Source organism: Chionomys nivalis, chromosome 11 (genome assembly GCF_950005125.1).
Source record: "Chionomys nivalis chromosome 11, mChiNiv1.1, whole genome shotgun sequence".
Classification (NCBI taxonomy): Eukaryota; Metazoa; Chordata; class Mammalia; order Rodentia; family Cricetidae; genus Chionomys; species Chionomys nivalis.
Window position 1 is genome coordinate 17,792,362 of NC_080096.1, and position 239,285 is coordinate 18,031,646.

At 51.5% G+C, this 239,285-nt stretch overlaps 2 protein-coding genes across 6 annotated transcripts; both read left to right on the forward strand.

Annotated features, from left to right (window-relative positions):
- The first annotated feature begins 33,480 nt into the window (after window positions 1–33,480).
- Window positions 33,481–64,409, forward strand: Ldlrap1 (low density lipoprotein receptor adaptor protein 1). Of its 4 annotated transcripts, none has more exons than XM_057783748.1 (11): window positions 33,481–33,637; window positions 42,304–42,446; window positions 43,500–43,612; window positions 45,352–45,466; window positions 50,202–50,274; window positions 50,596–50,679; window positions 51,213–51,343; window positions 52,935–52,969; window positions 53,861–55,096; window positions 59,988–60,122; window positions 61,666–64,409. In XM_057783748.1, the coding sequence occupies exons 1-9, from the start codon at window positions 33,553–33,555 to the stop codon at window positions 54,003–54,005; spliced, it is 924 nt and encodes a 307-aa protein (XP_057639731.1). In that variant the 5' UTR covers window positions 33,481–33,552; the 3' UTR covers window positions 54,006–55,096; window positions 59,988–60,122; window positions 61,666–64,409. The 4 variants fall into 4 exon arrangements, with proteins under 4 accessions (XP_057639731.1, XP_057639730.1, XP_057639728.1 ...); XM_057783747.1 differs by having other exon boundaries at window positions 53,861–59,909; window positions 61,666–64,406; XM_057783745.1 differs by having other exon boundaries at window positions 53,861–60,122; window positions 61,666–64,406.
- A 23,956-nt stretch (window positions 64,410–88,365) lies between these two features.
- Window positions 88,366–232,104, forward strand: Man1c1 (mannosidase alpha class 1C member 1). 2 transcript variants are annotated; one of them, XM_057784072.1, is made up of 12 exons: window positions 88,366–89,665; window positions 149,750–149,846; window positions 198,444–198,559; window positions 200,480–200,560; window positions 206,879–206,973; window positions 211,398–211,515; window positions 214,149–214,242; window positions 218,175–218,290; window positions 225,076–225,295; window positions 227,550–227,722; window positions 229,207–229,322; window positions 229,971–232,104. In XM_057784072.1, exons 1-12 carry the CDS (start codon window positions 89,171–89,173, stop codon window positions 230,095–230,097), a joined length of 1,848 nt encoding a protein of 615 aa, XP_057640055.1. In that variant the 5' UTR covers window positions 88,366–89,170; the 3' UTR covers window positions 230,098–232,104. The 2 variants fall into 2 exon arrangements, with proteins under 2 accessions (XP_057640055.1, XP_057640056.1); XM_057784073.1 differs by lacking the exons at window positions 88,366–89,665; window positions 149,750–149,846 and adding an exon at window positions 196,631–196,834.
- Window positions 232,105–239,285: the final 7,181 nt, after the last annotated feature.

A 239,285-nucleotide genomic window follows, 5' to 3' on the forward strand; every position in this document is an offset into this window, starting at 1 on the left:
GGGCAGGGGAGAAGAGGGACAAGGTAGAGTTGCATTTGGAAGTTTGGGGAAATTAAGAAACCAAATCAGTCGGCTGTGTTTCTGTGCTGTGTGTTCTGGAAGGACATAGTTCTAAAATTTCCTGTTGATTGGCATGTATATCTTATTTAAAGCAAATTAGGTAGGACAAACCGGTCAGTACAATTAGAAGTATTAAAGAGAATCATCCTTTTAGTCACAGATCTTATTTTGGAGTGAAACAGACCTCTAGCTTTAGCCAGGTGTGCATGTCGCTGCCATTTGCATTTTGAATCATCTTGCGTAACTGTCACCATGAAAGTGTCACTCAGAATTGTCACGATTTTTTTCTGTCTTTGTGCAAAAACACGGAAGATTGTTACTGACTTTGTGTTGAGGTTCCCCCATTTTGCTGCTTTTGGGACACTGTTTTCGTTAAATACTTGGTCTTGGCTGCATTCTTTTTCCCCCATGTGGGGTTCAAAAGAATAAACATTTTCTTACTGATAAACTTGTCTTCTGCCTTTTTAACATTTCAGGAGGATGCAGGAAGGTAGAAGGTTCTGGGGCTGAGGTGGCGGCCAGCTTGTTTTTACCTTGTCTCAGCTCTGGTCAAGATGGGGGTGCCACACATGGCACTGGGCAGGGAGCAGGCACAGAATGTGAGAGGTGTGCACCCAGGAGCTCCAGCTGGCTTCATTTCTAAACTTGAGACATTCACCCCCATCCGCCTTCCTCCCACTTCTCCCTTTTTCTGGCATCCATTATAGCCAAAGATCTCTTTGTTTCTGATGTAACCTCCTTTTTCAAGACCCGGACGGGAACGGGCCTGGAGGTGACTGCCCGAGAAGGAGAAGCCCGAGAAGCAGTCCCTTCGCACTGTCTTACCCTCTCCTGCCTTAGAGTCTCTTCTTTCCCTGTTGGGTTTTCCCTCTGCTACAGATGCTTAATCTATTTCCAAAGTGAGCAGTCCCACCCCCTCGTGGTTGTTTTTAGAGGCTTGTCTGTTTTCATCTGAGAACTAACTACCTCTCTTGGCCCATGCTTTCCTATCTTGGCCACAATTTATCTTGGCTCAAGTTTCTAGAAAATTCTGCTCTTGGTATCTCACCCTCTGTCCTTGTTGCCAGATAGGCATCTGAATCTTGGCCATTAAGGCTTGCAGACACATCACACTTATACTGTGAGCAGAGTTCCCAGGAAATGCCTGGGCTTGGTGCTGGCCTCAGCCTTCCCTGAAGGAGTATGTCTGCTCATGATGCTCCCACTGGCAGTCTTCACTGGCAGAAATCACCAGTTGTCTTGTCTGCCCATCACAAAGTGGCTCCATGTCCTAGGATTTCTGATTTATTACATGTCGTAAAGTAATATTTGCTATTCTAGATGGTTCAGTATTTACAGGAAGGATGGGCTGAGTGTGTTGTGACTGGCAGAGAATCCCCTTGGCTTACGCCCCCACACTATACATAAGGAAACGGCTGTTGCATGTCCTTCCCGCCTTGGTAATCCTTCCAAGAGATCCTAAAACTGAGAAGGAACTGCTGTTGCTCAAACCTGAGGGAAGGGGCTGGTCCTTCACCCTGTCATCCCCTTGCCCCTGCCACCCAGATCAGCCGTCGTCTGATTGCTGCCTGTGACCCAGTGCTGAGGAGGATCACAGGCCCAAGTCCGGATTGTAAAACCCTGTTTTAAAGAAACTGTTGGTTCAGACCACATGGAAGGAACTGAAGGAGAGAGAACCCAGATTGCCTCAGAGGTAAACTTGTCAGCTCTTTTCAGGATGAACCAGGGGAGGGACGGGAGCCAGGCTCACTCATGGTAAAGGGTCATAGACCTGGAGTGCCAAACTGTATGGGACCATAGTAATTGCCCCTCAGGTTCACTGCCTCACTAGTGTCTTTTGTTTTCATCTAGACAGGGTCTCCCTGTGTAGCCCTGGCTGCCCTGGAACTAACTATAGACCAGGCTAGCCTCAAACTCAGAGATCCGCCTGCCTCTGCCTCCCGAGTGCTGGGATTAAAGGTGTGCGCCACCACTGCCCAGCATGGTTTCTTTTTTTCTTTTTTTACACCCCCCCATGTGTCTGTATGCACAAGTGCATACACATACCTACCACAGCGCATTCCTGCAAAACACGCACATGTGAAAGCCTGGAGTTGATGCGCAGGGTCATCCTCAATCCCTCTACCACCTTGTTGAAGAGTCAGAAACTCATCAGTATGGCTGGTGTTGCTAGCCAGCTTGCTCTGGGGATCCCCTGTCCCCACCTTCAGAGGCTGAAACCAAAGGTGGTTACCACATCCCACCACTTAATGTGGATTCTGAGGACCCCAACTCTTTGTATTGCAATTGCTTTAACCACTGAGCCAGCCCCAGCCCTCTTGCCAAAGAAAGCCATCCCTGTTTTCCGTAGCCCTGCTCTGCTGGGGTCCCTCTAGAGCCCTGCTGCCTGGCCATACTGCTGGATGGTAGGGGTCAGCCCCCAGCTCTGCTGCTAGCCCTGCCCTGAGCCTCTGTACTGTCTCTTAAGTCTTGTCCCTTGCCAACCGCCTACTCATAGGAGTCGCTACAAGTCTGTGACAAAATGCAGGGCACTTAGCACTGTCCAGGGCTTCTCTGCGAGATCGACCGCCAGCAAGGAGTCTGTAAACAGACCCGAAGATAGTGAAACCGCGTGGCTTGGACTCACGTACTCGGCAGCTGGGCTAGCTCACAGTCTGCGTCGGCTCGGCTCCGGCTCGGCTCCGCGCCCTCATCTGATCCTGCTCTTAATAAGGTCTGCACGGTCAGCTGCCCCTTCCTGAGAGACACATTCGACCTGAAGACTCAAAATGGCATCCTCTCGCTTCTAGTCCAGAAAAGCCAATGTCAGGCTTTTGAAATTTTAGGATGAAGAACTTAGCTGATGAGGGGTGAAGGAGGTGAAGACCTCTAAGCCCTACTTCTTGGTTTGTTTCGAGATGGAGCCTCACCACGTAGCTCTGACTGGCCCAGAACTGGCTGTGTAGATCAAGGTGGAGCTCAGAGTTCCTTCCTCTGTCTCAGCATGTGCTCCCTCTCTCCCCCCTCCCCCCCTTCTCTCTCCCCCCTCCCTTTTTCTCCCCCTCCCCTCCCTCCATCTAGGAGCCCAGTCTTTGAGAGCAGAGCTTCTCCTTTGCTACATCGCACAGCGGATACACAGCAGGTGTGTAATCGGCATCACTGGCTGACCCAGGTCAGCTAATAAAAACATGATCTGAAGTGTGTGTTGCCCCATCGGAGAGCATCTTGTGAATTTTAGACAAGTCTAAACAGACTGCCTCCAGGACAGGCAGAGAGTGGAAGGCCTATCTACCATGACGTCTCCCATCTGCCTGACTCTGGGTTTTTGCTGAAGCCTCTGTTTCTTGTCAGAGTCTCTCTACAAGTGCCTGCTTGTTCTAACCAGGCCAAAGATTTCCTCAACAGCTGGGTGCTGTGAGAACAAGCCATTCTCTGGGGCACCCTGGCAGCAGGGGGACGTGCAGCGGGGGAGCTAGCCCTTCTTTCCTGGGGGCCTTTTTCTGTTTCTTCCTTCAAGAAGGAATCTGGTGCACACTGTCCAGGGGTCTTCTTTTGGCCAAGGGTGTCACACTTCTTCCCTCCCTCCCTCCTTGGCTTCTTTCTCCTGCTCTCAGCATTTGCCTTTATTTCCTCTGCCCTTGCTAGAGATTCAAGCTCAGGCCCCATGGCTTGGGCTCTCTGGATCCTGGAGTTGCCCTCTAGTTCTTCGGTTCCTCTCCTGGGAATGCCAGGCTTAGCCATACCCTGTCCAAGAAGCCAGGACGAGTGTCCCCTGGAAGCTGCTCTGTCCTGTTTCCCAGCTGAACAGTCTCTGGACATACTGGGTTTGACAGGGACGTGGAGCTGAGGGTGGCAGGACTTTTTGGAGTTTGACCTAGAACTTGCACTTTCTTTTATTTTCTTTTTACATTTATTTCCTGTGAGGGGACAGGAAATGTATAAAGTCCCTCCGTCTTGGGCTAAGGGAATCAACCCAAGTCACCAGGTTTAGCTGCTAGCTCTTTCACCGGCTACCATTGCTGGTCCCCAAACCTGCACTTCTCCATCTTAGCTCTTCGATTTCCCCCAATTGCCCTGTGGTGGGTCTCAATCAGAGGTGGGGATCTTACTCTCAGAAGCCTATGTTAGACTCATGCTGACTTAGGTGGTTCTCAAATTTTGGGTTCATAGGAAGAGCCTGAAATAGTCCAATAAAACACTCCAAGTTCCATCCCCTGACACACAAGGTTCAAGGAATGGGCCTCAAAATGCACCCTGAACAAGCTCCCAGTGAGGCTGAGTCCTAGGTCCCCTGCCCCACTTTGAGAGCCACTGACTGAACCACTGTCTGAAGCCATGTCCACCAGCTGCCACTAGAGGGCACAGGCCATCTCAACCAGCTGCCCTGCTCCTCCCCAGCCACTCTTCCCTGAAGACTTCTCTGACAAGCCCCTCTTTGTCACCTCCTGGGATGCTGAATGGCCAGGCTCTGGGTAAACGCAACTGATTGGTGGGGAAGGGTCCCCCAGCCTCCCTCCCGCTGGATGGAGAGTCTTTGTTCAGAATTTCTCTAGTTAAAACGGCAGGTGAGTTTGGTTTCCTTCTCTGTGCCTCATATGTACCCCCAAATTTTTGATGGTAAACCTGACTGCTTTTATAAGAAGTGAATTTTAAAACATTTTAAATGTAATTGAGAGACAGCTCAAGGGAAGAAAAAAGAAGAAACAGTGGTGTAAGATGACTGAGTGGTTGGAAGTACTTGCTATATAAGCCCAAAGACATGGGTTTGATCCCCAAATTCCATGGTAAAGGCAGAGAGCAGGCTCTGGACTGTCTTCTGACCTCCATGCTGGCCATATGTGCACACACAATAGGAGGAGGAAGAAGAGGGGGAGGAAGAGGGAGAGGAAGCAGATTCAGGAGCTGGAGCAACTTTAAGAAAGCCCCAGAGATGCTTACCCCTTACTTGCTGGTTCTACTGAGGTATCTGCCTGGGGGTGAAGGTTTACTGGGTGTAGCATGACTAATTAAAAACCCAGAGACAGATATTGGGGTTCAGCCTGAAGGTAAGAAAAGCAAAACAGTCAGCCACTGGCTCTTACCTCTGCCTCAGTCCGAAATGTCGATCCTGCCTCCAGGAATCTCAGAATAAGACTGACTGAGAGCTGTCTCCTCCTGTTTTATATTCCTCTCTAGTGCTGGGATTAAAGGTGTGCATCACTATTACCCGGTTTCTGTGGCAAACTAGTGTGGTTACTGGGATTAATGGTGTGTGTCACCACTGCCTGGTCTGTAAAACTGACCAGGACAACTGATTTACTCTGATCTTCAGGTCAGCTTTATTTATTAAAATACAAATGAAATATCACTACAAGTGGGGTCACAGCTGACTCAGGAAAGTCAAGGATTTGCCCCATCACCTCTGCAGGCCACTGTCCCTAGCATTGGAGTTAGCCCAATCCAAGCACACCCATGTCACATTCGGACATGACCATTCTTGAATGCCTGGGAACATCCATGGCCAAGTGGCTGGGAGCAGGCCAAAGTATTAAACCTCAAAGACATCCTGGCATAGGCGCCTGTGGCTTGTGAACATATTGTTTGAGTTGCTTAGAATTTCGGACATTTAAAATGGGGAGAGTTTATATTATCAAGTTCTGGGGTTCTATCAGTGAATCATCATTTATCAACTATGTATTTATCATCTATTGTCTGTCTGTCTGTCTATGTATCTATCTATGTATCTATCTATCTATGTATCTATCTATCTATCTATCTATCTATCTATCTATCTATCCCTCATTTAGAGATAGGGTCTTGCCATGTAGCCTAGGCTGGTCTTGAACTCTGTAATTCACTGCCTTGGCATCTGAACAGTTGGGTACCAGTCTTGAGCCACCATGCCTGATTTGTTTTGTTTTTGAAACTGGGTCTTGGTGTAGACCAGGCTAGCCTCAATTCTCATTCCTCCTGCCTCTTGAGCGCTGGGACTATAGGTTTGTGTTGGCTGGAAGTTTCTGTTCAAATACCTAAAGATCTGGCGCCCTCTGTACTCTGGGGCCTGGGAAAGATGAGGCTGTGGTTCCCACCCTGCCTGCATGATTACCTAGGAGCTGGCAACATGCCTTCCTCTAGCCACCCAGACATCCTGGCTGAACTGAGCTGTTTGTTTTAATTTGGCAGCAGGGTTGGAAAACTGGGAATAGGGGGGCAGGGGTTTAAGAGGAAGCTTCTGCCTGATGGCCTGGGGCCTCAGAGGAGTTAAATGAGGAAGCCCAGGGGATGGAGCTGGAGGTGAGGAAGTCAGAGGTGGACTCAATCTGGTTCCCTTGGGTCAGTGGGCTTCGCTCCAGGCCCTGGCCTCAGTTTCTTCTGGCCACAGTTCTTTCGCTGATGTTTACCAATGCCAATTAAGCCCAGAATTTCTTCAAAGAAGTTCTATGAACATCACCTGAATTTGTGGTCTGTATATTTCATCATCTGGGACTGTCTGGTTTAGTTTGGTTTGGTCTTGTTATCTTGCCCTGGCTGGTCTCAAACTCCTTGTCTCTAGTGAATTCTCTCTCCTCAGCCTCTCAAGTAGCTGGGACCACAAGCACACACCACCATAATTGGCTTTCTCTCAAGTTTTTCCATAGTAAGCCATAGAGACTGGGGGCAGGATAAACCCAAAGGAGACAGAGCCAGGACAAGCACTATGCTGTCAGGAAGCCAGTGAGCCAGCGAGAAACAGGGATGGCAGCCAGCCAGCAGAGCAGGCGTCTGGACAGGAGCTGCTCCTGCCATGAGTCTGTGCTCTGGGCTGTTGGGAGTCAATGCTCCCCTAGACCAAGGTGGATGGGTGTGGCTGCCCTCAGTGACCCTCTCCATCCCGACAGGTAGGGATACTGACTCCACCCCTCTGTTCTGTGACCTGGGGTGTAACACTGATGCATGACACAGAGCAGAAGTGTCTTGTACACCAGGGGCTCAACCTCTTGCTTCCCTCTGCAAGAACTGTAGCCCCAGTTAAAAGTTACAACATAAGTCAGAGCAGGCCCTCGAGTTTGGTGGCAAAAACTTGTGTCAGCCATTAGGGTTTGGAGGCTGTCACTACAGTGAAAATGAGTTCCACAGAGAAAGCTCTGTGTTGGGGTCCCCTGCTCTCTCTGTGGCCAGACTCAGGGCTAAGAGATAAGGAGCCAGGAAGGAGACTTGGGGCCTTGCCAACCTCTTAATATGTCTGTTTGTTCCTAGTTCCTATGTTGACATCCCAGCCCCCAAGGGGATGGCATTGGAAGATGTGTGTGGTGTTGGGGGGAGGGGCGGGATTCGGCAGATGATTAAGTCTGGAAGCCGAGGCTCAGGAGTCCACCAGTGGGCTCCTAAGGGAAGCCTAGAGAACCACTGTCCTTTTCTCCAGACAGCACAGGGGGATTGCTCTAATCAGACATCAAACCTGAGGTGTCTTCATCTTGGGCTCTCCATATATCGGGGAAGAAGCTACATCAGGCAACCTGGGTGGACCCAAACACTTCAGGTTCCTGGTGGGGACAGTCTGGGGCCTGTCTAAACCATATAGAGATCAGGAGCTTTTACAAAGTAAGGTCCACTCACTGTCAGGCTGAAGGGGCCCCATGATCCCAGCTACTCTGGAGGCTGAGGCAGGAGCAAGATGCCATCTCAAGGCCTGCCTGGGCTACCAGGCTGGGGAACTTAGAGGGACCCTGCCTCAAAAAGGGAAAGAGGACTGGGGGTGTAGCTCAGCAGTAGAGCACTAGTGGGGAGAGCCGTAGGTGTAAAGTCTACTTACTGTGCGGAGGCAGGGCTGGGGAACGGGGCACACAGGCAGGGGTGAGGGACACACACAGGCAATGGTGAGGGGGGCACACAGGCAGGGGTGAGGGACACACACAGGCAATGGTGAGGGGGGCACACAGAAGCAGGGGTGAGGGGGCACACAGAGGCAGGGCTGGGGAGAAGGGGGCACACAGAGGCAGGGGTGATGGGGGCATACAGAGGCAGGGGTGACGGGGGCACGACCTCCAGAACTGTTGCTGGTCTTTCTTCCTCTTCTTCTTCCTCTTCCTCTTTCTCCTCCTCCCCCTCCTCCTCTTCCTCTTCCTTCTCCCCTTCTCCTCTTCCCCCCCCTTCTTCTCCTTCCTTCTCCTCTTCCTTCTTCAGTTTTTCAAGACAAGGTTTCTCCTGGCTGTCTTGTAACTCACTCTGTACACCAGGCTGGCCTTGAACTAAACTCACACAGAGATTCGCCAGCCTCTGCTTCCAAAGTTCTGGGTTTAAAGGTGTGAGCCACCACCGCCTGGCTCTAATTCTTTTTAAAAGAATATTTTTGTGACTTGGTAGTTAAGAACACTGACTGTTTTTCCAGAGGACCTGAGTTCAGTGCTCAGCACCTACTTTGGGCAGCTCACAAGTGCCTGTCACTCCAGTTTCAGAGGGCCTGACACTGGCCTCTGGCAGGCACCTGCATGTGTGTGCACTTTATTCACCTCTTCCCATCACACACACAGAGAGAGAGAGAGAGAGAGAGAGAGAGAGAGAGAGAGAAATAACCTTTTAAAACCATATGCATGTGTATATGTGTGCTCATGCGTATTCATGTATGTGAGTGTGGGTATGCTCTTGCCACAGTGTGCTTGTGGAGGTCAGACAGAGGACAGTCTCATGTGTACATCAGGCTAGCCCATAAGCTTCTGGAGTTGCCTCTCTGCATCCCGTTTCTCTGTAGAAGCTCTGGGGTTATAGAGGTATGCTACCCTGTCTGGATTCTGGGCATGGGACCCAGATCCTCATCTGTGTACCGCACAACTCCTTACCCACTGGGCCATCTCCTCAGCTCAAAAGTCTTTAAGACTTTTGTCTTCTTTTTTTTTTTTTTTTTTTTGGTTTTTTGAGACAGGGTTTCTCTGTAGCTTTGGTGCCTTGTCCCGGAACTAGCTCTTGTAGACCAGGCTGGCCTTGAACTCCCATAGATCCGCCTGCCTCTGCCTCCCAAGTGCTGGAATTAAAGGCGTGCGCCACCACCGCCTGGCGACTTTTGTCTTCTTAAAACATAAATGAAAATTTTCTTTTTAATCAGGCTCAAGCTGATATGAGCAGTCACATTATACCGCCACCTGGTGGCAGCATACTAAAGTCACAAGTTTGACTAGCATTTGGGTAACCAAAATATTGCAAGCCCCAAGTTTTTGGCCATGACTAAAGATATCAGAGCTAGTCCTTCGCCCCGTTGTTCAAGCCTGCTTCCCGACACGAGCGCCCAGGTTTACAGCATCTTTCTCTTTTCTGAGCCATGGTCTCCAGTTTCCAGTCGAGAAGCCATCCTGGTTCTCCTTCCCTCCTGGTCCTGTCCTCCAGCCTAGGCAGCATCCCAGTCCCCTCTGCACCCCCCTGTGCACAAGAGCTGAGCCCCTCCCAAGGCCCTAGGCCAGGCCCGGTCTGGAGAGAACCCCACCCAAGGATAATAGCGTGGGGCACAGGTCCTACCCCTGGGCTGCTTAGGGTTCAAACCATGCAGATGGTGTAATGGCTGTGGGCCTCTGGACCACTCAGAGCCAGTGGAGCCAAGTCTGGACTTAAACTGAGCTTTCTTATTCGTTCTATTACATGTTTGTCATGTTGTTCTATTGCTGTGAAGAGACACCATGACCAAGGCAACTCTTAAAAAGAAAGCATTTAATTAGGGCTTGCTTACGGTTTCAGAGGGTTAGTCCCTGATCATGGGGGAGAACGTGGTGGCATGAAGGCAGGGGCGGTGCTGGAGAACTAGCCGGCAAGCCACAGACAGAGAGAGTGGAGTCACACTGGGCCTGGCGTGGGCTTTTGAAGCCTGGAAGCCCACCCCTAGTGACATACCTCCCCCAACAAGGCCACACCCCCTAACCCTTCCCTGACAGCTTATCAACTGGGGACCAAGCCTATAGGAGCCATTCTCATTCAAAACACCACATCCTCCTTCCTCCAAGGCTGGGGGTGAGGGGTATGGGTGTGTGTGCATAAAACCTTGGCATAGAGCATCAGACGCCAAGTGCCCAGCAGGGCTCTGCTTTAAAAGGTCTCTTCTTTCTGGGCAGTGATGGTGCACACCTTTAATCCCAGCATTTGGGAACAAATCTCAGTGAGTTCAGGGCCAGCCTGGTCTAGGCTCCAAAGTTACAGAGAAACCATGCCTCAAAAAAAAAAAAAGAAAAAGGCAAAAAGGTCACTTGTCTGAAATGCAGAGGCTGTGCCCCACCTGGAGCCCCTCAGATCTGCTTCTGGGCCCTTCCATGGTTCCGAGCCTCCAGACCATCCCATAACGCCTTACTTAGCCCAAAGGAATAAGGACTAGGCGAGGGCCTGGCATTTACAGAGCAGCCCCTTACTGTGAGTCATAGGGTGAAGAGGAGAGGAAGAAGCCCTGTAGCTCAGTGTCCACAACCTTGGCAGCACCAGAAATGCCTTGAACCCTGGAATACCAGCCTTTCAGGCACTGTTGGTTCCAGGATCCTGGTGGTCCTGGACAAGTCATGCACTCATGTGAGTCTTGAGTTACTCACCTCCGAAAGGGGACAGAGTGGCTCTCTGGACAGTGGCTGCCGGTGAAGTACTGAGTGGGCCTGTCATCTCCCTCCCCTTCCTCCTTGGGGACACTTGGAGAAGGCACGGTGCACCCCCACACTGGCTGTGGGCCGCCAACAGTGAGTGCTGTGTTATCACCACCTCCCTCAGCAAAGCAAATTCAAAGTGAGGTCACCATGGTAACTCAGATGGTGCAATGTGACCAAATTTTTAAAGTGCTCAGTATGTTCCAGACATTGCATCCTGGAGGAGGAGAAGGAAGGGGGCGTCAATCCCACTCCTCGGTAGCTTCCATTGTTTGGGGCCCGGGGTCTTCTGCAGAGAAAGTGAGGTCGGTACAGGATGGGACCAGAGAAGAACTGGAAATGACCTTGGGGCCCTGAAACGAAGCCTGGACAGAAACTCATAGCTTCTAGGGCCAGCTTAGGTGCCAACTTGCTCTGTACCCCTGACTGCTTCCGTGCCCTCTCTGGACCTCCAAGAAAGTCTCACCCATGAGTGGTTCCTCAAGGGCCAGAGAGGGGACACACCACAGTTAGCAAGAGAGGGGCTGGTCCAGGTGTGATTCCCATCTAGGTCTGACCCCCCTGGAACTCGGAGCCATCGTTGACCTGAGGCAGAAAATGGGTTTGTGCCTAGCGTAGTAAAGGATGTCATGGAGCTGGGCCTGGAGGTGTAGGTCCCACTATTTGGAAGACCGAGGCAGGAGGATTCCTAGTTGGATGCTTGTCTGGGCTGTAGTGACTTCCCGTCCAACCTGACTTAGTGAGACCCTGGCTCAAAATAAAAAGTGAAAAGACAGCTGGGCTATAGTTCACTAGTGGAGTGTGAGCGAATGTGGGCTACGGTTCACTAGTGGAGTGTGAGCGAGCGTGGGCTACAGCTCACTAGTGGAGTGTGAGCGAGCGTGGGCTACAGCTCACTAGTGGAGTGTGAGCAAGCCTAGCATGCACAGAGCCCTGGCTTCCAACCCCAGTACCACACACACCAGGAGTGTGAACACCTTCTTGTGAACCCACTTGGGCGATTTTAGGTCTCAAACCGTGGATAAATGGCTTACTCAGATACCTACTTAACACATCAAAGTGGATCTGGCTGCTAGGTTCTCCCAGCATCCCTCAGTCTCTACCTGTTACAGGTTGTGGTTGGCATGCGCGCGCGCACACACACCACCCCCCCTTAAACTCCCCAGTCCAGGGGCTGGGCTGCCCTTCCCTATGTAACTAAGTCATTTTGGTTACTGGGCCCTTTGGTCTACCCTTTATCCTCTTGTCAGCTTCTCCTCCCTGGTTCTCCTTCCCCCTCTCTCCTCTCATGGTCTGGTTTAGCCAGCCAGCCATGTTCAGCCTGGACTCTTCCTTCTGCCTGCTTTCTTCCTCCTATCTACAATAAAGATCTTCTCCATATTTAGGAGTAGTTATATCCTCTTTTTCTTTCATTTTTCATTCAGGAGATAGAGGTAGGTGGATTAGAAATTCAAAGTTATCCTTGACTATACAATGAGTTCAAGGCCAGCCTGGGCTACATGAGACCTAGCTCAAAAAAATTAAGCCATTGAAATTTAAAAATAAAGGGTAGCCGGGCGGTGTTTAACCCCAGCACTTGGGGGGAAGAGGCAGGTGGATCTCTGTGAGTTTGAGGCAGCCTGATCTAGAGTGAGTTCCAGGATAGCCAAAGATACACGTAGAAACCCTGTCTCACCCCCTGCCCCTCCCCCCCCCAAAAAAAGAGTGAAAAAGGACCAGTATAGCTCAGTGGTAGAGCACAGGATGCTGCTCAGTCCCGGTACCATGGCAACAGCTACCATGAAGAATTAGCACTGAATGAGCAGCAGCGCACTTGCAACACTCGTTCAGCATCTTAGCCTCTGCAGGGCCCCAGCCCCGTCCCTTGCAGCATTGCAGCGTGGGAGCCTGGATTTAGTGGGGGTTGTTGCCCCAGCCTTGCCTCTTCCTTTCACAGCCCCTGGACCCCTGGCTGCTCCCTCACAGTAGGGAGACAGAAGCACAAGTCGCCTCTGGTCCCCTATGGCCTCCACTGCCTTTCCTGCTGGGTCATCGTCCCACCCCATGCTGCTCACTGCTATCGGGGGGGGGGGGGGGGGGCAGACCTTTGGAAGACAGAATGAGGCTGAGCGATGGGTGGGAGTAATAGGCGGCCACTAGGTCCACCAGGGAGATGGTCTGGGGAGCCGGAAGGGTGGCACAGGCACAGAGGTGAACCGTCCAAGGCACTAGGCCCTCAAGGGGCCCAGAGGGACACTGGACTAAGTACTCAGAATGTGGGAACCCTGGTCCTGGCTTTTGCCTGTGCTTCTTGGAGCTTCAATTTTTCCATCTGTAGAATGGGTAGGTCACATTGATGCCTATATCATGGCTTGCTGCAGATACCGGGCTAAGAGCAGGCGAGGCCTCATTTTGTAGCTCTCTGGGAGCTAACTCTCAACAAGAGTGAAAGAGCAACTAGTTCCCTTGGGCGGTGGGGGAAGTGAGATAGGGAAGGAAAAAGCCATTGGGGTGCACTGGTGAGAACTCTGGATTGCACTCTGCTAGATATAATGAGAAGAAGACTACATGATACAGAAGGTCACACGTGACATTTTCCCCCGTGTCCATTACCCAGCAAATACACAGCAAAGTGTGGTTTCTCTCTGCAGTGGAATATTACCCATCCGTGAAAAAGACTGGTGCACACTACAACACAGGTAAGTCATGAAAACATGTCAAGTCATGAAAACATGCCAAGACAGAAAAACAGTCACATTAGGACAATTCTCTTTACCCGAGCTGTCTGGTACAGGGAAATCCATAGAAGTTGAAGGTAGATGGGTGGTCGCCAGCTTCTGAAGGGAGGAGGGAACTGGGAAGAACAGCCAAAGGGCTTGAGGCTGGGGCACAGGGATGTTCTGGAATTAGAAACAGGGGAGGTAATCCCATATTGTGAATATACTAAACACCAACAAATCATGCATTTGAAACAAGAAGGTGCTGCGGGGATGGCTCAGTGGGTAAGAATGCTCACCGTACACACATGGAGATCTAAGTTCAGATCCCAGGACCCATGTAAGGAGCTGGGTGTGGTTACATGCACCTGTAACCCCGGTGCCCAGCAGGGACAGGTAGGAGACTCACTGAGGCTCACTGGCCAGCCAGTCCAGCTGAACGACCACTTTCAGGTATAACAAGAAATGTCGCTAAAAAATAAGGGGGAGAGTGGCAGAGGGAGGGAGATGCCACATGCCCTTTTCTGGCCTCTAGACACAGGCCATGGGTCTTTACCACCGCAATATACACACAAAAGTAAAAATAAAATGAATATAAAATAATAAATCTTCACGATTAAAAAAACAAATTGTGAGGTGGTGTCACATACCTTTAATCCCAGCATTCAGGAGACAGAAGCAGGTGAATCTCTGAGTTCAAGGTCAGCCTGGTCTACAGAGTGAGTTCCAGGACAGCCAGGGCTACAGAGAGAAACCCTCTCTTAAAAAACCAAAAACCAAACCAAAACAAAACAAAAAACCAGGAGGAGCTGGAGAGATGGTTCAGTGGTTAAAAGTGTTTGCCATTCTTGCAAGAGGACCCAGGCTCAATTCCTAGCATCCACCTGGTGGCTCATAACCACCTTTAACTCCAGGTCTAGGGGCTCTGGTGCCCTCTTCTGGCCCTTATGTGCTCCTGCACACATGCAATGCACAGAAACTCATGCAGGAATCTACATATACACTAAAGAGAATAAATTTAAAAAACTACTAATGAATGGACTGGAGAGATGGCTCAGTAGTGGTTAAGAGCACTGACTGCTCTTCCAGAGGACCTGTGTTAAATTCCCAGCACCCACCTGGCAGCTCACAACTGTCTGTACCTCCAAGATCTGACACTCTCACACAAACATACATGCAGGCAAAACACCAATACACATAAAATAAATGATTAAAAATAACTACCTAAATAACAACAAAAGCTCCAATGCTAGCTAACATTCCCCTCCATACCCCTGGAGAGTTACCTATTCTACACATGCAATGTGAACAATCTTTTTGATTTTTGTTTGTTTTGCTTTTTTTTTTTAAGACAGCATTTTCCTTGGTGTAGCCCTGGCTATCCTGGAACTCACTCTGTAGACCAGGTTGGCCTTGAACTCAGAGACTCACCTGCCTCTGCTCCCAAGCGCTGAGATTAGAGGTGCTCACCACCACCACCTGGTTTGCAACGTAAATCAAGCTAGGGATGCCATCATTGCTTCTAAACCAGTCTGTTGCCTGGTCTGGGAGCCCTTCCATGGCAAAGTCGTGTTTGGCTATTTTGCCCCCGTCTGTAGCTGCCGCTTTATACAGTTAGGGGCAGTAGCAGCTGAATGGCCAGAAGTCCTCCTTGCCTTTGCTTAAACTGGGTCTTGTGTATGATACGTGGGCCTGGAGCCCGCAGGAAACTGGCTCACATCCAGTTCGCAGTGGAGGTACCCTGGGCTCCCCAGGCCTGTTCCTACTGTGCCCAGGACCCTTGTCATCCAGCCTCTTCCAAGGAGGAAAGCTAGACCAGATAGGAAGGGCGTGTCACTGTTTCACTGATGCAGAGGCAGAGTTGGACCAACACCCCAAGAACCTCACGGCTGTGGGGTGTCCTCCCTCATGGTGTCATAGCAGAAGACAGCCATGCGCTCTGGGTCTTCTTGAGATCCTTACAACAGGTATTGGTTGAGTCGTGGCAAACAGACGGGCGTAAGGCTGCTGGACCTGGAAAGACACAGCCAGGCAGGGAGGTCCTGAGACACTTCCTGTTTTTATCATTGCTTCAGCCGTGACAGACAGATGTCACCACAAAACCACAGCGCCAAATCCCCTGGCTTCCCTTGGCAGGTGTCTGTCAGTCTCAGTCTCTCTCTGGGTTCTGTCCCCTCCTGTCCTCCAGGTCCACAGAACAGACCCCACGCCAGGGAAGTGGATGAGCCCAGAGCCTCGCTGGGTCCTGGTCTTTTCCAGAGCTCACCAGCTGGGCATGTATTGAGCACCTCCGGTATGCCAGCTCTTATGGTAGGAGCCTCACATCTGGATGTGGTGGTGCACACTTTCAATCCCAGCACTTGAATGGCAGAGGCAGGCGAATCTCTGTGAGTTTGAGGCCAGTCTGGTCTACATGAGAAGTTTGAGGCCAGCCAGGGTTACTTTCTCCAAAATAAATAAATAAATAAATAAATAAATAAATAAATAAATAAATATAAATAAATAAAACCGTAGCATCATAACTGGGTCACCTGCTCTTAGGGGCTTAGAAAGTTCCCATGAGTGAGGAAGGGCTACCTGCTGTCACCCTCCCTGGAGTAATGCCGAATAACTGTGGGCAGGCTCAGGAGAGGACTGCTGGGTGCTGTGAACTGTGGTTGAGTTTCTTGCACGTGTGTGCATTCCGTGTGTATGCACCCATGCATTTTACACAGTGCAGGGGGGCACAGAGAGAGTGACTGAGGTGGGATGTCCTTTTGTATATGTGTTGCTTTTATTTGTTGATGAGTAAAGCTGTTTCGGCCAAGCAGAAAATCCAAACACAGATATAGAGGGTAGGCAGAACTGAGGAGACGCCATGTGGCTGCGGAAAGAGACAGATGCCGGACGGAATCTTACCAGTAAGTCACAGCCTCGTGACCATACGCAGATTAATAAAAATGGGTTAATTCAAGATGTAAGAGCTGGCTAAAAATATGCCTGAGTCATTGGCCAAATAGTGTTGTAATTAATATAGTTTCCGTATGATTATTCAGGTCTGACTGGCTGGGAAATGAATGAGCAGACTCCGCCTACAAGTGACCTGGCGTGGGTGCAGAAGGAGGACGCTGATGCCCTCCCAAGCCCTCTCACCTGAGTGCTAGGAGAAGGTGTTCTTCCCACCTGCAGTGAGATGGGGTACTGCCCACACTTCCACCGTAGGATGGGCAGGGTGAAGGTGCCACTGCACGTACCTGAGAGCAGTGCGGCTGGGTGGACGGGAGCCTCATCGTGTGCGTGGTGTCTGGTGAAAACAGCTGGGGTGGCCCCAAAGGTGAGGCGGTGGGTGACAGAGGTAGGAAAAGCTCAAGGGGACACACATATCTCACACACCACATCACACACACCACATCACTCAAGTTTCTGACTGCGTCTCCACAGCACTGACTAGAAACTTGAATGACTCCACCCAACAGCACCACAGAAAACATCCTGCCTGCAAAAACTACTAGTGATTGTGCTTTGGATAAAAGCGTGCCTTGTGTGTGTGTGTGTGTGTATGTATGTGTGTGTGTGTGTGTGTGTGTGTATGTGTGTGTGTGTGAGATCTCTCTGTCAGAGACCAACCTTTCCTGCCATTTCCCAGGCACTGTACCCTTGGTTTCTTGTTTTGTTTTGAGACGGGGTCATTTGCATACTTGGGGCTCAGCAGTTAGTCTAGACTGGCTGGCTCAGAGATACAACTACTTCCCCTCCCTGGGATGACAAGTGCACACGTACCCTGGGCACTCCTGGGCGCTCCTGTGAGTTCTGAGGATTGAACTCAGGTCCTCACGATTGTCTGGCAAGCGTTTTATAGACTAACTTAGCAATCTTCTTAGTATTTTCTTTTCTTTTTCTTTATTTTTTAATAATTTACATATTTATATGAGTTCCTTTGCTCACCAGAGGAGGGCACCAGATCTCATTACAGATGGTTGTGAGCCACCCTGTGGTCGCTGGGAATTGAACTCAAGACCTCTGGGAGAGCAACCAGTGCTCTTAACCACTGAGCCATGTCTCCAGTCGATTTCTTGTTGTTGTTTTTTCAAGACAGGGTTTCTCTGTGTAGCCCTGCTGTCCTAGAACTCATTTTGTAGACAGACTGGCCTCAAACTCACTAAGATCCATCTACCTCTGCCTCCAGAATGCTCAGATTAAAGGCATGCGCCACCACAGCCTGGACTCTTTCGTTTTTACAAGATGAAGTCCCATGTAGCCCAGACTGGTCTCAAACTTTCTTGTAGCCTGGGATGACATATCCTTCTTATGGTCCTGCCTCGGCTTCCCCAGTGCGGGGTCGGGGGTTACTGGTATGGGCCACCACACCCAGTGTACTGGTGCTGGAGAGGAAACCGAGGACTCTCTGTATGCTGAGTAAGCATTCCACTGTTTGAGCCGCATCCCCAGCCTGAGTATAAACTCTCGGTGTGGCAAACTAGTTAGATTTTTCATTCTGATTCATCTTTTTATCTTGACCACACTTGTTTCTCACATTTACCTTCCTGGGGCTGCATAATCCACCCTATAATTTTATTTACTTAAAACCCTTTCTGTGCCAGGTGATGGTGGCGCACGCCTTTAATCCCAGCACTTGGGAGGCAGAGGCAGGTGGATCTCTGTGAGTTTGAGGCCAGCCTGGTCTACAGATAGAGTTTAAGACAGCCAGGGCTACGAAGAAACCCTATCTCTGGGGCTGGAGAGATGGCTCAGCGGTTAAGAGCATTGCCTGCTCTTCCAAAGGTCCTGAGTTCAATTCCCAGCAACCACATGGTGGCTCACAACCATCTGTAATGAGGTCTGGTGCCCTCTTCTGGCCTGCAGGCATACACACACACACAGAACATTGTATACATAATAAATAAATAATCTTTAAAAAAAAAAAAAAAGAAACCCTATCTCTAAAACCAAAATAAATAAATCTTTAAGAGTAAGACCTCCCCCCTTTTTTTTGACAAGGACTCAAGGAGGCCAGTTGTTCCAGTGTGCTGTTCTCTTAACAGACTTCATCTTCATCAGCACGGAGGCGACTACAGACAGACAAGATACCCTGGAGGCCTGGCCTGCTGACAGGGTTGACAGGTGCTGTTCTCCCACAGAAGGAGGGGTGGAGAGGGTCTTTGGACTCTGGCCACTCCCTCTTACCACTCCCAGACAGCTGCAGGTGATAATCTGTTAATTGCAAAAGGCCTTGGGGTGGGCAGGCGCTACATTACTAAAGGGTGCAGGGCAACAAATGTAACTGAAGGGAAGATGCCTTAAGCAGCTAGGGGGATAGCATTCATGCCTGAGGTGAGATATTTTGGGGGTCCACCATACATTTGTAACTACCCTCTCACCCTTGTCCTGTAAGCAAGCCCTTGTGGTTCTTCACAACAGACTTCGGGGTATTGTTACTTTGGTTTGATGACGATGGTCAACAGGAAGTGGGCAGACATTTGTTTCTATGTTCCAGGGAATGCGTTCCGGCCACCAACTGTTTTCCTTTTTCTGCCCCACCCTAGTCACAGATGACCACTTTAAATCACTTTGGTTTTTTGTTCTTTGTACTGAGGCAGGGTCTCTGTGGTTCACTATGTAGCCAGCTGGCCTCACACTTACGGCACTCCTCCTGCCTCAGCCCCTCAAGTGGTGACATTACAGGCACACGTCACCATGCCCAGCCCCAGGGTCCCTCTGCAGTGGCTGCTGCGGTTGTTCCTCACCCTACACCCCACACGTGACTGACTCCCTTCGAGCATGGGCAGCTGCCTGCCTCAGTGACTCCCTCTGAAGCTCTTCCCTGCACCCCAGGTCTCGAGTCCCAATGGGGGAGCTGCTGAAGCTCTGGCAGACAGTCCTCAGGCTGTCCAGCCAACAGAGCAACAGAGTTGTGTTTCCCCCAGCTGATGACCACCAGCTCCGTCCTGCTGCCCTACCCAGCCAGGCACCCGTAGGCTTCCGCATTCTGTGTCCTAGCTCCCTCCATCCTGCCCTTGCTCAGAGGCCTGGAACACTCAGGGCCTGACCCACTCTGTTGCTTCACTAGGCCCAGGGCCTCAGCTCAGGCCTCCTTCATGTTCCTGTTTTCCCAGCACCCTACAGAGGATGTGGCAGGTGCCCAGGATGACGGCAGGAATTGCTGGCTTGGGATTGTCAAGGATGAGCGGCTGAGACTCCAGGTTATCAGAGGTAATCAGTTATCACTGATTTTGGGAGATCCAGCTGAGCCCACCTGCCAGCTAGAAGCTGCCCTGAGACAAAACACCAAGCTGGGGCTGCTTGGGATGCAGCCCAGGACTCAGTCAGCTCAAAGTCAGACTCCCTGCTGCCCTGCTCCTGTCACACAGCCTCGGAGCCACGCAGTCTCGAGATGGGGCAGGTGAGCACATACGCCACATTCGTGGGGAAAATCGGGACATTTCTGAGAACAGATACTCTGTGTTTTTAATGCCTTTCTGGCATTGGCCCACAGTGATAGGTTCTGTGGCTCAGAAACCAGGACCCACGGGACTCTAGCCATCGCTGGGTTCACCAATGTCACACCCCAGAAACTATTCCATTTCCACTCAGGGCAATCTTGTTATTTTCATGGAAAATAAAGTTTCCAAAGCTATAGGAGGTGATTTTCGCCCCCTCCAGACAACACTAAATGGCTTCTGGCTCAGGCAAAAGGCAAAAGTCTGTGAAGGTCAGGAGTGGGCGCAGCAGGGCCAAAGGGGCTGACTCACGGATGTCCGAGTCCTTGTGTGGCAGAGCACTCAAGGTCAAGTCCTCTATCTGGAGTTTGTAGCCCGTGTCCCTGAGGGTGGAGGCCTGGGCCTAAGCCGGCCTTTCAAAGGCTGCTTCCTCCTGACTGTACAAGCCTCCGTCTGTCTGCTGCCACCTCTGCCCACTGGTCCAGAATCATCCTTACTTCTATCCTCTTCATTTCTGTCCCAACAGTTTCCTCAGTACTTACATTCATACACACACAATATAATAATAATAATAGATAAATTAGTTAAAAATCATTTCAACTGTTATTTGTAACTCTTCAATAATTTTATTTTAATCTTTAAAATTTTTTAATTAAAATCAATTCATATGTATGAGTGTTTTGCCTGCATGTATAAATGCACACCACATGTGTGCTTCAAGCCCACTGAGGTCAGAAGAAGGATCAGATCCCCTGGGACTGGAGTTACAGACAGCTGTAAGCTACTGAGTGGGTGCTGGGAATCAAACCCAGATCCTCTGGAAGAGCAGCCAGTGTTCTTAGCTAGTGAGCCGTCTCTCCAGCCTCTATGATGCTTTGAAAACCTTTGTTCTTCCGTTTCCCTCTCAAGTTTTTGCTTTAGGATTTCTATCCACTTTCTTGGTTCTGTGATACAAACCTGAAGGAGTCTGAAACCCAGACATGGGCTGTTGAGATGGCTCAGCAGGTAAAGGTGCTTGCTGCTAAGTCTGATGACGTGGGTTCAAACCCAGGCTCCACATGCAGGAAGGGAGCACGCTGAACTGACTACTGTAGATTGTCCTTTGAGTTCAGTGCATGTATATACATATATGAAAATAAATAAATGCAGTAAAAAAATTATTTTTCGAGACAGGGTTTCTCTGTGTAACAGCTCTGGCTGCCCTGGAACTCGCTCTGTAGACCAGGTTGGCCTCAAACCCACAGAGATCCACCTGCTTCTGCCTCCTGAGTACTGGGATGAAAGGCGTGCACCCTTACCACCTGGTAAAAAAAAAAATTAAATTAAATAAAACCCAGACTTACCTTCAAGAGGGAAGGAGGGGGAAGGAGCCTCCCTTGCAGGCTTGAGCCAACACCGAGCTCTTGCCTCCCACTATGGACGGAGGAGCCAGGGCCAACCCTCAGCCCCCAAAGACCCTCTTTTCCTCCCTGCTGGCTCATCTCAGACTTGGTGAAAATCCATTACAAAATGGAGACCACAGCAAGGAAGGGAGCTGGGTCTCTGTGTGGTGCCCAGGAGCCTTCCGGGCTAGGATGCTTGCTTGCCCTGACTGGTCTGTGAGAGAGAAACACTCAGCCAGACGAGAGGATTACCGTGATCCTAGCACGTGGAAAGCTGAGGAAGAAAGAGCAGAAGTTGAAAGGCATATCCTCGGCTATATAGCAAGTTAGCCTGGGCTACACGTTAGGCTCTTGTATCAAACAAACACTCAAAATGGCAAAGAGAGGGGGCTAATCTGTATTCTCTCAGCTGCTGTCGGCGTCACTGAGGGGTGTTAATGTTGATCCCATGTGATGGGGAGAGAAGGAAGGAAAGCTCCCCGGAACTCTCCAGGACCTTTGTCCCATCACACAGCTGTGCAATGAGGGAATGAATGAATGAATGAATGAATGAATGAATGAAGAACGAACGAACGAAAGGCTGTTGGATGTCTACTGCCACAAAAGCTGTTTCTCATGCGACTACAGGGAAGGGACATAAATGGGGCCATAAGATACCAGAAGTGCAGCCGTTCCGAACCATTCGGAATCCAACTGCTCAGCCAGCCATCTAGGTGGAAAAGGGCAAAGGTCCCTGCTGAGTCCCCCATTTCAAGGGCCTGACTGGAGAGCTGTAGCTGGCTTGCCCAAGGTCTCCTGGCTGGCTGTTAGAAACGGAAGGGGCTGAGGAAACCCTAGCAGAGGCTTTGGAGCCAGAATGGGTTTGAGGGGGAAGCAGATGGGAGGCCAGAAAGGGAACCTTCCAGCGGAAAGAGAGGCCACAGACAATGGATGGAAATGACCTAAGGAATCCCAGGGGCGGGGGTTGGGGGGGAGATATTCAGACCAGGGCCTCAGGCCTCAAAGCCTGTAGGCCCACTGCTCCCACCAACGGGCCTGGGGTGACAGGAAATGGATGGTGAATCCCTGGAGTCGGGACATGGGACTGCCGGAACCAAGTTCTGGCCTGATGTGCATGAGCCAAAAAGAACGAGATAAGTGGGACGGACCAAGGAAGGTGCCATCCGTCCACTCCTTCCCACAACCTCTTTGTTTGTTTGCCAAGTCCCTCCTGAGCACCTCTGTGAGCCAGGCAACCCCTCTTCCTCCAGGGTCTGTGTTCTAGCAGGGGGCAACCCCACAACCATAACAAAGAGCCAATCCCTCAGAGAGCCAGGATGCTTCTGGGGCTATGTTAAACCAGACCACAAGTCTGGAGTCAAGGACAGCTGAGATTTGTAGAGACCAAGCATAAATGCAGGTGCTGGGGCAGTTTCCCCTTCCCTCTGCTGTCCCTGCCCCATTTCTTGCCACTGCGTTTTAAATTAGCTATTAATGTCATTCTGAGTAATGAAAAATTAAAAATTTAAATCATCAGCAGGAGTTTTGCCATTCATCTCTGTGGTGTGAATTGCCCATTTAACTGCAAACGTCAGAGCCTGTCCCTCATGCGAGGAGTCACAAAAACTGCAGGATTTGTATTTCGGGATTCATCACGGGGAATGAGGGTGGGTTTGAGCTGGTCAGAATGGCAGACACAGCAGACTGAAGACAGTGGGAAGTTTAGTGCCAGGCCGTTTATTGTTAGCGTGTTTAAAGAGTCATTCCGGTTCCAGACGCACAGTGAAGCTTAAGGGGTGACTACATAGAAACTCCTCTGCAAAGTATGCGTGACTGCGAAGGTGGGTTGTGGAACCCGGGCCTAGGATCTGACTGAGATAGGGTTCTGAGATAGTGTAGCGGTCAGCAGGCTGTACAGTACAGGTAACAGCTCCCTCAGGGTGGACACTGTGCGGATAGCACACCAGGCTACTAACAATAACAATATTCACTCTCAGAGCTGGAATGTAGCTCAAGGCCCTGAGTTCATATCCCAGCAACACAGAGAAAAGAAAACAAACAACCAAAACAACCAACCAAACAAGACCAATATTCCCTTCCAGTCTTCTGGGTGGAAAATAGGTATTCATTTCCTCCTTTGAGGAGATGCCCCTTCGTGATTACCATTCCTGATTTCCCTAGTGATCTGTGGGCAGGCACGTGGACCTTTGTGCTCCCGACAAACTAGTCCACACAGGCTGGGTCTTGGCAGGGAGATGGGCGATGACCTCCATATGGCTGGGTGAGAGGGTATAGAAGGGCGCCCCTGCCCTGGGTGCTCTTCTACTTCAGAACAGTCACACCCACTGGGTGCTGGTGCTGGAGATGGTGCAGGAGCTGGGTGCAGGGGCTGGAGCAGGAGCTGGTGCAGGAGCTGGGTGCAGGAGCTGGTGAAGGGGCTGGAGCAGGAGCTGGGTGCTGGAGCTGGGTGCAGGAGCTGGGTGCAGGGGCTGGAGCAGGAGCTGGGTGCTGGAGCTGGGTGCAGGAGCTGGTGCAGGAGCTGGTGCAGGAGCTGGGTGCAGGAGCTGGGTGCTGGAGCTGGGTGCAGGAGCTGGGTGCTGGAGCTGGGTGCTGGAGCTGGGTGCTGGAGCTGGGTGCAGGAGCGGGTGCAGGAGCTGGTGAAGGGCTGGGTGTTGGATCCAGTGCAGGAGCTTGGTTCTGGGTGCTGGAGCTGAGTATAGCAGCTGAGAGCTAGAGCCAAGAGGCTCAAGAGCAGAGGAGAGAATACTTGGGAAATCTGCAAGCTAGCTTTTAAACTTTTAGCAACTTGAAACTAGTCATGGCAGCTGTGTTGATGCCATGGGAATCAGCAAGCGCTGTTGTGAACTGAAGTCACCACGGAGGGAGGGGCCACACCTGTGTTGAAGAATTCTACAAAGTCAAACGCCTGATTCAAACGTCATGATTACAGGGTTAGAATGCCACAGATTCAAAGCCAAATTTTCCTGGGTTATTTTTTGCCCTTTAAAAAGCCACTGTGGGGCTGGAGAGATGAGTCGGTGCCTAAGAGCACTGGCTGCTCTTCTGGAGTTTGTTTCCCAGCGCTCATGCCGGGCTGCTCACAACTGCATTCAGCTCAAGCTCCAAGGAGATCTGATACCCTCTTCCTACCACTATAGCATCTTCGCATCTGTGGCAGACTTGTGGCACACACTCACACACGCAATATATAAAAATAAATCTTCAAAAAGTAAAATAAAGTAGAAGCATTCACTGTCCACCCCTGTGTGTTATCCTTTGGCTGTCAGGTGAAACCTTTAAGATGCATTCTTTAAGGTTACTAGCTTCCGGGCTGGAGAGATGGCTCAGTGGTTAAGAGGAATGGCTGCTCTTCCAGAGGTCCTGGGTTCAATTCCTAGCACCCACATGGCAGCTCACAATTGTGTGTAAGTCCAGTTTCAGGGGATCCAACACCTTCACCCAGACATGAATGTGGACAAAACACCAATGTACATAAAATTAAATTAAATCTTTAAAAAGACTAGTTGCTTCCAAGCCTGGCAAGAGATGGTAGCACACACTTTTAATCCCAGCACCTGGGAGGCAGAGGCAGGCGGTGGATCTCTGCGAGTCTGAGTGAGTTCCCTGTCTATAGAGTGAGTTCCCTGTCTCAAAAAGAAGAAGAAGAAGAAGAGGAGGAGGAGGAGGAAGAGGAGGAGGAGGAGGAAGAGGAGGAGGAGGAAGAGGAAGAGGAAGAGGAAGAGGAAGAGGAAGAAGAAGAAGAAGAAGAAGAAGAAGAAGAAGAAGAAGAAGAAGAAGAAGAAGAAGAAGAAGAAGGAGGAGACTATTAGCTTCCACCAACCCAAAAGCTGAGTACACCATCAGACGGCACCTGAGACCCATAACAATTTTTCGTGCTTTGTTACAACCTACCTACCTGTGTTCCCACTTGCATACTTGGGGAACATCTTGATTAATGACTTCCTTTGTTTGATAACTAATAAAATCTCGTGTAACCGCTCCCACGGAGGTTATTATCCTGGGCTGTAGCCACTCACATTTGGCTCAAAATAAACTGTCCTAGTCCCTTTGAGGGGAGACCTGTGCTCTGTGCCAACGCTCCACACCAGCGTGGAACATGCTTTTTCTTCCAGAGCGGGTTTGTCAATGCCATTCACAAGACTGCTCCAGCCACCAGCAACACCAGGCAGGAAACAGCTGGAGCTCTCGGTGGGCTGCACACCCAGCATAAACCACATGCTTCCCAGGAAGCCTGCAGGTGAGTCAGACCCTCCGAGGAGCCCCTGCCCTCTGTCTAGTGATGAGCCAGAAGAAAGAGACTGGCCCAGTCCCAAGGCGTGACAGCAGCAGTGGCCACTTCTCAGATCTCTTTCTTCAGGCCATTCACAGCGTCTCAACACTTCATACAGTTGGGGCCTGTCTATCTCAACAGGACAGCCACCTGCCTGTCACAGCTGAGATAAACATGGCTGACTCCAGAACTCAAGCTTTAGCCCGTGAGGCCTGCCTCATGGGTCACTGAGGAGGGCAGGAGCTGGGGCAGAGGAGGAGAGCCTTCTCGGTGGTGGTGACAGTTGGTCAGGCCTTGAAGGAAGAGGGCAAAGCTGGGGAAGGCTTTACAGGTAGGGGAAGGAAGTAGGATAGGAAGAGGCTTGGAGGAGAAAGAAAACACAGAAAGTAGGGGTGGGCAGTGTGGGGTCACTCAGTGCAGTGTATGGTTGTAGGAAATCAAAAGGGAAAAGGAGCGTGGGATCTGATGAGAAGTTTCTAGGAAACAAGTCTAAAAGACTTGGTATTGGGAGACAGAGGCAGGTGGATCTCTGAGAGTTCGAGGCCAGTCTGGTCTACAAGAGCTAGTTCCAGGACAGCTAGGACTGCTACACAGAGAAACAAACAAACAAACAAAAAGCTATGGGCTCCAATCTGTGGCCCTTCTACAAAAGCAGTCCAATACAGAACCGTACACTCACTTAAAACAATGTGAGGTGACGGGGAAAATGCTTGCCATGCAAGCATGAGGACCTAAGTGCTGTGTAACATTCGCTGAAGATGTGTTACATTTGTTTATGCTGTGGAGCATTTGTTTAACGATGCAAAAATGTATTGCTTTCTTTTATGTTGCATTTGTTTAACTCTGTAAAGCTGTGTTACTGTGCCTTCCTAAACTACCTGATTGTTCTAACAAAGAGTGGAATGGCCATTATCACTGCAGGAGAAAGATAGGCAGGGCTGGCAGGAAGAGAGAATAAATAGAAGAGAACTCTGGGAAGAGAAGATGATTGGGGATTGAGTAAGGAAGGATATCAGGGACCAGCCACCCAGCTACACAGCAAGTCATGGAGTAAGACGTAAAGAAAAGCATATAGAATAGAGAAGAATAAAAGCCCAGAGACAAAAGGTAGATGGGATAATTCAAATTGAGAAAAGTTAGCTAGAAACAGTCAAGCTAAGGCTGGGCAGTCGTAAGTAAGGATAAGCGTCAATGTGTGTATTTATTCCGGAGCTGGGGGGTGGTGGGCACCTAAAGAGCTAAAAGAGTTAACAAAACAAAACAACCACAGCGTCTGAGTTCAACCCCCAGCATCTTATAAAAAGCCAGTCCCTGCCGGGCGGTGGTGGCGCACGCCTTTAATCCCAGCACTTGGGAGGCAGAGGCAGGCGGATCTCTGTGAGTTCGAGACCAGCCTGGTCTACAGAGCTAGTTCCAGGACAGGCTCCAAAGCCACAGAGAAACCCTGTCTCGAAAAACCAAAAAAAAAAAAAAAAAAAAAAAAAAAGCCAGTCCCGAGCCAGGCAAATGGTACACACACCTTTAATCCCAGCACTCAGGAGGCAGAGGCAGGCAGATCTCTGAGTTTGATGACAGCCTGTTCTCAAAAAACCAAAAACCAAACCAAACCAAAACAGAAAACAACAAAAACAAGACAAAACCTGAAACAAAAGAGCCAGGCTCGCATTGCTCTCCTGTCCTTCCAGTGCCAGGGAGACAGAAGCTAGATGTTGCCTGGAGCTGCTAGACCAGCCAGTCTAGTCAAATCAGTGACCTGTGAACTCCGGGCTCAGGGAGAGAACCTGTCTCAATAAATGAAGGCCTGGGGGGCCTTGCAGCCAGGGCTGCTAACCTGAGTTCAATCCCCTGGGGCCACATGGTGGTCGGAGAGAGCTGATGCCTCCACTCGTACCATCACAGGTCACCCGCCACGTGCACTCACCCACCTCCACACGTGAGGCAAATAACAAAATCATTTTTTAACAAAATTTTGAGAAATTGATGAAGACACCTGACGTCAATCATGTGAACACACAGACCCAAAAATGTTGATTTTTTTTTTTTTGGTGGCCATTTTTTTGATAACTTGAGTGTGCTGTTCTTGAGCATAAACTCTGAAAATGCAGCCCTGGGTTACAGTTTGGGAAAGGTGGATGTGGCCTGTGGAGATTTCCTGGAAATCAAACTGTAGATCTAGGTAGAGGACACACAGGTTGCTCGGGTCTTCAAGCCCCTTGGCAGGGGCTGCCTGCCAGCCCTGTGGAGAGGAGCGTGCTTTGAAATGTTTCCAGCTGTTCGTAGTGGGGAACACCTTTGATCCCAGCCCTCGGAGGGCAGAGGCAGAGGCAGGCAGATCTCTGTGAGTTCGAGGCTAGGTCACTGGTCTACACAGTGAGCTCCGGGACAGGTAGGACTACACAGAGAGCCCTGTCTGAAACCAAACGAACAAACCAAAAACAAAAAAATAATAATAATAAAAAAAAGAGGAAGGAAGGAAGGAAGGCAGGTAGGAAGAAGAAAAGAAAGATAGGAAGAAAAGATGAATATTTTTATAAAATACGTATAAAATTAGTTGGAGGAAGACTCGCCCCCCCCCCAGCCTAATGTTTTTATTTTTGATATTTGGTAGACATCAAATCCTCCCCCACATGCCCACGAGTTCTCAATCTCAGACTTGTCCTCCCTCTGCAAGGCAGGCTGCCCTGGCTCCCTCTGCAAGGCAGGCTTCCTGGGACATATAGGGCTCTTCTGATCACAGCCAGGTGCCTTGAACAACCTCCACAGCATAGACAAAGAGCTTGCTCAGCGGAGGTAAGTGGCCTGTCCAAGGTTGCACAGCTGGTAACAGCTGGTGAGTAAGAGGGGTTGAGCCAGAAAGCCTTGCTGAGTCTCTGGAGGCCCTGGACCTTGTTTTCTCCTCCTCTTTGCACAGGGCCCTGTACCTGGCACGGGGTGGTAGTGGTGGGGCATGTGTGTGTGAGTGTGTGTGTATGTGTGAGAGCTTGCTCAGTGTCCTCCTGCAAGGGGGTGGTGGAGACAGCCAGTCTCCCATCATCTCCTGACATAGTCAGTGCTCAGCTTCTCAGTGCGGCCTCCAGGGAAGGCCAGAGATGGAGGACAGGAAGAGGCAGGGGACTTGTCAGTCGCTGGCAATTACACAGTGCTTTGTCATTCTTAATTAGCTCAGTGGCTCTGCAGCCTTAGATCTCCCAGGGCTGCCCACGCTGGGAGGAGGCAGCTGCAAGGGTTCATTGGGGACAGCAAGTGGGGTGGGCCGAGTGGGGCTCCTCAGGAGTACCTTGTCCAGATCCCTCAGGCTCTGCCATTCCTCCAGCTCCAGAGAGTTTCCCCCCACCTTAGAGACACATCAGAGAATAGAAAAATGGGAAAGCTGGGTGGTGGGCACCTCCAGGTATTCCCCAGTGGCTCCAGGAGACCCTGGGAAGGTACGGACTTCCAGTCCCCCGCTGGAGACCTGCTCGCCTGTTGGGAACTGCCCACAGACTCACTGTAAAAATTTCAGATGGCCAGCATGGCTGTTGGTTGGGCACCTGCTTCATGCTTCAGAAGCCTCACAAAACCCTCAAAGGTGGCCGTGAGCCCACTGTACTGACAGGAAAACTGAGGCACTGTTAGTTTGAGGTGACACACACATAGATGGAGGATTTGGTTGAGAGCTCAGGCATAAGCCAAAGGTCCGAGAGATTCTGTCAGTATGTGCATATGTGTGCAAGCACGTGCAAATATGTATGCATGCACACGTGTGCATGTCTTAGGGCAAGAGCAGTGGTATAGCCGTGCAGTGGTGGCGCACACCTTTAATCCCAGCACTCAGGAGGCAGAGGCAGGTGGATCTCTGTGAGTTCGAGGCCAGCCTGGTTTACAAAGCAAATTCTAGGACAGTCAGGGCACACAGAGACATCCTGCCTCGAAAAGCAACAACAAACAACCAAATAAAAAAAGTAGTTTAAGTAGCTAAGGTTGGGATATTGGAGAGGGAGGCCTTTAGATACTATAGCATAGGTGAGAAAACCAGGAGTAGCTGGAAGTTTCTAGAAAAGGAAGCATTGTAAGCAGAGAGGCTGGGCCAGGTGAGCAGGTTAGCAGGCAGGTTAAAGGCTAGAGCTGTGTGAGGGCTTCTCCTGACTATGGGCTTTCAGTCAGTCAGATCCACCGAGGTAGCTGAAGTGAAGTCAGCTTGCTGGTGGCTCAGGCCGGGTCAGGCTGGTTCCAGTCTCCAGAGCACTCCCTTCCCTGGAACCCACGTGAGAACCACAGTCACAGAGTGTTTCTTTGTTTGAGACGGGGTCTCACTCTTGATAGTAGTAGCCCTTGCTGTCCGAGAACTCAGTCTGTAGACCAGGTTGTCCTGGAACTTGCTTTATAGACAAGGCTGGCCTTGAACTCACAGAGATCCACCTGCCTCTACCTCCTGAGTGCTGGGATTAAAGACGTGTGCCACCACTGTCCGGCTCAGTTTGACTGTTTTTAGTAAACCTAGACCCTCAGTATTTAAACATTTTGCCAAAGGCTAAACTCACAGCAGCCTCTTCCAGGCTAACTTGCCCTGTCCAGGAGACGGAGGCACAACAGGTGGAGGACTGACCCAGAGAAGCAAAAAGATTAAAGTTTTTATTAAATTTACTTACTCATTTTCCTGGGGGGGCCCGTGTGCACAACATGGTGTGGGTATGGAGGTCAGAGAAAAACTTTGAAAATTGTATTCTTCTACCAAGTGGGTTCTGGGATTGAACAGGGCCACTGGCTTCTCACCCAGGCCTCTGTTTCTGTCTCAGTCGCTGCACAGAGATGCTAATGGGCCATCCACTTGACACCTGCTCTCTCTCCAGGGGTCCTTGTGAGTACTGAGAAAAGAAGCCATTCAACTAAAGCCAGAAGCTGCTTACTCCTGTGAGAGCATCTCCCCTTTTCACCTCATTGATTTTTATTTTGCTATTACTAAGGGACTTAAGGTCATTGCAGAAGTGTTTGTAAAATTAGAACAGAAAAGAGAAAAAATTAAAAACAAACAACAAAGAGTGCAGGGCATGGTGGCACATAACCCAGCGGTCGGGAGGCAGAGGTAGGGCGATCTCTGTGAGTTCAAGGCCAGCCTGTTCTACATAGTGAGTTCCAGGACAGCCAGAACTGCATAGTGAGAACTTGTCTTTAAAAGTATAAATTAATTGCAGGCCAGTGGTGGCACATGCCTTTAATCCCAGCACTCAGGAGGCAGAGGTAAGGGGATCTTTGTGAGGTCGAGGCCAACCTGGTCTACATAGTGAATTCCAGAACAGCTAGGGTTGTTATACAGAGAAACCCTGTCTCATCCCCCCCAATACACACACACACACACACACACACACACACACACACACATATATTTGTAAAACAAAACAGAGGTATGGGGATGTAGTTGGTAAGATGTTTGCCTTAGCACGCATGAGACTCCAGGGTTCAATCCACAGCTCCACATACACCTGGAGGGTTGGGGAATTGCCCCTAAAAGGCTACCTGGGAGGTGGAGGCAGGAGGGTTAAGGTCTTCTTCATTAGTCTAGGTAGTGAATTGGAAGCCAGAAGGGAGCTACAGGAGCCCCTATCTAAAAACAAATAACAGCAGTAAAACCTCCAAACAGAAAGACACCTCAAAGCCTATCTTGAGCGCTGAGTATGAGTCCCTCACCCCTGTCCTGGAGTTTTAAGCATCCCAGTATCTCAGATGGAAGGCAGAGAGCCCTGGCTGCTGGTCCTAGCCTGCTGTGTGACCTTGGTCAAGTTCCGCTCCTCTCTGGGCCTTAGCCTCCTCACCTGTGAAATGAGGCATTGGGCACAGCGACTGCCCTGGAGGCCCCTTGCAGCTCCAACCTTCTGTCTCCACTTCTCTTTCTGGAAGCAGCAGAAGGGCCCCCAGCAGCCTGCCCCTCTGCAGGAGATGCATGCCTGACAGCTCTCAGCAAGTCACCTCCGGAAGGACACGAAATGGCTAAACAGTCTTTGCTGCCCACACAGGGTTCCCAGGCAGGCCGGATTATGGGGTCCATATGTCTCCCCTGCCAACCAGACACCACCGCTGCTCTTGGGTGCATAGCCCTGGTCACTGCTTTCTCTCCAGGCTCCAGAAATCTCTCTGCTCTTCTAGAATCTCGCTAACCCTGGACAAGAAAGCTAGGGTCTCAGCTCTGTCATCTCCTACCCACTGCCACAACCTTCTGAGGGGACAGATGACTTGGGGCGGTAGAAAGCTGGACTAGAGAGGGGAGGAGGAGGGATGGGCAGCCCTTCCTGCTGACAACCCTCTAACTCCTCTTATACCTTCCTTAGGCACCTGGGGTGAGAAATAAATCAAAAAACCTTTGTAAGTCTTTGAGGACATGACCTCTAACTCAGGGGGAACAACAGGGGACAGAGTTACAATGCTCCAAGTTCAACGCTGTGGGAGCCCATGGGGAAAAATTTAACCCAGGGGTGGTGGTCCAGGAGGGCTTCCTGAAGGAAGCAGATGGATTCTTGAGGTCAGGATTTAGCTTCTCTAAGTCAGTGGAAAAGGTTTTATTGTCACCTTCACAGATGAAGCTAAGAAAGGCCAGGTCACTACCATGACTGCCACAAGGACCCCTGGGTGCTCAGTGGGGCTTCTGTTTCTAACTCTTGGGGACTTCAGGTGTGTCTCCTGCGGTAAGGGAGACTGTGGCTGACTGCACTGTCTGCTCAAGCTGAGCGATTGGAACAGACAGGAGGGTTTAGAAAGAGCTGAATGTGAGCCAGGCACACTGGAGACAGCCTGCTTGTCTCCCAGCCAGGGTAGGCCTGCAGGCTTCTGAAACTAACCAGATGTTACAGCTGTGTGGCTGAGGCATGGCCTCTGAAAGCCAGGGAGTGAGTGCCTGCCTTGGATGTCCTCTGCCTGGGACTGCACACAGTCTGACCCAACACCCAGGGTTTTATGGTTAGAAATATATATATATATATATATATATATATATATATATATATATTTTTTTTTTTTTTTTTTCTTTTTTGAGACTGGGTTTCTCTGTGTATCTCTGACTGTCCTGGAACTAGCTCTTGTAGACCGGTCTGGCCTCGAACTCACAGAGATCTGCCTGCCTTTGCCTCCCTGAGTGCTGGGATTAAAGGTGTGCACCACCACTGGCCGGTTTATTTTGCGTTTTTTTGAGACAACGTTTTTACTCTGTGCCTCAGGATGCTTAGGAACTTGCATGAATCCTCCTGCCTCAGCTCTCCCTCCCTAAATGCTGGGATTACAGGTATGAGCCATGACTCCTGACTCTAGAGTTCGTCTAACTTCCTGGAGTTGGAAGAGGTGTGTTGCCTTGGGAACAGACGAGGGTTGAAGCAAGGTTATAGGTCTGCCGGGGCAGGTGGGTAAGTTTTCTAGCAACAGGATCATGCTTCATTCGACAGATAGCATGACTCAGAGCAGGGAAGGACAGCCTGGGGTCACACAGCAAATCTGAGTCAGAGGCTAATGCTGCAATGTCCCTGAGACTGTGGGGAGGGGGACAGATAAGAAAGCTGCTAAAAATGCCTGCTATACATTCCCATTCCTTCCCAGCAAAATACACAGCCGTCACTCTCTCATTAGAAGCCTCATTGCCTTGATGAGCCCCTCCTTCAGATTTAAATTAATTCCTTACATTTATTTTGTGTATGTACACAATGGGAGAGGGCACGCGGGTGCCACTTTTAGCCCCTGGAAGTCAGAGGACAACTTGCAGGGGTTGGTTCTCTTCTTACACCGTGTGGTCTTTGGGATCATGATCACGCTTGGCGCAAGTGCCTTTATCCACTGAGCCATCTTGTTCCCATCTACCACTTTTCTTTCTCTTACTTGACAGCTCTAGCTCTCACTCTCCTCATCTGTATAATGGTGTCGAGCTGTCAAGAAGAATCGTGGGATTCTGTAGCTTGGGACCGAGGAAGGGAGCGGAGAGGGGAGCCTTGTTGGGTACAGCGCATAGGAACGCACTACTTGCTGCGCCGAGTCTGTGCTGGGCGGGGAGGGGCGGGGTCGCACTCTGGGAGCGTGTCTGGGGCGTGGCCACGGGCGTAGCCTATGTGGCCCCGCCCCCGGACGTCGCGGGGAGGGCGGGGGAGGAGCGCGGCGGGCGCGCGCCGCCTGGCCCGGCGGAAAGTTTTCCTAGAGGAGTTTTGGCGGCGGCGGTGGTGACCGGAGCGGGCCATGGACGCGCTTAAGTCGGCGGGGCGCGCGCTAATCCGGAGCCCCAGTCTGGCCAAGCAGAGCTGGGTGGGCGGCCGGCACCGCAGTGAGTGTGTGCGCCCCGGGTCGGGCCTCCGCGGAGCTCGGGGCCAAGGTGGACTGGGCGGCCTCGTCCCGACCCGAGCGGCCGGGCCCCGGGGATCATGTCCGGCTGCGTCTGGGGCGGGTCGGCGGGGAGCGGGCTGAACTCCGGGTCCCCAGGTGAGGCGCGGTGAGGACGCCTAGAGCCTCTTCACCCGTTCCAGCTCAACCCACGGGGTCGCCTCTAGACGACCCTCAGGTCTCTGCTCCGAGGGGCGAGCTCAGCCCGGTGCCACCCGAGGTCCTCTCGCCCTCCCCTCTGGACGCGTTCAGGTGGCGAGGCTGGCGTCCAAGCTATTTTCAAACCCTGTTTTCCCTCGTACCTTCCCTTGGGGGCTGCCCAAGTCCCTGGGTACCTAGGCAAAAGGCAGACTCTGACTAGCTGCCACTTCTCCCGGGTGTCTGGAAGAGCGGAGAGGAGCCTTCCCCAGTCACCTCTCGGGTTACTGACTGGGAGCCGTCACCTGGCACTCTCCCCTGAGGCCTGAGAAACCTAGCTCAGGTCCCTCCCTTTTGGGGAGTCGTTTATAGGGGATCACCCGAGCCTTTCCTTCTAGATATGAAGCCTAGGCGCCTGGACTCCGGCATAGTCTCACCTGCCACCCACCTGGGGCTCACTGGTAGTACCCCTCCCTCCGCTCCCAGCTTCTTGCCAGCACCTTGCCTTGCCCGGCTCCACCAGGGGAGCCCGAGTTCCCTGGTCCCTGGAGCGCCAGCGTGTCTGGGCCTAGGGAGCCCGCCCTGCCCCTCCTCTCTCCCACTGTGGTGTTCCAGCTGTGGGTTCCTCCTAGCCCTGACTGGCATTGGGAATGTGTGCTGGTGCCTGATGGTGGGGGTGGGGTCAGGGGCCCCTGGGGCAGGGCATGTACCATCTTCCACACTTGCTGACTCCCAAAATAGCCCTTCAAAAATTCGTAGGATGTGACCAGGACTTTTGAACGTGACCTTCCCTTCCAGTGGATGAACCCTGTGGTTTTCTCCTGGGACAAGGGGAAGAAGGGTGGGTGGGGAGGAGGTCTAAAGAGGAGGGAGCCAGGAAGCAGAGATGAATCTGGAGGACCAGGGTGCATTTTGGATGGCGAGGTTTCCCTGTCGTCTCCACTCTAAGGCAGAGATCACTTACTCGGTCTTGATGATTTTGGTTTCCCAGCCTGCAAAGTGGGGATAAAATCCCCCTGGGGCTGGGGATGTGTGTGGTGTGTAGGTGCTTGCCTAGCTTTCAGGAAGTCTTTTGATCCTAAATTCTTGGTTCTATCGTCAGCACTTCACAGATTGTTTGGTAGCGGCTCTAGTCTGTAATCCTAGCTTTAGGGAGGTGGAATCCTGGGGCGGGGAGAGGGGGGCTTGCGCAGGGGTGGTTGTAGGGGGATCAGAAGTACATTGTCATGCTGTGCCAAAGAGTGAGTCCAGCCTGGGCGAGACATTAGTTAAACTGGTGCTAGTGTATTTTCCAGGTTGTAGCCCAGGCTGGCCTGGAACTTGCTGTGTAGACCAGGTGGGCTTTGTGCCTCTGCCTCCCCCCAGTGCTGGGATTAGAGGGACACACCACCATTCTCGTCCTCCTGGCTAAATCTAATTCTTAACCCGGTTTGGCCAGCTCTGACTGAGATGGGAGTGGCAGCCTGTCTGGACCCTGGAGGAACTCTGAGCTCTCTCTTCTCCCCTCTCTGCACCTCTCAAAGCTCTGTACTTAGAATGAGCTCCTCAGAAGCCTGGCCTGTCTTTGGTTAAGTGTCAAATTCATAAGCTTAGTTTACCAAGAAGAGAATTACTTGCCTGGGACTCTTGTGGGAGTGTCTGTGTTTTACTTAACCTGGGGGTGGTTTTGAGGAAGGCATGCTCCTGCTTTGTCTCTGGTGTTTGTGACTTCTGTTAGGTCTTTAGCTCCTGGGAGGTGTCAAAGCTTGCTTATCTTCAGACCCATTTTAGAGATAAAGGACAGGGAAGTCCACCCACAGCTCCAGGCACGGAGAGGCAGAGCTTCCTCAGCCCTGGGATTTTAGTCACATGCTTTGGGTTTTCTGGCTGTTGGGGAGCTAGGGACCCCCACTCTGGGTTTGGCTGGCTGCCCCCAGGACCAGTGTGGACATAGGTTAGAGGGGACCTACGTGAGAGGTTGGGATCTACTCAGCTAGTCCTTGGGTCTAGCTTTCATGATCAAAGGCCAGAGCCTGTTAGATGGGAAAAGGAACTTGCTCTCAAGCCTGAGGACCCACGTTCAATCCCTGGGTCCTTGGTGGTGGGAGGAGAAAACTGATTGCCAAAGGTTGCCCTCTGACCTCCACACGTGCACTCTGGTACATGGGCTTCTCTCCCCCACATGCCTACTAAGTGTGGGGGTAAAAAAAGAAAAGAAAAAAGCTCAGAGGGCAGAGCCACCGCCTGACCTGGAAAGAGGATTCCCTCCTTCTCAGGGCCACTTTCTCCTTCTCTCTGGGAACCATAAAGATCATATCTCAGCACCTGACCCAGAATCAGGATCCCTTCCCCAGCTCAGTGGCTTCCTAAAGGTCCTGGGGTCACTTTGACCCTCAGATTCCTGTATGGGTAGTGCTAGCCTGTCAGAGAACCCAAAGCAAATGATAAAAAAAAATATAAGGTGTCTGTTCCAGTAAAGGTAATTCATGACTCTCTATGGGGCCTATTCATATTTCTGTATAGGATTCTAAATACTGCTGGGCATAGTCCTTTAACCCATACCTTAACCCTAGCACTGGGGAGGCAGAGGCAAGTGGATCTCTGAGTTCCAGGACAGCCTAGTTTATAAGCCAGTTGCAGGACAGCCAGAGCCACATAATGGAGAGAACTTGTCTCAAAAAAACCAACCAAAACAAACGAGAATGTCAATACCTGTGACACCAGTAGTGCATAATGAGTCTGAGTGTGTCTCCTGGTGGCGTGTACTTTGATGGTTCTCACTTCTGGTGGAGGAAGAGACAGAGGGAGAAGGCCGCAGATAGTCGGTGAGGCTAGAACAGAATGCTAGAAAAAAGATAAAACAGCAGAGGGGCAGCTTTTTCAGATAGGGTGGGGATTGTGTTATTCTAGCGGTAGCCGCTGAGACATGGGTCCAAGTGCAGATTGTCTGGGAGGATTTCCCAGGAAGTATGGTGAGGATAGCTGAGATGGGAAGGCAGCCCCCATAGTGGACGGAGGGGCAGCCCCTGGGCCTTAATTCCGAGGTCCCTCGAAGTAGAATTAGCGCTATGCTGTCTTGCTTCTGAATGGCAATGGCTGGAGCAAGACCCACTGGATTCGTGACTGGAGGATCTTTCAGATGGAGACCACGGTCCTCCAGTTTGTGAGGCACCACAGGCGCTGGGTATCACTAACAGCCAGGCTGCAGGCATAGTGGCAGCGCTGGCGTCTGGTGTCAGAAAGTGGCTTGTGTAGAGGGGATCAGAGTAGTAGGTCCTGGCAGCCACCTCTCTCAAGAAGCTGGCCTGGAAGATCCAGGTGAGTCCAGGGAGGGACGTGGGAAGAGGATTTGGCTAGTGGACCGGCCGGCAGGTCTTAGGGACATTGAACTGGAGGCTCCTCGTAGTCTGATTACTGAGGGAGGGGCAGGATGTTTGAGGAGACAGGTCACCCACTGTTGACAGAGGTCAGACACTCTCTTTGGGTGCCGAGGCATGTGTCAGTCACCCTTGCCTTGCATTGGAGGGGCTTGGTGGTTGCAGGATGGGGTATGGGGCCCGAGTCTCAGGGCTGTCATTTAGGATTCGTCTTTGTATTTCTTGCCTGTGGCGCTGTGACATACTGATCTCATAAAACGCAGTAAGCTGCCACACGTGCGTGGAAGCTCTTTGCACCTGATGGGTGGCGGTGGCAGTGGCTGGTTCTCACAGGGCTCTAGGTGTGGTTTCAGCAGGGTCACGTGGGAGCTCATCTGGCCTCATGACAGCCCTATGGAGTGGGTACTGTTACCTGTTTCGAAGCAAAGAAACTGAGGCGCAGGAAGGTTGAGGGACTGACAAGCTTTTCGTTGCCCTTACTTTTTTCTAGTGTAGGTAGGAGGGAGCTCTGACTGAGGTAGCCATCACTTCATTATTCACCTTTGAGAATGATCTCAGTGGTTTTAGTTTTTGAAATTGGCTTAGTCTTTGTTTTGTTTTAGTTTTATTTTGAGACAGGGTTTCTCTGTGAAGTCCTGGCTGTCCTGGAACCTCCTCTGTAGACCAGGCTGGCCTCAACTCACATCTACCTGCCTCTGCCTCCTGAGTGCTGGATTAAAGGGTGCACTGCTACAATGCCTGGTTCTTAGTCTGTTCACATTCTGAAACTTTTGCCATGAAAGTCCTGAAAGACCCACTGGGTTTGTCGAAGGTTGTCATGTTCCTGCAGGGCAGAGTTTAGGTCCCCTCCTAGGACATCCTTCCTACTCCCAAGTCACCCTCACCAGGCTTGGGAACCAGACTGGGTCCCTGGGCAGAGGCTTGTTTTCACTGTTCCTGTGGGTTGGCTGCAACTGTGGTGTTCAGACACCACCCAGCCAGGTCCCAGCTATGGGGGTCGGGGCAGGACGCCCAAGTAGCCCTAACCCTTCTTGGGGCCTTTACCAGGAAGCAGCGTGTGGTGGGAACTAAAGCTAGCCTGGACTTGTGGTCCTGTCCCGAGCTAACTCCCATAGCAGGTCATTTGTAAAATCATAAAATGAAAATAGCGTAGTCATTACCCACCACAGGGCTGAAAATAACTCGGACTGGAGTAAGGCACAGGCCTGTATTTGCCCAGGGGCCTCTGGGAGCTCTGCTTGGGAAGGGGTGCGGCTCTGGCTCCTTGCTGTATGTGGTGTCTGGTGGTTGGAGACCACACTGGTCTGTCTGTTTGTCTCAATGCTCTTTCTTGGGGAAGTTGTGGGCGCCAGAGGCCTCGAAGAACCTCAGTAAAGAGCATGTCACGTGTCCAGAAGCACAGGCGAGGAGGCTGGCCTGCAAGGATAGGCAGGCAGAGGCGATGGGAGAAGCACTCAGGGCAGGGGCCCTTCCAGCGCCACAGCCTGGGGAGCAGACCTGAGGACAGGTCCTTTGAGGCAGGCAGCTGCTGTGTGAAGAATCGGCAGAGCCCTGCTCAAGGCAACAGCCATAGCCAGGATTGAGCAAGCCTGCAGATACCTGCTCCTGGCCCTGGCCCTCAGCCTGCACCTTTGTCCGCCATATCTCATTATCTTGCCCACAGCTCTGAACAGCCCTGTGAGCCTAGTGCAGTTGCTTTCTCTATTTTATCCCGATTTTGAGACAGCCTCACTATGTAGCCCTAGCTGGCTTGGAACTCATTATGTAGACAGACCAGGCTGTCCTCGAACCCACAGAGATCCACCTATTGGGATTGGGGGCATGTGCCACCACAGCCACCCTTTATTTCTTTAAGTATTTTTATTTTTTAATAGTGTGCATATGTGTGCATGAACATGAGTGCAGGTTCCTGCAGAGGCCAGCCTATGACGTCCCCCTCGGGCTGGACTTAGCAGCGTGTGTGAGCTTTCTAACCAAACCCGCCCCGCGGTGCGCTCAACTGCTGAGTCATCTCAGCCCCCATTTCGTCTTTATTTATTTTTTTCTTTTCTGAGACAATCTTGTGTACGCCAGGCTGGCCTCTAAACGGCTGTGTAGCCAAGGATAATCTCTAACTTCTGATCCTCCTGCCTCTACTTCCCAGTGCCAGCATTATGGGTATGCTCCACTATACCTGGTTTGTGGGGTACTGGGGATGGAAACCAGGACGTCGTGCATGCGAAGCAAGCACTCCACCAACTAAACAACACCCCAAACTCCTTCCCCCCATTTTAGAGATGAGGAAATAGAGCTCTCACTCGGGTCATTCAGAGTATCAAAGGAAGGCCCTCACTCTTAGCCGCTGAGCTGGCTTGCCTGCCTCTGATTAGGTGCCCTGGGAGAGGGTGAATGTGTGGATCACTGTGTAGCTCTAGCAATGTAGACCAGGCTGGCCCCAAATTCACAGAGATTTGCCTGCCTCTGCTTCCTGAGTGCTGGGATTAAAGGTTTGTTTCTTATACAAGATCTCAAGGTGTGTTCTAGGCTAGCCTCTAATTTAGAGTCCTCCTGCCTCTTCCTGGGATTGCAGGTATATACTGCCATGCCTTGTTTGGAAAGAGCATTTTGGATATTGAGAGTAGATGTTGCAGTGTGGTGGGAGCTTGTGTAGGGAGGTGTGTTGGGGGGTTGGGCGGCGCTGCTTTCAAGCAGCCCAGCTGTCACTGTGGGCACCTCCTCTCTCTGACTTACTGTGTCATCTTGAATAGGCCCTGCACTTCTCTGGGCTTCAGTTGGATCAGCTGTCAAGCTACAGGCCTGGGCAGAGGGTCTCTGAGGCTGTGTCTGGTAGCCAGTGTAGAAGATGGCAAGCAGTACTATAGAGAAGGGTCAGGTCGGGGAAGGAGGAAAGCAGAAAAATGTCAAGCATTTGGGGTCAAGGAGGAGAGAATGTTTTGACAGCAAAGAGAACACCAGTGACCTTGGCAAGCTTTGGCCCTTTGGAATGAAGTGAGCGGAAGTGGCTTTGGACCTGAGCCAGGGAAGGGCTGAGGCAGAGGAAATGGGAGAGTGGGACCCAGAGATAGGGGAAGGATGTGTGCCTTAAGGCAGGGATGGATAATGAGAAGAGGTCACCCCTGATTGATTAGTTTTGCCTGCCTGAGGCCATAGTTGATAAACAGGGAAGCACTGCTGTCTATTATCAAAGCCAGCGTTGACTGTGCTAGCATCTCAGGTTGGAAATGGTGGGCTGGGTATCCAGGGCTGTGAAGTCCTTTGACTAAACTGAAGGCAGTTTTCCTTGTGGCAAGTTGTGTGATCCAGTGACCAGGAGCACTGGCTGGTGTCCTTCGCACTCCAGTTCCTCCTCCTGTTCCTCCGCTGTAGAATGGGCTGTAGAATGGGCATGAAAGACCTTCAAGGCTGCTGTGCCTATTGAAGTGTCCGTCACCATGCTCATCCTGGGAATAGGGCCGCGAGCCTTGGTTTCTTCCAGAGCAGGGAGTTGTTCTGGCATCCTCATTGCCTGACCCAGGACTGGGGATACCATGGGGACTCTGCTTCCTTCTGGAGGACCTAATGGATGGGACGTCCTGTTGGACTTTAGGATCATCTTAGTTGGGGCTTAGGAGGCCTGCAGGGCATCGTGTCAAACATAGCTGGAGCTGAGGGTATTTAGGACATCTTTACACTCAAAAGATGAGTACCAGTTGTGTGTCCTGACGAGTCAGAGTCACCTGGGTCTGAGAGAAGGGGTCATACTTGCAGGTCCCTTCCTGTTCCCACCCACAGTGAGAGGCAGCTTCTTGCTCAACACAGATCCCAAGCCATGAGCCATGGAACGAAGTGATAGCGTCCCTGGAACTCAAGATTCTGGGACATGGCCCGAGAAAGTAACAGGGAGTCTAGAGGCATGGGTGACAGGAGGGACCCTAACAGGGCTGCGCACGCATCCCCAGTGACCTCACTGTCTTAAGTAAGCTTGGCCCCGTTTCCCACTGTGTGATGGGTGCCCTTAGCCTCAGCTCTAAGGAGGAACTGGGGAATGGGCAAACCTTCCCTGGGGTCTGCACTCCCTTTACCTCAGCACTCTTTCCTTCATGGGGACCAGGTGGGCCCCTTCCCAACTCTCCCCTGCCCTGGCTTTCACTCCACTCACCCATCCTCCTTGCTGACGTGAGTGATGGCCAAGACATCTTGGAGGATCCTTCCCATGTGTCATGGCTGCAGCCCAATGGAGCCAGTGGCATCACTTAACTCTAACCCTAGTCCCTTTCCTTGGGCCATTGTATCTTTGCTGGTCCTCACCCCCCAGACTGCCCAGCTCTTAAGCAAGTGTGGGCTGAGATGCACCAGCTGGTGGGTAACTCTGCCTGTATTTACCGTGGTGGCTTTTGGCCCATACCTTCCGTTCTTGAGCCTCTGTTTCCTTAACTGTAATGTGTGTCTTCTATTGCTGTGAAGAGACACCATGACAACAGCAACTCTTACAAAGAAAACATTTAATTGGGGTTCACTTACAGTTCCGAGGTTCAGTCCATTATCATCATGGGGGGGATATGCCGGCAGACGTGGTGCTGGAGAGGTAGCTCTTACATGTTGATTGCAGGCAATAGGAAGTAGACTGAGTGTCACACTGAGTGAAAGAGACCTCAAAGCCCACCCCATAGTGACATTTCTTCTAACAAGGTCACACCTACTTCAACAAGACCACGCCTCCTAATAGTGCCACTCCCTTTGGGAGCCATTTTCCTTCAAACCACCATAATGTGATAATCCTCATCTTAAAGAGTCATACTGAGGACTCATTGAGGAGGAGGGACCATTTGCCCTCAGCCATTGAGTTGGGGCTCATGAGATGGCATAGCCAAGTCTCGACTCTAGACTGACTAACTGTGACATGGTTTAACTTCCTGGACTTTGGAGTGGCTATCTGCAGCGTATGTGACAGGTTGTGGGTGCTCCTAAGGGTGGATGGAGACGGTGTATGTGAAGCTGGCCGGGTTTTGGGTAGGCCGGGAGGTAATAGCTAAAGTAAGGATGGGGGTACCCCAGGGCCCTTTGTAGGTGTGCTGAGAAGGTGGGTGGCGAGAGTCAGGCCTGCTCAGCACACTGAGGGCTGTCTGTCCTGTGCTAGAGTTGCCAGAGAACTGGACGGACACTCGGGAGACACTGCTGGAGGGCATGGTTTTCAGCCTCAAGTACCTTGGCATGACGCTGGTGGAGCGGCCCAAGGGCGAGGAGCTGTCTGCAGCTGCTGTCAAGAGGATCGTGGCCACAGTGAGTGTCCAAGCAGCAGGACAGGAGTCCGGGCCAGTTCCCCTGCCCCAGCTGCCCCTGTCTCCAGGTGGGGTCTGTATAACATGTGCCTGAGCCTGGCACACATTGGGTCTCCTGTGTCCAGCTCAGGCATTTGTGAAGATTGCCTTTGTATTTGCTGGGTCAGTTAGCATCCTCTGCAGGCTACCCTGGCCTTGACTGTTTCCAGCCTGGAGTCCCCACCTCAGGCTCCTGGTGACTCACTAGCTGCAAGGAGGGAAGGAAGTTGTTCCCCATTTACCATGTTCTCACTGCTCGGCCCACCAAAGTGTCCTTCCCCTACCTCCGAGAGGATGTGAGCTCTTTAAGTCTATTCCCTAGGGTAGCTGTGACCTATAGCTCAGGCCCTGGCATGTGGTGGAGTTGGGTCCCCAGGTTGTGGTGCTGGCCTGTGGCAATCTGTCTTGAATTCTTCCCAGTCCTTGGGCTAGTCCCTTTCCCTGGGAGTCCCCATCTTCCTGGACAGGGGGTATTGATCCCCTCCTATGAGGCCAGTGCTCACTGGGCAATAGGCTAGTGGGTAGCGGTTGTCCGTCTGTGCCTCGGGAGACTTGTTGCAGTGTGCTTAGCATTGACCAAAAATTAGGAAAGGGTTTGTTTGTCTTAAACTTGCATCACAGCCGTCACTGAGAGAAGTCAGGACGGAAACCCAGGCAGGGACTGAAGCAGAGACCTTGGAGGAATGAAATTTACTGGCTTGCTCCTCATGGCTTGCTCAGCCTGCTTTCTTATATCCAGGACCTTCTACACAGGGTAACACCACTTCCCAGGGGACCGGGTCCTCCCACATTACTCACCAGTCAAGGAAATGCCCCCACTAGACTTGCGAACAGGCCAGTCTGATGAGTCTCCCCCCTCTTCCCAGATGACAAAAACTAGCCAGCACAAGGGTGCTGCTTGAGCATCCATTCCCCTCTTCCCCCGTGGCACCTGCCAGTTGTCTGAGCTGAGGGGCCTTGAAGCAGTGAGGTACAGGACACCAGATAAGCACCTCTGACCCCTGTGTGCCTCTAGGCCAAGGCCAGTGGGAAGAAACTGCAGAAGGTAACTCTCAAGGTGTCGCCCCGGGGGATCATCCTGACAGACAGCCTCACCAGCCAGCTCATTGAGAACGTGTCCATTTACAGGTAAGCTCAGCAGGGAGTGGCCATGTCTGCTCTGCTGCTCAGGGGTTGATTGGATTGTCCTGTCTGAATCTAGGCTCTACAGCTTTCTTTGTGGGCTCCCGGGAACCTCAGTTTCCCTCAATGGTAAAATGGGCTGGGGGCAGGTCCTGCTTCCCTGTGCTGTTAATGTAGTGCCAGCAGGTAACCCACAGCTCACAGGGAGGCTGCGATGGTGGGCACTGCTGTCCCCTAGCCAGCTGACGCCGGCTCAGAGCCTGTGCTTGGTCATGTGCCAGGGAGTCAGGCTGGGGACGCACACCTGTGAAAGCTCCCTGTTCTGTCTGCCTTGAACAGTGCTCAGCCCTGAGTGTCTGACTCAGTGTCCTTGAGAGGCACCATGCAGGATCTGGAACAGAAATGGAGATGTTCCCTTTCTGTCCTAGGGGGCTTCAAGGCTACCCCACCTCTCCTCAGCTGGTCAGGAGTAGGAGTACAAAACAGGAGAAGCAACCCAAATCCATGTTAACTATGGGGAAACTTGAGGCACAGAGAGAGAGAGAGTGGCCCAAGACTGTACCATGAGGTGGAGGCTGAACTGGGATTAAGACACCAACTGTCTCTCTTAGATCTGTCTGCCCAGGTCCTGGGCCAGGGCGTGGCAGGCACAGGTGTGCTGGAGTGCTTCCAGAGGCCCACGCTGCTGCCTGTAAGCCACCATCCAGATTCTACCTGCCTTCCCTTAGCCAGCACTTCTAAGTGCCTGCCAGCCCCTGCCCTCTGAGCACTTCCAGTCTGGAAAGGAAGGAAGGGAAGGACTTAGAAGACAGTATTTCCAAAGAAGGCAGAGAAGGGGGTGTGTCGGGGAAGCCTGGGAAGACCTCCCGGTGGAGGTGGCTCCCTGCAGGATCTGGCTGATGTTATCCAGAAGCAAGGAATATTTAGCAGGGATCCAGATGCTTAGGATAGAAAAAGCCCTTGGGAAAATGGCACCCTCATCTTCCCTCCTGGGGTTATCAGTGATGTTATTGAAACAATGTTCTGAAAGTTGGGACTGCTTTGGTGAGGGGTGAATCTGCTGAGCTGCACCCCTAGACAACAGCCCCTCCCCCAACTGTGAGTCTAAGGATAAACAGAGGTAGGGAGGGGTTAGATAAGAGGTGAGAGACCTGGGGAGCTGAGGTTGTGGGCAGAGATTTGAAAGGCTACTGTTTGCAGCAGAGGAAGCTGGTAGTCTCCTCTGCACCCACGGGGGCTCCTGGGCAGATCATCCGCACATAGCCCTAGCTCCACCCCTAGCCACAGTTCCAGGTCGACTTGCTCCTGGTCCTGGTCCCTAGGGAGATGGTCCTGGGTATGATCTATTGTCTGGTTGGTGAAGGACGGTGGTAGGCAGGGCAGTGTCTCGCTTCTCCTTCCAGTTGACACAGACGCCTCAGGGTCGTGGTTGTGGCTCTCAGCAGCATCTATCACAGACCCCCGGCTCAGAGGTTAAACAAGGAAGACTCTGTAGGGCCCTTGGTACACTGAGTGGTGTGCAGTTGGGTCCAGATGTTCCTCTTAGGGCTGTGGCTCAGTGTGGGGTGGAGAGAAAAGGAAGGGACTTCCTTCCTTATCCCCATGTCCCCTGCCTGGTAAGGCCAGGTCTGCAGAGACTTACCCAGTGGAGATCAGGCAGCAGAGTCTGAGGCCCAGCAGAATCTGTACATCCAGATGTGATGAGGTGCCGTGCAGACCGGTGACACTTCTCACCTGCTTTCCAGGATCTCCTACTGCACCGCAGACAAGATGCACGACAAGGTGTTCGCGTACATCGCCCAGAGCCAGCACAGCGAGAGCCTGGAGTGCCACGCCTTCCTCTGCACCAAGCGGAAAGTGGTCAGTGGGCGCCAGGCCCAGAGGGGACAGGCTCAGGAGCTTAAAAACAGTAGGAAATCCCCAGGAATCCCAAGTGGGTGTGAGAATCCAGAGGGCACTGCGAGGGTTGGAGTCGGCCAGCCTGGCTGGACCATCTGGCTTCGGTCAGTGAGCAGCCCATGTCCCCTGGAAGTGCCTGGGCATATTCCTCTTGGGATTGTTATTGCTCGGGTTTGAGGCTGTGAGCCTCTCGTCGTTAGTACAGTCTGGGGTGCAGGCCTTGTAGGGATTAGCTTTTGGAGATGGGAAACCAGAGGGACCCGGTGCAAGGTAAAAGTGAGACTTCTCTAGACTGGCCTTCCTGGGGTCGGGCAGAGGCAAATGGCTCCTTTGCAACCCCCTCCATTTTGGAGCTGGGCTTCAAAGTGCTTTCTTGTTTAGTCTCCAGGGCAGCTCTGTAAGGTGGAAATGTCTCTGTTGCCTTTCTTTAAGCCTTTTAATTACAATAAGACACACCCCAGAAGCCAGCAATCTTGCTCATAATGGCACAGCCAGCCAGGTGCAAAGTGAGGCTCAGAGCCCACAGTTCCTCTCCTCTGCACATCCGAGAGGTTGAGCGCTTCCTGTCCCTGACCCCTGGCCACATCTGTTGGGGCTGAGTGATGGAGGCATCTTGGTGATCTCCAGCGTGTGCTGGGAATGGGGAGGAGCTGGCACTGTTCTGACTTGGTTGATGACACCTTGGTTTCTGGGGCCTTTGAGGATTGAGTGTGAGGAGGCCCCTGGTGTCAGCTGGCTCAGCATCCACGTCTGCTTACAGCTCAGAGCCTGATCCCCAGGCTCCTGGCTCTCAGAGGCAAGGAGATGAGACCTTTTTCTTCTCCATCAAAGGACACATCAGGAACTCCACGGTCTCTGGGGCAACAGGAATAAATGATACAAACATAGTGACTCAAAACAGCACAGGTTCATCCAGTCCTGGGAAGTGGCAGGCTGGGATAGGCCAGGACTTACATCCTCAGCCCCCCAGGAAAGAGCCCTGTCTTTGCTTTTCTACCTCCTGAGTATTCACAGCCCACCTACAGATGCTCATGAACGCATCCTTTGTTTTCAGAGGTACCCGTGTGCTGACTTCCCGTATTGTGTCTGTCTTAGTCACTGTAAGAGACACTGTGACCAAAGCAACCCTTATAAAAGGACCATTTAACTGGGGCTGGCTTACAGGTCAGAGGGTCAGTGCGTTGTGACAAGGAGCATGGCAGTGTGCAGGCGACACTGGAGCAGCAGTCGAGAGCTACATCCTGACAACAACCTTGGGCCTCGTGTGGGCTTTTGAAACCTCAAAGCCCACCCCAGTGACACACTTTCCCCAACAAGGCCACACCTCCAAAGTCTTCTAGTCCTTCTCAAATACTGCCAGTTCCTGGTATATATTCAAATATATGGGCCTACGAGGACCATTCTTATTCAAACCACCACAGTGTATTCTCACTCTGCTGTTTTGGTGCCTCTCCCTCGTGGGTTCCTGTGGTGATAATGTCTGCTGGATCATCCAGATTTATCTCCACGTCTCAACACCCTTCCTTCCCCTAATTCTCGTGTGAGGCTGTGCTCAGGGTGTCCCAGAGAAGGGGAGCAGCTAGTGTGCTGTGTAACCGTGATGAACCCTGCCCTTCTCTGGTCTGCTTACTTATCGGCAGAATCAGGAGGTCACTTCATTGACCCCAGGGTCATTCCAAAGGCCCCATTTCCTTTGTAGGCCTTATCTCCCTGCAGACTCTATGTTGCCAGTCTGCTGGGATCCTTCAGGGCTCTGAGCAGTGGTGGCTTCTCCCGTGACAGCCTGGATCCCACAGATGGCTGGAGACTTTGGCATGAATGAGGCCACTTTGACTTAACACTGCAAAGTTACTGTGTTCTCACTGTTTGCTTCTTCCTCCTCACTGACCACACCAGGCAGGACTGCTGGCCCTAAGTTATTACTGCAGTGTGGGCACTGGTGGAAGGCATGCTCACGTGAAGCAGCTCTCTCTGGGATGGGCTTCTGTGTAGAACAGGGAGCAGGCCCAGCCATTCAGAAGGAGACCTGGGCCAGAGGACTCTACACAGCCTGCCCCAGGTCAGAGGGCATTGCTGAGAGAAGCAGAGGTTCTCTACCCCATGGCTGTGGCTGGTATAGCCTTGTGGGTGGAGGGCATAGCTCTTGCTGGACACCCAGCTGCTTGTTTCTCTGTGCCTGGCTGTGGTCTGCCTCCCACCTACTTCCAGCTTTTGTCACCCAGGGTTTCCAAGTCGCTCTGGGGTGGTACAGGTTCCTCCCAGGCCTTCAGGACCTTTGCTGGGCTCTAAAGCCATAGCTCAGTGGGCCAACACAGAAGGCTGTCCTGAATTGGCCTGAGATTTCCTGATTATCTGAGGGAGAAGCAGGGATGAGTTGGGGGCCTTGGCTCTGCTCCGCCTTCTGTCAGCTGTCTCCAGTTTGTGGGCAAGGCTCTGCAACCTACAATTTGAGCCTGGATAAGTCTGTGGGGGAAGGGCTGACTTTGACATTGGCTCTAGGGTGGAGGTTAGGGAGATGCCCAGAGACTAGAGACTTAAAGGATGAATAGAGTGGTGAACAGGAGTGTGCCAGGCTTAGGGACTAGTGTGCATAGCACAGCTTGATATGGTGTGCAGGGCCTGGAGACTCAACATCAGGCATGGTCAGCCCACAGGACCCATGGTGCAAATGTGGCCCTCATTGAGTCTCCGCCTTTCCTTGCTGGCTAAGCGAGAAGCTTGGAGAAGGGTTTCTCCTGGGGTCCCCCACACTGCAGCCAAGGGCTCCCTTTTCTGGTCTTGTTTGAGCATGATCAGAAGATCGCTGCAAGGAAGTGGTTCACTACGCTCATGTAAGAGGCCTCAGCTCGGCAAACACAGCCTCTGTGATCAGATGTGGAGGAGGAGGAGTCTGGACTTCCCGTGTAGGCATAAGCCTGGACACCCCAGTTCTGTCGAGCAGAGGGGACAGGGCTATTTCCTCCACGTGGACCTTGGTGTTCTGGAGAAATCTTTGTTCAGAGGTTAATATGGGAGCCAGGTGAGCGCTGGCAGGGCTGATGGTGAGCACAAGACTTAGTCTGGCTGTGTACCTGGCCTGGGTGACCTACTGATACAGCCTGCTTAGGTGGAATGATTTAGGGACATGGACAGCTGGACCTAGAGGAAGCTTCTGGGTCATAAGACAGCCTCCCAGCAGAAGTCCCAGGAGGACTGTGCAGTGGCCTGGGGGATAAAGGTCTTCCCACTGAGTGTTTCTGTGACTCATCCTGCTGGGGGTCCCTGGGGAAGCAGGCCACCCCCAGGCCTGCCCAGCGCAGACCTGTAGGCACTTGCACACATCTCTTCAGATCTCGGCTCAGGTTACATGTTTATTATGACTTACTGTCCAGGACCCTAGGGCGCAGGAGCAGGAATTTGCACAGATGAACCAGATTTACGTAGACAGCATAAACCCCTGTCCTCAGGTTCCTGCAAGCAGACGCAATGGTGTTTCCATAGTCCTGCCGCATGGGTGACCAGCCCTTGCTCCAGAGTATGGTGGTCTGACTTGGCTGGTAATTAGCCCATATTTTTAGTTCATGGGCAATTCTCAGTGGTAACTGGGTCTATTAAACTTGATTCAGACGTGACAGCTTAAATTGTAAACAGCTGTGAAGACTTTCATACTTAATTACCATATTTAAGTTCCACCATAAAGCCTCCTCACTTCCATCACAAATGTAAATGACGGAGACATTCAAATGAGATTTTTATACTTCGTGAAGTTTAATTGGCGCAGATCAGCCAGTTTGGAGATTTTGAAATTTTTTTAAAGGAGTTTTGAAGGCAGTGGCCCTAAATTTATTTCTCAGTTAAATCGAGTTGTCTGGTGGAGGCTACTTAAGCCTGAGCTTGTTCTACAGTTGAGTGTGGTTCTCTTCTCTGGGACTTGCACGCCAAGCTCTGGGCTGGTTATTCCACGACTGGGGTAGCAGGAGGTTGTAGTATGTGGGACAATTGGGACCCGCGACGCCATCGCTGCCTCTTGAGGGCTCTGTTTGAGCTGTGGTACCACTCTTGCATGTGAGCTAGGGCCTCTTCCATCAGTAGATTCCAGAGGGAGGTGGTGAGCGGGGCTGTAGAGCCCTGTGCTGGTGATGGGAGAGAGGTGACGTGTGAAATGGGAGTCAAGGCTGCTGCTCATAGGCTGGCCGCAGTGCTGGATGGCTTTTCTTCCTTACTGTCACTAACATCTTGATTCTGCCACCTCCTGCCTTGCTGGGATGTCAGTTATCAGCTGTTGGCACCCTCAATGCCCTGTAACCCCTGAACAGTGTGGCTTCCACCTCTCTGCCTGTAGCTCACTCAAGCACAGCTAGGTCCTTCCATTCCCTCAAGGACTGTGAGTGTAGGGAATCCTCTGCTAACCCAGGAGGGAGTTCCAGAAGTAGCTCTCACAGTTGGCTTAGACACGCCTGAAGGGAAGGAAAAAATAGAGGTGAACAGCCATTGGGGGTGGGGCTGGACAGGAGGTGCCACATTGGCCCCCCACTGCCATTCTAGCATGTGGCTTCATTATGCCCAGGCTGCTGTGGGAAATGGAGGAGCTAGCCCCCCCCCCCCGCCCTGGCCCTCCAGAGCCTGTCATGGGGTGGGAGTCCCCAACCCTCCAGTTCATACTTGCTTTTGCTGCCTGACGCTGCACCCATCCCCACCCTCATTTCCTGTTTTTCAGGCACAAGCCGTCACCCTCACTGTAGCCCAGGCCTTCAAAGTTGCCTTTGAGTTTTGGCAGGTGTCCAAGGAAGGTGAGTCTTCCCTTCTGAGCTTTGTGAGTGATGTGAACAGGGACAGGCAGAGGCCAGAAGTCAGACCTGCCTGACCCCAGCCCCGTCCCCTGCTGGGCTTGTGATCTTTGAACAGGTTGTCTTACCTCCCTAAGCCTCAGTTTCCCCATCTGGACAAAGGCCATCTTCCCCCTTCTTCAGAGTGTTTGGGTTTCAGTGTCTGGAAGGTGTCTTTTCTCCTGGGGGAGCCCTCATACTGCCCCTGACTGCCCTTATTCTCCCCGGGGGCTTATGGAGACTGTGTCCACAAGGGCCCCAGCATGTTGCGCCTTGATCCCACAGAGAAAGAGAAGAGGGAAAAAGCCAACCAAGAAGGAGGAGACGTCTCAGGGACCCGACGTGACAGCGCCCCCTCATTGAAAAGCTGTGAGTCTTGGCACTGAGATTGTCTTCCATCCAGGGCTCCCTCCTGACCTGTTGCTGCTTCCTTTTCTTCTGTTACATCAGCAACACCGATGCCTTGTAGGTAGCTAAGAGGGTACTGTTCTGATGCACACTCTAACCTAGGCGTGTCCCTGCAGACACGCATACATGTGTGTGTGCACCTGTCTGCTTCGCAGCCTGTTAGACATCCCAGCCTACCTGGTATGTGCGCCACCCCTTCCTGGCCATGTGGTGCACTTTTAAACATTCAGCTTATGTTATGAACATGCAGGCTCCAGGGTCTACCCTCAGGAGCCACAGGGTCTCACCTGTGGACAACTGTCCTGTAGCTGGGGGTCGGGGAAGGTGTCAGAATGGGGCTCCATGTGATCAAGGTCCATCCTGCATCTGGACCAGGCCAGAGTCCCAGAGCTCCTTGGGAATGGTATAGTACCAGGGTACCGGAATGTGAGTGTGGAAGAGGCTAGAGATGATGTTCATCCTCCTCCTGATGCCCCCAACTGACCCCCCCATAGTGGTTGTCACGGGGAACCTGCTGGATTTGGAAGAGGTGGCTAAGGCCCCGTTATCCACGGTTACCACTAATACCAACAACTTGGACGAGACAGCGCGGCCTCAAGTCTTGGGCAGCAACAGTGTCGTCTGGGTGAGTAGTTTGTGGCCTGCATGGTTTTGGGATCTGGTGAGCGTTAGCCAGGTCTCTGAACAAGCCTGAAGTGGTTCCCAGACCCAGGCCCTGACTCTGTGACTTATGGGAAGGACCAGACGCAGCCCAACAGGCCCTGGGCGGAGTAGCTGAACAATGTCCTCTCTGAACGCAAGGTTGTGTCCCCAGCAGGCCTGGTCCCCAGCACGGCCATCTCCTCACGATACTCAGTCTGAATCTGGGTGTCTGTACTGTTCCCTCTCTGTCAGCAAAGGCTCCCTTGTTCTGTGCATAGCAGGTTTGTGCCTGGCACCCCTCTTTCTCAGCTGTCTGAATTCGCAGCCAGACTGCGGGCTCTCAGGACTCATGGCCAGTGCCTGACCTCTGTCAGCCTTTTCACTCCCTCAGCGGCGAGCTAACCTTCCACGCATCTCCCAGAGGATCCTGAATGGCCGTTAATTTCAGTTTTCATTTGGAGGTGGTTGGCTTCAAACTGTTATTACAGAAATAGCACCAAGTATTCCAGTGCCTAGAGACACTTTATATCAGTGTGTGAGAATGACCGATGGGACCACGCTCCAGCGTCAGCGGAAGCCATCGGTGCTTATCATAGCTCATTCCTTTCTTTTTCTTTTTTTGGGGGTGGTGGTGGTTTTTTTGTTTTTTTGTTTTTGTTGTTATTTATTTATTTATTTATTTATTTATTTATTTATTTTTTGGGACAGGTTTCTTTGTGTTGCCCTGGCAGTCTTGGAACTCACTCTGTAGCCCAGGGCTGTCCTTGAACTCAGAGATCTACCTGCCTCTCTGTGTCTTTTTTTAATTTTAACTCCCTCAGGGAAGACACTGACCTTCTATGGCATCTTCCTGCTTCAGCCTCCCAAGTCTCAGGCACCCCAAGCCTGTCCCACCAGGCCAGTTTATCTCTTCACATGGTGCTACTCCTGGCAATTGTCAGCTCACCTGTCGGTTGGGAACAACTTGGGTATCCCTTGTACCTGTCTGTGCCATTTGTCATGTGTCCTAAAGGCCTTGGAGGGGTTTCACATAGCACTTAGCCCCTAAGGCGGAGAGGCCCTAGCATCAGTTATCCTGAAGCAGCACAGGACTGTGACTGTTGTTGGGCATGAAGGAGGTGCAGGCAAGGGTTCTCTGTCCTTCCTTTGGGGCTGGAAAGCTGTGGCTATCATGTCCCTCAGTTTACAGAAGGCAAAGCTAAGTCTCAGAGGAGCTGTGACTTATCTGGGTCACTGAAGGTCCAGACATGCCTATTCCTTTTCTTTCTTTTTTAGGGATGGGGTGTGATTGGGGTTCAGATCCAGGGTTTTTCTGTGTAGCCCTGGCTGTCCTAGAACTTGCTCTGTAGACCAGGCTGGCCTTGAACTCAGATTTGCCTCCCAAGTGCTAGGATTGAAGATATATGGCACTACTGCCTAGCCTGCGCCCCAGCCTTGGGTCCATGGGCATGACGCTTGCCTATGCTAGTTTCCCTAGGCACCCCCTCCCAACACAATACGGGTCCTGGGTCCCTGGAGCTCCCTTGGGGAACATGGACCACTCAGAAGTTCTTACTTCTTGCTTTGTTTCTAAGGAGCTGGATGATGGCCTGGATGAAGCATTTTCAAGGTAATACTTTGAGGGCCTGTGCTGGGGATGTGGGCCTCGGGTGACCGGGCTTTGCCCTCAGGTCTCTGTCCTGGCTGAGAACTCGAGCGCCCTAGCCTTCTACACTGCTGTTCTCGAGTTCTTTCAGCGACAGGGAGGTCTCATATGTGAGAATGCTTTTGGGGTTCATTCAAAATGCAGGCTCAGCCTGTCATTCTATAGCATGTCACAAAGGCAGCAGGCAAGGACTGGACCACTGGGGTTCCTAGTACCAAGTCTAGACCCTCAGGCCTCCCTCCACCCCTTTGGATATACAGCCCCTTCAGAGGCTTCCTGCTTAGGGTTAGCACCGTTGCCATCCCTCTCCCTACCAGCTCCTGCTGTAGCCAGGGACTGACCAGCAGGTGAGACCCTTCCCAAGGACACAGCCCTTTCCCCCACCTTCCCTGCTTCAGTGACTAATTCCACCCACATTTGAAACACAGTTTCATGTGCTTTTCCAGAATGTTCAGTTGTCACAGGTCCTTGTTAGCAATCTCAAACCTCTGTGTGGCATATAATCCCAGGCCGGCCCCATGTCTGCTGATTCTGCCCATGAGCACAGCAGCTTGTATCCATCAGCACACAGCTGTGGCCCTGGGACTCTGAGTTTTTCTCAGTGCTGTCAGAGGCCTCCCTCCAGGCGTTCACACAGCCCAGGAACCCCTCCTGAGGGCAGGGCTGCTCAGTACTGACCCTCTTTGGCACCCCGTTGTCAGGGGGCACTAGCTCCCTGGCTGAGCTTTGAGCCTGGCTATTTTCCCACTCACGTCCCTTCAGGCCTTCTGTCCCCATGCTGGCCAGGCTCTCCCTGTTGCTTAACCCCTGCCAGCCTCCCACTTCTTGCTTGGCTCACACAGCTCTGCCTTCCAGGCTGGCACAGTCACGGACGAACCCTCAGGTCCTGGACACTGGACTGTCAGCACAGGACATCCACTATGCACAGTGCTTATCGCCCACCGACTGGGACAAGCCCGACAGCAGCGGCATTGATCAAGATGACCTCTTCAACTTCTGAGGGCCTAGGACTGGCAGGACACAGCTGGCCTTGACATGTGATGGACCAGAAGCCACCTGCAGCAGGGCAGCCATCTCCAGGAGCCGTCAGCCACTCTGCAGAGCTTGCAGAGGAGAGCTGCATAGTCAGGCAGGGAGAGAGGGCGGAAAGAGCCTGGAATACCCAGGTTTGCATCAGGCACTCATGGTGTGTGCAGGCCAGGGCCTGGCCTCCTGGCCTATGACCAAAGCATTCCATGATCCTTTTCTCGGGGGCACTCACTCCTCAGGCAGTGAGAGCCTACTGTTCCTTGTGCACTGGAGGGGACATGGCCTTCAGGGAAGCTTCTTCGGGGCTCTGAGAGGCAACCCCTGACCAAAGACACATAGCTCTGCACTTTAACTCTCACAGGTGGACACGGTTTGAGGTCCTCGATGGTGCTGTGGGAGAAGCGCTCGCCTCCTGCCTCCCTCCACAAGAGAACACAGTCCCTGAGGTGGTCTGTATAGTGCTAGAACCTAGTGTACCGGCTGCCCAGACTCCCAGAGTCTCACGGCAACCTGGGGAACATCTCTGCGTGGCTCTCAGGGTGTCCCCAACAGGCGAAGCTGGGCCTGCTCTTCTGTTTTGTCTGTGTGTCCCCATCTTCTGCCTCCTCATAACCGTGGGATGATACCAAAGCCTAACACTAGGTTGTGGCAGAATATTTCTCATCCATTTTACAGATAGGGAAACTGAGGCAACACATGTGGTGGGGTTGGAGTTGAGAATAGAACCCAGGTCTGATACCAAAGCTTCTGTCGGTGCTGCCAGCCTCTCAGCCCACGCCTCCTTCTCTCTAGTTTTGTTGTCCTCCGAGGAACCAAAAAGCCCCAGCTATTTTCTGACCAAAATGTGTTTCATAACAAACCATCTGGTGCCTTTCCACACAGCACTGGCACAGGCCTCCTTGCCCTGCTAGCTGCCACGCTGCTGACTTCCGGGAAGATGTGTTTTGAAGAGTGTCAATTCCACGGGTTAAATGGAATCCTCCAGAAGCATCTCGTTGTCCTTTCCTGATGCTGCAGCCCCAGTGGTCCCCGCACCCCAGCTGGTGGTCGAGCGGTCCAGTGGTGAGCTGTCCTTCGTCTCACTGCTCCCATGGCTCTGGCATCCTGAACCTCAGCCAAGCCACAAGCATCTTTGCATGGCTAGGAGCCCCCAGTGGCTGGGCTTGTGAGAGCAGGAGAAACACACCAACCAGCATGACTTACTGTGTGGCTGAATCAGACCCTTGCCTTGGGGAAGGGATTTGGGGAACCCTCCCTAGAATCAGGGTAGCGCTCCCTTTCCCCAGCCAGCTCCAGGGTCCTGAGCATGAGGGGCTGCCATGGTGTGGGTGGTGCTGTGGTCTTGACAGGTTGTCCACTGCTGTAAGGCTGCCTCTGAGGAAGAAACAGTTACATGTTCCTTTTTTAAAAAAAGTATAAGCACCACTCGGTATTGCTGGTGACAAGGGGCAGTGTCGTAACTCCTGCCCTTTGGTGATATGAGAGGCAGTTGTCAAGAGCCTGGGGGAGGCCACAGCCCTTGCAGCACCAGAGTGGAGTGTGATGGCAGGATCCCCGTTGAAGAGCCAGCGGGGCTCCTTTCTTTGCGGCTGTCACCGTGTGACAGGGTACTGATGAGTGACAGGGTCTATGTGTTGACACTGACGGTGTTTCTAACCATGTGTCCTGGCCAGACTCTGAGCCCCTGAGACATGAGTGTGTGAGGTATGGGTGTGCCCTTGTGCACCCTTCCCAGGACAGTATCGTTCCCATAACTCCCATGACTCAGACTTGCAGACTTATCTGTTACTCCTGTTCAGGTCCTGAGCTCAGTGCCTTGGATGAGCCTGACACATGTGGATTCAGCTTGTGTGGCTTTGTGTGATGGGGACAGAGGTGGAGGGTACGGGTTCAGTGATTTTAGAAACCCAAAGTTCAGCTATGGCCCTGAGTTAGTTACTTGCTTCCTTGAGCCTTGGTTTTCCTGTTTGTAAGCAGGGTACAGCAGTCTCCCATGTCTGTGTCCCAGGATTTTGAGACTATTGTCCACTATGATGTTATTGGTAGCTCATGCCTCCGGTAGCTCACAGGTTATCTCTGAGCAAGAGGTCATTTGGATCGACAGTGGACTCGGACAGAGTATTTCCTGTGTGCCGGCTGTCATGACAGAAGTCATGGAGAGCCCAGATGTCTTCAGTTCCTAGTGCTGAGGGCTTCGAGCTTAGCTAGAAAGGTGGCCCTGTCTTGGGCGCCTGGTGAGGCCACAGCCCCTTCGCATATCCCTGACCTTCATCCTGTCATGTAGGAATTTCCCAAGAGCTGGCTATGATCCAAGTGCTCAACACTCCTGCCAGTCTCAGTGACCATTCCAACAAGGCTGCATTCCTCAAGTTCCATGGCCTTGCGTCTGGGGACCCCCCCAGTCACTGCTCCTTCCTGTAGCTTGTGGGGGTCTCGGGCATTTATGCAATAGTCCTGAGGCAACCTTCTGATGCCAGCCGACAAGCAGACTCCCTGCGAGGCCCAAGTAGATCAGAGCAGACTAAAGAATTCTTTCTTCTTTGCCCCATAATTTGAAAAGACACTCAACAAGCTCATCTTTCGGTTTAAATTTGGCCAACGCCTTTAGTCTCCGGATGTCTCAAATTATGGATCCCGAGCCCAGCTGCCTGCTCTTTCATGCATAACAGATAAAGTGAAAGAACAAAGCCACCTTTCAGATTTGACGTGACCTTCAGCTCCTCTGGGTAGTCGTTGGGTTGGCTCTCCAGGAGAAGCCATCACAGTTAAACCTCGCGAGGGCTTTTCAGCGTCTGTGCCTGGGACGCAGGCTTGAGCCTGGCCTTGCTCCATCTTCCCCTGTGCAGTGGTCAGGACCCTTGTGCCCGACCTCAGCATTATCAGTCTGCCTTGGCACAGTAGGAGGGGGGTAGGTGGTCTTAGAAGTAAAAAAAAAAACTGGAAACTTTGGTTTATTCTTCGACAGTTTCATACACGTAAGCATCATCTTGGTCCTGTGCACTCTGCTCCATCCTCTGCCCCCCCCCCCCCCCAACTCCAGCATCTTCTTTTCCCCTTTTCCTCTTTAATTCTTTGTAACCTGAGTCCAGTTATCCTGCCTGGTGAAGTGCTTGCTGGCCTCGTTGGCTTGCTCTGGTGCAGGTAACCACAGCTGCAGAGAGTTCTGGAATGTGTTGTCCCTGTCCTTTACAGGACAGCATTTCACAGCTCTCCCCTAACGGTCTGTGTGCTCCCTTCCCCGCAGTGTGCCCCCGATCCTTGGGGAGGGTGTGAGAACGGTCTATGTCAACCCTTCTGTAATCCGCCCTGTTTAGGACTGAGCACCCACCAGGCCCCGTCTCAGCTTTGACCCATTGAGTCTCTTTATTAACTGGCCACTGCCGAGAAGCCACCTAGCCAGGGTTAAGGACAGCCCTGACCTATAGGTATAAACATAAGTGGTAGAGATTCTACAGGCCTGAGACCCAGATCCTCTGTTCACTGTCCTGGAGTGGCCCCGTATCTGAGGTCATTGGAACACTCAGAGAACATGGCCTTGCTTGCTGGGAGCTCCTGAGGCCAGCCCAGAACAGCCTTGACCAAATGCCAGCACAGCATTACTGGGGCAGCTCGGAGCTCCCAGCCAGGACAGGTGTGGGCTGGGACACAAGGTCATGCTGCTGGGCAACCGTGTCTGCACGTGTCTGCTGGTCACCAGCTTGGCCTTGTCTCTGGGTGACGAGAGGCCTCTGCTCTTAATCCTTCATAGTCCAAGGGGCAGGGGCATGGTTCCCAGCAGTCCCAAGTCATGCAGGCTGGCCTACACCAGTGGGACACTGGAGAATTGAGGGGTGTTGCAGGGAATGCCAGATGGGCTGCTGAGTGAAGGGAGGTCCTGCTGGACCTCAGAAGGAGCAGGAAGGTTGAGATACCTTCGATGGCTTGGTAGCTCTGATGTTCAGGCCCTGTCTGACTCACTCCATGGTCAGGTGCCCAGGCACTACCTGGCTCCATGTGGCTATGGCTGAACCATGGCAGAAGGGGGTAGACCCAGTCAGTGGCAGCCCAGCGGTTTGTTGGTCACCAAGGTTCTGGTCCCACAGACGCCCCTGCAGGCCCTGGTTGAGGGTGTCCTTTGTCTTCATTGCTCCCAGCCAGCAGCCCTGCCACCTCCCTGGGTCGCGTTGCTGAAACTGGGGTCTAATGCTATATCCTGACCAAAGATCTTGCTTTCCAAAGTGTTTTCAAATAAAGGTTCTAGAATTTGAGTGTGTGGTATGTATACAGACACAAGTGTGTCATAGTGCATGTGTGGGGGTCAGGGAACAACTTTGTAGTGTGGTCTCTGTCTGCCTTTATGTAGAGTATAGGGGTTGAAATCAGTGCCATTGAACTTCACAAGAAGCACTTTTATATGCTGAGCCATTTTGCTGCCCTTGCTAGACTCTTAGTGCCAGGGAGAACCACCTGCCTCTCTCTACCTCCTGATGACTGGTAGGGGCATGCGCACCACTATACCAGCTACAGCTGTTATGTCTTCTGTGGCTGTAGTAGGTGGCTCCTGGGAGGACTGAGTCTGATGGCTGAAGCAGGGAGGCCCAGACCCCCAGACTGTGATCCTCAAGTGCAAAGTCTTAAAACCAGGGACTGCCACTCATTCCCCCACCCCTGGTTTCCATGGGGTAGAACCCTCACTTCCCAGTTGGGGAAGACCAAAATGTTTGGGCTCTGCCAATCCTAAATGAGTCAGACTTCTGAATTTGATGGTCCACAGGAAAGCCAGGACTTCAGCAAAACCAACTGTGGTAAAACCAGTTAGGAGCCAAAGGATTCTGGGTTCGTCTATTCTACCCCTGTTCCTTGTTGTTTCTATAAGCTTCATCAATGGCTTGGTGTTCTCACCTGTAGAATGGGAACTCACCTCATACATAAGTGTGGAGATGACCCATCCTGCCCTCAGGCCCACCCTCTGCAATGGATACTGTTTCCATCTCACAGAAGAAGCTGAGGCCCAGAGAGGTGAAGGTACTTGGCCTGAGTCACTCAGCGGAGCAGGGGCATGCAGCCTGAGAGATGCATCTCAAATCTGATGGTTGCTGATGGGGGCATTTGATCAAGGGCGGCTGTCATTAGAGCTCACAGAAATGAAGTGACTTGCTGGGCTCACACAGGCAGGAAAGGGTTAGTCCGAGAGGAAGGCTGATGTGACTGTGTCGCATTCTCTCTGTTATGGCGCGTTTCCCACTCCCGTCAGCATGTCCTCAAAAACAGACGGCATCCAGATTGGGAGGGACACAGAAAGGTCACCCCCGGCCAGAAGACAGACAGGTCTAGGCGGTCCTCTTCCGATATCTGTGTAGTTAGCAGAGCCCAGCTCTGGGCCAGGGGTCTTGGGGTACCTGGTGTGGGGTGGAGAAAGCTGCATAGTACCCTCAGACAGGTATCAGGGGCCTGAGTGGAGACCAGAGTGTGGGACAAGCCAGTGTTCATCATCCCTAGGAGCTGGGAGACTTTTCTGCCTATCACAGAGAACAGAAGGGAGGCTGGATGAGAGGAGTGCCCAGCCATGATGTCCCTGTGAGGGTGGTGGTCAGACCCAGACACTGAGTCACCCCCCAGCAGCAGGGCCCCCTGAACCATACACTGCCGTAGCCTGAGTCAGGACCGAGCACGTCCCGAGTGCCATTTTTATCGCTATAAGTTTGCCGATTCAGCTCATTACACTTAATTAGAATTATTTAATTAGAATCTTAATAAAAGAGTAAAACAGGAAGGAGGCTGGGAGCGGAGGTGAGGAGATCCGTGCCGAGCCTGTGAAGTAGATGCAGCTGGAGAAGCGCAGTGTGAAGGGGCTGCAAGGACCTGCTTGGAAGGTTGCATAGAGCGTCTGGAGCAGGTAGGGGGCCACCGAGGCACAGGAGCGTGACAGGGGACATGGGAGGCCCAGGACTGGTCATCATCTGTTCTTTACCAGGTGCCAAGCCCCCGGCTAGGGGAGTGGACATGTGGTGTGGGGCCCACTTCCTGTCATCCTGGGACACCCAGTCCACAGAATAGAAGACAGATGTTTACACAGATGGCGTGGGAAGCAGAGTCGCTGGCACTTGAGGTGAGGTACCTGACTGGCTGGAGTTCGCATGGTGATAGCTACACAGATCTGAATGCTGAGTTGTAGGTAGACAAGAGGGGAGGTGTGGATGAGGATGGCAGAGAACCCAGCATCAAATAGGGAGGAGGAGCAGAACGCAGGAGAGGGTCACAGCTCAGACCTGGGGCCAGGAGGCTTGTGTCCGGGCTCCAGAGTTACCTTAAGCTTTGTCACCTCCTTTTCCTCTGCTGGGGGTGAGGGTAACCACGGAATCCACCTCACGAGGCTCCTGCATGGAGAAGCTGAGCTAATATCTGTATAGCATGTGGGTTAGCACAGGGGCGTGCCCAGGGCCAAGAGCAAAGGGTGGCATTCGTGTACAGGTGTCCCTTAAAGTGGTCGTTCACAAGTCTGAAACCCAGAGTCTGAAACTCAGAGGTATCGGGATTCTGCAGCTGTCGGGGAGCCACCAAGCAGATGTGACAGCATTGCTGCTCCCTGTCCCCTAAGACAGTATTGCTGCTACCTGTACCCTAAGACGACAGCATTGCTGCTACCTGACCCCTAAGCTCATCTTTCCTCAGTCTTTGAAGAACCTGAGTGTGGTTCAAGGACAACTCAGTTTTTCAGGGCCTGGCAGGGGAAGCAGCCCACACCATGGCTCCAGGGCAGATCCTGCCGAGACCAGATATCTGGCTGCATGATCAGCACAGGGTCCCCCTGCCCCTCTCTCCTGGGCACAGAGCAGCTGGTGGTCCATGCTTCCCTTTAGGAAGCCATGCTGCCCCTGGTGCTAATGTGCCTGCCATAGCTTATTTCCTGCCCTAGATAGGAATCCCCCCAAATGCGGTAGGATGCCCACATTCGGTCCTTATAAACCAAGCAAGGGTAGCTGACGTCAGTGCCTCCCTGATTGAAACCATCCTGACTGGAGATCAGCAGACATGAGAGAGCTTGTGTGTGTGTGTGTGCCAGAAACCCACCTCCCTCAGGGTCTCACAGTTTCTGTTACTCATAGCCAACCACACATCACAGGGCCACAAAATAAGAGAAGACCCAGGGTTGCCCCGGACTGTCTGCCTGGGTACAGCTGGGCAAGGGAGAAGAAGCTGTGGGCTCAGCCGCCTCTGGAATTTGTTCCTGCGAGGGATCTGACTTTGCGCTGGCTTTCCACAAACCACTCCGGCGGCAGAAAAAGACAGGAGAATTTTTAGCCCAGTTACATAAAGTGTTTCTCAGCCCCGGGCGCAGACTGGAGCTGTGTATTTGAGGGCTTGAGTTCTTCCCACCCCCCACCCTGGTGTCACAGAAACAGCTTCCATCTTCAGAATTCTCCTGGCCCCCACGGGCTGTGTGGACTCAGGTCCTCTGCCCTCCAAGGGACTTTTCCCCTCTTAGATGGCCATGGGCCACCATTTAATTAATAGATTAAATGTAATTTAATTAGCTCTTGTTTCATCACTCACTATGCTCTTCGGGCCGTTAGACTTGTGTCCTTGCGTGTAAAATGGACTTTCCCTTCTGCCCGACTTACCAGATCTCCCTCCCTTTCCTCAATTTCCAGGCAACTTTCTTGATGGAAAACAGCGGAACTTCCTGGAGAGACACCAGCTTGCTCATGAAATCTACTGGAAAAGCTGACCCAAGGGGAAGGAGAACTTCAGAACTGTGGCTTCTGTTGCTGTAAAGGAATGGGGTACTCACAGGGCATCTTGCACAGTACTGCCCATGAACGAATCATCCCAACCATGGCCTGTGGCACTGGCATGTCCCTCCCGTGGCACCAGTGTGTTCCCTGACATGAGGGCAGGTTCATGAGTGACGGAGGTGGAGATAGGCCTGCTTTTGACTGGCTGGGACCAATATCAGCTTTTCGCTTAAGACAGATGTACCTCCTACTCCATGGATAAGAAAGGGGATTGGAGCCGGGCAGTGGTGGCACATGCCTTTAATCCCAGCACTCGGGAGGCAGAGGCAGGCAGATCTCTGTGAGTTCGAGGCCAGCCTGGTCTACAAGAGCTAGTTCCAGGACAGGCTCCAAAGCTACCCAGAGAAACCCTGTCTTGAAAAACAAAAAACAAAAAAGCAAGCAAACAAACAAACAAAAAGGGGGGGGCAGGGTAGGAGGAACGGGACTGAATGCTAAGCAGGAGAATTTCCCAATGAAACAAACCTAGAAAGCCAGCCATGTTCCACCTTGTCTCAACACAGTGTTATCATTTTGACGTTGTTCTCTTAGTTTAATCTTGACTGTGAACTTCCAAGAGCTATTACTGGCATCGGCCTGTTTTGTAGACTGGATGAGGGGTCTGCATCTTTGTCAAGGTCCAGGCTTTGGGGTGTGTTGATGACAAGAGAGTGCTGTGGCTTCTGGAGGGGACACTTGGACTTTGGACCAACCGTAGTTCTTCAGGGTCGAGCAGAGGCAGGCAGGGCTGCCCAGTACCAACCACTGTTGCCCTGCTTGGCATGGGTCCCAGAACAGGAGGGCACCGTTATAGAGACAGTGGCAGCCACAGCATGCCAGTTTCTCATCAGAAGCAAGGGTGTGTCAGGGATGTGAGCTTTCTGTTGCTTTGGGGTGTGGTGACCTTGTGAGGATGCTGGCTACTGCCCACAGTCGAGGTGGTAGGGCCCCACTGTGGTAAACTAGGGGCCACTGTGCTGAGCTCTAAGACCCACTTAGCCCACAACTGGGCATGCTCACAGAGTTTCCTGTTGGTGGCAAGGTATCCTCCATCAGACTGGTGGTCCCTGAACCTGAGGCTATCTCATCTCTCAATGGAGGTTCCCAGGGCTTGGGTGACACTTCCTCCTACATATCCAGAGTTCTAGTGTACAAGAACTTTGTCTCCCTCTAGGTACTGAAAGCCATGGTCCCCACTCTAGGATGGGACATGAAAGGTGGAGCCAGCAGCACTGGGAGGAACCAGTTTATCCTGAAGGAGGCCCTGAGAGGAGTTAGGACTTGCTGAGGTAATCCTCCAGGGCAGCCATCCCCCAGACAGCCTCCCATCTTCTAGCCAGGAGGACTGGGGTAACGGGTGAGGTGTGACCTCAGGAATGTAGAACTCAGAGCCAGCAGAAGGGCAGCCCTGTTGGCCCAGGCTCAGCTCCAGCACGTAGCTGCCAGCTCCACCCCTCCGAGGATCCTGCAATGTTCTGCCTTGATGCTTGGAGTCCTTGGCCCTGCTTCTGGCCATTGTCTCATCCTACAGAGACTGACAGATGTGCACAGCTGGGTGGGGGCTCTCAGCGAAATTCAGCTGGCTCACCACAAGTCTGAGCCATGGAGCTGGACTCTGGATTCTAGTCCAGGTCTCCGCTTTGCCGAGCTGGGTGACTTTAGGCCCGGAGCTACCCCCTGTCAGGGGCCTTAGTTTCCTTCTCTGTCCTCCATCTCTGCCGTCACTACAGTAGCCAACACTATCCTGCTCTCTGGTTGGTGTGTGCTCGTCTGTCCTGGGCTCGTTATGGAAGTGCAGTCATGGACTCTGTGGTGCCTCTCTCACGGCACATAGTGCCTCCCAGGCTCAGCATGTAGGTGCCTCGGCCCTCCCTTCCCACCATGCACCAGCGGAGTAGAGCTCAGAACAGGGCCTCGGGGGGCACTGAGCCCCTCTCTCTGGTTTAGCCCTACCAGCAGCCGGGACACTGGCTGTGACAAGGGCCAATAAGCTGACTGCAGAGCATGTGTGTACTCTCTGGGGTACTGTGGAACCTGCCCCCACGGTGTTCCACCTTGGTGGCTTCCTCCTCTCCATTCTTGCCTGCAGTTACCAGCCTGTGGCTCCTGCTGTTGTCCTTTGATTGCCCGGGTGACAGGAGTCCTCTTGGGTGGGTGTCAGAAGGCTGCGTGAGCTCGGTTCCCTTCTGTGACCCCTGCTGTCTTCCACCATAACCCTTTTCTGTTCACTGCTCTATTCTTAGGCTGCCCGGGGGATGGGACCGTCCTCCATACCAGCCAGTGTTCCCAGGAAGGAAATTTCTTTCTTTTTTTTTTTAAATAAAAAACTATGTTTAGGTTTATTTTATTTCGTGTGTATGCATGTTTTGCTTGTGTGCATGTCTTTGCACCATGTATGTGCCTGGTGCCCTTGAAGATCAAAAGAGGGATTGAATCTGGGGTTAAGGATGGTTGTGAAGCTGGGACTCCAACCTGCAGCCTCTGCAAGGACTTGCACTCTTAAGCGCTGCACCACCTCTCCAGCGCCTTGTGTGTTTTTTTTGACGTCCCTCCCGTGGGATTGGCGGGGAGGAGAGCTTCAGTTTCATTCCTCCAAGACATCTCTATCTCTCGCTCAAGTGGAGGGGAAAGGGGCCGGTTGCGCCCTCAATGAGTTCTGGAAGGAGTGCCTGGCCTCCGTTGTTGGAGCTTCCCGTGGCCTCGGTTTGACTTCTTAGCAATTTTGCTGGGCCTGGAACCCAGGGCTTTGCATGTGCTTTACTCCTGGGCCACACCCAGAGCCCATTAAGGCTTCACTATAGCTCCACATCCCCATTATCCATCCAGAAGCAAATGGAACCCCCACCCCCATCCCATATTCCCAGCCCTATTATCCCAACATGGCTTCAGAAGGAGGTGTATGGAATGTGAGTGAGTGACCAGCTTCTGCATGGCAAACCAGCGGGAGGGAACAGCAGGTCCCAACCCCCCAGCAAGAGAGGAGTGCAGAGGGCCACTGGGGAGGGAAAGGCCAGTGTGTTTGGGACAGGAGAGAGGGGAAGGGGTGAGGGATGAGTTGGGGTAGGCAATGGCAACCCTGCCAGTTTTTCTAGAACGCTTTGCCCCCGCTTGCTCCTTATCTTATAGACACAAGAGGCAATGGTTTAGTGAGCTCCCCATAGTTGGAAGTTTGCATCTTGCGCAGAGAGGTGAGGTGAGACTGGGATTTGGTTCTGTGTCCAGGGTTGGGTTTTCCTTAGTGCAGGTTGGCTTGGTCTTTGGGCCTATTTGTCTTCCCTGTGCTCTAGGATCTCAGCGGGTCCAAGATGGGTGTCTGTCTGGAGCCAGCTCACACTGTCTTCTCTTCAAGGGCCTCTGGCATGGGGTGTGGACAGTGATTTTGCAAATAAAGGTCTGAGGGGCAGGAGACCTGCGGGCTTTGATGTTGGCGTTCCTGGTCCTCATCCCATGCTGCCCTGGCTAGTCTGATGGGCAGGAGACCTGCGGGCTCAGCTGCTGGCATGCCTGGTCCTCAGCCCATGCTGCCATGGCTGCACTGTGGGGCTCCAGGTCAGACTCCTCCCTCTGCCTGGAAGTTTCCTCATTCGTCCACTATCTGCTGTGCTGACTAGTTGTGTTATCAACTTGACACAAGCTAGGGCCGCCTGAGAGAAGGGAATCTCAATTGAGAAAAGGCTTCCATGAGATTGGTCTGTAGGCAAGCCTGTAGGACATTTTCTTAATTGGTGATTAATGGGGGAGGGCCCAGTCCGTTGTGGGTGGTGTCATCTCTGGGCTGGTGGTCCTGGGTTCTATAAGAGAGCAGGCTGAGCAAGCCATGAGTAACAAACCAGTAACTGGCACCCCTCCATGGCCTCTGCATCAGCTCCTGCCTCCAGGTTCCTGCCCTGCTTGAGTTCCTGTTCTGATGTCCAGTGATGTTGAACAGTGATCTGGAAGTGTAAGCCAAATAAACCCTTTCCTCCCCAAGTGGCTTTTGGCCATGGTGTTTCACCACCTGATTAGAAACGCTAACTAGGAAAGCAGTCCTTCTTTTACTCCAATTTTGTAGATGGCCCAGAGAGAAGATGCAAGGCAGTGACACCCAGGTCCTGGCCTCCAGCCACAGTTTTTTCTCTGCACTTGGCCACTGTCTTTCAGGGGGTCTGGGTAATGTCATTTCCAGGGGACAAGTGGCAGGTGGCATGGGCAGGTCTGCAGAGGCCTGGACTTTTAGAGACTGGTGCTGCCGAACTGATCTTCCTAGGCCCATCCGATCTGGGCAGGCGTTCCCCGCAGATACCTCTAGAGGTACCAGAGTCTTCCCAGGGGCCTCCTGCCTACATCCCCAATTCCCATGTATGGGGTGCATGTGTGTTTGAACAGTGTATTTGTGTGTGTGTCGTGATGTGAGCATGTAGTGTGTGTGTGCATATGTCTGTGTATGCTTGTGCATATATGTATATGTGTGTATGTGTGCATGTATGTATGTGTATGTTTTTTTTTAAATATTTATTTATTATGTATACAATATTCTGTCTGTAGGCCAGAAGAGGGCACCAGACCTCATTACAGATGGTTGTGAGCCACCATGTGGTTGCCAGGAATTGAACTCAGGACCTTTGGAAGAGCAGACAATGAGCCATCTCTCCAGCCCCCGTATGTGTATGTTTTATGTGTGTGTATATGTGTGTATATTTATATGTGTGTATATGTGTGTGTGTTTGCACACATACACATTGAGCCAGGTGAGGGAATCACTAACGTGTCTGTGGCAGGGAGGGAAGAGCCTGTGGGTGTCATGGACTTCTGCCTCACTGCTGTGCTGGCCACAGCTCACACTCCAGGCCTGAGCATCTGGGAGTGTCTCCAGGAAAGCCAGAATCCATATCTTCAATCAGATTCAGATCCATAGGTCTGTGCTCTTCCAGGCTGAGACCCAGCCCTGGCCTGCACTAACCCTTGGTCTCAGCTCCAACTTTGGTCCTGCTTCCAGTCCTCAACTGGACCCTCTTCCTACTTCCAGACTGAGCCCTTCACTGTACTCCTTGCTCTCCCCCTGACCTCCACCTGAACCATGACTCTGGTCAGAAATTCTCTCCTGAGCCACCTTCATCTATGTGACCTAGACCAAGCAGAGAAATAATGGTGGTGACTGAATCCCAGACAAGAAACCAGACCGTAAAAGAACCCAGTGGAAGCCAGGATCCTCCAAATAATAGAATTTGTGTTAGCTGTGTTTGTGTGTGTGAGGTGTATGTGTGTATGTGTTGTATGTATGTGTGTGTGTGATGTATGTAAATGTGTGTATATGTGGTGTGTATGTCGTATATGTATGTGTGGTGTGTGTATGTGGTGAGGTATGTGTGTGTGGTGTGTGTATATGTAGTGTGTGGTATATGTGTATGTATGTATATGTGGTGTATGTGTGTGTGTGGTGTGTGTGTGCCTGCTAAACCATGGTCTCCTCAGACTGAAGGTGCAGACTGAGGGCTTCTCAGACTGAAGGTGCAGACTGCATGCCTAGGCTGAGTCCCGTGGGTCAGCACCCTCTGTAGCCGTCTCTATGGTTCAGCCTTGTTCTGCCTCACAGAGTCCAGGTTCACTGTGGAGGTCCAGAACTGTGTGCTGTGGACCCTGAGGCAGGCTCTGCTCGTCCTGCCTCTCCCCAAAGCTGCTCATGCCTTGAGGGGAGGATCTGAACCTGCCATGTTCCCTGCACACCCATCGCTGTGGACAAATGCATGGCCAGGTCGAGAGGTCAGAACGGAAGAGCTTTGTGAAAGGCGTGATGACCAGGGAGGACACTCCCAGTCTTTCCTTAGGAAAGTAAAACCCCGCAGAGGTCTATTAAGAGATCCAATGGACGATTGGTAGCCAAGGTGAACATCCATGGGGGCCCACTGCACTGGCGGCAGGCTCTGGCAAACTCAGACGCTCTGTGGGTGCTGGGTCCAGACAGAGGAAGGCTACTTCTGTTGGCTCTGGGCATATTCTCGCCTGGGGCCTGAGCCTCAGACACTGCTGCTGCCAGAGGGGCTCCCCAGTTCCAGCTCCCGGATTCTTCATGTCCCTTAAACCCATCAAATCTGTTGACAATTCAGGCTCACCCTGACTGTGGCTGTCCTTCCTCCCTTCTTTTCCTTCTGGTCTCTGGACAAATGTCACTCCTCAGAGAGAACTTTTTTGAGCTGACCTAAAATGTCCCCAATACCACTTTTTAAAAAGAATTCCCTCCCACATACCCTTGAACTCCTGATCCTCTTGCTTTAGCATAGAGAGATGAGATTGCGGATGACCTCCACACCTGGCCCAAAGTTCTAATACTTTGAAATAGTTGCCTAACTTCTTCATTGTACACAAAGGTGTGTTTTTATTTTATTTATTCAGTCCAAGTCCTTCACTTCATTCTTTTTTTCTTTGTCTTTCTTTCTTTCTTTCTTTCTTTCTTTCTTTCTTTCTTTCTTTCTTTCTTTCTTTCTTTCTTCTCTCTCTCTCTCTCTCTCTCTCTCTCTCTCTCTCTCTCTCTCTTTTCTTTTTTGTTTCTGAGACAGGGCTTCTCTGTGTAACAGCCCTGGCTGTCCTGGAACTCGCTTTGTAGACCAGGCTGGCCTCGAACTCACAGAGATCCACCTGCCTCTGCCTCTCGAGTACTAGAATTAAAGGCATGGGCCACCACCACCAGACTTAATCTTTTTAAATAAATATGATTGTTTAGAATGAACCCTTGCAGCTACAGCATCCTCACTGGGTCACACACAGGCAGAGACAGTAAACCAAATTCATAGGAAAACAAAATATTATACCACACCGCCTGCCTATCAAAGATCAGCCCCGAAGTCTGCTTTCTCTAACAGGGAGATTCCTGCCTTTCAGGGAGTGTCAGACATGATGGCAGCAATGAAATTTTTCCTTGCCAGCGTGATTTTTAGAAATATTGAATCAGACTCCCTCTTGCAAGCGTGATCTTTAGACATACCGAAGCGACTCCCAAAGAGAGCATCTCTCTCGCAGTGTGATTCGGTGCGGCTTCAAGCTAGGGCTGACTTCCTTTTACGATTATTCCAGTAACTACACAAAACCATCTCGTTTGTGACCAGAGATGCACAGTGGCTAGCTGTGACATTCTTGGGCTTCACTGAAGGGGAGCAGGGTGTGGAGGAGAAGCCAACCAACATAGCCAGGAGAGCCAAGCCAGTCACTCTGGTTCTGTTCTCCACGCACAGCTCCTCCCTGCAGACGGCCGTGTCAGGCAACTCACAACCTCCTATAATACCACCTCCCGGGGATCGAGGACCTCTCCTGGACCCTGGGAGGCACCTGTGTGTGCACACACCTGCTTACAGGCAATATGACTGCACACAGTTTAAGAAATAAAAATAGATGGGCGGTGGTGGCATGCGCCTTTGATCCCAGCACTCAGGAGGCAGAGGCAGGTGGATCTCTGTGAGTTCGAGGCCAGCCTGATCTGCAGAGAGAGAGAGAGTTCCACAACAGTCAGGGTTACATAGAGAACCCCTGTCTCAAACCCCATCCCCCCAAAAAAAACAAAGAAAAGGAACGAAGGAAAGAAGGAAGGGGGGGAGGAAGGGAGGGAGGGATGATGGCTCAGCCGGGTAAGGCATTTGCTAGGCAAGCCTGATGATGGCCTGAGTTTGGTCCCCAGACCCCCTTCCCCTCGAGGAGAAAGAGAGACAGACCCCTGAAAATTGGCCTATGACCTCCATACCCATGTTGTGTGTGCCCCCTCCTATCATACACATTAAAATGAACAAAATAAGATAGAAACCCTGCTAAGTAGGAATGTCAGGTCCATCACACTGAGCTGTGTGCAGCACCCACAGTGCCTGGGGTGTAGCTCTACTTAAAATGTTCTGATACTTATTTGAAACTAAAACTTAACTGGACTCTGCTCTGTTTTTACTGGTTAAGTCTGGCAAACTTGGCAGCAAAGGCCACCGAGTTGCCACCTCTGCGGAAGCCTTTTCATTCTAGTGGGAAAGCAGGTATGGTACCCTCTCTGGCTTTTTTGGTCATGGCCTTTGATGGAGGTGGCCACCTGAGGTGAGCGGGGAGTGGCCTCCCTGCCCACTGACCGCTCTTGCAAGGCCTGGGGGCTCATGCGAAAGGGCAGAACATTCGCCTTCTCAAGGTGATGTCTTCAGGTGTTTAGGGAGGCTGGTGTGTGCCTTGGGCTGTGAGGCCAATGGTCGAAGCCATGGCCTCTGTCTCTAGCCAGGAGCCAGCGGTCTGGGAACAGGCATGGTGCTTCCTCTGGGGGGGGGTGGTCTGTAGACTTGGGGGGGTGGGGCAGTGGATGGCCGGTGACGGAGGAGGGTGTGGGGATCCTGGGCTGGCCAAAGCTCTCCTTGCGCTTCTCCAAGTCAGGAAGGAAGAACTGAAGAGCAAGGTCTACAGCAGCTCTCCTCTGCCTGCACAGATAAAGGGTGACAGACAGGGGTTGGGGGAAGTGATGTGGCAGGGTTAAATGGCAGGAGTTAAGGTCACATTCCTGTGGGTCATCCCAGGTCATGTGACTTCCCCTCGCAGTTCCACTTTGCCCTGCTAGGCTTTCTCCTGGAGCCTGAAGAAGCGACTCCTTTGTGTGAGCCCCCTTTGGCTATCCTCCCATGTCCTCCACCTGGAACTTGTCCCAGCACTGGGTACAGATGGATCACACATGATCACGGAGGGGCTGGCCACTTCCACACCTGTTCCTCAGACTCTGACCCACAATATCCACCCAGAACTGCAAAGCCAGGCAAGGGTGAGGAGCAAACCCCATCCCCGTTCAGCTGTTCACTGTGGTCTTGAGATTGGCGCTGGGCCTTTGCAGGTTCGGCAGCACAATCGAGTTGTTCCTCGTTAGCAGTCCAGGGGCTTGGGCCTCATGGGTCTTCTTCCTACTTTCCAAATTTCATTAACGTTATCTCCTCTGCGCTCGTTATTCTTATGGTTTTATGTTTCCCAAAAATAGCCGCTTGTCTTGGTGAGAATGGAGTGTCAGGATGCAGCAGATATATGTGTGTCCAATCTATCTTAGTTTACCAGAACCCACATTCAGCCTAATTTAATCTTCACAACAGTCCCAAGGCTAAGAACATGCCACGGGGAGAGCATAGTCTCCTCAACAAATGGGAAAGCTAGGTAGCTGCAGGCGGCGGGATCAAATTGGACTCCTATCTCACACCAAAATCAGCTCAAAATGGATGAAAGATGCCAACGTAAGGCCTGCAGCTAGGGCAGTACAAGAAGGAGAAGAAAACATGACTAGAAGAATGGGCACCCCCAGGACATTTGTGTGGGCAATATTTGGGGAGGTACGACTCAAAAAGCTCAGAAATGAGAGAAAAATAGACACACGGAATTATTTTAAAACGCTGCTGTACAGCCAAGGAACTGAACAGAGCACAGAGACAGCCATAGAGCGAGATGAATATTGCCAAACCACACCTCTGACGGGCTCCGTGTACAAAATACGCATGGAGCTCACCCCACCAGCGAGAGAACAAATAACACAATTAAAAGCTGCATTAAGGCCCCAGGTGTGGTGGGGTGCCCTTGTAATCCCAGACTCAGGAGACTGAGGCCCAGGGATCAGAATTATCGAGGACAACCTGGGCTATATGGTGAGTTCAAGGCCAGAAAACAAACCCAACGTAGGTGAAGAACTGGAACAGCCCCTCTTCAAGGGGCAGCCGCTATATGGAAAGGTGCCAAACACCACAGGTCATCATGGGATTAAAAAATCAAACCAGGGGCTGGAGATGTGGCCCAGCAGTTCAGAGGGCTTCCCGAGCTCTTACAGAGGACCCAGGCTTGGTTCCCAGCACCCACATTAGGCATATCACAACTGCCTGCAGCTCCAGAGGTTCTCATGACCTCTGCCCTCAGACATGCAAAATATCCTCCACACGTATGCACACACAATTAAAAACAAACAAACCACCCTGAGCTGTCAACTCACGTTACCCAAAGATGCAGACCACATACATACACACTCGGGCACACACATAGACATATGTGATGGTTTGAAAGAAAATGGGCCCCCAAAGGAGTGGCACTATTAGGAGGTGTGGCCTTGTTGAAATAGGTGTGGTCTTATTAGAGGAAGTGTGTCACTGTGGAGGCGGGCCTTGAGGGCTCATGTTTGCTCAAGCCACACCCAGTGAATGAGAGACCTTTCGCTGTGGTCTCCAAGTCAAGGGCTCTCAGCTGCTTCTCCAGCACCACGCATGCCTGCACACCACCATGTCACACCACTATGATAATGGACTAAAGCTCTCGATTGTAAGAGAGTCCCAGTTAAATGTTTTCTTTTAGAAGAGCTACCCTGGTCAATGTGTCTCTTCACAGCGATAGAAACTCTAAGACATGTACATATATAAAATTAAAAATAAAAGCAATACAGGATGGACTGGTGCGATGGTTCAGTGGGTAGAGGGGCTTGCAGCTGAGCTTGACGACTTGCGTTTGATCTCTGGGACCCACATGGTGGAAGGAGAGACATGTCCCTTGACTGCCACAGGCATGTCATGTCATAGAACACCCCACACATTAATAAATTTTTTTTTAAATAAAGAAGAGAATATATTGGCTCATAGTTTAAGAGCACAGTCCTCAGTCTGGTGGTGATGGTGCAAGTCTTTAATCCCAGCACTCGGGAGGCAGAGGCAGAACTCTCTGTGAGTTCAAGGCCAGCCTGGTCTACAGAGTGAGTTCCAGGACAGACTCCAAAGCTACAAAGAGACTGTCTTGAAAAGACAACAACAACAACAAAAAAAAAAAAAAAAGAAAGAAAGAAAGAAAGAAAGAAAGAAAGAAAGAAAGAAAGAAAGAAAGAAAAGTCCTCACATGCCAAATCCCTCCTCTTTCTACCTTCAAAAGCTGAATCTCCTGACTGCGAATTGAACAGAGAGAGCCCTGGCCTTAAGAGCTTCAATAAACTATTTGTCAAGTGTAATTAACAGTTTGGAATGACCTACATGTCCCGCGGTAACAGATTAGGAAAATAAATGACGGAATATCCATTTTAGTATACGCGCTGCTGAAAGGAGCACAATGGTGCATCCATTTTAAACGTTCTATTTGGCTGTTCCGAAGGATGAGGCGGAAGACTATTTAATTTCATGGGAAAACGCCCCTGACGTATTGGTAAGTGGAAGAAGCCGGTTTCCTCAGCGGCAAGTGCTGTAGACGCCCCACTTTCACAAGAGTAGCAGGGACACGGTGACAAATTCATTAAAAAGGGCTCAACGTGAGCATACTGTGAGGGTTTGAATGTCACCTAAACTCTTGCCGAAACTTAATCTTAATTGTGAGGTATTTACTTAAAATTTTAAAATTACATTTTTTCAGGAGTGTCGTGTGTGTGTGTGTGTGTGTGTGTGTGGTTGTGTAGGGCAGAGGACAATGCTCGGGAGTCAGCTCTCTCCTCCCACCGTGTGGAACAGGGTGGGGCACCCTAACTCACTGAGCGGTCTTGCTGACCCAGTGTTCTTAGGTTCCAGAAACTTGACTGCGTTGTGATCTTTGAAGGTGGAACCTCAGGGAGGTTAAATGAGGTCTAACCCAGGTTCTCAGTCTGTGGGTCAGGACCCCTTTGGGGGTTGACTGGCCCTGTCACATATCAGATAGTCTGCATAGCAGATATTTACACCACGATTTATAGCAGTAGCAAAATTACAGTTCCAAAGCAGCAATGAAATGCTTTTATGGTTGGGGGTCACCACAACACAAGGAACTGCAGTTTTAGGAAGGCTGAGAAGCACTGCTCTATCCTGATGTGACTGTGGCTCCCTAAGGGGAGGAAGAGAGGCATAATGTAGGGCGATCCATCTCAGTGTATGTCCTGTCAGTGTCTGGGGACTCTCAAGTCCCCCCTATGACAGGACCTTTCCTGATGAGACCCCTTAGTCTCTCAGCCTCCACACTCAAGAGCAGAACCAGAACAAACCTTTATTCTCCATATACCTCAGTATCCAGTCTGTGGCATTTAGAGACAGCAGCTGAAAACAGACCAGCCCCCACGCACGGCCATGGTCATAGCAGCGCTGTCTACTGGAGCTACGGTGGTAGCAATCCAGTGTCCAAGGTGGATGCATGGACGAGCAAAATGTGGTCCTTGGGGGACTGGCTCCCAGACGCCCTGGGATGCAGGGTCTGGATGCTCATTCCCTTAGAGAGAGCGCGGCTACCTTTGCATACAATGCACACGCATGTGTCCTATGTAATATAGATCACCTGAATCACTCTCAGTGACTGAAGTGTGTGCACCACACACACACGTGTGTGAATACCTGTTCTGCAGTGTGGTTTAGGGTGTGATGACAAGCGAACAAATGCACCTTCAGCGAGACGTGTGCTGTGGATTTCTCATAAAGGAAGTCTCAGGTGTACTGCACACTTAGGCGGTCAGAGGGCATTTTGCAAGAGTCAGGGCTCTCCTCCAATCACGTGGATCTGGAGAGCAAACCCAGGTTGCCAGGTTTGGCAGCAAGTGCCCTTCCCAGCTGATCTATCTCTCCGGCCCTTTTTTTTTTCTTTCGAGACAGAGTCTTGCTGAGTAGTCCACGCTGGCTGTGAACTCAGTCTCCTGACTCACTACCCTCCAAGTGCTGAGACTGCGCACCATGCTCTGCACAGCTTCTTCTACTTTAGACCTGGCCTCTTAGTAGCCCCTCCCTGCTTCCCTCCTCCTTCCTGTCTTATTGGGAAAAATGCACGTGGGGTGGGGGGTTGCCGGTTGGACCAGCCTGTGAGGGAAATGGCAGCAATCACAATGAGAAGGAAAAGCATGGAAAATGGACCCCTGAGCTCTCACCGTAGCCTGTCTCAGGTGAGAAATTGGATTTCTTTTTCTTTCTTCCTTCTCTTTTTTCTTTCTTTCTTTATTCTCCCCCACCCCCCACACCCACAGAGACAGAGTTTCTCTGTGTGTAGCCCTGGCTGTCCTGGAACTCACATTGTAGATCAGACTGGCCTAGAACTTAGAAATTTACCTCCCTTTGTTTCCCAAGTGCTGGGATTAAAGGTGAGCGTCACCACTGCCCAGTGGATTTCTTTTTCTAACGGTCCTTTGGACAAGGTCAAGGACACATTTATTCAGATCCTTTAGGCAGAATGTTTTAACTAGGGTCGTTAGCCACTACTGTTTAGTCCGGAAGGCCCAGCCCTGTGGAGCTTGTAGGGGCTTGGTCTGGGGCTGGTCTGGCTGTGGGTGTGCTTGCCTAGATTGGGAGACTTGGTGTTTGGCTTTAGCTGTCAATTTGGTGCAGTCTAGAGTCACCTATGAAGGGAGTTGCAATTGAGAGATTGCCTGGATCAGTTTGGCTTGTGGGCATGTCTGCAGGGGATTTATTTCCGCTGCCAATTTATGTAGGAAAGCCCAGCCCACTGTGGGCGGTGCCACTCCGCAGGCAGATAGTCCCAGGCTACTCAAGAAAGCTACCTAAGGGGCCTGGAGAGATGTCTCAGTGATTAACAGTACTGGCTGCTCTTCCAGAGGACCTGGCACCCCACACTGAATCCAGCACCCTCTTCTGGCCTTTGCAGGTCCTACGTTCATGCAGGTCTCAGACATACTCAAAGGCAAAACACACATACACATAAAATAAAAATAAATCCTTTTTTTTTTTTGGTTGTTGTTTTTGCTTTTCAAGACAGGATTTTTCTGTAGCTTTAGGGTCTGTCCTGGAACTCTGTAGACTAGGCTGGCCTCGAACTCACAGCGATCCACCTGACCCTGCCTCCTGAGTGGTGGCGCACGCCGGTACGATTTGTTGAAGGAGGCAGAGGCAGGAGGATCATGAGTTTGAGGCCAGCCTGGGCTACAAAAATAAATCTTTTTTTTTTTTTTTTTTTTTTTGAGGCAGGGTTTCTCTGTAGTTTTAGAGTCTAACCTGGAAGTAGCTTTTGTAGACAAGGCCGGCCTCGAACTCACAGAGATCTGCTTGCTTCTGCCTCTTGAGTGCTGGGATTAAAGGTGTACGCCACTACCGCCCAGCAATAAATAAATAGATAAATAAATAAATAAATAAATAAATCTTAAAAGAAAAAGAAAGCTAGCTAAGGATGAGCCTGTGAGTGAGCCAGCAAAGAACATTCTTCCATGGTTTCTGCAACAAGCTCCTGCTTGAGTTACTGTCCTGATAGACCTGTAAGATGAACCCTTTCTCTCCCTAACTAAGATGCCTTTGGGCAGAGGCTTCCGTCAGAGCATCAGGCAGCAATGAAGCCAGTCACCTTCTCATTAATGATTCCCCGTAATGACTGAAGTAATAATACTTTGGGTGTACCAGGTTAAATAACATATGTTTTGTTGAGACAGGGTTTCATGCATCCCAGGCTGGTCTCACACTTACTATGTAACTGAAGATGACCTTGATTTCTGATCCTCTTGTCTCTACCTCCTGGATGGTGCACTTCTAACACAGTATCAATTTTTTTTTTTTTTTTTGCTTTTTTTTGAAAAAGCGTTTTAAAAGCTAAAAAGTGCGGTGGCTCAGAAACTCAGACACACAGCGACCCAACGCAACATGAGTTCATCTCCTACAGAGGCTCCCAGCCACCGTGGCCAATGCAGACTGCAGCAACCCTACGACCCCGTGCTGACGGAGCAGCTGCCTCAACAATCCCAGCCAGTCACCTGCGGCGTGGACAAGCCACAGCTGTGGAGAACATGGCACCAGAGATGAAATGCTCTGGCCTAGAAGGGATGCCTGTCCTTCTTGCTTGCTACTCATTGGCCAGAACCATCCACATGACTTTACTCAACCACCAGGGGGCGGGACAGTCCCGCTCTGCACAAGGCTTTGGCGCTGTAGAAAGGGAGCCTTTTAATTTTTAAACATTTTAAAGGTACGCTCTGATTTTGTAGCTCAGGCTGGCCTCCAACTCATAGTCCCCTGCCTCTGTCTCCCGGATGCTGGCACAGACCAGGCTTGGGCCATCACACCTGTTATGACACATTTGAAAAACGTTTTGAATTAGGACCAAGGCACAATACATATTTGTGGGATGTTGAAGATCCCTTCCAGACAGGGACACGGCACTTGTCCATTGACTCTCATTTGGGATCCTGTGGGTCCCCTTTATGCGTGGAGAAACTGGCCTAAGGAAGGTGAGGGACCTGTTAGATCATCCAGCCAGTTGGCAGCATGTAGACGTGAGTACAAATAGCATGACTGATGCCACCCCACCTTCAGACCCAGTGTTTCTGCTTGCGTGGAATTTGCTATTCTTTATGTCTTTGAACATTAGCAGTCCGTGAGGCCTTCTGCTTCTCTACCTTACTTATCCAGCTCGAGATAACACAATCAAATGCCAGCAGGGTGAAGTCTGAGTCATTTTCCCATGCTTCTTTGGTCCAGGTGCTCTTCCTCCTGCCACACCTTGATGTGTGTGTATCACTTTTATAGGTCCTTCTGTGTGTGTGTGTGTGTGTATCACTTTTATTGGTTGATGAATAAAGTTGTTTCAGCCAATGGCTTAGCAGAGTAAAGCCAGGTGAGAAATCCAAACAGAGATATATAGAGAAAGTAGGCAGAGTCAAGGAGATGCCATGTAGCTGCTGAAGGAGAAAGGTGCCAGAACACCAGAAACTTACTGGTAGACCACAGTCTCGTGGCCATACACAGATTAATAGACATGGGTTAATTTAAGATGTAAGAGTTAGCTAGAAATATGCATGAACCATTGGCCAAACAGTGGTATAATAATTAACATAGTTTCTGTGTGATTATTTGGGCCTGGGTGGCCGGGAAACAAAGAGCAGTCTCTGTGTACAACACCTTCCTCAGCCTCCTCCCCTCCCCCTTATTTGGACCCTAGAGGCAGAGATTTCGAGACTGGTTTGTGAATATTAAAAAAAACAACAGACAGGGGTGGCGAGGTGACTGACATGGTAAAAGGGCTCGTCAGACAAGCATGAGGACCTGAGTTCAGATCCCCAGAGCCCACATAAAAGTCAGGTGTCACCATGCCAAGCTGTGGGGGCCATAGAGACAGGCAGATCCCTGGGGCTCACTGGCCGGTCAGTCTAGCTGACTCTGCGAGTTCCAGGTTCACTGAGAGGCCCTGTCTTGAAAAATAAGGTATGCTGTGTGTGTTGGTGCACACTTGTAACCTTCAGCTCTTGGGAGGGAGAGGTGGACAGATCTCCGTGAGTTCAAGACCAGCCAGGTCTACCAAGTGAGACCTGTTCTCCAAAACAAAACCAAAGCAACACCGAATAACAACAACAACAACAACGACTGAACAAACAATAAAATGGGAATAAATGAAGACACCTGGGGTCAATGCCTCTGTGGGTACCTCCTCCCCTAACAGAATCTCCTTGAGCTTAGCAAGTACGAACAGGTGGGTAAATTACAGCAGGACTGCCTTTTAAGGAAACGATTTTATTTCCAGCATTATAGGGCTTGATAAAAGCTTTCGGAAACACGTTTTTATGAGAGTCAAAGATATTTATTTTCCGCGCCCTTTGAAAAGCACCGGTGCCATAAATAATAACAGCTCACACTTAAAGTCTCTGCTGCATGCCAGGTCCTCTGCTCCCATGCACACAGCGGCAAGCGGGGGACGCTGAGCCCTGGAGGACCCGATGGGCAGCGGTGTGTAGAGTGGTTCCAGACGGGCTCCTCAGGTAGTGGAAGAGACATCTGCTCAGCTGAGCACTGAAGTCGTTCACATACTCTGTGTCTTAGAGTGCACGGCTGCAGCTTCCCACCGCTCGGGGGTGGGGGGGCATCCCCAAGCTCCCGGAAGGAGGGTTGATCTGGACAGCTCTCAGCACAGCCATGATTGTCTGTAGCCACTCAGGCAAGGACCATACCCAGGTGTTGAACATCTGAGTGACAGCTGAAGGATTCCATTCTCACAGGGGACCCTGGACAGAGGGTTGTGGCTATTGCGCTTCCTTGCAACTTGATGTTCCAGCTCTTTCTTGGGGCCGGGTCTTTTGTTCGCGTGGGTGTTCATGCTTACGGAGTGTGTGCACGCATGCCTGAGGGTGTGCGCGCGTGTGTGTCTATACGCATGGAGAAGATCATGTCCAGTTTTTTTTGGTTACATTGTTGCTGCTGCTACTTTTTTATGAGTATTTTGCCTGCATGTATGCGACTGCAATGTTTTGCAGTCATGTGTGTGACTGGTGTCTGTGGAGGTCAGAATAAGAGGGCAATGGGTCCTCTGGAACTGGAGTAACAGATGGGTGTGAACCCCCTGCGGGTGCTGGGACCCGAACTTGGGTCCTTGGCAAGAGCAATAGCTCTTAACCGCTGAGCCATCTCTTCCGTCCCATGGCTTATTTTTTGAGACAAAACTCTCTCACTGAGCCAGCTCCGTTGTTAGGGGTACAGAGGTGCCTGCCACATCAGGCTCGCATGTGGGTGCGAAGGACCTGAACTCATGTCCTCACGCTTGTGTGGCAACCATTTTACTGACTGAGATGCTGCACTAAGAAATTTGCAAGAATATCCTCCTTCGGTCTCCATGGGTTCCCTATATGCTGGGAGCCAGGCTGTCTCTGTCCCACAGGGGAGTAACCTCAGCTTTCCAGGGCTGAGTGGGGTGGGGGTTGGCCTGGGCTCACTGGGGTGGGTGACTGGGTCTCCAGGGTCCCCCACTTTCTCTCCGCATCAGATGGAGGACTTGGGAGCAGATGAAGAGCAGGTGGGCCCACCAGCCTCTGCCCTGGAGGAGGAGCATGCCACTCTCGGGGCTTCTGCGCTCTCTCTCTCTCTCTCTCTCTCTCTCTCTCTCTCTCTCTCTCTCTCTCTCTTTCCTTATACATTGCTGTTCTCATAAACTTTGCCAGTTGACTGTCTCCATCACAAAAACCCTGGTTCTGAAACTTGTTGAGTGTTAGTTCTTAAACTAGGGGTGGCTAAGGTGCTTATTGACATATCAAAGTGGATTCTGGCCACCACTCTCTCTACTCTCTCTGCATCTCCACTACCTGGCATCTCCCACCTTCCAGTCCAGAGTCCCGACTGTGCTTACCTATCCCCAGCTTATCTGGTCCTTATAAAACTCAGGCATTTTGGCTAGGCCTCTCTCTTGACACAGGTCACCCCTCTTGGTTGGTCACCCCTCTTGCTCTTCCTCCCCTCTCTCCTCACACGGCCCAGCTTAGTCTGGCCATGTTCACTCTGAACTTTCCCAGATGCCTCCGCCTCTCTCACTGGCCATTTTCTCCCTTTTATCTACGATAAACTTCCCTTCCACCGTACCTAGGAGAAGTCACATCCTTCGTTGCCTTTCTTTTTTTCATTCATTGAGTATGGTGGCATGCTTGGTCTGCATCGACACCATTGGACGGACGGGAAACCAAGTCTGAGAGCTCTGGCAGTTTGCCAGGATCGCCAGCCCACTTGTAACCCAGCCAGGTCTTCCACATGTGCCTGTCTGCAGTGCCTTGGCCCTTGCCCAGGGTTCTCACCTCTCCCCGCTTGTTGTGTGGGCTGGGTTGTGGGCATATTAGTCTACTGAGTAGCACCCCTGACCCATGCCTGTGCCATCTCCCTGACTATGATGTCTCCAGGCCCCCATGGAAGCCTTGCTCCTGCTGCTAGGACTCCAGAGCTCAGGCTGAAGACATAGCTGACAGTGACTGCAGCGAGGCTTAGAGACTAAGGCAGAGCTGAAAGAACTGAAGGGCAACTTCAGAGAGTTTTGGCTCTGTGACCCTAAGATCGACCCCCCAGCACAGAAAGCTATTGGCTGATGCCAGCTTGCTGAGGTGAGCCCAAGATGACTTCAGGGTCTTTGATCTCAGAAATAACTGGTGTGCTATGGGCTGGCGTGCTGTGAACCTTGCTCTTAACGGATCCAATGACCTGGGACAGATGTATGAAGTCGGTGGAACAACAACAAAAAAGAAAAATCTGACAACCTGTTTTTAAAAAAAAACCGGCTCTGGATAGCCTGAGGCATTTTTATTTATACAGTTTCGATAGTTTGCATGAACAGTTTTACAATTGTATTTGTTTCCTTAAGTTTCTAATAATAATTACAATAATTACCAGTTTGTTCTATCTCCTCCCCCTTTCGTCCCTCAACTTTCCCACTGGTAATCATTACCTACATGATTCGCAGCCTTAATATTGGGAGCACAAGCAGCATAGCAAGCAACAGAGGTAGTTTTCTAACTAGGCACACCTACAGGTGGAACAGTGTGCCCAGTTGGCAGCATTTGCGGTTACAGCATCATGCAAGTGATAGGAAGATGTGCTTCTAATGGTTAATGTTTATCTCTGGTCAAATCTTAAACTCTCTCAATCAACTCCTCAGCCACGGCTGAATCAATCCGTCATTCTACACTACTCTGTCTCCTATGGGGGATAAACCAGGTTTCCCCCTATCATCCTATAAACCACGTAACTTAAAACCTTAGTTTTTTTTTTTTTAAATATTTATTTATTTATTATGTATGCAATATTCTGTCTGTGTGTATGCCTGCAGGCCAGAAGAGGGCACCAGACCCTATTACAGATGGTTGTGAGCCACCATGTGGTTGCTGGGAATTGAACTCAGGACCTTTGGAAGAGCAGGCAATGCTCTTAACCTCTGAGCCATCTCTCCAGCCCCCAAAGCTTAGTCTTAATAGTTGGCGCTGCTTATTCCTCGTTCCCATATCCCCGTCCTCTCATCTTCCTACAGCATTGACCTCTACAGTAACGGCACAGCTACAGAGATGAGGACATTGTGGGTTTCTGTGATTCTTCTTCATTCCCTGTTCCTAGACTGTGCCCATTAACTCTTGATATCATCTCTTCATTTGCATGACTCTTAGATTCCTGTGGTTAGACTCATTATCTCCAGGACAATTATCCAACTACGCAATGTCTTGAACTACTGTGACTCTTTTGGCCCAGTCACGAGGTGCGTTGGAAAGGCAGCATCCTCTTCTTGAGAATCCTGACTTTGTGGTCACACTTGAAACATCAAAGGCTTTAGGAGCTGAGTCAGAGTCACTGTGTATTTTAAACGACATCCCCTCTGCCTCACCCAGAGGAGAATCACCAGGGGAAAGTTTTTCTAATACAATAACCATTTCATCTATGGCTCTGAGAAAGGTGGGGAAAGCCAGGAGAGCAGGTAGCGCCCATGCTCCTGGGGTCACGCCCAGAATCAGCAAATTATCCCTCGGCCTTGCCAGAAATGGGTTAGATTCTCCCAGGCCTTGCCGAAAGGGGAACTTGTTTGTGCTATTCTCAGGCCTTGACCCCCAAAGAAGTCACATGGCTCCCGGCACTGGGGAGAGAACACTGTTGCCCCACCCCAGCTGTCTCAGTGTCTCCTGCCTGGGACAGATTTGTCTGGTGGCCATTAGGGAGCTGTCTGATGGTTATCTCCCAGACAGCTTGGTTCTCTCTGTCTGTGATTCTAAACGGGGCTAATGGCCACTTGAGATTCAGATTCCGCTGCTGCCTAGAGTCTTCCTGTGCAAGAGAAGGAGCAGTTTCTCAGTCCTGCTTATACTCCCACCTCAGACACATGCTAGAGCCCTGGGCGTGGATGCCAATGCTCCCATCTGCCATGGCCTAGATCAAGCTTCCAAATGCCTTCTAATTCTCCCCAGTCCCAGGCAGCCTGAGCAGGGGCTACAGTAGCCCACCCCAGTAGGCCTTCACCTCCTTCACTACCAGTCCTTCAAAATGTCCCTAGCCAGGTCTGGTGTCATAGGCCTGTGATCTCAGCTCCTGGGGAAGCAGAGGCAGGAGGGTCACAAGTTCTAAGTCATCCTGGATAATTTAGTGAGACCCCGTGTCAAAGTATGCAAGTGAAAAAGAGGGCTGGGGTGTAGCTCAGGAGTGAAGTGCTTGCTTAGCATGGGAGAGGCATTGGATTTGATCCTCAGCACTACGAAGGAAAAAAAGAGTTCATTTGACCCTTCTTCCCCAGCTCCCTGCACCGTTCTTATCAGCAAGGCTGCCTACTGCAGTCTGTCCAGTCATTGTCTTCTTCACCACCATCACCACCACCATCATCACCACCATCATCATCATCACCACCATCATCACCATCACTATCATCATCACCATCACCACCACCATCACCATCATCATCATCATCACTATCATCATCACCATCATCACCACCATCATCACCATCATCATCACCATCATCATCACCAACACCACCACCATCACCATCATCATCACCATCACCATCATCATCACCATCATCATCATCATCACCACCATCATCACCATCATCACCACCATCATCACCATCATCACCACCATCATCATCATCATCACCACCATCATCACCACCATCATCACCATCACCATCATCACATCACCACCACCATCACCATCATCATCATCATCATCATCACTATCATCATCACCATCATCACCATCATCACCAGCATCATCACCATCATCATCACCATCATCATCACCACCATCACCATCAATTCTTCCTTTTTTTTTTTTTTTCCAAAACAGGATTTCTCTGAATAGCTCTGGCTGTTCTGGAACTCACTCTGTAGACAAGGCTGGCCTCAAACTCACAGAGATCCTCCTGTCTCTGCCTCCCAAGTGCTGGGATTAAAGGCGTGTGACACCACCACCCTGCTCCTCCTCTTCTTATATTTTTGGTTGTGAGTCTAGCCTTTAATGGCTGAGCCATCTCTCCAGCCCTTCTTCTTAAGATAAGGTCTCACTGTGTCTCCCCTGGGGTTTGCTATGCAGACCAGGCTGGCCTCGAGCTCACAGAGATCCACCTGCCTCTGTCTCCTAAGTGCTGGGATTCAGGGAGTGTGCCACCGTACCCAGTTGTTTTACTCTTCTTCTTTGCAGTGCTTGGCCCGTGGTCTTTTCCTGCTCCGATAGCCTATGGCAGCTGTTGTTACAGCCTTACAAGATGGCAAGCAGTTGACTTTGAATACCATCGAGGGTTCTGGACCCTACCCATCAGAATTTACATCCTTCCTTGTCCCCTTCTCAGTAGCGTGATACCAGCCCAATCCCTGACCACTCTGTGCTGTTACTTCTTTTGCAAATTGTGCATAAAAAAATGCCTGCCCCAGGAGTGCAGTTAGTTTTAAAACTACATCTATTTATTTATTTATTTATTTATTTTGAATTTTTGAGACAGGGTTTATCTGTGTAGCAGTCCTGGATGTCCTGAAACTCGCTTTGTAGACTAGCCTGGACTTGAACTCACAGAGACCACCTGCCTCTGCCTCCCAAGTGCTTGGATTAAAGCTGTTCACCACCACTACCTAACTTATTTATCTATTTGTTTGTTTGTTTATTGTGTAATAATGTGTGTGTGTGTGCACACATGTGCGTGTATGTGCCTCTGTGATGCGTGCGGACCACTTGTAGGAATTAGTTCTTTCCTTTTACTATGTGGACCTAGCTAAGGCCATTACACTTGGCAGCAGGCTCTTGCCCTCTGAACCATCTTGCTTGCCCTCAGAGGTGGTTTTCATGACCCAATAATTAAATTTCTCCAGCATGCTGTTTTGCTTCTTAAAAGACGCAGTTTGTAGCCCTTGAACTTGTGACAATCTTGCCTCAGGCCTTTAAAGGCTGGACTCTAGGCTTGCACCACCACACCTGGCTTCTCCAATGTGTGTTGCAAAGATCCAGTCCCTCTCCCCAGAGTGTGTGTTGCATGGGAACACACATGCCATATCACATGTGAAGAGGTCAGAGGTAGGCTTTCAAAAGTCAGTTCCCTCTTTCCATTATGTAGATCCCAGGGATCAAACGCGATCATCAGGATCAGCAGCCAGCACCTTTACCCACTAAGTCATCTCACCAGCCCTCGGTGGACATAGGCTTAAAATAACATTTGCAAATTATTCCTTGAGTGGCTTTGGATATATCACAGTGCAAAGTCTCAGTTTCCTTCCTTCCTTCCTTCCTTCCTTCCTTCCTTCCTTCCTTCCTTCCTTCCTTCCTTCTTTTCTTTTTTCTTTTTTCTTTTTTGTTGATTTTCTTTAGGATTTCTCTGTAGCTTTGGAGCTTTCCTGGGAACTAGCTCTTATAGACCAGGTTGACCTCAAACTCACAGAGATCTTCCTGCCTCTGTCTCCAGAGTGCTGGGATTAAAGGCGTGCGCCACCACCACCCAGCAGAACCTCAATTTTCTTATCTGTGAAGTTGGCATCTAAGTGGCAGGAAGATGTTCATTTGGTAGACTGCACAAGGCTTGAGTTTGATCCTCAGCATCTTTTAAAAAAGCCAGGAGCAGTGGCTGCTCATGCCAGTTCCATGAAAGCAGAGAAAAGTGGGTCCCAGGGACTTGTCCATCAAACAGAGCTGATTCAGTGAGCCCCAGGTTCTAGTGAGAGACTTTGTCTCAAAATCCAACATGGACCTTTGACCACACAGTGCACACACACATATGTAAACCTGTACACATACATGAACCTGCACACACATGAATACCCCTCACCCCACTACCACATACACATATAAAAGATGGCATCTAGGGCCCATTGTCAGAGAGAGCTGCAATTCCCACTGGACAGATTGGAAATGAAACACGTGGCCCAGGCTGGTGGTACTTGATTCCTTCCTCACAGGTTCATTCCTTCTGCCTTGCCTTTCAGAAAAGAATCCCCTTGAAGGGAAGCTTTGTGTCCTACTCAGGGTTGAATCCTCAGTTCCTCTGGCCTCGGCACATAGTAGGAGTTCAATATAGTTCCTCACTGGATGAGTAAGTCAGTACCAACAGAGACCACTCTCAGCCCATCCTGGTGCTGGAAACCAGATTTGTGTGACATCTACCCGCCAGTGTGAGTGAGCATTTGTGCACAGAACAGCTTTGTAGAAAAGCTGCTGGGCTGTGTTTCCAGCCCAGCTGAGAAAGACACTCTGGTGCATAACCGTCTGTGACAGTTGGCTGGGCTGGGAGATGCTAGATGGCGGGAAGACACCATCCCTGAGACATCTGGGAGGCCATCGCCAGGAGGGAAGGTATGAACGCATGGACTGAGAGACGGTCTAGCCTCAGCTACACAGGGGCTATCACTAACCCACGCTGGGCTTCCACAGAGCTAGAGGGCCAGATAAATACCAAGGGAGGTTCTGAGGATGAGCTGAGATATCCATTTTCTGCTCTGGGACGTTGGGGCTTTCAGTTCCGGGGTCTTCAGGCTCAGATGAAGGCCTACCTATACAACTGTCCTCCCTTTTCGGGGCTCAGTGCTTCTGGCTCGGACTGGAGTTGTAGCCTCCACACTCACGTGACTCAGCCTCTCAGCATAAAGCTGTCTCTCTATTGGTTCTGGCTTCCTGGAGAACTTTGACTAAGACAAAGACTTATTCGCTTATCCCAGATCTCTCCAAGTCTTTTGTGAAATGACGCTATTGATAACACTCGCTGTCTAAGATTGTTCTGAAGAGTAAATGAAGAAGTTCCTAGAAAATGTGCACCTGTGTCCCTCCTTGGGCCTCACGTTCCTCGTCTGTAAATGGGTATTTATTTACTCATCCACCGACTCACTCAGCAGACACGGTGTTCAAGGGCATGCACGGCATCCGGTTGAGAGTCAGGGAAGCCAGTGAGGCATGCAGGTTCCAGTTCTTTAGTGAGGGTCTTTGTAGATGCTGGACTACTGAACATCGTGAGAGATACGGTTGCTGGGAGAAGTGCCGCAATATGTGTGGGTGTCCAGAGGCCAGAGGTATGGAGAGCTGACTAGCAGGATTGTAAAGGTTATGGGACCACAAGCTTGTGTGTGTTTGAATCGCCCACATTCCAGCAGACTGCAATGGACTAGCCCTCTGTGGGTTCTGTACCTTCCTAGGTGCCTCCGTGGCCCTATTTAGCCCCTGGCTCACAGAACGCGGCCAGGGACTGGTTGGGAAGTCCTCTCACAGTGAGCACCATGTTCTGACATCTTGCTCTCCACCTCCTTCAGTGAATCCCCGTCACCACCACGTACACGCACAGTGCAGACCGATGTTAGAGAAGCAGAAACTAAGGGCCCTGCCTTATTCCCCGAATACATGCCAGCAGTTTCCTGTGGGATCCAGTGAGAAGTTGGGGCAAGGGAGATGTGGGGGAATCCAGGTAGGCCTCGGAGCTCCAAGGATCACATGCTTACTTATCTCAGTGATGCGCCAACTCCTGGGAACTGACTCCTGCCAGCCAAACTCGCAAGAGACTGAAGCATTTGAAGCAGAAATTTACATTTAAGCTAGGTGTATTGCAAAGGATTATTCATGTTCAGCAGCCAGAGTATTTGCACCTGTTACCCACAGCAGTCTTTTTTCTTCTGTTCTCAGCAGAGAGAAATTTATATGACAGGGGTATTTAAATATCAGGCGTGGGCGTGTCAGTAATGGCCTGGCCAGGGTTAGAAGTCTCGGTGGTCCATCTGCAGTAGGCCTCAGAGGAAAACCAAGCTTTATGAGGTGAGAGCCTGCCTGGGCCGCCTCCCTGCAGTATTTTCTGTCTTGTCAATGCCGCATTTCGTTTTAAATTGCAGCTGAAACAGATATTTTCCCCTTCGCCTATTACACCTCTTAAATTGTCTCTCCCTCTGCTGTTGTCTCTAGAAAGTGTTTTTGCCTGAAACCCACACAGCAGTGTTGTTTTGCCCACGGTGAGGTTTAACAGCAAAGGAAGGTGCAGACTAACTCCACGGATGACAGTGCTTTGAGTCTGGGTCACACGTGTCTTACAACACATGCCTGTGTATGCGTGGGCTTGTGGAGGTGTCTATGGCTACGCCTGTGCACATGTCAATGTTTGCTAATATAGACGTGTGTAGGTACACTTCGGTATAATTGCTCGGGTGTCCGTGCTGAAATTAAGTGTATGTTTGCATGCAAGCACACACCCGCCCGGCAGCCTCTGTATGCATAAAAATGCAAATATGCACCTACATGCATGTCGTATGTAAGACCCATGCCTATGTCCAGTATCCCGCGTCTTTCTGTTCCTCTCTCTCTTCTTGCTTCTCAGGTTAGCATCTCTAGTTAACCCCACCCAAGAGCCTTGGCTACGCTTTTGGTGGCGGTTTGTAAGGACCACTGAAATACTGATTCAGCCAGAACTAACCACGGCCACAGCTCTCCGGTTTGGTCCAGCCATCCCCATCCCCCAGCGCGAATCAGCCGTATCACCGCGGCTGGTCTGAGCTCTGAGCATCCCCGGCTGGTGCTGAGAAGTGGCAGGGTTGCCTATGGATGGGCAAAGCCTTCCAGACCAACCTGGTCTCCTGGCCCTTCCGGGGGAGACCGAAACACAGAGCGGGGCAAGGAAGAGGTGGGCGGTAGAGGGGGCGTCTCGGTCGTTTGGAGTCCAGCGAATGCTGGGCAGAAACCAATGGGTGACTGTGGCCCAACGGAGATCCCTCGGAAGCAGCCAATGACCTCGCTTTGCTCTGCACCCCGCCCTTGCCACAGCGCGCAGCTGGACCATTGGGACCACAGGATGGGGGAGCGCAGCGCCAGTCCTGGGGAAAGGGGCGTGGCCCAGACTAGACCGCCCATTCCTCCCGACTAGGCTCCCCATTGGCCAGACTGCGGCGCCTCGGCGAGCGGGGAGGCGGGGCGCGGGGCGCGCATGTGGGAGTGGCCTGAGGGCGTGGCCGGCGGGGGGCGGGGCGGCGGCGCTGTCGCAGTGAGAGCCTGAGCGGCGGCGGCCCGTCTGGAGCTGCGGCTGGGGAGGCTGCGCGGCGAGTGGAGCCGCCGGGCCGGGAACAGGTGATCGCAGCGGGAGACCCGCGCCCTCACGAGTTGCGGCGCCCGAGCCCGCGCTCTTGGGCTCAGCGGCAGCCGTCCAGTCCCGGGCTGTTCGAGGCCAGCTGCAGGCTTCGCACGCGCTTCCCGGGCATCCCTCTGCGTGCGCGAGTGTCAGAAGCCCCCGGGTCCCGCGAAGCCTCAGGAGCCGCAGCTGCGCGCGGCACAGCAAAGTTGTGGACGTGCGGGGACCACCGGGCCCCGCGCTGTCACCATCAGCCGGGCGCGCGCTCTAGGAGCGGTGTTTGCGCTGCAGCCCCGGGGGCTCCCGTTGCAAACTGCTCCAGAGGCTGAAACTTCGGGTGCGGGAGGGTTGGGGCCTGCGTGTGCCCCTGCGCACCGTGCTAGGGCGTCGCGGACGGCATGTGACGGCTCCGGCGCGGGAAGGAGCGGGAGGGCTCGGGTTCCGCGGACCAGGCAGAGGGCAGGCTGCTGTGCACGGCGGGCCCGGGCTCCAGCCGAGCAGCCCCCCTCGCCCGGGCCCCGCCGAGGCCGCCGCACTCCCGCCCTCGCGCGGGAGGACTCGCTCCAAACTCCCTGAACTTCGGGCGGGTCCCAGAGCGGCGGCCTCGGGGTGCGCAGTCCTGCCTGGTGACACCAGCCCCTGCGCTCTTGCTCCCCACCCTTGAGGACTCCGGGAGCCCCGGCGGAGCTGACAGCCCCCTGCTGCTGGCCGCGCCGCTATGATCGTGAGGAAAGTGCCGGGCTTCGTCCCGGCCTCGTCGTGGGGGCTGCGGCTGCCGCAGAAGTTCCTTTTCCTGCTCTTCCTCTCGGGCCTCGTCACCCTGTGCTTCGGCGCCCTGTTCCTGCTGCCCCACTCCTCTCGCCTCAAGCGTCTCTTCTCGACCTCGCGGACCCAGCAGCCCGGCCTGGAGGTGATGGCTGAAATCACTGACCACCACCCGGTGCCCGAGCAAGAGCCGCCTCCCAACCCTGTCCCCGCGGCTCCGGCCCCGGGCGAGGACAATCCCGGCCGCCGAGTTGGTATCCTCCGTAGGAAAGGCTGGCTACGGCGCACCCGCCTCACCGGACCCCGGGAGGAGGAAGGGAGCGTCCGGTTCAGTTTCGACTACAATGCTTTCCGTAGCCGCCTTCGACACCCGGTCTTGGGGACAAGGACTGATGAGAGTAAGGAGTCACAGAGTCTAGTGCGAGCTCAGCGGGAGAAAATCAAAGAGGTAAGCGTCCCCCCGCCCCCGACCCCAACACACCCTCTGCCAAGACTTCCCGCTACCAGCGGTTCCCTTTTCTTGACCCCTCCTGGCTCCTGCTTTGCCTGAGACCCTTCAGGCACACTGCAGCACCGCCTCTCTCTCCAAAGTTACTCACTCTTCGGTGCATACTTTAGGGTAACTAGGACTTTAGCTTATGGCCCCTACCTAACCTCCAGGCCGATCCCTGTGGGCTCTGCGCTTTCCCCTGCTGGCCTGCCACTGCGGAAAGGACTCTAGGTCCTTAGTTTGCCTTTGTGCAGGAGAGAGCCACTAGAAATATTCCTGCTCACTTGTGTGTCTTTAAGTCTTGACTTTCCCTAAGCCCCAACAGGATATGGTATTTGGTGTTCTGTTTTGTAATCTCTCAGCATCTTGCAAACCAGAGATGTCTAGCATTCCTGCTAACTGCTTCTATCGAGCCTTGCAACAATTGTACATAATTGTATGTGAGAAGGGAAGGAATGATCAATAAAGCAGTGGTAATGTTACAGAACTCTGAGGTTATTGACTTAATGAGGTGGGTCTTGAACCGATTCCCTGTAAGGACTGGACCACAGAGGGATTTAGACAGATCACTTTGAGTCAGAGTCTTAGTTTAAGACATCAAAAACGAACACAGCCTAGACATGGCTTGCAGACTGTTGCCTAGATGCCATAGGTACCTGAATCTTCAGCCCCACCCCAGCTAAGAGTAGTCTGTGTGGCCAGCATAGCAGAGAGGGCTGCAGTGACACCCCGGGCCACAAGGGGGACATGAGCAAGCAATGGGCCAGGGTCTCCTCCCTGGAAAGAAGAGGATGCTTTACCTTTCCTCGGGACCCAGAAGGAAAGCTCTGCTTCAGTCTGGACCTCTGAGTTTACTGCAGGAAGTCAGCAGGCCTGCTACCATTTCTAGAGAGAGCCGGCAGCACCCTTAGGCTCTCCCTACTCGGTCAAGATCTACTTGGGCCACTGGAGGGCTTGGCTACCCTCTTCCCGTGTGGGAGCTGCCCTTCCTCCCAGCGCCACCATGTATGCCTGCTTGGACTGTGCAGAGCCCTGTTGGAAGCTCTCAAGAAGCAATCACAGAACCTGTGAAGTCACGCAGAACCTAAGTCCTTGATGTGTGCATGCTCACGTGTGCGCATGAGCAACTCGCAGTTCCCCAGTTCTCACTCAACTTTCAAAGGGTAACCAGACTAGAGTTTGCAACAGTCAAGCAAGAGCTGTCATTTCTCCTGTTTCGGTTAAGGGGCTGTCTTAAGACCCAGTCGCCTCTCCCTTTCCCAGAGCTGCTTCCCAATATAGGCCCTCTTTACACTCGTCTGAACCTCCTTGGTGGGCTGCAACCCCCGGTGAAATCAATCACGCATATGTCGCATGCATGCATGCCGTTTCTCCTGGGATGCCTAGAGCTGCCAAGAAACTGTCAAAAAGATCTCCAAAAGGATTGAGAATTCACTAGTGTGGAAGAGGTACAGCAACCCTTCTGCAAGGCTGGGTTGGAGCCTCCCTGATGGGGTGGGTGGGTGGTGACGGTGAGCCCGACTGCTAGGGAGGAACTTGGCTCTGTCCATGCAGAGTCGGCCTCTGTTACTAGCAGAGGCTGGGGTTCCCACTCCCTGCAGTGACTGGGGCTGGTAGGAGGTGCGAGAGCTCTATGCTTTACAGGTGGGTGTGAAGTAAAACAGTGGGAAGAGGCCCGCGTTGTTGCCAGGTATCCTCATCTGTGATGTGTCATCTCCTACACCCTGGCTGTCGCTCGTGCTCGTGGGTCCTTGCAGCTGCTCTTCCACAGCTTCCTCATTCCGACTTGGAGATTGCAAGCTCCTCAGAGTGGTGGGCGCTGAGCTATAATCACAGTCGTGGTTGGAGACCTGTGGTCTTCTCGGGGTGCTTGACTTTGAACCCTGCCCCATATCTGCCTTCTGAACATGGTGGGTGGAGTCCTTTAGAAGTTAACAGACGGTGACTGTCCCTGCTGTCCCACCGGAGGAGGCATCCACAGGACCTACCATTGGAGCTGTCTGTGTGTGGTTCTCCTTCTGTCTCTCTCTGTGTCATGCCTAGGACTGAATCATTTTAAAGGTGCCTGTTTTCCACAAAGGGACCGTGGCATTTGTCTCTGGTTTGTTTATTTCCAGACACGGATTGATTAGACCCAAGGAGAAGGAGAGCTAGCATCAGATAAAAAGAGCCCTGTTCTTATGAGATGAGATTTTTTAAAGTGAAAATAAACATGGGGACAGAATCAGAGAAGGTGATAGATGGGAATGGAAGGTAACTGGACGCTCTGGCTCCCGATCGAGTAAATGTATCTGTGAACATTCTGGTTTGAGAGATGGATGTGGGTGTGAAGCCTGTGCTGATAAGATGGGTTGAAGTTGCAAGTTCTGGCTATCCATGCGTCAGAAAATTCTTCATCACCTCCCAGTTTTGGAACCTTGGAGAAGGCAATGTGTTGGAGTGGGGGGGGACCAAGAGAACAAGGGTCGGTGTCTTAGCTGCCCGCTGTCTGTCTTTGGGCAAGCTACGTCCCTTCCTGCCTGGATCTTCCTATAGGATTGAATGAAAGAGAGGTGGTAGGCCATTGGTGGACACTGGTCCAGCTCTGGCCCCTCTGTAGACTTCTATGACAGTGACAGTCAGGGACACCTTAGTAATTGGACTTTCTCCACCTCCTGCACCTCTTAGTCCCATGAGGTCAAGTGTAATCGTGTGATGATGGTTTTGGTGGCAGTGATTGATACTGTTGTGTCTCTAGCTTGTACCCATTAATAACTATCTAAATGTTGATGAATTTAGTTATTCCCAACACTCTTTTTTTTTTTTTTTTTTTTTTTTTTTTTTTTTTGGTTTTTCGAGACAGGGTTTCTCTGTGGCTTTGGAGCCTGTCCTGGAACTAGCTCTGTAGACCAGGCTGGTCTCAAACTCACAGAGATCCACCTGCCTCTGCCTCCCAAGTGCTGGGATTAAAGGCATGCGCCACCATCGCCCGGCTTCCCAACACTCTTATTGAACTTGGGAGATGGGGATGATTGGCTCTACAGCTTGTGCTCATGAAGGGCAAAGATGCTGGCTGGAATGCAAAGGGGACAGGCTTGTTAACAGCGTCTTTTCCAGCTCTGAGGAGCGTGTGGACCCACAGGGATGCCTTTTAGCTCTGTGGTATGGTAGCATCTCCATATGTGCTGCGATGAATCCATAGCTGTCCTGGGACCTGTGCAGCCTGAGGACTGCAGGCTGGACATGTTTGGTAGGGAATGGCAGTCCTGTCCATTGGCAGGTGGTCTGTGGATTCAAGCTCAGGCTTTATTACATACGGTAAGAGTTGGGTATGGGCTCCCCATTAGCATCACATTCCAGAGAAATAATTTACACTGTCCTGAATTCGTGATGGTAGGGAGGTCGCTGATCTGAAAAACCTTATGGGTCCCTCCCAACGAAGGGGGCTTTTGTCAAACGGAATGGTCAACCTAGGGTCATGATACTGGTCTCTGGTTTTGGTGTCCTTCTAGCCCATATTTTACTTTTGGACAAAATATAGGAGGGAACCATTCCTTCTGGTTCCTCTTCCTGAAGTGCCTGTCTGGGCAAAGAGAACCTGGATTGAATTTCTGCTTCATTGTCCAGTTGGCCCTGGACTCTCCTGTGTCACCTCACATAGTCCCGTGAAGAACCCAGCCCGGGCTGACCTCTGGCTATGGTCCGGGTTTTGGTCTTGTTATGGTAAAACCAAGAGACCAGAATTCAGGGAGCAGTCTTCCCTTCCCCTGCCTCCCTGTTTATTGCTGTGTTTATGGAGCTATCCTAGTCCTTGGCTCTGATATGGCATTTACTTGAATATTGGTTCATCTTGTTCAAGATCTGTGAATTGGGCTGGTGTGGTGATTTGAATGTAATTGTCCCCATAAGCTACAGGGGTGGCACTATTAGGACATGTGGCTTTGTTGGAAGACACGTATCACTGTGGGGGAAGGCTTTGAGGTATTCTGTGTTCAAAATACCACCCAGTGTTACAGTTAATTCCCTGTTGCCTGTAAGATGTAGGATTCTCAGCTACCTCTCCAGCCCCATGTCTGCCTGCATGCTGCCATGCACACCATGATGACAATGGACTGAAATGCTGAACTGTAAGCGAGTCACCACAGTGAGATGTTGTCCTTTTTTGTAAGAGTTGCGTGGTCATGGTGTTTCCTCACAGCAATAGAAACCCTACCTCAGACGTCTGGGGAGATCGGTCAGTTGGTAAAGTGCTTGAGGACCTGAGTTTGAACCTCAGAACCCATGTCAAAAAGCAGAGCTTGGTGGTGTGTCCTTATCCCAGTCACGGGGAGGTAGAGACAGATGGATCCTTAGACTTCTTGGCCAGTCAGCCTAATGAAAAAAAAAAAAGGCCATGTTAAGGCACCTGCTGCCAGGCCTGACAATTTCACTTTGATCTCTGAGACTCACATGATGGAATGAGGGAACTGTTCCTCAAAATTGTCCCTTGGCCATCACTGAGGAGCTGTGGCGTGTGTTGCACCTCTCCCCACAAGCTAAATAAATGTGGAAAGAATTGCCGTTCTTAGAGGAAGAGCAAAAGCAGGATGGATAACACCAAAAACGTGAGGTCGACCTCTGACCTCCATATGCATGCATATTTGTATGTGTGCACCCTCCCTAACATGTGTACACACACACACACACACACACAGAGAGAGAGAGAGAGAGAGAGAGAGAGAGAGAGAGAGAGAGAGAGAGAGATCTATAAATGAACAGTTAAGACTGCTGCTAGCTGAGGCTGGATCTTTGCCCCAAGAACACCTGTGATTTCCAAGGAGGCTGACAGGAACCTCCAGCCAGGTTTAAGGGCTTAATGGCTCAGCCACCCAAGAGGTTGACTAGAAGTATCAGTAATTTTCCAAGGCTAATTTGAAGGGGGCGGAGGCGAATGAACCCTTTCCTGCCTGGAGGATGCTTTTAATTGTCCCAAAGTGCCTTTGGCTTGGCAAGACGTGTCCCTGGCTCTACCCTTGGGACCTGCCACCCCGAGCCTCCAGGATATTGCTGGCTGTGACAGGTGATGTTGTCATCTTGGCGAGTGATCTTTGCTTCTCATTAGTAGGCTGGTTCATTAGTGATGTGTGGTTTCTCTGTGTTTCTGATTTATCATCACTGGGACCAGGGACAGGTAAGAAAATGAAAAGGCGCTGTGTTCTCTGTAGCATGTGAATTGGAGTCTGGGAGATGCGCGGGATGATTCATATTAGGGATGGCTCAGACCGAGATGGCTTCGCCCTGAAGAGCTAGCTTGCAGATCCATTGGAGATACTTTGTGCCTTCTCTGCTCCTCCGCTTCCTTCTTGCCTTGCTGTGTAGTTCATTTGACTTTGTGGAGACAAGCTGTAATAACTGGACACATCTCTTGTGAGACTCTTGTATCTTGAGCCAAGCCACACCCTCCCAACTCCTCCGTAGAACTTCGTGCCTCAGCGGCCAGCCACTGTTAACACCTGCAGATGGATGTCTCTCAACCTTCTCTCTGGGTTGCCAGTCTTTTGGGAGACTGGGCATTAGAGAAGCAATTGCTTCCTGGGCCTCACATCCTTAACTCTGTCTTTAGTGTTAGACAAGAAACAAATAAAATGATCCCTGTAAAGAAGTCAGCGGTTTATTTCACAGTAGAGTTAGCGGGGGAGGGGGGGAATATAGATTCCCCGAGGTGTTCAGAGTGACAGATTTATATCCATGTTCACAAGATGCCTTTTCCCCAGCTTTCCCGCAAGACCGATCTAGTCCTCCACCAAAAATAAATATTGTGATGTATATTAGGCATCCTTTGCTCAGAAGGTCTTATATTTTTTCTCTTATTGGAAAAAATAAATCAGGTTTGTAGATGGCAAAGCCTGGCACAGGGAAGCTGCTTGGTAATCTTGGTGGGCACCAGGCCTTGAGAGTGCTGGCGCCCAAGCTTGGGGACATCACCAGTTGGCAGCGGGGGTAGGATACGTCAGGATGTGTCCACTGGCAACATAGACATCCGCTTAGCTGTGGGGAGGAACTCGGGATTCAGGACAGTGGTTGTCCTGAGTGAAATCACGGCAGTTTATCACATGTCTTGAAGAGAGGAACTCCATACGGAGCATATTCCGAGTGTCATAAGCTAGGAGTGACTGTTATTACAGCTTGTTGTACCTGCATTTCAGAAACACCAGGCTCAATCAGAGAGTAATGGCTTCTGCTTTCCCACCCGCTTCAGGCAGAGGTTTGATACACAAATGTTTGCTTAACTGGGGGAAAAACAATACATTTTTCTTGGCTCCATGTTTCCATGGCTGGTAATGGAGACGCCTCAAAGAATTTTGACAGCCAGAGGACCCTAGCCTCACCTTCCTCTTTCTCCTCCATGTCTCATCTCCCTGGGGTTAGTATCCAACTTAGGCGTAGATCTTACCCCCACCCCCAGACCTGGTTTCTCTGTTTAGCCCTGATTGTCCTGGAACTTGTTTTGTTAGACATGGCTAGCTTTGAACTCACAGAGATCCCCTACCTCTGCTTCCGCTGGGATTAAAGGCGTGCACCACCAGTGCCAGGTCTCTTTCTCCTAACACAGTGTGTGCAGGTGAGAGTGTGCTTATCAGCCTTATTTTGTCATCCACACTTTTCAAGAGAGACACAGCCACAGGCCTCAGTGCCGTCGCTCAGCTACAGGTGTGTGCTGGCCTCCCCCAAGGTTTGTTTTCTAAGATTTGGGTTGAGAGCCCCCCAGATCTGGGAGACAGGTGTCCAGCACAGTTCTTCCTCACACCGGGGTCTGGCTGTCTCTCACCTCAGCAGTGGCTTCTTCTTTTTTTCTTTTCTTGTTTGTTTTGTGTTTTGTTTTCTGAGGCAGGGTTTCTCTGTGTAACAGCTCTGGCTGTTCTGGAACTCACTTTGTAAACCAGGCTGGCCTTGAACTCACAGATATCCACTTGCTACTACCTCCCGAGTGCTGGGATTAAAAGCGTGGGCCACCACTGCTTAGCAGCAGTGGCTTCTTTAACCGGAACTGAAAGCTGCAGTGGCTGGCCACGGGATTTAGTACTGTCTATGGAAACTTTTGCAAGTCAAATTTGTGGCTTTCCCCCCTTAAAGATAGTGTGTGTGTGTGCACACGTGCATGAATTTATGTGCATACATGTGTCCTTGGTAGGGCACTGGATGTCCTGGAACTGAAGTTACAGGTGATTGGGAGCTGCCTGATGTGGGTGCTGGAAACCAAACTTGGGTCCTCTGCAAGAGCAGCCAGTGCTCTTAACCTCTCAGCCATCTCTCCAGCACCAACTTTGGCATTTTGACAAGTGCCCTCCTGGGTAGATGAATAGCAATCGAGCTTTTGTCTGGCACATTCTGGGTCAGCTCCTTTCCTGGTGAGCCTTCACTAATCAGCTGCATTTTTCAGTCAACAACTAATAGGGAATTATTTTTCCCCCTCCTCACATTTACCTCGGTCATTTTCTGTAGCATCCCACCAAACACAAGTCCTTCTTGGCGACTCTGTGGTCTTCATACACACTGCTATGCATCGCAACCATGTCCCGAAGGGTCCAGGACCGTAACCTGTTCTTGCTGGTCTTGTGTGTTCTCTTCTTTTCCACAGCTTTGTGGTGTAGGCGTTGTTTAGGTAAGTACAGTCACCTAACAGCTCCTTTTTTTTTGAGGGGAGAGCTTGAGACAGGGTTTCTCTGTGCAGCCCTGGCTATCCTGGAACTCACTCTGTAGACCAGGCTGGCTTTGAACTCAGAGGTCCTCCTGCCTATGCCTCACAAGAGCTGGGATTAAAGATGCGTGCCCCCAGGGCTGGAGAGATGGCTCAGAGAATAAGAGCACTGACTGCTCTTCCAGAGGTATTAAATTCAATTCCCAGCACCCACATGGTGGCTCTCAACCATCTATGATGAGATTTGGTGCCCTCCTCTGGCCTGCAGTGCAGGCATATAGGCAGGCAGAACACTGTACATAATAACTATCTAGATCTTGCCCACTGTGTGTGGTTTTTTGAGACAGGGTTTTTTTGAGTAGCTTTGGAGCCTGTCCTGGAACTTGATCTTGTAGACCAGGCTGGCCTCGAACTCACAGAAATCTGGCTGCCTCTGCCTCCTGAGTGCTGGGATTAAAGGCATGCCACCACTGCCCAGTAATGCCTTATTCTTGTTCTCAAGGAAAAAGAATAAAGAAAAAACAAACAAACAAACAAACAAACAAACAAAAAACAACCAAAAAAGACATCTCATGATGTCAGACATAGGTTTGTTTGTTTATTTATTTATTTTATAAGTATAAAGGACTGTTTTTTGAAAGATGTATTTATTTATTATGTATACAGCATTCTGCCTGCATGTATGTCTGCACACCAGAAGAGGGCACCAGATCTCATTTCAGATGGTTGTGAGCCACCATGTGGTTTCTGAGAATTGAACTCAGGACCTCTGGAAGAGCAGCTAGTGCTCTTAACCTCTGAGCCATCTCTCCAGCCCCAGACATAGGTTTCTGTTTTATCAAGCCAAAGAAATGCCCACAGTATTCCTAGTGTGCTGAGAGGGTTTTTATGTTTGTGTGCACATCTGTGTGCTTATGGAGGCCAGAGGTCAACCTTGGGTATGATTGCTTAGGTTCTGTGCTCTGTTCATTTGAGATAGCCTATCACTGGCCTGGAACTCGCCAAGTAGGCTGTGCTGTCTGGGCAGTGAGCCTGGGGGGCCCACCCGAATCTGCCTCCCTGGAGGTGGGGTTACAAGTGTGCCCCACTGTGCTTGGCTGTGCATATGTGCCTTCTGGGGATGGACCGAGCCACTGTCCCGGTGCCTTTGGGACCGAATGCTATCAGCTATTCTTCCTGAATCTGTGGAGATGGTGATACTGCTTCCCTCTTTAATCCTGTCACTGTGGTGAAGCAGGGTGATCTAAAAGGTGTTTTAAGCCAGTGCACATGATGCCCCATACTCTGAGGTGTCCATAGTTTTATGGTAAAAAAATCCTTATCTGTTTCTTGGTGTCGACACTGTGACAGCCTCATAGATGGGTTCTCTCCTCTTTGCATCAAAAAGAACTGTGTGTTGTGTGTACACTTGTTTTTATGGGGCTTATGTAACCCAGGTTGGTGTTGAACTCACAGGGAGTTGAGGAAGCTGAGGATGACCTTGAACTTCTGATCCTCCTGGCCCCACCTCCCAAGTGGAGGGATTACAGATTACAGGCATGTATGAGTGCAACACCACACACACTATTTTTATCTAGTATTTTCCCCCTTTCAGTGCTGACCACCAAATCTAGGGCCTTGCTTGTGCTAGACAAGTATTTTAGTATGAGCTGTAGCCCTACCCCTGGGAAAATTTGGATTTTGATGTTGTTCGTATCTTCAGTTTTGATAGAATTCACCGGTAAAGCTGCTGGGATGCCTAGGTTGGCATAACTTCGTCAGGAGGGCTGGAGAAAAGGCCCAGTGGTTAAGAATACATTCTGCTCTTCCAGTGGACCCAAGTTCAGTTCCCAGCACCATGTCAGGAGGTTCATCACAGTCTGTAACTCCTGCTCCAGGGGTTCCCCTGCCTGCTGTTGGCCACCCTGGGCACTTGCACTGACCTGCACAGATACACACACACACACACACACACACACACACACAGAGAGAGAGAGAGAGAGAGAGAGAGAGAGAGAGAGAGAGAGAGAACTAAAATAAGTCTTAAAAATTATGACTTTGGTCATATAGCAGACATAAAGTGATTTGGAATTTCTTCTTCTTGTGACAGCTTTACTGATTTTTCAGAAATTTGTCTAGCACATACAAGTTGTTTGTAGACTCAAATTCTTCACAGGAGTCTCAGTTTCTTCTAATGTTTTAAGGATTTTTCTGTGCTCTTTCTTTCTTTCCTGAAATTGACAGTCTCTTTCTGTTGAGTTCTTTTTTTTTTTTTTTTTGGTTTCTTTTTTCAAGACAGGGTATGTAACAACCTTGACTGTCCTGGAACTCACTCTAGACCAGACTGGACTCAAACTTAAAGAGATCTGTCTGCCTCTGCCTCCCGAGTGCTGGGATTACAGGTGTGAGCCACCACCGCCCGGCAGTTCATTGACTTTATTGATATTTTCTAAGAAACAGAGTCTAATATTTTCATTGTGTGCATGTGGTATATGCATGTATATAGAGTTGTGTACACAGGTGTCCTCACCTGTGCATGCTTGTGTGGAGGTCAGAGTCCGAGACCCCCACTGCGGGGTCTCTAGCCCTGGCTATCCTGGAACTTGCTCTGTAGACCAGGTTGACCTCTAACTCAGGGATCCGCCTGTCTCTGCCTCCTGAGTGCTGGGATTAAAGGTGTGCACCAACACGCCCAGTCCTCTCGCCTCACTGAACCTGGAACTCACCAGGTTGGCTAGACTGACTGATCAGAAAGAGCCTGGTCTTGTGCTTCTTCAGATCTGGGGTTACAGGTGTGTATGTGTGTGTTACACCCAGCTTTCCTTTCTACATGGTGCCAGGGATCCAAACTCAGCTCTTCACACTTGTGCATTGCCCACTGAGATATCTACTTAAATTGTTTCTATTTTTGCATCATGTTTTATTTTAGTTATTTGTTAGGTCACTGTTGCTGTGATGAAAGGTTATGACCAAAGCAAGTTGGGGAGGAAAGAGTTTATTTGACTTACACTTCCATATCTAAGGAAGTCAGATGAACTCAAACAGGGCAGGAACCTGGAGGAAGGAGCTGATACAGAGGCCATGGAGGGTGCTGCCTTCCAGTTTACTACTCAAGGCTTGCTCAGCCTGCTTTCTTTTGTTTTATTTATTATATATTCAGTGTTCTGTATGCATGCATGCCTGCATGCCAGAAGAGGCCACCAGATCTCATTACAGATGATTGTGAGCCATCATGTGGTTGCTGGGAATTGAACTCAGGACCTCTGGAAGAGCAGCCAATGCTCTTAACCTCTAAGCCATCTCTCCAGCTCTCAGCCTGGTTTCTTATAGAACCCAGGACCATTAGCTCAGAAATGGCCCCACCCAGAAGAGGTTGGGCCCCCTCTAATCAATCACTAATTAAGAAAACTGCAGGCTTGCCTATAGCCTGATCTTATGGAGGCATTTTCTCAGTTGTGGCCCCTTCCTCAAGCTGATGACTCCAGCTTGTACCAAATTGACATAAAACTAGCTGGTACCTATATGTACATTTAATATTGTATCTTGATGTGGTATTCCCCTCTGTGTGCTGTGAATATATTTTATTATCATTGGTCAATAAAGAAGCTGTTTTGGGCCTATGGCAGTGCAGCATAGAGCAAAGCAGGAATTCCAAGCAGAGATAGAGGAGAAAAGAAGGCAGAGTCAGGGGGATGCCATGTAGCTGCCGAAGGAGACAGACACCCTAGAACCTTACTGGTAAACCAGGAGCCTTGTGGTAAAATATAAAATAATAGGAATGGGTCAATTTAAGATGTAAGAGTTAGTTAATTTAGAAGCCTAAGCTATTGGCCAAGCAGTGTTGTAATTAATATAGTTTCTGTGTAATTATTTCTGGTCTGGGCAGCTGGGAACAAACAAGCAATTTCTTACCACAGTATCTTCTTGATGAACCAACAGTCCTTTGTTTATTTTGTGTGCATGTATGCCACATGTATGTAGGTCAGAGAACAACTTGCGGTAGTCAGCCCTCTCTTTCCACCGTGTGGCGTCTCGGGTATTGAACTCTGCCGACGACAGCTTCTTCCAGTTTTTGATGATCTAAAAGTGTTTTCATTTCATTTTATTTTGGAATTTTGCTCATTCATTCATTCTAAAAATACATTTATTTCTATGTGGATGAGTGTTTTTGCCTGAATAGATGTCTTATTGTATGTCTCTACTCCACATGTGTTCCTGCACCTGCCGAGGCCTGAGGAGGGTGTCAGTCCCCTGGAACTGGAGTTATAGGTGGTTGGGAGTGGATGTGTGGGTGCTGGGACTGAAACCTAGGCTTCTGGGAGAGCAGTCTGCTTCTAACTGCTGGACAGTTTTCCACACCCTCATTTGTATTTTTCAAGTCAAGGTCTTTGCTAACCAGCCCAGGCTGGCCTGGAACGCACAGAACTCTCTCTGCCTCCCGAGCACTGGGATTAAAGGTGGGCTCAAACCTGGCTTTCTTGGGGGGGGGGGTGTTCATCTTATTTCATGGTTTGATATTTTTCTACCAACTTGGAAAAATAAAAAGTTCACATGTCTTGAGATACATTTTTTCCATCCAATTTGTGTACTTTCCCTTTAGAAGTCTAGTGAGATATAACTTAGGGAGCTTGACGCTGCCCTAGAGGTCTGTCTTCAGCCTCTCTCAACTTCAGTGTTTGTCATTGGGCTAAATCTGTTTTCAAGTTCATTGAGCTTTTCTTCTGTTGTGTGTAGCTTGTTGTCCTATATCTAACAGGTAGGTTTTAAAACTTGGAATAATTTTACTTCTCTAATTTCTGTTTGTAAAGGTTTTTGTTTCCCAGGTGTTTGTTCATTGTGTATTTTCCTTTAAATACAAAGTGTATCTTTATAATAGCTCTCTTTTTAAAAAAAGTATTTGTGTTTGTTCCTTCTAACCTTTGCAGTTAGAGTTTTTCTGTCCTGACCACCTGCTCTCCGTCCCGGTAGCTGCTTCCAAATTACCACATAGAGGCTTAATATCATTTATAAATGCTCAGCCAATAGCTCAGGTTTATTACTAACTAGTTCTTATATTTTAAGTTAACCCAGTTCCTTATTTATGCTCTGCCACATGGTGGCACCTTTATTAGCGCGGCACGTTCATCTCCGGTTCCCTCTGCATCTGGTTGGTGACGCCTAACTCCACCCTTCTCCTTCCCAGCATTCTCAGTTTGGCTTTCCCATCTAACTTTCTCCTGCTCAGCTACTGGTCAGTCAGCTTCTTTATTAAACCAATGACAGCGACAAATCTTCACAGTGTACAAAAGGATTATTTCACAGCACGCCTTCCTGTCCTCACCTACCCTGGCTCTGAATCTCCTGGTTATGGGTCACCCAATGTCCTCCAGCTTCTGTCCAGCCATTTGTGATTCTGTATTAAACATTGTGGCTGCTGCTTTCCTTGAGATTCTAGCTTCACCTGCTTTTGGTTCCCCTCCTCCTTCATGCTAGCATCCCTTCCTGTCTTCTGATGCTATTCCCTACTTCCCGGGTTTGTCACTTTCTAACCTGGGGTTGGCTAGGGAACCATTTAGTCTCACTAGCTACCCTGATAGATAAGCGCCAGCAGGCAGACTTCTGATGACTCCTGAATCAAGGACAGTTCGTAGCACACTGTGGTCTTTAAAGCACCTCACTGATTGATTGATTGATATTTTGTGTGTGTGTGATGACTTTTCTGTTGAAACTATGACTGAACAGCGATGGGGTTCTGGGAAGGGCTCCTGGCTTCTGAGTGATCACATCTTAAATTATTTGTGCTATTTATTCATTTCTTCTTTGTGTCTAGAGATAGATGTGTTAGTGGTCCATGGTGTTCCCGCTGACATTACTGTGATTGCCTCTCAGCGTCTCATAAACAGTCAAGTACTTTCTTGGGCTCCTTACCCTAAGCATAATGACGACCTCTGAGACTTGGTTTATAAATCTCCACATTAAAAAAGAGAGGAAGAGAGGGAAGGAGGAAGAGAGGGAAGGAGGAAGAGAAGGAAGGAAGGAAGGAAGGAAGGAAGGAAGGAAGGAAGGAAAGAAAGAAAGAAAGAAAGAAAGAAAGAAAGAAAGAAAGAAAGAAAGAAAGTAAGTTCATATAAGCTCAGTTGCTGAGTTACTGAGGGATTTCCATGGTGTGTTCTCAAAAGTTCCAGCTGAAGTAGATACCATCCATCTTAGGGTTTCTACTGCTACAATAAAACACTGACCAAAGGTATGGAAAGTGTTCATTATAGCTCACAACTCTCAGGTCACACTCCACCACCGAGGAAAGTCAGGGCAGGAACCTGGAGGCAGGAACCTGGAGGCAGGAACCTGGAGGCAGGAACTGAAGCGGACAGACCTTTGGAGGAGTGTGGCTTATTGGCTTGCTCATGGCTGGCTCAGCCGCCTTCCTTTATATACACCTGTGCAGGGGTAGCACTACCCGCAATTCACTGGGCTCTTCCACATCATTAGTCACTTGCCTTCAGAACAGTATTATGGAAACAGTTTCACAATGGTGATTCTAGCTTGTATCAAGTTGATACAAATGTAGCCAGCACTGTATATCCTGCCCAACCTGCCTTTAATTTTATTTGTCTCTTTTGGGGGAGGGGAAGGTGTTGTGTCTGAGCCCCAAATCTCTTGTTGAGGATCTCTTTCCTCTGCCACACTCCTGGTATGGGCTTTTTGAAAGCAAAACCTGGACCTTGCTGGTAAGTGCTACTTTCCAGGAAGGCATTCCAGCCCTTGTTATGTTTTCCTGTGTGTGTGTGCTCTTGACCTAAATCACAATCCTCCATCCCTCTGGCTCTCCACAAGCTGTCCCCTATGTGTGTCCCTTGCCTTAGAGACCTTTGGAGTGGCCTTGGGTTTTAATGATAAAAATCAGTGGGAAATGAAGGCTTTCATTCCTTCCTTTCAGAAATACACCTTTTAAAAAACAGCAAGTAAAATATAATTGATTTTGCTACTTCACTGTGCAAGGAAACCCTTTATAAAAGAGACACGTTCCTATTTTGGCAGGAAAACAGCATCTCAGTCTGGAGACTCCAGCAGCTTGCAGCATTGGCGAGACTGCAGTTGGGAATGGGTGGGGCACGCAGTGCTCTCTGGGCTCCTAGACTGCAGTTGGGAATGGGTGGGGCACGCGTGCTCTCTGGGCTCCCAGACAGTAGTTGGGAGTGAGTGGGGGCGTGCAGTGCTCTCTGGCCTTCTAGACTGTAGTTGGGAATGGGTGGGGCACCCAGTGCTCTCTGGGTGGCACTGTGTAGGAACCTCCCCATAGTCATGTCTTGTTATTCTTCTAGTAGGCTACCAGAGTGGTATCTACCCAAGCAGAATGGACAGAGGTGTATGTTGTAGTTTTTCTATGTCTTACATTGTGGGGTTCCTGTGCTCAGTGGAAAGTGCTTTTAGGCTTGGTGTCAGGGGAAGGAACAGGAGGTGTAACATGAGGGCCTGCTTGTTGGGGTTTCTGTCCTGCCCAGTTCCCATAGCCTGTAAATCCCAAAGAAAATACACAATTCTACATTAATCATAAACTGATTAGCCCATTAGCTCAGGCTTCGTATTAGCTCTTATAGCTTATATTAACCCATTATTCTTATCTATGTTAGCCACATGGCTCGGTACCTTTTTCAGTGCGGCAGGTCACATCCTGCTTCTTTGGTGTCTGGACAGGACTACAGAAAGAGCTTCCTTCTTCCCAGAATATTCCTGTTCTCATTGCTCCATCTCTACTTCCTGTCTGGTTGTCCTGCCTATACTTCCTGCCTGTCTACTGGCCAATCGGTGTTTATTTAAAACATAATTGACAGAATACAGAATTGCACCATCCCCGCCCCCCCGTTTTTTGAAAATAAGAACATCTATAGTCCATACATGTAGGAATCCTCAGGACGGGGGTGGAGCTGTTAAGAGCACTGACTGCTCTTCCAGGGGACCTGAGTTGAATTCCCAGTACCCACATGGCAGCTCACAACAGTCTGTAACTTCAGTTCCAGGGGATCTGACACCCTCTTCTGGCCTCCGAGAGCATTTCATGCATGTAGTACTTATACATGCAGGCAAAACACCAATACACATAAAAATAAAACTAAACTGAGCCGTGGTGGCACATGCCTTTGATCCTAGCAGTTGGGAGGCAGAAGCAGGTGGATCTTTGAGTACAAGGTCAGCGCGGTCTACAGAGTGAGTTCCAGGACAGCCAGGGCTACACAGAGAAACCCTGTTTCTAAAAACAAAACAACAACAACAACAAAAATAATTAAAAATTAAATTAGGAATAAAAATAGTCTTTCAGTGGTCTGCAGACTGAATGATGCTAATCCTAGAACAATCAGGTCGTATATCCGCTGTCTGTGGTGTTCGTAGCAGAGCCCAGGCATCCCATTAGGGTTGAGCTGATCCATTCAACAGACTGTGATATTTAGAGCAAGGACTATAATCCTGGCTTGCCCTTGACAGAACCCCAAGAGGAAAGTGACCAGCAGGCCACAGGCCAATAGGTTTTTGTTGTGTTCTGCGGACTCAGACATTGCCTTATGGCTTCAAGGTTGACATTCTTATGACATCATCCAAAAGCCATGGTGCTCATTTCTGCTTTGGGATGGGACATGGTACAAATGTCATATTCTTAGGTATTCAAAAGAATTAGTCGTCTGCGGCTTCTGGCTTTTATTGCCTTCTAGAATCTCATGTAGGCTTTTAGTAAATGCTGCTGTGACTTCCTTTTATGAAATCAGAGAGGCAGACTTAATTGGTCTGGGTGTAGCATGAGCCGCTGGACCTCTAGACACTTCTTAGGTGGGTCTGAGGTACACCAGGCATCCCTGTTCTGGGGTTGTTTGCAGTCCAGACTCTTTCTCCTTTTGAAGTAGAGTTCTCTTTTCCTTATTTAAAGGAGTTGCTGGAAATTGCCTAATATGTAAAACTCGCACCAGGATTGGATGAGGGAAAAGCTGGGGCAAAGACTCCGTTAAAGCCAAATTTTCCTGAGCCGAGAGTACATGCTGTTCCCTTGATCTCTCAGATTCATTAAAACTTTAAGAAAAAGGTTGAAAATACAGACACTTCATGGAGTCTCATTTGCACAGTGGGCTTAAAGGAAGGGCAAAGGCGATCCCCTGGCTTCACAGAGCTTTATAGAATAATATTATCACAGGCGCAGGTCACTTCCTCGCACAAACAGATGCCCAGAGGCAGAGCAGCATTGCTTAGCTGTCTAAATATTTGCCTGTCCCACCTAAATCTTTGTGTGTGGGGGAGCGGACAGGATAAACCGCCGAGAGGAAAATATTTGCTTGTCCAGGAGTAGTGCTCACAGCGGGGCCATTGCCTGCCTTCCTGCTGTGGCCTCGGATGCTTTCTGACTGGCAAGAACGGTCTTTGCACACTGCGTCTTGGCTTCTGGATAGCCCGTGGTCGGCAGGGCAGCTTGCTATCTATAAAATTCAGTAACTGATGGAATGCAGGAGAAAGGGACACTTAAGAGGAGAAGCCACCTCTGGTCCTGCTGTTACCTCATTTTTGCCATGCTGGGTGTGACCCAGGCTGTTGAGGCTACCTGTGGTGTAAGCTACCAGGGACTGATGGAGAATATTCTACCACTGGGCTGGGGAGTGGTGCTTGCTGCTATGCCTGACAACCTGAGTTCGATCCCAGGGGCCCAAATGGAGTCAGGAGAGACCCCAACTCCCACGAGTTGTCATGGCTCCATCTACTTCTTTTCAAATAAACTTGGTGAGAAATAATTTAAAACAGAGAATGTACTATTGCTTTCTGGAAGCATTCTCTCCAGGGCATCAGGATGGCAGCTTACAGATCTCCATGTCTGTGTAAGAAATCTGTGAATTCTCAACCTCCAGCCAACTTGTGATCTTTCTTCATTCTGTCCCTACTATTTATTTCTAGCAAATTCCTTGGCGGATGCTGCATATAAAAACACATCTCATTTGTCCCTCCCTGATTTCCTTCCAGCTTGGAGGGGTGGACATTCAGCTAAGAAGCAGCAGTGGAGAGTCAGGCTTCAGAGGAAAGTCTCTGTTGTTAAAGCTCGCATTAAGCCCTGCTTACTCAGGGGCTGCTGGCTGCAGGAAGCGGTGATGGGCGTCTTGGCAGATGGCCGTGCCTGTGGTTTCCTGGAGGCCTATGTGGGAGACGATTGTTTGTATATTGGTTTTCATTTATGTGTTGGTCTTATTTTCATCTTCCCGAGGTACCCAGATGCTATAGTGATAGATAGATTGGAAACGACTCATTTGTCAGGGTTCCGTGGGGGACGCAGGCTCCTTGCTCATGTGCAGTGGAGTCTGAAATGTTTAATTAGATGCTGAAGCTTTTCTGTCTGGGTCCGTCGCCGCCAGTTCTCCCAGGTGGGTGCCATTCCTTAAGTGAGAGAGGGACTGGGGGCCCTCTAGGCTCAGCCTGCTCTCCCCTCACCCCTTCATTCTGTTTCGGGGTTGCAGTCCTTTGAAATGCCGCTGTTTGTGCGTTTCCCCCTCTATCACAGTTACCCTAAAAACTGCCCTCCTGTGGCTGCTGGGATTTGCAGAGCTGTTCTGTGTTGCCAAGCAGGTCAGCCCCAGACCTTTTCTGGATGGATGTGCTTGAGCTGAAGGTGAAAGGAATGTTAGCTGCCTTCCGTTCCTTCCCGTCTCCTTCAACTTTTCCTGGGGACTGACCTCATTCAGCCCCAGGCGTGAAGCCGGTAAGGTATGGTTTCACCTCCACCGCGTGGAACCTGTAGGTTGTGTGCAGCCGCAGGCGTACAGGGGTGGCCCCGTGGAGGTTCCTTGTGTGCGTATGCAGAGGACGGGCAAGCTCAGGGCTGAGGGAGAGAGTGACATATGGGGCAGTGTGAGTGGCGCTGGAATGGTGGGCTGGAAGAGTTGAGGCTGGGGTTGGCAGATTGTGGAGAGGTTGGTAGGTGTGACTGTGGGGTGGTATTTGGTATGACCAAGGTGTCTGCCTGCCGAAGAGCCATGAGGCTAATTCTAGACACACTAAGTGTGTGAGGCTTGTGAAATGGAAGCAGCCGTTTCTGCGGGGCGGCTGGAGGCAGGGGTTTGGTTGCTGGAGGTTGTCAGGGGTTAAAGGCCTCCCTGCAAAGACCTTGGAGGAGTGCCTGAACAGAAAGGCAGGGCCCAACGCTTTTGGGAGCACCAAGATTTAGAAGAAGAGTCAGTGGCTGGAGAAATGGCTTAGAAGGTGAGATCCCTGGCTGCTCATCTGAGGACTGGAGTTCCGTTCCCAGTACCCATGTTGTGGGGCTCACAAACATGTCACTCCAGCTCAGGAGATTTAAGGCCTTCTCCTGACCTCCATAGCTATCTGCACACATATGGCACACACACACACGGAACACACACATACGGCACACACACATATGGCACTCACACACACGGCACACACATATATGGCACACAAACATATGGCACACACACACGGCACACACACATACAGCACACACATACGGCACACACAAATACGGCACACACACACGGCGCACACACACACGGCACACACACACATGGCACACACACATGGCACACACACACAACATACACACATACGGCACACACACACGGCACACACACATGGCACACACACGACATACACACATATGGCACACACATATGGCACACACACACACGACACACACACATACGACACACACACACACATGCAGACACTCTCATAAATAAAAGTTTAAAAATCTTAAAAGAGAGTGGAGCCATGGGTTTTCCTCAGTTCAGCCTTGGTTTTCCTTGGTCCCTCCATCTCACCTCTCTCCTGGCTAACTGAAGATAGTCCTCTAGTGATATTTCGTTTGTGTTTTAACAAATAAAGTTTGCCTGAAGATCAGAGTGAAGAGCCAAGCCACTAGAGGCCAGGGAGTGGTGGTACACACTTTAAATCTCAGGACTCAGAAGGCAGAGGCAGAGGGAACTCTGTTAGTTCAAGGCCACCCTGTACTACACAAGATTGAATCTGTCTAAAAGAGAAACAGAGCTCACATGAAGGTGTTTCCAGCATTTGGGATCCCATGCCTTTAGTCCCAGCACTAGGGAGGTGGAGACAGGAATGATATGGCTGAGCAGAGAGGAATATAAGGTGGGAGGAGGCAGGAGCTCAGGGCAGTCAGAGGATGCAGTCTGAGGACAGGATCGCCCCCTTGATCTGAGCATTGGTAGAGGTAAAAGGTCTCTCTAGTTGCTGGCTGCACTGCTTCTCTGATCTCTCAGCTTTTACCCCCTAATCTCTGACTCCGGGTTTTTATTAAGAACAATTAGAATTTGTGTTACAGTCTTCTGTTGTCATCGAATCCATTCTTCCTTCCTTGCTCTCAGGGACTGAAACCATTTGCTGGCATGATGTCAACTGAGAAGAGCTTGGAAGAGCTGGGTGCCTGAGCTCTCTGTTTTGCAGCCTCCCACTGAGGACAGCCATGTGACCATTCTGCTGGGCTGCCGCTGAGCCAACCACCACAGGCTGCTCCTTGTTTCTTTGTTTGATTTGGTTTTCTTAAGACAAGGTATCCTCCAACCCAACCTGACTTTGAACTAGCTATATAGACAAGACTGGCCTTGAACTCCTGATCCTCCTTGCAAGTGCTGGGGTTCCAAACAAGCATCACCACACTTGGTCATGTGTGTATGTCTGTCTGTCTATCTATCTATCTATCTATCTATCTATCTATCTATCTATCTATCTATCTATCTAATCTATCTATCTGAGATAGGGTCTTGCTATGTAACTATGTTGGCCTAGGATTCATGAGCCACCTGCCTTCTCTCCTACGTGTTGAGATTCCAGGTCTGTGTCACCATGCTTGCTCTCTGTGGCCGAAAGTGCAGAGCCAGGCCTCCCCCTTTTTGGGAAATGGGGTGTGCATGTCTGTGACCTGGTGACGCACAGGAGAAGGGAGGAAGCCATGTGTAGTGGGAGTGTGTAGCTTCATCTTCATTTTGGTCCAGGAGAAGAGACCGTAAAAGAGCAAAGGCGAATCTCACAAGCTGGTGGTAGCCAAAGAGATTCCTTCCAACTCTTCCCGGTCAGTGTCCAGAGCTCCCCACTCACACAGTGTGTGCTCTTAGACCCAGTGCCCCATCACCGAAGAGGCTTGCTTCCTGGATGTATCACGCAAAGGTCTCCTTCCTTAGGCAGTTCACTGTCACAGGCTCTCTACTGCCGTACAGGTCGCCTGGCTTCCAGAGTCTGACCTGGGTGTGAAGATAGGTTCCTGGGTTGGGGGATGGCTGGGAAACGCCACACCTCTGCTGCCACATGCCTGTCTGGGTATGATGTTCAGGAAGTTTGCTTTTTCCGTCTTGCCCAGATTCTGTCTTTAGCGGTCAGACATCTTGAAGTCTGAATGCTAGCGCTATCCCTGATGGCTCCCCTGGGTGCAGGGTGAGACCAGGCCAGTGTTAGTCAATTCTAGTTTATTACCACAAAATGAGAAGTGACTCTCCGATGGCCATGTGTTCCCCTCTGCTGGTGCTGGCTTGCTCAGGTCCCTCAGAAAAGCGTCCTCTTAGAGTCCACGCTCTCGAGGATCCTGGAGCCGTTTCACCAGCCAAGCTGAAAAGCCCATGGCTTTTGACTCTATCCCTTGTTATTTCCATAGCTGCTAGATCTGGTCCCAAACACTCAGTCAATGCCTACCACATAGTCCCAGGCCGCTTGGAACCAACATGCCCTCCTCGTGGTCCTGGGCTTTGTAGACTCCAGACTTGCTTTAGTTGAGGCTGCACACGTGTCTGGATAGCACCAGGGAACTGCAGGCTGCTGAGTGAGTGCCTCGTGTGTGTATGTCTGCATGTGCATATGTGCTTGCCCGTGTAGGGGTGCATCTGCACACGTGTGTGTGGGTTCATGCGTGTGAGTCAGAGGACAAACTTAGATGTCTGTCTTCATCTTCTAACTTTTAAAGACAGGGTTTTCTTATTGTTTTTTTTTAGGCTATCTATGCCTGAAGTTTCTGCATGATCCTCAAGTTTCTGGAGATTGTCCGGTCTCTGCCTGCTATTCTCTGGTGGGAGTGCTGGGGTTACAGACCTTGGTGCCGTGTGTCCGGCTTTTCTATAGCATTTAGGGGTTCAAACTCAGTTCTTTGTGCTTGCATAGCAAGCACTTTTACCCACTAAGTCATCTCCCCACGCCATCCCTGTAGCGAATTAGCTCGATATGGGAAATAACTAGGCCAGCTTAAGGATAACAATTATATTTTTAATGGTTATAATGGGAAACTCACGCCACAAGAATGGAGATTCTGACTTCCTCTGTGTCTGCAGAGAGTGCTCACACCTGGTCCCTCTCAGTTTTTCTTGCTCTGGTCCAGGTAGCCACGCCTTAACTGGGTGTGATTGGTTAACAGAGCTTTCCCATCACATCCCCTTTTTTTGATTTGTTTGGTGACTCCTTTGGGACAGTAAAAACCAAGGTCTAGTTTGAGTGAGGAGAAAGTAAAGATTGAAGAGGCTAGGAGGAGCTGGCAGGCACTTACACAAATCAGGACAAAGGAAGGACCCGGAAGTCTGAGACCAGGGCCTGTGAGGCCGAGGAAGGTGCTGCGTGGGGCTGTCTTCTTAGCTTTCAGTTGACCAGCAGCTCCTAGGGAGACGTGGGATCATCAGGCCATCAGCAGTAGCCCTGGTACAGTACAGCAGTGCTAGCTTGGGGGTCTGTTGGTGTTCCCAGGCCCGAGACACCGGGGGGCACTTGATGGAGACCTCCTTTGGGGCCCATGAGCCCGGGCAACACCGTCCTAGAAACAGGGTTGGAGTTCAGCCATGTGTGGGTTTTCAGACAATCCTCTGTTCTCTGCCTCAGCTTCATGTGGCTGTCAGGAAGTGTGTCCCTGTTGTATAAATGGAGGCTTAGGAAGAACATGGGGTTGGTCACAGTGCCACCACGAGGGAGACAGAACCAGGGCACGGACCTGCGCTTCCTGGCTCCTGCAATTCTTTCTGTTATGCTCGTTCCCTGAGGTGCCTCACAGGTCTGAGACCTGTGGTCATCTCTGCCTGCGCTCTCTCTGTCAGAACAGAGGAAGGTCTTGGGCTCATGAGGAGTCAGGAGCCGGGCCACGTCTGGTGCTGGAGCTGCCAACTCTCTCTCTCCTCAGGCTCTGGTCAGATGGGAGGTGAATCTGCTTTCCCTGGTCTGCTGAAGCCATCTTGACCCCTGGCTGTGCCCCCATCTGTCCTTCCCCTTTGTGGCCAGCAGGCCTCCCAGAGAGACGAGCCCTGCTCTGAACTCTGCCCAAGATTTTCGAGTCCCGTGCGGAGCCTGGTGAGGCATATCTAGCATCCCTGACTTGGAGCAAATGGTAAACCCTACTTGAGGGCAGCGTTCAATTATGAAATCTATTTCTCTTGCCACATTAAAAAAAAAGTCCCCTAATGTGCCTCTGTGCATACACAAATCCAGTGACACATCACTAAATGTGTATGCGGTTGCCATGGAGACGTCTCTCTTCTAACATGGCATGCTAAGAGCACGGCGAAGGGGAAGTTTTCTTTATAAAGAGAAGCGGAGCAGAACTTGGTTAATTGTCATCACACTAATCCCCAAACTGTCAATCTTCCCTGACTACCTGTCTCCTCCCCGGCAGCAACTTTGCAGTAGAATCCAAATCAGCACACAGGGCTGGGTCCCCTCCTCCACTTCCCCCGAAATTTCACTAGTATCTGCTCCCCCCAACTCCCTGTGCCAAGCACATACTTGGAAGGAACCCAGATCTTAATTTGAGTTTTTACCTGGAGGCTCAGGAAGTGCACCCCCAGGCACCTTCTAGCACTGGCCACTCAGGCCCTTGAGGCTCTAAAGGACCCTTGACACCATTTCTTTGTAGGAAGTTTGGGCTGAGTAGGTAGGTCTCCTGCAGGCTCCTGCGATTGCCACTGGGGACTCTAGGCTTCAGTCTTTGGCATCACAACAAGCCCATAGCATGGTGGCACAAGATGTGCCGATTTTATGGTATCTTTTGAATATCAGAAGTCTCAAGTTTTTTTTTTTCAAGTAGTGTGTGAATCCACAGAATGTAGGGAAAGAGGAGAAGCCCGCAGAGACCTAAGTAGCCCCCACCTGCAGGTCTCTGGTCTTCCTGGCTTTCCTAGGATCTAACCCTGTGTTTTTACCTGTCTTTACTGGCTTCACTGATCCACTCTGTGTGCAAAGACATCCTTGAAGTTCGGGGCTTTACCAGTAACTTCTGTGGTTTGTACTGGTTGGTCTGTTGACGGGGACATTGAGCTACACTGTCCCCTTTCTGGGTTTAGGTGGAGTAGCTCTCATTACTGGTATGGAAGTTCAAGTTCGAGAGTCTTATTGTTGGGTTTACAATCAAGAGCTCGTCTTAGGACTTGAGGCCACTTCACTGTGTTTTCTCTTCCTGGCATTCAGGCTGGAGGATCTCTTGGCTGAGAATGATTGCTTGTTGCTTTCTGTAACAAGATTCTGCCAGGTTGGAGAGGCCTAGAGTCAAGTAGACCCTCTGACTTGCTTTTTCAGGGGTGATCGTGAACTCTTCCACAGGCTCAGGGCAGCCAGGAAGCAACTTCAGGAGGTCGCCTGCCTCTCCATGCGGAGGCCAGGAGACAGTCTTGGTTGTCTTTCTCCTGTCAGAGAACAGACCTGGAGCTCACCAAGCAGCCTAGGCTGACAAGCCAGGGAGCCCCCTCAATCTGTCAATTTCTAGTATTACAAGTACGAGTAATCTGATTGTTTCTTGCTAGGAAATCTATATCTACTGCTGTTCCAGTTCTGAGTTTGTGAAAGGGCTCATGACTGTAGTGTGCTTTCTTGTCGGGACTGCCAGCCCTCAAATAATGACGTGGAGACTTATTAATTATGAAAACTTGGCCTATAGCTTAGTCTTGTCCCTAACTAGCTCTTAGAGATTAAATTAACCCATTTCTATTAATCCACGTTCTATCACGTGGCGTTACCTCTCTTCCATCTTGTACCTCCTGTTTCCTTTCCCTCTCTCCTGGCTTCTCCCCTGGGCCTTGATTATCATCACTTACTTCCCCTCTCTGCCTGGAAGTCCTGCCTCTACCTCCTGCCTAGCTATTGGCCATTCAGCTCCCTATTAGATCAATCACAGACTATATCTTCACACAGTGTACAAATATCCCACAACACGTGACCTCAGAGAAACCAAGACGAAAGACTTTGACTCTGGACTCTCCAGCCCTGACAGAATCGACCCTCTGGCAAGGAAGTGGCCTCTAACAATGGTGTGCACTCATGTGGTGTGATACAATACGGAACTTGCCTCTCACACGCCACTGTCTCCCTGCCAGTTTTGGCTGATAAATCTTCCTGGCGTGGATGTTTGAATGGTTGTTAGGAGAGCCACTGCCTCCCTTTCGCTCTTGGCTTGTACTAGTAAATATCAATTTAGTCCTTATAGAAGGAAAATAAAGGAGACTTGCTTGTCTCCTTAATCCACAAACCCTTTAATTCTCACCTGGAAAATCTGACTCTCCTGTTTCAAATCGCTTTTAATGGCAAAGGCTGAAGGGGGCTTTATTGTTCTTACCCGAGCTTATGTTTAAACTCTCTTTTTTCTCACCAGTGTGTTCAGTAAATAAGAAATTTTTCCCTGGAACACCAGAGGGGCCTGCTCAGGGGCGGTGGTGGGTGAGAAGAACTTGAAGCTGGGTATGGGAACGAGTCCCACCCTGTGGGGGCCCAGGAGGGGTCCGCCAACTGCCCAGCAGGCGGTCTAGGAGAATTGGGCTCGGCTGCTGCTGGATTCTGAGATCCTTCCCACCATCACCTCTGTCCTTGAGGGAAAGTGGACAGATGAGCCCTTGCTAGAGACTCTAGACAGGGACGAATTGAGGTGTGCAGAAAGACAGACACCCAGGGAGATGTGGGGTGTTCTCAGCTCCGTGAGGCCCCATCCCCGAGCTCACCTGCTTCTTGGGTTGGACTCAAAGCCTGACTTTGAGCTCCCTGCCTTGTCCCTAGGGTCTGGGCAGTTGATCTTAGCTGCTTGTTGCTCGGCAAAGGTTATGAGCCAGATGGATTCCTGCCCCCACATCTGCCCTTCTCGTTCTTGAGCAACCTCCTCCTTCCCAACAGATGGGAGAGGGCAGCCCAGTGTTACCGACTGCAGTGCCTCTGAGAAGTCCTTAAGTCACAGATGGACTGTCATGATAGCCCTGACTCCTACCAGAGGCCGCATGTCCAAAGAGAAATAAGATGCTCCCCGTGGGGGTGGCTATGCTTCGGAGTTAGATGGGTTTCAGGACTTTCACTAGAATTCGCGGGTTGTGCATTTAGACATGCAGCTAAGTCCTACTCTGAGTTGGCTAGCCACACGGCGCTACCCTATGGGCTAGCCACACGGTGCTACCCTAGCATATCGCTGCATCACAACGTGGAGACCCCGCTTCCTCCCTGGGCTAAGAGGCAGCCTGAGCAGGGACTCCTGAAGGGCTTGGGAACCAGCAGGCCACACTGCCATATAGCAGACCCACTGGAGGCCACATGCTCGCTTCCTGATTGGTTCTGCCCGTAGTCACTGGGGCCTCCTAAGGTCTGACATTTCACCTGGTCAGAGCTGCAGGCCCTTCCCACATTTGCAGGTGCGAGGCGGATCTAGAGGAAGCTCCTTGGGTCTATGGGTCAGGGTGCTCAGTCTTCAAAGCCTCGCACACTTCCTAGCCTGACTGGAGGCCTGGGCACGGAGGGACTCGGCAGGACAGCTGTCGCCTTCCTGGTTGCTGTTGGCAAACAGCAGGCCCGTCTCAGTGACTGAGATTCCGGCAAGTGCCGCCTGCTGCCAAAGGAGGCTGCTCCATGTGGCAGAGCCACGCTCTCCTGAGAAGTGAGACTCTGCTAATGTGTTCTCAAGCACTGTTCCAGCTGACGGCCCCCATTCTTGCTCCTGTGGCTGGAAGGTCCCCAGCACCCACTTGGGCATGGGACTGGCTCACTGGCAGCACTCGGACCTTGGCCATTTAGCTAAGACCGGAGCCTTCTGCCATCTTCCTCCTGCCTTAGTGGGTCCTGGCACCATGACAGAGTGGCTTCCTTCTGAAGCCGACCTTGTGTGGGGGGAACCACAGATTCACAGGATAAACCTTGGGTCCCAAGCAAAGCTAACTTAATTACAGCCTTAGTTTCCTTTTCTGTACAATGGTGACCTTGGGAACTTCCTTGGGTTTATAGGATACCTACAGTGTTTGGCAGAGCGCCTGGGACACAGTAGTTTTTTAATTGAGATTAGCTTTTACTTTGTCACTGATAGAACCCTGGCAGTTTCCAGGGGTTGAAGCTGACTGTAGACTGACAGGAAAGCCTGGTTTTATGTTTCTGTGGGATTGCTGTGCTCCTCTAACTCGAATTCCTCCTAAATGTGTGTCCTGTTACCCCGATATATTCATCCTTACCAGGGGACCATGTTGGAGAACAAACCTTAGATCTCATCTCTCTAGAATTCGCTGATGTGCTTTGCCTAGCCCTCCTCTGTCCTTGCGGGAAAGCTCCAGAGTGGCCTGGCTCTCCCCAGACAGGAGCAGCGGAACCTTTGGGGGATGCGAAACTTGCCTTCTAACTATTCCAGCTGTGAATCTCTCCCCTGCATTTGTCAGCATCTGGGGATAGTTTGGGGCGTGGCAGTGGGGGATGGGCTCTGTATCCTGTGGGCCAAAGCTAGTCAAAATGAGACTGTGCACAGGATGGTCCCATAAAACAAAGAATTACCCAGCTGAGAAAGTCGGCAGTGCTCCCCCCCACTCCTCCCCCTACTCTTCCCCCCAGTCCTCCCCCCACCGCCAGCTCTCTGGCTAGGCAGTGAGGTGACTTTGGGGACTTCCAGGGTGCTAGAATCATCTTTTCATGTCTCCTAGTCCAAGGGGCCACAGTCGCTTCTTTCTTATTGATGAGCTGTGTGCAGCTGTGGGCAGACCCATCGTGGGCGGTGGCCTTTACAGGTGAGGCTCCTTCAATAGACTACTGTCTCGGGGACCCTGGGCCATTCCACTGATTCATGAGGTGCCTGATTTGTACAGGACAAGGCTTTGTAAAAGGGAACCTGTGCTGGCCTTGTTTTGGCTTAAATGATGGGCTATTATGGTCAGGATCCAGGCCAGGAGCTGAGAGGACTCTCCCACGGCTGGGTGGGTTGCTCAGCAAATAAATAGCAATCCACAAGATTTTGCTTCCAACGTGGGTGGCTGTACCGGGGCAGCGGGCTTGATGAGGATGTCAGAGAAGGTAATCTCTTCACGGTTTGGTGGGAAGCTTTCCGTGGCCCCAAAAGTCAGGTGGAGTTCCCAGAACACATGCTAACCTCATGTCAGTTACCCTTGAAGTGAAGCAAAACCTTCTCAGGTTGCCGTAAAACCAGGCCGATTTAAAACATACACAAAACCGAGGTCATAGCTCCAATGAACACTCCAGGCCACACCATCCCCTAAGACCCCAGGTGAAGAATTGTGTGGCTTTACTTCTGGGCTCCCACCACCCCCTTCCAAGTCTCTGTTTCATTTCTACATCCCGTCGTAGAACTTAGGGTGTGGACCGGCTGCTCGGAGTTAAAATCCACTATTCTCCTCAAAGGCCTGGGTGGGCGGAGGGCAGCAGCCTCCCTCCTTGCCCACCTCTGTCATTGCTGCTTCAGGTGATTTAGCGACTCCAAACGACTGGGAACCGCGGACACTTGTGGGTCAGTCTCTTTTCCTGGCTTCCCAGGAGCCAGTGGAGTTGACAGATACAAATGGAATCCTGTTGTCTGGTTCTTTGCTCGGGCCCAGGGGATAGGAGATGATCGATGGGGACTTGGGGGGGGGGGTGGCGGCTAGTGCAGCTGGGTAGAAGGCAGCCTCTTTCCTGTGTGGCTCGGCTCTGGTCTCTCTTCTGCTGCCTTCTCAGCCACCAGTCAGGAGGAATGACTTCCAAGTCTATTGGAAGAAATCTTTATTTAAAACCAACCAACAAACAAAAACAACACTTCAGAAAATGCCAATTTCCCCCCAGAATGTGTTCTCGGGTTAAAGGGGGACAGTGTGAAGAAATGTACCTTTGCCTCCAAACCTCTGTTTCTCTTGTATTGTAGTTTGATTTAAGGAAGGGAAATCTTGTCCTTGAACCTGACAGTGTAGAGTGGCATCCCCAGGGTTGCCAACAGGACAGGGGACAAACTGTAAGTGCAGCATCCTCAGCAGCGGCTGCCTCTCTGGGGGACAAAGGTGGACACAGCACCCTGAAGCGGACACAGGGAGTGGAGGGAAGTCACTGTGTCTCTTCAGTATTCCCTCAGGACAGTCTTGGCGGGGCCTGAGAGATGGCTCAGTGGTCAAGAGCACTTGCTTCTCTTCACAAGTGTCTGTAGCTCGCATCCTCGGGGATCTGACACCCTCTTCTGACCTCTGCCAGAACGGCTTGCACATGACGTGTTTATACACGTGCAGACAAAACATTCATACACAAAAAGTAAAAATAAATAAAATAATAAAAACAAGTTGTTTGTATGTACGTGTGGAGGTGCACGTGTGTGCACATGGATGTGGAGGCCAGAGGTGGATTTTGTTGTATTCTTACTTTTCTTTTCCTGAAACAGGGCCTCTGTTGGGTTGGGAATTCTCCGACTAGGGCAGGCCAATTGGCCAGCGGTTCTCAGGGATCAGCCTGTCTCCACTTCTCAGCACCGCAATCACAAGTTCATGCCGCCGCAGGTGGCTTCCCCCATGGCTTCTGGGAATCAAACTCAGACCGTCAAGCTTGTGTGGCAGGTGTTTCACACTCCAGCTTTAAAGAAAAAATTTAATTGACACGTACGTTGTGCAAAATTTATGAGACACGTATAATCTCTTGACATGTACCTATAGTATGTAATTATATATAATATATACAATGGCCAAGTCGGGTCCTTTATAAGATGCCATTTTAGTAAACATTCTACCAGCAATATTGCCAGTCAGATGCCACTCTGTTATGTGGCTACAGGTACTTTAGCCCCAACCCTGGGCCACCAAGTCTTAGTAACGCTTTGTTGGCGTGTTGGCTGACATCTGGCTTCAACCTTTGGGGGGGGTCAGCTTTGTGTTCTCGCTGCCTCAGTCTGCATGATGCACTGTGGTCTCACCCTCTGCAGTGTGCTCTGTGTCCCCATGCCCGCAGTCGGCTGTTCCGGGGCCTGCTTAATTGCAATGGTTAATTTGAGAGTGCCCTTAGATGTAAACTTGAAAAAGGCATGCGTTCCGTCATGCTCATGCTGGCATCTTACTGTCTAAGTTTGCTGGGCGCAGGGAGCCAGGGAGCAGCGAGGGAGGTAGCTGAGATGAAAGGTCACCTGTCTGGGCCCTGTCCTATGGGGCCTGCAGCCTGGCATCGTGGCGCCTTCCTTTCTTAGCCCGAGGCACGTTATTCTAGTGACTCATCCGAGCAGCAATTTATGTTCTTGTTCTCCTTTACCAAGAAATAATTTCCTCTCCATCTGCCACTTTAAGACTCAAGGCCTGCGTTTCCAGTGCTGAGAACATAGTGGCCTGTTGTCCCTCAGCTCTGTTTATGTCCTTTGGGGCTGGGGGTGCGGGGGGCTTCCGTCTGATAGACGCAGGGAAACCAGATTGACATAGCCAGAGCCATGGAGAGTCAGGAACTTGGGACCGCGTGTGTAGGAACCACGTGTTGTGTCCTGCTACTTTGCTGTCAGTTGTCCCCTGTGTCAGTCATGACAGCTCCCTCAGCCTCCTGTCCCTCACCTTCTCTGGAGTGGAAACATTGCCACTTATCACCATCCAGGGTGACATCTGGGGACGTGAGCTCCGGGCGGAAGCAGCTTGCTGCGAGCAGCAGTGGATGACCACAGCACAGCTTGCCCTGCAGGCTGGATGGCTGTCAGTCAATTTCAGGGTCCACTCTCAGGGCGGGGAGGAGGGAGGGAGGAGCGGGGCATTTACAGCCAAATATCTGTGAGTTCAACACTCCTCACTCACTGCCTGTCTCCTGGGGCCTTGGCAGTTCTGAAAATGAGTTCTGCACCTTAGAGGCTGCTGGTGACGCTCTGGGCAGCCTAGCAAACATTCAGTCACTGATACTTAGTGGTAGGATGGGCGGTCCTTCCTGTAAGTTGTCGTCTTCTGGTGGCTCCCGGGACAAGAGAGTGAAGTGGGGAGCCGCTTCCTGCTCACCCAGATTGCCCCCTAGAATTCTGTCTCTTCCTGGAGCGTCCTCTCAGCTGCTCAGCCCCTGAACTCTCCAGGAACCATTTTTTTATTCTCTCCTTTGGTCTTTACAACAGTCTCGGAATTTATCTTCTTTGCCGATGAGAACACTGAGGCAGGAAGGGGTACTTTGTCTGAGGTGGTGTGGTAAATGGTGAAGTCCCAGGGATCATGGGTCTGGAGTGTGTTGTTTTCTATACCACACCGCCTGTCCTCCATGTCAGGTTTTCTGTGTCTCTTAAATCTCAGTCTCAGCTCTTTTGGGAGATGGGCACTGGGCTGTGGCCTGCAGTGCCCAAGGCTCCTTCCACATCGTCTCTGCTTTGTATGTCCCTTGTGGCCTCTCCGGGCCCACTGCACACCACAGCGCCTCTCATTACTCCTGCAGTTGCTTCGGCTTTGAATCTCCTGCTCAGTGAGAAGCCAAGAGGTTGTTTACGTTCTCAAGTTATCTGCAGCCAGCATCTCTCAAGGCTGGCCAGCAGTGTAATCAGAAGCGTGGTCTGAGCCTGAGCAGGGAGAGGTTAGGAGGAACCGGGGCTATCATACACTGGGTTCCCTCTTCCCCATCACCCGACTGAAAGACTTGGGTGGTGTGTCACTACTTGCCTTGGCTGTTCAATTAACTACAACTGCATCAGCTGGGACATGGAAGGGATACAGGATGAGGATAGGCGCGTGGGTGGGGAGGTGAGGAAGGGTAGGAACAGCTCTTCTTGCAGCTGAACCAGAGGCCTGGGCACCCGGGGCAGTCTTTAAAGTCATGACTCTTTTGTGTCTGCTGGTCTCCAGAGGCATCTCTCAGTGCCTGCCAGAGTCACTCTGGCTCATGGATCCACTTCTGCACCCTGGCTCTGTCCCACCCTGATCTCAGATCTCAAAACATATCAGTTCACTGATACCCAACTCTTGCAGTGATGGGAGTGAGGCTGGTACCCAGCTCTGACAGTGATGGGAGTGAGGCTGGTACCCAGCTCTGACAGTGATGGGAGTGAGGCTGGTACCCAGCTCTGGCAGTGATGGGAGTGAGGCTGATACCCCGCTCTGGTAGTGATGGGAGTGAGGCTGATACCCCGCTCTGACAGTGATGGGAGTGAGGCTGGTACCCAGCTCTGACAGTGATGGGAGTGAGGCTGGTACCCAGCTCTGGCAGTGATGGGAGTGAGGCTGGCCTACCTGGCCAGTACACCCATGGATGTACACGAGCTTACTGGAGAGAGTGAATTTTTTTTAAAAAAAATAAAATACAATTATGGGGACTGGAGAGATGGCTCAGCTCTTAATAGCACTGGCTGCACTTCCAGAGAATTCTGGTTTGATTCCTAGCACCCAAATGTTACACCAATTGTTTGTAATTCCAGTTCCAGGGGGACCTGATATCTTCTTGTAGCCTCTCTGGGCACTGTATGTACAAGTGGTGCATAGACACATATGCAGGCAAGTTATCCATACACATTAAAAATGTAGTGTTCCACCATTTCCCTCCAATTCCTTCCCTGTTATCCTCTGCCTTCCTGGCTCCTTCTCAAATTCCTGGACTCTTTTTCAATAATTGTTATTGCTACACACACACACACACATGCACACACACACACACACACACCCATGAATATGTAACTCTAACCTGCTGAGTTCATTTAAATTGCTTGTGTGTATGTTTCAGGACTGACCACTGGGCATTGGATAACCAATTAGGAGCTTCATCCCTTGGGGAAGACCACTTCTCCCAAGAGCAAGAAATGTAACGGGCTGATTGTTAAAAGCAACCATTGTTTAAAAACTGCAGTTTTGATACAAAGTTACCATTAGATACATTGAAAACAAGGACAGCAAAGGCTCAGAGCTTCTCTCTCCTTAATTACTTTGCTGCTTTTAGATAATTTGTGCAGCACTTTGTGTCTGTGTACAGTGGTATGTGTTATTCACACTGGCTCTGCCCAGTGACGTCATTGGTACCCCCAGGATGAGCAGGGGCAGGAAGAGTTGCACCACAGAAACAGGCAAACACTGTAAATCAAAATGTGAGTTTTAATCATGGGGTGGACTTAAAAACAATGATGGGGAAAAGGTAATAGAGATTCAACTTGAAAGTCATTGTAGATGTCACAAAATAACTGAAGAAAACTAAAAAATTTCCAAGTGCTGGGGTATAGCTTAGTGGTGGAGGGCTTGCCTAGCACGTGTGAGGTGCGAGGCTGTGGGTTCACTGCCTGGTACTCTGAGGAAAAAGTCACCTACTGGTGTGAGAGGTCCTTCTGTATATGTGTTGATTTTATTAGTTAATGAATAAAGAAGCTGGCTTGGCCTGTGATAGGGCAGAGTAGAGCTAGGTGGGAAAACTAAACTGAATGCTGGGAGAAAGAAGGTAGAGTCAGGGAGAAGCCGTGAAGCCCCAACAGAGATAGACACCAAACAAAACTTTACCTGATAAGCCACAGCCATGTGGCTATGCACAATTTAATGGAGATGGGTAGTTTAGGATATAAGAGTTAGCCAGAAATAAGCTTAAGTGATTGGCCAAGCAGTGATTTAATTAATACAGTTTCTGTGTGGTTATTTCGGGTTCACCCAACAATCTACTATATTAGTCAGAACTTTAGGATGATTTTCGTGTGTATGTGTGTATGTGTGCATCTATGTGCGTGTTAAGGGGTTTATTAGAATGACTTCGAGGCTGTGATCCTCCTAATCCAACAATGGTTGCCTATGAACTGAATGTCCAAGAATCCAGTGATTGTTCAGCTTACAGGCTGAATATCTCAGCTGGTCTCCAGTAGATGCTGGAATCCCGAAGAAGTAGGCTCTAATGCCAGTGAAGGAATGGACTTGCTAGTGAGGGCCGGAGGGAGCAGGCGAAGAGAGAGCCCCCTTCTTCCTTTTCTTCTAACAGTAGGCCTGGCCCGGATTAGAGGTGTGTCTTCTCACCCCAAAGATCCAGATTAGAAGTGGATTTTCCCACTTCTAGTTAAGAAGTGTGCACCTCTATTTTGGGGTTTTAGTTCACTGCAGGTGTAGCCAAGTTGACAGTCAAGAACAGCCATCACACCTACCGTGCAGTTCATCAAATAAGTCTATGGTTTATTGACAAACAAATGGAATTCTGTCTTGGGGTGGAGGCGGCTGGAGGTCAACTTTGAGTATCCTTTTATTGTTGGTTGGTTGGTCGCTTGCTTTTTGTGAGACAGGATCTCTTAATGTAATCCTGACTTTCCAGAACTCTCTATGCAGATTAGGCTGGCCTCGAACTCTCAGAGGTCCTCCTGCATTCAGCGGTCCGGGATTAAAGGCACGCAGACCACTCTCAGCTCAACACGGGCATCTTTGGAAATGGCTTTCCACCTGATTTTCTGAGGCAGCATCTCTCCCTGACCCTGGCGGGGGCTCATCTGCTCATCCAGCCTCTCTGGCCAGCTGTCTCAGGGCATCCATTGGTCTCCGCCCCTCCCAGCTCTTGCCTTTTGTCATTTTGTTCTCTTCGTTCCTGTAGCTGCTCTCTCCAGGCTGGTTGTTGACCAGAGGTCATGGCTGGTACGGGTTGACCACACGATCTTCTAACTTTTGTTTCTGGCTGTTGTTCCCTTAGACTGTTAGCAATCCCTTCCATTGCATACTGTGTGACATGCCCTAGGGACACAGAGTGAATAAAACAGCCACACATATAGATCCTTTCAGTGACAGAGAGGGTCCAAAAACCAAAGAGACGTGAGATCCCTGTAGTGGCTTTGCAAACTTTCGCCCCTTTTTTTGTGGATCCCTCTGCTTCCGTCTCCCTGACTAGAATAAGTAGTCCATATTTCCACCTGATGCTGGTGGAGGGTCTGACGTCAGTGCAGGGTGTGACGTGGGTGGCGTGCGAGCGGCCAGGAATCTGAAATGAACAAAGGTTCAAGTGAACATGGAAGGGTTCGGAGGGGAGACACCAACAAGGAAAGTAGCCCCGGTTGCACCAGTCGGACAAGCGGGGTGCCTGCCTGCTGCCTCACTACTGTTCTGCTGGTGTTCTCTACTGCGCGTGGGTTGAACATCTGAAACGAGACCTCTGCTCCAAAACTGGGCTAAAAATAATTAATCTAAGAAATATCACAGGGTAGCCAGCCAGGTCTGTTTGTTCAGCAAATACAAATACCTGCCCAGCGCTGGGTGCCTCAGACTCCCTGAGCTGCACAGTCACGTGATCTGTCCTTTCCCCAGAGGAGCTTTCAGACCTGTGGGGAAAGCACCTGGATGGAATGCTCTGGAAGCTTCCCCTGTCATGGAATCATTAACCATTTTCCCACCTCTGGTTTTGTTCTTTATGTAGATTTTAGTTATGGTGGATGTCTGAGTCTCGCAGGCTAGCAGGACCCAGGCCTTAAGCACAGATCCTGAATGAGCGGGCAGAAACAATGTGGGGTCAGCAATGAGCCAGGAGGCACAAAACAGGTCTCAGAGGCATCCAGGAGTGAGGGGCTTGAGCTGGGAGGACAAAGCCTTGGGGGCAGAGGAGATGGCTGAATCGGTAAAAATGCTTGTCTTGCATGTGTGGGAAGCTGAGTGCAGTCCCCAGAACCCTGGTGAAAGCTGGGTGTGATAGTGCACACTTGTGATCCAGCACTGGGGAGGCAGAGCCCAGTGACTCGCTGGTGACAGCCTGGGGTTGATGGATGAGTTCCAGGCCTAATGAGAGACTCTGTCTCAGAAACAAGGTGTACATATCTGAAGAAGAATCTAACGTCGATCTCTGGCCTCCACACGCACACCCAGACTCAGACACGCACACATACACAGAGTCAGAGAGATAGATAAATACATGCATGTGCGTGTGAATGCATGTGTAAACATGCGCACGTGCTCGCACACACGCACACACCGACTTGGAAGTCCTGCCCTTTGACATTAGGTAGGGAACCCAAAGTCCTTTGCCTCCATTGTCTCCGGCAGATGAGAACACTCTGCTTACATACAGCGGTTTTTAACATTTTCCTGGGCCAGAGACTCCTCTGTGAATCCGATGAAACTGGAAGCTGTTCCCTTCTAGAACAATGCTCACAGCACACAAACACATCCTACCTGGTTTTACATTTCCAAGGGTTCCCATCCTCCCTGAAGCCCACCCGTCAACACCCAACCAAGAAGCTCACTGTAAAGAACACGAGTGAGCCCAGTAGTCGTAGCCCCGAGCTCTAGCCTAGTTCTTAGCAGCTCGGCTGTGTGTCATTGGGTGAATCTGATGATCAGGTGAGGTGACTCGTGAAGTAGAGCCCTGGTTTGCCGTGACCTATACAGAGATGAGCTCACGGTGGAAGAGGTGGGGGAGGGCCAGCTGGAGCAGAGATTGAGCGAGCATTAGTCCCGGTCTGGTCTGGCTCTGGGGTGGTGGTTCTGTCTATATCTAAGAAGCCTACTTAGTCTTTAAGGTTCTTTTCCAAATGAATATTAGAACATCCGGGGAATGAGTCAGTGGGTAAGAGCGCTTGCTATGCAAGCATGAGGATATGAGTTCGAATCTCAAGCACCCATCTAAAACTGTCAGACATAACTGTGTGTGCCTATAACCCTAGTGCAAGCACGAGGATCTGAGTTCGAATCTCAAACACCTGTGTAAAACTGTCAGACATAACTGTGTGTGCCTACAACCCTAGTGCTAGGGGAGGAGAGACAGATGGTTTCTGGGAGCTCACTGTCCAGCTGGTCAGCCTGGATGGAATGGTAAGATTCCAGTTCAGTGAGAGACACTGTCTTCAGGCAGTGATGCAGACACAGCTGAAGGAAGACAACCGACATCCTCCCCTGGTCTCTGCATGTGTGCATGTAATTACGTACACACACACAGACACACACACACAGACACACACACACATACTCCTTAGGGCGTGCTGTGACAGTAGGAAGCATTAATTGATATTAGGCCAGTTGTAGAGAGTCAGAAACTGTGATCTCATTTTTTCTGGGCCTCGTTGGTGTTCTTTGAACCCTGAAACTCCCACAAGGGAGTCTTGGGGGCCTGAACACTCCACAGAAACTAAGGTTCTGTGGTAGAGAGGCTCGGCACGGCGGCCATCTGCCTTCCACTCTTCCCATGGTCCTCTGTCTTGAATGTCAGCCATAGGAGCCCCTCTCGGTGATGCCCGTCTCTTGTTCGGTTCTGCCCACCCTCCCCCCCCAAAAACGGCAGGCTCACGGCTTTGTTTTTCAACTCTGAGCTTATTTTCTTTTTCCTTCTTATGTTAGAACTTTGGGGCTATTGTTGATACCAGAACCGTTCAAACCTCCGCAGTGAGGCAGTACAGTACTAGAACTGTTGACGTGGCGATAGATTTTTTTTTTCTTTTTGGATTTTCAAGACAGGGTTTCTCCGTAGCTTTTGGTTCCTGTCCTGGAACTAGCTGGAACTAGATCAGGCTGGCCTCGAACTCACAGAGATCCGCCTGCCTATGCCTCCCGAGTGATGGGATTAAAGGCGTGTGCCACCACCGCCCGGTGGCGATAGATTTTTGTAAAACATTTCCTCCTGGGAGAGCCCCCCTTTCCACGTCTCCCCACATTGACCATCATTCTCCTGTGTGTCCGTGGTAGGCAGAGGTCCGTGGTAAGGCAGAGGTATCATTGGCAGGTAATTTGTCTAGCCAACATCTAATTATGAATTAAAGCTCTCACTGGCATCCACAGCTTGGTGGCCAATAGCAGTCGAAGTTTAAGTCCAGCGTGTGGTGTCTGAATTGTTCCTGGACACAGGAGTGACGCAGGGTTGCTTGGCTCTGAGCTAGCCTGTGGGATGCCGTGTTAGTGGGCAATGAATGCGCCTGGTAGGAGGGGCTGAAACTGCAGGGGGCAGGTGGAGGCTCCTGAGGTAGGGGCAGGGTCCTCGTGTGTGTGTGTGTGTGTGTGTGTGTGGTGATCTTTATCTCATGGTTAAACCTGCTGGCTGCGAGACACCAGCCACTGTGGCGGGAAGGATCTGCCTCCACTAGACATGCCACAGAGTCTGTGGCCCTCTCAGCTGTGAGTAGACCTCATAAGCAGGCTGGCAGCTGTAATTACCACCTGTGAGGACTCTAAGCACACAGAGATGGCCCGGTTAGACTCACAGCCCCTGGCCACTGTGGGCCCTGGCGGGTGGTTAATCCCAGGCCTTTCCACTCCTGTGGAGGAGCGTGGCCTGCATGCAAACGGTAGAAGAATTGCTGAGAAAGGCAGAGGTGGCCCGTCTCTTCGCCTTCCTGTTTGGGCTGGGATCTATTGTATTTGCGGTAATCTTTAATTATAAAAGCCATTACTATGGAGTGGATTATCAGTGTGATTCATTTCTGTCATGTTGCCTGGTAACATCCCGTTGTGTCCAAGACATACTTGCTGAAGACGGGAAGCCTGCCTCTCTCTCTCAGCCATCTCATCATTGCGGTAGCTTAGAAGACTGGAGGGGCAGTGAGATGGCTCAGCGGGCAAAGGCACCTGCCATCAAGCCCTGATAGCCAGTTCCATCCCCAGGTGGCTTACCAGGCAGCGTTTCAGGACCCACACAGTGGAAGGAGAGAACCACCTTCCGCAAGCTGTCTCCTGATTTCTGCATGTGTGTGCAGGTGCAAGGACATGAACACACTTAAATAAACAGATGTTTTAAACTTTTTTTTCCCCAAAGCGCTGGAAGTCTGGTTCAGAAGCAGAGTGTAGGCATAGTATGAATGAGGTCCTAGGTTCCGTTTCCAGTACTGCTCTGGAGAAGTGGGTGGGGAAGGTCCATTCAGTGTGCTGGAACCTGAGTCCAAGAAAGGGTTTGCTTTCAAAACGATGGGCAGACACAGTGTGGCTCCTTAGGGGCACTGTTTCCCAGCAGCAAGGCAGAAGCCTCTACACAGTTAACCGCAGGCCGCTCTCCCTCCGGGATAGCACCCTGTTGTGTTCTGCATGTTTCTCACGAGACCGCTCTGCACACCCAAATGGACTGCAGATGTTGTGAGTTTTTAGGGTTTTGACTTCCCGCTGAAGAAATGATCACTGATGGAGAAGACAGGGTGTTCTTAGCTCTCGGGGAGAATCTATGGGCTCCCCCGTGCCCCGTTAATGGAAGAAATGGCGGCAGCTCTAACGGGAACACTGGGAATCATTTCCTCTAAAGGTCACACTGGTGGGATTTTTCAGATACTGCCGGCAATGGCTGTTTTTTTTTTTTTTTTTTTTTTTAAGTTGAAGAACAGCTGCTCAGACCACTTGGAGAGGCCATCTGTGGGGTGTCAGAGTCCCAGCCATGGCTGTGACCCCACAAAAGTGGTTATCACTTAAAGATAATCACATTGTGCATTGTGTGGCTAGACTCTGGAGACGGACTGATTGGCATATTTAAATCTCATCTCCCAGGCTTGTGCTAATTACCACAGCCTAGTTGGGGAGAAGAAACACTCTAATCAAATAGCTGTTTAGAGAGGTTTTGCATTTTCAAATCTTGCTGCATCTGTCCACAGGAAGAAGATGGTTCTGTCACTGACCTCACGAGGGTTTAAACCTTCTGTGGTTTAAGAGATCATGACTAATCACACAGGGACTATTTTTTGCATCTAAATCCTCTGTTTATTTTTGCTACCTTTCTATGCAAGGTCCCTCTTTCAGTTAGGAACTTTCCATCCAGGAGGGAGGAAGTAGAATCCAGCTACCAACTCCCCCTGTCTTGTTGTCCATGGCATGAGCCACCCTCTCATTTTTCCCAGGTTCACACGTGGACTGTCCATTGTGGAAGTGAGAGGGATTTCTCCCTTCTATCCAGAAGAGCCGCAGAGAGAGATTGGTAGGTCTGTGGGTGTAGCAGAGGCCCCGCCTAAGGAGGATACTCCCACAACCTCACTCCACCCAGCCCCAACTTTCACCCCCACACCTGCCTTCCTGTCCTCATCACACTCTACCTCACTTTCATCCTACACCTTACCCACCCCTTCCTCTAGCCCATCGCTTCAGCCCAGATGATAGTGTTGTTTTTTCTAAAAACCTTTTATTTGTGTATCGATGTGTGTGCATGCTTGCACACACACATACTCAGAAGGCAAAAATACAATTTAAGGTACTCAGGTAGGTTCTTGCCTTTACCACGTGGTGCCCGGGATGGAACTCAGGTCATCAGGCTTGGCAGCAGGTGCCTTCCCCGCTGAGCCATCTCACTGGCCAGCTGACAGTGTGTTAAGCAACAGTGCCTGTCAGCCACTGTGCTCCAAACGGAGCAAACAAGATGGTTTCTGCCTTTATACAAAATATACGGCTGTCAGGAACAGGGATCTCAGCGCAGCCTTTCCTTTGTAGGAGGTGTCAGAAAGAGCCTGTTTCCGAAATTTATGGAGGAGCCCCAGTGAGCCACTGTCACCCACAGCGGTGCCTCTGGAGCCAGTGAGGGAAAGAGGAATTTTGTGCCGGCTTTGTCCAATCACCTGTCATGGCTGTCCGCTCGTTTGTCTCCCGTCTGTGGAAGGGGTCTGGTTTGCCCACACAGCGGGAGCTGCCATCTCCTTGTGGCAGGTTTATGGGCCCCAGCAGGAAAGCTCCAGATGTGGAGGCAGCTTAGGAAGGAGAAAAGCCTGGTGCCATCCGAGAGTATATCCAGAGAAGCCTGTTAGGAGTGGGACCATGGATCCCAGGGAGGCTGAATGCGGCCTCTGGAAATCCAGCAAGTCCAAGGCCTGTGTGTGCTTTGATTGCAATCACTGAAGCAGTTCAAAAGATCTGAGTTTTCTCTCTCTCCTGGTCGGTCCCACTAGTTTATCAAGTGGAGGCCTTTTGGTTTTTCTAGCTAATTGTTCTTTGGTGTCTCTTTCAAGGTTTGAGATCAAATTGCCTGATGTTCTGCTGGCTCCTGTGTGATTAGACCCTCTTTTCAGAGGACGGCTGCAGGGATTCTTTGAAGAGTACACGCTTCTGCTCAGACTGTCACAGGGAAACGTATCCTAAGTGTGTCCTGAGTAATTCAGTCTTGCGGGAGTGAGAGAGCCAGCGCCACTGGTCCTTATTAGGAACTTAGAAGACCTGCCACACGTCATCCATCACCACAGACCTAGGAAAATGAAAAGCCAGCTGCCTTAGCAGCCTGATGAATGCAGACACCAGGAGGGCTTATGGGGTGGGAACTCGCAGCCTCGGGATGAATGAGTCCGGGACTCAGTCGTTTTATATGACATTTGTAAGGCTGATTCATGCTGTTTGCTGCTGTCGACCCCCCCCCCCCCCCCCAGTGTGAGCAGGTAACCTTCTTGGTAGGTTCGGCAAGCATTTCTAGCCGAGATCAGCAAGCTACACTGGAGATGGTGCTGCGGGGGATGGGGCGGGGGCATTGGGGGTACAGAGAGATTTCTTAGGCTGCAGATGAAGAAACAGGCTTGTCTCTTTAGTGTCCACTGGGGGCTCAGCCCAGCTGCCATCTTAGAGGCCACTCATGGCCACCTCACCCCTCAGCTGCCTCCGCCCCCTTTCCCTGCCCCAATTGAGTTGTTCATGCTGGTTGCTATCTGTCTGTTCACACGGGAATGGATGTGTGAGCCGTGAGTCACAGGGTGCCATGCAGTCGGCTGGTGCTCAGGGCATGCTGTCTGAGTAGATGAGGTTGAAATAGGGACAGGAAGAGGCAGAGGTTGCAGTCAGGCTAACCTGGCCTCAAACCTTCCATGTCGGCTGTGTGTCTCAGGTTCCTGTCCCTTGTCTTTAGGATGGGCTCTATACCTGCTTCCTGCAGTAGCCATGGCGATGAAGTGTGTGGTCTCACTTGGCCCAGGGCCTGATTTCCTGCCTCATTCTCCATCTTTGACTAGAACCTTTTTATTTGGACCAGAATCAGGGCCCTTTACATCCTATGAATGCTGGGCCCTTAGACCTTCTCCTCCTCCTCCTCCTCCTCCTCCTCCTCCTCCTCCTCCTCCTTCCTCTTCCTGCTCCTCCTCCTGCTCCTCCTCCTCCTCCTTCTCTTTTGTCTCACTCTGGACCTGGTTGGCTCAGAAAACTGTGTGTGGACCAGTCTGCTTTAGAACTCACAGAGATCCATCTGCCTCTGCTCTCTGGGTGCTGGGTTAAAGGTACATATCACCATGTCCCACTCAGTCCTCTGCTAGCTAGTTCAGAGGCAGGGCCTCTTAGAAAAGCCCTCACTGAAACCGTCTTGGTCTAAGGTAAAGCTCCAGGAATGCACAATTCTAGATGCTCCTGTGTGGCTCCCATACCCAAAGACAGCCTTTTGGCAGGTGACAACTAAGAAGCAACACTTCTGTCCTCCTGAAGCCTCTGTTCCCACCGGTGGCCTGGGGCTTCCTATAAATCCCACAGACTCTGACACAGGTCACCGGGTGAGGCAGTCTGAAACCTAGCTCTTTGTGCTCAGGGCCCATCCACTACTGGCTCTGTTTTTTTCCCCCTGGTTTTCACTCAGACTGGCTTCTCCATTATTTATGTGTGTGTTATATATACGTGTTCACATGATATAGATAGACCTGTGCATGTGCACTTGCATGCAACTAGACCTGTATGTGTGCGCTTGCATGCAGAGGCCGTAGGTTGATATTGCATGTTATCCATCATTTTCCATCTTATTTTTGGGACAGGGTCTCTCACTGAGCCTGGAGCTCACTGATTTAGCTAGATTAGACTAGCTGATCAGTGAGCCACAGGGACCGTCTTGTCTCTGTCTCCCCAGCTCTGGAGTTACAGATGTGCACCGTCTCCCCAGCTTCTTGATGCAGGTGCTGGGATCTGAACTCCGGTCTTCATGCTTTACGCCAAGTGTGTTACTGGCTGAGCCATCTCCACATCCTGGTTTTAGGCTCTTACAATTTAGATAGAAAACCAGTTTCTTCCATGTCTTCGAGTACTCCAGGTTCTGCTGTGCAAAAGTAGGCTGTCCCTGCCTTCTACCCAGGCAGCATTCAAGAAACAGGAATGGCGACATCTTGCCTTCACAGAGAACACACATCAGGATGGGCCACTAGGGCCCGGACAGCAGCCAGCCCTCATCCTGACACTGTGTTGCCACATGCTGTCCAGAGGTGCCGGGCTGATGTGTTGTTGGCTCACTCATTAGCCAGTTGGAGCATCCCGGTGAGATGAAGGGACACTGCCTTTCAGATCAGTCAGACCCAGGCTTCACACTGCTTCTGCCACCTGCCAACCACACAGCCCCTAATGTCACTGGGGAGAGGGAACTCCAATCATATCCCTGCAGGTAGCCGGATGGGAAGCAGTTCACTCTCACTGGTAAGAGTGTGAGCTCCGTAGCTCTCCTCCTACACCATTGCCTGGTCCAGCCACTGTCTGCTCTGTGGCCATGAGCATGTGATGTTACCCTCTTGGACTCTGCTGCTTCATCTGCTAATGGTGGAGGGGATGGGGGATGGCTCAGTTGGAAAATACTTGCTGTGCAACCACAAGGATCTGTGGTAGTTATCCAGAACCCATGGCAGACGCCAGGCATAGCCGTGTGTGGGGTCTGAGGTAGCTATCCAGAACCCATGGCAGACGCCAGGCATAGCCGTGTGTGGGGTCTGAGGTAGCTATCCAGAACCCACGGCAAATGCCAGGTATAGCGGGCGTGGGGCACACACCTTTATTCCCAGCACTCAGGAGGCAGAAGAAGGCAGACCTCTGTGAGTCCAAGGCCAGCCCAGCCCAATCTACATAACGGGTTCCAGGGTAGCCAGGCTATGTAGAAAGACCCTATCTAAAAAAGAAAAAAAGATAGAAAAAGGCACCCACACTGAGAGATGTGTGGGAATGATACAGCAGCTGGCAGGGGTGGCATCGGATTAGATGTTCATGAAGGGCCCGGCCCAGCGTCATGTTTAAGTGCATCCGTTGCTGGGTGACCTAGTCGCTGATGAGCCATCAGGACTGGCGTGCTGTGTTGACTCCCTGTCTCTGGGAGGTTGTGCCAGGTGTTGAAAACGCGGAGGTGACCGGGTCACACATTCAAGGGAAGCATAGACACAAGCGGAATTTCTATCTAGTAGAGAAATTAACAGCAGCCAGGATGGCTTGCGATAGCTGGGGTTCCTCAGTCAGAACATTAGACACCCTGGCAGAAAGTGCCACCATGGAGGGGAAGTGGGAGGCGATACCAGGCTTGATTTGCTCATTCAGATGCAAAGGTCTGAAGCTAGTGTGTAAGTGTCCCGATCCCTGCATGACAGGTCTCACCAACTCAGTGACTTTTGTTCTCTACAGTTCTGGAAGTCTGAAGTCTCACTGGGCTAAGAATCACGGCGTTGGCCGGACTGCGTTCATTCTGCTCTGGGAGAGTTAGTCAGGCAGGGTTCTCCAGGGAGTTAGAGGCAGCAGAGCACAGAGAAATGAGCCGGGTTCTGTCGTGCACGCCCATGGCGCAGACGCAGCTGGCACACCTGTACTTTAGTGCCCAGGTGGTCAGGAGGATTGCGTGAGCCAGCCTAGAAAACAGCAGTACCCTATTCCAAAAACTGAATGGGAGATAAAAAGCAAAAAATGAAAGGAGAAAATAAGACTATATAAAGGATAGAAGGATGGATGGATGGATGGATAGAAGGATGGATGGATAGAAGGATGGATGGATGGATGGATGGATGGATGGATGGATGGATAGAAGGATGGATGGATAGAAGGATGGATGGATGGATGGATGGATGGATGGATGGAAGGAAGGATGGATGGATAGAAGGATGGGTGGATGGATGGATGGATGGATGGATGGATGGATGGATGGGTTGGTAGAAGGATGGATGAATGGATGGATGGATAGAAGGATGGATGGATGGAAGGATGGATGGATGAATAGAAGGATGGATGGATTGAAGGATGGATGGATGGATAGAAGGATGGATGGATTGAAGGATGGATGGATGGATAGAAGGATGGATGGATGGATGGATGGATAGAAGGATGGATGGATGAATGGATGTATAGGTGAAGGGATGGATGGATAGAAGGATGAATGGATGGATGGATGGAGGATGTGAGGTTTAGCTAAAGAACCGATCACTCATGGAGGCTGACAAGTTCCACAACAACCCCCTGAGAGCCGGGTGGTGGCGGCGCACGCCTTTAATCCCAGCACTCGGGAGGTAGAGGCAAGCGGATCTCTGGGAGTTCGAGGCCAGCCTGGTCTACAAGAGCTAGTTCCCGGACAAGCACCAAAGCTACAGAGAAACCCTGTCTCGAAAAACCAAAAAAAAAAAAAAAAAAAAAAAAAAAACCAACTCCCTGAGAACCAAGGAAGAACTGGGCTGTGACTGGGTACCCGGCCTCGGCTCGAGAACTGGGGAGGGGTCTTTAGCTATGTGAGGGGACAGATGTGAGTCTCGTAGGCCAAAGGCCAGAGCACCCAGAGCTCTGATGTCCAAAGACAGAAGAGAGAAAGCATGCCCTGCCCTCCCCTTCCTTCGTTGGTACCCTCAGTGCTTGGCTGGCTCTCATGAACACTGAGCAGGGCCTTCTAACGCAGGCATTGACTCAAATCAGCCTCTCCATCCATCCTCTCCCATAAGCATCCTTAGACACTCACTCGGAAGCCATGCTGCAGCAGCCTCTGGAGCTTCCCTCAGCCCTGTCAGGTTGGCGTCTAAAGTCAGCAGTCCTGGGAAGAGCCCTTCTGGAGTGAGTCTGCGTTCCTTTGCTTCTGGCCCCTTCCTCCTCCTCAGCTGCACCATGGCCTGCAGAGCCCTTTCGTGCCCACCACCGCGTCTCTGACACCCCAGTCCAGATCCTACAACCCTGGTTGCTTGTCCAGATAGTCAGGCTCATCTCCCAGGCTCAAGGTCAGCTGATTAACAGTCTAGATCCACCCGAGACATTAATGCCATCTTGACCTGTGACCTCATGAACTCACACTTTTGTGCCACTTTGGGACTTCTGTGCTCCTTGGGCTCGGGTGTGTCTGAGGCCAGCTCAAAGGTTCTTGAGACTGAAGCATGGTGAGCAGAGAACGGAGTTTAGGGAAAAGTCAGAGAGGCTGGCGTTTGCCACAGGGGGCTTGTGAGTCAGGGGAAAGCCACTGGGGTGCAGGGAGGGTAGGGAACATGTGAGCGAGTCCTCGGACTTGAGATGTAAGGTTCTGGCAAAGCTACCTGCAGGATGGTGTCGAGTGCTGTTTCCTGGGGAAGGGAGGGCCTGGCTCTGCCGTCCAGGATGTGGCAGCTTTTGATGACACCTTCTGGGGTTGTTGAGTGTTTGATGGGGTGACTGTGGATGGTGCAGGCTGCTGAGAGTGACAGGTGAGTGTCATGGGCTTGAAGCTTGCTGGGATCCTCAAGGGTAGTGCCGCAGTTTCCTTCTCTGATGGTGAGTGTGACAGTGTGGGCTAATCTCACAAGATCTGCAAGAAGGGGGAAGGAAGGACCATGCATGTGTGTGCGTGCAAGCATGTGTGTGTGCAAGCGTGTATGTGTGTGGCACTGGGGAATTGTGGACCGATGAAGGAAATGGAATAACAGTGGATAGGAAACACTGGAACCAGCCGAGTCTCATGTTCAAGGACACAGAGCTGGGTGGAGCTGGGATCTGGTGCTGGCCCCACCCCTGCTTGCCTCCACTCCTCCTGAGAGCACCTCCCAGAGGCCTGGGGAGCACCAAGTGAGCTATGCTTGTAGCATGCTCTGCCAGGGCCGTAAATGTCAGCCTGTGAAAGTGGTAACTTTGTTTCCTGGAAAATAGGGTACCCTCCCATACACAACTAGGAAGTTAGAAAAACAGGAAGGTGGAACACTCTAGAAGCTGGCTAGTCTGCCCACTCCTGGGAAACTTTGTGCTGAGAGTCTCCACAGGGCTGTGGTTTCACTTGTCCCTGCCTTTACCCAAATACCCCCACCTCACGCCTAGCCAGTGCCACAGGAAGGGGCAGGAAGGCCTCCGCTCTGCAGGCAGCACAGTAAGGTTTGCTCCTGACCCCCACCCTCTGTATAGCGGCTGGGGCAGCTGCCTTCAGAGGTGTAGCAGCCACGTACCTCAAGAGCCATTGATTTCCCAAGAGTCATTGCTGTGCTGGGTCTCTGAGGTGATCTTACTGGGCACATTAAATACCAGCACTGGGGGCTTCTGTTCCAGGCAGTCCTCTCCCTCTGGGGTCCTCTGACCTGAAACCTGGGGTCTCCTGTGTCGTTACTCACCTTAGACATTGAATGAACATGTATTCATGCAGGACTTGGATGTGCAAGAGCCAGCAGTGAGCAGTGGCACCCACAGCCATGTTCTAGTGGGGAACTAGATACAAACTAGCCAATCACAATCAGTGTGACTAGATACAAACTAGCCAGTCACGATCAGTGTGACTAGATACAAACTAGCCAATCACTATCAGTGTGACTAGATACAAACTAGCGAATCACAATCACTGTGACGTTTCTATTCTAATCCATCTACACAGTAGGGAGGTTGGGCCTGATGCAGAATGCCAGCAAGGATTCAGTAACAAGTGGCAACTACAGCAGGTGCAGTGGTGCACACCTGAAATCCCAGCATTTGGGAAGGATGAGAAGGAAGTCTGGCATGGTCATCCTCAACTACACGGTGACATCATGAGGTCCAGACCACCCTGACTAACACGAAACCATGCTCCCCATCAGTTGCAAATGTGCCAAGCTGAGAGCCAACAAACAGTAGAATTCACAAGGCAGAAAAGAGGGAGGGATGGTTCCTAGGGAGTGTAGATCACATGCAAAGGTCCTGTGGCAGTGGGGAAGGATGTTTGAGGACTGGAGCTGACAGAATCAGGAAGGAGGAACTGACAGGAGTCTTGAGTGGGCAGGACTTGGGCTTGATGGCTTCATTAAGGAGTTTGCTTTTTCTGTCTGATGAAAGTGTTTTAAATGTGTTGGGGTAACTTGGAGCTTGGCATAAATTTGCATTTCAAATAACCGCTTCAGCTCCAGTGTGGAGAATGGCTTTGGAGGCCTGTGAAGGGGCTCATTGGGGATTCTGATGCGGCTTGTGGGTGGGGAGATGTTCAGTGGATAATTAGCAGGATGTAATCTCCTGCCACGGCTTCTTATTGGGCACATACACAAGCCACCACGGTGCTAAGCATTTCACCTGCGTTGTTGTCTTTCCCTGTGGTGACACTCCAGCGGGATCACACAGCCAATAGCGGTAGAGCTCGAGGGTAGCCTGGTAGACCCCTGCAGGTCTGGGGTGGTGTCCAGGGCGTCCCAGCTCGTGATGTGTCCAGTTGCAGGCGCCAGACCATACTTGGGGTGGCAAGGAGTTCTCTTCTCTAAGACTACACTCAGCCATGGTGCTTGGGTGAGTTGGGTGAGCTCCAGTGGTTCAGGTCCAGGTCCTCAGTGGACCTTGATTGACCATAGGCAGGTCCATCACAGCCACTACTTGCCATTTCAGGTCTCTGCCCCTGAGCAGCCAAAGCAAACCTGACAGTGAGAAGCGGTCATGTGTCAGCTCCCATGCTTCACCCACAGCTTGGCTAGGTCAACAGGTGCCAGCCAGTGGCTCATGCCTATGATCTCAGGGCTTGGGACAATGAGGCAGGAAGATAGGTACAAGAATGGGACTAATCTGAGTGAGTAATAGCCTTGGCTGTTCTGGAACTTGCTCTGTAGACCAGATTGACCTTGAACTCACAGAGATCCTCCTGTCTCTGCTTCCCTCTGAGTGCTGGGATTAAAGGTGTATGCCACCACTGCCCAGCTGATGTAGTGAGTTTTAAGTAAGGTTGGGCTACAGAATAAAGCCCTGGCTGACAAAAAGAAAGAGAGAAAGAAAGAAAGAAAGAAAGAAAGAAAGAAAGAAAGAAAGAAAGAAAGAAAGAAAAGAAAAGAAAAAGAGGGATGGAGAGATGGCTCAGTGGGTAGAGAGGCTTGCTACAAGGTGTGATGATTTAAGTTCAATGCCTGAGACCCGCACCGTGGGGAGGAGAAACCTGACTCCTGCAAGTTGTTCTTTGATCTCCACACGTGTGCCAGGACACGTGTGCCCTACCTGTGTGCACTTACATACATAGAAATATAATGTAAATGTAAATAATTATTTAAAAGAAAATGAGCCAGCAGGAATGGCTCCTGGGTGTCTAGCCGGCAGCTGGTTTCTTAAGCTGCACAAAAGTGGGGAGAAGCCACCACCGCCCACAGCTCCAATCTGCGCATGCAGTCATTGGATCCCCGTGTCATTAGAGACCAAACCCTTTCTCCCTGGCCCTACAGATGGGGCTGGAGTCACTGCTGGGTACCAGTAAGGCATGCAGTCAGGATGCCCATTGTGGTCTTGAATGACTGGGAAACCCAATCCCCTTCTTAGCTTGGGAGGGAGCAGCTATGAGCCAGTGTGCATGCGAGTCTGTGTGCATGCGTGTCTGCAGGTGCCGGTAGTCCGGTAGTACATGTGTGTGCCAGTCCGTCCGTCCTTCCTTCCTTCCTTCCTTCCTTCCTTCCTTCCTTCCTTCCTTCCTTCCTTCCTCCCTCCCTCCCTCCCTCCCTCCCTCCCTCCCTCCCTCCCTCCCCCCCTCCCCTCCCGCCCTCCCTCCTGGGAGACAGAATGCAGATCTTTAAACTTTCAGGGCAAGCCCTTTATAAGCTGAGCCATCTCCCTAGTCTGAGAGAATCTTAAAACAGATATGTCACCATGCTCGCCTGTCCTTCCCTAATGGCCCTGGAACTTTCTGTCCCAAACATGGTGTCCTTTCCTTCTCAGAAGCTGTCGCTGGGTGTGTCTCCTCTTGCTCACAGGCTTCTTTTCTCTGGTGAGGGTTGTTCCGAGCTCCTCGGTGGTATGGCCATCCACGCCCGCTGAGACAGTAGAGCTGCTTTTCCGTGGGAGAAAGTCTTAAAAACTTCTAGCACAGTGACTCATGAGCCCGCTCCCCAGCAGTGTCATTCACGTGGCCTTGCGTCGTGGCTGTGTGCTCAGGGGGACAGGAACTTGTGTCTCTGGACAAAGAGCTAGAGGCATCTTGGGGTCTGACTCTTGCTCTGCCGTGACTACACAGGCGCTTCGCTCTCCACGCTCATGGGCTCAGGTGAAGAGAAGGCTCTGGGGTCTGTTGATATGTGGTCTCTGAGTGGAAACGAGGCTTCTGGAGGTTCTCGGAAGCCATGCTCTGTCTAGCATGTGTGTGTGTCTGTGTGTGTGTGACTGCACACACATGCACGAATGGTGATTGCCTATGCTTGGGTCTGATATGAACATCTGCTGTATCCCAGGCTGCCTCAACCCCAGCCATTTGTCTCACCTTAACCTTCATGTCCTGGCTGGGGCAGGTCACTTCTCTGGGTCACACATAGTTCTTATGAAATGTGACTTTGGGGATAGATAGTGTCTTGGGCCACGTGTTAGTTACAGTTTCTATAGATGGCATCAAACACCATGACCAAAGCAACTCAGGGAGGAGCGGGCTTATTTCAGCTTACAGCTCTCAGATCCCACTCGGTCACGGAGGGAAGTCACGATGGGAACCTGGAGAAGGAGCATGAGGCCATGGAGGGCTGCTGCCTGCTTCTTCCTGTCTTGTTCCCCATGCCTTGCTCAGCCTGCTTTCTTAAAGCACCCACAACGGACAGGACCTTGGTCTCATCCTACAGCCCAGGGCCTCCCATGACCCTGCTGGCATCCCTACATTTGAATTGGTCTGATGTATTACTAGCCTTGAATTACAGGGTTACCTGTCTCCACCTCATGAGTGCTGGTATTATGGGTGTGAGCCACCACATCTGGCTCAGGCAAGTTTTATACACTATTGAGCAAATAAGCTATTTGCTTTAGTCTTTCGTGTGTGTGTGTGTGCACGCGCGGGCGCATGTGCATGTGTGTTATGTATGTGTGTGCACACGTGTTGTGTATGTGTGTGCACACGTGTTGTGTATGTGTGTGCATGTGCCTGTCCATGCAAATGTGGAGGCCTGAGCGCGATGTCAAGCATCCTCCTTATGTTCTCCATCTGATTTTAAAGTTTATTTTCTTTTTAAGTGTGTGTGTGTGTGTGTATGTGGAGTGTGTGTGAGTACTGATACCCGCTGAGGTCAGAGATGTCAGATCCTCTGGAGCCACAATTACAGGCAGTTGTGAACTGCCAGACTTGGGGGCTGGAAGCTGAACCTGGCTTCTCTCCACCAGCAGCAAGCACTCTGAACTGCTGAGCCATCTCTGTAGCCCCTCCATCTAATCTTTGGAGACAGGGCTTCTCACTGACCCTGGAGCCTGCTGTTTTGGCCAGCTTGGCTGGTCAGTGAGGCCCAGGGGCTCTGCCCAGTGCTGGGGTTGTACGCACACACCACTGGGCCCAGCTTTCCCCATGGGTGCCAGAATAATGAACTTCAGTCCTTATGCTTGTTCAGTAGGCTCTTCACCCCACAGAGCCATCGCCCCAACCTCCCTGATTGTCACTTTCCACACCCCCCACACATGCTGATAACTTCTCATTTGTTTCCTAGATAATGAGGCTCTGGATGAAGGAAAGTGTCTGAAATATTTTGTGTATAAACATGCACACGGGCCGGGCGATGGTGGCACACGCCTTTAATCCCAGCACTTGGGAGGCAGAGGCAGGCGGATCTCTGTGAGTTTGAGACCAGCCTGGTCTACAGAGCTAGTTCCAGGACAGGCTCCAAAGCCACAGAGAAACCCTGTCTCAAAAAACCAAAAAAAAAAAAAAAAAAACCAAACAAACAAAAACAAACAAACAAAAAAAACATGCACACAGTAGCATCACTTTTGAAACTAGAAGTCACAGACATGTCTACAGTTGGGCAGGAAGACGAAGTAAGAGTTGGTGGCTCTGCTCCAGGCTGTTACATAGTTATTAAGAGTTGTGTTTAGGAAGCGTCTGTCATAACACAGTGTGTTTGTGTCATATTCATAGGGAACAACAAGATACAGATTAGGAGTGTAGTCAGATGGAATGATGGGTAATTGTTTTCCTTCTGTCTGCTTTTCTACGGTAAGTCTGTGCTAACTCCCCCTCTGCCTCTGTCTTGATCTGCTTTTTGTTTTGGTGTATGTGTGGTTTGTTTGTTTGTTTGTTTTTGAGACAGAGTTCTGTGTTGCCTGGCTGTGCCTTGAACTCGGAGATCCACCTGCCTCTGCCTCCCGAGTGCTGACCACTTGGCATGTGTACTTCTCCTGTATTGAATGGAAACAGGCGCATAGATAAGCATCAACCTTTTTTTTAAAAATTATCTATAAAGATGCCATCGTCTTCTCTGTGCTGCTATAACAAAATGTCTGCAGTGGATGCTTTAAAGAGAAAAAGCAATCAATTTGACTCACAGTTGTGGAGTGCAAGAGTGTTATGTTACACTCCACACTGCGGACACACACCATGGTGGAGGAGCAGAAAGGAGAAGTGTGGGTGTGGAGTGAGCCGGCTCTAAAATAAAATAATTCTTCTCCTTCTTTTCTTTTCTTTCTTTCTTTTTTTTTTTTTAAGACAGGGTTTCTCTGTGTAACAGCCCTGACTGTCTTTGAATTCCCTCTGTAGGCCAGGCTGGCCTCGAACTCACAGAGATTCTCCTGCCTCTGCCTCCCGAGTGCTGGGACTAAAGGTGTGATCCTCCTTCTTAGCAGCCAGTTCCATCCAGTGTGACCCATCCTCCTCCAGCAAGACCTTCATTAATCCTTTCTTAGTGTTGTGCCCCAGATCTGGTCACCTCTACTCTGCCCTCCTGGCTCAGGGGTGCCACGCCTCACAATTCTGTTACACTGGGGACAAACCACATCCAAACCATAGCAAGAGATGTGTGCTGAAGGGGATGTTGAGGGCGCAGAACTGAGCCCAGAGGAAGGAGCAGCCCATAAGTGGGAGGAGAGAGGGGATGAAGCTGGCACCCAGGGACCGTCTGGAAAGTGTTCTGAACTGTAAAAGGAGCCTCTGATCAAAATGAAAACGACGAGGGATGGACAGTCCCTTTGAACATGGCACTCTTTGGTTCCCACTTGTGTACTGGACTCTGTCTTCTCTAGGACAGGCTGTGTTTGGTGAAAAGTCAGCCAGGCTGGGGAGGCACTGGAGTGGGAAGATCTGCAGGGTGGCCGGCTAGGGGAGTGTTCTACCGTGAATTCTCCTGTGTTGGGAAATAGAATTCCACGCGACAAGATATTTAGTGACGATGGCATTGACCTTTGGCAAGATTCCCTAGTGCATGCATCCTCTCTCTCTCTCTCCCTTCCTCTCCATCCCTCCCTCTTTTCCCTACTCCTGTAAATTTTTAACAGCTTTATTAAGACATAATTCTCACATCACAAAGACCACCTTTTAAAAAGTATATCGTGGGGCTGGGGAGGGCTCATGTGCTTATGTTGCAAGCGTAGGAACCTGAAGGCAGATTGTTAGCAGTGACATGTGTGTGTAGTCAGCACTCAGTAGGAGGTAGGCAGAAGGATCCCTGGGGCCTGTTGGCCAGCCAGCCCAGCTAAACTGGTGAGCCCAGTTAAGAGACCCTGTCTTAGAGAACCCTGTGGGAAGACACTCAGTGTTGACTTCTGACCCCCATTGGCAGTCCTCTTTCCTCCCCCTCCCTCATCCTCAGCAACCAGTATTCCACTTTGTTACTAGGTTTCCTTCTGGACATCACTCTTAATTAGAATCATACACTAAGTGGCATTTTTGTGCCTGGTTCTTTCCCTTAATGTAGGGGTTCAAGCCTTGTCCATATTGCTGCATTTTTCCTTTTTATAACCACTAAATTTTTTTGTTTGTTTTGTTTTTCAAGACAGAGTTTCTCTGTAGCTTTGGAACCTGTCCTGGAGCTTGCTCTTGTAGACCAGGCTGGCCTCAGACTCACAGAAATCCACCTGCCTCTGCCTCCCAAGTACTGGGATTAAAGGCATGTGCCATCACCGCCCGGCTCCATATTCTTTTGAATGGATAGACCACAGCTTGTGGATCGTCCACCACTCCGTTAGCATTCGATTTATTTCCACCTTTTGGCTGCTGGAAATAGTGCTGCCCTGAGCATTTGCACCCAGGCTTCTGTGTGAATCTACGTGTTCTAGTTTCCTTCTGTTGCATGATAACTACAGCAGCTCGGGGAGGAAAGGGTTTATCTGGCTTACGCTTCCAGGTCACAGCCCGTCAATGAGGGAAATCAGGGCAGGAACTGAAGCAGAAGCCATGGAGGAAGGCTGTTCACTGGCTCACTCCTTGGCATCGAGCTCAGCTAGCTTCATTGTACAGCCCAGGCCCACCAATCTAGGGGTGGTGCTGCCCACCGTGGGCTGGGCTTTCCCACATTCTGACAGACGTGGTTACAGCCCAGTCTGATCTGGGCAGTCTGTCAATTGAGACTCCCTCGGTAGAGTTTAGAGCTGTGTCAAGTTGACAGCTTACACTAACTAGGACATTGTGTTTAAATTCTGTTTGTGTGTCAGGGGCCCTCAAGACGACTCCTGGCTTCAGTGGTTCAGTAGGCAGTCTCGCGGTCTAACTCGGTGCATGGTCTTGCTCACAACCATGATTTATTAAAGCAGGGGACATGCAGCAAAGTGAACTAAGAAGCAAATGCAGGGGCAGCAGTCTGGGGGGAACCAGGTGCAGGTGTCTAGGGCCCCCTCCCAGTGAAGCTGCATAGGATGCACCTGCAGCATGAGATTGTGACTGAGGAAGGGACTGTCATATGCACATTCCTTAGAGACTGGTCACGTCGGTACCTCTGCCTAACATAGACTGAAATCCCGGGCCTCCAGCAGAAAAGCAGGTGCTAGGTGTGTGTTTGTCTGGTCTTGGTTCAGCGGGTCTCCTTATCAATCAGTCAGTGATGGAACACTCTAGAAATTCACCTTCCCAGGGGCTGGCTGAAGTCCAACCTTGAAAGTAGACCTTTCTGAGGAGGAACTTTTTGAATAGCCATTTTACTGTGATCAGAGTCTCTGGTTCAAATGCTAACTCTCTTCTCTTCTTCACGAGTCACCTAGCAAGAGTGTCTCGGTGGACTTTCCTGCATTCTCTGTGGTCTGTGGTCCTGTCTCTGTGGATTTCTTGTGACTGTTGATTGATGTGGCAGCACCGTTCCTAGGCAGAGGTGGTCCTGAGCTGTATAAGAAAGCTGGCTAAGCTGGGACCAGAGTGAGTGTGACGGCATGTCTCGTGGGTTCTGCTCCAGGTTCCTGCCTCAACTTCCCTCCACAATAGACCATGATGTGCACTGTAAGACAAGCAAACCTTTTCCTCCCCAGGCTACTTTCTGTCACAGTGTGTATCACAACAGAAAAAGAAGCTAGAATATTCCTTATGGAAACTTTCCCTGCTGAACCCTCCAGAGCTGCTGTGCCGTCTCCAGAACCACCCGGCACCGCTGAGGCCTTCCGTTCCCCCGCATCCCTGCCAGCGATTCTACTGTCATCTTTCTGCATATAGCCATCCTGATGGGACTAACGGGGCCTGCAGTTGGCGATTTGTAAGCGTTTAGGATGAAGAAGAATGATCAGAGGCAGCCAAAATGAGTTCTCCAAGAAGAGTCCTGCCAGCCCAAACCCTTTATTTTCTTTAAAAAAAAAAACAACAAAAAAAAACAAAAACAAAAAACATTTGCTATACTGGGGCCAATGTTTGCATTTCAGCCTTCCACAGGCTTCTCAGGGAAGTTGTTTTTTTTTTTCTGACAGCCTCGTGAGCTCTTGGCTAGTAGTGGTCAGTGTGTGGTGCCAGTCAGTGTGTAAGGCCTCTGGTGATTCCTGCCCCCAGCCATTTACACTTACACCCCAAAACTGGGTTGCACACAGACGTCAGCCCACCTAATCCAAGCTCGCCCATTGCTCAGAGCACACAGACATGGAGTTGCCTTGTCAGAGCAGGTCCCGCAAAGATCTGGACAGTGTGGGATGGCAGACAGAGCCCAGTGACCCAGGAGTCACCAGGGACAAGGGGCAGATCCACAGCTGCAGGGTGGCCGGGGCAGGTGATACTGCTTCTGCTCTTTACACAAACGGGGTGATTAAGTCACGTGTACCCCAGGAGCATGTAGTGTGTAAGGTGTGTGCTCACAGACGGTGCCGTGGCTCACCGTGGGGGATTCAGAGGTTAGTGATGCCCTTCCTGTTGACAGAGCGGGGCCATTCAGCCAGGGTGAGGTGACAGTTGGGTCCCCAAAGTGAGCATGTGTGGTGTGGAAGCTGATGCTTCCCTCTGGGCACTAGGGGACAATAGAATTGATGGATTCTGGAAGGACTTGTGATGTTCTGCAATTGATGGGGCTGCCCAGTAAGGTAAGCCCTCCATCGCTGCGGGCATCCATATCCAAGGAGAGATGTTCTGCTGGGGATCATGAGTGAGACAGGAGGGAGCCTGAGTGACCTCTGAGGTCTTTGGGACCTGGGGATCACATGGCTACAGTTTATGCCTTTGAACAAGTCTCTTCATGTGCCCTTTGAAGCTCCTCTGAAGACTGTTGCGAGCAGCCCTTACTCAGTGGCTGGGTCCCATCTGTGTCGTGGGGTCCGCATAAGGCCTCCTGGCCCCAGGTTAAGCTGTAAGACCAGTTTTCCTATTTGCTCTTTCATTCACTGATTAACTAAGTATTTAACAAGTCTCTCCCATGTGCCAGTGTTTAGGCAGTGGGTGTGTGCAGCACAAATAGGAGGTAAGGGGCTAAATCGAAAGCAGAAGGGAAAAAAGCTTGACCCTGGACACCCAGGTACCTGTTTGCTTGGTTGGTTTTTGTATCAGGGTCTCCTGCAGCCCGGGCTGGCCTTGAACACACTACGTAACCGAGATGATCCTGTCTGGGACGTGGGCTGATTCAGGCGGGGCTGGAACAGCAGAACCCTGCACACACATCCTTCAGCTGGGACATGGAGAGAGGCAGCAGCAGCAGGGGGAGAGGGCGAGGCTGGGAGAACATTGCCTCCACAGCACGGCTCACACTGCAGCCCACGCCCAGGCCTAGCAGACACGTGTTAGGTGTGTGCATGCGCATCGGGTACCCGAGCCTCTGGGCCTGAAGGGCAACGCCTGCGTGTTTGAGGGTTTGCACGTAGAGGCCCAGATGACACAGGGATCGTTTGTGCCTTTGGCCACCTCTGTCGTCCTCCACCGATGTGGCTGACTGTGAGGACAAACAGGCCACTGCCCAGAGGGGACAGCTCTGGTGAGACGGTAGACACCTGTGATCCCCATAACTCCTGTACACTGGTACACTGGCCGCTTTCTAAGTAAGAGTGGGTTCAGGGCAGGGTGTGGCAGCCCTCACACCTCGGCTCCAGCCTTCCATGGTTTGTGTTCTGAGATCCTGTTTCTGCCTTCTACCCCACTGCCAATTGCAATGGCGGGGGTAGGGGGGAGAGTTCACAGGAGAGAGGGAGGGAGGACTCTATTCTCCCTCCACACACATACCCAGCAATTATTCTCCGCTATTGCCAATTCGAGATAAGTAGAAAATAACAGAGGAATGGAGGCAGGCCGAGTTCTTGCCATGGACCGACATGACATTGGCATAGGCCATGGGAGCTGGAGGCCCCACAGTGACTGTGTATGATGGGGCCCGCTGCTCTGGGGAGACCAAAGGGTTCCAGTCTGGCCGGCTGTGCATCCCCGATCACTTCCCACCTCTGAGCCTCAATTTCACCATTTGTGACATGGGGGCATGGCGCTAGAGCATCCTGCATTGAGTCCAGGCCACACTTCTGTGAGGCCGCTCTCCTGTGGATTTTGGTCACAGCAGCAACGATTACCAGAGGAGATCACTTCTAAGTCTGGGGACCAGGAAGATGGCTGAGCATAGGGAATGCGGCACAGCTTGCTGCAGAGACAGGCGCTGCAGCAGGAAACCCAAAGAGAGTAAAGCAAGGCCCGGCAGTGTTTGGAAACACTGAGAAATAGAAGCCAAGAAGCCCTGGATGAAGGGCTTCAGTGTGACTCAAGTGGTAGAGTCCTCGCCTAACATGCAGGAGGCCCTGGTTCAATCCCTAGAACTACATGAGAGGTGGAGACAAGAGGATCAGAATTTAAGATTCTCTTTGGAGGTGTAGTGGGCTAGAGGCCAACCAGGGCTACATGAGACCCTGCCTCAAGAAACAAGCAAACATACATACACTATGGATCAAAAATCTTTAATTTAAAAAAGTCCAAAAAGATCTGGGTGGTGGCACACATCTTTAATCTCAGTACTCGGGAGGCAGAGACAGGCGGATCTCTGTGAGTTTGGTGAGGCCAGTCTGGTCGTCAGAGCTAGTGCCAGGGCAGCCAGGGCTGTTACACAGAGAAACCCTGTCTTGAAAAAAAATATAGATGTGGTGTCACACACTTTAATTCCAGCATTTGGGAGGCAGAGGCAGAGGCAGGTGCATCTCTGTGAATTTGAGGACAATGTGGTCTATGTAACAAATTTGAGGTCAGACAGAGCCATAGAGTAAGGCTGTGTTTCAAAATAAGTAAGTAAATAAATAAATACCAAAAGACAAAAGCTACCCAAGTGAGGGACTGGAGAGGTGCCTCAGGGGTTAAGAGCATTTGTTGCTCTTCCGGAGGACCTGGGTTCGGATCCCAATCCCTACCTGGCAGCTGTAATTCCCTCATTCCGGGGAATCTGCCACCCTCTGTAGCCTCTGCAGGCACCAGGATGTACTTGTTACATGTACATAGATACAGGCAAAACGCCTACAACATAAATTAAAATAAATAGACTTTTAAAGAAATCCAAAAGTGATCCACACTCTGAAATTTTGGGGGAGGCAGCATGACTTCACAGATGGAAATCTCCACACCTGGCTCCATGAGATACAGATGCAGTAAAGGTGCTGTGGAAAATTACCTCCTGGTTGGCGCATGCCTTTAATCCCAGCACTCGGGAGGCAGAAGCAGGTGGATGTCTGTGAGTTCGAGGCCAGCCTGGTCTACAAGAGCTAGTTCCAGGACAGGAACCAAAAGCTATGGAGAAACCCTGTCTCGAAAAATCAAAAAAAAAAAAAAAATTACCTTCTGGCCACGTGCCTAAGGTATATAGGAGGAACGCAAATTTCCCGTTTCGACGTGGGTCCCTTTCCAAGATCGTTCATAATGTATATGCAGATATTTGAAATACTGAGAAAAAAAATGAACTCCAGAATTCTCTGGTTCCAAGCATTTTGGGTAGAGGAAGTTCACTTGTGTGATACAGGGGGGATCCTCTGTATCACTATAGAGGACAGCTGGTGTCTGTCGATCTCTGCCATTGGACACAGGTATCTCCACCTCTTTCTTGTCGCTGAACCCTTCTGGATGGTGGCTGAATGGGTGTCACCCTGCATTGTTAAAGCAGACTTTGTACAGAGAGTGGCATACCAGGCAGGGGATGGTGGCAGATGGCGGGTTAGAACTCAAGCCCCGAGCTCTGTCTACTCCCCCATTGCTCTCCCAGCTTACTTGTGCCTCCTGCCAGTCCTGCTCCATGCTCCATTCCACTGTCACCGCCTTCCTGCACCCTGCCAGGCACAGGGTAAGAGGGAGACTGGGGAGGAGGAAGCAGGGTGGGCACCGACTGCCACTGCGTGTTCCTCAGCTTCCAGGGCTGAGTGCAGCTAGGGAGCAAACGCCCACCCTCCTGGGGGACTGGCAAAGCTCTCATTAGAGACTCTTGCGCATAGTGAGAGTTCTCAGGCACTCTGGTAGTGTATACTGTCCTGGGCTGGGTTCTGTCGGGGAAACTGAGGCCAGGCAGGTATAGTGTCTGATTTCAAAGAGCTCCTGGTCCACGGCCATAAAAATCACAAACAACAGTGACCAGTTGGGTCCAGGGGAGCCCATGATGCCTAGGGTAGGTCAACACTATCCATAGAGACTCTCATGTCTTCCAGGGACAGACCCGGCACTCCTGAACCAGAGTGTGGATTCCATTCCCAGCCCTCTCAATAAACCACTGGGGCAGTTTGGCCAGGTCACCCCACTTCTGACCCAGCTCCTTATGCATAGAGAGTGATTCACAGTACTTTGTCAGGAGGAAGGGGGAGGGAGGGCATTCTGTTCAATTGAGACAGGCACGCGCCCTGAGTCAGTGCGTCCTTTCTCTTCCCTTGAGAGGATTACCTTAAGCAGGGGCAGAGCAGGGAAGGCTGCATGAAAGAGGTGCCATTTATTTTTTTTTCCTCCTCATTACTGGGGATCAAAAGGAGGACCTCAGACACGATGGGCAGGCCCTACCAGTGAGCCACACTTAACGCCTAGGAGGTGGTTCGGGTTCCTTCTGGGAAATCTCTGGATGATCTTTGGTGTGTGGAGTGACTTGAGGGGAACGGCTTTCCAGGCAGCTCTGATGGGGAATGAAATCAGGCTGAGACCTTGGCAGAGGGTATGGAGGGCACCACTGGCCGCCAGCTCACCGGGGTCTGGTCCCCTGCTCTTTCCCGCAGATGATGCGGTTTGCGTGGCAGAATTACCGCCGTTATGCGATGGGCAAGAACGAACTCCGGCCACTCACAAAGGACGGCTACGAGGGCAGCATGTTCGGTGAGTTGACACAGACCCCGGGGGCGTTGAGTGCAGCTCCACTTTGGTCTGCCCTTCTCTGGGCTTTCCAAGCTTTTCTGGACTCGGAGAACCCAAGTGCGTCTGCCCGCTCATACAGCCTTGCGTCCGAGCTTGGGATGGTGCGGATGGTGAGGATGGTGAGGATGGTGAGGGGATAGGGTTTGGTGATGTGAACACAGAAGACTGGGTAAATTCACTTTACTGGGGTGGTGGTGAGATGGCATTGCCCTACAGAGAGCAAATGTGTATAAAGAGTTTGTGTTCAGGCTGCCTTTAAATTCCAGGGTGTTGTTCATGTTGCCTGGTGACAACAGATCGGACACATGCCCCTTGTGTTTCTCCGGCAGCCCTCTGACTGTGCCACCTCCCTGCTATAGCGTTCTCTGGACCCAGAACCCTTTGGAATATCTCCTAAAGGCTGCAAGCCCAGCCTCCTTGTCCAGATGTCGTTCCAGAGAGAAGATGCTCTGGACAGCCTAGCCATCTCCTTCCTTTAAGGAAAGATGTTATGCTGGGTCAGATAAAGGCAGCACTATACCCACTGGTCCTCACTTCCGAGGAATACAGGTTGCTGCAGTTAGATCCAGAGAAGCAGGCCTGAGCTGGAAATCCCCAGGGAAACCTGAAGGGTGGTTGGATACTGGAGACGGGGGCCTGTGTGTGGAGCTCCCAGTGTCAGAGTTGGTGTTTAGGAGGCGTGCCCCAGACCCACATCCTCCTCCTGCAGTCAGTGCTGGAGGCTCTTAGCCTGTCCAGATGAGTCACCTCTGTCGCAGGAGAAAAGGACATGGATTTGAACAGCCTTAGGCCTTTGTAAATGTGGGAGAACAAGGGATCCAAAAATTACAAAAGTGGGCAAAGTGAAGAGATTAAAGTTGATCTGTCTTGTAAATGTAGCCACTGTTGACATCTTTGACCATGTCCTTCCAGTTTTCCCTCCTGTGCGTTTACCCTTGTCTACACAGTTTTGACTCTGTGGGAGGGGCTTAGGGTAAATTGTAAGTATTTCTGTAAATATCAAATAATGTGTGTTGGTTGCTTTTCTCCTTTCTACGGCCAAATATCTGACAAAATCAACTTAAGGAAGAGAGAGTTTGTTTGGCTCACAGTTTTAGGGCGCACAGTCCATCGTGGTGGAGAAGGCATGGGGCAGGCATATGAGGTCGCTGTTGTCATGGTTTCCACAGCAAGGAAGCGGAGAGAAGTGAATTTGGTGCTCAGCTTTTTGATTCAGTCTGTGTCCCAAGTCACACCCAGAGGTGTGTCTCTTTGTGATTTTTAAAACCAGCCAAGTTTATGGGGAAGATTAACTGTCACAGAATGTTTGTATTAATTTTTTTTTAAATATTTGAGTCAGGCGTGGTGGCGTATACTTTTAATCCTAGCACTTGGGAGGTAGAGGCAGGCACATCTCTATGAGTTTGGGACCAGTCTTGCCTACATAGTGAGTTCTAGGACAACCAGCGTTACATAGAAAGACCCTGTCTCAAAAAACAAAACAATAATAATGATAATAATACATATTTGAGATGGTTCTCGATATGTTGAACTCCTGGGCCTAAACAGTTCTCCTGCCTCAGCTTCCCGAGTGGCTGGGATGACAGTCTGCCCAGCTCATAGGAAAGGACGCTAGTGGTTTAAATCGACCCCCTCTCTTCTCCATAACGGGGAACTGGTGTTGACCGTGGGGCTTGAAACCGCTCAGTGTAGACCCAGCTATTGCTCAGGTTTTGCAGGAAGCACTTCTAGGAGGGACTGGGCTAAGTCTGGCCCAAAGTGACAGATTTATTTATTTATTCAGTCACTCATTTATTTGTTTATGTTTCTTGACACAGGGTTTCTCTGTGTAGCTCTGGTTTTCCTGGAACTCTCTCTTTAGACCATGCTGGCCTCAAACTCATAGAGATCCATGCATGTTGGGATTAAAGGTATGTCCCATCACCATCTGGCTCAGAGCCTAGGATTTAAATCACAGCCCTTCAGGACTTTATCTAATATGGGAGAGCCCTGGGCTCCGGAAAGGATAGAAAGAACAAATCCCTCAAGAAGACCTGGGTGCAAATCCTCCCTTCGTCCTTAGCTGTGGCTGTGCCCAAGTCACTTAACCTCTCTGGGCTCCAGGTGGTGCAGCTTTTGTCCTGGGCCTGTGTGAGGACATCCATGGGAGCATGTCTGAGTACCTGAAGGACCACGTGTTGGGAATGCGGCATGATTTCTACTGCAGTCAATGAGAGTGGCAGTCGACCGAGGAAGCCTGAGATGAGTTCTGAGGTCCCCTGGACATCCTGATCCTAGGTGGAGACCCGAGGAACCCATTGCCCGGTCCCCACGGCACTCCTGGTGTAAACATGCCTCCTAGGGTGCCCTGGTGACCGGGGGAAGGCAGAGGTGTGGGGCAGCAGACAGGAGGCTGCTTTGAGCCATTCACTCTTTCACTCTCCACACTGTTGGGTGCTGGGCCTGGGGTCAGCTGCCTGGAACTCAAGGGGCTCCCCTTTCCTGGCCCTCTCCTGGGGCCTGTCCAGGGTCTTCAGAAAGGGACAGGTAGAGGGGACCATTAGACAGTGTTGTAAATCACACTTACTGGTCTGAAATCCTGGGGTCAGACAGACCTAGGTTCACACTCAGACGTCCCCGCTTCCTGGCTGAGCGCTCCGTGGCTAGTATGTCTCCCCGTAGCTGTTTCTGAGAGTTGGGGCCACAGGGGGCTCTGAACACAGCCTGGGCCTGCCTGTCTCAGAGCCCCGGCAATGGTGACAGTTCTCAGAATTCAGAGTCCGTGAAAGCACATCTAGAAGACAAGACTCCATTCCTGGGTCCAGGGAGAGGATCCCAGAGGTAGGAGCAGCTGCTCTGTTCTGTCCCACTTCCTGGCCCAGGGGGGAGGGGGGAGCGACTGTTGGGTGGCCTCTGCCATCACCAGTGACCTCAAGTAGGCTGGGATGCCCCGGGGTAGACAGGAATAGGCAGACTCACCCTGCCCTGCCTGACTGAATGAGACTTACAGGAGGGCCCTGTCCAGCACACATGTGTGCAGCTCTCAGATGGGATGGGCTCCCACAGCCTGTTCCTAGGGACCACACTGTGTGCCTGCATATGGGCGGAGGGTCCTGAGACCACACCAGTGCCTCCCTTTGCCAAGATCTGTAGGAGCTCTGGCGACAGTGGTCACCATTTTGAGCCTGGTCTCTCTGGTCTCCCTGTGTGGCCCCTCACCATGCCAACAGCCCCATGCTGTCCCGTCCTTCATCAAAGCTATTCTTGCCCCAAGGGCGGATCCTCTTGCTGAGGACAGTTTTTGTGAACTGGGCATTCCACTGTCCCAGTAGCTTGTAGCTTGTCCTCATCCACATCCGGCTCAGCAGGCCCCATCGGAAGACACGCCCAAGGCCACCAGAGAAGACAACCCGCTCTTGGCCTTTCCCTTCCTCTGTAAGTTCGCCATGTGGGACCCTTATTCTCCAGCTGGATGGTAGAGGCGCATGGACTGTAGGCCAGCTAAACTTCTGTGGCTCTCAACGGAGTGGGCATGGGCTCAGTTTCCTGAGCCTGTGGGGATTATAATTATTTTGTGTATTTTGTGTGTGTAAGAGGTGGAGGTCAGAGGAGTCTCCTAAGTGTGGGTCCTGAGGCTTGAACACCCGTTGACAGGCTTGCTGATAGGTACCTTTGCCCAATGAATCATCTTGCCAGCCCTGTCCCTAGTAACTAATAAGGAGATGTGCCCAGGATTCAGCCCCAAGCACCCAGGGGGCTCTTGGGCAGTAGCTCTTCCTGCTCCTGCCACAGAGGGTAGTCCTCAGACTGGGGCAGTGCGTGGTACAGGAGCAGAAGAGCCAGCACAGGTTGGCAGTCACCATATTGTAAAGCAAGTGGCTTGGGTCACAGAGGCCCAGTCTCTCTGCCTGTAGAAGAGGCCAGCCACTAATACCCACTGCTAGAACCTGGGGACAGAGAAGTTCCCTGAGGGCCCTGGACTCCATAGCCAGAGGGCAGGGGTTTAATGTCACTATGCTATTGCTAGCTGTGTAATCTTGGGCAAGTCTCTTAACTTCACTGGGTCTGTTTGGCCAGCTGCAAGGTGAGACAGTAACAGAATTATTTTCAGAAGAAGAAGTTAGTGCACACAAACTGTTGAGCATGCACAGCACACAGGCAGCGTGCTGCAGATATCCAATACTTTGAGCATGGTGCATGCTCAGCACATAGGCAGTATGCTGCGATGTCCGGGGTTGTGATCTGGCGCATGCGCAGCACACAGGCGGCACACTACAGATATGCAGTACTTTGAGCATGGCACATGCTCAGCACACAAGTGGCGTGCTGCAGATGCCCAGTACTATGAGCATGGCACATGCTCAACACACAGGCAGCACGCTGCAGATGCCCAGTACTGTGATCATGGCGCAGGAAGAGCCCTGAGGTCAAACTGCTGCTCCCATGTCCTAGGGGCATGTCCAAGTTCCCTGGACCCAGAAACCCACATAAGTACCACAGGGCCGTACCCTGCCCCATCCCCATTGCCCTGGTAGGAATGCAGTGGGCACTGCACCTCTTGGCCCATTTGAGCAGCAACCTAGAATTTCATGACAGAAAAACAGCAGAAAGTAAACCAGCCTCTTGCCAACAGAAGGGTTTGGGGTGTCCCGGGCATGTGATCGGCAACCCCCTTTCTTTGCAGTCCACGTCAGCTGGCTGTGATGATACTCAACGAGTGCCCATCTTTCTGTCAGCACAGTGAGAGCTTGGCCCTTCCTGAAAGAAATGCGCGGGACAGAGTCATCTGCCCTTGATAGTGTGACTGTTCATTTTCGTTTTTGTTTTGTTTAATTTTTACTTTTCAAGACAGGGTTTCTTTGAATAGCTTTGGAGTCTGTCCTGGAACTCACTCTGTAGACCAGGCTGGCCTCGAACTCATAGAGATCCACCTGCCTCTGCCTCTCTAGTGCTGGGATTAAAGGTGTGCGCCACCACCGCCTGGTTTATTCCTTTGTTTTAGAGTTGGAAAAGCTAATGCTCAGAGAGAAGAGAAGGGACTTGGTGGAGATGACCGCACACATTAACCCTACTGGCTGGAATCCCGGGCCACTGCACTTGGCTACACCCATCCAGAGATTAGCCACATTGTCCCCTGTGGCCTGCCACTGTGGCCGGGTCACCGCCACCAGTGATAGATTCTCTCAGAGTTTCAGAACTGCCTTTCAAGAGTGTGGGATTTGGGCTCCAGAGGCCACCATACCCTGTGTACACATCACTCCCAACACCATAGCTGTGTTTTCTAGTGTACCCCACAATCCCCTGTAAGGTGTCACTCCATTTCACAGGTGAGAGAACAGAGCTAGAAATCTCCAGGACTTGCAATAGCTGAAGCCCGAGCAGTAAGCTACTATGCTGCCCTGTCCCGCAGTGAACACAGTGTAGGGAATGGAACAGAAAGCTGTGTCAGGGTTGGAGCGATATGTCTTCCCTTCCCCTATACACCACGGCTAGGCTCCGCGTCACCTGTCTCTCGGCTCATTACTGGATATGAACCGAGCTTTTAGGGCTCAGAGGACTTGTCTTCCACCTAGAAAATCTGCCCAGCAACTTTAGGAACACCTGCTTGCAGCCTGACTGAGCTGAGCTGCAAGGAGCAGGGATCGGAGAGTCAGGCCAGCCTGGGTTTGAAATTTGGGTTTGCCACTTCCTCGTCCTCTGTCACAGAGCTGCTCCCTTGACCTCCTGCACTCAGTTGCTCCATCTGCACAATGGCGACAGCAGCAGCTTCCCCTGCTCTGAGGATTCAATGCAGCTGCTGCGCGTGAGAACCACCTGGTGCAACACCTGCCCACGTGCACTCATCACATGGCAGCCGCTGTCAGCATTCTACTAGCTAATTAATAATAATGACTCTAATTCTAACCCAGGAAAGAGCAGTGTCTGGCTCGCTGCAGGCTCTTGATGTATTGTAGAAAGAATGAGCAGCCTGCCACGGTCTCTGCCTGGACCATTTCCCCTTTGTTCCCAGCCTGGCTCGGCCGGCCGTGCTCATGGCCTTGCTCACTCCGGCTCCCGTCCCTGTCAGTGGTGGTGGTCTTGACCTCCTGCCGTGAAGTGCTGCGCTCAGAATCAGCCGGAAGGCCTGGAAAAGTAGCTGTCCCGCTTGCTCAGCAAATTTGATTCCCTGAATCTTCACTGTGGAGGATGGAGGTGTTTGTGTGGCCCAAAGCGATATTTCTCCAGCTCCAAGCCAAGCCCCAGGGTGATTGTGGAAACCCCAAATTGGATTCTGTCTCTGCCCATGGATTCCCTGATAGAACTGCCAGCCCAGTCCCCATCACAGGGATGATATATAGCCATGAGTGAGCCGAGAGGCAAAACGAACACGGTGCGATTTTCAGATCAGGGGCTGGCAGTGCTCGGCCTTGGCAGAGAGAAAAATCATCTTTGCCTTGTAAACTGAGCAAATAGGATGTTGAGGAGTGAACAAATCCAGGCCCCGCGGTGCCGCTTCTACAATTGCTGCAGGGCGTGTGGCTTAGTAGTGTCACCTGCTTGCCATTCACACTCCTACACACCTGCGCACACTGGTACACACGCCATTCCTCCTGGTCTGTTCCACACGTGAGAGCTCCTCCCCGTGGGGCTCCCTTTCAAGAAGCCGGCTTTGCCAGCTAGCTAGTTTGTGAAGCAGACCGGCTTCCCCACATCTCACGTCTCCCTGGGTCTCTACCCTGCCTCTCAAGAGTTTGTTTGTGGACACTCACCTGGGTTCGAATCCCATGCCTGGCATTCACCAGCCGAAGTCGCAGGCTTCTGGAGCACTCGGTTTTCACGCTGTATGAGGCTGGAGGGTTCGAGACACAGAGAGTGGCACTAAACATTAAGATTTTCTTCTTGGTCTGGGGAGATGGCTCGGTCAGCAAGTGAATAATAACCCAAGTTCGATTCCCAGATGTGATGTAAAAATGCGGGCATGGTGGTGCATGCGTGTAACCCCAGCACCGGCGATATAGAGCCGGGTGGATCCGGGCAGGGAGTGTCACTGGACAGCCACCCTAGTCTACTTGGCTAGATCCAGGCCAGTGAGACCCTGTCTCAGAAAACAAGGTGGACAGTGCCTAGAGACCTGGAGACACCTGAGGTTGTCCTCTGGCTTTCACACACATGTGCACACACCTGCATGCTAATACATACAAGAAGTTTTCCTTGCACACATGCATTCTGTTCCTGATGCTTTGTTTTTTAAGGATTACATTTATTTACTCACGTGTGTGGTTGGTTCTATGTGGGTACACACACGCCTTGGCACATATGTGGAGGTCGGAGAGCAAATTTCAGGAATTTGTTCTCTCCTTCCATCCTGTGGGTTCCAGGGATCGAATTCAGATCATCAGGCTTGGTGGCAAGCACCTTTACCTGCTGAGCTGTCTCACTGCCCTCCACCCAGTACCTTTTTCATCTCTTTGGTGAAGTAATAGCATTTCAAGTTGTCTGGTGAAAATACATTTTCTGTTTTACGAGCTGTTTTTTTTTTTTTTTTTTTTTTTTTTTCTGGAGTTTTTCTTCTGGGGAAGAAAAACCATCTATGGTTCCTGGAACCTCAGTGTGGGGCTGGGCAGCTGGCTGATTCTGGCAAGCTGAGCGCACATTCCTGACTGGGGCTGGAGTTTGCTTTGAGAAATGATTGTCATCAGCTTCGCAAGCGGCCACACTGCAGTTCCTTGGACAGAACAGGTCAGGCTCTGGGGCAGCCAGCACCCTCCCAGGAAGTCACATGCTTTGAAAGCCCTGCATGCTCCATCCGGAGGCCAGAGGGTGGAAAAGCACGGAGGAAATGAACCAGAAACTCAGGCCACTGGCAGATGTGCCTTTGGCCCGAAGAGTGTAATTGGATGAAAAGCCAGCCCCTGTGTTGAAGGACAGGCTGGGCCTGCGGTCATTGGACAGATGCTGCGGGTCCCATGAGGTCTCCCTGGGACCTTGAATGACAATCCCCTAGCCACCATCTGATGACCAGAATGCCCTTTGGGTCACCCTTGGTGATTTCAGAGTAAATACTCCTCCACAGCATGGTGCGCTGGGTTTTCAGGTTCTGGGGCAACCGGCTGGCCACTGGCAGGACTCTGCTCGCTCCCTCCGAGGTCCCTCCCTCTCCTCCAAGCAATTTCTAATTAAGATGCTTCGTGGCCCCTTTCTTTTTCTTTAAAAGCCTTAGCACAGCGGAGAATTTATTTCCTTAGAAAATATAGTAGCAGGTTGTTGTAAAAAGAATTCTCAGGCGAGAGGCCTGGGTTGGTGTCCCAGCACTGGCGCCGGCTGTCACCAGAGCTCACAATGTCCTCTGGGCCTTGTCAGTGTCCGCACAAAGGGTCTGTGCACAGGGCCTCTGCCTCTGGACTCCTGGCATTTACTGGGGATCTCTATCTCTCTCTCCCCCAACTATTGCTGATTCTCTTGGCATCTGAAATGTTAGCAGCAAGCCACGCTCTTGTTGGAGCTGAGTGAGTCAGGGTATCTATTCCCAGAGTGAGTTACTGCCATGCATGAAATGATTCATATTGAAATTGACATTCCCTCCCCGTGGCAGCGTGTTCCACCCACTCCCCAAAGACCTTTCTTTCCTTGGAAACAAGGTTGAGCCGACAGCAACCAGCCCCCTCTCTTCTCACAATGCTGATGGCACGCACTTGCCAAATTTCCCAGCAAACTCTGTGACTCATAGGAATGTGGATTCGCACCATGGCAGATCAGCAATGCCAGTAGAATTCTCTACAGCCGTCTGGTCTGGTGCCTGAGGATGGGGAAGACAGTACCTAGGGCAGGGGCTCCCCGGAGGCTTGACAACTTAGATCTGAACCCTGCTTTTGGAACATGCAAGTGTTTCTTCTATGTAGTTGTTACAGAGCTCTGTCCTCAGAGAAAGTATTTGCTGTTGAAAGGAGACTTGGTAAATAAGACCCAGGAAGTAAAGGAAATACACAAACCACAGGAAGTTCCTGAAACTTAAAAAATTTGCAAAGCCCCACCCCCATGATTATATACGTAGTGGCAATTGCTGGGAAAGAGGAACTGGCCAGCTGTGCCCCCTGCCAGTCCCACAGGGAGCTCTAGGCATGCCATTTTCATGAGTTGCCACCTTGTTAGGGTAATGCAACTGCCTTCAAGTGCTCATTTAAGTGACCCCAATAAACTCATTTATTCACTCAGCTAGACTTATGGGAGCCTTTCTTTCCCTTTCTTTGGTCTGCTATAGTGTACCTTCAGGAAAAGCCACAAAATTCTTGCTTGAGGAAAAAACAAACAAACAAACAAACAAACAAACAAAAACGACCCAAACTCCACGGAATTGCTTGCAACATCTGCATGGTAAAATCATAAGGCACACAGTCCTGCAAGTTTTACACAGACGCAGCTGTGGCTGGCCTTGCAGACCTGCATGGAGAGGGTCCTGCTCCGTTAGAAGGTTCTTTCTGGTCAGTAGGTTCCCAGGGGTGGCTGCTCTTTGGATTCCTGACACCATGGATTAATTATGCCCTGCGCCTTCTGGACTTGGTTCTTACCTCCTTAGTCTGTTGTGGGCTGTAGCTGATCCTTTGCCAGGTCTACCTGTCTCTTCTGTTGCTGGCCACTTTTGTTTCTGGTATTTGGTGACTCCCGTAAAATGCTTTTTGGTTACTGTGAAATGATTTTTGATATGTTGATAGAAGTTTTAGCCATCGCCAGAATTCATTTTACAACATTTGCATCATCGCTCGTAGAAACCCCATACTCACAGGCAGGTGGTCCCATTTGGCTCCAATTTCCCACTGGCCCCCCACCCCAGTGTAACTGGCTAATTCTGAGTGCTTTATCTAAATGATATGCTATGACTCTGAACTGGCCCCCACAGGCTTATGGTCCCCAACTTGTGGTGTTATCTAGAAGGCTGTGGAGCCTTTGGGAGGTGGGCCCTGAGTGGTAGAAGTACCACGAAGGGTGGACTTTTGAGGTTACACCTGCCCTGTGTTGGAGGAGTCACCACAAGCTCCTGCAGTACGGGCAAGTCACCCCCTCCATGCCTTCTCAGCCACATGGACTGAGACCCTTGGAGATCATGAGCCCAAGTCAGGTTTCCCTCTGTCCGGACGTTTCTCATGGCAGCGCCAGAGGAACTCGTGTGTGGTTTGTATAACACTTGGTCTTTGTCACTGGCTTCTTCCTCTGAGTGTGCGCAGTGGTTTAGGCAAATTGCAGCCTGTATCAGTCTTTCGCTCTTCTTTATTGTTGAATACTCTTCCATTGTATGGATATACCACAATCTGGGCTCAGTCACTGACAGACATTTTAAGTTTTCATTTTTTTTTTTCTGTAATGAATAACGCTGCCATGACCATTAACGTGTGGACATAGGTTTTCGTTTCTCTTGGGTATATGCGTAGGAGAGGATTGTTGGGTTGTATGGTAATCAAGTGTCTAAACTTTGACTGTTTCCCTTCATGCTACACCATTTTGCTTTTCCACCAGGGGTCTGTCTGAGGGCGAAGAGTACTTTGGGTACTATTTTCTCTGGTGGGGATAGCAGGTGGTCCTCTGAGACACACCCCATATTTGGATCATACTGCTTAGCATCCCCAGCTTTCCTGGGACAGTATTAGTTTTGCAAGTTGGATAAGCCAATTAGCAGCTCCAAGCTGTGTGGGTTCTAGTTACTCTGTTATGCTTGTCAACACTTGCTGTTGTGGGCACCAACGTTAGCCGCCTGCTGCATGCTGCCTCCTTCTTAGTGCCCTGCACTGCCTGCTCAGCCCCGGTCTGCAGGGTCCTGATCTTTCTGCCTCCTCTTAGGGGTGAATTGGGACACCCACAAATGTTTCTCATGTTAAATCCTTCCTCCTTCAACCACCCCTCCCTGCTACCTCCCCCGTGCTATGAAGTGGTCTCTCTGCTTACCAGTCAACCCCAGGGCTATGTGTCCAGCTAAGATGGAGGCAAACGGGACTTCTCCAGTCTGGGGACTGCGAGACACAGGCATTGACCTGGGAGTCAGGCGCCGTGGGCTCCTTGGATTCTGACTCCATCGCTTGTTCACTGGACAGGAGCATGCTCCCTTCCCAGGACCCTGCTTTCTCTCTTGTGTAATGGGGATGGTGACAATCTCCTTGTGACCGTTGTTGGGATCATAGCAGCCTGTCCCTTTCATCGACACCCGTGGTGTCTCCGGTTGCTAGATGCTGTCCACACAGTGCTGTGGGGTGTCTCCTGTGAGCCAGACACTGTCTCCACTGTGCGGCCCTCCCCAGCTTGTGTAGACACGGGTCAGCATAAAGCATGTGGGTCATGTCTGCAAACATGACTTTCACATCCTCTTAGCTTGCTCTTGAGGGAATGGTTTCCCAGAGCAGAGAAACACAAATGGAAGTGTGTGTGTGTGGGGGGGGGGTAGTGGCACAGAAATACCCAGAGGCGAGCGTGAGCTAGCCCGTGGTCCCTTTGGGGCTGCTGGAGTCTCAGCGTGGCACAGGTGGGACATATCTATGGAAAGAGAACTTCTGTGAAACTAAACACCAGGTCTGCAGATGTAGCTCAAAATACCCCCTCCTGCCCCAGGCTCAACAGCCAGGACCCCTGGCTCCTCGGCTAGCTACTCAGGGCTGCAGGTTCCCCCTCATACTACACAGGTGCTGAGGGCATGGTCTCCTGGGTTACTTCAAGGTCCGAAAACCGTGGGTGTCTGTGTCCCCCTGGGGTGTACTTCTCTCCAGCTGATGAGAGCCCCTGCAGCCGAGTGGACAGTGGGGTCAGTGATGGGGGTTGCAGGGACGGATCACTGACCACTGCAGAGAGCGGCATCCAGCCACAGCCTCTCCCCTGCTGGCCAGGGGCCTCTGGCACAAGCCGATCCCTTTCCGCACGCCACAGGAGGCGGTCCTCCCGAGCATAACTAGAATCAATAGGCACCATGACATTTTCTCAAAGAGCCCCACGGAGACAAAGAGCCCTGGAAGTGAGCTGTCGGCACAGTTTGGTGCTAATATTCAAGTCTGTTTTCTCTTTTCATCAAGTCTGAGAGACAACTTGCAATTCTCTGCCCGTGGCTTTTGTTTTGTGCTTTAATGACAGGATAATACACAATCACATTTTCTCCCCCAGTAACTGGGAAGTCCGGGACTAGTCCGTTCGAGGTCATTGCTGTTGTGGTGCCCATACCCCCAAGGCCTTGAGGAGGGAAGGACAGAGGAAGGGAGCCATCTGCTTCAAACCCCTGTCCCTGTCACTTCCTGGAGGCGGGGTATGGCTCTGCTGAGGACCCTGCTTCTGACATAACCATGTCCTAGAAGTGCAGCTGGACATTGTTTTGCATCCGGCAGCAGATGGGGGTGGCAGCATGTGTTTATTGCTTAAGTTGGAGTTTAGTTTGGCATCTGTGGTCCTGAGGCTTCACTGTGTACCTTGCTGGGAGCTAAATGTGAGGCAGGGAAGAAGGCCGGAAATGAGCCAGGCCCAGTGGGCCCATGAGACGGTCCACGATAGTGATGTTCACTTTTGCCACCAGTCAGAATGTGTGCTAAGGGTCACTCCTACTGTAGACCCTTGGAGCGTCTGAGGAGGGGCACACCTCCCTTTCCTGAAGCTGTTATCGCCTTCCCATTGAGCTCTGTGTGGTGGGGAGCCACTTGGGAGGGGTGGTGTGGGAGCGGGGTCTGTGTTCTTGGGTGCTGGGTTTCTGGGAGGGCACATGCTGACAGATGGCAGTGAAGTCCGTTACAGGTGAGGGACGGCACAGGCCACACCCGGGAGGACGCTCGGTGTAGAAGGGGTGCAGGCCTGGAAGGCGGAGATCTCCGTGCGCTCAACCGTAGCTCACTCCCCATGGCCTTGCGCAGTCTGACTTCTTCATTAAGCATAACACACAAGGGCCCATGGGCTCGCGGAATGTTTTAATTTCAATTTCCTTCTGATCAGAAGAATAAAAACACATATAATAATGTACCCAGCGGAGATCAGATGTGTCTTCCTACTGATACAGCTGTAAAGGATAATTTTCTTTTTTTCTTTTTAAAAGAGCAAGGGAAGCTGGGTATAGTCATACAGGCTTACAGTCCCGGCTTTCGAGGGTCAGGAGTTCAAGTCTAACCTGAGCTACAGAGTGAGAGTTTGTCTCAAAAGAACAAGAAAAAAAATCCCTGAGAAAGAACGCCAAGTAAGGGGCCCAAAGACAATTTTGCTCAGGCCCAGGAAGTCAGACACTCTGCTGCCTGGACCCCACCTTCACCGGATGGGGGTGGGGGCTGAAACCTGGGCCTGTTCAGATCTCGTGGAAAGGACCTGGGTCCCTGTTGCCCTCAGAGCTGGCAGGCAAGCCCAGGCACAGCTTGTTTCCTTGTCTCTTTTCATGTCAGGTGTGGCCATGGGCTCCACCTCCAGATGCCTCCTCTTGAACATCCGTCATCACATCTTAAAGGGGAAACACTCTGAGAGAGGGAGAGAGGTGACCTCCCCAGCTATGTAGGTGGCCATACCCAGACTGCCTTGCTTCCAAGTGGAGACCCCTTTCTCTTCTGGGTGGGGGCGGAACACACAGGTGTCAGGGCAGTCCCCAGCGTCAGGCCCAGAGGTACCTGGGGAGGCAGGGATGTGTTCTGATGGGGGGGTGCTGCTCTGTTGACCCTGCTTGCCCTGATACCTGGTGTCACTCCTTCCTGTATTAGGTTCTAAAAATAAAGCCAGAGTAGCCTCCCTCGCGCGGAGGATGAGACACTCTTGAACATCCCAGACAGAGCTATCACTTGACACTTGCTGCCGCCTAGGAGGGCCCCGCTGCCGGCTAATGAAGAAGACTTCTGTGGGAAAAGGCCGAAGCTTGCTTTCTTGCCTGGAGCAAACCCTGGAGTGGCTTCATTTGAAGGGCTTGAAATCCCAGACATCAAACTCCCTCAGACCCAGAAGAGAGCTCTGTAGCCATGGAGAGATGTATTCTCCAGGCTCTGCCAGGTTCTGGGGGCTGCACATGTCTCTCCTCCAGGGAGCAGGGAGTGGGAGCAAAGCTGGCTTGTCTCCAGGGACCAGCCCCCCCCCGCCCCCCCCGCACTCCTCCCCGCACAGACGCATGCTGGAGTCCATAGCTCAGCCCACTGACTGGGGAAGAGAGAACCCCTGGGGCGGGGCAGTTAAGCCAACTAGATGGAAGTACAGCTTGCAGTACCAGCAGGCCAGGTGCGCCATACTCTGGCTGTATTAACCTTGGGCGTGCGAGTTAACCTTCCTATGGCTCAGTTTCCTTTCCCGGAAATGTAGGAATTGCGGTGGTTATGAGTACAGGCTTAGTTAATGCGTTATAGAGGACTTTTCCTACCATTACTGTCTTTATTTATTTTGGTTTTCGAGACAGGGCTTCTCTGTGTAGCTCTGACTGTCCTGGAACTCACTTTGTAGACCAAGCTGGCCTTGAACTCACAGAGATCTGCCTGCCTCTGTCACCTGAGTGCTGGGATTAAAGGTATGCACCACTGCTGCCTGGAAGCTATCTTTATTTTTAATTTTGGGATTTGGAGTTTTTGAGAGAGTGTCCTATAGCTCATGATGGCCTTGAACTCCTGATTCTCCCGTCTTCATTTCCTCCATGTTGAGATTACAGGCAAGATTGCTTATGCTCAGCCCCCATCATCATCACCATCATCTTTATTATGATGTATTTTGATCTGCCCATTGAGGGGCCCCACCCCTGCTTATGATTCCCTTTTTCCACCCTCCCTTGAATGCAAGTTCACCAATTATAAAATACATAAACATTATTTTTGTGTTTATTTGATGAATCTGTGCCTCTATTTAAAAATACTTTTATTGTTTTGTATTTTTTTTTACTATTTTTTAAAAGCCCATGTCTCTTGTGTGTTTGTGCGCATGAGTGCAGTGCCTACAGAGGCCAGAAGAGGGCATCAGATCCTCTCGAACCAAAGTTACAGACAGGCAGTTGGGAGCTGCCTGATGTGGGTGTTAGGAATTAAACCTGGGTCCTCTGAAAGAGCAATGCATGCTCCTAACCACTGAGCCGCCTCCCTAGCCCAAGCTGTGCCTCTTGACCAGAGTCCCCCCCCCCCCCCCATACCCACAGCTCCCAGAGGGGCTTTTGGTAATGTAGACTTCGGTTCCATCACAGCAGATCCAATGGGGAGGGTCTGGAGCTGGCCTGGGAATCTGCATCTCTGCGCTGATTCTGATGCCCAGAACCGGTTTAGGGACCTGAAGTGACCAGCCCCCACTATTTGACGGAGATAGGGTTTTAGCATCTCCCTCCCTGTAGGTGCAGAGTCGGCCTCGGAGCTGGTTTCTTTCTATGCTGGGAACAGGAGGGGTGACTTGGAAAACAGCCATGGTGTGTGTGTGTGCGCGCGCGCGCGCGCGCGTGCAGTGGCTTTCATTCAGCTGGTGTTTGCTGACTGGAACCCGCACATGGCAGGCAGAGCAGTTCTAAGAAGGTGTCGTCCAGCTGGCTAAGGACTCGAGACTATCACCCCAGTGGAGAACGTCTCCCACCAACCTCCACTCTGCGTTGCCAAGAAGGGGTTGGGACTGTGGGTGGACGTCAACTCCTTATTAGGACTCCTAACAAGAAAAGCCTCGAAAGGCTGGCAAGATGACTCAGTGGGTAAAGGTTTTAGCGGCCAAGCCTACAACCTGAGCTGGATCCTGGGATGCACATAAAGATGGAAGGAGAGAACCAGTGCCGTAGAGAAGGAAGTGGAGACTCTGTCCTTCAGTTTCTCCATGGTATCCACATATCCCCCAACACATCATACATATAGACAAACAACAATAATAAATAATGTACTGGTAGTTCCAGCTTTTCAAGAGACTGAGGCAGGAGGATGGCTTGAGCCCAGAACTTGAAGACTAACCTAGGTTACATAATAAGACCTTGTCTACAAGTGAGGGGAAAGGAGGCCTTGAGGTTTTATGGAGACAAACAGCACATCCCCATGGTGGGGCTGGGTCCTGCCTCCCTGGCCCAAGCTGGCTCCTCCCACAGACACCACTGCTGTGCAGTTTTGCCTCATCAGGTTCTTCTCTCTTCTGATCAATGTCCGGGAAAACAGGTCTGTGGCCTTGGGGTTCCCAGCAAGTACTTTATCTCTTTCAAGGCTGACTGGCTTGGCTCTCCATCCATCCCCCTTATCTCCCTTCCGGCCTCCAGCTGCTGCTGGCTGTGTGAGGTCCCCTGGATTTACACCTCTCTCTAAAGATCAGCACTGCAGCCGATGGTGTTTTCAGAAAGCAGGTGCAACCTCCCCCTGGCCTCCGAACTGCACCCTGTCCCTGGCCAGATGACTGAACAACTGAACCCGGCTTTTGCCCCAGACCTATCCAGAGCTGCACGGCCCCCAGTGTGGGGAGAAGAGGAAAGCAGTCCCCCTGAGCGACACCAGGCAGGCTGTGGTAGCGCAACGTGGCCTGCTCAACACAGGCTTCCGGCAGAACCCCGGAGGGCGGTTGTTATGGCTTACACATCTAACCAGTTCAGTTTGGCACAGGTCTCGAGGCGCTGGGTAAGCATCTTGTCAGCATCAACACAGCTGACAGAGTTACGACACCAGGAATACTTAGAGTCTGCAGTTTTCCGGGCCTCCAGCTGATCCTGTGAAAATGTCGCTTTTGCTTCCAGAGAGCTGATTTGTGTCCCAAATTTTCTCATCTCTGTAGAAAGGGCCTCTCTGCCAGGTGGAGCAGAACTGTCTTGTCACCTGAGGCTCTGGTGTTAAGGGATCTGGAGACAGGCACACTTCATGTCTGGTTTGTCACTGGTTTTCAAGGCTGAGTTCTCCCACGATGGACTAGTGAAGCCTTGCTGGAGACTATGTCATCTCTTATTAATATATATTAACTTATTAATGTGTTTGTGTAGTGTGTGTATGTTGTATGTGTGTATTGTGTATGTATGTGTGTGTATATATGTATGTGTGTATGTCTGTGTATATATATATGTGTGTGTGTACACTAATACACAGGTACGTGCAGAGGCCAGAGGAGGGAGCTGGGTTCCTCCTATCCCTCCTCTCAGTTTTATTCCTTTGAGGCAGGGTCTCTCACTAAACCTGGAGCTTGAGTTCTTCTGTTTGGCTGGCAGCCTGTAAACCTCAGCAATCCTGCTGTCTGTCCTTCTCCTCCATGCTGGGACGACCCTGGCTTGTTCGTGGGTGCTGAGATCTTGACCCGCTTATGCAACAGGTGCTGTTAACTGCTGGGTCATCACCTCAGCCTGATGCCGTCTTTTCCAAGCCGCTTTCGTGCATGCAAAGCCTTTCACTGGGTGGGGTGTCCTTTCTCTGCGGTTTCTCGCCTATCTTCTCAGTCTGGTGAAGTTTGAGGAAACTCGTTTATCTGTGTTGGCACCCCTGGCTGTCCTGGAACTTACTAAGTAGATCAGACTGGCCTCGAACTCACAGAGATCCACCTGCCTTAGCCTCAAGTGCTGGGATTAAAGATGTGTGTCACTACACTAGGCTTGGAAGTCTTTTCAACTCTTAAAATTACTTCCATCTCCCTCCCTCCCTCCCTCCCTCTCTCTCCTTCTCTCCCTCCCTCCCTCTCTCTCCTTCTCTCCTTCCCTCCCTCCCTCTCTCTTCCTCCCTCCTCCTTCCCTCACTGTCTCCCTCTTTACCTCCTTCCCCCTTCCCTTTCCCCTCCCTCCTTCCTTCCCTCCCTCCTTCCCTCTCTCTTTCCCTCCTTCCTTCCCTCCTTCCCTCCCTCCCTCTCTCTTTCTGCATGCACATATGCGCTTGCACACATGCTCGGCTGTACAGCCTTGCTGAAGGAAGCATGTCACTGGGGTGGGCTTTGAGAGTTCATAGCTTCTTCGTGCTTCCAGTTCACTGTCAGCTTCGTGCTTGAGGTTAAAGATGTGATCTCTCAATCCCTGCTCCTGCCCCCATGCCTGCTGCTTTCTTCCCTGCCTATCTGCCATGGTGAACTCTTTTTTGGTTTTTTGTTTGTTTCTTTTGAGACATGGTTTCTCTGGATAGCCCTGGCTGACCTGGAACTCACTCTGTAGACCAGGCTGGCCTCGAACACAGAGATCCGCTTGCCTCTGTCTCTTAAGTGCTGGGATTAAAGGTGTGCGCCACCACTGCCCGGCTGCCACGGTGGACTCTTATCCCTCTGGAACAATACACCAGAATAAACTGTCTCTTCCTTAGCTCGATTTTGGTAGTAGTCACAGCATCGGAAAAGCAGCCATACAATATTATTTCCCATGCTAAGCAACGGTGTGAGGAATTTCATAATTCCATACATTAAACTTTTCAAAAACTTTGTGTATGTGCATTCCATGTGTGTGTTTATGTGCAGGCGTGTGTGTGCAGGCGCACATATCACGGTGTGACATGGAGGTCAGAGGCCAACCTTGGGTATCAGCCCTGCCTTCCACCTTTTTGAGACTGGGGCCTCTTGTCTGCAGCTGTGTATGGCAGGCTGGGTGGCTCATGAGCTTCCGGGAATTCTTGTGTCTCCACCTCCATTTTGTCCTTTGAAGGCCAGGGTTGCAGACAGGTGCTGCCATATCCACTTCCCTTGGTTCTAAGGATCTGAACTTGGGTTCTTGTGTTTGTCTTCCTGGATCTGTCTGCCCAGCCATGGTTCATTCATCTTTACCCCGTTGTCTTAATGTTTCCTAAAGACTAGTTAGTGTGTCCACGTGTCTGCCATTGCTACTCTGGCTGAGCACGTTAGCCATATCATCTATAGAATCTTACAAAGATACAGGAATAGTCCCATGTTACAGATGAGGCGGTTAGGTACCTTTATCAGGGTTGCACAGCTAGCAAGTTGCAGAGCCAGGATTGGAACTGAAGTTCTTTGGTCCTAGAGGCTTTGAGTGTAAAGAATTAATTGGTTTCCCATGGGAATAGGGTTCTTGTCCACTTCTCCACCAGCTCTTGAGTCTGTGACTGACCGGCCTGAAACCTGGTCTCCGGGAGTCCTCCCACCCCACACCACAGCAGGAAGAAGGGTGGGCGGGGTTTGTACTGTGCCTCTGCACTGTCTCTCAGGGCCCTGTGCTCTAGTCCCCAGGGGGCTCTTTCTCTAAAACCACCCGGGCAGGAAGACAAGGCCCCTGGAGTCTCGCCTTAGGGAGCCTGAGCGTGTCTATGGACTGAGATGCAGCCAAGGTTGGGAGCCCATGGTCAGATCTCCGATGGGGAGAACCCTCTGCGTAGAGCCTGGCTGCACACAGGAGTCAACTCTGCCGAAGAGGAGAGGAGATACCAAAAGGGGACTTAAGGCAATTAGCTCAGTGAAAATGCCCCTAGACTGGGCACACCCAAGGCCGGAGCCCCAAAGTAGGCTGACTGTTTTGCAAGGACTTGGGGTACAGGTACCCAGATAGGCTTATGCCCTTGAGATGAACAGAACTCATCTCACGACCCTTCCTGGGCCTCACTCCGTGTCAGCAATTCTGCCCCTTAGAGATAACTGGAGGCTCAGCCGCCTCTCCCTTGGGCCTGCAATGCCAAGACAGAGTCTAGGATTCCCATCCCGGGCCACTTCCTGGTCCACAAGAAGAGACAGAACGGGGAGGACTTGCCCTGTGCCGGGCCCAGTCATCTCCCCGATTTAGCTATAGATTGCGCTTGATGATACAGGCTCCGAATATTCATTCAACTAATCACGCGAGTTATTTCTGCAATTTAGGTCTTCGAATAAGTGCACTTGGTGGCTGAATATGTGATCAGCCACAGATTTCTCATTCTTTAAAAACCCGGGGAGCGGAAATGCCAACTTGAAGTCGTCAGCACACAGCAGTGAAATCAGGCCACGCAGAGTGCTGGCCCCTGGGCCTCCCCACTGGCTGCCACTTGGTCCATCAGGGCTGCATGCAGAGCCCAGGTGGGGGAGCTTTCTCTGGCAAACTGGGATGGTGCCAATCAAGAAGACAACCTTATCCCTTTCTTTTACTTAACTCAGAGAATGGTTCGCCGCCGTGGAAGCGACTGCATCTGGAGGAGAGGATGTACTGGAGGGTCAGAAAGAGGGACTGGAGACTGGAAAAGGCTGCGAGCTTTGAGGTGGCCCTGAACGACTAACCCCTCAAGCCCCTTTTTGTCACTGTCTTTACAGACATTGTCATCAGCTGGGTCTCTCGACAGAGCTTTGCGGGATCACTGTTGGATTCCATCCGTGGTCCTGGGTTTACCTTCAGCACTGGGGATCTCAGAGAGGAAGCAGGCCCCAGCTCTGCCCTTACCTGGCTTGAAGTCCTGCAGAGTGGGGGCAGCCACAGGTGTAGAAAGCAGGCAGGGGATGTATAAGGGAGTCCACCTGTTGCGGCCTCTGTGGAGACTTGCCCAGGAGCAAAGGCCCTGCCTCTGTTTTCAGTCCCTAGCCGCCAGGCTGGGTCCTCTGAGCAGTCCTGTAGGACTCTGGGGCACAGCTTAGATCCTGCAGACTAGTTGGCCTGCGTGTGGCAGTGGGCAGGGACATCTGGGAAGCAGATGGTAGATAACATGGTGCCCTACAATTGGGTACAGTCTGTCACAGAGGTGGTGGCATCAACTCCCAGTCCCCAAATCCAGAAGTGAAGGTCTCAGATAAAGTATTTTTTCACATAGGATCCTAGAGCTTGGTCTGAAGTAACTCATCAAACTGGAGTCCTCATTCAGGGTTGGCAGCCTTTGCTCCTGGGCCTCAAAGCTTAAGTGTTTTTAAGAAAGAATCCTACTGGCATCTGAGGAGTGATGTGCCCCTCACTCAAAGTGACCCTCCTATTCCATAATGCTCCCAGCTTCAGGACAGGACAGCCTCTTGCCTGTGTCTGACAGCTAGAAAGGAGGGGGGCAGGGACCGTGTTTCACCGTGTCCTCCACACTTCCCTAACCACAGCGTTTCCACTTAATAAGCTAGGTCTGGTGTCTCAAGACTCGTGTAAAGGGGCTGGCCTCGGTGAGCTGTGGTGGGCATTGCTCTTTCACCTGGCCTGCTGGCTGATGAATGGTGACAGGTACCTGAGGCATCAGAATAACGTGGGAGAACACAATAATGGCAATCGCTAACATTTATTGACCGCTCAGTGTGCGCCAAACGCAGCTCTGCGTGCCTCTCAAAGATTGCTGCTAATATTAAAATTCTGTCGGCTTCTACAAGTTTTCTCAGGTTGGGGAAAGGCCACTGTGGTTTGGTTTTTGGGTCAGAGAACGAGATGATTTGAGGCAACCTAATGGCTTCTTCAGAGCCAATCTCTAATCTCCGAGGTAACCAGCTGGGAAATGGCCAGATAGAGTTGACCTCGTTACAGCTGCTCAGCCGCCTTCACACACCCGCTCCTGCCCTTTGTTCGGACCCCCCAGGGCTGGCGGCTTAGCTAAGATAAGAAACAGGGCTTCTCGAGGAAGGAGCAGGAATTGGTGTCCTTGGACAGGCCCCGGGTGGCTGGTTCCCACCAGGAGGTATGACTTTAGAAAAGGCCTTGTTCCTCCTGGGGCCTCAGATTCCTCCTCGACTTTCTGGACTGCTGAACTCAGTGTATCAGTTAGCTATTGCCATGTAACAGGCCACCCTCTAACTCGGTGCTATCAAACAAAAGCCTGTGCTATTTCTGATGTGGCTGTGGGCCTTGCTTGGCTGGGCTAGCTCATATGGCTCTGGTCAGCATCAGGTCATCTGGGAGCTGCTCGGTCTGGGGTGGCTCTGAATTACTCAGCTCTACTCCGTCTGAAACCGAACTTCTTCCCAAGACAGAGGCAGAGTCCGAGAAAATAGGGTGAGGCATGCATAGCCTCTAGAAGACCCGGGCTCAGAATAGCGCACTGCATGCCCTGGGCCTACTGATGGTCAAGGCGAGTGAAAGCCCAGTCTAGACGCAAAGGGTGAACGTGTTGACTTCTCCTGTTGACAGGAGCGGCTGCTAAGTCACAGGCTCCAAGCCATGGCCACTGGGAGGGAGGGCAGAGAACCAGGGATGTTGCAGGGTAGCAGCCACCTCCCTTCCCACTGGAACATCTCTATGGCCAGAGATTTAGCCGGGGCTCAGAGGGCCTCCATCGCTATCAGGATTGCTGTATAATCGTAATGATACAAGTTCAGGTCACCAACACACACATAAAAGCCTGGACATGGTGGTATGTGTTTGTAATTCTTGTGGGGGAGGAGCCCTGGGGCTCGCTGACCAATCAGTGTAGCTGAACCCGTGAGCTCTAAGTTCAGTGAGAGATTCTGCCTCAAAAACAATGAAGTGGACAGGGCAGAGGGCAGAGACACTTGATGCCAACTCTGATTACCTTAGCTCAGTGCCTGGACCCCCCTGGTAGGAGAGAACCGACCCCAAGTTATCTCCTGACCTCCACACACACAAGCGGCACATGTGCTCACACATGCACATCTACACACACACAAGCGGCACATGTGCTCACACATGTGCACCTCAACAGTAAACGCATGTAGTTCACAGACCAGTAAGAGAGGCTCTATGTTTGTTGAAATGGATGGACCCAGAAGCCGAGTTTTTCACTTCACCGTCCCTTCTGCATTTCTCGAGAACATCCATATGCCAGGCCCGAGCTGAGCCAGCCGGATAAATCACTGCATTGCAGCCTGCCTGGGACCAGTCAGGATGTGTGGCTGGGCCTCTTTTGGACGCAGCTCCAGAACCCTTCCTTCAGTGTGGGGTTTCGCTCAGCCCCACGCTGCGCGGATCTGGAAGCCTTATGGCCGGACAGCCCCACGCAAAGCCCTCCATCACTGGGCAGCAGGAGACAAACTCAGAAGCAGGTGACCAGAGCCAGCAGGTCCAGGTGACTGCACTGTGGGCCCAGGCGCCAGGCCTCTCGCGCACTCCCAAGCAACTGGCTTCCAGAGGCAGCTAAATCAGCCTCAAGGCTCCCACAGCCCCTCCTCAAATAGACACCCAGCTGGCATTTTTCTTAAATACCACTCATTTTTAAAAGGGGAAGAGATGTTGGTGGTACCGAAAGAGATCACACTTTAGAATGCAGAATAGCAGCGAGTCAGCTCAAATTAGTCTCTTAATAGAGTTCTTGGGAGTGGGGAAGTGACGAGGGAACATAATTGCTTCTTTTGTCATTTGGGCAAAAATCTAAGGCCTGCAATCCATCCATTTGTCTGCAGAAGTACTCGCGCAAATTGCGTCAAGCTGTCCTCGGCCAGGGTGAGTGGGTTTTAGTTAAAGTCAGTTGTCTTTGGTGCTTGAAGGAGGTAAGGGGCTTGGAGCCCAAGCTAATTTGATTTCTTTTCCTCTTTAAAAATGGAAGACAAGGGGGTTGAGGAGATGGCGAGTGGGTACAGTGCTGTCTGTGCCAGCATGAGAACCTAAGTTCAGATCCCCCATCCATGTAAAATTCACATCAGCGCGGGGGAAGCAGAGACAGGGAGTCCAGTCCAAGTCAGTCTAGTGAGCCAAGTGGCCAGTCAGTCTAGTGGACAAGGTGAACTCCAGGTTCAGTGAGAGACAATGCCTCAAACAAACAAACAAGTAGAAAAGCAATTGAAGACACCTTACGTGAGCCTGTGCCCTCACGCACGTGCACACACACACACACACACACACTAAAAAACTATAGTCAGATGCAATGGCTCATGACAGTAATCCTAGCACCCAGGAGGTAGAGGCAGAAGAGTCCAGAGTTCAAGGCTAGCCTGAGCTACATAGCCTGGGCTACCTAAGACTCTCACAGAATCAGAACATATGTACATTACTGAAATTTACATTTCCTCGATTTGGTAATTAGGGAAAAGCCTTGTTTATTAGTAAAACTCTCCTAGCGTCTGCTGTGTTTAGAAGTGTTTGCAGTCGGCTTCGGAGAGGCAGGGAGAGGATTTCCATAGCAATCCCCGTAAAGATGCGCCCTCGCAGCATTGATTTTTGTAGCTCAAGTGCATTATGTGTTTTGCATGAGCTTTTGAAAGCCCAGATAAATGAGACGGCTCAGAAAGCAGATAAAAAAATATTAACAGGAGGAAATTATACCGATCCACAAAAAGACAAATGCCCACTAATTCTAGGATTAACATTTTCAACTCCTGTGTTTTTTTTTTTTTATAGGAGGGTTTTTGCCACGCTTATAACGTGAGATTGGTTCGCAGTGCTGCAGAGCAGGTGGGATGAATGAGCCTTGTTTGAGTTCTCAGATGAGTGGAGTCAATGCCCCGCCTGGTGCTATAACCCCGCTCCCCGCCCACGCACGCGCCCACGCGCGCGCACACACACACACACACACACACACGGCACTAGTTGTACCTACCCCCACTGGTTCTCAACCTTCCTAATGCTGCAACCCTTTAATACGGTTCTTCAGGTAGTGGTGTCCCCAACCATAAAATTATTCTTGTTGCTACTTCGTAACTGTAGTTTTGCTACTGTTACGAATCTTAAGGTAAATATCTCTCATGACCCACAGGTTGAGAACCACTGCCCTAGGGCGACATTGGCACTGTACTCTGGAGTAAAATAACTTACAATTGATCAGAGGCCATTTAAGTTCAAAAGGAGTTCACCAGATTATTTGATTGGAAGTCATTAGCGCTGGACTTCAGGCTCAGCTTGATCCAGGGAGCAAGCGAGCCTCAGCTGTATTTGCAGCTGGTTTTCTGTGTCTCAGCTTGGCCCTTCCTTCTTTCATTGTGCGAGCTGGTGTTGACCACTGGGCCTCCAGCTACATGTACAGTCGGCATGCACTTGTCTTTGTGTTCTGTGAGGACGCACCATAACCAAAGCAGCTCTGATAAAAGAAAGCATTTCGTTGGGGGCTCCGCTTACAGTTTCAGAGGGTTGGTCCGTGACCAGCCTGGTGGAGCATGGTGTCAGGCAGGCAGGCAGGCAGGCATGGTGCTGGAGCGGCAGCTGGGAGCTCTATATCCTGATCTGCAGGCAGGAGAGAGAGAGAACCAGAGACAGACTGGGCCTGGATTGGGCTTTTGAAACCCCCAAGTCCACCCCCCCACATCTCCTCCAATAAGGCCACACCTCCTAATCCTCCCCTGACAGTTTTGCTCACTGGGCACCAAGCATTCAAACACATGAGCCTATGGGGTCCCTTCTCATTCAAGACCATTTACTGGTGTGTGTAAGTTTTGCTTTTCCGATTGTCTCTCTCGAGTGCCAAGGTCAACTCTGGTCACCTGTGCGTGTGCCTGTGGTTCCATCTGTCCCTAACTGATCTTGTTTTACAGATGAATGGGAGGTGTGTGGACCCTCTCAGGCCAAGACCGCATGGTCACTCACAGCTCTGCCCCAGATCAGCGCAGGGAAAAGGAGCAGAGGAGGGGCCTGCATTGGTGGCTTTACCTGTAGCTGTGACAAAATGGACAAAAGCAACTTAAGGGAAGAGAGGGGTGTTTGGATTCATGGTTGGAAGGTTTACCGTCCATCGTGGTGGGGAGACCATAGCAGCTGGTTCAGGGCTTCTTGGCTTATTCAGTTTTGTACAGCAAGAAGCAAAGACCTTGGACCGGCAGCAGAGGCTACATTTACGTCCCTGTAGGCCAGTGGTTCTCACCCTTCCTGACGCTGCGACCCTTTAATACAGTTCTTCTTGTTGTGGTGAACCCCCAACCATAAAATTATTTTCATTGCTACTTCATAACTGTAATTTTGCTACTGTTATGAATCATAATGCAAACATCTGCTATGCGGGCTATCTGATAGGCAACCCCTGTGAAAGGGTCGTTTGACCCCAAAGGGACTGCGACCGACAGGTTGAGACCATTGCTCCAGGCTAATTTCCCCAGTGACCCAGCGTTTCAACACATGAGCCTGTGAGCGGCTTTTCACACCGGAAGCACAGTCATGTTCTAGAGGGCGACTCAGGATGTCAACCCCCTCAGCCTAAGACCACCGTGCAGATCTTCACATCCTCAGTGGCAGCCTGCATCCACTTGTCTCCTTCAGCAAGCAGCTGAGGCCTTGCGAGAAGCATCTCGAAGGGATGCAGGGACAACTATGGTGCCATCAGGACTTGGGCATCTCAGTCAGAGCGGTTTGTCTGTCTCAGCTGAGGCTGGGACTGTACATGAGTTATTTTTACTGAGTCCCAAGGTGCCAAAGCCTCTCCGTAGATGGACGAGGAAAACCAGGGCGCCACCCTCAAGCAGCGCAGACTGAAATGGTCATGGCGCTGTCCTGGAGCGCCTGAGGCCCTGGGGACATTAGCTCGTCATCCTCACCTCTGCCTTTCTTCACTGTATTAATTAGAATTACGTTTTGGTGGAACTGATGGAAAGCCCAAAATAGCAATGACTTAAGCAAAGTAGAATTTTACCTCCCCTCCTCAAGTCAGAGTAGACTGGGATTACAGTACTTATTGACTCTAGGTCACGGGGGACTCGGGCGTCTACCTTGTGGTCCAAGATAGCTGTTATGGCTTCAGTCATCATGACTGTGTTTCATCCAGCCCATACTCCAAGAACAGAGCAAAGGACAAGACTGTCCCTTCCCTTCAAACATGTTTCCTAGAAATCACACACACCACTTTAGCTGATAGCGCATTGGCCAGAACTTGGTCACATGCCTGTGCATGGCTGATAGGTGACTTAGTCCTTATTCTCATGGCCCTGTGCTCAGCTAAAGACACAGTAGCTCTGTAGAATCAAGGCAGAGTGATCATGGGGGAGGTGCCATTCAAATCCATTCATATTTATTCTCACTGTCCCCCTCCCCTTCCTCCCTAACTTTCTTCCTTCCTCCAACCTAATAGCTAGCTTTCATTAACAACCCGATAGTTTCTTCCCCTGGGAAGAAAGTCTCAGTGCAGGACTGTCTACATTAGGTTGGCCGGTGGCCAAATCTATAGGGGATTGTCTTGATAAGTTAACTGAAGTGGGACGATTCAGCCCACTACGGGTGGAACTATTCTCTAGTCAGGCCGTGCTGAACTGTGTAAGGTAGAGAGGCTGAGCAAATGAGGGAGCATGCCTGCATTCCTTTCTATCTGTTCCTGCCTGTGGGTGTGGTGTGCCCAGCCGTCTCAAGTTCTGTAACTTGCCCATGGTAATGGTCTATAAGCCTGGAATCGTGGGCATGAATGTCACAGGACAGGTGAGTTTCCTCCTTGCTCTTCTGAGGCATCTGGCCACTCCTCTGTTCTGTCTATTTCTGTATAAATTTAGTATCAGTCTGCTAACTTCTGCAAAATAATAAAGAAAGAAATAAAATCCAGTTGGGCTTTGGATAGGATTGCCCTGAATGTAAAGACCAGTTTGGGGACTTAGTTTTGACTTCCAAACCACAAATATGAGATATTTTTTATTTATTTAGAAATATATTTATTTATTTTATTTAACAATAAAATAAGCCAGGTGCAATGGCACACACATTTAGTCCCAGCACTTGGGAGGCAGATTTTTATGAGTTTGAGGCCAGCCTGGTCTACATAGGGAGTTCCAGGCCCACCAATAATACCTAGTATTACCCGTCTTAAAAAGAACAAAGCGAATAATTATTTTAATTAAATAGTTGAGTTCGACAATGTTTTCTGTTTAATGTTTAAGTCTTGCAGATTTTTGTTAAATCTGTACGTATTTTATTCGTTTTTTTAATGCCTTTTCCAAGCAAAATTCTCCTTTCCTTTCCTTTCGGAATGTCCGGCGCTGGTGCAGCCTCCACCCTGCCGTGCTTTAATAGCTCAAGTGTTTGCTTTGCGAGCTGTGCCTCCTGCAGAGATATTGCTTCTCCTGCCTGTCTGGTCGCACTCTAAACTCTGCCGTAGTGAGACATGGACAGCTGTACTAGTTAACTGGTCTTCCGGTGGCTGACAGCGCTCAGTGGGCATGACGGTGCCCAGTGGGTGTGACGGTGCCCAGTGTGTGACAGTGTCCTGTGGCTGTAACAGTGTCCTGTGGGTATGACTGCCCTGTGGGTGTGACTGCCCGGTGGGTGTGACAAAGTGCCCAGTGGGCGTGACAGTGCCTGGTGAAAGCAACTTAGAGAGAAAGGTTGACTCCAGCCCACAGTTAGAATCCATCCTGGGGAGAACTGCAGGGGGCAGGTGGACGGCACAGAGGCAGGTGGACTGCAGGGAGGGCAGGTGGACGGCACAGAGGCAGGTGGACTGCAGGGAGGCAGGTGGACGGCACAGAGGCAGGTGGACTGCATGGGGGCAGGTGGACCTCATGGGGGCAGGTGGACCTCACATCTTGATGGAACAGGACATGGCTCAGGCTAGACCTCTCAAGGAACACCCCTAGAGACCCACTTCCTCCAGCCAGGCTTTACCTCTGAAGAGTCCACAGCCTCTCAGAACAGCGCCACCATCTGGGGATAAAGTGCTCAAACCCTCGAGCCTGTGGGGAACATTTCCCATCTAAACCAGGGCAGCGTCTTCATTTATTATTGGCCCTGGAGGAAAGCGTTGGCCCTACCCATCCAGTGTGTCAGCTCTGGTGGCCTTCTGGTGTTGTCATTCCCAACACACACACCTGCTGCCTTTCTTCTGGTGTTGTCATTCCCAACACACACACCTGCTGCCTTTCTTCCATGCTCTAATATGCTCCATCCAGCAGATGGAAAGGCCGGGGGGGGGGGGGGGAAGAAACGTTGGAACGTTTGAAATCTGAACTCTATTCTGCTCTCAGGTCATGAGTAGGCTGAGGTGTGATCATAAGTTGTTTTCCCTCGGGGTTTTGAAGTGGACTCAGTTATTAGATTCTGACATCCCCGAAGAGAAGCCTGGTGCTATTCCTCACCCAGTCGCTCAGGGAGATGTGGCTGGTGTGCTTTTCTCTAGAAGCTCATAAAACTTCCACCGTGGTCTGTTTCCTGAACCATCATAGTGGCAAGTGCCTGTGTCCACTCTGTCCACGGTCCTGACTCAGGCCTCTAACTGCTGTCTTCTGTATTCCTGGAGCTGCTAAGTTGGGATCGGAGAGCTACCGGTGCCTGCCTTGTCCTCCTGGTGTCCGTGTCTGTGCCGTGGGTCCTGTGTCTCATCCTCCTGGTGTCCATGTCTGTGCCGTGGGTCCTGTGCCTCGTCCTCCTGGTGTCCGTGTCTGTGCCGTGGGTCCTGTGCCTTGTCCTCCTGGTGTCCGTGTCTGTGCCGTGGGTCCTGTGCCTCGTCCTCCTGGTGTCCGTGTCTGTGCTGTGGGTTCTGTGTCAAGATGTTTTCTTCAACTCGATCTTCAACTCTCTGGTTGGGTTTTCGGTAGCTGCTAGGTTGGTTCTCATCACTCTGTCCCCAGCTGTTTGTGAATGGAACATCCTTGTGGTTGATCAATGGACCAAATATTCTCTAAATAGTCATCTTGGTTCCTGGGAGTTAGGGGCTAGGGCATTCCTCCGTTTCAGCATCTTTAGCAATCTCTAGCTCTTTGTTTGTTTTATATTCATGGGTGTCTTGCTTGCACATATGTCTGTGCATTACGTGTGTTCAGAGGCCAGAAGAAGGTGTTGGGTTTCCTGGAATTGGAGTTACCATTTTTAGCTGCCATGTGGGTGCTGGGAATTGAACTCAGGTCCTCAGGAGGAGCCAGTGTTTTTTACTGCTGAGCCATCTCTCCAGCTCTCCCCAGTCCCTAGCTCATAATTGATAAATTCCCTACATATCTGAGGGTCTCTAAAAATGAGCCCCAACCTAGCACATGCCCAGAAGCCTTTGTGAGGGTCAGATGAGCCTTTGAGGCCAGGTGCCTGACTGTGCCGTTGGAAGCAAGGGAACCTTCTAGAGACTAGGGCTGCCAGGAATTTATTAATTATTTATTAATAAATTATGAATTTATCCTGGCTGCTCAGCCATCATCATCCAACCCAGGGCCCCCCAGAGTCCAGCCGGCCCAGGCAAACCTTTAGATCATAGCTGTCGGCTGACTGTTGTCTGGAATACTAGGATCAACTCTGCCGTGCCCAACGTGGAGGTGGCTGGGGGTAGGGCAAGAAAGCGAGTGGAATATGCCAGTGCCTTTGGTAGGGTTGGTTGTGCCTGGAGAATGTGTGTGTTCTTATGTGCACATGTGTCTTGGTGAGCATGCATGGGTCATGGCACATGCAGAGGTCAGGGGTCAGCCTTGGGAGACATTCCTCAGGTATCATCTGCCCTGCTGTTGGAGTCAAAGTCAAAGTATCTTCCTGGAACCTGGATCACCTCTTTGGGAAGCGCTAGCTGGATCTCTCTGCCTTTGATCAGTGCTGAGATTACAGATGTATGCCACCGGGCCCAGCTTTTTACCTGGGTACTGGGGGGTTGAACTCAGATCCTCCTGGGCCAACTGAACCATCTCCTCGGCTCCTAGGAGTGCCTTTCGAAACCATTACTAGGGTCACATTTGCAGTCATTGACTAAAGGCGTAGAGAGGAGACAGCCTGCCGTGGCACACAGGGCATGGGTACGGGACAGGTAAAGAACTGGACCCATGTATCCTGTACCATGGGGGTCCCACATTGCTCTGGAACAGAGCCTCACCCTCACCCTCTGTTTTCCTTCTGCTGACCCCAAAATATTTTGTTGAGTCAAGTAGCCCACTGCCCTGATTTGTATTATCCTCTCCCTCACTGGGAGCCACAGTGCCAGCCTGGAAACCTATCAGAAATGATCTCTCCATCGGCATCGACCTCCAGGCCCCTGCTTGGGCTGTTGATCACAGGAGGTCGACTTAATCTGCTTAATTATTTGATTCAATCAGAAGTTGGCTTAATTACTTTCTTACTTCTCACCTCCTTTGAATCCATTCTGGAAACTGATTATGTCTTTAACACCAGCCCGGAGATAAGCGTGGCAATTGGGGAGTGTAATTAGCCAAGGAAGACGGATGTGGGAGCTGCCTTTTGTCTAAGCACCATTAAAACCCTGCTCCGGTCAATACCAAGGTGGAGGGGACAGCAGAAGCTCTTTATTCCCCTGTGATCGGGAGGGAAGGGCCAGCTGGAGATGGAGTGAGAGGAACCTCTGAGCCCAGGCGAGGCTCATTCATTCTGCAGGCAGCATAGGCCAGGATGCAGAGGTGAACTGGCCGTGGCCTTGCCCTGAGCATCAGTCAATGTGGTGGGAACCTGGGGAAGCAGTTATGGATGTCACTCCTGGGGACTTCAAAGAATTGGGAACACTCAGCTGAGCTTCCAGGAATGGACAGAGGAGGGCAAGGAGTTAGGGAAACCCTGAAGTCCCACAGAAGGGACTTGGGAAAGATGCCCAGGCCCTCAGAGACCACAGCAGGCCTTCCAGAACACACCATCTGTCTTGACCCTCTTCCCCCTGACTTTGTCCCCCTTGACACTTTTCGAGGAATCTCTCAAAATGCTTGTTTAATGGAAGTTTAAGTTGAGTCGCTTTTGAGGAGACTCTGAGCCATATGAGGCAGGGGACAGATCCAGGGTCGTCAGGAAGAGTCAATGTGACCATCTGAGCTGGAGAATCAGAGTTCAGGAGAGAGTCTGGGCAGGTGGTATAGCCTGGGCAAACTAAAGCAGCTGTCCACGATAGAAGGGGTGGGGTGCTGACCTGCTAGGCAGGGCGAACCACAAAGGCCCTTTCAGAGGCCACTGAGAGCAGTCTCTAGGTTGTGAGCTCTACGATGGGGCTGTGGGCCTAGCCCTTATCACAGTTGGAGTTCCAGTGACTGGGGCAGCCCCAGCCAGCCAGTCTTGGAGAGCACTGGGTCTCAAATACGTGAATCACAGCCAACACAGAAGCTTGGCTGGGCTCCCGTGGGTTGGAGAGGATACGAGCCAGGTGGCTCTTATACCTGCTGCAGGAAAGGGCTCCCCCCCCCCAGGTCAAGGAAAGGTTAAGTACCACTCCTGTACCCCCAGATCCTGTTCACCTTAACCATTTAGTCACCCGAACCTTCAGCCAAGGATGACTGAACTCACAGAGGAGGCCAGTCCTGTCAGTGGTTCTCAACCTGTGGGTCACAGCCCCGTCAGTGGGCTCATCCCTGGAGAGGACTGCTTCTCCCTCTCTCCGCCGCCATTACTTCCCCACAGCTCCTCATCTAGGGGTTGGGCTGTGTTTCACCTTGGCGTGTCAGCTGGTGTTGTCTTGTGTAGGTCTCGATCAGGCAGCCGTGTTGTTGGTATTCCATGGGTCCAGCTCTCTTGTCATATAGAAGATTCTCGCTCTGCTGATGTCCAGTGACTCTTGATTTGTTTGATCCCTCTGTCAAAAGTGTTCCCTGAGTATCAGGTGCAGGGGTGGTGTTGTAGATATACCAGCTGGGGTGGACACCCCCTGGTCAGCTCTTCTCTGCAGATATACCAGCTGGGGTGGACACCCCCTGGTCAGCTCTTCTCTGTAGACGTACCAGCTGGGGTGGACAACCCTGGTCAGCTCTTCTCTGTATTTTGACCAGTTGTGGCCTTCTGCGACGGTCTCTGTCTACTGCAGGGAGAGGCTCTTTGGAAACGGGTGAGAGCAATGTTTACTGTGGGGATTTAGAGTGGAGTTAGGTAGTTAGGCTGGCTTAAGGATCTGGCAGTGGAAGTGGAGAGGCCACTGACCCTGGAGGAGACCCTGTATTGTCATGAAGTCGACATCAGCCCCAGCTTTTCTGTGCAGTGTTGGACGAGTTGCTAAGCCTCTCTGAACCTGCCGTCTGGACATGGAGGCACCATAACAATCCTTGTAAACTGCTGAGGACTGAGAGAAGCCATTTTCGGTGTCCTGTGTCTGGGTAGGGGTGGCACAGATGGTGGCAACCACCACACAGATGGTGGCAACCATTGCGGAAGTTGGTAGACCTGGGTCAGATGACCAATGAGTAAACTGGCTGTCGTTTAACTTCCACGAGCCTCAATTTCCTCCTCTGTAAATTAGGGATCATAATAATTAACACTAATTAATTACTGTGTGAAACCCTTGCCGTGGTCCAGGATCCCAGTGACTTTCATTCCCATGGGCAGAACGAGGACCCCTTAAATGTCACCAGATAGAGCCAGTGAGCGGGACTGAGGGAAAGGAGAGCAAGTGGGTGGAGGCGGGCATCTGCCCTGCTGATGAGTGGGTCAGGGGGTGCCCTGTGTGTGATGAGGTGGCATGGTTCCCAACCCCGGGCTCGAGGGGCAAAGTGAAGCATTCTTAACTCTGCTCCGAGCTGAGCATCAAAATGACAAGGGGTGGCCCTGGGCCCTGCAGAACTCTCCTGCAGTCAAAGGCAGTTGTCACCTGTCAGCAGGACCACAACACTCCTGAGCTGGAGTGGGATGCTCCAGATCCGAGGTCAGGCTGAGCCTCAGCCACCATGTAGGCAGATTTTATCCAGCCGCTCGTGCTGGCTCAGCGCTGATTCGTGCAGGCGGCGTGCTTGTGCGGATCAGAGCCTGGCGGAGGGTGCAGCAGAGTGTTTGGGGGCCTCGAGAAGACATGACAGGTTTTGATAACACAGTTTGCCCGACATGCCTAAAAATCAGCCGAGCATCTTCCTGGCAGGGAGGGTGATTTCCTGCTCATGAGCAGTGAGAGGCTGAGAAACTATCCAGGGGAACTGGGCCCTCTCCTTCCCAGGGGAGCAACCTGCAGTGGAAGCCTGCCCAGCCTTCCCATCTCAGGCTGCCCCCTCCCCCGCCACCCCCTTCACCCAGGGAGCCTTAGCTTCCTCTCAGGTCTGCTGAGAGATAGGACTAATGCCTGGAATGAGTCTCCCTCTGGGTCAGGACCAGCAGGGCCTGGACTTCTCTTCCTTCTCTTCCGTAGCTACCTCAGCCTTGGCTAACCCCTGCTTTCAGAGAGCATGCTCAGTCCCATTCAGCAGCCTAAGGCTCACAGAGACCCAGGCCAGAAATCTCAGTGATGGGCATGGGTGGGCCTCTAGTCTTACCCTCCCCACAAGGCACCTCTTGTACATGGAGCCCCATGGAGCCTTCACAGAGGTCTGTCAGGGCAAAAATGAGAGGTGCAGGCAGGTGTCTGAGGCCAGGCCATTAGTGGGCGCATGTGTTTAAGATCAGACTAGCTGCTATAACAGTTCAAACCAGAACCCACAGGACATGAAGACAACAGCCATTTAACTCTCACCCAAGTGAAGGCTAGTCGATGGAGGAGGGGGTGTCTGTGCTGCTGCTCACAGGCTCTTAGGGACTCAGGGTGTTGGAAGTACCCTGGTGATTCCCGTGGTCACCCTGGCTTTGGAGGATTTTCTGGACCAGGGCTCCTGGTGACATATGAACTCATGCCCGCATTCGCTTGAGCAGAACAGTCCCAGGTCCCGCTGAACCGCAGACTGAAGCGCAGGTCCCGTCCATGTCACGGCATCTCCCCTCTGCTCTACCCCAGGGACGAGCTCCTGAGAGGGCCTTCTTCAGTGACATCTAGGGACGCTGGAATGTCCTTAGTACCTATGAGCAGCACACAGTACAGTTGAGAGCTGGGAGGGGACAATGCCGTGTGGTTCTGGATCCTGCAAAGAGCCCGAAGTCACCCTGCCTGCTGTCTGCACCCCCTCCCAGTGCCCCTAGTCCTCCCCTAGTACACATGACGGTCAGCAGCTCCACCCTGCAGCCAGACCTCCACATTCCAACCTTGTCTTTACCTCCAAGTCTGAGACCCTCAGCCTGCGCCCATGTCCAGGGATCTCCAGCCCCCTCCCATACACACTCTCTAAGTGATCACCTCAGGACCTTTGCATATGCTAGGGTCTGCCTGGGATGACCGTCCTCCAGCTTGCCATTCTGTGGTTGTCTGCTCTTTCTTTTTCATCCATGTCCAAGGTCGTCCCAGGCTTCCTGCTCAGCCAGGCGTGTGTCAAGGGCTGCCTGAGGAGCTGGTGCTATGGTAGCTGTTCCGAGGTAGTAAACTCCTTTGCTGTCCAGCCCACTTCACAGATGGAGAACTAGAGCCCCCCCCCCCACCGGGGAATGCAGGAAGCCATATAAGTACCCAGAGCAGGGGCAAAGTCACAGACCAGGGCAGAGCCCTGACGTGGAGTAAGTGTCCCACCTGTTCCCACCACCTGTCACTGGGGGCGCCCACTATTCCTTTCCTAGATCTTAGCGTCTTCCCGAGAAAGCAGCTGTGGGAAGGGGTCAGGCGCAAGCCATCATGGACCGTCTCTGCCACCTCAGTCTGGGTGGTGATTATCTCTCAAATCCTTTACCCTCTGAGACAGACCAGGCCCAGAAACTCCACAGATCACATTTGCCGTAATCCTCTCCTGGCTCGTTGATGGCTTTTGCGAGTTACCCTGGAGCATCTGAAGATGATCTGGGGGGCAGCGCCCGGCTTCTCTGTGCTTGATTATTTCCGATGGTGTTTTAATGACTTGAGCTAAGCCTCTCATTGACTGGCAAAAACAGATTACCATATATTTCTAAAACTCTGTGCTGCCAAATCAGATCTGTGTCATTTCCCCCACCGTTCCCACCGCCGGGGCCAAGCGTGACAAATACTCGTGGTTTTGACTGTTGAGAATCGCTCTGTCTGGGGTAGCCTAGACACCCGAGACACCCTCCCTCTCATTTAGGTCGCTCTGTGCACACTGGGAAGCGGAGCAGGCTCCCAGGCTCTTGCTGCATCTGTAAGTCGCCCCTGACCCCCACCCAGCCTAAAGCCCCTTGGCACCCAGAAAGCTGTTCAGGCACCAGCATGAGCTTGGGTTTACTGTGAGAAGGTGGGGCTGGACTTACGGGAGGGACCTGCGCAGCTTCTTCTTCTGAAGAGTCTGCAGGTAGCCCCCCCCGCCGCCCCCCGCACATCCCAAGTGGGTACTGCTGGTCCTCCGATGGAGTCAGGTTCACTGCTGGCTCCGGGGGTTAAGTCATTTGATCTCTAAACCCTAGAGCCAGGCTTAATTTTGTTTTACTAGAAATACACACACACACACACACACACACACACAGGAATATATGGAGAAACATATATAGAGACAAACATATATAGAAACAAACACATGTGTGTGTATATGTGTGTATGTGTGTATGTATGTATGTATATATGTGTGTGTGTATATATATATATATATATATATATATAGAGAGAGAGAGAGAGAGAGAGAGAGAGAGAGAGAGAGATTTAACCCGCTATTGCTGCCATTTCTAAGGAACCAAGGTGACTGTCAGGCACCCTCTATGCACCACGTTTTGTCCCCATCTGGGATGCCCATTTGCTGCGGTAATGAACCAGAGTTCTGTTTCACAGGATGAATTAGGTGACGGAAGACACATGGCCGATAATGGGAAGAGAATATTTACTGACCTCCGTGTCTGTATCAACTATCCCAGGTCTGTCCTGCAGTGAGGGTCAGTTTGGTGGTGGACACTGTGTTCAAGAGTCTTTCATCCCAGCACTCAGGAGTCAGAGGCAGGTCAGTCTCTGAGTTCAAAGCCAGCCAGGGATACATAGTGAGACCCTGTCTCAGAGGGGAGAAACGGAGGAGAGGGTGCATTTTACTTCAAGGCTCTGCAATCCAAGAAAGGCAAAGCCCAGGGCTGTCCACTGGGTCTCTCTCTGCCTCTTCTCTCAATGCTGGGGTCAACTGTTCCAGATGCTGGTCACACTTGCTTCTTGATCTGTTCTTTGGGCTTACTCTGTACTCTTGACTCAGAACCTGCCATGGAGCCAGCATCCTCCTGGGTCTTTGATGGTTTGGAGATATGTAACAGGGCTTCAAGACCTCTGCCTTCCCAGATCCCACGTCAGGGAAACAGCGCCTCCTGCAAGCCCATCTGGGTCAGACAGTGCACTGTAGGAGATAGGGAAGCATGGGGAGACATCAGCCTGAAGGAGCCTGTTCGTGCAAGCTAAGGTCCCCGTACTGTGATGAGGGGCCGCATGCATCCAGGAAGAGAGACAGCAGGTTCCTTACACACAGACAGTGCCAGCCAAGGGATAGCGCTGGAGCCCCGGGTAGGAAGAAACACTAGGTTGCAGAGAAGCGCCCTTGACCCTCTGCACCAAGGACCGTCTGCGCAGTGGTGACGAGAGGTGTCTGGGGCAGACCCTGACTCCCACTTCCCGCTCTGGGATATTTAGCTGACTCTAAGTCTTTGTTCCTTATCTGTAACCACGGCCTCTTGCCAGCTATTCAGGAAGCTTATGGCTGTGCCGTCAAGGCTCGGGGTGCCCCTCAGGGGTAGGGTGCCAGCGTGCGAGAGACCTGCGTTCTGTCCCCAGCACTGCAGACAGGAGTGACTGTAGTGCCCAGTAGGAAGTGCTCCTGGGTTCTAGGATAGGTACTACAGCCCTCCTTTTGTGAGTTCTCCAGCCCCGGGGCAGCCTTAACAGGTGTAATTGCTCCAATTGTACAGACAAGGAAATTGAGGAAGGCTTGCTTGGCATCTCCAGAGTTCTGCCCCTTCTCTGTGGCTGGAAGGACCATCCATCCCAGGGATGCAGCTCTGAGCCAGGCTCCCACCCACCTAACCCCACACTGCTTCTGCCATTCCCATGTGTATCTTGGGGGTGAATGAGGCCTCTCGGTGATCTAATAAATATTCATCTGGTTATCAGAGCCACACATCTGTATCTCCAGGCTCTGGCCCATCGAGTAAGAGGATGCATAGAGATAGTGATCGGTGCTTAGCTCTGTGTGGCCACAATGTATACCAGGCAGGGGCTTTAACTGCCCTGGGTTGGGGAGATGCTGCTGTTACAGACAGATGGAGGCTCTCTTAGCAGGGCAGAGAGGGCAGTTGGCTAACTCCACCTAGATCTATAGGAGGGCAGGGGTCCTTAAAGCTTAAGTTCTTCCTGCCAGTATACACACACACACACACACACACACACACGCACACGCGCACACGCGCACACACACACACGTCCCCAAGTGACTATTGGGTACACCCCAGACTCAGATCATAGCTTTTCCTAAGATCTCTGGGTCTCCTCCAGACCACTCTTCACACAACAGCTCATCAGATGTCCTAAGCTAGCCAGACTCCCTCTCCACCTGCTGCTCGCCCTCGGGGCCAGCTATCACCCTCTGTTCCATGAACCTGCTAAGATTTACTCTCTCCCAGCTATGCAGTGTACATTCCCCCTACCACACCCCCCTTTCTGCCCTGTGTGTGTCTGCCAGCTCTGATCAGAGGGACACAGCTCTTCCTGACCAAAGTTCCCCCCCACCCCGCCACTTTCAAATGTATCCCCCACCCAGTTACCCTCCTCCCCTGTGCTGTGGAGCTCTGCCCCTGCTCCTGGCAGCCTGTAACCCTGTCTCGGTACATGTGGTCCGAAAACAACTACTCATATAAAGGGAGATTAGGTGGGGTGGGGCTTTTATGTGATGCAGCAGTTTGGGGGTCACACTCCAGTGAGTAAGCACCATTCATTACTGGTTAATCAAGCCAGGCTGCGTGTCTTACTGTGGTGTGTCGTTGGTGCCCTGCCTGGGCTGAGGAAGTGTGTGTTCACATTGCCCCCGCAAAGTCACCCAACCTTTTCCCAGGACCTTGATGCCTGGACCTCAGTCTCTCTCTCCCCACAGCACTTCTGTGCCAGGCCCCTGCACCCGGAAAATAGACTTGGGCTGGATGGATGAATCTTGAGCAAGTGACTTAATCCGCTAAGCCCTGATCCTCATCTGTGAGAGGATAGCATTACAAGAACTGTCACGAGGCTTAAGAGAACCCTGTGTAGCGCTGCGGTGCCTGGCTCGAAGTGAGCACAGAGAGGGCCAGCTCCGGTGAGGTCATGCCGTTCATGGGCGTCTGTCGGGTTTCACGCTTCATGGACAGCATTTTCTGGGGCGTCAACCCCAGACCAGGATCTGAGGGCATCTCGCAGCTGAGCTCTTCTGCTCTCACCCCATAGTGGGAGGCAGAAGAGCAGCAGGGAGGAAGGAGGCTGAGCTCATCCGCTGACCAAGACCCCTGCCTGTGATACCCAGCCCACTCCTCTGATAACAGCATCCTTTTGCCCTGTGAACAGAGCTCAGGGGAACTCTTGTCTCCCAGGTCCCATCTGCAACACTGTTGCATTGGAATTTATGTTCCTAAGATGTGGGGGACACCTTGGAACCCTAGCAAAAGGAGTCCCAAGCACAGAGACCTGTGCTAGTGACTGCCGGTGGGGAACCCAGGGCACAGCTGCTGCTCTGTGGTGGGGCAGAGCATCACTTGCAGACCTGGGCAGGGTCTGTGAGGCCTGGACTGCGTCTTGCTCAGTGCATCAGGAGTTTGACCATGGGGAGCAGGAGGAATGAAGCTTTTAAGTAGGTCAGCGGTGTGGGCAGGTCAGACTGAGTAAAGAGCCTTGTGTTACTCAGCTTCTAGCGAGCATTCTGGATTCCGGGAATAGTTCCTAATAATGCTTTTCCTCAGAGAGGCCCCAAGAAGCCTTTGCCTGGAAACAGCCTCTGAGTGCAATTCAAGTGACCCAGGAAACGGCATCATAAACATTCCAGGAGGAAAAAAAAAAAACCTAGGCCACATAGGGATGGAAAGGCTCCTGGGTGGCTGGCTTGTTCCTGTGCTCTCAACCCCCAGGAAGCCACAGCAGGAGGGCCAGGGGCCTGAGTGCAGCCGGATGGCCTCGTCCTACAGAACAGTGGTTTTCAACAGTGTACAGTATCCTTGTGGAGAGGTCGGGGTGGGGGTGGGGCATGTGCGGCTTTCACAGATCTTCCTAGAAGGGCATGGGGTGGGCTTTCTAGGCGCCTTAGCTGCTCCCAGTTAGTGCTCTGAGCAGGTATTTGCTAAGGCTCTCCGGTTAGACAGGTTGGACATTCTCAGCAGGCTCAGCAGGCTTGGTTCTTCTGTAGCTGTGTGCAGGCACTCCACTGCGGAGGCTTGGACGTGGAGCTTTCTATTGGTGCATCTGGAGTCCATGGCAGTTGTTAGCCGGTCTCTGATGAGACTGTCAGTCTGTGAGACTGTCGGGATGAATGTGCATGGCCTCCTGGTGAGTGTCTTGGGCTCCCCCATGATATGGCACCGTCCCCCACAGATGCAGGGGAGAGAGGTGCCAGTCGTCTTCTGCCTGGAAGCCAGCATATCCTGCTGTCCTTTATTCCACCTGTCCTGCCCAGGCGTTGGGGTAGAGCCACGGACTGAGTGTCGGTATCCCTCAATATCCCGGAGAGCCTCATTCCCGCGGGTGGGCAGCGCCTTTGCCTCAATCTATAAAATTACAGCCTGGCGCACACAGCCACCCTGCTCTCTGTGGCAGCCAGGAAAACACACATGTGTTGTTTCACTTGAGATCAAGAGAAGTCTCTGCGGATTGTATCATTAAATTAAACGCAGCCATTAGTGTGTGGCTCTGGGGAGACGCCGCAATAGGCTAGGCCTTGGGTCATTTTTTTTCCTACTAAATGTTCTTCCCGGAGCTAGAGTTGCCCACCCTGGCCCATTTCTCTCTGTTAATATAACATCACATAAAAAAGTCATTATTATATGGCAGAGTCGGTAGAGACACAGGCTGGGCGAGTGGCTCTGGGGAGGCAGCCCTGGGAGGGGGTGTTGGAGCCTGGGGTTCTCACTCTGCCTTCTCTCAGTAGGAAGCTGTGCAAGGCGGAGTGTGCGAACCTATGGAGGCCAGGGTGACCTTGAGTGTCCATCCCTTCAGGTGCTGTCTGCTATGGTTCCTGAGACCTGGTCTCTCATTGGCCTGGAGTCCATTGATTAGGGTAGACTGACTCCCATTGAGCCTTAAGGATCCTCCTGTCTCCATTGTTCCACAGGGATGTCAAGGGTTTTTTGTGTTGTGTTGTTTTTTTAAAACAAGACCTCACTATGTATCCCTGGAACTCATGTAGACCAGGCTGGCCTTGAATTCACGGAGATTCATTTGCATCTCCCTTCCAAATGCTTGGGGCAAAAGCTATATGCTACCACATCCAGCAAGAGTAAAGGTTAACCCTAACCATAAGTCTCCCCAGCACAGGGATTGTAAAGACATGCCACCTGAGGCTTTTTTATTATTACATTTATTTATTCCATGTGCATATATGTGTGGGGGTCAAAGGACAACTTGCAGGAGTGGTGTGGGAGGGCCTTCTGTATATGTATTGCTTTTATTGGTTAATGGGTAAAGAAGCTGGCTTGAGCCCATAGCAGGGCAGAACAGAGGTAGGCGGGGAAAACTAAACTGAATGCTGGGAGAAAGAAGGTGGAGTGAGGAGAAGCCATGTAGCCCTGACAGGGACAGAAGCTGGAACTTTACCCAGTAAGCCGCAGCCTCATGGCGATACTCAGATTAACAGGGATGGGTTAATTTAAGATATGAGTTAGCCAGAAATACACTTAAGCTATTGGCCAAACAACATTGCAAATAATATGGTTTCTGTGTGATTATTTTGGGACTGAGCAGCTGAGAACAAACGAACAGCCCTCTAACAACACAGGAGTCACTTCTCTCGTCTACCAGGTAGGTCCTGAAGACCAAACTCAGTCATCAGGACTGCTGGGAAGCACCTTTACCCACAGGGCCATCTTGCTAGTCCCATATCCCGCTTTTTTTTTGAGTTCTGAGGATGTAAATCACATTATCCTAGAAACGAGATATGATTCCGGGAATGAGATTCTTGTTCATGCTTATGTGCTAAATACTTTAAAGTCTGAGGCACCCTCCGGTCAGTGTCTTGGCTCCCTCTGGCCTCGTAGAAGACAGACAGGCAGGGAAGAGGGATGGACAGGGGAAGAAGTTAGGGGCTTGGGTTATGCTGCAGAACAGGGCTGCCCCAGAGAGAACAGGGGTTGGCTATGGGGGAGCGAGCACAGAGGCTGAGGGTCCATTTGGAAGGAGGAGCCGGAAGCTTCCAGAGTGTTCATAGGAGATAGTGCCTGCAATATCCAGCGACATGAGGGACAAGGTCCTGGCAGGAAATTTAAACCTGGGGTCCCAAACATGTAGACAGGAACAGGCCCATACTGAATCTCAGACAACCCAGGGTGTGGAGCTGGAAGGTAGTGAGGAGTCAGTAAAGGTGACTAGGAATCAGCCACCATAGGGAGAAGCAAGAGGGAGAGTTGTACCCCATGTCATCCATGCCCCTTCCCCCCTCCCCCGTCTAAGCCCCGAATGGAGTCAGGAAGAGCCATAGGAACATCTGTGGCTCCCTGTCTCCTGCCTTCTCATCGTCCCCCAGCTGCTGTTTTTGGGCATGGGGACATGTTGGGAGCTGTGAACCCCCAGATCCTGAATTACTTGTAAACAACGTGTTATGCTCGCAGCTGCTCTGAGCACGAGGCCCTCAGGAGTTCCTGATGGCAGGGGAATGGTTTCTGGTGGGTTTGGCTGGGGCATGGCTATCAGTTAAGAATCCCTATATAAAGCCGGGCGGTGGTGGCACATGCCTTTAATCCCAGCACTCGGGAGGCAGAGGCAGGCGGATCTCTGTGAGTTCGAGGCCAGCCTGGTCTACAAGAGCTAGTTCCAGGACAGGCACCAAAAACTACGGAGAAACCCTGTCTCGAAAATCCAAAAAAAAAAAAATCCCTATATAAGCTGCCCCTGGATACGATAAAGGGGGCATTCTTGGGGCATTCCTGTTTCAAGGATGACTTGTGTCTCTGTCTGTGTGTCTTTGTGTGTTTAAATCTCTGGGCCCTTGCCCTGCTCGCAAATGGTCCTGTAGTACAGGCGCCGCAATACAGGAGTCGTACCATACTGTCACGTAGTACAGGCGGGTGGTACAGGGACAGACGTGGATGGTTCCTTCAGAACTGACAGGAATGAGAGCCCTTGTGCCAGGCATGCCAGGGAAGGCTTCTCAGAGGACATAGCAGAAGGCATGATTTCACACCAGGGAATGGGCATCAGAGCAATGCCAAGGGCCTGCAAAGTGGGCACTAGACTGCCACAGGGGGATGGGAACAAGAGTTGGTAGAGAGGCTACAAACTCAGAGGCATATGAGGAGGCCACAGGAAAGACTGGTGACCCTTTGCGTAGGACTCTTGCCCCCTTAGGGCTGCTGGGAAGCAAAACTACAAGGTTCAGTGGAAGAGGGACAAGAGAGACAGAGGAAGCTTTGACCTTCGACAATCATCAGATGTTCAGAGGGAACGCTAAAGCCCTCCAATGCATGGAGGGAGCATGGCCCACGAGAATGCTGTGGGCGTGCTCTGAGTGGGAACAGGTTCACAGGGAAGACTGTGTGGGAAGCAGGCCTTAAAGAGTATGTAAACTAGTTGGCCAGTGGTGGTGCACGCCTTTAATCCCAGCACTCGGGGGGGGGGGGGGGGGGGGGGGGCAGAGGCAGGCGGATCCGGATCTCTGTGAGTTGGAGGCCAGCCTGGTCAACAGAACTAGTTCCAGGACAGGTTCCAAAGCTACAGAGAAACCCTGTCAAAAAAAAAAAAAAAAAAAAAAAGAGGAAAAAAAGAAAACAAAATATGCAAGTTATAACCTTTCCACAACACGGGGAGAATCATTCAACGCTGTGAAGGCAGGGTGAACATGCCTTATGGATACTGGGGAGCCGTGGCAGGTCCCTGAACCTGGGAAGACACCACTGACTCTGGTTTTAGGAGGACAACACATAGGAGAATGGAAGCCGTGCTGGAGGCTGCTACACAGAGGTCAGGGGTAATGATGGTCTAAGCAGGAGATACCCAAGACCGCCTGAAGCACTGTAGAGGGGTTTCCAGGATAGCAGGACCCAGATGCTGGTATATGGTGTCCCACTGCAGCTGGCAGTACCACAAGGCAGGTCCCCTACATACTGTCCCATGTCACAGAGGAGAATGAGGCTCAGAATGCCCAGCTAGCTTGCGCCATCCACAGGCTAGTGGAGACAGAGACAGAGCGGGGCAGCAGGCCAGCGTCTCAGCCCATGGAGGCTTCTGGAGAAGGTTTCTCTCGAGGGACAAATGTCAGAACAGTGAGATGACAACGTCCCCTACCTCTGGAGGGAGGACCAGGAGAATCTCCCACACTTCACAACCCTAGACAGATCATCATTTCAAGGGGGACAAAGGGACCCCAGGGAAAAGTAGTGAACTGATTTATCAAGCACTTAGTGCTCCCTAAGCAAGGACGGATGAATTTATGGCAGGTGGCTCCCTAAAACCCACTCAGGGGTCTTCCCTTCATTCACAGAGAACTTTGATGCTCTCTGGTGTGCTGCTGGCTCATGCTGGTTTGAGTCAGTTCTTCTGTTTCCCGGGGCCTTTGTTCTTTCTGAGGCGTTTCTTTTGCTGTCTCCTGCTCTGAGAGGTTATCCTGTGTGAAGGTAAAGCTCAGAGAGCTGGGAGAGGAAGCCAGGCAGAGCCCGCCATGGCTGCAGCCCCAGGAAAGGTCCTGGCTGCTGTTCTGAGCCCTGCTGGATCTTTAGGAATACATAGAGCGTGGCCTCTTTACCTGCTGTCGTCTGTTCCCTATGAAAGTTGTCCAGGCGCCATATAGGGTTGGACTGGGGATAGGGCCTTGTCTTATTGTGGCCTGGGCTATGAAGTAACCCTGAGCCTGGAGTGCCTTGCTGGACCCCAGCCCAGCCAGGTGGAGGGTGGGGGCGGGGGAGAGATCAACCAAACCAAGAAGCCAGAGCTTCAAACCAACAAACTCAGGTGTCCACATCAGGTGTCTTGAGGTGACATGGGAACAGCTAGTCATAAGGAGATCTGATTGATTGCTCTCCCTGCAGGGCCCCAAGAAACAGAGGGCTATTGAGGTGAAAATAGGTGACCCAGGGCAGGGTTCTGAAACCAGAGAGACTGCTATGCCCAGGAGGGAGGGACTCAGCTTCCACCTGGCTCCGGCTTGTAGCTGGCTGCCAGATGGGTGAGCGCTTAGGTCCCTTTGTCCAGAGTTGAGAGGCCACACCGGTGGCGGAAGCTCATCTCCCCTGAGCTGACTTATCTGTGAGATGAAAGGGTGATCCACCAGAACCTCAGAGTCACTCCAGGCCTTAAAGCACCAGCTTTGCAACCTTCATGGGATACACTAGACAGGGCCCCAGGTCACCAGGCCCTGCAGAGTGGGGACTGGGCTCCAGACCAGCAGCCCGAGGAGCCTAAGCGTCTCCAGGGGAGAAAGTCTTCACCATAGCCTTGCTGGACCCAGAGAGGAGGCAGCTAGAGAGGACACCTAGGGAGGACACCCAGAGGGGACACCCAGAGGGGAGGCAGCTAGGAAAGGCATGCTGGCCTGACTTTGTGGTTGTGGGAGGGGCCGACACTCCACAAGTTTACCTCAGTCCAGTTTAAGCACCCAGACATGTGACATCCCTGTCCTCTGTGACCAGCCCTCCCTTCTGGTGATAGCTATGTCCTTCATTTCTGGCCCTGTCTTTGTCCCAGCTCTCCCTCACCATTCCTCTCTCTGGTTCTTTCTAGGTCTGTGCCTTTTATCACACCATGCCTGCCCGTGATTCAGTCCAGGATCCTCCATGTGCGTTATATACACGAGTGAGCAATTAGGGACACACAGGTTGCAGAACGCTGAACGTGCAGGCCCCAAAGCCCGGCCAGACTCAGTGAGTTCTGCTCAGGAGGGCAGAGCCTGCGACTCCCGTCCCCCCAGCTTCTGCAGGGGCAGAGTGGAGACAGCCATTCTCCTGAAGCTTGTGCTATGAGCTCTCTGCCTCCCTTGGTTTCACATGAGTGGGTTCAGTCAGCCACAAATGGAAAATATTTGGAGGGAAAGTGTATACCAAACATGATCTTATTTTTATCTCTAGCCTCTAATAATATGGTGTGACAGGGATTTACCTGAGACTAAGTTTTGTAACTCGTCTGGGATGAAATAGAGTACACAGGAGAATTGCCTAGGTCATACCCAAATCAACACCATTTCTAGATGGTACCTGAGTGTCTGCAAATTGAGACATCTGAGGAGAATCTGGGTACCAGTCTCCCTAGAGGAATTTAGGGGTGAAAGTGCTCTGGGCCCTAAATGACATTGCTGCTGGCTGTAACTCTAGCTGTAAGATATTGATGAAAGTCAGCCTCAGCCTCTTCCTCCTCCTCCTCTTCCTCCCCCTCCCTCCGGGTGTCACCATGCTCACCCTTCCCTCTCTCTCCCTCCAGTCCTTCCTATTCCGGGCTCTGACAGTACCCAACCACCTGAGTCTTTCCCTAGTCCTCTCCTGCCTTGCTCAACACTGATGAAGGCGGGGACAAGTTATCTCAGTTTTCATGCCCAGGACCAGCGTCAGGATGGTGGGACAAGCAGTGATTGTTCTTTGTGGACTCATTGAACTGGAACGGGCAAGAACTGGAGGACTTTTGGGTTGCACATTTGTCTGGTTTCTTTGTCTAAACTGTTTCCCATTTTTCTTTTTAATGGAAATAAATCTCTAGCAATAAAATAACCCAGAAGAAATAAACAACATTTCTGTCCCAGCACCCAGAGATAAGCTCCAAGCCCCACAGCCTCCAGCATGGAGATTTTTCACTCTTCTTTTTGCGATGAAGTGCGTCTGCCATGCTGCTTTCGGAGTTTTGTTTAGTTGTCGTTGGCTTTGTGTGAGAGAGAGGATATGTGCACACAGGTACACATGTATGTAGAACCCAGAGCACAGCCTCAACTGCCGCTCCTCAAGGGCTGTCTTAGATTGTAGTCACAGGGTCTCACAAGCCTGGGGCTCGCTGACAAGGCTAGGCTGGCTGGCCATAGGGCGCCAGGGATCCGCCTGCGTCTGCTTTCCCAGAGCTGGAAGAACAGGCATAGCCGCCCCTTCGCCCCCGAGCTGTCTCTACCACTGTTCTGTTTCCACTTTTTAATCTTTTATTATTGTTTGAGAATTTCCTACCTGTCTATAATGTTTGACCAAACCCATCCCTTTCCCGTCCCCTCCAGTTCCTCCCCCATCTTCTCCACCACTCTTCCTTTCCAACTTCATGTACTCTTAAGAAGCCCTCTCGGTCTACTTGGCACTCTCTGTCCTTACATGTGTCGTGTGTGAATTGCTCTTTTGTTTCTATGATAAAACACACAGCCAAAAGTGGCATCTTAAGGTTCTGTTTCCATATAGAGTCCATAGTGGCCTAGGAGGCGTGGCAGCAAGTGGCCGAAACAGGAAGTTGAGCCATCACATCTAACTGCACACAGGAAGCAGAGAGTGAGAACAGGAAGTAGAACAAGGCTGCCAACCCTCAAAGCCCACCCCTAATGTTGTATTTCCTCCAGTCTGTCTGAACCTTCTAAGGCTTCCATAAGCTCCATTGACAGGACTGCCCACAGGGTACCAGGCGCTCAAACAGGTGAGCCTGTGGTGGGGACATGTCTCATTTAAACAACGGCTAGCCTCTTAGGGACGCCACCCTGAAGAGAACGGACTCTCTTCCGCCAGCAGCCATCGGTTGCCAGTAGCTCCTCAGCTGGGCCGGGACTTCACTCTGGGGTTCTTTCTGGCTTGGTCTTGTGCAGTTCTTATGCATGCTGTCCCAGCCACTGCGAGTTCATGTGTGCAAGGGCCTGCCATGTCTGGCCAATACTGTTTTGCTTCAGACATCTGCTCTCTCTGGCTCTCGCAATCTTTCCACCCCCCTTTCCCAGACAATCCCTGGGCCCTGGGTGAGGAGTATAGATGTCCCATTTCGAGCTCAATACTCCATGGTCTCGTAGTCTCTGCATGTTAGCCCGTGGTGACTCTCTGTCTAAATCACCATCTCCTGCAATAAATAAACAAGTAAACAAATAATCTTCTCTGATGAGGTTTGAGAGATGTGTTACTCTATGGATACAAAGAAAAGTACTTAGGAGGCAGCTGGATATTATGTCCATTTAGAAAGTGATAGTACTAGGTTCTCCCCTGGGCTTATGGCCTGGCCAGTCGCAGGCGTTTGACCCAGTGAATAGTGCTAGGCATGAGTTTAGTCTTTGTGGTACAGGATTCAAGTCCAATCAGAAAGTGGTTGATTACTCCTGTAACGTTAGAGCCGCCATGGCACCACTGGGCGTCTCTTGCCAGGCCAGTTGCTATTGCAGCTGTCAGTGTTCAGAACTAAGTAAGATCCATAATTACTTTACTCCTCTGATAGCATGCACAGCCCCTCCCAGCACCGCGAAAGCTAGCCAGTAGGGATGAATAGGCCAAATCAGTAGCAGTGTGATTTCACCATGTGCTATGATTCAGTTGTGTGGTGCCTTCAGCAATAGGATCTTACCATAAAGTTCCAGATGGTAAGCAGTAGAAACAGGAATAGCCTGAAATATTTAGGGGAGTCTATGAGACCCCACTGACCAACCACTTGAAAGGAGGTAGCCCATATCTGCCTTTTTATTTGATAGACAATGTCTGGCTTTAGGACCTCTGAGTTTTTGTTCGTGTTTGTTTATAACTGAAGAGATCCCCGGGTCTTCTTCCAAGCTCATCAAGGCAGGCCTACCTCACCTGTGTGTGGGGATGTCTCTGCTGTATTCCAGTCTGTAGCACAGGTTTGGAGTTTGCCTACATCCTCCCTGGGTTCACAATCCTGCAGTGTCTCTCTCTGCATAACCATACGGGAGCACCTGCATTTTCCCACAGGATAAAGCAGAAATCGGATGAATGAGCCCCGGGAATGGCTGTGCCTTGGGAGCTGTGTGTGCCACAGGGGTCAGTGCAGGTGTTACCTGGAACTGAGTCACTCGGTGACCCAGGAGTGACCGTGGTCCTGGAAGGCCCATCCTGGCCTCCATCTTTCCTCCTACAACAGAGAGGATGATGGATCCATCCTTACCCTCACCGGTGGTACTGGAGTCCCTGTGGCTGGGGCCTTGGAGTTCTCCAAGTATCTGGGGACCCTGGAGGAAGGGTTACTTTTCTAGCTGAAAATGAGACGGATGAAAATGGCCCCACGTCACACATGCAATTCTCTGTGCCTGCAGGTGGCCTCGGTGGGGCAACCATCATTGATTCCCTCGACACCCTCTACCTCATGGAGCTGAAGGAGGAGTTCCAAGAGGCCAAGGCCTGGGTGCAAGACAGCTTCCACCTGAACGTGGTGAGTCGGCGGCCATGGGGAGACAGGCCAGTCTCCAGCTCTACAGATGGCACACGGTACACTCGTGCCTGCGGCTATACAATAGAGCAGCCTTGCGGTGGGGCTGTCTCCCAGCTGCTGTCCTCTGGTGCGAGGGGAGACAGCCAGGGCCATCCCTCCCCTCCCCTCATTTCTCATCTTGAGCGTGTTGCTCAGCAAGAGGTAGGAAGGGAAGTGACTTTGTTAGAGGCAAGAGACCTGGGGGACCTGAGAACTGGACCGGAGAACTGCAGAAGGCTTCTTGCCCCCTTGAACCTCACCGAGACAGGAAGGATGACCCTGACAGAGGGCTGTAGCAAGGATTTTATGGTCCCACAAAGTCAACACAAGTGCAAATTCGCCTCCTCTCCGTTTTTATGATTACTAGATTCACTCTGAGGCCTTTGCAGCTTCTGGTGGCTGTGAGCCCAGGGGAGTATAGCGTCTTTCCTCCTTTTCTGTGATGGGAGAGAGGCAGACAGGCATCTTTCAGGACTCACCTGGCCCCCCTGGGCGGCCTCCAGGTCCTCCAGGCAGGGGATCGGTCTGCCCAGGGGACCAGGGAGCTGTGGACACTCAGACAGGCTGGAGCAAGTTAGAGAGTTTCCAGAAAAAAGGAAGGTGGGAGTCACCTCTTTTTTTTAAAAAAATATTTATTTATTATGTATACAATATTCTGTTTTGTGTGTATGCCTGCAGGCCAGAAGAGGGCACCAGACCCCATTACAGATGGTTGTGAGCCACCATGTGGTTGCTGGGAATTGAACTCAGGACCTTTGGAAGAACAGGCAATACTCTTAACCTCTGAGCCATCTCTCCAGCCCCGGAAGTCACCTCTTTAAGCCTTAGCTTTTTCATCTGGAGAATGGGGTGGTGTCATAGAGCGTTATGAAGTGGAAAGGAACTGAACTGAGTTTTGCCCACCTTTGCTGGTGGAAAAACCCTCCAGATTAACAGATACCAATGGCTTCTGTCAGTCACAAAAGCTTGAGTCAGGCTTGGTAGTGTAGGCCTGGAATCCCAGCTACTCTAGAGGCTGAGGCAGCTGAGCACAAGTTCAAGGCTAGCCTGGACCACTTAGTAAGACCCTGCCTTAAAATATAGAGAAAAGAAAACTGGGGATATAAAGCAGTCGCCTAAGCCTTAAATCGAATCCCCAGGATTACAAATAAAATTTAAAATACGATGCAGAAAACTGGTGAAGTGAGCACCCAGGACAAAGGTCTCACACCAGGGCCTGTGTGAGACCCTGCCACAGCTTCTGTGACAAGGCCTGCCCGGAAGGTGGTGACAGACCTGTTCTATGTAGTAGGAAACCCCGTGGGGAAAGAGAGGTCTGTTTCAAGTCACAGAGCCGTATACATGACTCACGTGGGGAATTTAGCAAGGCCCTGTCCTTGGCATGATGCCTCCACACCTGTTTTGCACGCCCATGGAGCAGGGCAGAGTGAAGGAGCCCAGAGACTGGCGGCTCTTACACAGACATCTGCCCACAGCCTCCTGCTCAGCCCTGCTCCGCTCTGCCGCCCCAGGGAAGGACCTCCCTCGTTTTTCTCCAACTCTGTCTCTCTTCGGGCTAAGCTTCTCCCGCAGCTCGGCACAGGTCCTGGAGCTCCTTGGAGCACAGCCAGGTGTAACTGCTCCAATGGCCTCTGGCGAGGCTGGGGAAGGGAGCCAAAGCTGGTGTTTATTTGGAACACTTAAATGCACAGTAGCAACTGCCAGGCAGGTGCTGGCCCCTCTCGGCCTCTGCTATGAAAACTGAGTCGTGGCCTGGCCTGCTGGGGTCCCCAGAGCAGGACACGGGTGTGTGTTAAGGGAACAGTGTGGCCTGTGTCCAGGGCCTGGAGAACTCTGAGAGCTCACCCTGATCCTTGCCGTCTCCTTTCTGCCTTCTTGCAGAGTGGAGAAGCATCTTTGTTTGAAGTGAACATCCGCTACATCGGAGGACTGCTCTCGGCCTACTACCTGACGGGAGAAGAGGTGAGTTGGTTCTTGGAGGCCCCAGGACTGTCCAGGCTGGGCGGGTCTTAGAGAAACCATAGTCCCGCCTCTTCTTTCACAGTGGTTGCAGGGGGGTGTGTGGTCTGCCAGAGACCAGCCAGGAGTCCCCGTGAGGATTCCACATTGCTCAGATCTATGGCCCAGGTGAGCACCCGTGACTCCCAGAGCAGCTGAGGAGTTCTCTGAGACTAGAACCATGTCCATGAGAACCGGCACGCTCGCCCCGCACGCTCGTCTGCCCTGCCCCAGCAAACTGCTAGGCAGCTCACAAGTGAACTCTCAAGACCCACAAAGCTAAGGCCGCTGCTTCTCACTCCCAGGGCCTTCCGCTTTTTTCTTTTCTTAGTGTGTGTGAGTGTTTCACCTGCATGCATGTCTGTGTACCACATATGTGTCCAGTGCCCACAAAAGTCAGAAGGCATTGGATTACCTGAAACCGTCATTACGCCTGTGAGCCTCCGTGTGGGTGTGAGGAATTGAACCTGGGTCCTCTGGAAGAGCAGCCGGTGGTCTTAAATGCCAAGCTGTGGAACCCATTGATTTTGATGTCCCTCACAGCCAGTACTTTCCTTCCCTCCAGTCCTGGGCAAAACTGTAGCCAGATACTGGCCTGCACCCATTATCAAGGGAGCAGTGTGGCAATGGGGCCGCCCTGCTGGCCGTAGCCTGTAATTGCAAGGCTGCCCCAGCCAGGAAGCGCCCAGGGTCACCTGATGGTGGCCTTAAACACCCTTCTTATCACTTTCTCCCCAGTCACTTGATGGTCATGATACCTCTTTAGATCAAAGAGCCCTTGTGACAGGGGACAGGAGGGAGGAGTTTGGCTCAGGGTTGTCACCTCCAAAGGACGCATTCTCTCTGCCAGGGAATTCTGAGTTGTACTGAGATTGAGAGAAACTGGAACCTTCCATCTCCCCTTGTGAGCATTCATCACAGCACAGTCTCAGTATCGGGTGGCCAGGTTGGCAGCGTCCCCAGAATACAGGTCATCAGTCAGGCTGTTTCCCGGGATCCAGAGACCACTCTGCCCAGCTCGGCTGCCACTTGGAACCAGGAGCTGGGCAGGTAAAGCCGGCAAGCGCCAGAGAAATCCTGCCTCCCTCCATCACTGTGGTCCAAGAACATCTTCCTCCCTTGGCTGTCATGGCTGAAGTCTCTGTCTCCTGAGTCGCTGCAGGCCACTCTCCACCAACATAATTTCCTCAGTAGAGATTACTGCTTGTACCAATTTGCCCCCCCCCAAAAAAAAATTGTGGATGGGAGCCGTGGGCTTCAAGCCACCCAGAGCTTAGATTTCATTCGAAAACCTCAGGACAGGAAAATGACGGAGGGAACGGAAAAATCAAAGGCAAAGTCAGTCATGTGCTCGCGGGCACCTGCCCAAGCTCCCCAGCTGGTGCGGTTGGAGGGATGGATGCAGAGAAGGAGGAGAGGTGTCTGAGGACTAGCCACTCAGGAAGGAGCTAGTGGCTCCTCGGTGACAGCCACCCAGTCCTCTTTGACCCTTCTCTGAAGAGTCCATAGTTCTGAGCCCTCAGCCCCCTGTTTTGCTTTGTCTTCTCAGCATCTGGCCGGGGGATTTGTGGACCAGGGCATGGGTAACTTGAGAAACAGTTCACAAGGCTCAAAGGGAAGCTCAAGGAGGCCTCCTTGAGTCTGTCTGTACCCCCTGCCCAGAGGTGCAGCACACCTCCATGGTCCCTGCTACCCCCAGGCAGGTTACTTTTCTAAATACCAGGTTGTGAGTTCTGCTCTGTAGGAGCCACAGATGCCCCATCAGTGTGGGGAGGGCATCACCCACTAGCAGGTGATGAAACAGACTTACGACTCCATGAGGCACTGAGGGCTGTACTAGGCCTTACTCCAGCCCTTTGGCCTTCTTGCCTCTGTCTCCCTTGTCACTGCTTGATACTAGGGCTCAGTCACACAAAACTCACAGACACCCAGTGGGTGCCTGATGGGGGCTTTCCATTTCTTCACTTCCCACTAGAGAGGTAACTTAGTGACTAAGAGCACTGAATACTCTAGCAGAGGACCCAGGTTCAATTCCCAGCACCCACAAGCTCACAAACCTCTGTAACTCCAGTCCCAGGGGATTTGATGCCCTCTTCTGGCTCTCTGGAGCACTACACACATATGGTGCACAGACACACATGTGCACTACACACATATGGTGCACAGACATACATGCGCACTGCACACACATGGTGCACAGACATACATGTGCACTACACACATATGGTGCACAGACACACATATATGCACTGCACACATGATGCACAGACACACATGCGCACTGCACACACATGGTGCACTGCACACACATGGTGCACAGACATACATGTGCACTACACACATATGGTGCACAGACACACATATATGCACTGCACACATATGGTGCACAGACACACATGCGCACTGCACACACATGGTGCACCGACATACATGTGCACTGTACACATATGGTGCACAGACATACATGTGTACTGCACACATGGTGCACAGACATACATGTGCACTGCACACATATGGTACATAGACATACGTGTGCACTGTACACATATGGTGCACAGACACACATGCGCATGACCAAACTACCTGCACACATAAAATAATAAAAATTTTTTTAAAAGGTGACAGAGCTGGTCCTGGGGGTGTTGGGACAGCATCTCACAGTTTAGAAGCATGTCACATATAAGCTTCTTCTTTCCCGAAAACTCTGCAATAGACACACCCCATCATTCTACTGTGAAGAGGGGGGCATTTGAAGCTCAGACAGTGCGGGGCTCAGTGAAGGTCACACAGTGACATGGGAGGCTGTGTGCTGGGCCCTTGGCTCCCTGTGTTTTCTGCCCTACACAATCAAACTCCTGTTCCTCTCTGATTCTGGAACTGTGGCTACTGAACCCACATCCCTATGTGGACAGACACAGGGTGTCCTAGAGAAAGTCCCGAGGGAGCCACTCTGAAGCTCAGCTGTCTCCACCTTAGTAGGGCCCTTCCCTGGGAGCTATTACAGACACTAGAGGGCTGCAGCCACAGCCCCTCCCCCACTCCCTCTCAAGATGGCAGAGTGGACCCGTGTTTCACTCGAGAACATACATGCTTGACCAGTCCCTCCCCAGGACCACTGGGACCGTCTGTGACAGCTACAGCAAGGCCTCCTAAGGGCCATGCACAGGAGGGACATGAAGATACTAGCTCAGCCTCCTCAGGGTCTCAGGAAACCATGCAGCTGCCTGGGCCGCACCTCTGGGTGGGTTCCGTTCACCACCAGCAATCTTCTGGATAGGTAAAGAGATCCAAAGCCTGCATGAGATCAAGTCCTTTCTGTCACTAAGCCAGTGGCTTCCAACCTGGAGCTCTGCAGCAGACACACAAGGCAGAGCCTGCAGCTCCAGGTGACAGGTGCCCTTGGTTTCTAGACCAGCTCCCAAGGTCTACTTCCAGGACTCACCGACAGGCCCTGGACAGTGTCCTCAGCCCTGCCACTCCCTCTCCTCTTCCTTGGCAAGGCCGTGTACCCTCAGAGGCCTCAAACCCATTTACCGCTCAGAGTTGGGAAGCCTCTAGCAGCTGCCTCCTGGGACTTTTGTTGTTTGTTTGTGTTCTATTCTGTGGAATGGGAGACCCATGGCCTTCAGTCCTAGCTCCACGAGCTCCTTCTCCCAGCCCCTCATTTATCAGACTTTTGTTGCTGGTGCGTTGTTAGGAAGGTCAGGAAACTGAGTCAGCAGAGCTGCAGACTAGGGACTTGCATCCCATCTCTTAAATGGCATTTATGATCCTCTCTAGGTATCCATGGTGACTGGGCCCATGACCCCTTATGGATCTCGAATTCCAGGAATGCTCCAATCCTTCCCTGAAATAGCATGCTATTTGCAGAGAGCCTCCGTTCATCCTCTCGAAGTCCTTAGGATGCCCAGCAGCAGGGGCTGTGTTCTGCTCCCTCCCTCCTCTAGGAATAAGAATCCCGTGCATGATCAACATGGATGTGTTTTCTACCCCTCCCTCTGAGTAGTAGCCCACACTGGCCTCAAATTCCCGGCTTCAAATGTTTCTCTTGCCTCGGTGCCAGGATTACAGGTGTTCCCTATCATGGCCAGCTTTTTTTTTTTTTTTTCTGGTCTGCAGTTTGTTGGCTATGAAGTCCAACTGTGTTCTAGGCCTGTCGTGTGTGTGTGTGTGTGTGTGTGTGTGTGTGTGTGTGTGTGTGTGTGTGTGATGTTTGTCATGCATGTGGGTAGGTGCCCGCACACACAAACTGGGAGACCAGAACCAGATGTCTCTTACTGAACCTTAAGTTTGCCGTTTAGACTAGGCTGCCTGGCCAGGGAGCACCACCTCCCTCTGCCCCGCCCGGTGCTGAGATTCCAGGAGCCACAGCCACAGCCAACTTTTTATGTGGGTGCAGGGGATCCGAACTCAGGTCCTCATGCTTGCAGGATGAGTGCCCTTACCCACCAAGCTATCTCCCCAGTCCTATCGTGAAATTACACAGGCTGAGCATGGTCATGAATACCTGTAATCCAAACTGCTCAGGAGGCTGAGGCAGGGGGACTACTAGAGCATAGACATTCAAAACCAGCCTGGGCAACACAGCAAAACCTTCCTTTCAAAATAAAAATGATTGCATAAAAAGCACCCATAAATAAAAAGAGGGAAATAAATACCATCCATGGGTTAACCCTTCTGAGAGGACACTGCTACTGTTTTGATGTGTTTCCTTTTTCCATGTGTCCACATGTAAACACATTTTAAACTGAGTTATACTGTTTTGGCGTGTTTTTCTATGTCATAGATGTATCTACTTCCTATGTGACATTACACTGCGTGGAAGCCAGAGCTGAACCTCTTCTCTGTCACTCGGTGCACCGCAGTCTATTTTAGGCAATGCTGGTATAAGCAACTATAATATAAAATCCTTCACAACACTCTCAATTATTTATCTCCTAAGAATAAATAGGATTTATTATATTTTTTCATTTGTTTTGTGGATGTGTGCACACACATGTGTCATGGTGCACATGTGGAGGTCTTAGGGATTGAACTCAGGTCCTCAAGCAGCAAGCACCTTTACACACTGAGTCATCGTGTTTGTCTTTAGGAGACAATGGTTACTAGCGACACTGCTAGTCATACGGTCACACATCCTTCTGCGTCAGTCTGGCATTTCAAAGGAACAGTTTGTAGAACTTGGAACCTTGCTTGGGGACCCTGAGCTGGAATCTTATTATGGCTCCTTAGCCATCATGTGGAGGGTTTAGAACAACCCATTCACCCTCGCCCTCCATTCCCTGTCTGTAAAATGGAAACAACTGAGTGACCTCAGAGTACCAAAGAAATGCCCTTGCCCTGCCATCTCATGGGGAAGCTGTCATCCAGAAGGTAGAAGCTTCTGGAATCTGGAGAATAGTTTGGTCTGGGCTCCTAGTCCAGTGCTGTATTTGCCCTGTCCAAATAGACTGTTTCCCTCTCGTTGTATTAATTAGCTCTCCTCATGGAATAAAATGCCTGAGATAGTCAACTTACAAAAAGAAAGTGTTCTACTGAGCTCACAGTTTCAGTGGTCTCAACTAGGCTCACAGTTTTGGTGGTCTCTACTGGGCTCACAGTTCTGGGCTCACAGTTTCAGTGATCTCGACTGGGCTCACAGTTCTGGTGGTCTCGACTGGGCTCACATTTACGGTGGTCTCAGACCATACTTACTTGACGGCTTCTTTGGGTCCATAGTGGTCCAGAACATCATGGCAGGATCATGAGATGGAAGCAAGACCAGGAAGCAACAGAGAGAGAGGGAGGAGCCCAATGTCCCCACCTCCCCCCACCAGTGACTTACCTACTTTCACTAGGTTCTAGCTTTTAAAGGTTCTACCATCTTCCAGTAGTAACAAGCCTGGTGATCAAGCCTTCAACACACAGACCTCTCGGGTGGCTCCGGGTCCAGGCTGCACCATTCAGCATGCACCATCCCACAGCTCCTCGAATGGTGGTGCTGATGCTGATAGCATCCTCCTCAGTGGGGTCTGACTCGACCTGAAGGTGATGCTGGCTGCTTTCTCCTCCTCTTCCCAAGGTCCCCCTACCATCTGAGGGGCGACACTGGCATGTTATGAACATAGACATTGACAGAGAGAAATACCTGGTCTGTGGCTATAAAGCCAGCAATCTGGGAGCCTGACCTTCCATCCAGGCTGTCTGGCTGTAGACCCCGACACTGGGCCTCTTCCCAATCCTGTCCCCTAGTCTTGACTTACCCCCAACACGAACTCAGTTCCCTTTGACCTTTCTTGGCAGGTGTTCCGAGTAAAGGCCATCAAGTTGGGTGAGAAACTGCTGCCTGCCTTCAATACACCCACAGGCATCCCCAAGGGCGTCGTGAACTTCAAAAGGTGAGGTGCCCCTTGTAAACCGGTGGCATCTGTGGGTCCCAAGTGGTGGACAGGATGGAGTCCTCGGGAGTCACTTTTTTTTTTATATTTATTTATTTATTTATTATATATACAATATTCTGTCTGTGTGTATGCCTACAGGCCAGAAGAGGGCACCAGACCCCATTATAGATGGTTGTGAGCCACCATGTGGTTGCTGGGAATTGAACTCAAGACCTTTGGAAGAGCAGGCAATGCTCTTAACCTCTGAGCCATCGCTCCAGCCCCTCGGGAGTCACTTTTGTCTGACTTACATTTTTACAGACATAGGGGTTGAGGTATGAGAAAAGCACAGTTCCTATTTTGTGCATAGTAAAAATTGGTCTTTGCTAAGTACTGTCCTGGACAGTTATTGGTTACCAAGTGTAGGGTTTGGACCACCAAGGCCTGACCTTCCTGGGGGAGGAGGCATTTATTCCTCTGCATATAGCCCCCCTCACTGTTGACTCAGTCTCCAGAGTTGGCTCCCACCCTCAGAGGCACCTCCTGGTAGAGCATTCTCCTTGTGAGATCAGAGCCCTGACTCTGAGCTAGGTGGAGCAGACCTCTGGAAGACACAGAGGTGCAGGGCCATGTCCCCAGACACCTGCAGCTCCCTGGGCCATGTGTGGCATACCTGAGCTGGGAGAAAGGCTGGGGAAGTTCATGCTCCCTGACCTGCCTGAGCCCCCACGTGGGGAACTCACAGGAGTGCTGGCCGGGCGCCTGGGAGGGGAGCCAACCCAGCTTCTGCTCATCTCCACCCTCCCTCTTGTCTTGTGGCCTTGGTAGCTTTGCCCTCCACATCCCCCAAGCCAGTGCTCCTTTCACCTGCCTCCTGGTGGGAAACTGTCCCAGTGTCCTCACTAAAACTCCACAGAAGCCAGGGCAGCCATGAGGGCTGACGGAAGTCCTCCTCCACCCCAGATTCAATGCCTCAGAGGTCTGCACATAGACCTGTGCCCTCCACAAACACCGATCCTGAGAATCAAGACAGAAGTGACCCACACCCTCAGGCCGGGTCTGGGCGCAGCCCTCGGGGTCCATTCCTCTGCTGTAGCCCTAGCCTGCTGTCTCACCTGTGGCCCCCATGGAGCTGGTGCCACAGACTCTAGGATTCTTGGCACAGGCATGGATATTTTTAGGCTGCACGCTCGCCATCGAGATAACGCAGCACGCGCATATTCTTCCTGGCATCTCTTGCTTTCATATTCTGGGAAAGAAGTGACTGCTAAAAACGGGAGGGTAGCGAGGACATGGTGGCCACGTGCTACTGCGAACGCGCCGCAGAGATGACCTGGTAGAGGGCGGGAGATATCTGCTGCTGTTCTAGTGTTCAGAAGGGCTGGTTCCGGGCAGCTACGGGAGGAGGTGCGCCACACTGCCCAGTGTGGAGGTGCGCCACACTGCCCAGTGTGGGGGTGCGCCACACTGCCCAGCGGGGGTGTGCCACACTGCCCAGCGGGGGTGCGCCACACTGCCCAGTGTGGAGGCGGGTGCTCATCCCTGTACAGGAGGCATCATAGGAGGGGCAGGGCCAGCTGTGGCCTGTAGTGACCACTGGGCTATCTGAGGCAGTGATTGTGGCCAATCCAGGGACCTCAGACTGAATCAGTCTGTCTGCACACGTACACACCTGCCCAAAACACTCCTTCTTCTGCCCATGCCACTAGTAAGGTCTCAGACGCTCAAGTTGGCCATTGACAGGCTATTCTCAAATCCACGCATGGACTCGTGCAAATGTATGTTCGTGCGGGTGTGCTCCCTCTAAACATGCCTATACACACCTACACAATGCCTAACAACCTTGGAGCGCACAGTGGGCCAGGCACTATTTTGCCAAGGAAGAAAATGAGGCTCAGAGAAGTGCAATAACATCCCCGAGGGCACACAGCAACCAAAAAAAGGTAGGCTTTGCACTCTGCTGTAACAATGCACCGTACACAGGAGGTTTAGCCAGGTAGCAAGGGGTACTGTGGAACAGCACCCCTAGCTAGGGGAGAGGAGAGCAGGGCAGATCTTACTGCTGGTCCATTGGCTCACAGAGCTGGTGGAAGGACCCCCTCCTTCCAGCATGCTGCTCAGCACGCATGCTGTGGGTGTATCTAGTACCTAGGATTTGGATTCAGTTCTGCCACTGGCTGTGTGACCTTCGAAAAGTGTCTCCCCCTCTCTGAGCCCAAGTATTCCCACCTATGAAATGAAAATCACAGTATCTGCTATAGAGTTGGAGGTGGCGGTGAAGGAAGCCACCAAAGCCACCTGGCTCCTGTTAGAAGTTTATTGTCACTTTACATATGCATAATTACATGCTGATAAAAATGACAGTCACGTGCCTGATGAATGCCTCACAATAGCTCTGTGAAGCTGAGTGTCTGGGTTTAACTGAAGGAGGAAGCTGATCAAAGGGGGAGGTGGGGCTCTCCTGAGGACACGTGGTCATAGGGACACAGAGGATGCCAGGCAGAGACCGCCAGAACACCCCACGCTCACCTTCCCTACTTCTGAAGTGACTGAGGGGCAGAAGAGAGGACAGAGAGGCCCACGTGGTGGACAATGAGGGCAAAACCTATCAGGAAGATGGGGGAGTGGTGGTGCACACCTTTAATCCCAGCGCTCGGGGCAGAGGCTGGCGGATCTCTGTGAGTTCAAGGCTAATCTAGTCTACAGAGTGAGTTCCAGAACATCCAGGGTTGCATAGTGAGGTGTTGTCTAGAAAGAAGGAAGACAGCTAACTTGGGGGCTGGGACTATCAGTCGATATCACCCAGGAAGACCTCTGAGCTCCCCAGCTGGAGGAAGAAAGCCCGGGCTGGAATCCCACCTCCTGAGGGGTCTGGTTATAAGCACACACAGCACTCCCTTGACAAGCTCGGTTTCCTCCTTTGGGTGCTGGGGTTAACCACGCCTGTGAGCCCCAGGTAGAGGATGAAATCAACTCCCTGGACAGGACGAGGGGCGTGGCAGTCTCTGCACTGGTGGAAGACACGGCTCTATCACCCCTATCGGTTTCCAGGAGCTGGCTCTCCCCTCAGTGCCCTGGCTTTTCAGGAAGACCCATGCTGAGCAAGAGCAGAGCTCAGAGTGGACAGTGAGACCTCGGGCCTGCACCAGAGGAAGTGTGGTTCCCCAGGCTCCTCCCCGCCCCCCACTGCCTTCCCAAGTGCTCTCCATCGCTGGAGACAAATGAAGAGCAGCCACTTCCTAGGCAGTAGGAGAGCAGGGGGGCCTCCAAAAGGCAACACAGCCACCCCACAACCTGCCCAACCTAGCCCATCCTCACCCCCATCTTACACTAACTCTCTACAGAATGTCTGTCCCTCTAGAGTCCTGAATATCCCCTGGGAAAGTAACCGGAATATGTGTGTGGAATCTGAGACATGGAGAGGGAGCCTCTGGCCTACCGCCCTCCTTATTCCGTCCCGAGTCCCCACAGAAGCGCCAGGCGGGGAGGCAAGGGCAGTTGTCCTCATTCTGCTATGCAGAGATGGGAACTGCGGCATACAGGGACCTGCCTGAGGGTGCCAGCCGAGCGGTGCTGGACCCTACATCTTCTAGTTCCAGGGTGCAGCAGGTGGGAGGTCTGGAAAGCGCCCCCTCTCGGGCCAGAGTGATGCAGGCGGTGGCTTCCCCCAGGGCTGACTCAGTTCAGCTTCCTTGGGGCCCAGCTGCTGCCCAGACTGGTGACTCCAGCAGGGGGTGCCTGACTGTGGGCCAGAGTCTTTGTCTCTAGATGGGAAAGTGGGGGGCTAACGTGTGTGCTGGCTGAGCTTTAATCTTAGAGCACTGCACCCCGAAGTGGCCATCAGAGCCTCCTGCAAGCACAGAGCAGAAAACGTGACTGATGAGAGGCACAGTCTCGTGGGGCACTAGCCTAGCTCTGGGGACCCCACTTCTTCTACTTCTAAGCCCCAGCTTCTTTGGGTCCAGCAGTTGTAGGGCTGTGGTCACACCTTGTAGGTCCCAGGAAACTCCAGTCTGGGGCTATTCTATGACCTTGGATAGGGAGAAAGGCAAAAGTGTATATGTGTGTGCCTTGGGGAGGGGGATCCCTGCTTGGAACTGCCCTCTGCAAGCCTACAGATGACCATTGTGTGTCCTGTGGGGCCTTTGTGGCTCCTGACCACACCGTCAGCATCACCTGCAGATGTCACTGTGTGAAATAACTGTGTGTCATGCCTTGAGCCCCAAACGTTATAGAGGCCGCTTGGTAGGGATAAAGACTATGGTGCAGGCTCAGACCCCCTTCAGTAAGTTCCGTCCCCTCACCTGCCCCGGTGCCATCCACATAGTGGGGCCCAGGAGGATAAACTGAGGTGTCTGGCACCCAGCAGGCATCACCCTCTACCATAGCCACTGCTCCTCTCAGCCAAAGCCAGCAGGGTGACGCAGCTGATGTCTTTTCAGTGGTAACTGGGGCTGGGCCACCGCGGGCAGCAGCAGCATTCTGGCTGAGTTCGGGTCCCTGCACTTGGAATTTTTGCACCTCACTGAACTCTCTGGCAACCGGGTCTTTGCAGAAAAGGTAAGCTCTCCCCTGTTCTCTCCCCAGACAGGCATCCCATACCACAGCAGAGGGGGGAGGGCGAGCATCCTGCACCCCAGCAGAGGGCAGAGGGCGAGCATCCCATACCACAGCAGAGGGCAGAGGGCGAGCATCCTGCACCCCAGCAGAGGGGCAGAGGGCGAGCATCCCACACTCCGGCAGGGGGGGTGGAGGGCGAGCATCCCACATCCCAGCAGAGGGACGGGGGTGAGCATCCCGCACCCCAGCAGGGGGGCAGAGGGCGAGCATCCTGCACCCCAGCAGAGGGGCAGAGGGTGAGTGTCTGCAGTCAGGTGTGCAGAACCCCCAACCACCACTCTCATAGTGGTTGCTGGTAGAGGAACCAACTGTGCTCAATGGCAGGTGGCGGGGGGGGGGGGGACAGAAGCCACCAGATCTGCCAGGGAGGTGTGTGCTGGATCATTGACTGGTGCAGAGCTGTGAACTGTGAAATCTGGAGACTGCGACTGAGCCAGGCTCCTCGTACTGGCAGGAACAGGCGGTGGTGTGCACAGAACCCTTTCCAGGGACATTTTGCTTTTCTGTGTGTGTGAGATCTGCGTTCCTTTCCCTCCCAGGTGCCTGTCTGGCTCGGGCTGGCAGCAGGCTGGCATAATGGTTCCTTATCTCTCTTCTCAGCTGCCCAAGGCTACATGGGTGCTGAGAAGTGACATCCAGATCACTGCCCAGTTCTGACAACTGTCCATCCTAGGCTCTGGGAAGCTCTCTGAAAGGGCTATGGCCAAGGAAATGTATGGGTTCAGATCTAATCCTGGATCCAAAGGAAGGCAGTGTAGCCCCCTGAGAACAGCATTTGGGGTCCTGCTGTCTCTGAGATGGCTTCACACCTCTACCTGGTGGCTCTGTGTCTTGTCACCAGCTGTCCTCAGACCATATTCCCCACCACCACCCACATAGCTGGAAGGAAATAGGTTCCTGGCCTTTGCCTGCCCAGGCCCCAGAGTTGGCACGCTCGCAGGAAGCCTTGTGCTCCTGAACATCAGGTTCAGCATCACTGTCCTCGCGTGGGCCTCCACCAGGACAAGCTTCCCACCTTCTCAGCTGGTGCCTCTGACCTCCTCTCCCTCCCACCCTTACCTGTCCAGAGCTGTGGTTCCCACAGCCAAATGCCATGCATGCTCTCTGACCCTTTGCCCAGCCCAGGCTTTCTGTTCACTTGACCTTCCAGCTGGGCTCCCCTGGGAAGCTCTGGTCAGCTCAGGAAAGGGTCCCACGAGTGCACACTGACCCTTGCCGTGTCCTGGGCATTTTTTATTTAAGCCTCAGCAGGCGTGGGGTGGAGGTGGGGAGTTCTGCCCGGCCTATCTAACTGAGAGGTAGAGGGTAGAATGATCCAGAGAGGCTGAGTGACCTGCTAAGGACAGCCAGCCATGATACAGCCAAGAACTGGGCCAGGAACTTTCCAGCCTATTCTTCCCCGGGCAGATCAGCATAGCTGGCTGCGGGGGGCACCTCCAGTCTCCCCATCCCTCTGCACACTCCATTTGCATACTTGAGCTATTTTCAGCCCCTCCTCATGCCTCCCACTGAGGAGATTATTAGCAGTCAACAAATTGGCCCAAATTCTTACAGCGCCCTGCATCCTCTCAGGGTGGCTAATACAGCCGCTTCCCTGGGCCCCACCAGGACAGGGAAGCCTAAGTCAGGCCCGAGAATCTTCCTGGCCCTCTCACGGTCTCTGTCACCTTAAAGGGACTAAGGGGACGTGAGGGCAGTGAGACGGAACCAAGCACCTCTGAGGAATAGGAAGGCTGACAGCTCCACCTCCCAGCCGCCCTGCCGTGCCAGTTCATCCATGAGCAGGCAGCAGTATGGTCCTGGAGGCTTGCTCTCCCTGAGGGTTCAGTTCTAGTAGACGGCTAGACAAAGTTCTCAATTGCATCTCTCACCGTGTGCAGTCTCCAAGGCTGCAAGCCCAGCCGCAACTCTGTGTTGCTGTGTGCTCATCTTCTGGGTCATCCTCAATGGCTGTTCCATGCAGGGTAAGGAATACAGCTCCAAGGGCTCAGAGAAACCTGAGTATCAATGCCCTAGCTCACCACAGCCACACCACTGGGTCTGGGGATAGAGCTTCAACAGCGGTGTTTGTCTAAGATGCACGGGGCCTGGGTTTGCTCCAAAGCACTCAAAAATAGGGTGCAGTTGGCATGCCTGTAACCCTAGCACTCAGAGCAGAAGCAGGAAGATTAAGAGTTCAAGGGCAGCCTGAGCTACCTGTCTTTCTTAAACCGGGAAATTTAGTGATTACAAGATAGCCACTGCAACTCATCTAACTCCTCACCCAGAGTGGTCCACAGGAGTGGTAGCCTAGGTATCCCAGGTATCCTAGGCAGGCAGCCTAGGCTAGGACTGTCCCGGGCAGAGCAGTCAACAGGAGGGGTGGTGGGCCCACCCCCCACTTGGCCACACCCCACAATGTTCTGCATGTGGGCACAGAACCTGTGGTTCTTTCATGGCCTCCCCACACGCACCGAAAAGCTTTAACACACACACACACACACACACGTGCCTCTGAACTATTTGTTCCATCCTTGCCGGTGGGGAATGAGTGGCTTCTTCCAGAAAGTAACTACACCTGGTGTTTCTCACAGGTCAGAAAAATCCGCAAGGTCCTCAGGGAGATTGACAAGCCCTTCGGCCTCTACCCCAACTTCCTCAGCCCAGTGAGCGGGAACTGGGTGCAGCGTGAGTACCAGTATCCTTGCCCTCATCCCATGGGTTCCTATTCAGGTTTCCTGAGCCCAAGCAGGCACTGACGGAGAGCACTGGCTCTTGAATTCACCGGTCTGGACAAGCCAGTAACTGCGCATCCGACTCCTCCCAACCTTCTTAGCATCTGTCTTAGAGTTTCTATCACTGTGAAGAGACGCCATGACCACAGCAGCTCTTATAAAGGAAAACATTGAATTGAGGCTGCCTTACAGTTTCAGAGGTTTAGTTCATTATCATCACGGTGAAAACATGGCAGCGTGCAGACAGACTCGGTGCTGGAGAAGATGAGAGTTCTACCTCTGGATCCGCAGGCAGCAGGAAGAGACTGTGTCCCACACTGGGCATAGCATGGATGGGACTTTAAAGCCTGCGTCTACAGTGACACCTCCTATAAACCACTCCCTGTGGATCAAGCATTCAACACACGAGTCTATAGGGCCATTCCTATTCTTTTTTTTAAAGATTTATTTATTTTGTGTGTATGGATATTTTGCCTACATACATATATCTATGCACCATGTGCATGCCTGGCGCCATGGATTCCTTGGAACTAGAGTTACAGACAGTTGTGAGCTGCCATGTGGTTGCTGGGAATTGAACCTGGGGCCCTCTAGAGGATCACCCAATGCTTTTCACTGCTGAGCCATTTCTTCAGCCCCTGAGCTATTTCTCCAGACCCAGCCATTCAAACCACCACAACGTCCATCTCTCACAGAACCTCCGCACCCTCCTCTGTGATCCCCAGACTCGCAGGAATGCCCCACTTAGGGCTGTCACTCAGAAATGACTATAGGATAGACCCTGTGACATCCCCCAACCACTTTGATCTGGCTTTCCACTTCCAGCTTTGATTTAGGCAAAATTTAAGGCAGGGCCAAACTAGGCGGTGATGTAAAAATGTCTCACTCACCACTGTATCTTAAACTTATCCGAATCAGTACTGGTTTTTTTTAGCTTTTTTGTTTTGTTTTGTTTAAAGAATTAACCCTGACTGTTCCAGAACTTGCTTGTAGATCAGGCTGGTCTCCAACTCAGGGATCTGCCTAACTCTGCCTCTAGAGTGCTGGAATTAAAGGCATGCACCACCACACCCAGCTGTTAAAGACTTTTTATTTGAAAAAAGGTCTTCAGGTAGCCCAGGTTGGCCTCAAACTTGCTAGGTAGCCAAGGCTGGCCTTGATCTCTTGATCCTCCTGCCTCCACATCCCAAGTGCTGAGATGATGTGTGTGCAACACCACACCTAACAACTTTTGGTCCACAGAGCTGTCAGTCCTGTGAGCATCATTCCTGAGTGCCACCCACTGACACAGACTGGGATGCAGAGTTGACCAGTCTCCCTGCTGTGGTCCAGCTGGAGGGGCCCGGCTCTGGGAGAGCAAGCTGCAGCTTTACTCTGGCCTCATCTCTAAGGCTCAGTCATATGGTCACTCAGCAGGAACTGGTGTGTGTGTGTGTGTGTGTGTGTGTGTGTGTGTGTGTGTGTATGTTTGACCTGTATGTGTCTTCCAGTTGAGCTATATCCTTGTGTGTCCTTCTGTCTGTCTGTCTTCCGGTTGAAGTACATTCTCATCCTTCTCAGTCTCTCTGAGTCTTGGTTTCCGATGAAGAAGAGAGTGAACCGAATTCATTATCCACAACCAGGAAGGTGCTTAGGAATAGCAGTAAAGGCTGTAAGGTGTCCTCCAAAGGTGACCTAGGTCATCCCAAAAGAAAGTGATTCAGGCAGGGCCTGGCTGGCCAACAGACTCCACACAGCATCCGCCGAGGGCTTTCCTCCCCAGCAGAGCCTCTGCCATGAGCCTCTCTCTGCCTCAGCAGGCCCAGAGGTCCAGGAAATTCCACCTAAGAAGTTTGCGATGATGCCCTTGCCACACACACAGCCTCTTCTTAAAAATCACAGAAATGTGAATTCTCAACCAAAATACTTGTCAGAATGAAGAAACTGAGGCTCGAATCCAGGTTATGAGCATGGAAGGCAAGGGCTTAAGAACTATTCCATCCCTGGCAGCCTGGGACGGTGCAGCAAGCAGAAGAGAGCCATGGAATGACTTTCCGCTACACAGGGAATCATTTTCTTTCCAGGCTGCTCCTGGGGTCACGTGTATGAGACTATTTCATGCTAATAACAGAAGAATCCGTGACCTGCTGGAGAGCAGAGGGAAGGCTGAGCCTGCTGGGTCTGTCAGGGCTGCCTCCTCCTAGCTTCTGCCCCAGGTCATCTCAGGGTCTCTGGACTTTGTTGGGTTCTTTTGGTGTGACTGTATCTTTTCAGCATAAACTGAGTGCCTTCCCACTCTTCCCTCCCCTTGGATTCTCCAAGTGACCCCGAGGTAACGCACTCAGGAGGTTGCTTGCATCATTTGCTACCGTAGAAATGGCAGGGGAAGGGGGAAGTGTTAGGGCCACAGCTCAAGTCACCCAGCCTCCACTCCTGTCTCTTTCCTAATCTCCTCACACCCGGCTTCAGACTCTCAGGATGCTCAATCCCACCTGCAGTGTAAACTATGCCCAGGATAATCCACTGGGTTCCAAACACACACGCCACACACAGACACTCACACACAGACATATGCCACAGAGACCCATGCATATGCACAAACACATCACAAACATAGACACACAGACATATGCTACATGGACCCACAAATATACACAAACACACCAAACACACATCAGACACAAAGACATAAACAACACAGATCTGCATAAACACACATAGCACACACATAAATATGGAAATATGCCACACAGACCCACACATACACACAAACATACCACACAGATCCACGCATATATACAAACATACCACACATACCTACACACTATACACAAATACACCAAACACATATACCCACACCAGATGACATACACATATATACAGACATATACCACACAGACATACACGATATACACCACAGACTCACACATATATACCACAGAGATCTACATAAACACACATACCCCACATAGACCCATACTTAAACCCAGCCAAAACACACACCACACACAAAAATGTCACACAGACCTACACAAACATCACACCACACACATACACACGACAGACATTTACCACCCAGATCCATGCATACACACAAACACTGCACAAGACGACACATACACTATATATACACATACATGCAAACCATGTACGTACCACACAAACACAGCACACCACTGTAGCACTGGCCCACCGTCCCCAGACAGAGAGGGATCCCAACCCTCCCTCCCCTCCAGCTCCCATCATCTTGATCTGCACAGACCAACTCAGTCTCCCCAGGGTGCTCTGCAGCTGGGGTCTGACCCAGGACTCACTCTTACTCCTCTTTCCTAGCCTTTTATGAAGGGCCAGCATTCACTGCGAATGGTCAGTGAAGAGGTACACATATGCACGCACACACACATAGACACAGATATATGTATATGCATTCATATATATTTCCTAGTATGTATTATAAATTTGTAATAAAAAAGAAAAACACAGACTATGAGAAACTCCAAACTTCATGCATGAGCCTGCAAAGCTGTTGGGAAGGAGCCCTGCGCACAGCTGCCCTCTTTTGGTCTGTATTCCGATAACTTTACTACAGAATAGTTGCTCTGCATCCATTTTTAAAACTCAAGGGATTTAAAAGAGAAAACCCGCCCTTTACAGTAACCAGGGTCCTTGTCATCATCCTGCTAAGGCCAGATGGACTGTGGCCCCGAGGACCCTGTGCGGGGATACAGGACACCTGGCTCAAGATGTCCTGGTTCCCACTGGGTCCCTTCAGCCCACCCAAGTTGGGCTGGGTGGCAGCTGACCAGATGCTGGCTCCACTCCAAGCCCAGCTCAGACCATGAAGGCTGCCATTTGAACCCAACCGATAATAAATGTGCTAATCCTTCCTGTCATCTTTTCCTGCAGACCATGTCTCGGTTGGAGGACTTGGGGACAGTTTTTATGAATATTTGATTAAGTCCTGGTTGATGTCCGCCAAAACAGACACAGAGGCTAAAAATATGTACGACGAAGCATTGGAGGTAAGAGAAGTTTCCCGTTGCCTGCCCAGTGGGCAGCCACCAGTCCTCAGGGCCCTGCGTGCTGGGAGGGGCTGTAGAATGGGCAGGGAGTGACAGGCGAGGCCTCCCCAGCCACACTGCACACTGACACCTCCCCAGATTCAGGAGACATCTGTGTGTTCCTCCCTCGTGCTCAGAAGCCCGGGCTCAGGCAGGTCAGCCCATTTGTCCGAGGTCTCATAGGAAGTGACAGTCTGATTTAGGAAGCTTAGTTTAAGCCCTCCCCCAACAGTCTCTGGGCTTCTGCTAATGTGTCAAAGCCCACATGGCAGCCAGGAGCCTTTGGGATCTTCAGCTGTCATTGTGTAAAGGGGAGGTGACACTTCAGCAGAGAGAGAGAGTGGCATCCAGGATGTGTGGAGCGTGCACTTTCGCTCTTTTTCCCATGTGGATGCCAGCCGAGATCCAGAGAGAGGAGGACACTTGCACAAGGCCACACAGCACTGAGCTAGCAGAGTTAGGGCCGCTGCTGGTCTCTTCGTGGGCTGTGGAGGGAAGAGGGGTGGAGGCTGGAGTGAGGCCCTCCAAAGAAGAACATTGAGAACAGACAAAGAGTTGACTGGCTGGAGCTGTGGCTACCTTTGAACCTACCAGGTGGAAAGCACAGGGCAGGGCTGGAGAGATGACTCAGTAGTTAAGAGCACTGGCTGCTCTTACAGAGGATCTGGGTTCATGTCGCAGCACCCACCTGGTGATTCACAACTGTCTGGGGATCCAGTGCCATCCCCTGACCTCCCTGGGCACCAGGCATACACATGGTGCACAGACATACATGCAGGCAAAAAGTAAAAATAATAAATCTAGCTGTGTGGTGGTGGGACACTCCTTTAATCCCAGCACCCAGGAGGCAGAGGCAGGTGATCTCTGTGAGTTCAAGGCCAGCCTGGTGTACAAAGTGAGTTCCAGAACAGTCAGAGCTGTTGCACAGAGAAACCCTGTTTCGAAAAACAAAATTATCATCACCGTCTAAAGAGAATTTTTTTTTTTTTTTTAAAGAAAAAGCATGGAGAAGACTCGGGCCTTGGTTTCCCATGAAGTTGGTTGGATTCCTTGTCCCATTGACTAGCTCTAGAACACCACCATGTCCTTGTTCCCCTCTGCCCTGCCTCTAAATCAGTTCTGCACACAGCAGCCATGGGGCTGGAGATGCTTGCTTGTCTCCTCACCATCTCCCCTTTACTCCTGGAGTTGATCGTGACCCACCCCCTCCACCCACGGGGTCCTACCTGATTGGGACCCTGTCAGTCACCAGGACCGCACCACTCCCCCCTTGTCCCTCTGCTTCCTCAGGTGCACCAGACTGTTCCCACCTTAGCACCTTAGTACGTGCCAAACGCTCTACCCAGAATGCCATTCCAAAGCCAGGTCCTTTAGAGCGACCAACTCTTGACTCATATGCTGCCAAAATGACCTTCCCAGCCTGTCCATCACACGTCCAGGCTTATTCTCTTCTTTACTTGTAACGGAATCCAAAATGATTGCTTACAAACACCTAATCCTTGCTGATCTTCCCCAAATACGCTGTGAGTTCTCCAACCGACAGTCCTGTCTCCTTGTTTACCCCATAAGCCTCACTCCTGAAACAGGCTGGCAATGTCCGGCACACAATAACTGTTACATGAAAAAGTAGGTGCTGAGTGATGGATAAGAAGAATGAATGGTGTTTGGATGGGTGGGTGGGTGAGTGTATGAGTGGATAGGTGTGGACAGTTGATCGAGGGACTGAGGGATGGATATAAATAGTTCGATAGCTAGATGGATGGGCAGATGGATAGATAAGTGGGTATGTGGATGTGTGGACCGTTGTGAACAGTTGGGTGGGCGGATGGATGCATGGATAGATGGACGGTTGGACAGACGATGGACATGTGAGTGGATGGGTAGATTGGTATGGGCAGCCAGATGGATAGATGAAAGGATGGACAAATGGACGGTTGGCCTGATAGATTTATGAGTGGGTGGATATATGAGTGGATTGATATGAACACTTCAGACAGTTGGGCAGATGCATGAATGTGTTAGTGGGTGGATGGGTGGACAGATAGATGGACCAGTGATCAGAGGAGTAGATGGGTGGGTGGGTTGGTGGGTGATGATGGATAATGGACAGACTGATGGACAGCTGAGTAGATGGCTGGATGGGTTGGTGGATGGATGGTGGATAGACAGACGGATGGACAGCTGAGTAGATGGGTAGATGGGTTGGTGGATGGATGGTGGATAGATAGACAGACTGATGGACAGCTGAGTAGATGGGTGGGTGTGCAGGCAGATTGATGTGACCACTTGAATGGATGGATCAATGCATGGATTAGTTGATGGGTAGATGGGTGGATTTGGATATGAATGGGTGGATGGGTGGATGAAGAGATGAATGGGAGATGGGTGAACTAATGTGAGCAAATAGATGGATAGATTGGGGGAGGGGTAGATTGATGTGAACAGTTGGGTGGATGCACAGATGGGTGGATAGGTGGTCTCTAGGAGCTATTTGATGGCATGAGTCTGCCTGGTAATGGGAGTGCTTATAGGAGCACACTGAAGCAGACTGCTCGAGCCGTGGGCCTCTTAAACTGTGGACTTAGGGGTGAGAGGTCTCTGCCTGGCCCCCTGGTGCCACGCCCTGGCATGAAGCAGTACAGCTCAGCTCATTCCATCTTGGCCCTGACTGCCCTTGGCTTTGGCCAGCGTCCCCTATAGGAGGATTACTTTCTTTTCTTCCGACAACTCTCTGCAGAGTAAACATTAAGTTAACAAGTGCACTGCCTCACGGCCCTTAGGGCACACTGTGGCTGCAGCTTCAAGGGGAGAGATGGCCATGAATTATTAAGCAGTCTGGAAGCCTCAGAAAGCATGGCTGAGCAGAGAAAACTCGGCTCCCACATTTGATCTTCTGTTAGGAGCCTGGGGCCGCAGACCCTGAGTGAAGGGCAGGCCTCTGGCAGGTCTGGGGCTTTGAAGAATATTCTAGTGATTCCTCAGCCTTGCTGGCATGTTGAAATCACTTAGGAAACTCAGACCCCTTCTCAGGCTGGACCTCAGCAATGGCGCCACACCCTCTGGGGTGGCTCAGGGATGCCTGTGTGAGCAAGGGCTGGGAACCTGCAGGTTCAACCTGGGTCCAGTTGGGGTGGCTAGGAAGATCCAGGACACCCCACAGACACACCCTCGAGACCCATTAGAGGAGGTACTTAAGGAAGCCAAGGAGGGCCTTGTCGCTGTGGCCTCCCGGGGAGTCCCTGTATTCATGCCATCTTAAAGATAAAGAAACCAGAAGGTCTGGCCACACCACAGCAAGAGCCAGGGCAGGAGCAGGGGCCTGCCTGATGCTAAGCCTACTGTCCGTGCCTGCACTGGCTGGCTGCAAGTCACTTGGGTCCCTGTAAGAAGATTCAGGTGAGCTTCCCAAGAGGCATAGGAAGGAACTGGGCCAGGCACCGAGTCAGGTCACAATACTCTCTCCTTCAGGCCTCACCATAACCTGCGTGTGAGCTTGCATCCCCATTCTACAGGTGAGCAAAATGAGTCTTCAGAAAAGCGGGAAGTGGCCCAGAGGTATCCAGACCCCGTCCCCTGACCTAACTCAGACCCTCCGTACCATGTCTTGGAACATGAGCCTTGTCCAGGCACACCACCCCCATGCCGTGTCTTGTGGCTTTAGGCTTTAGTTTGAGCTAAGGAGATGGTTCACTCTATAAAGTGACCAGAGTTACTCCCCAGAACCTACCTGAGCCCAGCACGGTGGCCTATGTTTATAATCTCAGAGCTGGGGAGGCAGAGATGAGGGTCCTGAGGGGGTCTCACTGGCCAGCTAGTCTAACCAACAAGCCCAAGATCCCAGTAAAAATCCTTGTCCCCCAGAAAAACCAAGCTGGACAGCGCTTGAGGAACACCTATGGCTGCCCTCTGGCCTCCACATATATGCGCACACATTACAAACATACCCACACATGCATAGTGCACACATGAACACGCACATATAACACTAATAGAATGTGGCCTGGCTTCTAGCTCCACCTCTGCTTGTCTCTATCTCAGTCAAAGACACAGATCTGTGGTTTCCTCAGAGAGAGGCCGTTACGCAGCCTGGGACTCACCCGGCCTGTGGAGGTAGGGGGCCTAGAAGGTGTTTCCCAGCTGTGTGGCATGGCATCCTGGCCTCATGATATCCCCGTACGTCTTCTTTATCACATCCAACACATAAGTAGGTTCTGGGGCCCTGGATTCACCCTGATGCCCACCCCCTGCAGTGACCCTTAAGGGACCAGCTGCTGGGACCCCACTCTACCCAGGAGCCAGTGCTGAGCCTAGAGCAGTCCCGCCTAGCAGCTGCTTGCACTCCAGGCCTCAGCACACTCCCCACGTGGAGCTGGTGCCCCAGCAAGGCACCTCATCAGCCCCTTTCCCATCTGCCACTCAGCGAGGGTTCCAGCCAGACTCCCAGCCCTGGCCGCGACAGGAGAAGAGAAAGAAAAACAGATCCAGAAGCCACGGCCGACTTCATGTGCCAGGGCCTGGCTGACAGCTGTGTCTGGCGACACTCCGAGGTGGGGATAAGGCACTGGGCGCAATCATGCTCCAAGTGGAGAGTCAGGGGTTAGGCATAAGAGGGCTGACCCTCCAAGAACCCCAGTGTGCTGGAGGAGGTGCATTCCAGGGCTCAGAATGCAGAGTGGGCACACACAGCCAGAGACAAGGGACCTCTCTGACCTCATTCTACAAAGTAGAACGTCCATATTTCATCTCGAACCCTCATTTTTTCTCTTCCTGACTGTTGGTCACAGTCATTCCTACATGCATTTGACAGAGACCGCTACACCCAGAGCTAAGCCCATCCACAGTGCTACTGTGTCCCTAGCCCTTGGCCTCCCCAAAAGACTCTGGCCCTCTTGGGATATCCAAACGGGGGCGGGCATGAATGAGAAAAGGCCGATGAGGCTGGGGAGGCTGTGGGTAGAGGGCAGGAGATGGCTGTGAGGACTTATGGGCAGTGTCTCCTGGGGACTCTAATACAGAGACAAAGTTGACATGGCACAGAGAAAGCGTGTAACCTGCCCAGTGTCACACAGCAGAACTGGTAGAAAAGGGATTTGAGCTCACAGACTGTGTGCCCAGGAATCAATCTTTTTTTTTTTTTTTTTTTGGACTTTTCGAGACAGGATTTTTCCGTAGCTTTTGGTTCCTGTCCTGGAACTAGCTCTTGTAGACCAGGCTGGCCTCGAACTCACAGAGATCCGCCTGTCTCTGCCTCCCGAGTGCTGGGATTAAAGGCGTGCGCCACCACCGCCCAGCATCCCAGGAACCAGTCTTGAAAACCAGTGGCTCCTTGGGGTCCAGGTCAGGGTGCCTTTGAGGTCTAGTTGGGCCTTCTTTCAATGGTGCAAAGAATCTGTTGAGGTTGCATAAGGGTCTATGATGTGATTCAGTTCATTTAAGAGTAGATTGGAGGCCTGAAGAGATGGCTCAGAGGTTAAGAACTCTGACTGCTCTTCCAGAGGTTCCGAATTCAATTCCCAGTAACCACATGGTGTCTCACAACCATTTGTAATGAGATCTGGTGCCCTCTTCTGGCCTGCAGGCATACACGCAGACAGAGGACCAGTAATGTTTCCATGGGTCTAAAGCTAAAGCCAGGACTCATGGGCCTATGGAGGCCAGCTCAGAGTTCCTGGAACTATTGGCAGACAGTACCCCAACATCATGAGTCATTTCTCAGGGACCCCTTTGTACTAAAAGGAGCCTACAGAGCTAGCAGAAGGAGCGGAGCTCTGGTGGGTGACAAGGGGGAGCCGATCCTCCCACGGCCAGCACGGAGGGAGAAAGCACTGCTGAAGCCCTGGATAGAGGCAGAGGTTCATTTTCTTTATATCTTTCTTTTTTCCTTTTGCTTCTTTGTTTGTTTGCTTGCTTGCTTGTTTTCGAGACAGGGTTTCTCTGTAGCTTTAGTGCCTGTACTGGTGCTAGCTCTTGTAGACCAGGCTGGCCTCGAACTCACAGAGATCTGCCCGCCTCTGCCTCCCGAGTGCTGGGATTAAAGGCGTGTGCCACCACCACCCAGCAAGGTTCATTTTCTAATGAGACACAGGGGCCTCCCTCCCACAAAGTCCGGTAGCCACAGGAGGGCTGGGAACTCCAGAGCCTTCTGGATGCTGGAGCCCAGACAGGCCAGCAGCCTTCAGGCCAAGGCCTTCTTAGCAGACACTGCAGTGGAGAGGAAGCCTCGTTGATCTTTATTTTACTCACTGTGATTACTCTTGGATCTGGGAATCTGACTCAGTGGACAAGTTTGCACATCAGGCATTTTTACCTGCGGAGCCATCTCATGGGTCCTATTGTAAAGATTTTTAAGTTTTCTTTAAAACTTTGGGGTTTTTGTTTGTTTGTTTGTTTTGTTTTGTTTTTTAGCCTTTAGAGATTTACTTGTTATTTTTATTTTATGGGTTGGGTGTGTCTGTGTACCATGTGCATGCAGTGCCTGCAGAGGCCAGGAGAGGGCGTCAGATCCTCTGGAACTAAAGTTACAGAGTGTTGAACTGTTATATGTGTGCTGGGAACAAACCTGGGTCCTCTGGAAGAGCAGCCAGTGCTCTTAACCACTGAACCATCTCTCCAGCCACAAAATGTAGATTTAAAAGGCCTGTGTTACATCCTAGCTCCCAGAAGGACAACCCTGCCCCCGGTTCCCGGTGGCTCACTGTGTCTCCCCTTCTCTCCTTTCCCCGACTGCGGTGCTCCCCACCCTTCAGGCCATAGATACCTATTTGGTGAATGTCTCTCCTGGCGGTCTGACCTACATTGCCGAGTGGCGAGGGGGAGTTCTGGATCACAAGATGGGACACCTGGCCTGCTTCTCAGGGGGCATGATCGCCCTTGGTGCTGAGGACGCCAGGGAAGACAAGAAGGCCTACTACCGAGACCTCGCAGCCCAGATCACCAGAACATGCCACGAATCCTATGCCCGCTCAGGTAACCCTTCAGGGGGAAAAGCAGCAGCTGATACCCAGGTTAGATACCAGGAAGCACTGGCCAGAGCAATAGAGCAGTAGGGGACAGGGGGAGCTCTTAGTATCATCTGCCCTGGGAAATTACCAGAACCTGAGTGAGAGGCAGACCCGGCACTGGCTGTGTCCAGCACTGATAGGTGTCACTACTGAGCCCCGCCCTCGGACCCCCAGTCCCCAGCCCCCCTCCAACACCCATGGCAGATTGACAACTGACCCCTGCAAATCCCCTGCCTGCACGGGTCCCTCTACCTGTCCTCTGCACCCATGTGGCTCTCACCCCGTGTCTAGCCACTCTTTGATTCAAGACCACCACCAAGTCGCCATTTACACACACCTGGCAAATGGTCAGTCTAGGGGTGTGAGCCCCAAGCCTCATTTTATACTTGGTGAAACAGTCAGCCCAGAGAAGGGGAACTGACTTAGTTAGGGAAAGTCCCCTGGCTGAGAACCAGGCCCTGACAGCCAGTCACACACACCCCACATTGTGTACTGCCCAGCCTCTCTTAGGCAATAGAGCTGCCTCTCTGAGCCACAGTCCTGATCTTGGGTGGATGAGAGGCTTCATGCTGCACTGAGCCTCCGTTTTCTCCTCTGTCCAATGGGAGAACAGCATACAGCTGCCTGAGCCATGCCAGATTCCACGAGCCAGCATCCAAGCTGCCCTGCAGAAAGAGGCTTTGACGTGTCCGGGGCTGGAGCTGGTTCCAAGTGGGACCTAGGAAGTCATATTCGTGCTGGGCCTGAAATTGGGTCTCCCATTCTTTCCACGGCACTAGCTGGGCTGGGGCCATAAACAAATGGGAAATCTCAGGAATAATAAAGAGCTGTTTGTCTGGACAATCATCTAGGGCTGTAAAAGACAGGAGCTTAATTGAGCAGCTTGTCCCAGCCAGCCTGGCTCACCCGCCGCCGGCTGGACAGCCTCCTCCTCCCTCACCCCATTAGGAACTTGGCAAAAGCACTGTTTCCCAGTGGCAGAGCCTCGGGGCCACCTAAGACTGCGTAGGGGACCAGCTGACTCTTCTTTTGAGAAGATAAGCCTCCACAGTGCCAACAGGCTCTAGAGGAAATCCCACACCCTGGGGCCTCGTGGGTGCCAAGGCCAGGCAGGATGGGGAGAACACATAGAGCCCAGCTCAGCCACGCCTCGCTGTGTGGCCTTTACTAAAATGCTTAGCCTCTCTGATCCAGTTTCCATACCTGTGAGAGAAGACTTGCCCTTAGCAAAGGAGAAAGGAATATGGAGGACTGGGCTGGTGTAAAGCGCCTGGCGGAGCCCTTGAGATCACAGAGGCAGCTGTGCTGTTCTGTACACATTGGGTCCTGCAGAAAACCAAATGGCAGTAGACTCCCCACGAACAAAACCTGGGCCCCATCAAGGCAAGCGCCCTCTGCTTGGGCAGGGGCTTTCCCGGACTCCTGTCGTGGTTAGGGTTTCCATGGCTGTGATAAAATACCATGAGCAGGAACGACCTGAGGAGGAATCCATCTCTCGGGTCACGCCCCATCACTGAGAGGAGTCAGGGCAGGACCCTGGAGGCAGGAACTGAAGCACAGACCGTCGAGAAGCATCGCCTACTGGCTTCTTTCCAAGGCTTGCTCAGCTTGCTTATCTGCTCCAGGACCTCCTGTCCAGGGGTGACACCGTCCCCACCTTGAGCTGGGCCCCCCACATCAGTCATCAATACGGTACCCCACAGACTTGCCTCCAGGCCAACCGCAGAGACACAGTTTCTCAGTTAAGCCCCCCCTCCCCCAGATATGTCTAGACCATAACCAGCGCACCAACCCTGATACCCCGGGAGCTCCTGCTCGGAGTTCTCTTGGGTGGCGGTGGCTGTGTGAAAGGCAGGGAGCTGGTGGAAGGATTGGTGGACAATAAAGATCTGATAAGTCCCACAGCCCCAACTTTTTTGTTGGTTTGAGAGGATTGAGTCAGGTTCTAAAATGTAGCCCTAGTTTGCCTATAACTCATTATGTAGCCCAGGCTAGCCTCAAAATCAGAGAGATCCGCTTGCTTCTGCCACCGAGTGCTGGGTTTATAGGTGTGCGCCACCACACCCAGCTAAACTGCTAAATTCTTCAAGCTTCAGGGAACCTGCCATGGGGGCTGTGCAGTTTGACGCAGCCCCAAGAGGCATCCAGGTCTAGCCTAGACAGCGGCTCAGAAGCAGGAAGCAGGGGTTCTGACAGTTTTTGCGGATCTGTTCCCACAGACACCAAGCTGGGGCCTGAGGCCTTCTGGTTCAACTCCGGCCGAGAGGCAGTGGCCACACAGCTAAGCGAGAGCTACTACATCCTGCGACCTGAAGTGGTGGAGAGCTACATGTATCTGTGGCGGCAGACACATGACCCCATCTACAGGGAGTGGGGCTGGGAGGTGGTGATGGTGAGTGTGGGGGTAGCGGGTGTCCCTGGGAAGCCACAGTCGCGGGGGCTGAAAGCCTCTGGCTCGGGAACTACAGGAAGGCAGCCAGGCCGTCCTCTGGTCAAGGGATGGGATTGTTCAGGAGACTGCAGAGCCAAGAGTGCAGCTCTGGCAAAACCTCCCTGAGGTAAGGCTGAAATTGCTAAGGAGAGTCCAAGTGTCTGTGACCTTGGGGACATGGCTGTTGGCCATAGCTAGTACCATCTAGTTTCTATGCTCTCAAACAGATGAGTTGTTTGAGATGCCTCCTTTGAAACAGGTCCAGCTGCCAGCCAGGAGCTCACCCTGCCCCATGGTCTTCCCTCCATCCTGGCCCTTCTAGAGTGTCTTAGTCACTGTCCTGTTGCTGTGAAGGGACACCAAGCATTGACTTTGGGCTTTGAAGCCCTGGATCCTGACTTTAAAAGTTTTTATGATTTATATTCTGCCTGCATGTACACCTACATGCCAGAAGAGGGCGCCAGATCTCATTACAGATGGCTGTGAGCCTCCATGTGATTGCTGGGAATTGAACTCAGGACCTTTGGAAGAGCAGGCAGCGTTCTTAACCACTGAGCCATCTCTCCAGGCCCCCAGAGGGGCCAAAAGTTTTGTGCTCATGTGCATCACTAGAGCAGAAGGGGCCAGTGTTGCATGTGGAGAAGAACAGAAGAGCCCCCAAAAGGCTTCTCAGCAATGGCTGTCTGAGGGCACCCCAAAAGGCAATGTACTTCAGCAGCGCCTCCCTCTCTCTGAAACACAGCACCATATATAAGGTTGGGATCAAGAGGTCACTGAGGCAAGCTGTAACAAAGATTCGTTAGTTGTAGGAGTGCCAGGGTTCTGAAGAGAGTTTAGCCCCACAGATGTAGGGGTTTCCCTGTTGGAGGATTTCAAGAAAGGGGAAGGGCCCACACCACATAGTTTCTAAGTAGACTGTGATACGCTCTTGCAGTCAGATTTCCAAGTGGCAAGGAAAGGGGGAAGATCCATGTTGCCCTTTGTGACGGTAGCCACCGCAAGTGGCCTGTCATCCCCAGCAGGATACCTGGCCCACAGACCCTACAATGTACAAAACTGTTTCTGTGTGGAACAGGAAGCCCACATCCACCCTGATGCAGATGCCTCTCCTCCAGGCTCCTGAGTCTGTTCTCAATCCCCTGCAGATTGCCAGCAAGAGTCCTTGACCTTTCACCTCTGTGGTGAAAGTGTCAGTCACCTGGTCACCCGGGCCCCTGGAAGGTGGAGAAGCCTGGGCTAGATTCACACAGGGAATTGCTCAGTTACTCGGGAAAGCATGGGGACCGAGTTCCCAGAGTGGATGAGGGCAATGTGGGCAGGCTGAACCTGGGAGAAGGACCTCGCCTGGACTCCCCGGTGGCCAGCCAAGGGTTGGCATCTGTGTGTTGTTGAGCTCTGGCCACCGGGCATCTCCTCCTCACACCAAGGCTGCTCCCTTCCTCCAGGCCCTGGAGAAACACTGCCGGACGGAAGCTGGCTTCTCGGGGATCCAGGATGTGTACAGTAGGAACCCCAACCACGACAACAGGCAGCAAAGTTTCTTCTTGGCTGAGACACTGAAGTGAGTGCAGCTGTTCCTGGGTCAGGCCAGCGGCTCAGGAGTCACAGGGAGGGAGCCCATGTGGGCTGGAGGCTTAGGGCTACCCAGCAGGCCAAGCTCCGGCCAGGCCCCAGCACTGACCACAGAAGTGATTTTGCAAACCCCTTCACCTGGTCCTTTGCCACTCAGCCACCTTCCATGTGACATTGATACTGAGCACCATTGGGGGTGTCCCCCTGTGACCTCTGCAGCCCAGCTGGGAGTGCATGGCAGTCTCCTGCCTGCTTCCGGGTATAGTCCACTGTCCTGCTTACCCCACTCTGCTTCTTACGCTCATGGTCCCTTCCAGTAAGCCTCCCCCACCAGAGTCTGGGGTCCCTAAAGCCTGGCTGTATCACTGCTGCAGGAATTTAACTGTTTCTTGGGAACTGGGCCAGAGTTTGGGCAGGTGCGGACCCTGTGTTGCCTGATGCCCAAGTCTTCAGGGCTCACAACAGGGCAGTCAGGCGAATGAAGGAGGGATGTGGGCCAGGATTATCAGGTCCTCTGACCCCAGAGCTCTGAATCCCTGTGCTTTCCAAGGCCAACCTGGCAGGTATGGGTGTCCCCTCCCATGGCCCTCCTTCCCCTGGGCACTAACCACTCTCTCACTCCTGCCCCACCACACAGATACCTCTATCTTCTGTTCTCTGAAGATAATGTGCTGTCGCCAGAGGACTGGGTGTTCAACACCGAGGCCCACCCGCTGCCCATCAATCACTGGGACAGCTCCACCATGGCCGGGCACCACCACTAGCCGACTGTCTCCACACCCGTGTCTCAGGGATGCCTCTACTCTCTTGGGATCCGGGACCGTTCTCAGAGGCACTGGGGACGGAGGGCCCATCGTGGGCCAACCCTGGACGGATGTGCCGGACAGGTGACTACTTTTCCTCTGTGAGGAGACAGGAGCTGGTGACTGCAGCACCATCGGGCCCAGGCTGTGGTCCCCGGAGCCCATACGTTCCTTTCTATGGGGGGATTTCTGCACCCCCCCACTTGCTGTCACAGGGCCAAAGGACTGGAGGTTTGCATAGCCACACCATGGATTTGATTTGCTTCCTTTTTGGTTTAGGGCGTTGGTTTTGCTTGATTTTGCATTTTTTCCCACTTGAGTTTTATGACGATTACAAATACAGTTTTCAGAATCATAATCATGCACCTTCTGAAACGGTGTCCCCCAACTCGAGGAGGCCTTGAGTGGCACGCGCTCGCTCGCGCTCTTGACCCGTCTGTTTTCAACGCCTCTCACCCCAGCACCGACCTGTTCTACCACGTGTCTCCTGCTTTATCATTTGAGGAGTGCTCCCCTTTGAGTTGGTCCCAAATGTCACCAGTCACTAATGCCATTTTTGTTACTGTCATGGAAAAATATGTGAAGTAGAATAAAGGAGTTTATTGAATAAGAGATAAGATTGGACTCATTGCCCGCCAGTGGCTCCTGGGAAAGGCGTTCAAACAGTGTCATCAGAAACAATCACCAGCCGGCAGCAGAGCTGAGGTTGTGATTTAGCCAACCATTCCTGCCTCTGTAACCTCCCTTCAATTGGCCCGAGTAGATCCAGGAAGTGTGAGGCCCGCCCTTTGGATAGAGTTGGGTATGCACGCTCAGATGGAGGATTGGAAGAAGCCCAGAGAGGTGAAGCTATCTGCCCAAGGTCACACAGTCAGGAAAAAGGCAGAAGTGCATCTTCCTCTGGGGTCTCCGGGCCACCCCAGCCCTTTGTTTATCTGCTGCCATTCAGCAATGCTTGGGGAGCAACTGCCGTGACCAGGTGCTGCGCTTCAGACCGAGGGCAAGGCTGGCAGTGAGATAGTCAGTGTCCTACGGTCAGGGACTCAGATCAGACGGTGCCCCTAGGTCAATGGAATAACTTCAAATCATTGGAAATACCAACAAGGCATGAGGTTGAGCCAACAATAGCCAGGACTTGGCTCAGGGGTTAGGGACAATAAGGCAACTTTTAAGCCAAGATAAGTGGGAAGTTATAGGAAAGGACATAGGGGGGTGAGGTCTGCCAATCCAGACCCCCTTCCCACCCTCCCTATGCCAACCTCCGCTGCCCTGTGAACCCAGAGGCCATCTGCATGGCAAGGAGTCCACATCACTACACTGAGGTGCCAGGGATTCCTTTCCAAGCCGGTCCTGCTTGCAGCCTGGCCACAGCTGAGATCCTCGGGAATGTTGAATCTTTCCCAGCCCCTTCATTGGGCTGAGCTTGTCAGCTGGCCATCGAGGTATTGGAACTCTGAATCTGGTGACCCCCCTCTCCCACCATGTGTGCCCAGGCAAGTCATCTCACCTCTCTTATTCACCAGCACAGATTCAGCCAATGAGATGCTCCTGGTACCCTGTGGTCCAGCCTCCTTGTTCTGCAGGCTCAGATACTGCAGCTCTTCCTGAGCAGGGCTGTGCATGTGCAGTCCCCGGAGCAGGAGCCGCTGGCCCTCAGCGCATCAGTCACACTTTAATCAGGGGTCGCAGAATGGGGTCTCCTGCAGCCCACAGCACACACGTCAAAAGAAAAGGGAAACTCACCACACAAACACGTAGGACAATTAAAAGAAAACGAGATAGTTAGCAAGAAAGCACGGTCACTATTCCACTCTCTGGAATGAATAACTTCTATTTTCTTCTAGACCTTTTTCTATGAATATATAGAATATGTATTTTACAAACATGGTATCAGCCTGATGCATACTGTTTTCTTATAACCTGCTTTTGCACTTAACTATATATTGTGAACCTCTTTCCATGTCCACAAATATACACATATTTCAGCACTCATCCTGGCTGTGTGGTTTTCCACTGCGTGCCGTTGTCTCACGCTGTGCATCCGATGCCCTGATGCTGGGCATCTGGGTCCGTGTCTCTGGGGCCTCTTAGTTAAACAGCAACGAAAGCATGTATGAATTGCCAGTGGGACAGATGCTCCCGGAATCATGGGAACTAGGAAACGGCTAGATCTCAAGAAGGACAAGCGGTCTGGAGAGATTGCTCAGTGGTTAGGGACACTTACTGCTCTTCCAGAGGACTCGACTTTGACCCCTAGTACCCATGTCAGACAGCTCCAGCAGATCTGTCACCGCCTTCTGGCTTCCACAGGTACCCACACACATACACACAAAGACAAGAAAGGAGTTGGTGGCCGGGGTCCTTCAAGACCAGGGGTGGCCTTCTGGGTCCTCAACAGGATGGCTGAGCCCAAAGCACCCAAGTCCTTCTCTGTCTTCATCCCACTGAGCTTGCCTGAGCGCCAGCTGGCCCATAGTCAAGGTGATTGGCACATCTACCAAGGCCTGAGCATCAGGTGTTCGTGGAGGACGTAAATGAGGTCACTACCTACGTAAGGGGCCTTGAACAGAGTGGTAAGGAGAGCAGGTGATTCCATTTGCCTGCCTTTTTCCAGAAAGGTAGAGAGCTGTGAAGAGTCCCCTGGCCTCTCCTCCTCCCACCCTGCCCAATCTCCCTGGGCTATGTCAACTAGAATGTCTCTCCCTCCAAAGCCCCCAAGCTCCCCACTGGGTCCATGTCGCAGGCTTGTCCTTTGCCTTTCTGCTGGGAGCAGCGTGTAAAACTGGCTGCTTTAGCCTCCTTCCTCCAGGAGTGCTCTTGCAGGCGATGAACCACCACCCTGTCAGCATAGACCACCGTACCAGGGATAAAACAGAAGGAAAGCCCCAGGCGGCTAGAAAGAGACAGGCGCTGGGGATGATTCAGACCCAAGAGGCAGAAGAGGGCCTGCGGCAAGCCCCAGGCTACCCTTCCCTACAGCAGCCTGCACCCCCTCAGCAACCTGCACCCCCTCAGCAGCCTTCCCCCCTGCAGCTGCCTGCACCCCCTGCAGCAGCCTGCACCCCCTCAGCAGCCTGCACCTTCTGCAGCAGCCTGCACCCCCTACAGCAGCCTGCACCTCCTGTAGCTCAGCAACAGCTCTGTGCCAGCCTCTCACCCCCTGCTCAGGTCCTGAGCCCGGGGGCATCATGGTAAGCAAAGGGCACAGTCTGGCCGGGCACCTCCGTCAAACTGTGTGCATGTGGTCAGATAGCCAGCCACGCTGGGCGTCGGGGAGGTAAAACGGGTGGCTGGAGAGATGGTTGAGTTAGTGAAGCACTTGCCGTACAAGCATGAGGATCTGAGTTCAGATCCCAGAACCCACGTGAGGACACTGGATCGTACCTGTCTGTAATCCCAGAGGTGGGGAGGGGGACCAGTGGCTCCCTGGAGCTCCCTGGCCAGCCAGTCTAACCAAACTAGTGAAGTTCAGGGAGAGACCCTGCCTCAAAACTGCAGTGGAGTGGAGGCTGGAGAAGTGATGCGGGCTAAGAGCACGTACTGCTCTTTCACAGAACCGAGGTTTGGTTACCAGAACCTGTGCTGGCACTCCACACCTGCCTGTAACTCTCGCTCCACCTAATCCAGTGGCCTCCTCTGGACTCCTTGGGCAACTACACTCACACATGCACGTACCCACACAGAGACACACAGAAAAATAATTTTTTTTTCTTTTCTCTTTTTTTGTTTTTTGATGGTGGAATGATAGAGAAAAACATTCAATGTTAACCTTTGACACACACATACCCCACATGTGGCATACATACACACATATACACACACCTCACACAAAGCAAATGGAGATCCTCGGGGAACTGTGACATGGGGCTGCAGCTGTCCCTGCACCTGTCTGTGGGGTCACACGGCACAGGGCTGAGTGGGCCTGTGGGAGTACCTGCTTCACCGGTGGCTGCTCGGCTAGAAGCACCCTTGGCTTCCTAGGTTTGAAGCAATGTTTACACATGCTCAGCCTGGCTCCCAAACCAGACCTTCTCAAGCTAAATGTTCCCATGATGCACCTGGCAACCTCATTAAAGAGCAAGGTGGGGAGCTAGCTCAGGGGATAGAGTGCCTGCCTCCCAAGCGTGAGTACCTAAGTTCAGATCCCCAGAATTCATGTAAAGAGCCTTTCTCAAAAGATAAGGTTGAGCACAACTCAGGGAGATGCCTTATGTTGACCTCTGGCCTCTGTGTGTGCACACACGCGCACACACACACACACACAAGAGCAGGATAGTACATGTCCCGATCTCCTGCAGATATGACTGGACCAGGACTCCGAGCAGCCAGGCCTGCTCTGGGGCCACCCCTTGATTGGCTGGCTTCCCTTTGCACCCCTGAAGCTTCAGTGGCACTAGAATGGAGTCCAGGGACAATTATTGGGGTGACATCCATAGGAGACTGAGCTGTACACAGGACCTACATCAAAACAGAAGTGACCCATGATGTCGTCACCTCTGAACAGACAGAAGGGTGAGACAGAAGCGGGCAGCTGGTGCCTGAGCAGAGCCGGCCAGAGGGATTTCCTGAGGTTCTGTGGCCCAGGGTTGGCCACGTGCCTCGGAGATGAAACGCTGAAGTTCTGGCAGGTGCGACCCAAGTACAGGTTTAATTTTCTTCATTTCGTTTAAACAGCCACATGTGGGTCCAAGCTGCCGTTTAGCCAGCATGGAATTAGAACTTGGATGGCGAATGTCCTCCTCAGACCCTGCCCGGCCCTCAGCCTCGGCTCCGTCGCAAAAATGATCTGAGCACAAAACGTTCTGTTTGGGATCTCAGGCGTCCCCGGTACACAAGTGGTTATTTTTATACTCTTTTCTCCTTTGGCTGTTTGCCAAGGACACCCCTGGGTTTTGTCCCATTTTGGCTTTTCTTGCTTGCAGTTTATCTGCAGGTGGCTGAGATAGGTCAGGGTAAGCTGAGAGAGGAAGGCGTCAGAGGGCCAACCCGGTCTCTGAAGCCAGGTGGCCCCTGCCCTGGCCTGTGTGGCCCTGGGCAAACCCCTTAACCTCTCTGAGCAAAGCTGCTCAGTTGGTGGAAACACTGGGATTACTGAGTAGACCCTTGCAGGAATGCCGTTCGCAGCAGTGACAGTTGTTATTGTTACTATGCCAACGTCTTTGTAAACTGTAGAGCCCCGCTTAAATGTGAGACAAAACACTGCCATCAGAAGTTCTCCTCTTTTAAACACAATGCTTCGAAACTTAGAGAAAACAGCACGAAGCAGGCCCAGGAGACGGAACAAACTCTCCAAGCAATAAATCCAAATGCTTTTCTGCCTCTCTCATTGAGCAAGCCTTTGCCATTGGCCCGAGTTCCTCGAAACTGGGAAACAGAGGTGAAGATTGCTAGCTGCCCAGGGGCTCCAGCTGAAGTCAGGTGGAGGAGAGAAAGTGCTGACCCGGAGGCCCCTCCACCTGGGGGGTGTTGGGGGCCCAATGCACACTGGTTCTAGATCCTTCCTGCTGCTTGGGAGGGGGGAGAGGCAGGGAAAGCTAGCACCTGCAAAGGCGCAGCTAGCACAGCCAGTCAGCTGTCCCCCAGAGGCGGCTGTGCCCTATAGGCTCTGCCCAGCACCCCAAGTCTACACAGCTCATATTCCACTCACTGGCTGAGGACAGTTGGGTTTTGTTAGTTTTTGAAACAGGGTCTCAGTATCCCAGGCTGGCCTCAAACTTCCTGTGTAGTTGTGACCTTTGATTCAACAGGACCATGATGTCCTCAGTATGATGTAGAGAGGAACCTGGGACACTGAGTCTCATGCCTGCTGCCCATCTGACTTTAACTTGTGGGAGGCCCCAGATTCAAACCGATGTTGGGAGCCTGTGTGGGACTCTCAACTGTCTCCATTTTCCTCCCTACTCTAGTCCTAGACGGCATCAGGGTGTGTGTGTGTGTGTGTGTGCGTGTGTGTGTGCGTGTGTGTGTGCGTGTGCGTGTGTGTGTGTGATGGGCGGGGGGGTATGTAAAGGAAAACTCAGATCAAACATTCAATGACCAGCACCCCAAAGCTCTTGCCAGGGAAGTCAGCTGGTTCTCAGCCCTGCCCAGTGATAACCACAATCAACTGAGGGTGTGGCCAGTTCACTATTTCTTTGTTTTTTCAAAGGCCCAAGGAATCTAGTGGGTAGTAAGGTTAGCCAAGACAAAGCCTCTGTTCCCACTGGACTAGAATCAACGTCCATTTGGGTATCATTGGGCATCTGCCTCCTTCCTTTGAAGAACCACACAGGAGCCTCAGGAAACAAATCTCTCTCTGTCCCTGGACACCACAGGAGCCATGCCAAGCTCATCCAGGTCCCCAATACAGACCTTCTTTCTAGCTAAGCAGTCCTGGTCCCACCTGTGCCTGTGAATCTCGCCAAAGCCGCTTGGCACCCCCAGGTACAGTGATCTGCAGCCACACCAGCCAAAGGGCTACTTCTCCTCAGCCTCCTCCGATGACCTCACTGGATCTTGGGGTTTTAGATGCCATCCACAGGCACCTCTGGAATTAGTAGCCCACGGCCTTCTTCCCTGTGGCCCACAGTCACATGGAAAGGTGACCTCCAACACCAGCAGTGTGAACCAGCCTGGCAGACTGGACCAAGCAGGCTTCTCCCTCAGGATGGCACCGGCAGCCAGTGAGCTAGAGGCCAGAGTCGGAACTCAGAGCCACACTGCTTCCTCTCTCCCTCCAAGCCACCAGCAGGTGCCAGTTCTGGCTCTAGAACCTTCTTTACACCTTCCAGCCTCTCTCCTGTACTTGTACCAGCTGAGCCCAGGTGATGTTGCTCTCAAAAAGACAGCTCCAGCCTTTCTTTCCCCCTTTCCCTTCTCATTAGAATGGAGTGATGCATGCTGGTAATGCTACCACTCAGGAAATGGAAGCAGGAGGATTGTAAGTTCAAGGTCATCCTCAGCTACCTAGTGAGATCCAGGTCATACAGAGGTACAAAAGATCTCTCTCAAAAAAAAAAAAAAAAAAAAAAAAAAACCCAGTAGCTGTGTTGATATCATTTACATGCCACAACATCTATCCATTTGCGGTGCACAATTAATATTTTTAGTATATTTATAGTCACTCTGCCATCAGCCTCATTTAATTTTAGAATACAAAACAAAACAAAAACTGTCCCCATTAGGAGCTGCACACATCCTTCCACCCCAGAACGCAGCACCCCCCTTCTCCACTCTGTCTTCATGGATCTGCCCACTCTGGACATTTCCTGTTAATGGCCTCTGCATCTGGCTACATTCCCTAAGGCTTAGCTACGCTGTCATTTGCATTCAACCGCGAAAACCGGCTTGTTTCTTCTCTTTTGGCTAGTGCGAGGGTTGTGTGTTGAGCTTTCCTGCGTTTGTGTGTTTGGTTTGGTTTTCAAGACAGCGCTTCTCTATGTAGCCTTAACCATCCTGGAACTAGCTCTGTAGATCAGGCTGGTCTTGAACTCACAGAGATCCACCTGCCTCTGATTCCCAAGTGCCGGGATTAAAGGTGAATGCCACCGCCACATGACTTTGTTTCTTTTTGTTTTTATTTTTTTCTTTAAGTCACAGCAGACCATCATAGTACATGCTTTGCCATCCAATTCTCAGGACACTGAGTCACAGCAGAAGGCCAGCGCGGTCTGCACAAGAGGTAATAACAAGTTCATCCGGCACGATGAGGCACACCTGTAATCCCAGCACTCAGGAGCCAGAGTCAAGAGGACCAGGAGTGAGTTCAAGGTCATCCTAGGTCACATGGCAAGTTAGAGACCAGTTTGGGGATGTTGTGGGGGAGATTATGTCATGCTTGGAAGGAAACTTGTGGCCATAGCCTGCAAGGGCCTTGATGTCCCCACCTTGATGTCCCCAGGTCCACCTGCTACTCTTCCCCACCAGTCACGCTGCCTTCTTTGATATTTTGTTTGTATTTATTTTGAGACGTGCTTGGTTTTATTTTATGTGTATAGTGTTTTACCTGCATATTTATTCGTGCACTATGGGCGTGTAGTGCCCACAGAGGCCAGAAGGCATCATCAGATTCCCAGAAACTGAAGTTCCAGATGGTTGTGAGCTGCCATGTGGGTGCTGGGAATCGAACCCAGATCCTCTGCAAGAGCAGTCAATTGCTCTTAACCTCTGAGCCATCTCTCCAGCTCTTTAGTACTTGAACACACCACACAATCTCCACCTCGGAGTCTCCACATTTGCTTGAATGTTCTTCCCACAGTGGACAGCTTCGTCCCATCCAGGTTGCCATGTAACTGTCACCTCTCAGTCCAGGCTGTCCACCCTGCCCGCGTCATTGTACCCAGGTCTTATTTTACTTGCTCCACCGGGACAAACATTATCTCGATGTGTCAGTTCCCTGCTCCTGCAGGGTAGTCTCCTCTGACAGAGGAACACCTTGTCTTCCTCCCCTCTGTGTTCTGGGGTACAGCAGAGGTGCCCCTGCTCCAGGGATGCTTGCGCTATTCTTGCCTCAGCCCCGGAAGCCCCGGTTTCCCCAAGCAGCACTGTTCTCTCATATGCCGCTCTTACCATCACTGCTGCCAAGGTGACAGAGGTAGAATCTGAGTAAAAACTTGCTTTCCAGGGCCCCAGATGACGGAAAGGAAACAAATGGCCCTCCTGGCTTGCTGCCACAGAACAACGGGAAAGCGGGAGGGAGCAGCAGCGCCCCCTGCAGGAGCTGCAGTCTCTTCTGTGCTAGCACATCAAGGAGTGGGGAACAGGAGGCTGCCGGAGGAGTGTGTGTGTGTGTGTGTGTGTGTGTGTGTGTGTGTGTGTGTGTGTGTGTGTGTGTGTGATAGAGAGAGAAACATGAAGTATCACAGAAAGGCAGGCCAGGGCACAGGAACCCCCCAATCCCTGCTTAAAGTACCGCAGCCGGCCAGGCCCCCACCCCTCCCTTATGTCCCTCCTGAGCTTTAAGAAACCCATACCACTCATTCCCAACCCCCAACCCTGCACGGGCAGCAGGGGATCTATGCCTTTAACAAAAACCCGGTGAGATAAATAAAGGGAACCTGGTAAATTCATCTCCCCTCCTTTGTTTCCCGGGTACCTGCCTCATCAATCTTCCCTCCTAACCTGCTCTGCCCTCTGTGAGCTGTGCTTCCGCAGAGAACAGAATTTGGTTT

What these genes read in the sequence shown, in the direction of transcription:
- Ldlrap1 (XM_057783748.1), top strand. Translation starts at nt 33,553, where the DNA reads ATGGACGCGCTTAAGTCGGCGGGGCGCGCGCTAATCCGGAGCCCCAGT. An exon ending in TCAAGAGGATCGTGGCCACA is followed by an intron (nt 42,447 to 43,499) that starts GTGAGTGTCCAA and finishes GTGTGCCTCTAG; the next exon opens with GCCAAGGCCAGTGGGAAGAA. An exon ending in CTGGATGAAGCATTTTCAAG is followed by an intron (nt 52,970 to 53,860) that starts GTAATACTTTGA and finishes TCTGCCTTCCAG; the next exon opens with GCTGGCACAGTCACGGACGA.
- Man1c1 (XM_057784072.1), top strand. Translation starts at nt 89,171, where the DNA reads ATGATCGTGAGGAAAGTGCCGGGCTTCGTCCCGGCCTCGTCGTGGGGG. An exon ending in AGCGGGAGAAAATCAAAGAG is followed by an intron (nt 89,666 to 149,749) that starts GTAAGCGTCCCC and finishes TCTTTCCCGCAG; the next exon opens with ATGATGCGGTTTGCGTGGCA. An exon ending in GGCGTCGTGAACTTCAAAAG is followed by an intron (nt 206,974 to 211,397) that starts GTGAGGTGCCCC and finishes ATGTCTTTTCAG; the next exon opens with TGGTAACTGGGGCTGGGCCA.